At 39.0% G+C, this 288,358-nt stretch overlaps 5 protein-coding genes and 1 pseudogene across 17 annotated transcripts; 4 read left to right on the forward strand and 2 right to left on the reverse strand.

Annotated features, from left to right (window-relative positions):
• The first annotated feature begins 14,854 nt into the window (after nt 1-14,854).
• LOC127419105 (keratin, type II cytoskeletal cochleal-like) lies at nt 14,855-19,649 on the forward strand. Its single transcript, XM_051660237.1, has 9 exons — nt 14,855-15,511; nt 16,831-17,039; nt 17,144-17,204; nt 17,314-17,409; nt 17,514-17,678; nt 17,772-17,897; nt 18,146-18,366; nt 18,479-18,549; nt 18,670-19,649. The coding sequence occupies exons 1-9, from the start codon at nt 14,975-14,977 to the stop codon at nt 18,912-18,914; spliced, it is 1,731 nt and encodes a 576-aa protein (XP_051516197.1). The 5' UTR covers nt 14,855-14,974; the 3' UTR covers nt 18,915-19,649.
• Nucleotides 19,650-24,025: 4,376 nt separating this feature from the next.
• LOC127419114 (mitogen-activated protein kinase 14A-like) lies at nt 24,026-43,506 on the reverse strand. 3 transcript variants are annotated; one of them, XM_051660249.1, is made up of 12 exons: nt 43,278-43,502; nt 41,692-41,821; nt 40,895-40,953; nt 39,692-39,803; nt 39,485-39,514; nt 39,167-39,214; nt 38,915-39,029; nt 38,631-38,702; nt 38,444-38,523; nt 38,238-38,316; nt 24,526-24,699; nt 24,026-24,328 (listed from the first exon to the last, which is right to left on the reverse strand). In XM_051660249.1, the coding sequence occupies exons 1-12, from the start codon at nt 43,394-43,396 to the stop codon at nt 24,267-24,269; spliced, it is 1,080 nt and encodes a 359-aa protein (XP_051516209.1). In that variant the 5' UTR covers nt 43,397-43,502; the 3' UTR covers nt 24,026-24,266. The 3 variants fall into 3 exon arrangements, with proteins under 3 accessions (XP_051516209.1, XP_051516210.1, XP_051516211.1); XM_051660251.1 differs by lacking the exon at nt 24,026-24,328 and adding an exon at nt 26,678-26,769 and having other exon boundaries at nt 24,569-24,699; nt 43,278-43,506; XM_051660250.1 differs by lacking the exon at nt 39,485-39,514.
• Nucleotides 43,507-49,933: 6,427 nt separating this feature from the next.
• Nucleotides 49,934-189,272, forward strand: LOC127419099 (plexin-B1-like). 3 transcript variants are annotated; one of them, XM_051660217.1, is made up of 38 exons: nt 49,934-50,208; nt 134,190-134,269; nt 137,622-138,729; nt 143,473-143,655; nt 151,779-151,907; nt 152,302-152,402; nt 152,505-152,634; nt 153,771-153,927; nt 154,449-154,557; nt 168,060-168,168; nt 169,517-170,185; nt 171,062-171,193; nt 171,612-171,734; nt 171,891-171,984; nt 173,320-173,486; nt 176,135-176,286; nt 176,504-176,609; nt 177,691-177,827; nt 178,156-178,332; nt 178,775-179,018; nt 179,483-179,725; nt 180,360-180,536; nt 180,626-180,774; nt 181,470-181,570; nt 181,670-181,887; nt 182,798-182,976; nt 183,287-183,353; nt 183,525-183,671; nt 184,295-184,460; nt 184,599-184,702; nt 184,822-184,906; nt 184,999-185,171; nt 185,339-185,499; nt 185,634-185,781; nt 185,896-185,960; nt 186,081-186,156; nt 186,330-186,404; nt 187,078-189,272. In XM_051660217.1, exons 3-38 carry the CDS (start codon nt 137,644-137,646, stop codon nt 187,180-187,182), a joined length of 6,444 nt encoding a protein of 2,147 aa, XP_051516177.1. In that variant the 5' UTR covers nt 49,934-50,208; nt 134,190-134,269; nt 137,622-137,643; the 3' UTR covers nt 187,183-189,272. The 3 variants fall into 3 exon arrangements, with proteins under 3 accessions (XP_051516177.1, XP_051516179.1, XP_051516178.1); XM_051660219.1 differs by having other exon boundaries at nt 178,775-179,003; XM_051660218.1 differs by lacking the exon at nt 134,190-134,269.
• Nucleotides 189,273-201,742: 12,470 nt separating this feature from the next.
• Nucleotides 201,743-204,536, reverse strand: LOC127419375 (monocarboxylate transporter 2-like; annotated as a pseudogene).
• Nucleotides 204,537-207,541: 3,005 nt separating this feature from the next.
• On the forward strand, nt 207,542-263,957 carry LOC127419102 (protein kinase C-binding protein 1-like). Of its 9 annotated transcripts, XM_051660228.1 has the most exons (21): nt 207,542-207,678; nt 212,000-212,070; nt 212,958-213,118; nt 216,092-216,313; nt 217,369-217,482; nt 217,619-217,711; nt 217,799-217,886; nt 217,980-218,035; nt 218,141-218,218; nt 218,464-218,579; nt 234,128-234,600; nt 234,716-234,823; nt 235,594-235,752; nt 239,113-239,634; nt 243,126-243,563; nt 243,775-243,905; nt 244,058-244,138; nt 251,302-251,380; nt 262,038-262,277; nt 262,873-262,915; nt 263,004-263,150. In XM_051660228.1, exons 1-20 carry the CDS (start codon nt 207,665-207,667, stop codon nt 262,884-262,886), a joined length of 3,258 nt encoding a protein of 1,085 aa, XP_051516188.1. In that variant the 5' UTR covers nt 207,542-207,664; the 3' UTR covers nt 262,887-262,915; nt 263,004-263,150. The 9 variants fall into 9 exon arrangements, 8 of the variants coding, with proteins under 8 accessions (XP_051516188.1, XP_051516182.1, XP_051516187.1 ...); XR_007893606.1 differs by having other exon boundaries at nt 262,038-262,915; nt 263,004-263,109; XM_051660222.1 differs by lacking the exon at nt 262,873-262,915 and having other exon boundaries at nt 263,004-263,957.
• Nucleotides 263,958-269,573: 5,616 nt separating this feature from the next.
• On the forward strand, nt 269,574-280,101 carry LOC127419118 (microtubule-associated protein RP/EB family member 1-like). Its single transcript, XM_051660256.1, has 7 exons — nt 269,574-269,659; nt 272,212-272,335; nt 272,449-272,594; nt 273,082-273,280; nt 274,788-274,894; nt 274,992-275,144; nt 277,409-280,101. Exons 2-7 carry the CDS (start codon nt 272,215-272,217, stop codon nt 277,457-277,459), a joined length of 777 nt encoding a protein of 258 aa, XP_051516216.1. The 5' UTR covers nt 269,574-269,659; nt 272,212-272,214; the 3' UTR covers nt 277,460-280,101.
• The last annotated feature ends 8,257 nt before the right edge of the window (nt 280,102-288,358 follow it).

The following is a 288,358-nucleotide window of genomic DNA, read 5'->3' on the forward strand; positions in this document are numbered from 1 at the left end:
ATGAGGTTTTTCTCCAGTTATTGAACCATCTGTGTCCTATTACATAGTCCATTCCCTCAAGCACGATATACTAAACAAAGACCTTTTATAGGCATGGAAAATGTGATTCTTGTCAGGATTTGGATGTAATCCAAGCACTCCATTAAATAATAGAGAATGTAAGTATTATTAATAATTTTCATCTACTGACACATAAATCATGGCTAGTATTAACAGTGATTGTATCAGCAAGCATTTCACTTCTAGTGGTCGATTTAGATTTTACATTTTTTTTATTCATTTATCGAAACATGAAAAGTTTAACCAAACATATTTCTAAATTCAAATTACACTTCAAACGAAATTAAAATATACCCAAAATAACAAAGTGATCAAAAAAATCATACCAAATTGAAACATTTATCCTCTCCAACTTATTTGGAATCTCCAAACTGTAAATGCAGGAACTGAGTTTAAACTTTGCTCTGACATATGACGTGGTTTTGAAACGTCTAAGCGCAATTATCTATTTTTCAGGAAAATAGCAAATTGCTCTTTGCACCATTTCATTAACGTATAATACACCCACAGATTGCATATGTACACCCACAGTAGGGCAAACACTCCCACCCACGCCCACTTGAGCTTTGCACTGGCACAAAAATAGCACTCTCACGAAAATTGGATAAGACGTTTTGCATGATCGTAGCACTGCACTTTGTGCACTCACGAAAACAAAGCCCATTAAGTTTAATTTCAACCGAATACAATTTGAATAGGCTTGTAAAAGAATAAAGATTATTTGTAATGTTACACACTGCTGTAAGTAAAATTTTTGATCATTGAAATCATTTTAATCTATTGCACCTGTGTAAATTAAATTAAATTAAGTCCCCAGAGCTGCATCTTAAACATCTTTGACATAAATAAGCGTTAAATAATACAATTTCTATTACATTCTGTCATAAGCTAGAATTCTTTTGTGGTGAATGTGTAATTTTAACACTGATAGTAGAGATTTTTTTGTGTGTCCCTTGATTTAATTGTCCACTCATTATTTCATGATACTGTGACCTTTAATTGAAAATCTATGTTATACCATACTTTGAAAGTGGACATCAGCCATTCAGCAAAATAATGTTGGAGTTATTTAAAGTGTGTAACTCTTGTTTTATTTATGTTTCTCTTCAATCTCCTGAAATTGTGGAGGGAGGCGGTTCCCATGACGTTGGCTACGGTAGTTCCCGAGAAGGCGGAGCTCGGACCGGAGGTGAGTTCAAAACATAAACAGTTTACCCCGGTCATTTGCGGAGACCACCTCTCACCGAGTCAACTCACGGAGGTTGCTAGGTTGCAACAGGAGTTTGCGGATGTGTTCTGCCGGGGGTCGTGGTACGTAGCCGCCCCTATCGATTACCCGAACACAAGAAGAAAATCGTTCGGGAAGAATTGGATGCGATGCTCGATATGGGGGTAATAGAAGAATCCCACAGCGATTGGTCCAGCCCAGTTGTTCTAGTGCCTAAGAGGGACGGGTCTGTGCGATTCTGTGTGGATTATAGAAAAGTCAACGCGGTGTCTAAATTTGATGCGTATCCAATGCCTCGCGTTGATGAGTTGCTCGATCGGCTGGGCACTACTCGTTTTTATTCGACATTGGATTTGACGAAGGGTTATTGGCAGATCCCCTTGACACCAATTTCCCGTGAAAAAACCACCTTCTCCACACCGTTTGGATTACACCAATTTGTGACACTTCCGTTCGGTTTGTTTGGGGCCCCGGCTACGTTTCAGCGTCTCATGGACTGAATCCTCAGACTGCACTCAGCTTACGCTGCTTCCTATTTGGATGACATAATCATTTACAGCAATGATTGGCAGCGGCACATGCAACATCTGAGGGCGGTTCTGAGATTGCTGCGCCGAGCGGGACTCACAGCAAATCCGAAGAAGTGCGCGATTGGACGGGTGGAGATACGGTATCTGGGGTTCCACTTGGGCCACGGGCAGGTGCATCCCCAAATTGACAAGACAGCGGTGATAGCGACCTGCCCGAGACCGAAGACCAAAAAGTGGGTGAGATAGTTCCTGGGGCTGGCTGGCTATTATAGAAGGTTCGTGCCTAATTATTCGGACGTCACCAGCCCGCTGACTGATCTCACTAAAAAGGGAGCTCCAGACCCGGTCCAATGGACGGAGCAGTGTCAGCGGGCGTTCACGCAAGTTAAAGCTGCACTTTGCGGGGGGCCGCTTTTACATTCACCTGACTTCTCTCTCCCTTTTGTTTTACAGACGGATGCTTCAGACAGGGGGCTGGGGGCCGTGCTCTCGCAGGTGGTGGAGGGGGAGGAGTGCCTGGTGCTGTACATTAGCCGTAAGCTCTCGTTGAGGGAAACTAAGTACAGCACCGTGGAAAAGGAGTGTCTTGCCATCAAGTGGGTGGTCCTCACCCTCTGTTCCGATCACGCCACACTCCAGTGGCTCCACCGCATGAAAGATACCAATGCCCGGATCACCCGTTGGTATCTGGCTCTTCAGCCGTTTAAGTTCAAGGTGGTCCACAAACCGAGAGTGCAGATGGCTGTCGCCGATTTCCTTTCCAGGAATGGGGGGAGTGATAGGCAGGCCGGATGCCGCCCTGGCCTGAGTCGGGTGGTGGGGATATGTGGCAGCGGGGGCATGGTCAAGCATCTCTCCGGAGAGAGAGAAAGCGGTAAGGGCGCTTACACCTGAGCTAAATTATGTCTAACACCTGTCTCTAATTTCAGTGAGCACGGGGAGAATGGCATAAATAGAGCCACGCCGCAAGTAGAAGAGGGAGAGCCTGGGCACCACAGACCCGATTAAGAAGCAAAGAAGTTTTCATAGTATAAATGATGAGAGTTTATTTTTATGAAGCGGTGTGAGACTATAGATTAACTTGGTGAATAAAGTAAAGACTCTGAGACTGCAATTGTACTACAGAGAGAAAATAAACCCTTACCTGAACCAGGAAAGCTGCTTCTCGCCTCCTCTTTACACTGATTAAGTAAAGTTATGACATCTCTTATATGTATAGATCAGTTGGTGTTTATTCGGGGCCGTAGCTCTTCTGATAACATTAGATGTTTCATTAATATCATGTGGTCAGTGGCGAATGATCAGACTCCGGTCGCTGCCATCTCACTTGATGCCGAAAAGGTGTTTGATATGGCGTCCTGCTAATTCAGAGTCTGTGGGATGAAGCTTTAACTTCTGTCAAGAGATTATGGGAGAAAGATTTAAACTTGGTATTGGAGGAGGGAATGTGGGCTAGGATTCTAAAAAACATCAAGTCTACATCTAGAGATGCATAGGGTGCACCTTATGCAATTCAAGATTTTACATCAATTCTATTGGACCCCCTCTAGTTTGTATAGTCTTGGTCTTAAAGACACACCCACCTGCTGGTGATGCCAATCAGAAGTTGGAGACACAACCCATGTTTTTTGGTGTTGTGTTAATTTCCAAGACTTTTGGTTGAAGGTTCAGAGTTTTATATGTGATGCATTGGGCACTCAAATTTCATTTTGCCCCAGACTCTGTATTTTAGGCGATGGGGCGGTCATCAATATAGGGAATGAACACATAAAAAAATTGGGTCCTAACCAGTGTTATTATTGGCAGACAAATTGTTTTAAGGGGATGGAAGTCGGCTGGAGCGCCCTCATTTCAAGAATGGTGCACGGAGATGGGGAGGAAGCGTCATGTAGAAGGCTGGAGAATTGGGATTCTTTGATGGGAAATGAGGGCTCTCGGGGAGGGGCAGTGGAGGGAGAAGTTTAGTTTTACATGTGTGTGATTATTATATATATATATTTTGTGTGTGTGTGTGTGTGTGTGTGTGTATGTGTCAATAATCATGTGTGACCACAGGGATGTTGTTGAGGGTCAGGGTGGGGTTGGGGATTGGAAGGGGTAAAGGGGGGGTTAAATGTTGATTCTGTGTATATTTGTGTTGCTTTTCTTTGTTATCTTTGTGAATCAATAAAAAAATGTTAATCAGAAAAAAAAATTAAAAAATAAAAAACAATACATCCACAGCTTGCACGCATACATCCAGAGGTAGCACGAGCACTCTCACCCATGCCCACTTGCTCTTTGCTCTGGCACGAAAAATGCACTTAGAATTAGCGCGTTCAAAAAAACTGTATAAGATGTAGCGCATGATTGTTGCGAGTTACGCATAGCGCTGTGCCTAGTGTGGTCACAAAAATAGAGCCCGTAAAGTTTAAAGGAATGTTCTGGGTTTAATACAAGTTAAGCTCAATTGACAGCATTTGTGGTATTATGGTGATTACCACAAAAAATAATTTTGACTTGCCCCTTGAGTAAAATACTCACTGTTCAAAAGTATAGCCACAAGACGTAAACAATATGCATGGTAACATGATTTTAGTGTGATAAAATCGCTTACTATGTCGAGGAGGAGTGCGTGGCCGGGCCGTGATGGAGCACGGCTGGCGCTGAATCAGCTGATCAGCGAGAGAGCGACATAAGGGGCAGCCAGAGGCGCTGGTTCAAGAGAGAGAGAAGCAAGTGGCCGCATTGCATATGTGTCTGTGTCCTTATGTTTTATGTTGTTTTAAGTTCATTTATATCATTCAAGTATATTTTTACTATTCAGCCGGTTCCCGCCTCCTCCTTGCCCATCCTTATACTGTTACAGTGGTGCCGAAACCCTGTAGGGAGGAGGGATGCGATGTCACAGAGTCCTCGCCGCTGCCATCCACCAGGTGAGCAGCTGCAGCCATCTGCCTGGGGACAGAGGGGTTGCTGCTGGCAGCCGAGAGCCAGAGGAACCGTGTCTGTCTGCCGAGAAGGGGAGAAGCAGTTCCATCCACCAGGGGCCGGAGGACTCTCTGCCATCCACCGGTGGAGGAGCGAGCTGGCATCCGCCAGAGGGCGGAGGAGCAGTTGAGGACCAGGCGACAGCGCTTCCGGGAGCTGGCGAGCAAGTTCTTCTCTCTCTCTCTCTCTCTCTCTCGGTGTGTCTCTGCTCACCCTTTCCCTCTCCCCACACCTCCCCTTGTCTCTCCCCCAGGTTCACAGGAGGTGGGGTGGACCAGAAAGGCAGTGTCGCAGAGATGGGGGGGGAGTAAGTCAGACCGGTGGCGCCCTTGCCTGAATCGGGAGGGGGAGGAGTGTGACGAGGAGGAGGGCATGGCCGGGCTGAATCAGCAGATCAGCGGGAGAGTGAGATAAGGGGCAGCCGGAAATGCCAGTTTGAGAGAGAGAGACTCACACGGCCGTGTTGCATGAGTGCCTGTGTCCTTATTTTTTATGCCGTTTTAAGTTCATTTATATCATTAAAGTTTATGTTTACTATTCGGTTCCCGCCTCCTCCTTATCCATCCTTATACTGTTACACTAACCTTTTCTGTGATATCCAATATGCCATGATGATGCAATGCTGTAAAAACTGTGATTTTATACTACTTTACAGCTCAAGTAATACATGACTTTTAATAGAAACATTTATGTAAGTGCTTTTATAAAATTATAAGCTTCAAATTTCTGCCTTTAAATCCTCCAAAATGGTCCCCACTCACTTCCATGTAACCTCGATTTTTGCTTTTTCTTTTTTTTTTTTTGAGTAAAGGAGGGACGAGTTGAAATTAATTTTTGTGGTAATCAAAATTATGCCACAAATGCGGTTGATGGAGCTTAAATTGTATCAAACCAGGAATATTCCTTGAAGTGTTTACAATAAGTAATGCTCAATGAGAACATTAGACGTGAGGAATAGATGGAAATTATTGCAAGCACTGCAGCATTTTGTATTTGTTTGTTGGTTTTCCAGAGTATGATTAAAATTTACTATTAATAGCCATAGAGTATTTTGTGTACAGGCTTACAGCCATAATGTACAGTACAGATATGTAATGTGTTATGAAATTTATTTCACTCACAGGAAAATGTTTTTACTTTTATTCATTTAGCAAATGCTTTTATCCAAAGAGGCTTCCAGCACAAATGAAGAGTACATTATAACCGACTCATCCTTTCTTGAGTAATGTTTTTAAGAATCTGAAATTGCATACTTCTTTTCATTTATTGAATTATAGATTGGGTCTTTAATCAATCTCATCTTTTACTCCCATCATGTAAAACAATCTGAGGTGTGTTTGTGGGCTCTGTGCACAATGAATTTGACTCCACCCAAAAGTTTCTAAAATGTTACTGTATCTTATTTCATGTATCTTCATGAGTTCATAATGCCCTTTTTGTGAATGGTCATAACCATATTTGGTGATTTGTTTTAAAGGCTTGCCTGTGGACAAGAGATGGGAGTGGTTTTAAGGGATGTGGTCTTAAGGGGTGGGTCCCATTTTACACACTGGTGATTGGTGGGCTATTGAGAAAAGGAAGACATCACTTGTTTCAACATGAAAAACAAGAATATGTCTCAGCGAGTATTCCCTTGGGTTTCAACTAAAGAACTGCCCTGACTCCTAATGCAATTATAAATGGCAGAAGACTCTCTGAAGATATAGTTGTAACAATTTAGGTATATATATTCAGGGTTGGGAGGGTTACTTTTGAAATGTATTCCACTACAGATTACAGAATACATGCTGTAAAATGTAATTTGTACAGTAACGTATTCTAAATACTTTGGATTACTTCTTCAGCACTGGTAGATTTTTTCACTTGTTTTGACTATAAAAACTCTGCCAGTACAGTAAGACAAAATACATGTTAAAAATACATTCTCTGAAAAACCTAAATATCTTATGCAGTGTTGTTTCTAAAACAAGATAAATCAAATTGATCTTGTTTTAAGGATTTTTAGATATTTTTACAGGAAAACAATACAGAAATTATTATCAAGCATACAATATCAAAATGCCCTAATATCAAAAGTCTTACTAGAAAAAAAGAAATAATGTTCCAATGTGAATTGTCTTGATAAAAAAATATGATCGTGCCTGGTAACATGTGCATGTAAAATTGCTAGAAAGAGCATTTTAGTTTAGCGTAAAGCTGACAATTTACACAAGGTTTATTTCTATTTCTTCCGCTCCAAACTTACTTCTCTGTATGCTCGTATGAATGTAACACATCATAAGAAAGTGTTTCACTGCTGTTCAAATGCACTTTAGATCGGATAATTTATATGTATAAATGTTTTCCATCTGAAAGGACTAAATATTAAATGAAACAAATGACAATAAAATGCAAAGTAATCTCTTCAGCAATCAAAATACTTTTTGAATGTAACTGTATTCTAATTACCAATGATTTAAATTGTAACTGTAGTGGAATACAGTTACTTATATTTTGTATTTTAAATACGTAATCCTGTTACATGTATTCCGTTACTCCCCAACCCTGTATATATTAGAATGTGCATGTATAGAGTAAATGTGCATAGTTTAAAAGCCTGCATAGATTAAAAACAATATATATATATATATATATATATATATATATATATTTACAGTATGTATATATATCACAGTATATTGAATTTTCTCATAAATTGTCCCACAACAAGAAAAAAGGAAGTCAAAACACAGATGCTGTATGATAAGTTACAAAATCAGATGTACAGCAAAAGAACATGCTGAATTTAAGAATTGAAGTTACTACCCTTTAGAAGTAAAAAGACACTCCAGTGAACACATGTAGAAATCAAGTTTGGGGCTCCACCTAATGTTTAGAGCATGACTGTAGTCTTCTTGTCTAGACAATGAAAACAGCATATGACTAACTGATAAGCAATGGAATTTTTTACACATCCAAGTGATTCCAAGCAAAGTCAGAATAAGTCCTGACATCTGAATCTTACAGGTGTTGGCATTACAATTCTTTTAAAGTTCTTTAGTTCTAAATGGAAATGTGAAACATCAAGACTTCTGATATTATTCTGCCAACAATCAGAATTTTATTACATTCAGTTTTTATTATATATTAAAGTATGTGTAAAGTATTATTTCAGACAGAAAGAGTTAAAACAAAAAATAACCCATTTCTAAATTCCCATTTTAGTTTTAAAAATGGCCAAAGAAAAACAGCTTTTTTCCTCAAAATTCAGCAGTCTATTGTTCTTGTTACAGATGAAGGCTATTTAAGGTGTGGACAGCCCATCTGCAAAACAACAAACGGACAACATCAGAGTCACTAGAGCCTTTAGTTTAAGAAACAGACTTCCCTCGGTTTCTTAGCTGGCAAAACCTCCAATTAATCACACAATTATAGAAGTGCTGCAGAAAGCATGATGAAGCTTACATGAATATCTGAATAAACTGTCCATTTAGAATTTGTAAGGTGTGACTTATTTAAGGCCAAGCTGTGAGTGTTTACATGCACACCAAAATGCTGAAAACTACCATAAAAGAGCTTATTAAAAAATTTTCAGGTTATTCTCTGCTTTTGACATCAAAATGTAAACAAGCATGCACACAAGACATGAGTGCATTGGATAAGCCGGTACAAATGCTGGGAAAGGTGTTTACATGCTATGTGAAATCAGGGTAATGGGCAAAATCTATGTGTGCCAATCAGTTTTTGCCTTAAACATTTATGACCCTACCCTGATAAAGGAAAAATGTTTAAGGCATTTACATGATGTGGAGGCGAGGGTGTGGTCGAGCGTTCATCTGGGGAGAGAGGAAGCAGTAAGGGTTTTCACATGAGATAAATTGCTGGTAATTTCTATTTCTTTGTTCGAAGTGAGAGATGGGTGAAATACAAGGGGCCAGACCTCAGAGTGAGGGGGAGAGAGACCAGCTGAAGCTTTGAGTGTGTTGGCCACGGCCTGTCCCAATATATATAGCATTTGAGTGTTTTTGTGGGAAGAATAAATTTACCTTTGAGTTGGATTCGCCATCTCCCACTTCCTCATTCCTTGAACCTGTTACACTGGTGCCGAAACTAGGGATTAGAGGAAGAAGGATACATGTCATGGAGTCGTCGCCGCTGGAGGAAGTCTTCCGGTCCCTTGCAAGGGCCAACACCAGACCCTTATGGAGCTTCGGAGTAAGAAGCAACAGTGCTTTGAGGTGCTCCTTTGGGCCCAGGAGGAGGACCGGTAGGTGCTGCGGAGCTTAGTACCCCAGGAGGGGGTTGCCTCTCCATCCCCGGCAGCAGCGCACCCCCACATGTTGCTCACCAAGATGGGGCCTCAAGATGATCCGGAGGCCTACCTTGAGGTCTTAGAGCACACCGCCGAAGCTTTGAAGTGGCCGCTATCTTCTGCCGCTGCTGTCCAGGGAAGCCCAGATTGTGGCACATCAGCTTCCGTTCACTACCTCCTGGACTACTCGGTGTTGAAGAAGTCCATCTTGCAACTGGCCACAGCCCAGAAGAACAAAATCAAAAAATCAAATCAAATCACTTTATTGTCACACAGCCATATACACAAGTGCAATGGTGTGTGAAATTCTTGGGTGCAGTTCCGATCAACATAGCAGTCATGACAGTGATGAGACATACCAATTTACAATAACATCAGATTAACACAGCACAATTTAAACATCTGATATACACATAATTACACTCAACAATATACAAATAATAACATACACTGTACAGTATACAATGTGCACTATATAGATACACATTATTCAATAAAATTAAAAAATTTAAATATATTAAAAAAAAGTATATATAGTATATATAGAATGTACAGTATTGTACTGTATTGACATTCAGGCTGTCGGTTGATAGTCAGTTGTTAAGAGAGAATATATATAATAATAATAATATAATTTATGACAGTCCGGTGTGAGATATAAGAGTAAGGGTAATAAAGTGCAGTGCTGATGTATTTTGATCGTAGGAGATCAAGAGTTCAGAAGTCTGATTGCTTGGGGGAAGAAGCTATCATGGAGTCAGCTGGTGCGGGTCCTGATGCTGTGATACCGCCTACCTGATGGTAGCAGTGAGAACAGCCCATGGCTCGGGTGGCTGGAGTCTCTGATGATCTTCCGAGCTTTTTTCACACACCGCCTTGTATATATTTCCTGGAGGGAGGGAAGCTCACCTCCGATGATGTGTCTGGCAGTTCGCACCACCCTTTGCAGTGCTTTGCGGTTGTGGGCGGTGCTATTGCCGTACCAGGTGAAGATGCAGCCAGTCAGGATGCTCTCTACAGTGCAGGTGTAGAACCGTGTAAGGATGTGGCGGTTCATTCCAAACTTCCTCAGCAGTCTCAGGAAGAAGAGGCGCTGATGAGCCTTCTTCACAACGACTTCAGTGTGGATGGACCATGTGAGTTCCTCAGTGATGTGGACACCCAGGAACTTGAAGCTGCTGACTCTCTCCACCGGTGCTAAATTGATGGTGATGGGACTGTGTTCTCTGTCTTTTCTTCTGAAGTCCACCACAAGCTCTTTTGTCTTACTAACGTTGAGGGAGAGGTTGTGCTCCTGACACCAGTGTGTCAGGGTGTGCACCTCCTCTCTGTAGGCTGTTTCATCATTGTCAGTGATCAGACCTACCACCATCGTGTCATCAGCAAACTTAATGATGGCATTGGAGCTATGTGTTGCCACACAGTCATGTGTGTACAAGGAATACAGTTGTGGGCTGAGAACACAGCCCTGCAGGGCTCCAGTGTTGAGGGTCAGTGATGAGGAGATGTTGCTGCCTATTCTAACCACCTGGCGTCTGCTTGACAGGAAGTCCAGGATCCAGCTGCACAGTGAGCTGTTTAAGCCCAGAGCCCGGAGTTTCTCATCTAGCTTGGAGGGCACTATGGTGTTGAATACTGAGCTGTAGTCTACAAACAGCATTCTCACATAAGTGTTCTTTTTTTCCAGGTGGGAGAGAGCAGTGTGTATTGTAGATGCAATGGCATCATCAGTGGAGCGGTTGTTGCGGTAAGCAAACTGCAGCGGGTCAAGAGAGAGAGGCAGCACAGAGCAGATGTAATCTCTGATTAGTCTCTCAAAGCACTTGCTGATGATGGGGGTCAGAGCAACAGGACGCCAGTCATTTAAGCAAGTTATTTAAGATTGTTTTGGAACAGGCACAATGGTGGATGTTTAAAGCATGTGGGGACTACAGTCAAGGAGAGGGAAAGGTTGAAAATGTCCATAAAAACACCAGCCAGCTGGTTCGCGCACGCTCTGATGACGCGGCCCGGAATGCCGTCTGGGCCCGCGGCTTTGCGGATATTCACCCGTCGGAAGGATCTGGTTACATCCGCTACAGAGACGGAGAGTGAACTAACCTCTGTAGCTTCAGCCACGAGAGCTCTCTCCACAAGGGCGGTGTTATTTCCCTCGAAACGAACATAAAAAGTATTTAGCTCATCCCGGTGTTCATGGTGGAGTTTTTATTTCCTTTAAAGTCTGTGATGATGTTAATTCCCTGCCACATGCTTCTAGAGTTGGTGGTGTTAAACTGTCCTTCAGTCTTGCTCCTGTACTGGCGTTTTGCGGTTCTGATTTTGAGCAGTGATAATGACCGCTGTGAATTCCCTCAGTAGCCAGAATGGTCGACACAGAAGCATAAGAAATTCCAGATCAGGAGAGCAGAAAGACTTGATAGAATGTTCAAAATTACTCGCGAAATGGGAAGGGCCCTTCGAGGTCTCATGGTGTGTTGGGGAAGTCGACTATGAGGTAGTGCATATGGATAGGGGCAGGGCACGTCAGATTTACCACCTCAACCTACTAAAACCATGGAGAGAGGCAGTTCCTGTATCCTTGGTGATGGTAGTTCCGGAGAGGGAGGAGCTCAGTCCGGAGGTGAATCTAAAAGCTAATCAGTTCACAAGAGGTCCCTTGTGGAGACCACCTTTTGCCGTCACAATGTACGGAGTTTGCCAGATTGCAAAACAATTTCTTTGACATGTTCTTGCCTCTCCCCGGCTGCACTAAACTCATAAAACTACCCCAGGGGTAGTGGTACATAGTCGTCCCTACCGTTAACACGAGCACAAGAAACAGGTAGTACAGGAAGAATTAACGGCCATGCTCGATATGGGGGTAATAGAAGAATCCCACAGTGATTAGACCAGCCCTGTGGTTCTGGTACCTAAGAGGGATGGCTCGGTCCGGTTCTGTGTGGATTATAGGAAAGTTAATGCAGTGTCGAAATTTGATGCTTATTCAATGCCTCGTGTTGACGAACTGCTCGATCGGTTGGGCATGGCTCGCTTTTATTCGACATTGGATTTAACAAAGGGATATTTGCAGATGCCCTTAACGCTGATGTCCTGTGAAAAAACGGCCTTCTCCACACCGTTTGGTTTACACCAATTTGTGACCCTTCCATTCAGTTTGTTTGGGGTCCTGGCTACATTTCAGCATTTAATGGACAGGGTCCTCAGACCGCACTCTGCGTATGCTGCTGCCTATTTGGATGACATCATTATTTATAGTAATGATTGGCAGTGGAACATGCAGCATCTGAGGGCTGTTCTGAGTTTGCTGCAACGAGCGGGGCTCACAGCAAACCCGAAGAAGTGTGCAATTGGGTGGGTGGAGGTACGGGATCTGGGGTTCCACTTGGGCTATGGTCAGGTGTGGCCCAAAATTGACAAAACCGCAGTGATTGTGACCTCCCCGAGACCCAAGGCCAAAAAGGAGGTGAGACTATTCCTGGGGCTGGCTGACTGGCTATTATTAAAGGTTTGTGCCTAATTATTCAGACTTCACCAGCCCACTGACTGATCTCACTAAAAAGGGAGCTCCAGACCCAGTCCAGTGAACGGAGCCATGCCAACAAGCATTCACACAGGTAAAAGCTGCACTTTGTGGCGGGCCACTTCTGCATTCCCCTGACTTCTCTCTCCCTTTTGTTTTGCAGACGGACGCATCAGACAGGGGGTTGGGTGTGGTACTGTCCCAAGTGGCAGAGGGGGAGGAGCACCCAGTGCTGTACATTAGCAGGAAGCTCTCTATGAGAGAGACGAAGTACAGCAACATAGAGATGGAGTGCTTGGCCATCAAGTGGGTGGTCCTCACTCTCTGCTACTGTTTGTTGGGATGAACATTCACCCTCTGTTCAGACCATGCCAACGCCCGGATCACCCGTTGGTATCTGGCACTCCAGCCATTTAAGTTCGAGGTGGTCCACAGGCCAGGGGGTGCAGATGGCTGTCGTGGACTTCCTCTCCAGAAAGGGGGCGGGGGGGGGAGTGGGAAGGCTGGACAGTTTTTCTGCAAGGGGTGTTTCGAAACATTTTTGATCCTATAATCCAATCTTGCCCCTTGTGTAACATGTATCACCCGATAGATTGCATTGTGTGCATTCAAAGAAACTGCACGGGTGAAACTCCACCACAAGCCACTCGACATTTGAGACAGACGCAGCAAGACTCGCCTGTATCAGTGTTTAGATCAGTGGATTAACAATATAATGTACCACATTTAAAATATACACACCAGGAAGGGGGAAAAATATATTTAAAATGTTTAAAGTTTAATGTTTGTATAGAGCGATTCGAATTGCTACTGACAAAAATGCCTGCTTTTCCCCTCAACTTAAAAAGAATCCAGCTAATGTTAGCGTGCAAAATTTAACAATAACTGATATTCTTCCTAGGTGCAAAAAAAATAATCATATTTTTAACAAGTATCTATGTCTTGTTTTCCACTCAACAAATGTAAACATCCTTAAAACAATATAAATTTGCCTGATCAGCAAGACTGAACAAGATATTAAGAATTGTTTTCATAGAATCTTGACAATAAGTGAACTTTGTCTTGTGGCATTGTGTGGGATTTCTTCACTTGTTTTAAGCATTAAGTGAAAAACTAGTAACAATTCTGCCAGAAACTTCTTAGGTAAAATTATCTTGTTTGGATATTTTTTCCTGGAAAACAAGACAAAAAAAATCTTAAGAATATGATTTTTGCTGTGTAGTGCACACTTCACTTTGTTACCACCCACTGATTAATCTTTTCAAGGTTTGCACATTCAGCCAGCAAACCTGTCGACCTGAGCAGCAGATCTGCAGTTCTACATTGACAAACCTTTTGAACATGTTAGGGGCGATACTGACATGCTAACAAAAGCAGCACACGTTGCTGAATAATGCCACCTAAAGTCCATCGTAAAAAGAACCACTCTACTCTTGCAGCCACCATGCACTACTGTTCTATTGTCCTGTTTGAGTTCTGTACTTATGCTCACCTTTAATTTAGTGTTTGTTTGATAGAGTTTAAACCAAGCATGTTAACATACTGTAAAACAATGACATACACATTTCCACTAAATTTTGTGCCATGTTTTCAATACAAGGTAACATAAAAATCTATTTTGCATATAACCACGTCAGCCCACTGGGAACCACAGAGCGAGGTGGTGAAGTTGTGTCTGAGACAAAAGCTACTGAGGTGAGAGAACAGAGGCTTGATTGTTTGACTTGAAAGAGGAGCTTGCAGGTCACGATGGCTTCTAGGATGAGCGCCAAGCTCCAACATTCAAGCCCTTCATCAAATATTCCCACATTTAATAGTCCTGCATGGCACTTAAAGCAAACAGAGAGCACTGTACCTCCCAGAATCATGAAATATGCATGAAGTCAGTGCACCTCTCATTGAATAGTTTGCCATGTTAGTTTATAGCATTGCCATCTGACTATATAATTACGATGATTTGAAATATAGAACACGTATCACACATAAAACTCTGTAGTACGTGCAAGAAAAGGGTGTCTAAATTTTTAGGAGTTTGACCTTGTTTTCTGCTGCCAGTTCTTCTTTCTCCACTTTACATAAGTGTATGTGCAAGTATAGGTGTGGCAGGGTGTGTCCTGGACATCTTTGCTGAAAGTACTCCCATACCAGCCCAACAAGATAGGTGTGTGTATCTCTGACAGGAGCCTGAGGCCGAAAGGGGAGTGGTGAGGTGAGTCCCACCTCTGGCGTTTGGGGTATAAAAACCCTTGTTCTCCTTGAAGAAGGTACTTAGAGGGATTTAAATCTCCTCTTAGTGAGTTCTTCTGCTCCTGATCTCTCTGTCTCATCCTGCTCTTTCTCTATCCGAACCACACCCCTCAAAGACGACAGCAGCCATGAGTGTGAAACGTACCACCTTCAGCACCAGTGGAGGAAGCTTGAGCGGCGGCGGCTTTGGTGGAGGTATCAGAAAGAGCTTCTCCAGCATGTCTGCCAGTGCGGCACCAATGGGTAGCAGGATGAGCTCTGTGTCAATCCAACGCTCTGGTGGTGGTGGCGGTGGCTTCCATTATGGCCAAGGATCTGGAGGTGGCTTCAGCTACAGCAGCTTTGGTGGAGGTGCTGGCGCAGGTTTTGGAGGAGGTTTTGGAGGAGGTTCTGGTGCAGGGTTTGGAGGAGGTTCTGGCGCAGGTTTTGGAGGAGGTTCTGGCGCAGGTTTTGGTGGAGGATATGGTGGAATGTTTGGAGGAGGTGCTGGTGGTTATGGAGGGTTCGGTGCTGGCGGTGCAGTACCTATCACAGCTGTCACAGTCAACCAGAGCCTCCTAGCCCCACTGAACCTGGAGATTGACCCCAATATCCAAGTCGTCCGCACCCAGGAGAAAGAGCAGATCAAGAACCTCAACAACCGCTTTGCTTCCTTCATTGACAAGGTTAGTCTTCGCTTCTCTTACAAAAAAACTTGTGTCCTTATTTGACTAATTCTCATTTAAATGTTGCCGTTTTTTTCTAGCACACATTTCAAGGGTCTTCATATGAGCTGCTCATTAAATATTTCACAGCAAATTACTTGCACCCAGAAATCCTGTTAGTGTTGAATTTAGACACCTGCCAAATAACAATGAGCACATACTGTAGAAGACTGACTTGCATTGTAGTTGCCATCTTCTGCATTATTCTCACTAAACTTTGAGCAACTAAAGTCGATATCTATTTTATAGGCTTGAGTAGATTTCCTTTTATGCAATTGTTCTTGGTCAGTAAAGTTGAGTTGGAAACCCAAGCCTTGTGATATCTAATGACTGAACCATTCCAAATAAGGGCATGGATCAAGTTTGCCATCTCCATAGCAGCAATGTTGTTGTGTGGTGGTGAGCATTATCTTTGATTCAAATTTTGACTCAATGCAATAACTAGCCAAAAACGGTCCTAATTGTCCGGAGCCTCAACGTCATGTAGATCCTTATACTCACTTTCACCTTTTCCTGAACAAAACCAGTTTCATGTTTGGATTCTCTGACGTCTTTGGGGAATTCACCATGCAACTCCACCTTGTCCATTTAAACCCCCACCCAGGCGATACACCCATTTCTATGGTCCAGATGAGAGATATCAACATTCATATAGCTCATGTAATGCCTACTGATGCAATAGATGCTTTGTTCAAAGAGAATAAGCCTTTAATGTGAATTCTTCATGTTCAAAGTCATTGTGAGGTTGTGCTCTAAATTAATTGCAAGGTGGGAAGCTGCAGAAGGGTGAGTAAGGTACACTTAGTGCCTGGGGGTTAGGCGTGCCATTTCATTTCTGTTAAGGCTTGCTGTTTGGCAGTGGTCTCTTAGGAGCCTCCCCTTTATGCTAGGAGGGAAAAATAGGAGCAAAGACAGTTTGAACATGTTGTGGTGTTACATGAGTTTAGAGTTTCAAAAGAGCAGTGTGCCTATTAAGACTGTTAAGAATGTTAACTGAGAACTGTTACTCCTAGAGAAGTGATATACTGGCTGAATGGCCTAACAAGGCAAGGCACATATGTTAATAAATCACTCTAAATGTTTCATAATCATAATCACAGGTGTGTCAAAGCAAGTCCTTATATGCAAGAAGAGGTGTGCATGATAATTACTGTAGTAAAAGACAAAACATCTTGTGGCATGAATAATGCTATAGCAGAGCCCTGATGACCCAAAGAGGAGTTATAACTGTTATAAAACTCTCTAATTCTTAATGCTTTATTCATTAATTTATTATACAGGTGCGCTTCCTGGAGCAGCAGAACAAAGTGCTAGAGACAAAATGGAGTTTACTGCAGGATCAGACCACCACCCGCTCCAACATAGATGCCATGTTTGAGGCCTACATCGCCAACCTGCGCAGACAGCTTGATGGGCTTGGTAATGAGAAGATGAAGCTGGATGGAGAGCTGAAGAACATGCAGAATTTTGTGGAGGACTTCAAAAACAAGTAAGTAGCTGTGCAAGAGCAAGTTTAGAGTCTATGAACTACACTCTGTTTGACTGGTATGATTGCAGAGTCTATGTGCTTATGTGGAAAACTTATCTTTGTAGATATGAGGATGAAATCAACAAGCGTGCTGCAGTAGAAAACGAATTTGTCCTGCTCAAGAAGGTGAAAATTTTGGCTGCTGTCTTGACCCTCTAGTTATAATAATTTTTTAATCTTTTGATTGCTCTGTAGAGTCCACCTATTATATTGAGCTCTGTACATGTCTTCACAGGATGTTGATGCTGCCTACATGAACAAGGTTGAGCTTGAGGCCAAAGTTGATGCTCTTCAAGATGAAATCAACTTCCTTCGGGCTATCTATGAGGAGGTGAGAGTTTTATGTAATTATATCCCCACTGAGATGTTGGCTTTCCATTGTTGTTGCATGTTGGTGCATTTCTATGCCTAATACCTTCACCTTTGGTTTTTTAGGAGCTGCGTGAACTCCAGGGACAGATCAAAGACACATCAGTTATTGTGGAAATGGACAATAGTCGCAACTTGGACATGGACTCCATTGTTGCAGAGGTCCGTGCTCAGTATGAGGACATCGCCAACCGCAGCCGTGCTGAGGCCGAGACGTGGTACAAACAGAAGGTGAGAAAAAGACTTCAAAATGAAGCTTTTCAAACCAACATTATTTTGAAGCAATCAAGCTTAATGTTGATGTCTCTCCTTTTCAACTTCTAGTTTGAAGAGATGCAGTCCTCTGCTGGCAAGTATGGTGACGACCTTCGCAGCACCAAGGCTGAGATTGCAGATCTCAACCGCATGATCAGTCGACTTCAGAATGAAATTGAAGCCGTCAAGGGACAAGTGAGTGATTTTGTTAGCCTTTAGATGCTTTGGTTGTATTTCTGGACAAGGTTTTCAATACCAGAATAACATTTCCAACCAAATTCTTAATGTGTATTAAATGTTCTTTAGGTCTTATGTTACAAACAGAAAATGTTGGATCTTCAGTGGGGAATAATGCAATGAAAGAGGTCCCTGTTAGGAGGACAGGAATAATTGAAACTTGTTGCAGACAACTAAAGTTATAATGTCTTCTTTGATCTGGTCAGCGTGCCAACCTGGAAGCTCAGATTGCAGAGGCTGAGGAGCGTGGAGAGCTTGCAGTGAAGGATGCCAAGCTCCGCATTAAGGATCTGGAGGAGGCGCTTCAGAGAGCCAAGCAGGATATGGCACGCCAGGTGCGCGAGTACCAGGAGCTCATGAACGTCAAACTGGCCTTGGACATTGAGATCGCCACCTACAGGAAGCTTCTGGAAGGAGAGGAAACCAGGTCAGTCACTTTTCTTTTTCCATAGATGTTTTCTTCATATCTGCCCACCGATGTATCTTGACATTAATGCTTTTGTTGTTGTTGTTGTTGTTGTTGTTTTTTACTTCGTCAGGATTGCTGGTGGTGGTAGCTCCGCAACCATCCACATTCAGGAGTCAATAAGTTCATCTGGTGGTAGCGGTGGTAAGTTTATCATATTTTCTTGTCAATACCACAGACAAAAAGAGATCATCAGCATTTCATTTGCTGTACAAAATGCATCTGTTTTCACTAAAATCACTGTTTTTGTATGTTTGTTCACAGGTGGATACGGCATGGGTGGCGGCATGGGAATGGGAGGTGGCGGCATGGGAATGGGAGGTGGCGGCATGGGAATGGGAGGTGGCGGCATGGGAATGGGAGGTGGCGGCGGATTTGGATACGGTGGTGGTGCAGGGTTCTCTACTGGCGGAGGCTCCGGCATGAGCATGAGTGGTGGTGGTGGCGGCGGCAGCCAAATCTCAATGTCCCGCTCCTCCATACAATCCGGCCAGATGCGCCGCTACTAGGCAAAAAATGTCCAACCATTTCCCTCCACCCCTACAACATCCATCACGTGGGCAACAAGCAATTCAATTCATTCCTTTCTTTTTCATTCCATGTTTCAATCTGCTTAGAGTGCTTGAGCATTTCCTTACATTTTTGATGCGTTCACCCCCGAAAAACCACCATGCCCAAAAGAGACAATCAACTGGGAGAATGTTCCATGCCTGCAGAGCGGCTTTCCACGTTCACTGTTTTCCTTGATTCTTGTTGTTTCCTTCTGGCATCACAGCTCCAAACCTTACCTTTAGAGGACAAGGACACACAAGGCGAAAGCAGCTTATGAGAGAGATGCTGCAATGAGTTCAAGTATGCTGTTCACAATGAATAGCTTTTGTTGCACTGTGTCATGGCATGCAAGTATTGAGTGCACAAAAAAATGGATATAGATGTTTTGAAAGTGGTTTACTATTCTGCACCACTAAATCCAGCTTTGTTGATGTTTTCTGATGCATTTAAACACCCATAGGCCAACAAAAGCTACTCATTTGAGATGCTACTGCCCTCAGAGAGGAGTAAATGTCTGGCAGACCTCAGTTATTATCCAACTTTTATTCTTTTCTTTCCCTGATTTGGGGATGATGGGCTGAACCAAGAGCTGTTTTTTATGTCACAAGATTCTTGTATTCATCAAATCTGATGGAATGCCATACACCATGTACCACATTAAAACAGCAATAAATCATGGTTATATACAATAATTTGTCTTCAATTGTGATTTCATAAACCTTTCATTTTTAAACAAAGGAGTACACACAACATATGCAACTATAATTAATAATTGAACCTTGTTAGCTATAGAAATATGCTGTACACTGCCAGTCAAAAGTTTGCACACATCTAATCATATTTAATTAATATTATTTTTCCACATTGCAGAATAATAGTAACATCAAAACTATGAAGTAATACAAATAGAAGTATGGGGAACATGTAGTGACCAAAATCATGTTAAATGTTAAACAAAACGTACATTTTAACTTGTCTTACATTTTACGTGCTCTGCACATTCTGGGCATTCTCTCAACCAACTTTATAAACTAGTGATGTATTCTGGATTTAAATTTGCAAACAAAATATTCAGTTTGTAGGTAAATAGCATCCAAAAATGATGGAGCACTACAAACAAAAGGTACTATATTTTTGGACATGGTACAAAGGTTACCTTTTTGCATGAATATGGTTGGCATACAGTACCATGGTATTGCCATCTAAAATCATCACGGTGTACCATAAACCTAAAAAAAAAATTAGTTTAAGAAGTTCCTTTTTTGAAAGTTAACACACTTCCACACTTGTAAACTTCTTCACCTCAAAATTAAAAAGGTTAACAGGCGCAATACACTTAGATATGGGTAAAAAAGTGCCAAATGCACTTTTGCCAAGTGCACACTGTACGATTTTGGTCACGATTCTGCCATCTAAAAATTAATTTTGGGAATCTTAAAAGATTTCTGTCGTTGTAGGGCAAAATCGGCAATCTTACAACGTTTAGTGTGACAAGCAAGAGCAACCCCCCCAATATTTATACCATGATCAATAGAAACATGTAAATGCTTCATGCTGCAACCCCTCAATGTTCAAGCCAAATCTACGCCCTTGATCACAATCATATAGTGTGACTGTTATTACGAAGGCCAGATGAGATAGTCCGCTCATCTTTCGCTCCCCAGTTCACTGTTTTCGGAGAAACCCCACTGAGCTCCTTGGAAAGAAATCTGCTCCGCGTTTGCACCACCATAGCAACATTTGAGCCCAGTTATCACTCTACTCAAACTCTTTCAATGTTTTTTCTTCTTTTAATTTTATATAAAAAGTATTAATAAATAAACAAGCAGAAAATACTTGGAGAAAAGTGTAAAACTTCAGCAATATGAAAGCATTATTCACCAAATTATATAAATACAGAGCTTACAAAATGAAAATAAATATATGATTGCATTTTCATAACACATTTTTTCTTTACATTTATCATGCATTTTAATTACTATATTTTACTTTTAATACATTTACATTAAACGTCTGTAAATTTCTAGTTAAGATTCACACCACTCCAATTTCATTTTATTTTTAAATGAACAATTTATATTGTTAAGTATTTATGGGACATTTTAATCCAAATCATTAGATACAACTGGGTACAATTATAGAAATCTATGTCATGTTTGTGCATTATCCATAGGGAATTCGCAAGTGTGATCAAGAGTGTAGCAGCCGCGGGGGATGTGGGAGACACGTCCCCCGCACTCTTTAAAAATGTGATTTTTGTCCCCCGCACTTTTCCAAGCTAAACCCATAAGGAGTCCAAATGGTGGATTTGTATACAGTATTATTTGAGTTTTGTTACTTTGGGCTGATTGAGCGACCATCCAGCCAATCACAGGTGAGTTTCTAAACAACCCTTATGTAATAGGCCATCAGTCAGACAGTCTAATCAACGTGGCTCCGTTCATTTCTACCAAGTTGCTTTCAACAATGCTCATTTATCCATGTTTTTTATCGGCATTGATGTTGATCTAAATTAATAATCTAGAGATGAGGAACACACAAATGAGAGTTATTTATTGGCATATTGTTCTAGATTGGCAGCATTACGTGAAATGCACTGCAGAAGAAAAACAAAGGACAATCATTATTTTAAACACACATTATAAGTGGAGTTTATATCAGCGCATGAGTCTTCATTAAGTTATGCTTTTTACATTATGTTTGTGAGGTAATACTTTGATCAGTTTTATATGCCAATTTAAGCAGATTACTAGATCTGTGTTAAATATGTAAGCTATTTTTAATATCAGCTCCTGTTTTTTAACTATATGTTGGTGTGCAGTCGACAAACTGTAGGAAAAAAGATAGATCTGCTGTGTTCTTAGAACACTTAGGCATTTTACTGAAGTGAATAGATATGTAGACACGCTTTTTATACATGAAAACTTACGGACTTTATTGAAACTCATAATTATTATAAGACTATTATTGTTGTCTTTTGATAAAAGTCATTTTCAACAGCTCACAAACTGTAGGGAAATGATAGATTTGCTTTGTTCTTACAATTCATAAAACCTCTACTAAAGTCTCTTTGTAGATCTGTAGACATACAAATTTTAAAGGATTAAAATGTTCTTTTGATCGTTGATTCAGCGACTAACTCATTTCACAAAAGACACTCATTTGTCACCACCTTCTGGCATCACCAGAAATGGTCACTGAATCATTAAATGGATTAGGTCTGCACAGTGTGCCATGGCGATCTCAATGCATTCATATCCTACAGTCTGACAAGTAACAATCTTAAAGGACTGTAAAAATACTACAGTGTGTAGTGGGGCTTAAGATGTACACTTTTTTTCACAGCACATTAAACAATTGTTGGCTAAACATATAAACAACCAAACCACTGAAGCCCGTTCCCACAGGACCTTAAACCACACCTGACCAAACCGAGCCAAAATCTCATGTTACAACAAAACATCTAAACTTAGAGTCAGTGAGGGTTTAGCTGGCAAGCCAGTAAGTATTACTCATACACATTAAAGGACAATTCTGTTGTTGTTTAAGTGGATGAAACTGATAGAAATTGTGCTGTGGGAGATACCACCCTCTGTTGATTTATCTGAGGGCAGACCTCTCGAGCAGGTCGAATATGTGACATACAAATACAAAGTACCTGATACAGTTTCCAACATATCCCACATGACATATACATTCCATCTATCTGTGAAGAAAACATCAAAAGCGACTTGGAATTTTTGAAAGGAGACTTGCGATAACCCTACCTACAAAGAACAATACTGCCCCCTAATGGTAAAACTGCAGCAAAACCTACTTGGGACTGTTCCTCACCTTGTTCCTCACCGCTTCATTTTCATTCCTGTCAAAAATCAAATATGGCGCTACTCTGAAGTAAAAAAAACAACAAAAGTCCTTTGCCCAAATTTTAGGATTGGGTTTTATGAATATGATATTTACTCATCATAAAAATAAATAAATAAATAAAAAGTAATCACATTATTAAATACTTTACTTTTAAGTTACTATCTAAACACATTTCACAGAAACATTTATGTTTTTTCACTCAACCTATTCAAAATTATGTCTAAATTTACTCTTTGTTCATTGTTCTTTGAATTCATATTTTAATTATAGTATAGGCCTACTCAATTCTTTAAGAAATGTGTTACTCAAGTAATGTACTTGAAAGTAATTAACTTAATTGAGAGTCAGTAAGTGTGATCTTATTACAAGAACTGAAAATATAGTGTTACACTAGTTTCTAAAAAAGAAAATCCACTGTAGCGCCCCTTGCGGCAATGCTGAGAATACAGCGCGTACTTGCGTTAGGTTATGCACTCTGACACATTTCACAATGCAACGACGCGTGAAATCGAGCTTTCACAGCAAGATGCGTCTGCGTTCACCTACTTACGTAGTTTGGGCCTTAACGGTCAACTAGCGTTACGACAATAAGTCACCGTTTGCGGATACCATGTAAATGATTGGGGAGAGCCGTAAAGTGACACCTACCTGTCGCAAAATCGTCCTTGACTTTTCTTCTCTAAAATATCAATTTATCGTAGAAAACGCCACACATAGTTCATTCCAAAAGCATTGTTTAGTGTAAAACATGTTTAAGATTAGCTGAAAGGCAGTTAATTCATTAAGTGATTTAGCCGTTTCCTCACAAAAGCAGTTTATTCAGCACACTGAAGCATCTCCTCCATAGATATCCATAAAAAAATAAATAAAAAAAACGGCCCATGGGAGCGCCGCATTATGCTATTTTAGGCTAAGTTTGTAGGTACCATATTAGAAGGGTTCTGGTCTATTCCTCACAGTCTCGTTTTCATTCATGTCAAAATTCACGATTTTTTACGGAAAAAAAATCAAAGATTCTGCTACTGTGAATAAGGTATTTAACACCCTTTAGCTGTTGTTATAATATAGCACTGGCCTCAAATGCCTTATTGCTTCTATAAAACCTTTACTATATAATATAAATGAAACATAATAAGGATCTTATTTCTTAATTAAATCAATACTGAGGAAGGACGAAGACACACACACACACACACACACACACACGCAAATCACATTTATTTTTCATGCTTTTACAGTATCTCTCCTAAGTACACTTTTATCTTAAAATACTTAAAATGTATTAAAATGCTTTCAAATTTATTTCACACACTTTGAAATGGTCAGTAATTATTGGCTTTAAAAGATACAGTAGCTACCTAACATTGTTTAACTTGAAAAGTCAATAGTTCAAACAGTGTGTGTAAATCTTTGGAGTGTTGCTCTTCCAAAGTGATGAGGTGTTACATTGCAGTCACTCTGGGGTTGTCTGGGTCAAATGTCATGATCTCCATGTGGATAAGGCCTGTGAGACATAAAGGGCAGAGCAGCATTAATCCAGAATTATGTCAAGACTCGCTTAAGAATTTAGAAAAGTTTCAGTGCTGACTAAACAGAGTAGGGCGGCACCTGCTATCAATGCTCCAGGGGACAGAAGACTTTTCAAATGTATGGATAAGAAGGAGCTCTACATTGTGTATGTGTATGTGTGTGTGCTCTCACTCTTCCATTCACTGACGGCCAGCTCTAGACTTTCAAAAGAATCATCGTATGGAGGTGACACAGGCTCATTTTCAGGGTCATGGAACTCAGAGAGATATGGGTGTGATAGGCCATCCTTTGCCGTAAGTCGGACCTCCGGGTCCAAAACCAGCATGTCTTCTAGCAGATCGATCGCTGTGGAGGCAACATATTTACATCAGTGCTGAGCTAGAGTTTGAGACTGGTGAAAATGTAGTGCTAATGTCAAATGTATGCATCTCTGCTGTGTAGAGCACATATAGCATCTTTTAAAGTTGCAGCCAGTAATACTTAAAAAAATAATAATAAAAAAATGTGTACTCCTTAAGAAAAGAATAGTAATTTTGAAACATATGTATAAAATCATGACCACATTAGACAAGGACTTCAGTCATATCAGTAACCTTATAAAAACTGCTATGGAAGCTGCCATACTGGGATCACATGACCAACTGAATACTACTTACTTAATCTCAGTAGCCGCCCTGTTACTGAACATATTCTCTCATACACTTGCGGCCAAAAGTTTGGAATAATGAACATATTTTGCTGTTTCGGAAGGAAATTGGTACTTTAATTCACCAAAGTGGCATTCAACTGATCACAAAGTATAGTCAGGACATTACTGATGTAAAAAAAAAAAACAGGACCATCCCTATTTGAAAAAAGTAATTTTTGATCAAATCTAGACAGGCCCATTTCCATCAGCCATCACCAACACCTTATCCTCGAGTAATCATGCTAAATTGCTAATTTGGTTCTAGAAAATCACTTGCCATTATATCAAAGTTGAAAGCTATTTGGTTCGTTAAATGAAGATTAACATTGTCTTTGTGTTTGTTTTTGAGTTGCCACAGTATGCAATAGATTGGCATGTCTTAAGGTCAATATTAGGTAAGAAATTAGAAATTAGCTTTCTCGAGATACTCGTCAGTCAATTATTGTTTTGAGGAATGAATGATATACAAAGCTTGAAATTGCTGAAATACTGAAGATTTCATACAAATGTGTACACTACAGTCTTTAAAGACTTGGCTCTAACAAGGACAGAAAGAGATGTGGAAGACCAGATGTACAACTAAACAAGAGGATAAGTTCATCAGAGTCTCTAGTTTGAGAAATAGACGCCTCACATGTCCTCAGCTGACAGCTTCATTGAATTCTACCCGCTCAACACCAGTTTCATGTACAACAGTAAAGAGAAGATTCAGGGGTCCAGGCCTTATGGGAAGAATTGCAAAGAAAAAGCCACTTTTGAAACAGAAAAACAAAAAGAAAAGGTTAGAGTGGGCAAAGAAACAAACATTGGACAACAGATAATTGGAAAAGAGGGTTATGGATCTTAACCCCATTGAGCTTTTGTGGGATCAGCTAGACTGTAAGGCACGTGAGAAGTGCCCGACAAGAAAGCCACATCTATGGCAAGTGCTACAGGAAGTGTGGGGTGAAATGTCACCTGAGTATCTGGACAAACTGACAGCTAGAATGCCAAGGGTCTGCAAAGCTGTCATTGCTGCACGTGGAGGATTTTTTTTTGTATTGTAATAGTAATATTTCACATTATTAATGTCCTGACTATAAATTGTGATCAGTTGAATGCCACCTTGGTGAATACAAGTAGGGATGCACCGATACCACTTTTTCTCTTCCGATCCAATTCCAATATCGGAAATCTCAGTATCGGCCGATACCGATCCCGATCCGATACCAGTGTTGTTGTTTTTTTTGCATAATCAGTTTAGAATATCTTTACATTATTGTGTGGAACTAATTGGGAGTACTCTTTTATATGTAAAGAAACACAAACCTCTAACTACACATTATTTCAATATAAATGTAATAGCTTATTAAGAAAAACTTTAATGTTAACTAGTATACTGGATAATGTAGCAGAACAATTAACAGTAAATCTAGTATAAGTCATCAGTAGAAAAGAAGACTTTTTTTTCTGGACTTTAAAGGATTCAGATCTCTTTTTTGTTCAATTTAGTTGTAAGAAATCAGCTCACTTTTCATTCACACAGTTATTTTTTGGAACCCATTCAACTTAAATATTATTATCATTTGTAAACAAATGATAATAATAATAATATATTATAATAGTAATATATAGTAATATATCTCAGTCATGCACCTTTTGTCACAGATCCACCGGTCTCTCTCTCTCTCTTTCTTCCTCACTGCAGTCACAGCTCTCACTCTCCCCTGAGTTCTGATTACATGCACCTGCATATCATTAGTGGTCAATCAAGGATTGCATATATACCCCCGCTTTCACACACACACACACTTTGTCTGTTCTCATTGATAGTATCTCTGAGACTTCAGACCTTTCTACTATGTCAAACATACATGTATCTTCATTATTGCCTGCAAGTATCATAAGACTGTTGTGAGTTGTTCATCGTGTCTATACCCTGTCTGGATATTACTCACCTGCTGTTTGCAAGTCTGTTCAACTGGATTTACTCACAATGTTTACATCACTGTTTCAATCATCTGTTCAATAAACCCTGCTACTGAGTTCATATCTCTGCCTCCGTGAGTCTCTCCGTGACTCCTTTAACTTTTAAACCCTCAAGCTTTTATTTTGACATTCTTTTTTGTGATTAACATTTTTATTAATTTTCAAAACAAAGAAAAACAAAACATATATACAATGATTCAACATTAACTCCCACTACTTCCCCTCCCCAATCAAGAACCCCACCTGACCCCAAACGAACATCCCAGTGGTCTTACATAAGTACACACATTTACAGAGAATAAAATAATATATATATATACACACACACACACACACACACACATATATATATATATATATATATATATGCATACATATAAATACACATACATAAACATATACATATATACACATATACATATATACACACATACATACATATACACACACACATATATATGTATATATACACACATACACCTATAATAAACATACAACTCTAAACTATACCTCTCTCTCCACAGACCCACTGCAAGAACCCCCCAGAAACGTCAAATATCTACCCCATTTCCCAATAAAAGAATCTCATATCACCAGCCTTCTACATGTTACCTCTTCGAAGGCTGCCACCCTTCCCATCTCCTCGCACCACTCCCGAATTGAGGGTGCTCCCACCGACTTCCTACCCCTTAAAAAAATCTGCCTGCCTATCATCGCACTGGTGAGGACCCAATTGTTTATGTATTTATCACCTACGTTGATGACCGCCCCATCACCCAAAACACAGAGTCTGGGGCAAAATGAAATCCGAATGCCCAACATGTCACACAGAACACTCTGTACCTTCAACCAAAATTCCTGAATCTCAGCGCACCACCAAAAAACATGAGCCATGTCTCCTTCCTCTAATTGGCATTGCCAGCAGGTGGGTGTGTCTTTAAGACCAAACCTATACAATTTAGAGGGGGTCCAATAGAACCGATGTAAAATCTTGAATTGTATAAGGCACACCCTTGCAACTCTCGATGCAGTTTTTATGTTTTTTAAAATCCTAGCCCATTCTCTCTTCTCCAATTCCAGGTTTAAATCTTTCTCCCATAATCTCTTGAGAGTGGTTGAGACTCTGTCCCCCAGATGCTGAATTAATAAAGAGTAATACACTGATGCCTCATGGCCCTTTCCAAAAGCAGAAATCACCTCTCCTAGAGTATCTGCTGCTTTAGGGAGGTGTATGCTATTCCCAAAAATAGTACAGAGCAAATGGCGTAACTGAAGATACCTAAAAAATATCTGGGGATCCCAAAATATTGAACCAGATTTTCAAAGGATCTCATCACACCGCTCTCATAAAGATCACTGAGTGAATTAACCCCCCTCACAATCCACTCTGACCAACAAAATGGGGACTTATTAATGCATAGTTTGGGGTTTAGCCATAGGCTCGAGGCAACATTTAGGTAAATATCTGAATTAAACACTATGGACACTTTTCTTTAGTTTGATGGAAAGGCTGTGCAATGGCAAAATAGGGGCAAGAAGTTCTTGTTCAATGCAGAACCAGGGAGGGGCTCTTTTAGGTGGAAGCGACCAATGAGCCAAATGTCTGAGACCGAATGCATAATAATAAAACAAAATCTTGGGTAGGCCTAGCAAACCTTTGTCAATCGGCATATGTAATTTATTGAAATGTAGTCTGGGGCGCTTACCACTCCAAATGAAAGACTTCGCTATGCTATCAAATTGCTTGAAATAAGAGAGGGGGACATCTACCGGGAGAGACTATAGCAAGTAGTTACATTTTGGAATACAGTTCATTTTAATAACATTAACCTTCCCAATCATCGATAAATGTAATGAAGCCCACCTGTCTACATCGCTCGAAAACCTTTTTATTAAAGGGTCAAAATTAACTCTGACTAAATCAGACAAATTTGTTGGGAATAAAATGCCCAAATACTTAATGCCCTGTTTGGGCCACTGGAAGGCGCATGGCTGGAAGGCCGTTACTGGACAGTATGCTGTCAAAGCCAAAGCTTCAGATTAGACCAGTTGACTCTGTATCCTGAGAACTTGGAAAAGGAATTAATAATTTTGTGGAGGCAAGGCATAGATCTAGTGGGGTCAGAGATGAATAATAAAATATCATCTGCATAAAGCAGAAGCTTATGCGCCACACCTCCCGCCAGCACCCCTGGAAAATCATCCTCCTTTCTTATCGTGGCTGATAATGGGTCCATGGCAAGACAGAACAATAATGGGGAAAGAGGGCAACCCTGCCTGGTGCCCCTATCCAGAGTAAAATAATCTGAAATTAATCCATTTGTTTGTACCGCTGCTACTGGGTGTCTATAAAGTAACTTGATCCTGCCAAAAAACGGACTCCCAAACCCGTATATTTCCAAAATCTTAAAAAGATAATCCCATTCTACCATATCAAATGCCTTTTCGGCGTCAAGTGAGATGGCAGCTACCGGAGTCTGATCATTCGCCACCGACCACATGATATTGATGAAACGCCTAATATTATCAGAAGAGCTACGACCCTGAATAAACCCCACCTGATCTATATGTATAGGAGATGTCATAACTTCACTTAATCGGTTAGCCAAAATTTTCTAGTTGGATCAGGGAGATCGGATGGTAACTTTTACACTCGCTTGGATATTTGTCCTTTTTAAGAATCAGACTGATCCAGGCTTGTGTCATGGTTGGTGGAAGCTTTCCATTCTTTAATGATTCAGTATAAACTTCTAACAAAAGTGGAGCCAGTTCTGTAGCATAAGATCTAAAAAATTCAGCAGCAAAACCATCTGGCCCCGGAGCCATGCCTGTAGGTAAGGACTTGATTACCTCGTCAAGTTCCTCCAGGGTTATCTCAGAATCAAGAGAGTTTTTTTGCTCATTTGTCAGTTTAGGGAGTTCTAATGGTTCCACAAAGTTTCTAATATCTTCATCAGTAGACGAAGACAAGGAACTATAGAGATCAAGATAGAATTCTTTAAAAGCATTATTAATATCAATGGCTGAGGTAAATATTTCACCACCAGCAGATTTCACTGAGGGAATGGTAGAAAAAGACACTCTCTGCTTTATATATCTAGCCAAAAGCTTCCCTGCTTTGTCCCCTGACTCAAAGTATGACTGTCTTGCCCTGAACAACCAAAACTCCACTTTCTGCGACAAAATAGTATTACACCTGTTTTTCAATCGGGTCAATTCTCTGAGACCATTAGATACGCTGCTTCAGCTCTGCCTCGGCACTTTTAATATTTCCTTCCAACTCCACAAGTTCTCGTGCTTTGGATTTTTTGATAAATGAGGCATAATGTATGATTCGACCCCTAAGAACCGCCTTAAGTGCCTCCCAAGCCATGCCCACAGAGGATACTGAGGACCAGTTGGTCTCCATATAAACATTGATTTCAGTCTTTAACATTTGTTGGAAATCAGGATTTTGCAAAAGGGATACATTAAAGCACCAACTATATGATTTCCTTTTCTCTATATGTGGCAATATCTCTAATTTCACCAGGGCATGATCTGAGACTAAGATATTTCCAATTGAGCAGTCAACAACAGATGAAATGAGGGACTTAGATGTATAAAAAAAAAATCTATTCTAGAGTAAATCTAATGAACTGATGAAAAAAATGTATAATCCCTACCACATGGGTTCAAAAGTCGCTAGATATCTACAAGACCAAGATTTTTACAGATCTTGTGAAGTGTCAATGTTGCTCTAGGGGGCTTACACACTTTTGCTTCACAATGATCAAGGACTGAGTCCATCAAAAGATTAAAGTCTCCTCCCAATATTGTATCATGAGAGATGCCAGCAGCTTGCAACATCCCTTCAAGATCTATAAAAAAGCCCTGATCATCAACGTTAGGTGCGTAAATATTAGCCAAAATCAACCTTTGCCCCTGAATTTCTCCTAAAACAATGACTCTTCCTAATTTATCTTTAGTCTGAAGATAAGTCTCAAGATTTAGTCTCAATTTGAATTGTAGATGTTTATTAATCAATATGACTCCCCTACTCTTACTTGAGCCAGCACTAAAGAAAACATGTCCACCCCAAATTATTCAGCTTCCTGTGGGGAGAGAGGCATTTCTTGAAGAAACACTATATAATATTTCTTGCGCTTAAGAACAGAAATAACCTTCCTTCTTTTTATAGGGTGCCCCAACCCATTTACATTCCATGTGGAGAGAGACAATCCACTCATATTAACATTTGACATATTGATATAATAAAAAAATTTAAAAAATAAGTGTGTCAGAAACAAGATTACACAGACCACATTCCCCATTAATGCAGCAATCAAACCCCGAACTTCCCCCTGAAAAAACAAACAGAAAAAAGAAAAACGCGCACATTAACCCAGCACATGACAGCGCCAACCGGCATCAATCCCTCTAAACTCAAAGAGTCCATGTACGTCAACGAGAACCCCCGCGACAACTTTGCCGTCGGATTATTCAAGTCCGGAGCCTCTGCACAAATTTTGTGAGGCACAATTACATAACAGAAAATACTTTGTAAAACAGACCCCAGCCAACAGGCAGAATAACAGAAAAAACATGTAGATTCATTCACAAAAAGTCTCGAAGGTGTGTTCCTCCACAAAATAAACTCCAGCTGATATAAAGCTGTTCAGTTTCCTCAGACAGACAAACAAATGATCAGTAAGCCAGCTGTTATGAGTGCTGCAGATGAGGTAATCATTCTACTAGGAGGCATAAGCACAAAGAACAAACATATTTAACCACAACTGTCCCGAAGTTGTGTAATTCCACAAAACAAGCTCCAGCCATTAGGCAGAGCCAGCACGAAAAACAAAACCGGCATCCCGGTTCCTCGGATGATCAAGAGCCAATCTAACTCGGAGGCGCGCAAAAAAAACAAAAAAACACCATAACTTACTCAGCCCGTCAACTTTATAAAAGACGTCCTCTATGTGAGCATATAGATATTTTGTGGTCATCCAAAGTGTCCATTCTCGATCTGGCCAGGAAAAAAATCTTCAGTCAATGCAAATGTTTCATGGATTCATGCCATAAAACAAACTCCAGCCGCTAGGCAGAGTCAACACAAAAAGAAACAAAAATGGTACCCAGCTTCCTCAGATAATAGAGTCCCTGAACCGTGAGTCAGTCCACCAATATAAGAAACATCAAATGGCTTACTCCAATGTATTTATAAAGGAAAGTGCCTGTTTTGGACAAGTAAATACTTTGCAACCATTCTTCGTTTCTATTCTCAGTTTGGCCAGGAACATCACTGCAAAGGCGATGTTCTGTTGGTGCAAGAGTTTCTTACATTCCTTGAACCGATCGCTTTCTCTCTTGTGGAATTCGCAAAGTCCGGGAACAAGAAAATATTATGGTTCTTCCAAGAAAGCTTCCCTATACTCCTCGCCTGGCGCAACAGGAGATCTTTATCGGATGATTTCAGAAATCTTACCAGAAACGGTCGGGGCCTATCTCCCTCAGCAGATCTGCGAGCAGGGACTATGTGAGCTCAATCGATTTCCAGCTTGTAGCCTGTTATGTCGAGCAGACTCGGGAAAAACTCGTCCAGGAATTTCACCATATCTCTGCCCTCTTCATGCTCAGGAATTCCAACAATTCGTATGTTATTCCTTCGGCTCATATTTTCAAAATATTCCAGTTTTTCAGAAATTAATTCCAAATCTGTTTTGGACACAGGCGGATTAGCGGATAATTCCCTTTCCAATGACTCAAGATAATCGATTAATTTTTCAACTTCTGTCACTCTTGTAAACAACTCAGAGAATTTTGTTTCCATCGCCGTAATCGAACGACGTATTACAGTGAGATCCTCCAAGTCAGCAAGAACCTTCGTCAACATCACCGACATGTTGGACAACTGATGCTGAATATCTTCTCCCGACGTGCCGTCCAAATCGAGTCCCCAGCTCGCAGTCCCGTCAGAGGCCTCAGCTTGAACACGTAAGTGTCTTTTAATGTCTCCAGACTCTGAGAATTTTGACTTCTTTGCCATATTTACCTCAAGGAACAAGTATGTAACTGGGTGTATCGAATCTCACCGGATCACAACATGAAAATAATTAAAAAACTAGCAAAGTTCGCAGAGCTCGTGTCTCACACGTCTGTCTCTCGCATGGCATCACGTGAACCCCTTTATTTTGACATTCTAAACTTTCCAGGAAGTCCTGCATGAGTAGCGCTCAAATATTGCGCACCGTGTGAAGGCTAAAAATAGGCGCGCGTGTGTGTAAACAGAGCAGCGCCATAGCCTTTTGTGATTCACAGAGCTATTGCACGTCTTCAAGTGGCTATGAATAAAATGCATGAGTCATATGAACTACTGTAATTGTGTTTTAATGGTTCTAATATCATTTTCTGAGCTTGACAGTAACGAACATGACTAACACACAGTATCGGATTTGAATCGGGCTCGTCGGACCGATACCTGATCCATTTAAAAACGTCAGTATCGGATCCGATACTGATCCAGGTACCAATTTCTTTTCATAAGAGAAAAATCTGTACATTATTCCAAACTTTTGGCTGCCAGTGTATATTAATTTAATCATGGCTGACTGGGAATAGTGAATTTCTGGAATGGTGTCTGTAGCTGAAAACTGTTGCATTTGACTGATGCTGCATCCAGGCCCCTAGGTGTCAGTGTAAGTCCACGACAACATGCATAAAAAAATTAATGAGTGCACCTTTAATAACAGTGATCTTATACAGTAGTCTACCATCAGAGGGCGACATTTCCTGATTTAGAAACAATGCAAAATCATACGAGTTTAGGAGGACATCATGAAAGCTTGTAGTTAAAGGTGCACTCTGTAATTTGTATGCATATCATGTTGTACTTACGCTGACACCTAGTGATGTGGATGCGGCATCATTTAAAAGTAATAGTTTTCAGTTAAAGATGCCATTGTGGGAGCTTTCGGTGGTGCCATGCGAGGGTCGGACGTGTGAACAGTGAGCTCTGCGCACTTTGCTAGTTTTAATTCTTATTTTGTCATAAACCGGTGGGATTCGATACACTCTGTTTCATAACTGTTTTATGAAGACAATATGTCAAAAAATTCAAAATCCTCGGGCTCTGGAGACATTAAAAGACACTTACCTGCTCAAGCTGATACCCCTAACAGGGCTGCAGACCAGGGACTCAGTTTGGACGGTGCGGTGGGAGAAATTCTGCGTCAACTGTTCAGCATGTCGGTGATGCTGACGAAAGTCATAGTGGACTAGGAGGATCTTGCTGTAATACGTTGATCGATTATGGCCATGGAGTCTAAATTCTCTGAGTTGTTTACAAGAATCGGGGACGTCGAGAAATGGATCAGTTATCTGGAGTCTTCAGAGAGGGAGTTAGCTGCTAACCCGCTAGCGATTTGCAGTGCGTCTGGGAAACGTTGGAAGACCTTGAGAATCGTAACTGGCAAAACAACGTCCAAATCGTCCCTCATTTCATCTGTTGTTGATTCCTCAGTTGGAAACATCTTAGTCTCAGATCACACCCTGGTGAGTTTAGAGGTGTTGCCACATATGGAGAAAAAGAAATCATATAGTTGGTGCTTTAATGTATCCCTTTTGCAAAATCCTGAATTTCAACAAATGTTAAAGGCTGAAATCAGTGTTTACATGGAGATCAACTGGTCCTCAGTATCCTCTGTGGGCGTGGCTTGGGAGGCACTTAAGGTGGTTCTTAGGGGTCGGATCATACTGTATGTCTCATTCATCAAAAAATCCAAAGCACGAGAACTCGTGGAGTTGGAAGGGAATATTAAAAGTGCAGAGGCAGAGCTGAAGTGCCGAATGTTGTCTGATGGCCTCAGAGAATTGACCCGATTGAAATACAGATATAACACTATTTTGTCGCAGAAGGTGTAGTTTTGGCTATTTAGGGCAAGACAGTCATACTTTGAGTCGGGGGACAAAGCAGGAAAACCTCTGGCTAAATATTTAAAGCAGAGAGAGTCCTTTTCTACCATTCCATCAGTCAAATCTGCTGGTGGTGAAATATTTACCTCGGCCATTGATATTAAAAATGCTTTTAAAGAATTCTATCTTGATCTCTATAGTTCCACGTCTTCATCTACTGATGAAGATATTAGAAACTTAATGGAACCATTAGAACGCCCTAAACTGACGACGGAGCAAAAAAATTCCTTTGATTCTGAGATAAGCTTGGAGGAGCTTGGCGAGGTCATTAAGGCCTTGACTACAGGCAAGGCTCTGGGGCCAGACAGCTTTGCCGCTGAATTTTTTAGATATTATGCTACAGAACTGGCTCCACTTTTGCTAGAAGTTTATACGGAATCATTAAAGAATGGAAAGCTTCCGCCAACCATGACACAAGCCCGGACCAGTCTGATTCTTAAAAATGACAAAGATCCAAGCGAGTGTAAGAGTTACCATCCAATCTCCCTGATCCAGCTAGACATTAAAATATTGTAAAAAATTTTGGCTAACCGATTAAGTTAAGACATCTCTTATACATATAGATCAGGTGGGGTTTATTCAGGGCTGTAGCTCTTCTGATAACATTAGGCATTTCATCAATATCATGTGGTCAGTGGCGAATGATCAGACTCCGGTCGCTGCCATCTCACTTGACGCCAAAAAGGCATTTTGATTTTATATTTTTAAGATTTTGGAAATATACAGGTTCGGGAATACTTTCATTGGATGGATTAAGTTACTTTATAGACACCCGGTAGCGGCGGTACAAACAAATGGATTAATTTCAAATTATTTTACTCTAGATAGGGGCACCCGGCCGGGTTGCCCTCTTTTCCCATTATTGTTCTGTCTTGCCCTAGAACCATTAGCAGCCGCGATAAGAAAGGAGAATGATTTTCCATGGGTGGTGGCGGGAGGTATGGCGCATAAGCTTTTGCTTTACGCAGACGATATTTATTATTCATCTCCGACCCTACTAGATCTATGCCTTGCCTCCACAGAATTATCATTCCTTTTCTAAGTTCTCGGGATAAAGAGTTAATTGGTCTAAATCCGAAGCTTTGGCTCTGACAGCGTACTGCCCATTAACGGCTTTTCAGCCGGGTGCCTTTCAGTGGCCCAAACAGGGCATTAAGTATTTGGGTATTTTATTCCTAGCAAATCTGTGTGATTTAGTTAGAGTTAATTTTGACCCTTTAATAAAAAGGTTTTCGAGTGATGTGGACAGGTGGTCTTCACTAAATGTTTCTACGATTGGGAAGGTTAATGTTATAAAAATTCAACTACCTACTACACTCTCTCCCCATTGAAGTTCCCCTCTTTTATTTTAAACAATTTGATAGTATAGCTAAATCCTTTATCTGGAATGGTAAACGTGCATGCATTCTACGATGCATTCTAACAAGTTACACAGGCCAATTGAGAAAGGTGGGTTAGGTCTCCCCAAGATTTTGTTTTACTATTATGTTTTTGGTCTCAGACATTTGGCGCATTGGTCGCTTCCACATGAGAGAGCTCCTTCCTGGCTCTTTATTGAACAGGAGGTCCTTGCTCATTGCAAAGTCTTTCTACCAAGAAGACACAACCCGTTATCTTGCACATGCATTTCATGTGGACAAAAGTTTCCCGCATGTTCAATTCAGACATTTGCCTGAACGTTGCTGCAAGTATTTGGTTAAACCCTAAATTGTGCATTAACAAGACCCCTTTCTGCTGGACAGAATGGATTGAGAAGGGAGTTGCTACACTGGGTGACCTGTATGAAAATGGAGCGTTGAGAAAATATTATGCAGCGGTTTGGGATTCCCAGATTTCAATTCTTCAGGTACTTACAGCTGCGCCATCTACTTTGTACCACCTTTGGGTGTTGTACACAGCCCCCTAAAGTGGCAGACACTCTTGAGATGGTACTTGCTGCTTTTGGAAAGGGTCACTAGGCTTCAGCATACTATTCCTGGCTAATTCAGTGTCTAGGGGACGGGGTTTTAACATCTTTTAAGAAGTTAAGGGAGAGAGACTTAGATTTAATAATGAAGGATGAAGAATGGGGTAGGATTTAAAAAAATGGAATGGAATGCAAGGGTGCGCCTCATTCAGTTTAAGGTTCTGCATCATTTTTATTGGACTCCTTCTAGATTGTATAGGCTTGGCCTTAAAGACACACCTACTTGCTGGCGATGCCAGTTGGAGGATGGGGACATAGCCTATGTTTTTTGGTTCTGTACTAATATTCAAGAGTTTTGGTTGAGGGTTCAGAGTTATGTCTGTGAGGTCTTGAGCACTTTACTCTGCCCCAGACTTTGTATTTTGGGTTATGGGGCGGGAATTAACATAGGGAATAAACACATAAAAAACTGGCTCCTTACCAGCGTGATGATTGGCAGGAAGGTGATTCTTGGGGGATGGAAGTCGGCTGGTGCGCCCTCATATCATGAGTGGTGCACCGCGTTGGGCAGAGTGGCGGCCTTTGAAAAGATGTAGCATAGACAGCTGGGCAGTTTGGGTGCCTTTGACAAGAAGTGGGGCACTTATTTGGCCTTCCTAGAGGGTTGCCAGGGAGGAGCAATGGAGAGAGACAGTTTGAACTGAATGTATGTAATTGATTGATGTGTGGAACCCTTTTTCTTTTTCTTTTTTGTTGGTTACATTTTAAAGTCTTTTTATGTCATTGAGTATTTTCTTTGGACTGTCTGCTTGTATGTGTGTCTGTTCTTATTCAGTGTCTTACCACTGGGATGTGTGTTGGGGGGGGGGGGGGGCATATACTGATGAAAGTTGATTCCGTGTTTTCATGTGCCGTTTGTGTTGATTTGAGTTTGGAATCAATAAAAATTGTTAATGACAAAAAAAAAAAATACAAAATATGACATTGTGGAAATTCACTATTCACTCTCAGGCAGGATTCATTTAATCCAAGAGTGAAAGTGTCCAATAACAGGGCGGTTACTGAGATTAGGTGAGTAGTATTTGGTTGGTCATGTGAATCAAACATGGCCGCCCCATGAGGGGAACCTCGCCCTGTAGAATAAAACAGCTTTTATAAAGTTACTGATATGACTATAGTCCTCCCGTCATGTGAGTGGTCATGATTTTATACATAAGTTTCAAAGTTACTATTTATTTCTTAAGGAGTACAACTTTTTTAATGAGTTAAAAATTACTGAGTGCACCTTTAATAATTTCACATGGGACTATTAGTTTTATGTTTAAAATGGTTGTAAAAGTGAAACTGATTTTGGAGTTGTGGACATACCATTACGATCTATAGCAGGAAACACGTCTTTGAAAGTCTTTTTTCTTTGTACTGGGAGTGACTGGACATATGACTGGGCCTGCAAACACGTCAACACATATTAACAGTAACATAAGTAAGTGAATGACAGACTAGACAAAATCAAGTGTCCCCAAAATAAATAACAAACAAACATATAATGGAATTGTCTGGTTGTATATGCGTACATCTTTGCTTTGCATTTTCTGAACCAGCATAGAGTTTGGTGTGCCTGTTAGGTTCAGGATCTTCTTCAGCTGGTCAATACCTTAACATAGAGTTAAGGTCTAGATGTATGAACAGTGCACTCTGCACTCAAATAATGCACTCTTTTTAGTTGACAGACTTATAAAAGCAAGGTGAGATAAAGGATACTGTCATTGCCTGGGAAGAGCACCTCTCCTGTTATCATCTCTGCCAGGATGCAGCCAGCAGACCATACATCAACTGAACAAAGAACAGTACTGAGTTACAAAAGACAACACGACCTAACATAAACTAACGAAAGATCTGACAGATCGTGTCAAATGAGCACAGAAATAAATACGATATATAGCCCATCCACAAAAGAGACAACATTACAGACACCTTCTTACTTTTTAAACCACCTTTTACACAATGTTTTGGGCAGAGTCAGGAATTCAAGGGTCAAAGGTCACCTGTTTGAGTGTAATGCATCCAGTTGAAAATGACCTCAGGGGCTCTGTACCAGCGTGTCACCACATAACCTGTCATCTCTGTTTCTGTGTGTCTTGCAAGGCCAAAGTCCAGGATCTGACAAAGAAAGACTGTGAGAAAATATACCACATTTCCTGATACTTTTCTCTTAATTAATTCAAAAATGTACAGAAGGAATGATGAGGAAAGAAAGAAGTGAATTAACATTTGATCTTAAAATCCACTGTGTTTACCTTCAGTTCACAGTTTTCATCCACTGCAAGGTTACTTGGTTTAAGATCCTGAAAACCAGACAGCAAAGATTTCAGTAATTTGATTATGTTATTATGTCATTTTCAGGCACAAAATGATTCATGCCAGTATTACAGAACACATAGCTACTAATTGGATTGAATTGATTTTATGGAACAATACCCAATAGAGATAATAGTAATAAGGGTCATTATAGCAGCATTTTATCACTTTGTTTGCATGAAATACAACAGAATGTATACATTTAGTTCCACCAATTCACTGTATCTGGGTAAATTGGTAAGATTTAATCTACATACCCGATGAATGATCCCAGCAGAATGAATATACTGATGAGAAATGTATCAGTTAGTCATTAGCTGCAATATTAGTTTTATTAATATCATCACTATTGTCACTTGTAAGAAGAGCTTTAATGTGACCTGGATGTGCCGTGTGTCAGTTGAGTCTATTAAGAGATGCGAGTCAAAATTTAAAGAGCTTTGAGGGACAGAAAGAAGGCAGACCTTGAGTCCTCGCAGTATCTGATAGAAGAGGTACGTGATGACTTTGTTGGATAATTGTTTCCTCCTCATGATGTGGCCAAGATCCTGAGCCACAAATGGCATCACCATATAGCTGTGCAAAAACGTTGCAAATTGTGGGTTAATCGTTAGCCTGGTTTAGAAATTGTGTGGATTGTGTGGATTAAGCTGAGGAGTATACCAGTGTTTAAGAACCTATGTTCAATCATGGAGCTTAAATTTAACGGAGTGACTATTTGCACTCGATGTAAAAAGTACCTGCCATGCAGCGTGGCTATTTGCACTCCAATAGTCTTGTGGAAACACAGAAATTGTGTAACAACGGTGTGCTTTTTCATGCGGATGACCCGGTTTCGATTCCGTCTTTTGTCCAACTTTTTCCCATTCTGTTTCCTGTCTTCACTCTTTATATTTCATTGAATGCTATTTATAATAATAAATAAAAATGAATATAAATGGTTGATTTCCTCGCAGTGAGTTCTCTGTGACGTTCGGGGAGTTGAAAAATAGTAATATTGTAGTAACCATGTTTTTTGGCAGAAATCATAGTTTTAATGCAATTAACCATGGTGTTACTACTACAGTAATATGGTGTTAATATAGTAACCATGTTTTAATTTTGTGGTTACTATGATATTACTACAAAATACAATGGTAATACTATTGTTACTGTAGTAAAACCATGGTTTATTTTTGTAAGGGAAGGTTAGGGTTAGGGAGGTTGGAGTAGGGTGTCTGTGGAACTCTAAATAAACACAGTAACTGCCCCTTTACTGTATGTTAGTATTTAATTAGGGGTACAAATAGTATCTGTCTTAATTTAAAGCTGCATTGTGTAATTTCTGGCCCACTAGAGGCACCAAATGGAATTGCAAAAATAATTACAGTTTTTCCCCAAAATAGGTTTGCCAAACAAGCAGTCCCCCCGCAGGCTCAAGCCATTGGTGGAGCCAGAAGCCAGAGCAATGTTACACAAATCAACCTATGTTACTGCATATTAAGCTAGACAATTAGACAATAGACCAAAATGTCAAACTGATATTAACTTTATGGTCTAGATTTTTTTGAAGTGGAAATGGTGATAAAATTTCTCTATTTATGCAAGCATACACTGCACACCTCAGCCTGTCAAGACAAGTGCAAGATTTTTGCACAGGAATGCATTCTCTTCATCTCGACACTCACAAAGTATCAAATTTCTCCAGCGAGGAATCAGGGGTGAAGACATTGAGGAGGCAGATCACCTACAGAAAAAATAATAGATCCACAATCATGGCTGTTCTTTGCATTACCAGTTTAGGAAATGCTTCAAATAACTGTACATTGCCTTTGATTATAATTCATAACACAAATAGAAAAACAAGAAAAAGCAAAAAAATATTAATGTTCACCAATCTAGACAACACTATTGTTTGATTCTTTGTTAGCTTTCTATTTTATTTGCTCTTGCTTAAAGAAAATCATTAAAGCAAACTTCACTATAATAAACATGACCTAAACAGGTACTGAAAAAATATGTTATTTAATGATATTTTAATGAATGAAAAGGATATATTGAAATCCCAATGAGCTAACTGGTTTGGGTTTAAAAAGAGGATAAAACATTACACTGAGTAAGTGATTCTGATTCTGATTCTGGTTCTTGATCCTCTTATTACTAAACCTAAGTCCATTTTAAACACAACACTGTGAGGTCAAGCTTGCTGTTTACTAAGCACAAAAACCGGTTCGAGAAGAAATAAGGGGCTTTCACCACATTTGTGCAAGAAATCTTTTCAAATCTCTTCCCATTGACAGAAGGATTATAAAGCTTTCATTTTAAAACTACATACAAAACAAGTGTCAAAGCTCTGGTCTAAAAGATACAAAACTGTTGGATGATAGCAGTAATCACAATATAAATGTTACAGAAACTTACAATTTTCAACATAATGTCTATATTTCACTGTCCATTGTCTTTGTCTTGGGAATTTGAGACTTACATTGTCATGTTGGATGTGACGGAGCAGCCGGAGTTCTCTGTATGCACGTTTAGCATGGATCAAAGACTGGAATGGTCTGTACAGCTTCTTAATGGCCACCTTTTCCTTAGTCTTCTGGTCAGTTGCAGAACTGCACACAAGTTATCATTAATCTGCATGTACATTTATTGTGTATTTGTGAGACCATTGATTAAATTATTACAGTCTGGAAGAACAAAAAAACATTTCTGAAGTTGTTTGAGCCATCCAGTTCAATTGCATTTAACAAACAGAAGCCTACATATGCATTTCAAAAACAGTTGAACATATGCATTTCAAAACATAAAAAAATGAACTGTAGATTGCCATGCAGTCATCAATTGGAATCATAAGGAAATAAGACAAATAATCATTAACTGACAACATTACAGATGGACTATAATTATTCTTTACTTGTTATACAGTATTTTCTATACTTCAAGCTATACTTCATCTGGTAACACTTTACAATAAGGTTCCATTTGTTAACTTTAGTTAACACATTAGTTAACATGAACTAACAATAAACAATACTTTTACAGAATTTATTCATCTTAGTTCACGTTAAATTCAGCATATACTAACACATTTTTAAATTCAAAAGTTGTATTTGTTAACATTAGTTAATGCACTATGAATTGACATAACAATAAACAAATGTATTTTTTATAAACTAATATTAACAAAGATTTATAAATGCTGTAAAACATATATTGTTCATTGTTTGTTCATGATATCTAATGCATAAATTAATGTTAACAAATAGAACCTTATTGTAAAGTGCTACCCTTCATATAATACTATATATATATATATATATATTCTAAAAAGTATTCTTTATAGCCTATGGTTATATATGCATTTTTATGAAATCAAATTGGGAAAACTACACAGAATACTGTTACGTGAATACCATTTAAGTGAAAATGTTATTAAAATAGTTAGAAACAAAAAAAGGTTACCAGAATATAACATTAAAAATATACACTTTCCATTATACATATAGGCTATATTAATTACTAACGTAAAACCTTGATATTGCATGTTATTTTTCAACTACCTGTATAAATTCTTACAATTTATTTTGCATAAAAAATTCTTATCTGTCAGAAACAGCATATCTAAGAGAAATTGTTCTATACAGACAGAGATAATGATTTCAGATAGTGTCAACTGGTGTTGAAGGAATATTTGTGGAATTTCTGTCTTATCAGTAAACGTGCTGGTACTTGTGTGCCCCTCAAGTATGTGAGTCAACATCTGTTTATTTTTCCTAAGGTTAACTCAGCCCATAGATATAAATATCAAACTGAACTAAATTGCATATATTTATTCATATACAGTATTATTAAATCTCTACATATGCACAATTAATATAAAAATAATGTAGTGCAGGATTGTTTTTAACAAATCAAATGCATTATGTTTCGATATTGTGAATTCCATTACTGTCTGTTTAAATTACTGTGTAGAGATCTGCTTAAATTATTAGGAATAGTCAATATGTAATAGGTTTAATTCAAATGGCTCATAACAGTTTCAGGAAGAAGCATAAAAGCCCCCCTCACCATACTGTCCCATAGGCTCCAGAGCCCACTGGCTTGAGGGACGTGTATCGGTCTGGAACATCCCATGTCGTTTTCTGGATCTCCAGTCTGTGAAAGCCCGCTTTCAGAGGTGAAGCCATGGAGATGTCTACTTTTTTCCGCGTGTCCACGGCGGTCAAATCACACTGTTCGACCACTCAGCTTGTTCAGAATGACCCAGGTGAGCCCCAGACAGAGCCGCGAGGACACGCCCACCTCAACGCACCTTGCAGTCACGTGATTCAGGTGACGTTCCTTCAGAGATTCCGCTACAGTCAGTGAAAAATAACATTCCCAGTTTGTGGTCTTATTGAGTGAAACCAGGCAGTACATAAACAACACTGATAACACTTTAATACAATAAGGTTTCGGTTATTAACATTAGTTATTTGTTAACATGAATAACAATTAAAAATACATTTAAAGCATTTGTTAATCTCGGTCAATGTTAATTTCAACATTTACTAATACATTTTTAAAATTAAAAGTTTGTTATGTTAACATTAGTTAATGCAATATGAACTGACATCACCCAACAATGAGCAATTGTTTTTATCAATTAACATAAACCAAGAATAATTAATGCTGTTCTAAAATATGGTTCATTGTTAGTTTGTGATAGCTAATGCATATACTAATGTTAATAAATGGAAACTTATTTAAATTTACTCAAAATTACAGACTCTCTGAATAAATAAATAAAAAAATAAATAAAAAAAAAAAACTATTAACACTAAATTTTTTTTTAGTATTAATTTGAATTCACTACTGTATATAAAATGCATTGTATTTTGTCTTGTGTGTTATAATTCCCCCTGGCTTTTGTATTTTTCTTGTTCTTTTTGAATTATTAATTTGTTTAATATATAAGTTGTTTAAGGTTGATGTTCATTGAATAAAAAGTACAAAATTATTTTATGATAACAATACTAATTTCACTTAGCATCAAATAGTGCAAACTTTCTTTATTCCTAAACAACAACAATGTCTGTTGAGAATCCAGGAAGGTGAGCTTCCTGGGAATTTTATTGAATACTGTCATAAAAAGTAAACATGCAATGACTGAAAGACTTTGAAGGCGGTTTGAGTGAGATCCCTTTTAAATTTAATGTGGTTTTACAGTAGTAAATATAACTGTAACTATGGTATTTTTGTAGAAACTACAATAATAGCTTTTTATCAGAAGTATTTATTTGAATATTTGTTGATATTCTAAATAATAAAATAAAGTAAAACCATTAAGTCTTAATGCACTTTCATGTGTGTACATTTATTCTTTTAAATATAGGGGAGACAGGGGCTAGTTTTACACTTTTTACTTGGGCACTATATGGGGTAAGTTGTCACAATGGGAACCTGCCATTAAATATGCTATTACAGGCTTTTCAGCCTAAGTTAAACAGTAAACCAACTATGAAACACAAAACAATTAATGAAACAGTAAAAAAAAAAAAAAAATGTAAAGATAATAATCCAAAACATCAAACCATTGTTTTAGCCAACACAAATTGAAATTAATAAACTGATTACAAACCTTAATTTTCATTAAGTATGCTGAATATATGCTGGTGTGGTTTTACTGTGTTCACTTGATTTCCCAAGAGATATAACAAAACTATGATGATATAGGAATTTTAGTTTGGAGGACTGAAGTCACAAAAAAAAAAATTCCTAACTTCAGACAGTTTGAACTAGGTGTTTGACACCAACATCTAAAAGCATTGCTAGAGAAAATGAGCTTTGTGTAATTGCCCCTGTGACAAATTTCCTGTGTGTCAACTAGCTACAGTGTCCCCTATTACTAATCCAGTCATATGCAGGGGTTAAATTGGGCCGGTACAGTACGGAACGGCGTTCCAGCACCTTCGATTCCAAAAAGGACATTTTTTTCTAGCAAATATACAGTGGGATTCACTATAGTGAAAATGCTTCTTCACGAGGCAGTGAAGAAATGTTAACTCTTATAATTTAATGCAAATGTTTTCATTACCAATTATAATATTAGAATAACAATTTGAGGAAAAGGTAGTCGTGCAGAAGGCGTTTGTTTACCCCATTAAGAACAATGTGCATTTACTTTTAAATTGTAACATTAGAATTTAGTCGGTTTTATAAGAAGACTCCCAATGAGCAAAAAGGTAACTTGTCCCAGCTATCATCTGATTTTTATAAAATGTATAAAATACATGTGATATCATACTTTTTTTTTTTTTGTCATCTACTAAACCAAATTTTCCATTGTAATTATGTATTTTCACAATTAAGTTGAATAATGACATACATAAATAATGTTAGACAAATCATTAAAAAACAATCCCAGTCAAATCGATTCAGCTGAAAGAAAAAACTTCTATGAATTACATACCAAACAGGCCTATTAATAAATACGTATTTAGACACCCATGTATTTTATTAAAACTTTATTACACTGTAAAAAGTTGAGTAAATTTAAAAAAGTAAGGCAACCAGCTGCAAAGCTTTTTTGAGTTTACTCAACTGCAGGCAAATTAGTTTTACCAACTTAACAATTCAAGTTGGATCTTAAGTTCCATGAACTTAATACAGCAAGTTCAGCGAACTCAAAAATATCAATGATCATTTAGTTCAAGAAACTTTAATTTTTAAGTATAACTGTCCATAATTATCAATATTCTTGAAAATAATATAATGCAAATGTTGCGACATAACCCAATTTTAGAGTTCCCCCACCTCCGAAATCACAATTAACCCCTGGTCATATGTAAAGCTTTGGGTGTCATAACATAATGGACAATGTTTGCAGGATATAACAGCATAGCTGCTAATGCATATGACATCCAGTGTGATCATAGGGCAAAGTTTGCCATGTTGATTCCTCAGATGATTCCCATATAGGCCTGCTTAGATATTTAGGATGTGACACATTGTTGTTTGCCCAAGGTCCATGAAGCTCTGGGATATTTTAATATGAACTGCATGTAATGGCTCAGTAATTGACCCTTCACTAAGCCCTGCCCCCTTGTTTATTGTTGCCATGTCTGACCATCTTTCCTACTAGTGGGTCTTGTCAGACATAGAGAAAGAAGAGACTGGATCAAGTTAATTACTTCAGAAATTATTAAATAACATTTGTATTATCTGTGCATATAGTAATTGTTTCTAAAAGCTTTAGGGAAGGGTTTCCAGCATGCCATGGAAGGCTACATCCAAAACATGAAATTTGGCAAAGAAATGCAAAGATTTATGTCAAAATTGAGGCAAAAACTTAGGGCAGTCAACTGTTAAAGAGAGAAACCTCATTTGATAGTCATTACGAACACATCTGATTACAAAAGAGTAACTGAAGAGAAATGTTTCAAATATTTTCACAACATATTCACAAAAGTACTATAAACTCATTATTTAATTCACAACTATTGTGAACTGATGCAGTACATGAATTATTTAAAGTTAGTATAGCATTATTTTACCCTATAGCAAATGCTGGAGTGTTTACTGATGTTACATGTGTTCATTTGGCAATGTGGGCTAATACATAGTTTAATATCATCCATTTCTCAAGATTGATTTTAATTTTTGGAAAAGGGGGGAAAAAAGTTATTCTCTCTGCCTACTGTAAGTCATGCCAACAATATTTAACAATATTTTTGGATAATCTATGCACAGTACCAAGTTCCTAAGAGACTATACTATCCAAATAGACAGGACGTCCATAGACTTGCATCAATTTCCAAGGTAGGATTGGTCACTAACATTGATAAGGCGAGGCTTGGTGAAAGGTAAATTAGGAGGTGATTCAGTTACATGCGTTTTCCACATATAGGTGTTACATCAAATAATGGTAGTGTTTGCAGATTCCTCTTCTTCTGGCTTCAGTGTGTAAGAAAACACTGGATTGTAGAGGAATAAATAGACTCTCTCATGGAAGGTCAAAGGTCAGATGTCAAAAGGAAGATGAATTGTACACAGATGCAAAGACTTGCAAAATGCTCATAATTTAATCACCAATATAATTATGAGAATCATTAAATACATGTATGTAAATATAAAAGTAGTTAATGTTGGCAAAGGCATAGCTGGCCTATGAATTACATGGGCATACTGTCGCAGGTGAATTACTTTAATCGAAAGCCTCTTAAGATACATTTAATATTTGGGTAAAGGTGCCCTCTCCTGGTTGTCTGGAGCATTTCATGTCTGTGATGTGATGCGCTCTACGAAGAGAGTGTCTCAACTTTAAGGTTATGATGTCATAGCATATTAAGTATATGTCATCTTTAGGAGGTTTGTAAAAAGCATATTAGTTTATTGTTCATATTAAAGTAAATTAGTCATTGTCACATCTTCAAATGTGCTCAGAATGCCTTATTAAAGTATATGTAGCTGCAGCACTACATTCAAAATAGAAGCCATTACACAGTGAATTTCAAAGCAACAAAACTTGGTTGGATATGGTAAAAACAAAAAACATAATGTGTTTGTGGAAACAAGTTTTACTATGAAGGTTTTGGAGGGGATTGCCCATGATGCATACACAGAGGTGACGAGATTGGTTGTATTTTTATGATGCACTCTGTGAGGTGAGGAGGAGGGATTGGTTGGATGTCTGATGCTGGAAGAGAGGTGTGGAGGGATTGGCTGTGTTTTCATTAATGTGTTTGTGCGTTCTTTCTATGGCACACTGTGAACTACTCCCACAGCAGACACACCCACTCAAACAAACACCTACTCAACACAGACTCCATCTGTGTGACCATGAATGCATAAACTCAACAAGGCCTTTTACAGCTCTCTCTGTCTCCCTCACACAAACACTGGCTAGAAATATTATGATATATGAAATCGAAGATAACTTAAGTGGAGATGTTGTTACAAAATGTCTCGAAGAAGGTAACTGATTTAAACATGCCATATGTCCAGCCATTTTAGTTTACGTTTTTTTTTTTTTATTTTAATTTTTTATTTTTTTTTTTTTTTACATTGCCTCACAAAGTTCGACACTTGTTTGTGTGCCTTGTTAGGCCAAACATTAACTTTGTCCCTCTCTGTAAAGTTGAATGAGGCTTCCCTTTAAAATGATATGCTCTAAATACATTGGCTATGCTTAAACTATATGTATACTCAATGTGGTACAAGTGAATGTTAAATTCAGAATCCCTAAATTGAAATAATAGATATTTATTCTTCCAGTTTTCATTTTGTTTTGGATTTTTTGATGAATAGAGGGGGACCATATATATATATATATATATGGTCTTATATTAATAAGTACCAAAATAAATGTAACAAATATGTATTTATTTAATTATTTATTTTTGTTACATTTATTTTGATATTTATTAATAGGAGACCATATCCATATTTATATATTTATTCATTTATTTATTTAAATTAGTTTATTTTAAATTGAGTTTACAAGTTTACAATTGTGTATTTCTGAATAAATAAATAAATTTCAACTTTCACAAAATTTAGTATTGGATTCATTTGTGTATTAAAATACATATTTATTCATTCATTTCTGCAATAATTTATTACATTTACAGTTTTTATTCTTGTTACATTTATTTGGATATTTATGTATAGGGGGCCATATTTATTTATTTATTTATTTATTTATTTATTCTTGTCACATTTATTTGGATATTTATGCATAGGGGGCCATATTTATTTATTTATTTATTTATTCTTGTCACATTTATTTGGATATTTATGTATAGGGGGCCATATTTATTTATTTATTTATTTATTTATTCTTGTCACATTTATTTGGATATTTATGTATAGGGGGCCATATTTATTTATTTATTTATTTATTCTTGTCACATTTATTTGGATATTTATGTATAGGGGGCCATATTTATTTATTTATTTATTTATTCTTGTCACATTTATTTGGATATTTATGTATAGGGGGCCATATTTATTTATTTATGTATTTATTATTGTTACATTTATTTTGATACTTATTAATAGGAGACCATATCCATATTTATTTTTTTGTTCATATATTTATTTAAATTAATTTGTATTCAAATGAATTTACAAGTTTACAATTTATTTATTTATTTTTAAATATGTATTTATTACTAAATAAATACATTTTAACTTTCACAAAATTTAGTACTGAATTTATTTGTGTATTAAAATTCTTGTTTATTCATTCATTTCTGCAATAATTTATTACATATACAGTATATATTCTTGTTTAAAAAAATTTTTCGATATTTATTTGTTTTCCCAAGGTCTTGAAAAGAAAAGCATGGTCCTCTTATGTCGAAGCTTTAGGCCTGCATCTCTGAAAGGTAAACTGTTTTGTGGAAAAACAAAATCTCATGATAACAGAACTGAAGCCGAGTTTATGGAATGAAGACAACAAATAAATATATATTCACTTTGTTTTAACTAATAAATGAATATTGTTAAAAAGCTGTGGAACTTTTAAAAACATTTCCATAAAGTATGAAATAAATAAACGTTGTTGTTTGTTTTGTTAGGTCACATTCAGTCTCGTCTCTTGTGTTCAGGCGATGTGTGTGAAGCCCAGCCCTTTTTCCATCAGCAGCCGCCGGGTCGCACTAGCGGACAATAACGCTACTGAGTACCACCGACTACCAACTCCCGTTATTCCTCTCTAAATACAGACAGAGCTGCGAATGAGCGACGAGAGACGGGCTTACAGGAGTTTGCGAGCCTAAAAACTCACAGAGGCGCATTTCAGTCATTTGTTTTGAGGAAATTATTAACTGGAGGATCAGACAGACAGTGAGGTATCACACGTGCGTACACGGTGAGAAGCGCTCGCGGTGAAGTTTGTAGACGGAAAACCTCCTCGACTAGTGTGGATTTATCGGGAATACTGCGAGTTTGCCAGAGACGAAACAGCGCGTTTTCTGCTCCTACTCCAAAGACGATTTCAATGGTTTAAATGAAGGTAAGAAGATAAGAGCACCTTAACATCATGCCTCGTACTTTATATTTCTTTGTTGACGCGTGCAAGAAGTGCCCTTTTGTTTGTTTACCCAATTGAAGTTGACAGTTTATTATCACTCAAAATGATCAGCAATACACTTGAACTTTGTTTGGTAGTTGAATGAAACGTTGCCAACACTTTTGAAAAACGAAATACAAAAGTTTCTTTCCGGTTGTTCATATATAATATACACACATTTTACATAGTTAATTATGTGGTAATTGTAGTAATAACGAATTATGTTCAAACAAATCAAGATGTTTGTTGGTTTGTTGTTTCGTACCCTGTGTTGTCCTGTAGTTTGTCCTCTCACATGTTGTTTTTATGTTGTAAATGTTTATATTTCAGATTACAGCATATTGATGATTTAGTGTTCCAAGTGTGTTACCAAGAAACTGTGTTTTTGATAAGATAACTTGATTCCAGTGAACCTGCTCTCATGAACAGCTGAACTTCACAGAAATACTCTTATACCAACCTGCAAGATCATTCCAGCATTTGCCGGATCCCTGTGTGCACAACTGGACTAGTTGTCCATGTGGAGCTAGTGCCATTTACACCCTTCACTTTAGAGGAAAAAAGAAATGTCATGAGGAAGATCAAACACTCCACACTTTCACATCCGGCACATGTTATTCTGTGACCGGATTTAGTAGAGATATCATGATCGACTTTTATTTGGCTGTCCATGGCTCTTTTCTAACCCATGTAAACACATTTTATCTTTATTTAAATTCAGCCAGCAACCTAAACTGAAGAACAAGCATAGTTCAGGTCAAAATGATGAAACTAACCATGTTATACATAAACGTGACACATCCTTTGTTGGTTTTTCCATATCCACCCATAGAGGAACGCTTTACGATTCAGTTTACCTCATACATTAATTTTTTTTCACTGTTTGAATCTGAACTTATCCCTTGTGTTGTGTTCGTCTTGTGCTAACACATTTTGTGTTACTGGTCAAAAATGACCAGCCCACAAAGATTGTTTGGATTGGCTGTTGATATTTTTATCAACTATTTTTTAGTAATTATGACAGGTTTTGTACTCGTTTGTGCATATTTAAAATATGGGGGGGGAGGCACTCCCTGTGGAAAACAATATATATATATATTATAATTGCATAATAAATTAATAACCACTTGCTTGATTTGAACACTTATCTGGAATAGGTGTCATTTTAAAGCTTAGAATCTAGACTTTACAACGCATATAGTTCCAAACCAATTCTTAAATAATGCTGTTTAATTTGCTGACAAAAAAGAACTGTTTCGTTCTCATCATTTACAAATTTGTTATCACAACAATTATATTCAGAGTTGGTAAAACCATAAAAAAGATGAGATAGCCATGTGTTATATATCATTGGAAATGTCTCAATTACTGATTGTTTCACTCAGAGGCCAAACTGCAGTCAGTTTTAGTGTATAAAATTCCCACAGACACACATAAATATAATAAAAAGGAGTTTTTTGTTTTTTTTTAGCTTTCTCACACTTTTCCTTTTTACTTCCTGTAACATACATATAACATAGACCATGACATATCATAACGAGCCCAAACACAACATGATATGATGAGTAGATCTTGAAATATTCCTCAAAGAGTGTACATGGAAAGACGACGCACAAAAGGGCGGTCAACTCACATTTTGTGAAATTATATGTGAACAAAGTCAAGGAATTTTATTCCAGTTGGACTAAGGAAAAAAAAAACAATCGAAGAAAAAAAAAGTCGTCCAGGTCAAAATGACCAGAACACAACATAATGGTTAAAGGATAGTTCATCAAGAAATGAAAATTCATCATCGTCATCGTTTACTCACCCTTATGTTGGTCCATACCTGTTTGACTTTGTTTCCTCTGTGGAACTCTAAAGGAGATGTAAGGTAGAATGTAATCCTCAGTAGTGATATACTGATATATCGGCCATGCTGATTAATCGGCCGATATTTGGCCATTTTATCGGCCATCGCCCGATAAAAGTGTTCAATTGGCCAATTAAAACAAGTGTTAAATCGCCCTTTTGTCAGTTCTAAAATCTACCAATAGATTTCTCAATGAATAGTTAATACTTTCTGTTTTCAATGTTTTTTTCTTTTCAAGTTTATGCAAATTTGAGTAAACATTGCATAAAATAAGTGTTTGCTGTTTGCTGATTTGCTGTTGTTAAATTGTATTATGTTTATCTGCATTTATATCAGCCTTTGGTCATCCTGCTCTCTAGATATTGGCATCGGCCATTGAAAAACCCATATCGGTCGACCACTAATCCACAGTCACCTAGGGCTGTCAGATGGGCTGAGAAACTAAATTCGAATGTTTTACTTAAATACTACCAAAATTCAAATTTTTAAATTCACCAGCTTTTTAAATTTACGTTGTATATTCCCAGATAGTAGTGGGATTCGGCTGAACTTGAAGTGGCTCAGACTATGAGCCCAGGGGCTGTTCAAACAGACGGAACGCAACATAAAGTAACAGAACATGGGGATCTCAAGACGCACATCCCAAATTGCACTTCTTTCCTTACAAAGTGTTTTCATTGCAGGAGCGCTGTGTTTTCTCGATACAGTTTGAAGTAAAAAAAAAGAAAAAAAAAGAACTTAGCCTTTAAAAACATGTCTTGAGACACATGCATTCTGTTAAACTGTACTTGTTTGCACACCATCTGGCTTTAAGTACAATAATGTGATCAGTCTGAAGTCATCGTCAGTACTTGGCACACATCTAAAAATATTAATACACAGTTTTAGAATTGTTATCTTAAATTTGATGAATATTCAAATTTTAATTTGACAGCCTTTCAGTCACCATTCACTTTCATTGCGTCCTTTTTTCCATTCAGTGAAAGTGAATGGTGACTGAGGCTGTCGGTCCCAAACGTAAATGAGAGAACAGACATTTTTATGTAGCCTATACTATTCCTTTAAAAGCAAACTACACTCAATTTAAAAATTACGAAAGAAACCATATTAGGCTATTCAGTAATGAATGATAAATTTGTCCCATCCCTTGTTGGTTTTTCCACATCCACCCAAGGATTAGCTTACCTTGCATTTTCATTTGAATTGTTTTATCTGTTCGTCATTTGCACAAAGACATGAATGTCATTGTCAAGCCAAAAATGTTGTGGTTAAACTAAAAAATGCTTCTCTTGTTTCCAGCTCTCTCTATCTCTGGCTTTCTTGTATTAGCAGAAACCTTGTTCAAAGATGGCCATCTGCTCTGTGCTTTGTAGTTTTCTTCAGCACAATATCAGATTAACCCCTCACCTCATGTACTATGGAAGTGTAGTGTGGTGCAGAGCGGGATGGTTGTAGCGTGAAACCACGGCATCTATTGGGTGTTGGCCCGGGTTAACAGGTGGTGGCAGATATAGATCCCCAAAGGAAGGCCTTATCTGTCAAATGCTGAACCTAAAATATTAGTCTCAGGGTTCTGCTGAATGGTTAGCAGTTGTGTTTTGTAATAGTTTATGTCAGTTCTGTTTAAATTATTCAGTCAGCTTTATGATGTGATCAATCCAAATTGACCATGTCCCAAACTGAAAAGTGAATGTTGCTCAGTGCATCCTAATGTTTCAGATTTTATTTTTGTCTCTTTTGCTTTGTAAATGATTTGGTAGGGCTGCACGATTATGACAGAAATAATAACTGTTGATTATTTACGTTGATATTGTAATTGCGATGAGTTTTGAATAACAAAAATGTAATACTTGTTTTATGTGGGGCATATGCAAGCCATATTCTTTATGACAGTTACACATTTTAATTAATTATACACAGAAAGCATGCAATGGACATGTCTGTGATTCGTTACAATGCTCAACCTCTGTAAAAAAGCATGTTGTTAATTTTGACATAATGGGAGTAGACCTACCGGTAAATTGAATGCTGTAATTTACACTTCACGATTAGTTAATTGTGGCAGCTATAAATCTAATCTTGAATTTTTTTTTAGTAACTGTGCAGCACTACCATTTAGGTTAGTTAAATGGTTCTTAGAGAGGTTCTGTAGGTGTGAAATGCAAGTGTTTTTAATGGGCATGTATTTTTAGGAGGCCATCAATCTGCCCTCCAGCATCTGTTGCCTCATGGTACATTCTTCTTGTGTGTGTGTTTGTTTGTATGTGTCTGTGTGTGTTCGGTTGTGGCAGGAGGGCTTTAGATGCCTTTTAACCATAAGGCACTGAACTTGACATTTCAATGATCTGCTACATTTGCACCTTTTCACAGTTCAGCCAAGAAGCACATTGCTGCCCCATATTTATTCTAGCCTAACCATTGTAATGTCATAATACTTTCACCTTGGAATGAATTTCAATTATGCAATGCAATTTTAAATAACAGACACCAGAGTTAAAAAAAAATTCCAGTTCCATTCTTAACTGTTAATGGTTGCGTCAGTGTTTTTGTGACAGTCTCCATCAATTTGGTATGAGATCGTCTAGCACAATTCTGTTTATTTCTCTCCCTTATGCATTAAGTATTTTTAAGATATAAATATATTAGCTTAAAGTGATATAAATCTTTTTTTTTTCTTTGAGAAAAAAACTGATAGTTCTGACTTGGGGTGGGAGAAAAAATAGATTCTCCGATGCTTCACAATTCTTTCTCAAAAATTCTGGTGTACACACCAGAGACAGAGTGAGATGCTAGAAACAAATGGTCAGTCACGCATATACTATAGCCAAGCGTACACTACATAATGAAAGCTTTTCTTTCATCTGTTCTTCAAAATATAATCAGGTGCCCTTCTTTAAACTTGCATCTTTTTGTCTAACGGCATTTATGTTCATTTGTCACTCCGTGACGTCTTACAGGTCGCCCGCCATAGTTGTGGGTAGATGAGCAAAATTACCTGCCACTGCGCATGAAACACCTGCATTTGTCTGGTGGCAGTTGCTAATATCTTACCCTGCAACTGACCATCGTCACAGACTGAAACTAGGATACCGAAAATTAATTCTCAAGCACATACTGTAGCAATGGGAATTTATTCGTGAAAACACGTCAACAAACAACAAGAAAGACCAGTTATTGCACTAATTTGCACAGAGATGGAAAAACCAGCTGAAAATAATGACGAGACAGCGGTGTGGGGCGCGGGTGTTATTTTTATTTTCTAATAATTTTTTGTCTCCTGCTTCCCAATGTCTCTTTCTACTCTTGCGCTCTCTGTTTCTTTGGCTGTTGCTCATTGCCCGGTCTCCCGCTTGTCGGAACAGTGCACTTACAAGATGCTTGATTGATTTCTTAAGCAGCAACCCCCTTTATTTGTGTCATTTTACTGTCACCTGTGGTGTGGAAAGGAGAAGCTGATTGAAGCTGGCACTCTCACAGAAGCAGATATCTCATGTAGCCATCCTGGACCAGCAACCGATAGCTGTGGTTATAGTTATAGGCTAGGGATCAATTAATTAAAAATAAATAATTTAATACTATTTAATATTGTTTGTGTGTATTGATAAAAAAAAAAAATGAGAGGAAAAGAAGCGTTGTGGTGCATTGAGAAATGTTTTGTAATCGAATCATTACCCTTTTAAATCGTAATCGAATCGTGAGGCCAGTGAAGATACACACCTCTATCTCCGGCTTTAAATTCTGATTGGTTCAAAGTAGGGATGTCAGTTTTCAGACATTTTCATAATCGATCGTCGTATCAATTAATCGATTTAATTTTAATATTGCAAAATGCACATGGAGGACTCTAAATAATATGTGCATGTAGCCTATTGTTTAAATGGAATTTAAATTAATACACTTAAGAAATGCAAGTATTTTTAAGGCTTTTTCCTCTTAAAATATTCTTAGTTCAGTGTATTTAAATACATTAAGGCTATGTTTAGTTCTTATTTTGAAACTGTTTAATTACCGTTAATGAAATGCTGTTAGCAGTAACTTCTATCTTATGTTACTTAAAGGGATAGTTCACCCAAAAATGAAAATGATATCATTATTTTCTCACCCTCATGATATCCCAGGTGTGTATGACATTCTCACTTCACCAGATCACATTTGAAGAAAAAAAGAAACATTTCTTAGCTCAGGAGTTCCTTAAAATGCAAGTGAATGGCGATTTCTCTTTTGAAGGTCCAGAATAACTTAATCCACACGACACTAGATTTGGGAACCGAGAACCGGTTCTTGTTCAGAACCGGTTCCATTCTTTAAAAAATATCAGAATCATATGATCTTCGTGACTTTCAGTTCCATTAATGGTTCTCCTGCGTGCAGCCGTCCTGAAATACTCTGACAGTGTTTCCAGCAGCACATTTCTGCAGCAGTGCTGCCTTCTGCTAACTCATAGCCCTTTTCCACCGACATGTTTCGGGTGCGGGTTCCTGGGCCGTGCGAATTCTCGAACTGTTCGCTGCATTTCCACTGCAGAAAAGGCTGTTCCGCACCAGCCCCAAAAGCTTGCTGGTTTCTACGCAGGAACTGATTACGTCAGGGGACGGAGGGCGGGATAATGTTTCGTCACCATGGTAAAGTTTTCCCAAACAACAACAGTAGCTACTGTCTGCAGCAAGGAATACTTCTTCACTCTATAACAACAACAAAAAACCCACAGAATTATCAGACATCAGAAGCGTTCAGGTAACACGACGAAATGAGTGCTCTACTTGCGATATGGTATGTACGAAGATCCAAGATAAATTAGAGAGATCGCAAAGGAAATAAAATAGTGGTAATTGTGAATCTGCAGTGCGAAACATACACCACTTCCATTAGTCCAGTGTACAATAATCTTATACTGATGTGCTGTCCAACTCAAGTTATGTCCAACTCAAAATGAAAGAAGAACTGTTGAAATCTCACAAGCCTGAAATACATTAGACTACATAACACAGTCTAAACTGTCTCTGGAACTGTTACTGTTTATTTAATGCTGACCTGTGTCTCTATTAAATCAAGTAGTATAGTTACTGACTGATTGTAGGGCTGCTCGATTATGGCAAAAGTAATAATCACGATTATTTTGGTCAATATTGAGAACACGATTATTTACTCATTGACTTTGGAAACATCATGCATTTATTGAACTTTAAAAAAAAAATTTTTTTCTTTTTAACAGTGGATTTCCTTGAACTTGAAATGTAAACTGCACTGGGTAGGGGAGGAGGCTATTGTCATATGATAATTATTTTATGTCACGTATGGTAGTCAAATAAAGGTCAAATTGCCACCATTTACAGCAGGGGTGCTCACACTTCTATGGATTGAGATCTACTTTTTCATCATGTTATTGCAGCAAAATCTACCATGTTCAATAAAGGCTATACATTATCACAATACCAAAATTTCAGTAGTCGGTCATGAAATTTGACCATTCTCAATACCAGCTTTAAAACCACAACAAATAATAACACTAAATAATATGTTAATTATGGAAGAATGGTTTCAGGTTCTTAAGTAATTATTCAAGACTAGTCTACCACCCCTGGAGTCGCGAGTTGGAATCCAGGGCATGCTGAGTGACTCCAGCCAGGTCTCCTAAGCAACCAAATTGGCCTGGTTGCTAGGGAGGGTAGAGTCACATAGGGTAACCTCCTCGTGGTCGCAATAATGTGGTTCTTGCTCTCGGTGGGGCACGTGGCGAGTTGTGCGTGTATGCCGCGGAGAATGGCGTGGGCCTCCACACGCACTACGTCTCCGCGTTAACGCGCTCAAACCACGTGATGCGATGCACGGATTGATGGTCTCAGATGCAGAGGCAACTGAGATTTGTCCTCCGCCACCCGGATTGAGGTGAGTCACTACGCCACCACGAGGACTTAGAGCACATCGGGAATTGGGCATTCCAAATTGGTGAGAAAAGGGGAGAAAATAAAGAAAAATGTCTAGTAAACAGTCAGTAATAAAATATAACAATAAAAAACAGCAATGAATAGAAATAGATTAAAAATAATAGAACAAAAAACACAAATTAAGAAAATTCAGTGCTTTTTTAACAGCTTTAAATGTTTTTAACAGCAGTAGGCTATCAAGTATTCAAGTAAACATTCAGAATTAAATGCAACATAAAACTTCTGGTCTTCACTGTATGATTATAATACATTAATTCTTTTTAAAACTACTAAAGTTACCCAGTCAAGAGCAGTGAGTGTTTTCTCGTTTTCTTGTTATGGTTGTTTGATTATTATAATGACACACTAGACAGCAGCGGATATATTAGCTTACACATTAGCTTTATACTTACAAGTCTGACATTTTAAAACAAATCTGCTTTTTTCTCAGCTGTTTACATTCACTTTAGACATAACTCATTGTGTTTACATGAATGCCTCACAAATATGGTCATTTTCAAATTTGAAATGTATTTGACTGTTCAGGTGCGCATTAGCGCGAGCATTTTCAGAACACATGCATGTTCAGCACACACACATACGCCGCCTGTCAGTCAAACAGGGCGCAGCTAGATCGCTAGCGAATTATAAAATTACATGCTCTGGATTACTTTCAACAGCAGAATAAAAATATGAACTTTCTAATAAGTGACACAGGCCTAGGCTATCACAAATATAGCCAGTTATTTTTCTGTTATTGACGTTTTAATCAGTCTGCTTGTCTGGTCGGGCAAGTCAAATTCTCTTTCACTTGCCCCTTCAAAAATCCACAGACAAGCGTTAATGTCGAGCCCTGATTAAATATTGTATTCAACATTCTCTGATAACAATTTTTTCTACTGCAGTATAGCTCCTAAAGTAAATGTACATTGTTTTAAAGGAGTTTTAGATATTATTTTGGAAAACAAGCCAAAAAAGCCTAATCAAAACATATTTTGTTCCAGTGTATAGTGGGCTAAGGCTACATTCTTTCACCTTTATATTCACTTCGATCCATCTTTAACTCACAAAAACAAACTTTCTCTTCTTAATAGAGCTGCATATCACCAATTTTCTTCATGTTAAGATACACACAGTGATGTCGCGAGCCATCGCTTTATAATCTAGCTGCAGCAAAGGCGTGTGAGTGACGAGCGTCCCCGCACCAGAGTGTGCATCAGCCGGGAGAAGATTCAATCTCTTCCCCGGTCACTTCACACAACTCATAGACATTGTGCTGACTGCACAGAGAAATGCCGGTTTCTGAGTTTTTCATAATCCGCTTCCTTATTATTTGAACTTTAATAAAGGGTGTTTTAAAGATATAATGTGGTGCTTCATTGTGAAACGGATTTGGCACAAATAATTGTTTTATCTTGATTATTTTGTTTTCATAATCGTTGGAAGCCAAAATTGCAATTGAAAATAAAATTTTATTAATCGCCCAGCCTTAACTGATTGTTCATATGACAATGTATAATTATAGATACATGAGAGTTGTTGTTATAAGTGGAATTTTATAAAACAATAAATGAATTAATGAAATATGCCATCACATTTCTTGTTGGTTTAGATTTGTTCATTTAAAATATAGTTAGGATCTATAATTGGATTGTAATTATGTCTCTAAAAAGTCTGCAAACACATCTTTTACAAGAATTGTATTAAATTTATTTCTGATTTGTTTTATCTGCTCTGTAGAAATCTGAAATGATCTCATCATTTGCTAACAGATAGCAGAGGGTAGTAAATAAAGAATAATTGCATTTCTCATTTCCAGATAATTCTTTTTAAAAAAGGTAGGCCTACTAAAAAATTACTGGAATCATTACTGGAACCGTTAAGGAACTGGAATCGTTAAGAGGAATTGGAACTGGAATCATTAAATTCCTTACGATTCCCATCACTATACGACACCAGGTGTTAAATTAATGTCTTCTAAAGCGACATGATCGTTTTTGGTGTGAAAAAGATAAATATTTAAGTACTTTTTTAACTCTAAATCATGCTTCCTATCGGCAGTGGTACACGCATGTGACGTAATCGTGTTGGCATTTGAAACGCAAGAACTGACGCACGTGAGTCACAGCCAGAAGAGCAGCGCTGTTTACAAGTGAGAAGGAGGAACACTGTACAGTACCTTGGTTGATTTTGGTTTAGATCTGTTATTATCTGTTTCTTTACTCACAATGGTGCATTTGTGTGCTTATCCTGGATGTTTCAACTGAGTGGAGAATGTGAGATTACCTCGGTATCCATGGCAAGTACTTAAATATTGATCTTCTTTCACACCACAAGTGATCGTGTCGCTTTAGAAGACGATGACGTTTATGCTGACTATCTGTGATTTTTGGACCTTCAGAAGAGAAATCGCCATTCAGCTTGCATTTTAAGGACGTACTGAGCCAAGACATTTTTTTTATTTTTCTTCAAATATGTTCTGGTGAAGAAAGAAAGTCATACACACCTGGGATATCATGAGGGTGAGTAAATAATGAGAGAATTTTAATTTTTGGGTGAACTATCCCTTTAAGATATATCACTTGTTTACATATTTGAGTTCATTAAAACTTCACGTTGTGGATCGTGGAATATTTCAGATCTTTTGACTTATTTTTTTTTATTACAAATTAAGTCAAATCATAACACGCTGCGTAAACAGTACATAACAGGCAACTGCTTCTCTGGTGAAAGTGTGATGTCAGCTGAATGTACCTTCGTGCTTTCCTGGCGATCGCTGACATAATTGTAGGTTGGGATGAATCAAGGAGATTAACAGTGCTTGTTGTCTTGTATTTTAACACAATATCACGGTGTGTGCAGAAAACATTAATGTTCATTTATAGAGAATCGCTCCAACTCTGTTTACATTGAGCTTGCTTCATTCTTTGATCTGTGTGGCTCTTCTGTGATTTGGATAAGAAGTGGCATGCAGCGCCAAACGTCGTCTAGCGGCGGATGACTGTATAGACAGTCTTATCAACGTCTGCTTGCATGATTACTGAACACATTTGTCTTGAAATTAATTAATCGACAATCGATAAGCTTAATCTGTCGAATTACAATTAATTGATTTTCGATTAATCATTGACATTTCTTGTTCAAACACATTGTAAAATACTGATAAATGCACATCTGTGACTGCACAGTCTATCTAAATACATATTGCTTGGTAGCAACAAACAGCCTATAGTTAGACCACGTCCACACTAAGTTTAAAACTTTAGTTTTTAGTTTCTAATAGTAATTGTTTTCAAAAGCTGTGAGACTGTTGGGTGGCAGGGAACATACAGTAATCGAAGCATGGGTTACTAGATCAGACAGTCACTAATAAGTCTGGCAAACAGATGAAAGCTTATAGGAGATGAGATATTGGTCCACTCTCTTGATACTTATTGTTGTACTCCAGGTCAGTGCGACCCACTGTATGTCAGGGCAACACCTCCTAAATGCTTTTGGAGGGAATTATATTATTTTGTCCCCTACCACCATTGGCAGATAATTGAAATTAGTGCAACTGGAATAAGAACCGATATGTTGTGAGTTAAGGTGCTCTATTTGATTTCACATAGCTTTGCCCATACTTATGGTTAGTGATTTAAACAAACCCCTACAAATTAAACTTCATTGCATAATTTGTAACTTTTCATCTCAAATTCAGTGCCCATCCCATATTTCCCACAGTAGAATTGTATTTTGCGGGCTGAAATTATGCTGTTCCTCTTTGTGAAACCTTGCCAGTGTTGTCTATTGTGCGAGTGTGTGAATAACTATACTGTAATGTTTACTACTGTATCATTTAATTTTCCCCTCTGACCTCATCTTTCACAAAAAGATCCTTGGTTATTTATTCTCTGACTTTATACACCTTTGTTCTCATGTTCCTGCTGAGCAGCTAAACCTCATATGCTAGGCTAGAGTGCCAACATCTAACCACTGTGCCCTCTCCATAAATAACCCTTTTATTAGCACACGGTGAAGTGTTTACTTTGCTAGAGTGAGCTTTTCCTGTATTTTTAAACTAGGCCTGGGGCAGATAGAGGCCGAAACATGGCCAAACATTGAGTGTGAGATGTAGCCTGTTTTAACAGGTGAGGATAGTTTGGCTGTCTTTACTGGGTAGATGATTTGCTTACTTTCCATTTATTTGAATGGGTATAGAATGTGTTGAAACTTTCATTGTCTCCCACTCACTAACTTGTGGTAATGCACACATACTTGTCAGTTTGTCTCCCACTGACACATAAGTTTACTCAACTATTTAAGTGTGGGCATATCTATGTAAATGAGGACATACCACTTCTATTATTTTAAAATGAAGCTAATTGTAATTTAGGGTCCCCACGTTCATGGAAAACATGGAAATGTCAGGGAGTTTTCAAAATGTGTTTTCAAGGCTTGGAAATGTCACAAAAATTAATAAAATCTTAAAGCCGTTAAAAATGCATGAAAATTTCTATTATGAAATTAAACGTGTCTGGTTATGGTGTGCCCTAAAATATTTAATCTAGGGCTGTCGTTTTATGGCTCAGTGGTTCGCACTGTCGCCTCACAGCAAGAAGATCCGGGGTTCGAGTCCCGGCTCAACTGGGCCTTTCTGTGTGGAGTTTGCATGTTCTCCCCGTGTTCGTGTGGGTTTCCCCCACAAGTCCAGAAACATGCAGGTTAGTGAATTGGAGACTCTAAATTGCCCGTAGGTTTGAGTGCCACTGGGAGTAGCGTCATGAAGGGCATTCGGTGTAAAATCTGTGCCAATCCAAATATGCCGATCACAGATGGTCCTCTGTGGCAACCCCTAACGGGAGCAGCCGAAAGAAGAATTAAAATTATATTTAAAAACATTTACACAAATTAATCATGGCACATACGTAAATTCCGTAATAAAAGTATGGATTTTCCTACCATATGGGCAATTCAAGCTTGAAGTACATCTGTTTTTACAAGCCGTGTCAGTAGGTGGCAGCGAGCCTCAACAAGCCTCACAAGTAGCGCAGCCACAGAGAATCGCTCACTTAGTTAGGAGGAAGCATAACAGGTGGGCAGTGCACAACAGAATAAAGGATTCTTGAGTAGGGCTGGGAATCGTAAGGAATTTAATAATTCCGGTTCCAATTTCTCTTAACAATTACGGTTCCTTAACGGTTCCAGTAAAGATTCCAATAATTCTTTTTGTTCCTTTTTTTTTATTTTTTATAATTACTTGGTAATTGCGAATAATTCGATTAATTAATCTGTCATATAATCTGTAATGCCATGTAATGAATTAGATAAAAAAATTATAGTCGATTGACAGCCCTAATTTAATCGGCTAGATATTACTCTTATGTAGAGTAAAACCAACATGATCACACGTGAAGTTGGCATGTTGTTTCCAATACTTCCAGTACCCTAGGATCAACCCCATTATGCTGACGCACTGACAAGCCCCATCTCCTACAAGACATTTTTGCATCAGTTTGCCTTCCCCTGTGCTAATGTGCTAATGACGAAATTTGCGTCAAAGTGAAGGGCGTTAACCCTAATACAAACCATAACCCTACCCCTCCAAGAAAACTCTAGAATAAGTTTTTATAAAATTAAAAAAGCATTTTTAGAAGAAAAAAAAAAACATGATTTGTTATTTATGAATAATTTAGCAAATGGCGATGCCCCCAAAGGATGTTTTTTGTCAGATTTAGCTAACTTCTGGGGACAGATTGCGCACACACACTCCTCACAGACCTGAGCTCCCTCTCCGTGATGTTATACAAGTGTAGCAAGTTGTTGAGCTAAAAATACTCCCCCCAAAGTGGTGCATATGTGCTATGACATAAAGTCCATGTAAGGAGTTGTTTTTTGCACAGTTTCTGTGAATTGAGAGAACAGCTTATGAAATATAAAATGTATTCTCTGATCTAACACCAGACTAAACTTTTCATTTTGTTTATGCTTTCTTCCTGTGACCATTCTTGTGTTTTTAGTTTCTTTGCCTTACATCAACTTCATTTCATCTCCTGTTTTATCTCTGTTTTCTTACAACGCTTAACTCCTATAAGGGATTTGACACTGCCATTTGCCTTTCTGCTCCATTGAGCTTTGCCAGCCATACGAAATATGGCTCCTCTTATGAATAGTAAGCCGGGTCTGTGCCACTGAGCCAACACCACATACAGGCAGCCTGACATGACAGCTGCACCTGCTCTTATTGTGTCTAATCCATTAGTCGAAATGTTACAAGCCACTGGAGGGGGTTTGACCTGGGGTCCTTTTGACAATATATCGGCTTTATCTGTGGACATCCACACAATGACTCACATATTTTTTTGGGTGAAAGGATATTAGTGCCAACTATTAAAGCAAAGCAAATGTACCAGAAATGGGCAGAAAAGCTTTAGTGGGTGGCAGATTATAAAGGGAGAAGTGGCACTTTTCAGGGCAGGATTTGTTAAATAGGAGTATCATTGACCTAAATCAATGCACTTTTGTTTGCGTCATTTATTTTATTTATTTATTTTTTATTTCCAAGAACTTTAGATGTGATTTCAGCAACAGTTATGTTACTTGTCTTCTTTATATTATTATATCCTTATTATGTTAAATATTAATTAATGCATATCTCTTGAAATTGCTAAAATATACTGAAATGGGGTTGCTAAGCATAATTTATACATTTATACTCTTGAAGTTAATATGCATTAGTATAACCAAAATGTTCTCTTTATGAGTAAGACAGATTTTACTGGATGTCATGGGTTGGGGGTTTAGTTCATTATCTGTTTACCTCTGCTAGTTAGTTAATTGCTCGCAGGCGTTGGTGCAGATGGTAACAGCCTACCCATCTGTGCAGGGCAAGAGCATCCCCAGAGTGTCCCCTGTTGCTCTAATTGCATGTCTTCAACTACTGAAAGTTTTTAGTTGTCATGCAAGTCTCTTTATGCCTCCACATATGCTGTAAATCAGGACAGACAAGTGCGACAATGCTAAATACTGGTTGACCGATATAGGTTTTTCAAAGGATAATATCAAGAGAGCAGTGTGGCTGATGTAATTCTGATATCCCGGGCTGTCATCAGGGAGGACAAACCGGAATGCTGTCCCAGATCCTGTGACGATGGGCTCCATTAAGGTCCTTTTATGGTATGGCCTACTCACACTTAACATGTTTATGTCCCAATTTTAGGTTTAATTATATTGATAGTAAATGAGAGAGACTAAGTTGTGAAAATTAAATGAACAGTAATTTTACACATTATTTTGGCTACTCAAAATGTATTCAAATGTTTGAAAAGAAAAATGTGCATTATCCATTAACAAGGTTGTTGGTCGACTTTGGAATGAGATTGTGATGAGGGCAGAAAATTGGAAAGAGCACTTTGTTTCTATTAAGTTGTGTATTGCATTAATTAATAAAAAAGAAAAAGGAAAGAGCACTTTGGTCGACAGGCATTTTTTCAAGATTAATCAACTTACCCGATATATCAGTGAGTGTGTTTATATGCAAACCAATACACTGATAACTACCAAAAATCAGCTTATTCAAAAATTCCAACAACACTAGAAAACTGCATTTACATGAGGCTTAAAATCATCTGGTTGCAGAAACATGGTAGAAATATCCAAAAACAGTTATTACTACTCGGTACCCTGAGTATTTTTTGTAAGTAGACCTGGGCTGTTTTGAAATCCTAAAATTTGGCTACATTTACTGATGTAATCATTGTTGTAAAGAAGAACTCCTCTGTAATTGTTGTGTAAATAGAACATGCCATGAGAAACTTGTTTTTTAATAACCACTTAACCATTTGTCTCTTGATATTTGCAAGTCACTGTAGCAGCATCACACTGCACATCCCTGAAATGCTTTTAGTATAACAGTTCCATGCTTCTGCTTGCTCTGTCCACAGCTATGTGAAACAGGGATCAAGTGGCAGTTATAAATTGATCAGTTGATCAAACAAAATTAATCCCAGAGCCAATGGGATTAAGGGATAATGAAGCAGGTATAACTGGAGGGGAGGGGCATGCAGAGTCAGCTGGGCTTCTCACCAAATCTCTCGTTTTCTCCCTCTCTTCCCCCACTCTCTTCATTATCCTAATCATTTGGGATTTGAGGAGTGAAGGGGTGATTCTGCATTGAGAGGTGTAATCCCCCTTTCTCTGAAAGAGTGATTGAAGTGAAGGGTAGATGCCTGGGATCTACACTTGAAAGGGGCTTGTTACCCATGCAATGGTTTGGCCTCATTGATTTTAGTGTTCAACAGATCTTTTACAGCTTCCTTCCAAATAAGGTTAATTTAACCAGCTTGTATTTCTGTACAGTGGAGCCTGCAAGTGCAACTGAGTGCAAACTAACCACATTTAGGGCCATTATAACTCTGGAAGACTGTGTTAAATAGCACAATAATTTCCTTATGAGGAATTTCGTCATGCATGTGAAATAATGACAATTTGCCCTTTTGCATTTCGGTCAGTGGGTTTTTGTGTGGCAAAACGTTAAAGGAGAAGGATGTGATTTCTGCACCACTGATTTGGCAGAACCAAACAGTATTGCAAAAAGTATGATTGGTTCCAAACTTCTCTCATCTGCATATGTTTTGATCAAAGGTTCAAAGGTGTGGTTGGTTAAAGTGCACCTATTATGATTTTTAAACATGCCTAATTTTTTTTAAAGGTCTCATACAATAGATTTACATGCATCCAAGGTCAAAAAACACTTTAATTTGCTCATAAGTATAATTTAAATTGCAGCGTTACCTTTTTTTCCCAGTGTCAAAAACGACTCCTTCAGTGATCCATTCTAAAGGATTCATTCTAAACTCCTCCTTTCAGAGAGCCTACTCTGCTCTGATTGGTCAGATGTCCCAGTCTGTTGTGATTGGTCTACCGCTTACAGCGTGTGTCAGAAAGGAAATGGCCACTACCATATCCGAGTTTCAGCTCCGTCTGAAAAAATGTCTGTTTTACCTTACCAATTTGAGCCCGAATCCGATAGCGATACATCGGAAGATCAACCCAAACCACCATTGCAAGCACGACGAGAACAGGACATTTCTCTGTAAGTTTATATGTAGTTTGACAATAATGTGAGTTAGCAGAGGCTAACAACTAACAGGCTAACAGCCTGCACTGGCTGTACATGTAAACGGACCAGAGGCGGGTTTTTTGTTACCAAATTACGTAGGTTAGTACAGGAAGTAAGTCTGGAATTACTAATGACTTGTTTCAGGTGTTCAGAATCTGTTCTTTCTTTTGGGTGTCAATAACTCCATATTTCGTGCACTTTGATTTTTGAAACTTTGCAGAATTTTTACATTCACAAACAGCTATATAACACACTACATGTAAGGTAATATTTGAAAAACCATAATAGGTGCTCTTTAACTTCGACAGTTAGACCAGGCTGGAACTTAGTGCCATGAAGCAAAGATGGCAACATCCAAATAGTGTACTTATGGAGCTGCATGCATCAGTCGAGCAACTGCCATTGAGGTGAATGGGAATGCTAACGGAAAGCTCTTTTCATGCATGCAAGGACTCGTTGGTTCAGACAAACACTTAGTCCCGTTCCAAACTCATGCCATTGGTGAATGGGAGTGCTAACGGAAAGCTATCTTCATGCAAGAACTCGTTGGTTCAGACAAACACTTAGTCCCGCTCCAAACTCATGCCATTGGTTGAGCTAGAAGAAAGCGCCACTTTTACACTATTTGGAAGGTCAACCTGCAATAACTTGCTTATAACTGACTCTGCACATTAAACTGTTAGGGAAAAGGAGGAAATATTTTAAAGGGATAGTTCACCCAAAAATGAATTCTCTCATTATTTACTCACCCTCATGATATCTGAGGTGTGTATGACTTTCTTTCTTTACCAGAACACATTTGAAGAAAAATAAAAACATTTATTAACTCAGTAGGTCCTTAGAATGCAAGTGAATGGTGATTTTCTTTTTTGAAGGTTCAAAAATCACAGACAGTCAGCATAAACTTCATCTATACGACTCCAGCTGTTAAATTAATGTCTTCTAAAGCGACACGATCGCTTTTGGTGTTAAAAATATAAATATTTAAATACTTTTTTTAACTCTAATTTGTGTTTCCGGTCGGCAGCTGTACGCACGTGTGACGTAATCGGCAGTGTTGTAGTCAAGTCACTAGATCTCAAGTCAGAGTTGAGTCCTCACTGCTGAAGTCCGAGTCCAAGTCACCAATATTGTGTCCGAGTTGAGTCCAAGCCGAGTTGCTAATAACAGCATACAAGTCCGAGTTACCATTGTCTGTCATAAAATAAGCAAAAAATCACACTTCTGGTGCCATTTTAAGTTTTGTTGGCACACACGCACATTCAGCCTTTCAAAGTGTATTGTACATAATAACAATACCATCTCTGTAGGTTTTTTTTCTTAATATTACTTGAATGTTTGATATTGCTTTTAAAAACTTCATTTGTTTCTTTGTTCTTATTTTAGTACTAACTGTTTCTTGGTCTTGAATAATTCTATCTATCTATCTGTCTGTCTGTCTGTCTGTCTGTCTAATCATCATCATCACAATGTTGTATATAGGCCTATACAATAATCAAGGAAATAAAAATAATTTTCCATTGTAAACAACAGTGCCTTCTTGCCATTTATTTGTAGTTTATTTATTTTATTTCTTTTCTCAGGCATTGTCCCCTAGTGTTATATTATTAAAATGCATTATAATTCAGGTGTTGGAGCAGTTCACATGATTTTTCATGGATGGATGGATGTTTGTCCTTTTAACAATGGGATTACTTAACTGTTTTAGCCTACATTTGTGACAAACTCGCATCACACAAGCCAGTCTCCATCTCTATGTAAAACTTCACCTGTCATAAACGCATGAACACACGTCAACATGATCTTATGTTCCCGTTATAATTATAACTCATAATAATGATTTACGATTTTGTTCCACATATTTTCGAATTTTCTACGTATGTGCCGCCATATAGATTCTGAAAAATTCTTAATGTGTTCTAGACAAACTTGTGCAGGTAAGTTTTCTACTGAGGTTAAAGTTTTGAGAGAACTTGAGTTGCATCGTGTTCTTTGTTAACAGTTTCTGTCATTTGATTTGCTCATGTCTCTTACATTGTCAGTGAGCATCAGAATATTATTCTTACAGTAAGACTTTAACCATGTATTATGCACCACCACCGATCAAATGGCAAGTTGATTCCTCAAACTACGGTATTCTCCCTCGCTATACCACGTATACAGAGGCAGAATATTTGTATGAATAAACAGAGGCAGAGTTATTTTGCGTTATAATAGATTTGCGAGTACACATGACATGTTTTGAGTGGCACACGCACTCTCTGAACGAGAGCTGGGAGATTTGAGAGTGCGTGTCTAGTTTTGAGTTAAAAATCAAAGGAAATCTGCGTGCGAGCACAGACATTTGCGCTCGCACCACCGGTACATGGCATGACATGCATGTGATCTCATGCCATAAAAGGGCAGAACTCAAAAGTTAATGGTTGTAACGAGTCCTCTCCTCCAAGTCATAATGCACCCAATGCTCGAGTCCAAGTCATTAGTGTTCAAGTCCAAGACGAGTCACGAGTCATCAATATCATGACTCGAGTCATCCGAGTCCTGGACTTGAGTACTACAACACTGCGCTTGGCATTTGAAGCATGCAAGTACTGACGCACATGCGTCACAGCCGGAAGAGCAGCGCTGTTTACAAGTGAGGAGGAGCTTGGTTGATTTTGGCTTAGATCTGTTATTATCTCTTTACTCACAATGGTGCATTTGTGTGCTTATCCTAGATGTCTCAACCGAGCGGAGAATGTAAGATTACCTCCGTATCATGGCAACACGAAAACATCGTGGTTGGTCTCCACTCTCTCCTGAAGCGTTGGATTATAGTAAAAAAAGAAAGTACTTAAATATTGATCTTTTTTGTACCAAATGCAATCATATCACTTAAGAAGACATTAATTTAACAGCTGGAGTCGTATCGATGATGTTTATGCTGACTGTCTGTGATTTTTGGACCTTCAAAAGAGAAATTGCCTTTCACTTGCATTTTAACCCTCAGGGGTCGACGGACACGCCGGCACGTCCTGCTGGATTTTTTCCTCGGAGCAGCGGAAATAACTTAAAATACTCCGTCATTTTTGGGCATACAGAAGGGTCTACTTTTATTTGTGTACACTCACAGTAACAACAAAACCTTGTGCTTTTGTAAAATAAAGAAAATAAACTGGGTGCGCTTTCAGCCGTCTCTGTCTCTGCGAGCATCTTTTTGAAACACGTCACAAAAATGAACTGAAACTCCACGAATACTTATCAGACAAACATGAAACATATGTCTAAAGAAAGTTTGTCTACTTTTAAATAAATTCAAATTTAAAACAGATATTCTCCTGTAATGTAATCTGTATGAAACAAAGCGATGTACAGTTTCTCCTGGCTCAGCTAATTAGCCCTAATGAGATCACACCCACCTTGCCTATTCATACGGCAATGTGCTGAGGCGATCAATGCAAATGGTAAACGCCCCCAACAATGCCTTAAAAAACATCAAGTTCATTCACTTTTCTGCGCGTTTGGAAGATGGCACGCTACACAGGTGAGGAAGCTCCTGGATAGTGACGAAGAGTTCACATTTCCTCAGAAGAAGAGTGGGACTCCAACGATGAACACTTGAAGAGTGACTTGATCCAGCCGTGGATACAATTTCGGATGAGTAAGTCTTTACTTACATTAGTTGACATGCTATTTTATATAAACATGTACATATTTTACTAGTTGGACTATTTCCAGACTTGCCAGCCAGTAGTCACAGTATTGAAATTTGAAATATGTCCTAATAGGCAAGTTTTAGTTACATTTAAATGTTGTTTCGGCTGAAGCAGGTATTTAAATTGTATGCTGTATGTTATAAATATGATATGTAATATGATATAAAAATAATATGAATGTTTAGATTATATTTTAACTAGTGTTTATGCTGCCTCATTATCATCAACGAAGCTTGTGCTTGCAAATATCTGTTCGGGTGTACATGTGTAAAATGTGCTGTAAATATGCCCATATTAGAAAATCAGCATATTAGAATGATTTCTGAAGGATCATGTGACACTGAAGACTGCAGTAATGATGCTGAAAATTCAGCTTTGATCACAGGAATAAATTGCATTTTACAATATATTCAAATAGAAAAATTATTTTAAATTGTAAAAATATTTCACAATATCGCTGTTTTTGCTGTATTTTGGATCAAATAAATGCAGCCTTGGTGAGCAGAAGAGACTTCTTTTAAAAACATAAAGTCTTACAGATCTGAAACTTTTAAATGGTAGTGTAGGTCTGAAGTTTTTAAGTAAAGTCTTTATGTAAAAAAAATGTATAGTCAGATTACTTCTTTTAACTTAAACTTGATTTTGTGAATAAGCTACAACAATACATTCAATTAAGTCTCCTCACATTCATTCTCTCTCAGGTGAGGGGTCTTTGTCTCCGCAGGTGTGAATCACATCAATATTCATGATCATCCACGCCTCCTCGCATATGGCCTCTCTAACACTAAAAGTGTCTTACAAAAGTTAAATGACTATATTGTTTTGTATGAATGAGTGATCAGGATGGTTTCACATCATTTTTGTAGCAAAAAACTCTATGCTACAAGATCCAGTTCTCAAAAGTCTTGTGAACAAATGTTTAGTATGTGTTATATGGCCTCAAAAACCATGCATAAATGTTATTTTCTCAAAAATACAAACATGTACATACATGTTGTTCACATACTATTGTAGCCCAGTTTGTGCGGAATACAGTGTTATCAGACTTTAGCCATTAATATGTTAATATTAATGAGCAACTGAAAAAAGCACAAATATCAAGGCATGTCAAAACTTCTCCAGGGCCCAAAACACCCTCAGACCCCAGAGGGTTAAAGAGCTAAGAATGTTTTTAAATTTTTCTTCAAATGTGTTTTGGTGAAGAAAGAAAGTCATACACACTTGGGATATCACGAGGGTGAGTAAATAATGAGAGAATTTTCATATTTGGGTGAACTATCCCTTTAACTTTGAAAAATAATGTACTTCACTAGAGTTGAATAAATGCACACTGGATTTGATCATGCCGATAAACTGCATTCTGGTTTTAAAATGGTGTTCTAATGTAATGACTTCCAGTATGTCTACTGTTATCCTAAATACAAGAGCTTTCTCTTGTATCTGGAGTTGGTTCAAAGGAATATTTTTGCTGAGAAGATGATCCAGCACTTGTCTTATCTCTAATACTGCATTCAAAGTCACTGCAAATCCGCATCGGGTTAAAATATTTTGAAAAACCCCTGGAGCGTTTATCTGATTCGATTTTGTTTTCATTGAAAATTCTTTTGTTGATCTTTGCCCTCTGGCTTGCAGTAGAGTAAAGATTAGATTTTTGTAAAACAAGTCATTATTTTGTTGTTCATGCCCCATAAACACTCAGTATTGGAAGACAGAAATGTTGAAACGTGAAACAATTATCTTGCCATCATGTTGCTAAGTTTTGCCTTGTGTCAGCCTTGGCTAAAGATTCATTCACTGTCCTGAGGGTGCTACTATTTTTATTTTATTGTAGAGTTAATTGTATTCCAACCAGAAGGGTGAAAAAGTTAATGGATTTCCTGACAATAATTTATACTAAACATACAAAAAATAGACATTCTTATGCCAGGCCTGTGGCTTCAGGGAAAGACGCATAAAGCGGTTTTGTAACCATTTCCTATGGTCTCCATGATTCTGCTATATTTCATTATTATAGGATAGTGATAGCAGTGTTCTGCTGATTGAATTAGAATGAATTTGTGTTGTCTGTCATGGCTTTTATTTGAATAAGGTCATTTTCTTCAGAACGTCTGCATTCAGGAAATAGTTGTAGCCTATACTGCAGCAATATGTGGTTTTCACAGTGCAGTAGTGCTTAATCACATTCACACAAGATTTGGTTATTTAGGGGAGTGACAACTGAAATCATTTTCTTAAAAATTCTGATAGTGACAGCTCAAATTTTCATAAATCTGTTTAGTGTGTACTAAATTGACTGTTCTCACAGTGAAACTGGAAACAGAAAGTTGACTTTTCTTTAGCTGAAATCAGTCTGTGCTTACCGAAATTTGAAACACTTCCCCCAGTGGCCAAAGCAGTAGGCCTAAATGTTGTTGGGTAAATGGGCACGTGTGAGCTCCAATTTCCGGGTGTACTTTCCAAGGAGGGGTGCCAAAAGCGAGTTGTTTTCAGGCTGTAATACAGTTAAAAGGAATGCATATTTTATAAACTGTATCCTCCAACCCAAACTTAACCATAAGTGGAGTAAAAATGTAATGTTAGAGGGAAAAATGCAACCTCTGAATCGTGCTTGTCATTGATTATCAAATCAAATCAAATCAAAATCAAATCACTTTATTGTCACACAGCCATATACACAAGTGCAATGGTGTGTGAAATTCTTGGGTGCAGTTCCGATCAACATAGCAGTCGTGACAGTGATGAGACATATACCAATTTACAATAAACATCAAATTAACACAACACAATTTAAACATCTGATATACACATAATTACACTCAACAATATACAAATAATAACATACACTGTACAGTATACAATACGCACTATATAGATACACATTATTCAATAAAAATTAAAAATAAAAATATATAAAATATATAGTAAATATAGAATGTACAGTATTGTACTGTATTGACATTCAGGCTGTCGGTTGATAGTCAGTTGTTAAGAGAGAATATAATATAATAATAATATCATTTATGACAGTCCGGTATGAGATATAAGAGTAAGGGTAATAAAGTAAGGGTAATAAAGTGCAGTGCTAATGTATTTTTATCGTGGGAGATCAAGAGTTCAGAAGTCTGATTGCTTGGGGGAAGAAGCTGTCATGGAGTCGGCTGGTGCGGGTCCTGATGCTGCGATACCGCCTGCCTGATGGTAGCAGTGAGAACAGCCCATGGCTCGGGTGGCTGGAGTCTCTGATGATCCTCCGAGCTTTTTTCACACACCGCCTTGTATATATTTCCTGGAGGGAGGGAAGCTCACCTCCGATGATGTGTCTGGCAGTTCGCACCACCCTTTGCAGTGCTTTGCGGTTGTGGGCGGTGCTATTGCCGTACCAGGCGGAGATGCAGCCAGTCAGGATGCTCTCTACAGTGCAGGTGTAGAACCATGTAAGGATGTGGTGGTTCATTCCAAACTTCCTCAGCCGTCTCAGGAAGAAGAGGCGCTGATGAGCCTTCTTCACAACGACTTCAGTGTGGATGGACCATGTGAGTTCCTCAGTGATGTGGACACCCAGGAACTTGAAGCTGCTGACTCTCTCCACTGGTGCTCCATTGATGGTGATGGGACTGTGTTCTCTGTCTTTTCTTCTGAAGTCCATCACAAGCTCCTTTGTCTTACTGACGTTGAGGGAGAGGTTGTGCTCCTGACACCAGTGTGTCAGAGTGTGCACCTCCTCTCTGTAGGCTGTTTCATCATTGTCAGTGATCAGACCTACCACCGTCGTGTCATCAGCAAACTTAATGATGGCATTGGAGCTATGTGTTGCCACACAGTCATGTGTGTACAAGGAATACAGTAGTGGGCTGAGAACACAGCCCTGTGGGGCTCTAGTGTTGAGGGTTAGTGATGAGGAGATGCTGCTGCCTATTCTAACCACCTGGCGTCTGCTTGACAGGAAGTCCAGGATCCAGCTGCACAGCGAGCTGTTTAAGCCCAGAGCCCGGAGTTTCTCATCTAGCTTGGAGGGCACTATGGTGTTGAATGCTGAGCTGTAGTCTACAAACAGCATTCTCACATAAGTGTTCTTTTTTTCCAGGTGGGAGAGAGCAGTGTGTATTGTAGATGCAATGGCATCATCAGTGGAGCGGTTGTTGCGGTAAGCAAACTGCAATGGGTCAAGAGAGAGAGGCAACACAGAGCAGATGTAATCTCTGATTAGTCTCTCAAAGCATTTGCTGATGATGGGGGTCAGAGCAACAGGACACCAGTCATTTAAGCAAATTATTTTTGATTGCTTTGGAACATGCACAATGGTGGATGTTTTAAAGCATGTGGGGACTACAGACAAAGAGAGGGAAAGGTTGAAAATGTCCGTAAAAACACCAGCCAGCTGGTTCGCGCACGCTCTGATGACGCGGCCCGGAATGCCGTCTGTGCCCGCGGCTTTGCGGATATTCACCCGTCGGAAGGATCGGGTTACATCCGCTACAGAGACGGAGAGTGAACTAACCTCTGTAGCTTCGGCCGCGAGAGCTCTCTCCGCGAGGGCGGTGTTATTTTCCTCAAAACGAGCATAAAAAGTATTTAGCTCATCCGGGAGAGAGGCAGCGGTGTTCATGGCGGAGTTTTTATTCCCTTTAAAGTCCGTGATGATGTTAATTCCCTGCCACATGCTTCTAGAGTTGGTGGTGTTAAACTGTCCTTCAATCTTGTTCCTGTACTGGCATTTTGCGGTTCTGATAACTGGCTTGTTTATGCTCCTCCGTGTTCCTGGAGTTAAAAGCGGAGGTCCGCACAGTAAGTGCCGCGCGGACATCGTTATTTATCCATGGTTTCTGATTCGGATAGATCCGTATTGTTCTGGTCGGAACAATGTCCTCTACGCACTTTCTGATGAAACACATTACGCTATCAGCGTAAAGCTCGATGTCGTCATCAGAGGCGGACCGGAACATCTCCCAGTCCGTGTGATCAAAACAGTCTTGTAGCATAGAATCTGATTGGTCCGACCAGCACTGGATCGTTCTGAGGGTGGGTGCTTCCTGTTTCAGTTTCTGCCTGTAAGCGGGCAGAAGCAGAATGGAAGAGTGGTCCGATTTGCCAAATGGTGGTCGAGGGAGGGATTTGTAGCCATCCCGGAACGGAGAGTAGCAATGGTCCAAAACCCGGTCCCCTCGTGTGTTGAAACTAATGTGCTGGTGGTATTTTGGTGCGACTGATTTTAAACTGGCTTTATTAAAGTCCCCGGTCACAATGAACGTGGCCTCAGGGTGCGCGGTTTCATGCTCACTTATTCTCCCATACAGTTCCTTGAGTGCCCGGTCTGTGTCGGCTTGTGGGGGGATGTACACAGCAGTGATAATGACCGCTGTGAATTCCCTCGGTAGCCAGAATGGTCGACACAGAAGCATGAGAAATTCCAGATCAGGAGAGCAGAAAGACTTGATAGAATGTACGTTCCTCTGATCACACCAGGATTTGTTGATCATAAAACATACACCACCTCCTCTGCTTTTACCTGAGAGGTCTTTCGCTCTGTCCGCTCGGTGCACGTAGAACCCCGCGGGTTCAATGGCTGAGTCTGGAATCTCCGCAGACATCCAAGTTTCCGTAAGGCAGATAATGCAGCAGTCCCTCGTCTCTCGTTGGAAAGAGATCCGCGCTTTCAGCTCGCAGAGATTGTTATCCAGAGACTGAACATTTGCCAGTAGAATAGTGGGTAGTGGGGGTCGATTTGCGCGCCGTCTTACTCTGATGAGAACGCCGGCTCTGTTTCCCTTTTCCTTTTGCGTTTCCACGGCCGTGCTGCTCAGACAAAGGGCTCCGCTTGTGTGTTTGTAAACAGCGGGTCGGCATTGAGGAATTTGAAGTCCGGTTTACGGTGTGAAATTGCTGAACCAATGTCCAAAAGTGTTTGTCTGTCGTAGACAATAAGGCAGACAACATCCAATACAAAAAACATAAGAATTGTGAACAAAACAAACAAAACATTACTATGTTGTGTCGGAGCTCGCAACGCAGCAGCCATACTCGGCACCATCTTGAGTCCTTATCTAATCGCAGTGCATGATTATGCTGAAGCAACATGCTTCCGGTCGTGCCAAATGGGAAGGTAAACTGATAGGAACAAAAATGTCTGATAGGAGATGGCGCTTGTCAGTAAGTCAGCGTAATGTGTCCGATACTAGGATTCAGGAACTCTCTGAAAAAAAACACAGACTTCCTATGTGATCATGCTGTACTAAACTAGAGGCAAGTTTGTCTAAAAGCAGCCTCTATACATTAGCTTCGGGAATAATCTCTTAAGTATATGATACAATCAGTTGGTCATTATCACATAATAAACCCAGACAGGGCGATCAGAACCCAGACGTGAAGCGTCCTGATATTTTTGGGTTACTTACCAAACAAATAAATAAATGAAATATTGATTTAAGGTTTACACTTTTTTATTATGTGAAAAGAAAGAGACCATGGAGTGATATGATAGACATGAACCCAGCACAGCTATGTGTAGGAAAACTCTTGCTTGGGACAACTGTCAATTATACTGTCATTAAAAATATTTTTGCCTGCAGAATGCCGCAATTAACCAGTTAGAATCAAAAGGCGCTTTTCAACCAAAAGATTGTGAGCACAGTAATTGTTCCAGTAGCATTTCCACTTGAGCACGGTTCAGTACGGTACAATTACAAACTTTCACGGCCCAGATTTCTTATCACGGTTAGCTTCCCATACTTAACCGTGCTTGTGGAACTCACAATTAGTCACTTTGCCCATTCAATCTATTTTAATGCTGATTTCGTAGCATCAGGATGGAAAAAGAAATCATAACCGTGTCAACAAGCCTCGATTGGCATGGAGCCATTCTACGTGATGGTGAAAAAGTGGCACAGTATTCCAAAGAACTCTATAATAAAAGGCACCAGCTTAACAAGTATAAACGCAACACAGTGCCTCTGTCAAAGGCAATTTACGTTTGCGCACACTAACATTAGTTAAGTCAAATACCTAACATCAAACTGGTTAAAATGTTGCCATTCATGTGTCTTGTTTACATCTACGACACACAGTAAAACATTGTTATGGTTATAACTATGTCAGCCGTAGGCATGTGATGGTATTTGGTTATATGGTATATCACGGTAATAAACATGCAAAATATTGTTTATTGTGGGCACTTCAAAATACCAGAAATAATTCCAGATAACCTTTTATCCAAATTGTTTAGATTTTTCTGATCACACAGTAGTTTTTATTCCATTAACGAATTGAGATTTACACCACTGCATATATGCGGCATGAATGACACAGCTGCACTCTGATGTAAACAAACCAGCTTGAGCTAGAAGCATGGCAGAAGGAGGAATGCAACTGACCCTTTATCCACCTTCTAATAGGGTTAAGTCGGGAGTATGGAAGTATTTTGGGTTCCATAAAAATGCAGAGGGAGTGATGGTTTCCCTTTGTGTATGCAACTGAAAAGTGGCAGCAAAACACAGGAACACCTCCAACATGATCGCTCATTTGCATGACAATCATTCTGTTCAGTTCAGCAAGATATTGGTAAGTTTTCCAATCATATTTTCCAAACTGTTTTTTATAACTGAGAGACATCACTCTTAGAGACAGTTAGCTAAGTGACCACTAATATGACTGTAGCACAGTACTAAGTTCGTGGGCAATGGAGGAGTCAGGAGACAGCGAACAGTCAAAGGTGAGTGTTTTATTACTCTCTCTCAAGGTCTTACAAAACTAAAACAAAAAGTGCTCTTGGTGGTTAAACACACAAACAGGTCAACAGTATAACACATATGTTCAGGCACAGGCTCTGGTCTCTCTCTCCCACTCTGACGCTCTGGCGTGCCTTTTCAGGTCTCCCTCCGCCATCACTATAATTAGAGACAGGTGTTAGAGATAATTACGACCCAGGTGACGAGCCTTACCGCTCGCTCTCTCCCACAGATTGACACATGACCACGCCCCCCATGCCACATAGACAAAGAAAGTGAACTGTTGTTGCCTTTTGCAGATAAAGTCTAGCTTACTTTCAAGTGGCTGAAGAGTAGTTTGCTAAAACTCTGCTAGCTAGCTAGCTACACAGTAAAGTTTGCATCTCGTAACACTAAAATACAGTTGAAATCGGCTAACATTAAGTCCTGTAATTAATAATGGCACTGTGGCACAAAGATGATTTCAATATCAATTTCAAGTTAGAATGCCACGCAAATGTATGTTGCCTTACAGTGTGAGTGAACTTGTCGTTATTAAATTTGGAGCTAGCTCCTAGTTATATATTAGCAACTGGCTTGCTATCCAGAAAAAAACATGCATAATTGTTGTGGTCTAGTAGCTGGCTTGATAAAAATGAGTCTAGCCTTACTTTAACATTAGCCTCAAGACAAGGTCTGTCCTGATCTGTAATGATCAGTGGCCCCATGGCAGAATGACCATTTAAATATTAAGACATCAACTAAATGTTATATTTGGCTATATTTCTATGGTGTTGATGGTAGTTTTTTAAACGTTCAGGTTTTTCTTTTTTTTTTCAAATATCTTTGTTTTCTGTGAATTTAAAGGCCATTTTGTTATTGAAATGTAATTAAACTTGTTATTAAGAGAACAACAATAAGGTTTGTTTATCTTTCAACCCATTTTTGAGATGTAATTCAATACCGTGATAATACTGTATACCATGATATACAGCAATTATTGTGATGTGAAAATTTGATACTGTCACATGCCTAGTCAACCATCGCTAGTTCAGGGTATTAGGAGCAACTACTATATTCCATACACACCTAAAGCGATAGAAATTTAGTCCAGCAATTAAATGGCAGTTGTCACTCTTTGCAGCGTGTACTTAGCCTCTAGGCGTGGCTGATATGAGCAAAATTTAGATTTTGATATTCTTGAAATTTTTGGTTGCTAACAATCACGACATACAAATGTTTTTTGTAAAGTTATTCAAAAATGTCAGAAAAAATAATGAAAGTTGCTTTTTGATTTATGCCCAAAGTAGACCTATCATGTCCATTGCAGTGAAACAACTATCAATAAACAACTGATTTATTGAACTCCCTTTTAAGTTAAACATTTTGTTATGCACAGTATTTTAGCACATTTCTACCAGTATATCAATTTAACCACTATATCGCCCAGCCCTAGTAGCCTTTATGAAGTTCTATTTAAACATTAATTCATATTATTCATTAATAAAAAGTAAAATTCTAAAATTGCACGTCAATAGTAGCAATAGTAGATATGATTCAGAGTAAAGTATTTAATCAGTAATCAGCCCAGGGTGTTCCAACCAGAAGAAATTCATTTGCACTGAGCCTTTAGCAAAGGGATGCAGAATGTCATTATGTGAAAGGATGCAGAGAGTTGTTGTTTTCCCCCTACACAGATGGAGCTGTCCAGACTGAGACCTCCTCAGCAATCCTGATGATTACACTCAGCCTAGGGAGTGCCTTTAAATTACTGTGTTTACTGGCTGGGTTTGCTCCACGGACCATGAGATGTGGACCCTCCTCTGAACGACCCACTCACTGGGTTTAGTGTGATGGTGGAAAACAGGAGAATAGAGAGAGAATGTTGAAAAAGCAGGGAGAGGGAGATTTTCATGGCCTAACTGCTGATCCTTGTAATTAAGTTGAGAAGTTGGCCAGGGATGTTGTTTGTTCCAGTTATGGTCAGTAAAGAGGACAATGCTGCTAGCCATGTTATGGCCACTGAAAAGCATGTTATCTTCAGCCATTTTTTGGCCAGCACTCTTGTATGTCAGTGCACTGTTTATGTGTTTAAATGAAATTTCAGCAAAGCTGACTTTTCCTTACTTATTTTCTTTTTCTGTTTAAAAAGCTTGTCAAGCTAATCTGAGGCCAATGACATTACTAGACTTTGAAAACCATACAGAAACAAATTCTTGATGATCGCTGACATCTGTTTAGCTTCATGTGCATAAGCTCTAAGGATATTAATGTTCTCTGTCCATATGTCTTGTTTCATAGACCAGATCAGTACATTTTTAAAGAATGCATACTTTATGTTTATGCAAACATGACCTACATGCAGTATGTACTGTACATGGCCGGGTATTGTTGCATAATAATTGGACAGGCTCTATCTTCAGGGCTATAATTACAGTATTTACTGATGCAGTGTATATTGCCAAATACAGTGTACTACACTAAAATACTATGGTTGCAATGCAGTTTGCATACTTCTGCTACATGCTAAAAGTATGTTTCGCTGTTGATGAAAGAGTATGTGTTGTTGAAAATGTAGACGGTACCGCGGTATTTGGGACACCATCATAAAATTGTCTTGATATCGCTAGATACTTTTGTGTACTGGTTGTGTTTGCATGCCTTAGCATCTAACTAAATTTATTACCTAAAAGTTAATTATTACTAATCTTTTAGGTTCATACATTTAAATATGGCTTTAGCAGCTTTGGCCAAGCATTTGCTGTCAATTTGTTTTTTTTTTTGTTTTTTTTTTTAAATTGTTTAAAAAAGTTGAATAAGAACCATTACAAACACCACTTCCACAGCGCAACTGGTTGTGGGCAATATGTCCCTAAAAAGCATGGCTGTGTGAAGAGAACTTTTATTCTCCCTTAAAAAGTGTAAACACTGTGACTCTTTGGCCCTGTCAACATTGCTTAGTTTGTTTGTTGCCTGACATCACAACATTGGCTCAACCAATAGAGTGAGTTTGTGGTGGGACTATCTGTTTGTTAACTAGTGAAAGATGAGTTTTTGGAAAACTGCCTTTTTTTGTAATTCCGTTTAGTGTCACTAATGGCACAGAAATTAGACACTGTACCTTTAATTTTGCAAATTAATTTTTAAGTCAGCAAAAAAAATAAACATCCCTTTTTCAGGACACTGTATTTTAGGACACTAAATAAACCTTTCTACTGACTCTGGAAAAACACCAAAAGAAAGTTGCCCAAGGTCCCTGCTCATCTGCGTAAACGTGCCTTAGGCATGCTGCATGGAGGCATGAGGACTGCAGATGTGGCCAGGGCAATACATTTCAATGCCCGTACTGTGAGACACCTAACACAGCGCTACAGGGAGACAGGAAGGACAGCTGATCATCCTCGCAGTGGTAGACTACGTGTAACAACACCTGCACAGGATCGGTACATCCGAATATCACACCTGCGGGACAGGTACAGGATGGCAACAACAACTGCCCGAGTTACACCAGGAACGCACAATCCCTCCATCATTGCTCAGACTGTCTACAATAGGCTGAGAGAGGCTGGACTGAGGGCTTGTAGGCCTGTTGTAAGGCAGGTCCTTACCAGAATCACTGGCAACAATGTCACCTATGGGCACAAACCCACCTTTGCTGGACCAGACAGGACTGGCAAAAAGTGCTCTTCACTGAAGAGTCACGGTTTTGTCTCACCAGGGGTGATGGTCGGACTCGCGTTTATCGTCGAAGGAATGAGCATTACACCGAAGCCTGTACTCTAGAACGGGATCGATTTGGAGTTTGAGGGTCTATCATGGTCAGGGGCAGTGTGTCACAGCATCATCGGACTGAGCTTGTTGTCATTGCAGGCAATCTCAACACTGTGCGTTACAGGGAAGACATCCTCCTCCCTCATGTGGTACCCTTCCTGCAGGCTCATCCTGACATGACCCTCCAGCATGACAATGCCACCAGCCATACTGCTTGTTCTGTGCTTGATTTCCTGCAAGACAGGAATGTCAGTGTTCTACCATGGCCAGCGAAGAGCCCGGATCTCAATCCCATTGAGCACGTCTGGGACCTGTTGGATCGGAGGGTGAGGGCTAGGGCCATACCCCCCAGAAATGTCTGGGAACTTGCAAGTGCGTTGGTGGAAGATTGGGGTAACATCTCACAGCAAGAACCGGTAAATCTGGTGCAGTCCCGAGGAGGAGATGCACTGCAGTAAGAGGATGTTTCTTTTTTTTTTTGCTGAGTTTATATATATATATATATATATATATATATATATATATATATATATATATATATATATATAAGAGAGAGAGAGAGAGAATATAGATAGATAATATATAGATAGATAATTAAAAAAAACTTAAAATGTAATATACACTGTTATGAATATAATAATTCAAATTATTAAAATATGCACAATATTACATTATTGACTATACAAAAAGTGGCTTTAGAATACATTGTTTTTATTTCTATATTTTTGACACATTTTCTGTATATTTAGACCTTTTTCCTTTAGGGATGGGCATTTTTGAGTAATTTTGTAGTCGAGTACTGTAACCCATAAAAAACTAGTAATCGATTACTCTTAAATTAAAATGTAAGTAAATGTATGTACACATGCATCAGACAGAAGCTCTTGGAGTGTCTCACATCATGTGTCATGTAAAAATTGATTTAAACTTTGAGAAACGTGTCTCAAAATCTCTGCACTCTATTTTGCCCTAACTGTTTTTGAGCTCAAAAGCGTGTCATCTGTGAAAGGCTCCGTATTCATTTTGTGCTGCCTGCTCTCCGCTCTCGTTGGTTTGACTAGGCGCGTTGTCTGAATTGCCCCAGGAGTTCAAGGTACAGCCGAAGCTGCCCCCTGCTGACTGTGGAACGCAAAAACTTCAGGGCTTATTACAGAATTTAGGGAGGTGTGATTACATTTTTTTACTCGTTATTTTTCATATAGTTAATCGCCTTCACTTTCTGCATTGTATCGACAGTCCTAATCATGTTTATGCAGTATTACAGTACAGTGTGATATAGTTATGTCTGAGGCAGTGATGGTAAGATAATATTATTCAGAATGGACATTGAAGTTTCAAGACAACTGAAATTCAGACAGACAGATAGTGGTCTGTGAAGGGTTGACCTGCTTTTTAAGTGTAATTTTAAAGGCCATTTTGAAGACCTTGTACCATACCTGCTCTGTATATGCTAGGATTGGTTGATGTGTTACTGAAGCAGTACTGACCTGATCATCTTTTTCCGCACATCCCTTGTAGAGTGACAGCCACAGGAAGCCCTAATGGACTTCATCATATCCATATGTTCAAGAGCCAAAGCATGTACACAGAGCACTTTTCACTGTCAGGTGTTCAAACTACAACAAACACTGTTTAAGCGCATGCATAATTGTGTGTGTTAAGTGCATAAACGAATGGCTAAGTGCTCGACTAAGGTCCTTATACAACTGGTTGTGACTGCATTAATGTTGGGTGGGCCCACTGCACTGACGATGGAAAACAGCAAGATCTCAGAGGGGCCATTCACATTGGCCCAAGGTAAACTCTGAACACCACAAATCTCTCTTTATTTCACTGTAGTTAACCTAACGATGGAAAAGAGCACAGTGTCCCAGCCAGAGCTTGTTAAACATTACACATCGAGAGGCTTCAAGGGAACAAACTGGCCTTCCGGAAATGAAGGGTTGTTGGGAAAACTACTGTGAATCTTATTCATTTATTTTTAGCTCTGCTTCCAATATATTTGAATCTTGTCATTACAGCATCTCACCAGGGTCCTCATGTGGTGAAAATGTACTGTAAAAAATGGCCATGTAGCTCATGTACAGTGCCCTCCATAAATATTTGGACAGTGAGAAACTTTTCATAATTTTGGCTCTGTACGGCACCACAATGGATTGAAGCAATCAATATGTGATTTAAGACCAATATGTGATTTAAGGGATTTACATCCAAATTGGGTGAACGGTTTATGAATTGCAGCATTTTTTTTTTATACATAGACCTCCTCCCTTTTCAGTGGCTCAAAAGTAATTGGACAATTGGCTGAGAGGCTGTTTCATGGTCAGTTGTGGGCTGTTCCCAATTAAGCAGTTAAAAGGGCTGGGGCAGGTTCCAAATGTGGAGTTTGCATTTGGAAGCTGTTGTTATAAACTCTCGTTATGAGGTTCAGAGGGCTGCCAATGCAAGTAAAGCTGGCCATCATTAGGCTGAAAAAACTAAAATCCGTCAAAGAGATTGCAAATCAACAATTTGGTACATTTTTAAAAAGGAGCGCACTGGTAAGCTCAAAATTCTTGCCATGGTGAAGAAAAACCCCTTCACAACTAGGCATGTGACATATTCGGTTATACGGTATATCACGGTAAATAACATGCACAATATTTTTATTGTGGGCACTTCAAAATACCGTGAATAATTCTAGAATACCTTTTCAGTTTTTCTGATTCCCCATCAACGAATCAAGATTCACAACACTGCGTGTACGTGGCACAAATGACACGTGCACACTGATGTAAACAAACCAGCTTGGAAGAGAAATGTGACTGAAGGAGGAACACTGCCAACCCTTTATCTGCATTCTAATAGGGTTAAGTCGGTAGAGTGGAAGTATTTTGGGTTCCATAAAAATGCAGAATAGGAAGTCCACATTAGACTGCCAGAAAGGATATAAAAAAGCCTGCCAAATTCTGGAACACTTGTCTTTGGACAGATGAAACTAAGGGTGCATTCACACTTGGTTAAATTGCTTGGTTATATTGCTTCAATTGCTGAACCCGAGTTCATTTCTTTCCCCCTCCCCTTGCCCCCGCTGGTCTCTGTTCACATCATATTTTTTGGGTCCAAACCGCATGCCGATTACGCTATCAATGTGAGTACAAGAGAAAGCTGTTTACCACTGTAACTAGGCAACAACTCAAAAAGACATCAGCTTCGCTGTGTTATTAAAGTATTAATCTCTCTGGATTTACCACCAAAACTTTACATACATAAAACAACAATTATGTTTGTCTGCCACGGATGCATTGAATGTACAATGATGTAAAGAAAATCAGCACTTGTCTGCCGCAAGCCCGCAGATACAACAGATGTGAAGAATGTGAGCTGCCCACTGAAGGTTATTTATTTGGACACAAGCTGGTATGAGAAATTCATTCAACCATAATAATTGTGATCGGGAGCCTGCAAAGACATGAATTATACATCATAAATAGCTTTTCACTTCCACGACTTGGTATGATTGCATTCATTCCAGACACATGTATAACTGGGGTTTAACAAAGTTTAATACGTCTCATTCGGCGCTTCATCTCTAAAGGTGAATGAGAGAAAATGTGTTTGTTTTTTTACAGTGGGAATAAAACTAGCGCTCTGTCCCTTTACGAGAGCACATGCATGTTAAACAGTCTACGCTGCACGGAGAGAGATGGATTTTCAGTCCTATAGAAAGAAACTGTTGATTTCTTGTGTTCCAATGTGTGGATTACTAATTTTCACCAACATGTAACAACGAAAAATGTGGGGATTTCACGAACTGTGAACACGGAATGTGCTGGGATATTTAAAATGTTGCACAAGACATTAAATCCCACTACGAAATTCATTAAGTGGGTTTTTTTCCTGCTATTTTCTTCACATTGGTAATAGCTGCTGCTAAAACACTTGGAAAAGATCGAGGACAGTGCTAGGAGAGTGCCCTCGGTGTCTGCACGCGACTGTGCCTTGGCACGTCCATTATATTATGCATTTGCGCATCTTTGCGAGATTAATATACTCGCACTCGCTCCTCGGTTAGAAGACTTCGTTCACTCTGTGTAATTTTTGTGCTCTCTCACATGTGGTTTGCTTGCACTAATGTTATAAATGCAGCACTGGCCAGATCGGGCAAGTGACAGTTCTAGCAACTGGCCCGAATCTTACTCACACTGGCCCCGGGCCATCGGGCAGTCCTTATTGTCAAGCCCTGAGAATGATCAAAGCTCACCACATCACTTGTAAACATGGTGATGGGCAGTGTTATGGCATGGGCATGTAAGACTGCCAATGGAAATGGGACACTAGTATTTGTTGATTATATTACTGCTGACAGAAGCAGCAGGATTCATTCTGAAGTGTTAAGCGCAATACATTTTGCTCAGATTCTGCCAAATGCTGCAAAACTGATGAATGCTTTGCACTCAAAGTACTGAAGGGCAGTGACCAAAACATACTGTGAAAGCAACCTAAGAACAAAGAAGTGGTATATTTTTCACCTGACCTCAACCTAATTGAAAATGCATTTCACTTCTTGAAGACAAAACTGAAAGCAGAAAGACCCATAAACAAGCAGCAACTTGAGACAGCTGCAGTAAAGGCCTGGCAAAGCATCACCAGGGAGGGAAACCAGAATTTGGTGATGTCAGTGGGTTCCAGATAGGGCTGGTTATTGATACAGATTTCCCGATTCAATTTGATTCCGATTCACAAGCTCTTGATTCGATTAAATTAGATTCATTATCGATTCATATGGGTTTATTTCAGTTATAATATCCCTTATGCTTACATATAAAATAAATAATCTCCAAGCTAATGCTGTTAATTATATAGGGGACCTTTTAACTAGTTTCATTAGGAAAATATTAATTTGACTAATTATATTTTATTACTTTTTCATCATTTTGGTCACATTTTGTTTTTTTTTAAATGAACAAATAAATGTATTCAATCAATAAGATATTATATGTAATATATTATTTTGTTACATAATTATTGTTAAATTGCTTAATTTGTACTGTTTACAAAACTGGTACTGTCTTTTTAACAAAAAACTGCATTTCTGTAAACAGCGCCTTTAAATGAGCGCATGTGAACTAGAGAGGACTCAGATGGCTTTACCTCATCTGTGCGATGCATGATTAGAATTAAATGTTTTTTTATAGTTGTTTTCAATCAACAACTGACTGTAAAGAACAGAAAGGGTATTAAAAGAGACAGTATTCAATGACAAATGGATTGTGTGGATCTCATCCTTGGACACACATTACACAGAATAACTTTTACTCTCAACACGCTGTGAAAGGATCTCGCTGCTGAACACTTCACGACTAAACTACACAATTACTGGTGAGTGAAATGTAAACATTTACCAGCCAAAAAAAATTTTTTACTCTCTTTTTTTTTTCCCTTTCAGCTTTTTATTTAACAGCTGTTTTAAAAAATCAGAACGAGTCACATTACATAAACTGGCCTTTTACATTCAGTATGAGCTGTGAACAAAACATGGAACATCCACAAGATTAAATAAATGATTCTATAGTTTAAAAGAGTATCTCAGTTTTTCAGTTTCTTTCTTTAGAACCTTATAAAAAAAATCTCTTAAAAGCACAAGAAAAAAAATATTGGTTCTCCATCAAAACACACTGAATACTATTACTTCAACTGATTATTTTATTTTATTTTTGTTTAAGCATTGTAAATAATTTAATAGTATTGAATTATTATTTAAAATTAATCTATGCCATGCTATTCATTTTCATTTTTAACCACAACTGGAAGTTGCTGGTCCAGGATGAGAAATATATCTGCTTCTATGAGAGTGCAGCTGTCAGCTTCTCCTCTCCTCACCTGCACAGGTGATAGTAAAGCGGTTTAAATAGCACAGTTGTTGCTTCAGAAATGTATCAAGCATCTTGTATGCACTGTTCCATCTGTTTGCTCTGCGAGTAGAAGATCGGATGACCCTATCGCAAAAGCTACGATGGATTTAATGAAAACATCACCAACATCTCCCAAACCGCTGCCTCGTCATTATTTTCTTCTGTGTTTTCCCCCTGTTGTGTGCAAATCAGTGCAAATACGGGTGCGAGCCCTTTCATGTTTATTGGCTTATCACGAATAAACTCTCCCATTGCTATTTGCGTGGGTTTTTGGGATCGTAGTTGCATTCGGGCACAAATGGTCGTGTTTGTGCACTTGACTTTAGTGTATGCACTTAACTCGCGCCTTTGTTTCTGTGTCTGTCTTTGGCGTACGCCACTGCTCTGCCGCGATTTAAACTGAACTCAGAATCGATTCTGATTCTTTTCAGAATCGATTCAGAATCGATTTGAGTATGAATCACGATGCATCGCTGAAACGATTTTTTCCCCCACCCCTAAATTTGAACGTAAATCCCTTCAAATTAAAGCTTCAATCAAATTAGGGGTGTAATTAATGCATCAATGCATCGCGGTGCATTGATCTATCAAAGAAATCGCGATCCATTGATTGCGGAATTTAAAATGATTATCATTACTATATTACAGCCAGTGTCACCGTCTCATATTACACAAGCCTTCAGACATGGAGTGGAACTGGATTGAAGGAAACTTTGAAATAAAGTTTATGTGGCCGAGTTCACCCCATGAACCTACATTAGATAAATGGATGAATGGATGGATGCTGCCGAGTTCGGTTTACTGTATTATTCAAAACTACATTACCTAATAGTTTGCATCTACAGTATTTGACCAAAGTAAGATCTTTTTTGTTTCCTTCATCCCCGATTACAATATATCATTTTAATATTGCTTTTGTATCTCCATAAAATGTGTTATTTCTCCATAAGCAGTTTAACCACGAATAGAACTTGGCTTTAATAAATTTGATTGGTGGGCAGACATTGGCTGTGAACAAAAATAGTCACTCATTCATTCATTTTATTTATAGTGAATGCTACAGAATAGGGAGCAATTTCAGACTGTTCTGAAGGGAACCAACCAGTTGATTACAGTCACCTGTGATTTGTCAATGACACACTGCAGCCACAATATATAAAACAGTCCTGCATGAAAATGCGATTGGATTCTCACGAACGAGCCGTCTGGCACCTTATACCCGGTGTATAACCGCCTTTACATGCTACTATTAGATAGTTTTTCATTCTACGACCCTGCTCAGTTTAAACATGGATCTTATCTGCCTGCACATGACATTTCATCTGTTATTATTGATGCAATAAATCTTAACTTTACATGAAATGCAAATATATTAACGCAATTTCACGGTTTACATCATGTCATAAATGTTATAACTGAATGCAATGTGGCAAGTTTGAAAATGTGGAAAGAGAGAAGATAATCAGTGAATAGCGACTTAAATTGTGGTCTGTTTCTCACATAAAGCTTGCATATGGTTTCAGAAGACCTAGTACATGAGACATATGGACCTCTTTTTATTAAACTTCTGAGGTGCTTTATTTTATTTTATTTTTTTGCCAATTTGGAATTCAGACCAGACCAGATTATATGGAAAAAAAGTGACCGGTACATTCTTCAACATTTCTCATTTTGTGTTCCATGGAAAAAAAAATCACATGGGTTCGGAACAACATGAGGGTGAGCAAATGATGAATTTTTATTTGGTGAACTGCTCCTCTATGTACTAAATGTAGTTTTTAAGAGTTTTTAGAGGACATGAGGTCAAACCCCTCATGGTGGATTTCTTTTATAGACCGTGACTCAGTTTATTGGCTACAAATGTCTGTGGTAGGGTAGGAAAATCTTGATATTCCCACATCACTTTGTAATTTTCTCTTGGTACTTCCATGCATGTCAGCTGGATTTATGGTCAAGCATTTTCACTTAAACCACAGAACCGTCTGTGAACATCTGAACATCCCTTTCTTTTTAAAGATTGCCAAAAATTGGAAGTCTCAGAGACACTGCATGCAAAAATGGTATGGATTTTTTCAAAACAGCAAACTCAAACTGATTGGCTGGCTTTAAACAATTTCCATGGGTACAGTAGTTTGCAAGGAAGCAAAGTTTTGTTTACAAGATTTACAGCAGGCTCTTGGAGGTTTCACTTCCAAACAGTGCCCAAATCAAAATGCTGACACCTCAGACCCCTTTGGTTCTTGTGTCATCGCGTCATGTCATTTGTTCATGAAATGTGCGAGAACTAATGAAGTTTGATGTTGTGGACATGTCACCATATTAGATGCTTGATTGATCAGTGATTTGATTTTATTGAGTGTGAATATTGACTTAACTTTTGATCTTCAAAGTTATCCTTTGGCTTCAGAAGACTTTGAAAATAGACTCCTATTTTGTCCATCTGTCCATCCATCCATATAAATGCCCTGCCTTTTTTAATAGGAGAACATATTTAAACACTGAAAAGGTTACACACTTCAGCTTCAAGAAAGCAAACTGTAGAAGTTTGCTTTGCATGTCTGTCAGACTGTGTCTTTCGGTCTAATTGGGTAATTCTTGGCCAGATTAAGCTGCAAGTAGACCAGACTTCATGCTGATAGTCAGAGGTCTGTCTACATAAGCCTACTACTGTAGGTAACTTGTAAATTATCACAGTTCAGTATCTTTCTTTTTTACATTTCATGCAATTCTCATGTGAATGTTGGCAAAGTTTTTCTCTAAAGCCCTCTGAAATCCATGTCATGCAGGGCTCTCCTCCATTTGCACTGCTCTGCAGGAGTCTGCTACTAGATTGGACCGCTCTGTTGCTATTGCTGTTGCTATTGGCTCCTGATGCAGTTACGCTGTTTTGCCAGCTGTGTTCCATCTTTTGTTTTTGCTTCCAGCATCACGTGCTGGAGATTCGAGGAGGTGTTTTCTCAATGTGCCAACAGTTGCCACAATCTGGCTTGTATTGAGGAAATGAGCCATATTTCAGAAGAAAGACTTTTGATTAACATCCATTTGCTGTGTGTGAAATGTTTTCTAATGCATAAAACTGTCAAATGATATGCTCTTTTTTTTTTTTTTTAACAGTTACTGTTGTACAGGCCCCAGTTTAGACCAGCTCAGACTCTGAAATTGAGGATGTCTGCATCCCAGAGCCTTAATTTGAGAAAGACAACAATTTAAAGCATCAATAAAAGAAATTGTATCCATAAAGACATTGGATTAGGAAGTTCATAATGACCAAATAAGTGCTGTTTGCAGCTGGTTGCTGAATGTTTGAATACTAAGCAATTTTCTTTGTAATGGACTTTGAACTTCACTGGGATTTGTTGTGTTGTTGAAGTTGTCATGCAGATTATTGAGCACACACGTTAGCAGTCACCACACTGCCTTTGTTGTCTCAGCTGTTAACACAGAAGAGTTACTCCTGTGTACTTTTAGAGGAACCACAGATTAAAATTTATAAGATCGTTATAGACTTCCATTTGTCCAGGTGACGTTATAGCCACACGTAAGTTTAAATGTGAAAATGCTTAAGGAGGAATAAAACACATTTTGTTTTGAAAGACATCAAAGAAGTTGTGCAATTGTTTCGAATCTCAAGCAGTGCTTTCTTTTTTTCTGTCTGTTTGTCTGTCTGTCTGTCTGTCTCTGTCTTTTTGTCTCTCTGTCTTTCTGTCTGCCTGTCTATCTATCTGTCTTTCTTTCTTTTTGTTTCTGTCTTTTGTCTTTCTGTCTGTCTGTCTTTTTTTTGTCTTTCTGTCTGTCTGTCTATTTTTCTTTCTTTTTGTCCTGTCTTTTTGTCTGTCCATCTGTGTCTGTCTGTCTCTTTATTTCTGTCTGTCTGTCTTTCTTGCCTGTCTGTCTGTCTTTGTTTTTGTTTGTCTGTTTTTCTTTCTTTGTCTTTCTGTCTGTCCATATGTCTCTGTCTGTCTGTCTTTTGGTCTGTCTGTCTTTCTTGTCTGTCTCTGTATCTTTTTGTCTGTGTCTTTTTTCTGTCTGTCTTTCTGTCTGTCTGTTTTTTTTTGTCTTTCAGTCTGTCTGTCCATCTGTCTGTCTGTCTTTTTGCCTTTCTTTCTCCCTGCCTTTCTGTCTGTTTTTCTTTTTTTGTCTGTCTGTCTTTCTGTCTGTCTGTCTGTCTTTCTTTCTGACTCTGTCTTTTTTGTCTTTCTTTGTCTGTATGTCTTGTCTGTCTGTGTGTCTTTTTGTCTGTCTGCCTGTCTATCTATCTGACTTTCTTTTTGTCTCTGTCTTATGTCTTTCTGTTGGTCTGTGTGTCTTTTTTCTGTCTGTCTATCTGTCTGTCTGTCTGCCTTTGTTTTTGTCTTTCTGTCTGTCTGTTTTTCTTTCTTTGTCTTTTTGTCTGTCCATCTGTCTCTTTCTGTCTGTATTTCTGTCTGTCTGTCTTTTTGTCTCTCTGTCTCTCTTTTTGTTTGTCTGCCTTTCTGCCTTTCTGTCTGTTTTTCTCTTTCTTTCTTTCTTTCTTTCTTTCTTTCTTTCTTTCTTTCTTTCTTTTTGTCTGTCTTTTTTCCCAAGTGGGAAAAAAAACCCCTGCTTTTCAGAGCAATATTCAGGTTAATGTTCGTTGGAATGTTCAACTCAAAGGCTAAATTGAATGGGTCATATCCATTCGAATGAGGAATTAGAAACCTGACAGGCCGCCTCCCTCATTAGGGCATCCGGTCGTTTCCATGCAGAGCACATCTTAGAATTCACTTCCTCTCTGTCTTTCACTGCTGTCTTGGTTGGGGATGGGAGGAAAGGAGAGGGATCATGGGATGACCGGCGGCTGAAATGAGTGTGGGAGCGTCCGCTCTCTGTCTCTGACCTCACAGAGCACTTGTGCTCAGAATATTAAACTTCTTTCTCTGTTATACCACTGGCTGTTTAGACTACTGTCTGGTAAATGCCACATGAATTTCAGTTTTTTTTTTAAGACAGTTCTTAACAATATTGACAAATTGAATTGTCTGATTTTTATTGCCCTTGGCTAGATGATCAAGGTAGGGGTGGGTGGTATGACAAAAAACTAATATCACAGTATGTTTTATATCACAGCAACGTGGTATAGCTATGACAATACTGTTATTTTAACTTGAAATGGAAGGGGGGGGGGGGGGGGGTTAGAATGTTTCGAGTGCAATCCTGTAAAGTTTTATTTGGAACTTGATGAACACAAACTAGGATTTCGTATCAATTCGGATGTCCCGATTTGGTACGATTTCCGATTCTCAAGCTCTCAATACGATTCCAATTTCCATTTTTCAGCTAATGCTGTAAATTATACAGGGAACCCTCGAATTTAATATGATACAAAAATATTAATTTACAACAGGGCCCAAATTGCAGTTCAAACATTTTAAAGGCAAAATTGGTCGAGGTATTTCAAGAGTCAGTATCGAACAGAAATCCTTAGGATCACCGTGACATCACCCCACTGTGGTGGTGAAGTGGCATTGGAGTGGTCGACTGCCTCCAGTGGTGATGTGACTGTAAAGGCATCAACTTATAAGACTTGGAATAGACTTGAAAACCTGAAATAACAGCATATACTGTAATGAGTATAGTGAAGTATTAGATCCTTTTGTTACTGTTTTGTCAATTCTTCATTTTGTTTTTTAGAGACTAGAATATTTATGTTGTTGATATAGCCGATTAATGTCATACACCAAAGAGCCACCTGCCTAATATTGTGTAGGTCCCCCTCGTGCCGCCAAAACAGCACCAAACCGCATCTCAGAATAGCATACTGAGATTATATTCTTCTCACCACAATTGTACAGAGCGGATATCTGAGTTACCTTAGACTTTGTCAGTTCGAACCAGTCTGATGATTTTCTGTTGACCTCTCTCATCAACAAGGCATTTCCATCCACAAAAACAAAAGACATCACTGGATGTTTTTTGTTTTTGGCACATTTCGGAGTAAATACTAGAGACTGTTGTGCGTGAAAATCCCAGGAGATCAGCAGTTACAGAAATACTCAAACCAGCCCATCTGGCACCAACAATCTTGCCACGGTCCAAATCACTGAGATCACTTTTTTTCCCCATTTCTGATGGTTGATGTGAACATTAACTGAAGCTCCTGACTTGTATCTGCCTGAGTTTATGCACTGCACTGCTGCCACATGATTGGTTGATTAGATAATCACATGGATGATTGTTGGTGCCAGAATGGCTGGTTTGAGTATTTCTGTAACTGTTTCTGTACAAGTTTGCCAAACTCTGACCTATGAATCTGGATGTTGAGAAGATGTGTGGCTAACAGAAGATCGAAACATCACACATTGACCTCTTGGCTTAACTCAAAGGATACCTATTTCAAAGTTGCATGTTTTTATTGTTGCTGGAAAGTGATTAGACTATGTATTATTTTATTAAAATCAGAAGCCCTTGCACGTGACATCATATCCTTGTCTGTTGCAATGTTGAAATATTTTCACTTGGTCAAACCTAGTGTAAATGTGGGAAGTTTTGATGTTGTTTAATAAGTTTGGGAGACATTTCGCTGCACATTTTTGCATTTTTCTTAATCACTCTTATATGTAAGTAACACTGTTATATGTAAGCTGTCCTTATCGCCGTAAAAACGTTAATCACAGCACCATCACGACACCATCACCCAGCCCTATTTCAAGGTAAATTCAAAGGAAGTCCTTTTAATAGAGCAGGGCATTGAATAATGGTCTGTTAATTCAGTGTTGGACCTAATCAAAGCTCAATAGATAAGCAGAGAATCTGCACTATACGGTAGCGTTCTTTATCAGGCTGTCTGGATCAGCCTCTCCCGATTGATTCCGGGGAGAACAGAGCATCTCTGTGTCTGTGGCCCAGAGGAGCTTGTCCTGCAAGTGACTGCTCATATTAATCATTTATGTGGTTCCCAGGTGCCTGGCCTGTTAACTGTCTTGCAGTGACCACAGGGGAGAACCCCACTGCTTTCCTCCTCTGCACATTTCCAATCCATCTAAACCTCTCTCCTTCTCGCCTAATCTCAAGGGCCCACTCGTGCCAGCTGAGGATTTATGAGCTCGTTCTCCTGCTCTCTGTCACTCTCTATCTCTTTCCATCCCTGATTTTGGAAAGATTGCTTCAATTAAGCTAACAGTGGGGTTCCTTAAGCCATTAGCCATGTTGCTGGAAGCCGTGTGCTGTCTATCTCCGCTTTGCTCCCTGTAGCTTGAGATGCCACATGCTGCTGTCTGTACACTGTCTGGTTATTCATGTCACAAGCTCTTTTACAAAAATATTTTTCAAAACCAAATTAGGCTGGAGGAATATCAGTGAAGGGTTTTTTATTGTTTAATTTGTGGCAACCTTGGTTTTAATTAGTTATTTGTTCATGACTCTTTGTTCCCTCTTACAAAAACATACAGGTTTACCAATATGTTTTTTGGGTTGTTTTTTTTTTTTCAGTGGCAGACGCAGATATTGATGTTAGACTGTAATACAGTTTCTTGATAGCAAATGAGAGATTCACAAACAGTAATCCTGAAAATAAATCACTAAATGAACACTTATTCCAAAATTTTATAGTCAAAATTCACTAATACATTGAAATCAGAAAAAGTGCATTTTCTAGAATTTTCTAGTTTTTAGAAGCAACACAAGGAGGATCTGCCTCTTCTCTCAGTCAGCCAGTTGGACACAATTAGTGCCAAAAATCAAGCAATAATCTAAAAATGGCCGAATATCATGTGAACTATCTGTAAAAGAGTATTGTGGCAATACCACAGTATAGTGATTATGTCTTATAATACTAATACCATGGAACTTTTATACATACACTGCCAGATTAGGGGCCCGTTCATACCAAATATTTTTGCATCCATCCACATTTTTTTCAATTGTTTTTGAATGTAAACATATGCTATATGGATGTTTTTGACCATTACGCCTTGGCTCGCACCTTTTATTCATTGCAAACATCTAGCTTTTTTTTTTTTTTTAGCACAGGAACACGTTTGGTTTGAACGGCCCCTTTAGCCATGGTCATGCTACACTTCGCACATCCAAACACAGGAGACCAGAAACACTAGCTCGTTCGAAGAAATTTAGCATTTCTCTGCAGGTGAAAGTTCAAGTTTTTTTTTTTTTAACCCTGATCTGGGAATTCAGATGAGAAAAAGATGTGTGATCAATAGAAGATAAAAAATCTCAAAAACTGACTCAGTACAAAGAATACATATTTAAGGCACCGATATACTTCGTACAAAATCGAAGAATGAACAGTAGTGATGTCATTTAGAACAAAATCTGGGCAAAAAGAAGGTGTTTTTAAGTTCATTTCGGTGGTTCATAACAGCTCGCCAGGGCAAACGTTTAGGAAAACTTCTGATCGGCTGCTAACCACAGGTCTTCTTACAGTCATTGGTCCACATCAACAGTAGGTGTGACCTGGAGCTCGACCTACTTTGAGGCCGACAGCTGATTCCCATTCTGTCAGTTAAGATCAGTCAACAATTAGCGAGCTGGTGCAAATGTACCTACATCTGTTTGATCATTCGCGTAGTGAATTGCGTTTCTTATTTAACTTTGTTTAATGTTGAGCCGGTTCCCGCCGCCTCCTTGCCCGTCCTTTATGTTACAAATGTAATGCAATTTTTTGTTTTGTTTGTTTAATTAGTTTACAAAGGGAATCAAATCTATTCAAATACTCTTAAGTGCCCATTCACTCATGTTCCATCTGCAGCGAAAGCCATTCACACACAGGGTCCGAAATTTACTTTTTAGCCCACCAGCTAAGGTGGCCAGTAGATGAAAAAATTTACCAGCCAGATTTCTTACCAGCAATCTTTTTTATTTAATTCTTTTACATTTTACAAGTGGATTTTACAGACATATGAGACAAATAAACAATACTGCATGTATGTTTAAAAGTGAACAGCATTTTTAAAGAATTGTATTGTTTTATTATTTATGAAATATTTAATTGCTAGATAGACCAGTTAGAATCATTTTTCAATTATTCACTTATTACAACTATTAAAACTAAATTTGTATTTTAAAGTACATGTTGTCATATGAACGACCAGAAAGTAACACTCATATGCCTAAAGTACACACAACACAGTAGCAATTCTTGGTTTACTTAGAGTGAGTCAATTAATTCAGTCAGCTCCAACAAATTCATAAGTCTTTTTGATTCACTAAAAAGAGCCGGCTTAAAGAGTCATACGTTTGGGAATTGGACATCAGTTTGTGATTCACTAAAAAGAACCAAGTCAAAAGAGTAATTTCTTTGTGAATCAGATTACACTGTTGCTTGTTATGTCTCGCACTGTAGATTCAAAAGAACCAGCTTAAAAGAGTCATTTCTTTGGGAATCGGTCTACTGGTATGGCTTTATGTCTCGTCTCATGCTGTAGACTCAGTAGCAGTGTTGCTGTGGCTCTTAATACTACATGAAACACTGTTTGAGTATTTTAGTCCGGTTTTCTGTCCACATCACCGGAATAATGCACATTTAAGAATCGTTAACGAAACCGAATGTCATGAAAATCATTAGGTTTTTATTATAATGCAATCATTACCAGGGAATTTATATGTGTGGTTGTGGGTAATTAAAACTTGCATCAATTGTAAATCCAAGAGTGGTCTTCACTTCATCCCGATGGCATGAACGCTCCACATTGCTTTCATCTTGCATCGAGATGTACTGCTGACATTTCGTGCCCACTGGTATTTTCTACTATTAGCTTTCAGTACACAAGTAATGATATCATCATAAATATGCCTGATTACTGTCGGAAAAATGCCAACTTCATTTTCAAATGCCCAACGTATACAAAGTGTTGATTTATTAACATTTGTTTACCCAGCTACAGAATTGCAACAAAGAATGCGTGCAGTCATCATTTGAAGTCTGGATTAAAAGCACTGAATCCACCTTTGCCATTGGGCACACAGCGTTTGAGACTATTGATGAGCAGCGGGACTATAAGAGCCGTTCTGTGTTAACACCTGTGTGTTACTGTCTGTACTGTAGGCCTACAGAGCCCCTTGAGGACAAAACTAGAATGTGTTTAAATTTATTTTACAAGCTAACATAAACTGATATAAAAATAAAAAAACACCCGCCAGAGTGGCCTGTGATGCTGCGGAATTCACCGGAACAAACATGAAATTTACCCGCATTTGGTGCTTAGTGGGTGTTAATTTCGGACCCTTTTCACACATCTGCCTTGAGCAAGATAAGATGTTATTTCCCCATTAACACTCTTTTATAAACCCACTTTGCATTCTCATAAAATGAGGCACAAAATAATTGATAACACATATTTTATTGTCACGTAGGTAAAGGTTTTACGTCTTGAGAGTCCTCAAATTTAAATGTACCTTTAATTCCATCCCACAGTGGTGTGCGGGTGTCTGAATGTTCACAAATAGTATACCGTTGCTCGGCTTTTTCGAATTTCTATTTATCCCTGAACAAAGAACTTCTACGGAAGTATATTTGGGCCTTTATTGTTAGGGATTTGAACAACCCCTAAGCCTAAGTACACTTTATTGCATAACATGTCCCACACCATATGTACTATAAATAGGAACGATACCTGAAGATGTGCAGCTTGTTGAGGAGAGCTATACTATTGTTTTTAAACAATCTAAATCTTAACTGGGTGGACATTTAAAACAGGCAAAAAAAAAAAAAAAAATCTATAGAAAACCATCAATACACTAAAAAACACCCATATCTCTATAGCAACCACCCACAACAACCTAGCATTGTGGCAGCTACTTTTGCACTGGAAAACACCACTCACATGTAAAAATCTTGTTTAGAATGTATCTTTAGGATTGAGGAGGAGGTGCAAATAAAACTATAGTGCGTGGGTTAAAGATTCAAGATCTGCAATGACAGACAGATGTCCAGACGTGTGTCCTTTGTCTTGACATTGAGGGCAGATGCGAGCTTCTTGGTGGACAGCGTCATGGAGAGCTCTCGCTGTGAGAGGAGGCGTCTGCTGAGCCTTTCAGGGACCACCTCCTGTTCCTCGGCTCTCATCTCCATCTCTTTTCAGCCCCAGCGGAACTCTTCACCTCTTCATGTTCTCGTTTTCTTCCCTTTTCTCCCCATGCCATCGCTCACACAGAGGAAACAGACAGACAGATGTCTTATTTTCTACCACCTGCAGAGCTCCACCCGCCCACCAGGGTTGATCTTCCTGTGGTCTGGCCCCCGACCCACGTTCATGCCCACTGTCAGTGACACTAGGGCTTTTCAGCTTGGCAAACGAACATCGATCGGCTACGATTTCCTGTCAGCGATGACTGAGAGGGTTGGAGATTGATCACTTGCAATTGTCTAATTGTGTGTGTGGGTTTGTGTGCATGCTTATTTGTGTGATTTCATCCAAGTGTTTGAATGAAGCCAAAAAGAAGGTATTTTATAAAGTGCTTGACAACTGTAGACCTCCCACTACAAACGGTATGGCTTAGATCCTTCTCATTTGCAATCTGCCAGCAAGGACAATGTGTGTGTCCGGGGGGTAGTCCATTGTCTTTCAAATGAAGCTGTCCCCCTTCCAAAACTGGAACAGAAGGTCATGAAAGCTCCGTCCTATGCCTGAAAAGCTAATTTGTTGATGCAGATTTCGCTGTTTGTGATGCATGTCCGAAATTCACAGCCACTCTATGCTGACCTTGTCCTAGAATGTTGTGTCATCCTGTATTTAGAGTAATTCATCAAGAGCCATCTACTTGCTCGCTAAATCTCTTACTCATAAAGGAAAAGCTCACCCAAAAATGACAATTCTTTCATTATATACTTATAAGATCCTTTCACTGCATTTTGAATGTTAAAGTTGGGTTTGACTCATCCAAAGTTGAGATCCACTCTCAAGGCTTTCCACTATACTGTATGTAGTAACATGGTTGCAGGGATTTGCTCTCATTCAGACACAAGGCTATCAGTGAGGTCAGGAACTGATGTTGGTCGATGGGGCCTGACTAACAGTTGCTGTTCCAGTTCACCCCAAAAGTGATCAGTGGTGTTCAGGTCTGGGCTTTGTGCAGTGTAGTGTATATATAACATTTTTATTAAACTGTTTGTGCACTCAACCAAAACACTTCTGTGAGACACTAGCTGAACTGCTGCTATTCTTAAAGAGACAGTACCATTTTGTCACTTGTTCTACAAAACTAAAAATCATAAATTATGCATGTAAGCAATAAACGTAACTTTTTCATATGCAATTTCAATTGGTCATTATATTGATGGAATACATGGAATTTGTACATTTAAAAAAAAAAAAGCAAAAATGTTACCAAAATGATCTGAAAAACGAATGATAAAATTAATTAAATTTTAAAATTAATATTTTAGTGATGTACCTAGTAAGAAGGTTCCCTGTATGATTAAAAGCAGTAGCTGAGAAATAATTTCTTTCATATGTGAGCAAAATTGACATGGTAACTGAAATATACCCAAATGAATTGGAATCAAATTGAGAGCTTGTGAATCAGAATCAAATCAAATCAGGGAATCTGTATCAGTACCCAGTCTTAAATAAAAGTACCATAAAAGTAGTCTTTATGGCTCGTGCGCTATATTGCAAGTCTGAACTTCTAAAGCCACACGATAGCTTTGTGTGAAGAACAAACCCAAATTTAAGATGTTATTCACTCAAGATGAACTCGAGAAGCGGATTGAGTCGTTAATGAATCGCTCAGTCCAATTTGTGAACCGGATCAGCCAGTTCATTGAAAAGAACTGGCTCAAAAAAACGGTTTGTTCACAAGTTGGACAGGGTTGATACTCACTGACTCAGTCATCTGATCGAAGCAGTTTTTGAGTTAACAACTCACTGGAGGGGAGGATTATCAATGAAAAATGACTTAAATTTCAGTCTATTCCTCACACACAGTTTTAAGTCATTGTAAGTGATTGGCAGGGTATCCACGGGTCCTTAAAAATTCTTAAAAAGTCTTAAATTTACTTATGAAAATTTAAGGACATAAAAAGTCTTAAATAGCTTAAATCACAAGAAGTCTTAAATTTCGTTTACTGAGGTCTTAAATTTTGTGGCGTGAATAGAGACGCTTAAAACAGCAGAATCTGCGCGAGTAAAAATCATCTCTCTCTCTCTCTCTCTCTCTCTCTGACGCTTGAGTTTAGTGTGAGCATGCACAGGGAAGCGCATTTTTACTGAACTTATGATTTTACTCATGTATAAACCTTCATAAACCCGTTAATCCGAAATGCAAATGGTGTTATTTTGAGTCTCTAACACTGTCGCTCCTGCTGTCGACGTTACAATTTGCAAGCGTGAAAGGCTGGAGCGATCTTTTGACGCCTTTCAAATCGTTGCGTCTTCTTTATTTTACACTATACCTTTGACAATAATTGTAAAGCTAACAGAACTACTCAGCTGCAGAGTTACACCTGTTATATCTCTCATCTCCATCTCTCTAGATCTAGGGCTGCCAACGTAATTGACACTGTTCTCACGCTCTCACGCCACACAACCCTTTTCTCACGCAGTGATAACGTTTCGGAGCAAAGAGGATGCTGACAGTGCACGGACAGACAAGACAGAGCAAGCTGCATGATGCTGTGAGTTATTCAGACCAATCAGGGGGAAAGCAGCAGCACAGCGTCTCTCCCTCTCTTTCTCTTTCATAATTTAATCTGTTAACATTTTCAATACATCTCGTCAACTTTAAACGGCCATTTTTAAGGTAAATGATATTTGAGATATTTCACTCAAAAATGAATATTGTCATCACTTACCTTCATGCTGTTGCAAACCTGTATGACTTTCTTATTTCAGTGGATATCAAAAGCAGATATTAGGGAGTTTCAGTCACCATTCACTTACATTGAATGAAAAACAAGATGCAGTGACAGTGAACGGTGACTGAGACTAAACGTTTTGCTTAACATATCACCTTTTTTGTTCCATGGCAGAGAAACATTCATTCAGACTCAAGGGTGACCAGTGATGACAGAAATGTCATTTTTAAATGAACCGCCCTTTAACTACCTGTTAAAGTATTTGTTAAAGTTATCTGCCAAGAAAAAAAATATAAATGTTATTCAGCTAGACCTTCACAGCAGCGATATCTTTGATTTGTATTGACAATGACAACAAGGCTGTGCAGGATAGACGTACAGTCTCTTCGATGAGATGTACTGCAGTTTAAAGTGCTTTTGGATCATTCTGTGTACAAAACATTGAAAAAATATCTTTTCAAGGACACTCCGTAGACAAAAAAACTCCAGACGTCATGAGTTGTGGAAAATCAGATGGGAAATGGAGCTTTTTACAGAATTATACCATGCATGCCTTTGAAGTAATGGTAAGTCTTTCCCTCACAGCCTCGTTGGCGCAAAGATGGCGCTATTGTGAATAAGGTCTATAGACCAATCCTCTTAATTACAGTAAGTGGTGGCAGAAAGCCCGCTGATTTGTTAGATTTGACAGATTAGAGGATTAAACGAAAGTATGACACAAAACCATCATCAATACAAACATGTTCTTAGCGATACAATTACTATAATGATATGAGTTAATAACAAACATGTAATCATGTTCGCTATAAATTTATGCTGCAAAGTTGTGAGTTGAAATGATCTCCTCAGTCTAGTCAGTTCTGTTGATGATCTTGAAGCCACAGCAGTCAACGAGAGCCCTCCGAATAATTTTTCAACAACATAATACAGTAAATTTATTTTTTGCGCATGGTTTTTGCCCCCACTTCCGTGTTTGACATAAACGGTGACGTTACCAAAGCATTGGTCTAATGCGTCATGTCTTGCTAGAAAGCAAGTGACTAAAGAGAAGGGTCACAATATAGGCTACATACATTCTTAATGATTTCATTTAGAGTTTTAATGTTGTATTAACTTATTAACACATAAATGCACAATAATATATATATATAAAAAAAACATGTCCAGAGACATTCAAGTAGCCTCAGTGGTTTTGTATTTACCAGTTAATGAATTAATATATTTTTTATTATTATTATTGCGAAAGTGGTCTTACATTTTTCTTAATTTGGCCTTAAAAAGTCTTAAGGTCTTTAATTTCATTCCTTCGAACCTGCCGATACCCTGGATTGGAATGTAGTACACAAGTCGTTCGGGCTACTTTTATGCTTCTTTAATGTTGCTTTTTAAAGTTTGACAGTCATGTTCACTGTGAACAGTTGTTGAATGAAAATAGCACTAAAGATACTTCAGAATTCTCCTTTTGTTTACCACAGAAAAATAACAAAACAGCATACAAATTGAATGACATGAGGGTGAGTAAATAAAGATAGAACTATACCTTATCTGAAATAATAATGGAATTGATTGTGATTCATGTGTCATCAGCTCCATGTAATTCCCTTGTTTCAAATGATCCATATGCAATAAAAGCTGCATGGCTGTGTTTGCGATGTACGCTTATTTTCCCTCAGGATTTGCCCACTCAAAATTGTTATTTTCACACTGAGTGGTGCTGCCTGACTGTTTGTTTGGCGCTTTGCTTAACAACTGACTTTAAATTGACTTCTCGGCCTTTATTCAGAAGTCAATTTCTGTTGATTTAATCTCAATTCATTCAGGATGTGTGCTGTTACAACACCTAGGTTGTTTTGGGTATTTTAGTATGAAAACTTTTTAGTATGATTTTTATTTGTTTTAATATTGAATTGTTCGGTTTAAATTTACAACCAGATTAGATGGGGAAAATTAGATGGGTGTTAGAATAAAAGAGTGGCTCTGGTGTGCTGCATGCTTTATGGTTACTTCAGCATGGGTTCTCTGGCAATGGATCAAACAAAACACAGGACAAACGAGTGAGAAACTATTGTCTAAACTGATGAGAGCAGTGCAGTCACACCAGATATTCTGCTGTAATAGTGTTAATTTTGTCAGCTATTTTTTAATTTCTGTGTCAAATGTCCTTGTTAGTTTTTATCATATTTAGTCAACCTTATCATATTTTTTTTTTTAGTCAAGTTTTAGTTGACTAAAAGTCTGGGCATTTTAGTCTTATCTTAGTCAAAGAAAACCCTCAGTATTTTAGTCTAGTTTTAGTCGATGAAAACTGTTGACATTTTAGTCACATTTAGTCACATTTAGACAGATGCAACATCAAGAAATCCAAGTGTTGCACTATAAGTAAATCAATGCTATGATTTTAATTTAAACCCTGAGTATCCAGAAAAAGAAAACCCTACACAATCAAAACTAGGTGGTATTATACTCACAAAGTAAGTACTTTATGCAGGTTATGCAGGTATGTTACAGCAGACACCTTTTTTGAGGCAGTTAGTTTTTATAACATATTCAAATTCATTTTGATGGTAATGTGAAGGACAAATAAAAACAGAATTGTCACCAAATACATGCCAAATACATAAGTCATTGGTTTATACTCAAGCCTACGTTACCTTTTGCCGCTCATTTTCAGCTCCTTCACAACAATTTGTTGCCTATTAGCTTAATGAGTTCGGTTTAGCTATAAAACACAGCCTACGTAATGTAACACCACCACCTTGTCTTAATATAACTTATTAAGTTGTCTAATATAGTTGTCACTTGTTGTCGTAATATAGCTTAAAAAAACAGCCTATCATTACCAACAAGACGTTAACCTACCTCAATTTCTTTGTGGTTAGCCTTCATATCATCTCCTCTTTCTCCCAAGTCCAACTGTTGCTGTCATTATTTAACAAATGTTAGCTTTCTATAAACTACTTGAAAGGGACTCCACTGTGCTTGCTTAGTCCTGATATGCCGTGCGCAGCACAGGAAAGGAAACTGCTGCTCATGCCATCCAATGAACAGGATATTTGGATTGTAATTTAGAAAAAAAAAACCAAAAAAACAGGCTATAATATTTTGTCTCTTTTTTTTTTTTTTTTTTTTTTTTTTTTGACGAAAATAGAGAAAGTTTGGTAAAGATTGTATTTTTTTAACTGCATTTTAGTTTCGTCTTTTTCCATCAACAATATTGCATGTTGATACAGTCACAGTTAGTGTTTGATGACATCGGTGCCGTATCATCATTGTCTCCTCTTAGTCATGGAGAAAAAGGTCGTCGACGAACATTTTTCACTAATGAAATTAACACTATGCTGTAATTCAGCCAAAAATATATTTTTCTCCACAAGATGAAGTGAAAATGAGGGTTTAGAGTTCACCAATAATGGATTTTGCAGTTAAAAATCCAAATGTGGGAAAATGCTTATTTTCAATTATTTGGTAGATATTTAAAGAAAATGTTTTATGTTAAATTTACATGGTTTCCCTCCGTGAAAATGAAATCATAAGTTAATCAAAAATATATTAATTATCATCATTAAAACAATCACAATCATCATAAAATAATATGGATGCAAACACTTACAGGGAGAGAACAGAAATAGCACAAAACACCAAAAGCATCTTTGCAAAATCCCAGTATTGCAATAATAAACCAGTAAACAGAATTTATGAGCAACATTGTATATTTGGTTTTAATGTATGTCACTAGGGATGTAACGGTTTCAAAGTTTCAAAATATACCTCAGTTTTAATACAGACGGTTATCATACCGTTGAAATCTTCTCATTGACGGTATTGCATGAATATAAAGACATATATTTTTTAGAACTTTTCTAAAATCCAATTCAGTTTAATTAAGACACAGATCACAATTTTCCAATGACATTTACAATATGCATGCAGGAAATTGACAGTGGAACTGGGAGAAAATAGACCGTATTGGACAAAATGCCAATAAATGAACTGAAAATGAATAATGCATTTTCAGTAGGTATTGTTTAGAGTTAAACTAAATCACAAATGCAACAAATGACTGAATGCATACAAATGCATATCTGAAGTGTTAACTTGGGCAATAATCATTACAAATTATTACAATTCAATTTCATAAATCATAAAATAATAATAATAAAAAAATAGTTCAGTTATAATCATCTGACTACTGTAGGCCTACATGTTGAAAATGTTCTTTTGTTGTTTTACCTGTTTGTGAAATTATTATTATTATTATTATTTTTTTTTCAAATATTAAACTGCTAATAATATTATCGTACACCTCAATACCATAATATCTTGGTAATTCTTGTGACTGTTATCATACCGTAAAAATGTCACACCGTAACACCCCTATACGTCACAAAAGCCTGTTGTGCACAAACTGATTACAACCAAAAGGGTCATTTTAATAGTAACAGTGGTGAAGTGTCTATAACATTTTTGGTCCATAAAATCTGGGTTGACGTTAAAATGTATTTTAATACAAAGTTTGTTTCATTGGTGCGGAAAGCATTTTTCTTATTTCATCTTCAATAGATTTGAAAGAATAGAAAATGTTCTGCACACTTGTAATCAGCATTCATCTTCACCAATTTCAAATCTGTAAAAGATCTGAATTCTCAGTTTCCAAAAGCTGTAAAAAAAAAAATGCTGGCGATTAATTGAAAAACTGATCTGTCAACCACAAGCAGAGGCTTATATATTTGTCCCATAAACCCCACATAGTGAGAATTGCTTACAGTGTTAAATAGCTGAAATATCCATTACTGTCACAGTGGGGGTGGAAAACTCTTAGGTATTTCATATGTGTGTGTGTTATTACCAATCCTCCCTGGAAATAGCGCAGCCTCAGGCACCTGTGAATGAATTAACATCCATTACATCAGCTTCACTCACAGCTTGTTGACTACTGCTGTCATCACCTTGCTCTTTTCATTCAACACTTTTGTTACCCACCAAACGGCACAAAAAAAAAAAAAAAAATCATCACTAAGTGCTTACCTTTTACTTGACTTGATTTGTTTTAGTGTTTGACTTCTACCTAGCATATTATCCAGTACGTTTGCAATTAGTTTTAACATTCTTAAGCACTTTTTTTTTGTTTTGTTTTTTGGTCTTAGTAGTTGATTTGTAGCCTTAGCTAAGATAATTTTTAAGTACATGCTCTTTTGGGTCACTTTAATGAGTGTTTCCCATGAACATGAATCTCAATGTATTTTTGAGATACAAAAGTACTCAAAATGTTTAACAAAATGTTCTTACAAACATACATACTGTATATACACATGTATTTACCTTGCATAGTTTTGTTCTTTTTTTGAGGGTGAGGGCATGTCCATGCTGGCATTTGCTTAATTTGACAGTCAGCTACCAAGTGACAAATTCATTTGCATCAAAGACTGGAGAGTTTGATTTGACACAAACTTTGACACTGTAAAAATATGGGAAGTGTTTTCTCCTACTTTTTTTTAAAAGTTGATGAGCCTGTTCACTTATTTTTTTTATCCTAACTATGCACTATTATATGGTTAGCTGCATTTTATTACTTGCATTTATCTTTGTTTTATACCTGCTGACCATCCACAGACTTAACTAAACATGCCTGTGAACTACAACCAACTAAGCAGACAAGGGTTGGAATTTATGATATTGTTTAGTGATATTATTTGGAGAAAATACCTTTAGCTGAATAAATAAATATGGACTTTTTTTATGAACCTATGTGCAGCTATTTGTTATAGGTTTTATCTAATATATGAAGCTTTCAACGATCCCAGGCTTTCTCTCTTGTTGAGAACCACTGTTGGACGAGAGGTAAAGAAAATTGTGGAGAAATGCTTCATATTAGGAAAAAACACAGGTGCAAACATGCATACTAGGAGAGTTCCAGACTACCACAGTAATATTTAGCTCTGACATCAATCCTATATTTGCTTCAGAGCCTGTGAGAAAAGCCACTCTGTGTGTGAGTATTCCCGCACAAGGCTCTCACTATGAGACTGCCAGACCAGCGCACCCAAACAAAGGCACAACACACTCCTAAGGAAAACTATGCAACTGTAGGTACATATATGGAACATGTAGGGAATATATTTAAAATAAACGGCAATATTTGCTTTAATGTTTCCGTAAAGCAGTGGAAACTTGTCAGACTTGGACAGCTTGATGGTTTACCCCAACCCACCATACAACCAGGGGCCGTATGTATAAAGCAGTTTAGAGTAAACATTTAGTCTTAACTTGAGTCAAAATACTAAGAATTGTAAACTGCACCCAAGAATTTCACACACTATTGCACTTGTGTATATGGTTGTGTGACAATAAAAGTAAAAGTAAGTTGATATGATTAAGAATGGCTTCAGTTTGCTTCAATTCCTAGACTTAAAAATAAGTGTCCCAAATTATTCAAGAGTACTGGAGAGGTATTCTAGTTAGGAGTAGCACGATGCACGGTGACTGCATTATGCAGAGACCACACACTCTCCAACAAATAAAGAATGTGTTGGACTAGTGTGATAGTGGAATTTGTGCAAATGTGATTCGTAGTTGAGCGAGCAAGTGAAATCCATCAACATATTTTTTTAATTGCATCACTTTTTTCATTTAATGTATACATTGAAACTCGTTGTGAATTAAACATTTGAAAGATTTGATGGGCTACAAGCATAATCTTTTAGAGGGTTGCAACAGCTTATAAATAAAATAAAAATATTTCTTAAATACTAAAAATCGATAATGAAAATAATCGATAATGAATGAATTATGATTATTTGGAAATCTTCGCTCTAGCACGGTGAACCTCCGTCAGTGACGCCACTTTACAGTAGAGAAAACCTGTTTCTATGGAACAAAAAAAGACATTTGAAAAATGACAGAGCTGCATATGAAAGGAGCCCAATCCATCCAAAGACTCTAAATAATATTTTAAAGAAGCTCATAGTTTTGCATTGGGTGTCAGGTGCTTTGACAGATTCCTTCTGCTGTTTAATGTGCTTGAGAGATGTTTAAATCCAGTTCATATCTTACATTTTACTGATTTATTCTTATTTTCTATTCTTATAATTTTTCAAAACAGCTTGTCCAAAACAGCAAGCAAGTCATTTTAACTTCAAGTAGGTTTACTTCATGGAGCGAGATCATGGACATGTGTGTCAACCAAACAGAGCACAACGACAGAGAAAGGGACTGCAATAATTTTAACTGAAATATTGAATATGATGACCATCAGAGTTACCTATTTTAATAACGAAAGGAAGAAAAAGATGGATCTCCGAAAAATATGTCTTATTAGCTGGTAAGTAGCATATCTTCCATTGCTGTTTTTACTCATTGAAAACAATTGCTTCAAAATAAATAACATTACAAAAGTTAGGCAAAGCTGACATTAGACAACGATTGCTGGTCATATCACATAATGTAAAATGGTGGAAACTATAATAACTTAGCTAGCAGGCAAATAGAACAAGGTAGTAACTGGTTTAGAGATTGAATTGTTACCTGCATAAAGAAAAAAAAAAATTCCATTGTCCTTCCTCAAAAATGAAATCAAGCACTGCAGTACCACAATCCATAATAAAATGCCCCATTAGAGCGGTTAGCGCTATCTAACAAACTACCACACTAAGTGAGCTACCTGGCTAACTGTCGGTCCAATAAAATATCTTACCTTGTGAGAAAAATGACATCTTTAGGTCGGTGGGTCTGGGTCATGTTTTATTACGCGGTCTGTCGCTTTCCCTTTATTTATTTTGAAAACGGGTAGTTCCCCAGAGGGTTGCCTTTTTTAATGACCACGTTCAATGTTGCTCGTTTGTTGTGGCTACAAGCTTTTAGCTTCAAACTACCACCACACCTTTCACTGCACATATACACACGCTGCAGTAGCTGGACCTTCTTTTCTTTATTTACGGACATGACGTAAACACGCATGGATGACTGACGGAAGTATACAATTTCCCGCCAGATCCGTCACGACAGCTCTAAAATATAAATAATTATTACAGGCTTACCATAGTGAATCGGGGTAAGGCAAATACATGGTTTGGAAGATGGATTGTTGGTGTATTTGCTCATTAATGAAATTTTGTTCATTTCTAACAAAAACATCTTACATAGTGTAGCTTTAACTAAAATCTTACATGTAACACTAATGGGATTATAACAAAAAGTTTTTTGTTTTTTTGGGGGATTTTTCCCCTTTTTCTCCCAATTTGGAATGCCCAATTCCCAATACGCTCTAAGTCCTCGTGGTCGCATAATGATTCGCCTCAGTCCGGGTGGCGGAGGATGAATCCCAGTTGCCTCCGCGTCTGAGACAGTCAACCTGTGCATCTTATCACATGGCTTGTTGAGCACGTTGCCACAGAGACATAGCGCGTGTGGAGGCTTCACGCCATCCACCGCGGCAACCACGCTCAATTCACCATGCGCCCCACCGAGAACAAACCACATTATAGCGACCACGAGGATGTTACCCCATGTGACTCTACCCTCCCTAGCAACCGGGCCAATTTGGTTGCTTAGGAGACCTGGCTGGAGTCACTCAGCACGCCCTGGGATTCGAACTAGCGAACTAGCGAACTCCAGGGGTGGTAGCCAGCGTATTTTACCACTGAGCTACCCAGGCCCCCCTGTTTTTTATTATCATTTAATTTTTAATTAAATTGTCCTTCTACATTAAAACTGTGGACAGCCAGGTCTCCTAAGCAAACAAGTTGGCCTGGTTGCTAGGGAAGGTAGAGTCACATGTGGTAACCTCCTCGTGGTCGCTATAATGTGGTTCTCTCTCTCGGTGGCACGTGGTGAGTTGTGTGTGGATGCCGCAGAGAATAGCATGGGCCTCCACACGCGCTACGTCTCTGCGGTAACGCGCTCAACAAGCCATGTGATAAGATGCATGGATTGATGGTCTCAGACACGGAGGCAACTGAGATTCGTCCTCCGCCACTCGGATTGAGGTGAATCACTACACCATCATGAGGACTTAGAGCGCATTGGGAATTGGGCTTTCTAAATTGGGAGAAAAGGGGAGGAAAAAAAAAAAACTGTGGACAAACGCTTGTCATTTTTTTTTTTATAATGTAAAAGAAAGCATATGCAATTTGTATTGCAACATTTTGTTGCACACAATGCTAAGCGTACACTTATACATTTAGATTTCATGTAGCCTTCAATTTGCACATTGTTTGAGGACAGCATTCAGCAAGATGTGCAATGTTTTAAATGACAGGAAATTAATTTGGCTTTCTCATTTGATTAATCAAAAAGTACAAATATTGTTTTATAATGTGTTGAATTAAATCATGAATGAATGAGTAGTGGCATGCTGCTCTGACATTATACCATTGCTTGCTCGGTGTGTTAACATGGTGTTGCACTGGTGATACCAATGTATTTTTTAGGGTCCAAGCACCTAAGGTGGAGGAACCCTATTGTATTTGTACCAATTTTCTTATTATTATTAATTACAATTGTATGTATAGTATATGAGAATAAAGTATTGAAACTTGAACTCGGCGGTGAAGTGGATCAGACTCTGAGTGCAGGGACTGTTCAAACAGACAGAGCACAACAGAATGGAACAGAAAGCAAGAATATTGAGACACATTTCTTTCCTGACAAAGCATTGCTTAATCTGAAAAATGCTGATAAGTGAGCAAGATGCAACTGCCAAAGAACTCCAGCTAAGGTTGCTGTTCCGACCGAATGCTTTTGCATCCATCCACACAATTTTCCAGTTGTTTTTCTATGTAAACATGCAATATACAGATGTCTTTTTACCATTTCGCCACATTTCGTAGTTTATTTTGATGTTTTTTGATGCTGTGTCATGTTTAAAACAATTTTTTTTAACCACTCCACAGATTTAATATTAGCAAAGTATAGTTTTGGCAAGTCGTTTAGGACATCTACTTTGTGCATGACACAAGTAATTTTTCCAACAATTGTTTACAGACAGATTGTTTCACTTTTAATGGACTATATCACAATTCCAGTGGGTCTGAAGTTTACACACACTAAGTTAACTGTGCCTTTAAGCAGTTTGGAAAATTCCAGAAAATGATGTCAAACCTTTAGACAATTAGCCAGTTAGCTTCTGATAGAAGGTGAACTAAATTGGAGGTGTCCTCTTGATGTATTTTAAGGCCTACCTTTAAACTCAGTGCCTCTTTGCTTGACATCATGGGAAAATCAAAAGAAATCAGCCAAGACCTCAGAAAACAATTGTGGATCTCCACAAGTCTGGTTAATCCTTGGGAGCAATTTCCAAATGTCTGAAGGTACCACGTTCATCTGTACAAACAATAGTATGCAAGTATATACACCATGGGACCATGCAGCCATCATACCGCTCAGGAAGGAGACGCATTCTGTGTCCTAGAGATGAACATAGTTTGGCACGAAAAGTGCAAATCAATCCCAGAACAACAACAAAGGACCTTGTGAAGATGCTGGAGGAAACAGGTAGACAAGTATCTATATCCACAGTAAAATGAGTCCTATATCGACATAACCTGAAAGACTGCTCAGCAAGGAAGAAGCCACTGCTCCAAAACCAGTTTACAAGTGCACGCGGGGACAATGATCTTACTTTTTGGAGAAATGTCCTCTGGTTTAATGAAACAAAAATTGAACACTTTGGCCATAATGACCATCTTTATGTTTGGAGGAAAAAGGGTGAGGCTTGCAAGCTGAAGAACACCATCTCAACCGTGAAGCATGGGGGTGGCAGCAACACGCTGTGGAGGTGCTTTGCTGCAGGAGGGACTGGTGCACTTCACAAAATAGATGGCATCATGAGGAAGGAAAATTATGTTAATATATTGAAGCAACATCTCAATACATCAGCCAGGAAGTTAAAGCTCGGTCGCAAATGGGACTTCCAAATGCACAATGACCCCAAGCATACCTCCAAAGTTGTGGCAAAATGGCTTAAGGACAACAAAGTCAAGGTATTGGAGTGGCCATCACAAAGCCCGGACCTCAATCTGATGAAATCTTTGTGGGCAGAACTGAAAAAGCATGTGTGAGCAAGGAGGCCTGCAAACCTGACTCAGTTACACCAGTTCTGTCTGGAGGAATGGGCCAAAATTCCAGCAACTTATTGTGAGAAGCTTGTGGAAGGCTTCCCAAAACACTTGACCCCAGTTAAACAATTTTAAGGCAATGCTACCAAATACTAACAACATGTATGTAAACTTCTGACCCACTGGAAATGTGATGAAAGATATAAAAGCTGAAATAAATCATTCTCTCTATTATTATTCTGACATTTCACATTCTTAAAATAGTGACCCTAACTGACCTAAGACAGGTAATGTTTTCTGTGATTAAATGTCAGGAATTGTGAAAAACTGAGTTTAAATGTATTTGGCTAAGGTGTATGTAAACTTCTGACTTCAAATGTGTGTGTGTGTGTATATTAATATATTTATTACAATTTATTTTACTACAAATTACATTTTAACCACTTTAAGCATAAACCTTCAGATCAAACTGTTTTTAAGATCACGAGAAACAAAATATCAGTAAGTGCGTCCAAACTTTTGACTTGCAGTGTTAGTGAACTGAAAAAAAGCAAAAGATGATTGAAAATGGTGAAAAACTAAAGAAATGGTGACCAGTTACACCCCCCAAAAAATATGCTCTTTCCATTTATGCGTAAATGTGAACCTAAAAACGTGATGTTGAAAGTCAACCCATATGCGATACTGTACAGTTGCATTGTAAACTACTGCTACTCATTTATTTAGTTTAAAGGTGTGATTCAAAGTTGTCAGTCAACCTCAGTTGGGTGTAAACTTTGGGTAAAAACAATGGGTCTTTTTTGGGCCCTGTTTTTGAGTGATCTAAAGGACTCCCTGAGTGGAGTGCGTATCCATGTGAACCCTCTCTCATCACAGGACCACGGGGTGTCGTCAAGACAACCACAAGCTACAAAGAGCCTTCTCAGACCCTTTCACAGGCAGGAGAGAGAGGGGCTTTTGTTTGGGGGCTGTGGGTGGGAAGTAATATATTCATCTAGTGTGCAAACATATGAATAAACATTCTAACCCAGTTCTGTTTACCATCTCATTTCATATCTATGAGACGGAAAACAGAAGTTTACACTGAAAATGCTTTCCATTCATCATCGAGTTGAATACATGTTGGAGACGCTCATACAGATTGCATACGGATACAAACAACAGACTCCCAGACATGAACTCATGTCATAATGAAACTGATCTTTATTACAGTTTAGAGATTAATTCTACAATGCTTATGATGTCCCAGATGATGTGTCTAGTCTGTAGAACGCCAAACATTAATACCAAAAAGTCAGTCTCAGCAGAAAATGGGCTAAGGGTCAAAGGTTTTGAAATGGTTAGTTCCTGTGTAGTGTTTATCCATGTTGATGTTAGTGACCTTGCCTATATATGGATGGGCAATATTATGCTGAGCTCTTTGGCTCTTAGGTTGTAAGACTCTGTTTATTTGCCATAATCATTAAGCCATTTATGATGGTCCCACAGGAATGTGATTTCGTGTGACCTGCTAACATAATTCAGGGAAGTGTTACTGTGGGCAGGGTGATATCAGCTGTCTCTTTCATTGGCTAGTTTCATTTCTCTCTGGCAAAAAAACATTTAGAAAAGCCAATGTGTACAGTCATTGCCTGCCTTTCCAAATAGATCTTTGTCTGAAATAGCACATGTCCCCTGACTCACAGTCTGCTGTTGTCTCTTGTCTAGACACACAGTGTGATTGAAAATGAAACTTAACGTAAGCATCTGACTGAATACTTTGCAGTGATTGGAAGTCAAAATCAGGAAGTCAAAATCAGCATCTATTTACTAGTGTATTTAAATTCAACTTTTTGCTGATATATGCATTTAAAATTTGCAGTAAGGGTGCGCAATGTATTGGCCGGAGATATATTTTTGCCTGATAACTGGGAAAATCAAAATATTGTTGCGCCTATTGTGGAATTACAGCTAATATTTTTTTTTTTTCAATAATTTAATTGGTATCATCTGCTATTTGTAACAATATGCCATTTCCCATAGTCTGTTTTTGTTTTATGAAGTAATATGTAAAAACACGAAGAAAAAAAATAAACTGAAAAAAAAAAAAGAGATACAAAGATGTGGATATAATCCTCACAGAGCAACATGAAAACTAAATTATGATTGAAACTAATGGGATTGCTCTATTTTATGACTTAAGACTTTTCCAACGTTATGACACATGACTATCTAACCTTTATGATTTTTTTTTCCTTTTTATATTATGATTATATTATCATATTTAGTCAATAAAATGGAGCAATGAGAGATGTAATGTGTGTTTATGAATTAGACTGCATACCAAGGGCATAGCCAGGAAATTACTTTCGCCCAAAATAAATTTTTTTAACAAATTTCCTTAATGACAGAAAGGCGGGGGCCTGGGTAGCTCAGCAAGTAAAGATGCTGACTACCACCTCCGGAGTCGCGAGTTCCAATCCAAGTTGTGCTGAGTGACTCCAGCCAGGTCTCCTAAGCAACCAAATTGGCCCAGTTGCTAGGGAAGTTAGAGTCACATGGGGTAACCTCCACATGGTCGCCATAATGTGGTTCTCGCTCTCGGTGGGGCACGTGCTGAGTTGTGCGTGGATGCCGCGGAAAATAGCATGAAGCCTCCACACGCGCTATGTCTCTGCGTTAATGCGCTCAACAAGCCACGTGATAAGATGCGCGTATTGACTGTCTCAGACACGGAGGCAACTGAGATTCATCCTCCGCCACCCAGATTGAGGCGAGTCACTATGCCACCACGAGGACTTGGAGCGCATTGGGAATTGGGCATGCCAAATTGGGGAGAAAAAAATATAAAAAATATAAAAAAATAACAGAAAGGCGGCGCATTAAAACAGTTCTTTCACACTTTCAGAAATCAGAATTTATGCATTTTTTTTAACTATTTTATAAATGTATAGTTGAAGTCAAAGAATAATCTGTAATATTCTGGGTGGGCCTGGGCCTAATTTGGGTGGGCCTGTCTGCGCTTGGCTACGCCACTGCTGCACACACAAACCACTGCTGCACATAGTCTAGCTGCTGGCATAATATTAAACCATGTTTAGAGAGATTTGCTTTTGCATCATTTTTGTATTGTCTTTTGGAATTCCATATCTGTGCACCCCTAAACTACAGTCTTTCTTTTCCTGAAAAATGGAAAAGAAAGTCATCTTTGATACATGAGCTTATACACATTGTTGTCCAATCAAATGCACTTTAGAATAATAATGTCCCTCCCACTAATACAACCTGCCACTCACTAGCCAATACTAAGTAGCAAACCATGATTCATGACTGTGATGTAAGCTAAAGACTATTGCTATTAAAAAAGGGTACAAACCTGTGAATTATTTCTGCCTCAGTTTCCTGTTTCAATAAGAAATACATAAACACAGGAAAGAAAATTGCACTCGTCAAGCCGTTTCATGGGTTCTTTAAAGCTGAAGTGTGTAATTTCTGCACCTCTAGTATCATCAAACGGAATTGCAAAAGTGTTTGCACTTCAGGGAAATCATCCTATTAATGGCGTATTTGTAGTTGTGTCTGCTTTTATACTTAAAATTTCTTCTGTTTGTAGAGGTTTTAAAGGCATATTAGGAATCGATTTAACTCTCATGACCCTTGATTGACCTCAGCTTGACACCAACTTAAAATGCCTAATTAACTCCCTCTCCCATCTGGGGTCACTCAAGAAACTGTCCCTGTTCCATCACTGTACAATTCACTGAACCAGCTGACAAACAGGATCTGGAGTTTGCTAGAAAGGCTGAGAGAGTTTTGAATAATTGAACGTCCCAAACCTCAAGGCCTCTCCAGGACTTCCCCGAAAAACGAGCATCACATGTTTGTGTCTGCGGTCAGTTGCACTCTTTTCATCTGAATTTGTTGAAGTGCTCAAAAAATGGCTGTTCATCCTTCGCTGCAGGTGTGCAGGTCATCCTCCACCATGCAGTTTGAACTCGTTTTGTGTTTTACCAGTCATCTGAAGCAGTGGGATTTCTTTTCTGGTCAGTCAGGCAGGACAAAGACCAGTTTCTCAGAGGGGGACGGACATCATCCCACCAAAATACGTTATGATGGGAAAGCCCATGAAAAATTCATGACACAGAGCAATATTAAAAAGCTGCTGGGGGCCTTTAAATGCTCCTCAAACAAAGTGACTTGCATTTTGTGCAGTGATATAAAAACAAAGTCTCTCGCATGGGTCTTCGAGCTAAGTGTTATGGTGGACACAGGCAGGCATGTGAAAGAGACCACAGCATGACACAGACAGATACTGTGATAGTGAGAGACAGAGAGAGAGAGAGACGGAGAGAGAGAGAGAGAGAGAGAGTGAGAGTGGTGAGAAACTCCCAAGAACAGTAGGCTTGGCTGTGTTACTTTTACAGTGTCTCCACCCGATCTGTAGCTGAGTGACATCAGGGGTTTCATAATGGGGATATTTATAGTGCTGAGAGTCTAGCTGTCATGGGAAATCTGCTTAAAGGAAGTGAACTACTCTTTCAGAACTCTGGGGTTGAGGGAGAACACCGAATGGCTTGACTATTTGTTTTTATGAGTGATATTTTTTTAAAGACAACCACAATGTTGAACATAATGGATCATAATGGATCTTACCTCAACTCTTCTCTTCTTACTGTGACCATAAAATAGATTTGGACACTTGAGCCACACTTAAATGTATGAATGTCATTGCATTTAGATGTAAAGTATAAACCCAAGTGGCATACACAAACAAATGATGCTAGATCTTTTCTCAAAACTTCTCTTTTCTGAGCCATTTTTTGCTTTTACTGTGAAGCAACTGATCCCAATATAGAAGTAAAATCACACAGGAGCTCTCTCTCCACTGCGAAAAGGCAGCGGTTATAAAAACAACAGCAAACAGGTTTTGTTGGAGTTTAGCGATGGGTTGACTTGTCCTTCCTAGTGTTCACATGAAATTTATAATGCAAGTTTTCAAAAGTTTTGCTGACTTTCAAAAATGGCGAAGAGAACAGTTCAAAGAAATCTTTTGACTTTCTTTAAAAAGAAGAGATCAGAAGGTAAGATATTGCTATGACAAGTGTACAGTTACAAAATGTACATTTTTAACTAAAACAATTTTCAGGGTTTCGCCAATAAAACGCTTTTGTGCGTAAAACAACTTTTTCACACCACTGTTTAAGCGTCCTTCATAGAAACAGCCCAAACGTCCATTATAGTTCCGTTATTTAGTAGAAAAAAGTTGTGTGTGACAGTGAGCGAACGATCTAGAGCAGACCTTTTTCATGAGAATAATGTGGATTTTTTTTACACAAAATGAATCAAATACAATCACAGTGGGTTACAGGAGCATATTATGGCCATGTGTGAGGATCAGTGACGTGATGCTCATTTTTTTTTGTCCAGATCTGTTAAATTAAAAAACATTAAAAATGCAATTTAACACAAAACATTTACTTGAATACACTTCTTCTAGGATGAGCATATTTTCAGTTTTTGAGTTTAAAGTCATCTTGATATTTTTTCTGTGGCTTAAATTAAAAAATGTCATGTGGTGTCCAGTAGGGATGGGAATCGTTAGTAATTTAACGATTCCGGTTCCGATTCCTCTTAATTGTTACTTAACTGTTCCAGTAACGATTCCAGGAGTTCTTTTAGTACTTTTGAGGAAGAATTATTTGAAAATGAGAAAATTTACTGTCCTCTGCAGTCTTTTGCCAAATGATGAGATCATTTAAGATTTCTACAGAGCAGATATAACAAATCAGAAATACATTTAATACAATTCTTGCAAAAGGTGTGTTTGCTGAATTTTTAGAGACATATATCCAGGGGCGTAGATTCCAGGTGTAGATAGGCTATATCTGAACTGTATCTAAACAAACAAGAAATGTGAAGGCATATTACATTCATTCATTTTATTAAAATATTAAATTCCTTGTATTACAAAACTTGTGTATCTTTAAATATTGTCATATGAACAACCAGTCTGTAACTGCACTGCTTGATTAAAGTCTCACAGGTCTAAAGTCACATGACATAACAGTAACAGTTCCAGAGACAGTTTAGACTGTGATCTGTTGTCTATTGTTGTGCTTCAAGCTTGTAAGACTTAAACAGTTCTTATTCAGTTTCAGGTTGGACATTCATAACTTGCACATCAGTTTAAGAGTAATACTATACCAGACTAGACCGGAAGCGCTGTATGTTTTGTGCTTTAGATGAAAAAGAATCGGCTCATATGAGTCATCCTTTCAGGAATCGGACTGTTCCAGAAGCGCTGTACACTGGCAGCCAAAAGTTTGGAATAATGTACAGATTTTGCACTTGTGGAAAGAAATTGGTACTTTTATTCAACAAAGTGCCATTCAACTGATCACAATGTATAGTCTGGAAATTAATAACATGAAAAATTACTGTTTCATTTTGAAAAAAATGTTCAGAACTTCTTAAACTACTTCAAAGAGTTCTCATCAAAAAATCCTCCACGTGCAACAATGACAGCTTTGCAGATCCTTAGCATTCTAGCTGTCAATTTGTCCAGATACTCAGGTGACATTTCACCCCACGCTTCCTGTAGCACTTGCCATAGATGTGGCTGTCTTGTTGGGCACTTCTTACGTACCTTACAGTCTAGCTGATCCCACAAAAGCTCAATGGGGTTAAGATCCATAACACTCTTTTCCAATTATCTGTTGTCCAATGTCTGTGTTTCTTTGCCCACTCTAACCTTTTCTTTTTGTTTTTCTGTTTCTAAAGTGGATTTTCTTTGCAATTCTTCCCATAAGGCCTGCACCCCTGAGTCTTCTCTTTACTGTTGTACATGAAACTGGTGTTGAGCGGGTAGAATTCAATGAAGCTGTCAGCTGAGGACATGTGAGGCGTCTATTTCTCAAACTAGAGACTCTGATGTACTTATCCTCTTGTTTAGTTGTACAGCTGGCCTTCCACATCTCTTCCTGTCCTTGTTAGAGCCAGTTGTCCTTTGTCTTTGAAGACTTTAGTGTACTTTGTATGAAATCTTCAGTTTTTTGGCAATTTCAAGCATTGTATAGCCTTCATTCCTCAAAACAATTCTTTTTTGCCATTTTTGACCTAATATTGACCTTAAGACATGCCAGTCTATTGCATACTGTGCAACTCATGTCCTCTAAGACTGTATAAAAGTGTACCGATCCCATCAATGGGCAGCAACTACATTCCAGTAATTTCATCTCGCCATCTTTTTCTTAAATTCTGGTGCTGAGAAACAGTCAGTAAATCCATTAAATCTCTGTTCATTTAAGTTTTCATCTCCCACTGCTGAAAAGTCAGAGCCACTGGCAGTAAGGATGGCCCTAGTGAATGCGAGGTCACTATCAAATAAATCTTTTATTTTAAATGACTTTTTCATTTCACACTCACTAGATTTTTTATTTGTGACTGAAACATGGCTGAAATTAGATGATTTTTTTTTTTTTTTCTCTTATTGACAAATTTTCAACCGGTCACCTCTGCCCAGCTAGCTGATCTTGTATCTAAGGCTAAATGTTCAGGCTGTGAGAGATTATTCCTGCTCGTCTTGTTAAGGAAGTGTTTGAAACTGTGAGCCCAGCTGTAACAGCTATTATTAACAGCTCTTTAGTAAATGGAGTTGTACCTGCCTGTTACAAGCACTCAATATTGGATCGCATATTGTGCTTGTCTTGTTGGATCTCAGCGCTGCATTCAATACAATTGATTATAACATTCTGTTACATCATTTGGATAGTGTGGTGGGCATTCGGGGTGTCGCCCTGCAGTGGTTGGCCTCCTACCTCAAAGACAGGACTTTCTCAGTGAGCATTGGGAAGTATTCCTCTTCGTCGGCTCCCTTATCGTGCAGTGTGCCTCAGGGGTCCATTTTGGGCCCTCTTCTCTTTTTACTATACATGCTCCCCTGGCTGATATTTTTCAGAAATAAAAGATTTTTTACCATTGCTACGCTGATGACACAATTGTATCTACCGGTTAGAACCGACAGTGGTTGTCCTTCTGAGGTGCTCTGTGACTGTTTTGAGGATATTAAATGTTTGATGGCAAACAATTTTTTGCAATTAAACAAAAGTAAATGTGAAATTTTGATTTAAGACCCTCCCCCACCCAGGCCTCCATCTGCCTTGCAGTTGGGTTCTTTTTCCTCTAGCGTTCAATCACAAGTAAGAAATCTTGGGGTTATTTTTGATTTGCCATTCATTTTTGATAAACAAATTAGTGCAGAGGTAAAGGGAAGTTTCTTTCATCTAAGATCTGTCGCTAAATTAAAACAGTTTTTTTCTCCAAAAGATCTGGAGACTGTAATCCATGCACTTAAAACATCACGTTTGGATTACTGTAATACTCTGTACATCGGTTTGCCTCAAACTGCTATTTCTCGTCTTTAAATTGTTCAAAATGCAGCAGCTAGACTTCTTACCGGTACAAAAAAGAAGGATCATATTTCTCCCGTTTTAGCAACTTTACATTGGCTTCCCGTCAATTATAGAATTGATTTAAAAATTGCTGTCTATGTGTACAAGGCTTTATCTGGTGTTACAACGAAGTACATCAGTGACTTTTTGATTCCTTACTCTCCCCAAAGAGTACTTAGATTGTGTAATAAACTTCTCCTATCTGTCCCTTGTTGTCGCTGCAAAACTAAGGGTGGTCGGGCCTTCTCCGCTACGGCTCCCAAACTTTGGAACAGCCTGCCCTTTCACGTGAGGTCTGCTCCTTCACTTGCTAGTTTTAAATCTGTTCTTAAATCTTATCTGTATTCTCTATCTTTTGATAATCCTTAGCTTAAGTGTTTTATGGTTTAGTTACACAGACTGTATTCTGTTTATTGTGCTGTATATTTTGTATGCCACATGTTGTTTATTAATGTTTTCACTTGCGTTTTTGCTCCTGTTTTTTTTTCTTTTCTTGATATGTTTTATATTTATAACAAACCAAATAGCTTTCAGCAGTGTTTGATATAATGGCAAGTGATTTTCTAGTACCAAATTAGCAATTTAGCATGATTACTCGAGGATAAGGTGTTGGAGTGATGGCTGATGGAAATGGGGCCTTTCTAGATTTGATCAAAAATTACTTTTTTTCAAATAGTGATGGTGCTGTTTTTTACATCAGTAATGTCCTGACTATAGGTTGTTATCGGTTGAATGCCACTTTAAAAAGAGGATAATTTTTTATCTGTTCCGGAGTGGAACTTCGATAAATTGCCCTTGAAGGTCTCTGTGTTGTTCTGTCTTTTCTGAGCGCTGAAGTAAAGCAATTATTGTTAATTCACACATTTGATTCCGTTATTCACTTTATCTGACTCCAATTTTATATTAATCTGACTCCAATTTTAAGTTGACCTCTAATTTATATTTAAGCTCTAATTAATTTCTGATCATTCTTTTCATTTAACATTTTTAGGTTCTTGATTACTCTAAAACCTCTTCTATTCATTGTCCTTTCGATCTTTGGAGACTTAGGCCGGCCGTTATTAAATTACGTAAACCTCCCGAAAATGGATAGCCAGCTCCGTTCTTAGTCAGCAGTTGTAGGGTTAACTAATATCGTCTGGTTTGGCTTGTCTCATAACCAGATGATATTGCCGCTTAGTCACGTACATACAACTTGCTAAGATGGGCGGTGAGCAGTGACTGAGAGTCTTTAAATGGCTTTCACCTACCCGGTTGTCCTGAGTGGTTTCTCCTATACTAAAGCTCCAGTATGGTCTACCCTGGTCTAATGAAATTCAAATCCTACCCGGCTGTCCTAGGTGGTTGTCCTACCTGGTTGTCCTGAGTGGTTTAAATTCAAACTGAGAGTCTTTAAATGGCTTCCTCCTATATTAAAGCTCCAGTAATGATATAAATGATTTCGGAGGAATTCAGAATAAATCAAATAATAACAATTTATTTGTCAGGTAGGATATAAAACATTGTTGCAGAAATTCAAATCAAAGCCAATTTCACATGATCAGAATAAACAAGCATTATTAAAAATAAAAGACAAGTCAAAGAAACATACCTGACAAAACTACATGCAGCGGTACAGCATGGGAGATCTGCTTACAGATCCCCAGAGCTTCCTGCCAACTTTCCCTAAATATCTAGACAGAATAAACATTGTGTACCAAATGGTATTATCCTTTGAACAATGAGAATTTGGGGGTGAATGGGTTCTTGACTTCCTGGGGTTTAACCTTGTTAACATATAGGAGATCATTTCAATTGTAGGTCAAGGAGGGGGATAGACCTCCAGAATTATGCAGTATTTGGACCTTATAACTTTGTTACCATTAGTTTTATCAACATGGGAAAGAGACCACTATACCAGTCGCACAGAGACCTCTTAAATGATATCAAACGCATACAGTTGCATTCTTTGTTTTCATGGTATTTGTTATATTTTTACATATAAATCTTGTGTCTTTGTGTTGGTCCAGAGCTGTTGAAGGGGAGAAGGGGGAGAGAGAAGGGGGGGCAGCTAGGTGATTTGCAATTTATCACACTGTGGTGATATTCAGGTGTAGATTTCAGCTTTTGTGAGAGAGTTCTATGACGTTGATTCTCGCAGAGCTCTTTGACATTTACCAGAAATGGCGCCTTTTGGTTGTAGACATTCCGGTGCCAGCCTTACACCACTTTGGTGAATTAAAGTACCAATTTCCTTACGAAACTGCATAATCTGTTCATTATTCTAAATTTTTGGCCGCCAGTGTGTTTTGCACTGTAGATTCAAAAGAACTGGCTCATATAAATTGTTCATTCGGGAATCGGACCATACCGGAAGCGCTGTCTGTTTCACGCTGTAGATTTGTCAGAACTGGCTCATAACAGTCATTTGTTTGTGTGTATGCTTTTGACCCAGTAGAGGGCAGTGCTGCTGCAGAAATGTGCTGCTGGAAACACTGTCAGAGTATTTCAGTATGGTGTTCTTGTTGATCCAATCCGATTCCGGTATTTTGTAAAGAGTGGAACCGGTTTTGAACAAGAACTGGTTCTCGGTTCCCAACTCTAGTGTCCAGAGACAATAAAACAAAGTCTAAGTCTTATTAAAAGCTGAAATTCTTGAAAAAAGTAATTATGGCACGAGTAGTGCAGACTAATCTTTTATTGTTATTTCTTTAAAAAAATAAGCAGTGAAAGAATTGTGTTTTAAAATATGATTCTTATTTAAAAACACTTTTGTCCACCAAATCAAAGTCATGTGGTGTAACCAACATGTAGGTAGCCAGTTTGGTGTTTATGTTGACTATAAAAACCATAAAACAGAGTGGACACCTTGAGACCCTCAAGACTGAGTGTGAAGTTTTTAAAAAACATCTGATATGCAACCTTTCATGCTCTTCCGACTCAAATGGGGATGGATAGAAAGCCTGAAAATTAATAGTCTGCGAGCAAAATTATGTTGAAATAACCTTGGCAAATAGCCCAAACAAGGTCTTAACCCCTTGAACAACCTGCCACAAAATCTATACATAAGGGATTGATCAACAGGGCATGAAAATCACCAACTCTTCTCAACGATGCCAATGCCATTAGCAGGTCTGTTTTAAGAGTCAAAAACGTTTGTCAAGTGCTAGAACAGAGCACCCGAGAGTGCCTCTAAAACAACAGATAAATCCCATAAAAGAATGTGGATGGGACGAAAAGGTCTAAGCCTGCATACCCTGTTCATAAAATGAAAGACAAGAGAATGTCTACTGACAGAGACTATTGATAAGCACATGCTCAGCCACTATAGCGGCAACATAGACTTTAAACGTTGCCGGGGCAATCCCAGCCCCGAGATGCTCCTGCAAAAATTCCAGCACTGTACCGACAGGGCAGTGAACTGGATTTTCACCTCGTGCTGTACACAAAGAAGCAAGTATATGCCAGCTGAACGTATAAAGCCTCCTAGTTGATGGAGCTCTAGCGTTTAGAATGTGATCGACCACAGCAGGGATAACCCATCATTCAAAAGAGCGCCCCGTTGAGGGGCCATACCCATAACTTCCACAAGTCCGGCAGCAGGTGCCAAATGCTGTGCAGCAGACGGATCGCAATAAATGTGTAAAAACACGTTGTCGGCCACACTTGTGCTCGATGAACATCAAATTCTGTTATGCATGTCTCAAACCTTTGGTCATGGAGACAGAGGCAGAACTTGATCATGCAATTATAAAAAGTGTCTTACAAAAAGTCTTACAGCAGAGAATGCCAGATAAACCATCTTCTTTAGCATAGAACGAGGAAGAATGTGTGAACATGGAGGGAATTGAGAGTAAGCAAATTCACCACAATGGCCCCAGCATTCTTTATGGGGGGACAACGTGTGGTGCTTATGTTCACTGTGTTTTGTGTACACTTTGTGTGCTTGATGAACATCGAATTCTGTTATGTATGTCTCGAGACCCTTGGTCATGGAGACAGAGGCTGAATTCCAGAAGCATTTTTTTAATGTTCGCTCCCCAGCAAGCTACGGCGGAAAACCGAACCATATTTTGGTCGTTGGACGTTCGAGGTGTGTATAACAGCGAACTCATCCTGATACTGACTGAAAGGTAAACAGGAGAGAAACAGATACGTTTATATGGCCCAATTCCGTTCACTGAATGGGGGCTCATCCTTCATTACATAGCAAGCCCATAGGCTCATGTGTAGATCTATTTTTATTGTACATTGAGTTATATTGTGCGTGCCCTGAGACCCTTGGTCATGGAGAGATGAAAATATTTAAAGCTTGTTCGCCAGTGTAATTTACGGGGGAAACTGAGTTAAATTGGTGTACTGAAAAACAGGTTAGATACTAAACTGGTTCTGGCATATAATAGGGGAACAACATGTAGTACCAGGATAGCATGAAACACCCTCACGAACAAAATCGTCGCCCTGACCAGCTCATTCCCCAGAGCAAGCCTCAGGGAGGAAAACAAGGGAAAGTCCAAACGAAGGCATTCCTTAACACGATGTGCTTATTTGGACTGCAAAACCATTGTGTGTAGATCCAATCCATGCCGCCACCGAAAAATCAAGCAGAGAAAGCAGTGCGAGTCTCTTGTCTCGCCAGAATGGCCGCGTGGTCCACGAACGGGAGAAAGAAAAAACAAGTTAAAATTCCTCGCTTCTTCTAATAGAATCCCGAAAGAATAATGGCCCAACGAAGCACTCCACGCGTTGGTTCGCCATCACTCCGTTGGGGAATATTCTCTTATTCCAGCCCCCTCATTCTGCGGCTGGGCTCACCGGTCCATGCATGATCCCCTCCGCCGCAAGCAGTTTGCTTCAAACGGAGAGGGGAGAGATAGAAAGGCTGAGGCCACTCCTCCATTGCCTTATTCATGTGCATTCTCCCAGAACGACACAGAAAAAGACAATAGGGACAAAGGGGCCAATTGTTCCCTTCCAACGATGAATTCTCTCATACAGCATTTTTTTATGGTGACGGCTCAAGATGCGCATGGTATCTCTTTCACACGCTTTGTTAGTCAGATAATGGCCACCGAGCTAGGCCTCAGAGCATGTCCGAGACTTGCACTTTTGCTCAGGGGGAGGGCAACAAACACGAGGAAGAATCCGATGTCCATTCGCATTCCAATCCTCTCAGACACAAAGCCGAATTCCCAAACAGCTCCCGCACACAGAGCTCCAAATCTGGAGGCTGTGGAACTGGAACAAGTGGGAATAATGCCTCGTGGTGATGTTTGGAAAAACCCAATTAAAATTGCTCTGAAATTTACGCTGTATAAACTACGTTCTTACATGTTTGCCACTCAAAAGGGAGAATTTATAATACTCGCTTCGACGCGAGTCATTAGAAACAAACAAGGGCATAGACAAAATTGTGCACTGAAGAACAGAAAATCTGACTCGATGCTGTGAAAGTGAGGGCCTTTATGGAGCCCATGACATAGCTCTCTAGGGGCATTGCTTAAGCGCCATCAGCCAATAAATTGGCGTGATTGTATAAGGGCTTCAAACACAACACTCAGATGGTGTCCCATAGCGAATATGCAGCTTGAGTTCCTACGAAAGGGAATGTTTTGTTCTAAGAAAGTTTTACATGCTGTTCTCAGTTTAATCAGTTTTCTTATTTCTTTGAATTAGCAAAGTTTTACCAAGCACCCTTCAACTTTTTGTACTACCATAAGCATAAAACTATCATTGGAGAGTACAATTGTAAGTTTCCACCTCCAACAACATGCCCACTGTTTATTTACTGACTATCTGATGAGTATTGCCCAGAGAAATGGCAAGTGACCTCTCGGTCTGGAGTGCTGTAATCTGATTGACTGGCTTTACCCAACTTCCGGATATCAGGGTGTGCAGGTTTTTACCAATTTACCTGGGTACAATCATGTTTACGAGATACCGGGCTGCTAGAATGTGTGCTTTTGAGGAAGAAAAAACACTTAAGTTGCAAAGTTAGTGGCATCAAACCTTAGAAAAATATACAGTCTTTTGTTGGAGGCACTTAGGCTATGTTCACACAGGCAGAAAAAAATCCCTTTTTTTTTTTTTTGACTTATCTAACTCAAATCCATTTAGGTTTTTATAGTCTGAACAAGACTAATATATATATATATATATAGGAATCCGTCTTTATGTAAATGCATCTGTGACAGATCTCTTGCTACTTTGAAGGAGGAGCGGTGTTCAAGTGAACGGTCAACGTAAATCTTTATTTTTCTGCTTTTCAGCTTAACACAAAACAGTTGTTTTTCAGCGCAACATAAATGCACACACTCTGCTGCGTGTGTCTCTCTCTCTCTCTCCCCTCCGGCGATCTGGACACCCTTTTTACCCCTCTCCAGCTCTCACTGTAACACAGAACAGCTGTTAGGGATCATTTCCCACAGGTGTCAATCCTTACCGTTCTTCATCTCCCGTCCTCGCTCTCCACAGACGTCACTCAGCCACTCCCACATCACCACAGCATCTTAGTGTGAACGGTCAGATTTCGTGGATTTTTTATTTTTCATAATTTGTTGTGCGCGACATGTTGTTTCGTCAGGTTGTGCAACGAGAAGTCATATACTGCATTACAAATGGCATAAATGATGCCTTCACAAAGCACTTCACAGGGAAAACAATAATGATGGACAGCGTGTTCGTTACAAGTGATTTTTCAATAATAATAATAAAAAAAAACCTTCAAAGTGAGTTCATAATGACTGTTTTATTACACCTTTTAGCCCTCTGACAGTGGAAGGAAATGTCTATGAGGAGAATAGGGCATAGGGATGATCACTTCTGAATGGAACGCACCCATATATCATGTGTATGTTACAGGGCAGCCTAAGCAATGCAAACCTCTATGTAATACAGACATTGACTTTACCCACGCAAAGCTATGTGCTAAGGTGCGGTAAGACACACCGGCAGCGAGGCCATTACAACGTGATAAGGTATTCAATGTCTCGCACCAATTTGGAACGCTTGAGCATTTTGAGCACTTCAATACAGGACTGGGGTCCTTTTCAAGAGTCTTGCTGTCCGACCCTTTTATGCTTCAATACGGGACGTTTTGCAGCCCGCTAAAATAAAGGACAGTAGGCGCTCTGTATGGGATGTCATAACTTCGGCCAAAATATGGGACGGTTCCAGCTAAAACTGTACGGTTATAAACCCTAACAGCAACAAACTTGAATATACCACCTCTCCCGTTTTTTAAGCCATTGTCTGTGACAAATGTGTTCATTTGGAAACTGCTCTAATGAAAAACAAAAACAATGGCAAGCATCCATTGCTGAATACTCACACATGGTGAACATACACAAGTTTGCATAGTTTGCATCGACGTGTTAGCAAAAGCGAACAGAAAATAAAAACATAACTGTCCACCTATAAGATTCACTACAGTCCACATTCTGAGTTATAGATGTAAAATAACCTCCTTTTAGTTAAATGAATTGCTGCTTGCAAATTATGCAGACATTTACACTAATTTTTCTGTTTTCTGGACTGCCGATTGTGGACTGACACTGCACTGTACAATTGCTTGAATGTGTTTTTCCCACATGCTCTATTGTTGTGGTAAAAACTGTTTCAGATTACTCACCCCTAAGCAAAATGAACTGTGGTTGGTTGCCTTCCATGTCAATCAAACAATCTCTTCCTGACTAAGTGGACTGTTCTTGGCCACAATAATCAGCTGGACCAGACTTGTGATGATAGCCAAAGTCTGCCTACACGAAACTATGGAAAGTTCCAACAATAGTGTTTGGAATGTAGAGTATGCTGCAATGCTCCAATACCCCTTTATGTTCAAGAGCTCTATTATTAACACTCTCTCATGCACATGTTCTGTTCCTCTTACTATCTCATTCCCTCCCTCTCATTTTACTTTTTCTCTGCCTTGCTCTCCCCTCCTTTTTTAGTCTCATGCTTCATGGGAATTTTTTTTAAATTCAACCAAGGATTGTTCAAAACATCCATTCACCATATTTTATAGACAAATCTCCTTTAGCAAAGAGGCTAACGACATCAATTTAAAATGTGAAAAGATGTCTTATACACTGTGAATTACATTTCAATACTCTTTCTACTTGGTGAAAGGCTGCTTTGTCCCCAAAGATGGATAAATAGCTTTCTTAATCATCCAGAGTGGCAACTTTTCATGTTCATTGTCATGCCCAATGAGGCGTGACAGCGTAACATTCTGTTAGAGGCCGTAAAAATGTGGGGTCACTGCCAGCCCATCCCAGAAGAGACAGAGGGGTCAGTCTCCTCTCTGCACTGCTGTGTGAGGCATGCCTTGCAGACCCGACGTTACCCTGCCAGTGCCGGTATCTATGCCCATGGGAACGCTTCCAAACAATACACTCCCTTCAGTCCAGGGCCGATTCGGAGGGGCTAGCTGAGAGTTTTATCCTTTAACACAGGGTGAAGTGCTTGTCATTCCTGCATGGAATCCTTGTGCGCTCTCTCTCTTCCCCTCCCCCTATTTGCTATGACTGGTCTGTGAAGAGAATCTGTATTGTGTTGGTCTTAACTAGGGCTGGGCGATACATCGAATATCCATAATATAATCACGAAAAGTTTGCTGACGATATAAAATTCAACAATATTGTGAATATTGCGATGATTTTAGTGAGCCTTTTATTTGGCCATTAAGTTTCATAGAGTGCATCAGTGGACTAATTTCATGATCCTTCAGGGCTGTATAATTAATCCAAACAACGTCAAAATGGCGATATGATCATACGTGATTATTTAACTGCCAAAGGCTGTGATTAAAGACAGATTTTGTGAAGTACTGCCGGTACAAGCATTCGTGCAATTCCAAACATTAGTAACCACTATAAAGTTATTATACAAATCTACAAACGCGGAACATTAAAGGAGAGTTTGACATCGGTTCACAAGATGCGAAACTCATAACTGTCAAACAAACATTGCACTTTCCGTTTCATAATAAAATCTCCTGGTGAAGGTGAAATAAACATGACTGCATGCAGTGTCAAAATAAAAACCCTGGTTAGGGTGAAGTAAATAGGACAGAAATATATTAATTTATCTCTATCAAATCTTATCCTGAAAATAATAATATTTCAGTATTATATTATAATAATAAACTTGACTGGGTTCTACAGAAATAATTTAGTACTATGCAATATTCATCTGTTTTCCAAAAAATAAGTGAAGTCATTTTTGCACACTTTGCTCATTCACAAAGAAAAATGTTTTAGTAAAAATATATGAAGGTAAATAAGATTTTTATTAAGCTTCCATATATGATTGTATGTTAAATATAAGCAGAAACCTGCAAATCAATAAAAATTATTACATTTTACTCTCCCTTGTGTTAATTTAGTGAAAAACTCTGGGAAACATGCCTTCATCATTTTTAAATAGATTTTTATTTAATGCCTTTGAAATATTCATTCTACTTGGCTACAGTGGCTGTTTAGATGAAGTGATGGTTCCTCTGTTTAAATAAAAAATACTTTTATGCTATTTCAGAGCAAAAACATAATTATCGAGATATATATCGAATATCGTCAATTTGCTGAAAAATATGGAGATAATTTCTGAAGCCATATCGCCCAGCCCTAGTCTTAACTGTCACTGGTGTTAAATCAACACCAACTGAATGTCTATTCTAGTAAAGATTTGGAACCAGTCAGACTAACGAGGGTCTATTATTCAGTGAGCTGTTCACTAACTGAAGATTTGAACCTAATTTTGAAGTTTATTTTCTCAATGCTCAACAGTACTTCAACAGTACCTCGTTTCCACCTGGTATTAAGATGCATTTTTGGTGATCCGATGAAATGTTGTCAGCGCTAAATACAGGTCTAAACGGGGTCTAAAATGTTTTGTGATCGAATCACAAAAACCACATACATACACTATATTGCCAAAAGTATTTGCTCACCCATCCACATAATTGAATTCAGGTGTTCCAATCACTTCCATGGCCACAGGTGTATAAAATGAAGCACCTAGGCATGCAGACTGCTTCTACAAACATTTGTGAAAGAATGGGCCGCTCTCAGGAGCTCAGTGAATTCCAGCGTGGTACTGTGATAGGATGCCACCTGTGCAATAAGTCCAGTTGTGAAATTTCCTCGCTACTAAATATTCCACAGTCAACTGTCAGTGGTATTATAACAAAGTGGAAGCGATTGGGAATGACAGCAACTCAGCCACGAAGTGGTAGGCCACGTAAAATGACAGAGCGGGGTCAGCGGATGCTGAGGCGCATAGTGCGCAGAGGTCGCCAACTTTCTGCAGAGTCAATCGCTACAGACCTCCAAAGTTCATGTGGCCTTCAGATTAGCTCAAGAACACTGCGTAGAGAGCTTCATGGAATGAGTTTCCATGGCCGAGCAGCTGCATCCAAGCCATACATCACCAAGTGCAATGCAAAGCGTCGGATGCAGTGGTGTAAAGCACGCCGCCACTGGACTCTAGAGCAGTGGAGACGCTTTCTCTGGAGTGACGAATCACGCTTCTCCATCTGGCAATCTGATGGACGAGTCTGGGTTTGGCGGTTGCCAGGAGAACGGTACTTGTCTGGCTGCATTGTGCCAACTGTGAAGTTTGGTGGAGGGGGGATTATGGTGTGGGGTTGTTTTTCAGGAGCTGGGCTTGGCCCCTTAGTTCCAGTGAAAGGAACTCTGAATGCTTCAGCATACCAAGAGATTTTGGACAATTCCATGCTCCCAACATTGTGGGAACAGTTTGGGGATGGCCCCTTCCTGTTCCAACATGACTGCGCACCAGTGCACAAAGCAAGGTCCATAAAGACATGGATGAGTGAGTTTGGTGTGGAAGAACTTGACTGGCCTGCACAGAGTCCTGACCTCAACCCGAGAGAGCACCTTTGGGATGAATTAGAGCAAAGACTGCGAGCCAGGCCTTCTCGTCCAACATCAGTGTCTGACCTCACAAATGCGCTTCTGGAAGAATGGTCAAAAATTCCCATAAACACACTCCTAAACCTTGTGGAAAGCCTTCCCAGAAGAGTTGAAGCTGTTATAGCTGCAAAGGGTGGGCCGACATCATATTAAACCCTATGGATTAAGAATGGGATGTCACTTAAGTTCATATGCGTCTAAAGGCAGATGAGCGAATACTTTTGGCAATATAGTGTATGTGGTCAAAAACGCATCTGAACGCATCACATTTGAGGTGTAAACGCTAATCCATCCTGTATTTGTCCCGGCAGCAGCGAAGCGCCACCCCTCACCTGTCAATCAACTGCTGTGCTAAAACAAGAGTTTAAACTTTGCCGGTTACAAGCAGTTTTAAAAGGGAAAAAAATGGCAGCTCGAAAAAAAAAAAAACACAAAAAAAGACATTCCTTCTCTAAATGTTGATTTTGTGCTTCGATTAAATTTAAGCTGCATCAGGGAGAAACAGCACGCCATTTTTCGCACTTTCTTTTTCTTTTCTGGCTTTGTTGCAGTTTATTATCATGCAGGAACACGCTGACATAGTGATTGATGTATGTCGTCGTGCAACAGAGTCCCTCCCTTCCAAATCCGATCACAAGTGGTCACAGGAGATGCATTTAAATGACCAGGTGTTAACAGCGATGTGTCTCACCTGACCACATGTGATCGGATCATCCGAGATGCATCTTAAATCCAGGTGGAAACGGGGTCTTGGAGAACACCTTCAAATATCTTATTAGTTGGTCAGCTAAAGGCACATTCATTTGTATGGTTTGGTTAATGCTGTTAATAATAGGCTAACTCTGTTGGGTTTAAGTCATTCTCTGTTAACTTGTGGGATTTTCAGTGAGTGAATTGGGTATCAGTTAGGGTGTTTTCACACCTGGCTCGTTTGGAGCATTTGTTTCCGAAACCTGGTGCATTTTCTCTCTTAGTTTGGTTCGTTTAGGCATATATGAACATGGCAATCGTACACGGATCTGCGCCAAAGTGGTCTCGGTCTGATAGCAAATTAACTCTGGAGCAGTTTGCTTGTGGTGAGAATGCAATCTGACCCAACAGACTATCGAATCAAACAATATCCCTATAAAAACCATAAACATACCTGACTGCAAAGAAGAAATCTGTAGGTCAGCTTGTCACTGTAATTCATCATCAAAATACGGATATAGCCTTTTGGCGACTGTGTGGAACGACATGAAGTGAAGTGAGTAAATTATGACCAAATTTTCATTTTTTTGAGTGTACCACTACATGCATAATAAGGCATGCCAAAGAAAATTAACAAGGCTGGCACTGCATGTTATGAAATTGACCCTAAATCATCTTATTCCTTAATGTTCCTGTATTGGGTCATTAAAATGTGATTGGAATTTTAGGTGCACAATAATCGCAGTTAGATCAAATAACCGCGATCAAACGATTATTTCCAGGCCTAATTTCCCTTTTATCTTATTAATTGTTTAGTTCAGCTTGGATTGCCTCAAGAAAGCAGAGACCCATGTCCTTTAATGGCCTCATATTAATCACATCTTATTCATTTAAAACACCATGGACAGTTTTCCTTTCACACACAACAGGATCACTGCCAACCTACTACTGCAGAGCAATGCATTAGGACCGTGATTGTGACTTAGGGCCTATATCATCCAATTTCCTATCTGGGCAGGATTGCTCAGCTCAACAGCTGTGCCTCCCATGAGCCACAGTGTCATTAAAGCTCCTCTCTTTAGATTGCTCAATGCTGCTCTGTGTAAGAGCTCATTGGCATGTTTTTTACCCTCACAGGCCATCTCCACAGGCATGTGCTATGCCACTGGATAACGCAGAGGACAGCAGCCTCCCGAACCTTGTGTGTCTGACTAATGGTATGTGTGCTATTTTTCAAACATAACTGGCATGTTTTATAAGCATGGTTATTTTGTATGGACCATGTTCAAAGACTTGTAATTAATTTAATTTATTTATGCCGAATAGACCCCTTCATCCTCTATAAGTATACATTGCAAAAAGGACTGTGGAATTATCGTAGTTTTTTTCCTGAGCATTTACCATGGTAAAAGTTTGGTATTCTTTTATTACATTTTAGCAACAGACCAGTGCCATGGTATATATCAAATTACTGTCTAATGTTACTTTGGTGTTACCATCTGATATAATCACTGTACTGTTGTACTGCTGTTTTTTTTTTTGTTGCTTAATGTTCATTAAATGCTTTAATGTATGATCTCATTTTAGTTAAATTCATTACCATGTTTGATGTTTGCTATTCTCTCTCTGTTTAAGTTAGTGATTCATCAGGATTACCATAAGTACTCATGTAAATGGACAGGAGACAAGCATTATCATAAATACTCATATAAATGGACATGATAGGATTACAATAAAGACTCATATAAATAGAGACGATAAAATGTATGCAAGTGTAATGTCATTTATTTCTTATTCAAATAAGCATACATCTGTAATACAGTCACACTTCTGGTTTTCATTATATTCGCCAAATAGCAGCAGTTAAGAGTTGGTCAGATTGTGAAGTCCAGATTTCAAGCTTTTAAACAACATCAATTTAGAGTAGTCTTTAATCAGTTTGCCACCTTGAAGTTCATTGTTATCTCTATGTTGAATTTAATGATATTTCAGTTTAAAACCTTTTAAACCCGAAGCGGCCCGGTTCTGGTCTGCAGGGAGGAGCACTGATCACGAAAAAAAAATATATATATATTATGGTTTTATTCAACAAACACTTGCTTGATCTGCACAAAATAGGTGTTGTTTTAAAGCTTATACTCTTATCTTTACAATGAATATAGCTGATCTGACCAATTCTAAAATACTGCTTTTAAATTTGCTTACAAATTAGAACTGAATATTAAAAAAAGATCACATAGCCATGTGTTATATATCTTAGGAAAGCTCTTGATTACTGGAATACAATGAGCAAATTTGTTTCACTCAGAGACCAAACCACAGTGAGTATTAACGTGTGAAATCCAATTGTAAAATAAACAGATAATCAGAATTTTCATCACATTTTGATTTATTACTAGGGGTGTAAATCGGCAGTTCCACCATGATACGATCTTATATCGATTCTCTTAGCGAGCAGTCCGATGTTTGCCGATACTTACTGTACATACCCATGACAGGAGAGTATGTGCTATCCGTGTTTTTTCTTGGCTGCAGCTTTCACAGTTGTATTGAAAAATTCTGATAAATATTAGTAAGTGTGTTGATGTAAAGATGTGAAAAGTCTTGTAATTGGTGTAGGTGCAGGGCAGGTGTTTTCTCTTTCCCTCAACAGCACTGTTCAGAATATTTTGACTTTTTAGCTGTTTGACACGGTTGAATTGCTCCACAGTGCTTTAAAATAGAAAATTCTCATGTGGAATTCAAATGAGCTACGATTTTGAGGGAAGCCCAATTTAATCACGCATGTGAACCGCTCTGCGCTATCCTGTCACCGGAGCTCGCAGCCCTGTTGACGCATGCGCACACGGGTAGAACAGAGCGCAACTTCAGGCTTCAGTCACTCCGCGCACATCTTTGTCCCATATGAGAAGCCTATTTAGCGCTTATAAAGCAAGATGAAAATCATAAGGTTGCTGCATCGCCTGACGGAAATGTGCACAGACGTGGCTGGCATGAGAGTGTCAAAATAAAGGTAAAAAAAACAGACATTGATGTTTACGCATTGAAACGGTGACATTGCGTCCTTTGTGATTTGATCGATGTATCGATCCAGATTGATGGATCATTACACCCCTATTTATTACTTCATGAAAAATAAACATGTTTCACATCACAATTACAGCAGATGCTTCTGAATCAAACAAGCCCTCACTCATTGTAATATGGGATACTGATATTCCTCAAAGCTATGGTGGCTCATCACTAATGGTATCTCTATAGCGAAGTTTTCTTAGGGATCGATTAACAGAAACACAATCATTCGAGTCATAGATGTGTTAGGTCATCGTCATTGGATGTTTAGAGAGTGTTGGAATCCTTATTTGGAAAGAGGCAATATCACACGTGGGTGAGCAGAACCACAGTGCACATACACAGACAGCGCACAAGAGGGCACAGAGTGTGCACATTTTTTTGGAGTGATGGAATAAGGTACCCATCTGAGTTGAATTTGATTATTAAGCACTTAGTTGATATAAGTTTAAGTATTTGTATATTTTTTTTTTGTATATGTTTGCATTCATAGTTTTCAGTGATTCCATTTTAATGTTCAGTAAAACACCTGAATACTTGCTTGGAGATGTTTTTGGACACTTAAAGTAAAGAAAAGAAAGGCCATCTGCATTCCAAATGCTGTAACTTTTGTTTGGTTAATGATTCCATTTTAGAAAATCCCTATTCACAGTAAACCATGATTAATTTAATCCACGAGTAGAGGGTCCAATAACAGGACAGTTACTGAGATTAATCAAGTAGCATTCAACTGGTCATGTGACCCTAACATGGCAGCCCACATGAGGGGACCCTCTCCATTTAGGGTTAAGCAGCTTTTATATGTTACTGATATGACTGTGAGTCTTTTTATATCATTTGAGTCATCATGATTACATTTTAAACAATTGCTATTAATTACTTTAGGAGTACAACTTCTTAATGAGGAGAAAAATGCTGAGTGCACCTTTAAAATGCAAAAAATAAAATTACAAGTTACCATTGGCTACAATGAGCTGTGAATTATTGGTATTGGCCTAGAAATTCCATATCGATGCATCCCTATTTTATTAATTAATACTCAGGGTTCCCACTGTCATGGGAATATCAGTGAATTTTTGGAAACTGGGACTTCAAGCCTGGAAAGGTCAAATCAGGAAAAAGTAATAGAAAGTTCTGTAGTAAATATAAATATATAAATGCTGTTTTTTTTTTTTTTGTTTGTTTGTTTTGTTTTTTTCTAGTTATGATCAGCTCTAAAATATTTAATCAGCTACAAATTGCTATGAGTGTCATCTATAAAAAATGGGACTGAAAAATCCTTATCCAGTAATGTAGAGCAGTTGGAAAAGTCATAGAAATTATTTGGTTCATAGGAGTGGGAACCCTGAATATTCTGTTCAACAGGGCAGTTCCTCCTTTGTTATAAAAGTTTTGTATAAGGTGTACTTAACCAACTGCACTATGTTAGCAAAGTTGTTCTCTGAGCTGACTTTATAACTTTGTGTCACTGATTTTCATCATTTCCTGTTTGCTCAGTGTTTCTGCAGTCCAATGTGGGATGGCCCTCGTCTTCACCCTGCTTCATTCCCTCCTCCTGGGTGTTCTGGGAGCCCCAAGGTCCTATAGCAGTTATCCACGCTTCTCTTCCAATGACACAGTCTTCCAGCACCTGGCATTGCACCCTGACCCCAGCATTGGATTGGTCTATGTGGGGGCACGAGACCATCTGTTCCAGCTTGCTGGTCTTGATGGCCTCCGGCTTGAAGTGGATGAGAGAACTGGCCCTGTGAGAGACAGCAAAGACTGTCTGCCTCCGGTAACACTCGAGAACTGTCCTCAGGCTGGACTAGTTAGCAATCACAACAAGCTACTGTTAGTAGATCCCTATTCCCTTCAGCTTATCACCTGTGGCAGTGTACACCAGGGAACATGTCAGAAACGCAGCCTGGCTAATGTGAATGAAGTTCTCTTTTCTGCCGACAGACCCGTTGATACGCAGTATGTAGCGGCTAATGACCCTACTACTTCAACAGTTGGACTTGTGGTGCAACCGCAAGACAAAGATCCCGTCCTCTATGTTGGGCGAGGCTACACCAGTAGTCACCCACCAGTGTCTACGCGACAACTTTCGACAGAGCCTGTGTTCTCCTATGAGGAAACCGCTAAACTCGCAGTTGCTGGACGCCTCTCCGAATACGATCACAATTTTGTGGCTACATTCGCCCGACACAACCATGTCTACTTTTTATTCTATAGGCGTGACCTGAAAGCTGCCTCTAGGGAGTATCGAACGTATGTGGCTCGGGTGTGTCTAGACGATCAGGCATATTACTCTTATGTTGAAGTACCACTAATGTGTCACTCAAGCTCAACAGGCAGGATCTACAATCTCCTCCAGGGGGCGCAGGTGGGAGGTGTGGAATCTGGAGACTCGCAAGTTTTGATGGGAGTGTTTTCAACAGCAGTTAGTGCTGCTAGTGGACCCAGTGAAGAATCGGCGTTGTGTGTGTACGCTCTGGATGAAGTGGACAGAAGTATTGATGCTACACGAGACCTGTGCTACACACAAGATGGGGAGAAAGGGAGCAACAAGGTGGCCTACATTGAGTATGAAGTTAAATCCAGCTGTGCCAACCTGCCCACGGTGAGTAAATACACACAGTATAAAGTAGCTAATATAATTCTAATATCATGTCCAAAAGAGGCAATCTATGTATTTGATAATCAACAAATTGCCTTTTTTTATATTGTTCTGAAGTGTCCTAACCAGTCGTGACTGTGACAAAGTTGTTGGTAATCAGCCACAGTGAAATCTCATTGGTTCAAAATCCTGCTACACATAGATGTATTTTAAACTTAAAATATGTTTGACTTAAATGTGATATTGTCACTAAGCAGCACAGCATTTTGCTTTTTAGTTGCTTTTCACTTAGAAATTGTCATATTTAACTAGAGGTCGACCGATAGTGGATTTTGCAGATACCGATAACTAAGGTGATGGGAAAGGCCGATAACCTATTAATCGGCCAATAGTTTTTACAAATCGATTTATAGGATGGCAACATTTTTTCTTATTCTTTCTTTACTATGACGGGGCCCAGACAAAAAGTAAAAAATGAATAAAGTCCCAGATGTACTTTATTGTTCAACCAAAAATCCCACTAATAACTAGAAAAAATGAAGATTTGGTGCATAACGCGGGACATATATATATATATATATATATATATATATATATATATATATATATATATATATATACACACACATATATACAAGCCCGAAATTCACCGGGGACTCTTATTTTGAAATTACAAAAATTATGAAAAAATTCTTCAGGTACCTGCATATATTTTGGCCAATAAAGATATTTCCAAAAAGCAACTATCGGCACCGATTAATCAGTAAAACTGATATATCGGTCTATCTCTATTTTAACTCTGGGTTCAAGTAATCCTGGGTTATATTGTTCCTTTGTTCATGGGTTAAACTTTACCTTTGGTTAGTAATTTATACTGAGGGTATTTCACAAATTTGTCAACTGGGGTTTGCATTATTGTTTGCATATTTATGATGTTAATGACATTGACTGGACAAGTACTGCACACAACCTGTTTTAATTACTGCTTTTGCATCTGCATCTGTGGAAATGTCTATTTATCATTCGAGGTAATGCATGTAGTATTTAACAAGGCAAGGATTGTTTAGTGGATGATTGGTTGTCTGTTGCTTAACTACTCACTGTAATATTCTAGCACTGCATTTCTTTTCTTTGGATCTGTAATTTGGGATTAGTACTTACAATTCTTCCTAACCCAGGGTTAAAAGTGGTGCTTACCTCAGCACAGGGTTAACTTGAGGTTTAAAAAAAAGATTGGGTAACAGTAGTGTGGAAAGCCTGAGTGAGGAAAGAAAAATGACACTTGAAACTTAATGAATAACGCCTGGTTACGACATAGTGTTAGTGTTTTTTTTCTTTTATAAGAATATAATGGATTCACATTGTAACATTACACACATTAATTATCTACACTGGTGGCCAAACGTTTGGAATAATGTACAGATTTTGCTGTTTCGGAAGGAAATTGGTACTTTAATTCACCAAAGTGGCATTCAACTGATCACAAAGTATAGTCAGGACATTGCTGATGTAAAAAACAGCACCATCACTATTTGAAAAAAAGTAATTTTTGATCAAATCTAGAAAGGCCCCATTTCCAGCAGCCATCACACCAACACCTTATCCTCGAGTAATCATGCTAAATTGCTAATTTGGTACTAGAAAATCACTTGCCATTATATCAAACACAGTTGAAAGCTATTTTGTTTGTTAAATGGTTTGTTAAAAATTAATTAATTAAATTAAAATTAAATGAAGCTTAACATTGTCTTTGTGTTTATTTTTGAGTTGCCACAGTATGCAATAGACTGGCATGTCTTAAGGTCAGTATTAGGTCAAAAATGGCAAAAAAGAAACAGCTTTCTCTAGAAACTCATCAGTCAATCATTGTTTTGCGGAATGAAGGCTATACAATACTTGAAATTGCCAAAAAAACTGAAGATTTCATACAAAGGTGTACACTACAGTCTTCAAAGACTCTAACAAGGACAGAAAGAGATGTGGAAGACCAGATGTACAACTAAACAAGAGGATAAGTACATCAGAGTCTCTAGTTTGAGAAATAGAAGCCTCACATGTCCTCAGCTGACGGCTTCATTGAATTCTACCCGCTCAACACCAGTTTCATGTACAACAGTAAAGAGAAGACTCAGGGGTGCAGGCCTTATGGGAAGAATTGCAAAGAAAAAGGCACTTTTGAAACAGAAAAACAAAAAGAAAAGGTTAGAGTGGGCAAAGAAACAGACATTGGACAACAGATAATTGGAAAAGAGTGTTATGGATCTTAACCCCATTGAGCTTTTGTGGGATCAGCTAGACTGTAAGGTACGTAAGAAGTGCCCAACAAGACAGCCACATCTATGGCAAGTACTACAGGAAGTGTGGGGTGAAATGTCAGCTGAGTATCTGGACAAATTGACAGCTAGAATGCCAAGGATCTGCAAAGCTGTCATTGCTGCGCGTGGAGGATTTTTTTAATAGTAATAGTAATTTTTGATGTTATTAATGTCCTGACTATACATTGTGATCAGTTGAATGCTACTTTGGTGAATAAAAGCATCAATTTGTTTCCATAAGTGAAAATCTGTACATTACTCCAAACTTTTGGCTGCCAGTGTATATAAATAGGTTTTTAGGTCAAGTGTTCCCACATAATCATCACAGTAGTATAGCTTTGATAGAAAACCCTGGGAAAATTGGAAATGGATGCACGCAATGTAACTCTTGAGAACTGGACCACATAATTTCCCTCTAATGCTGTACTCAAACCAACATTTATCCTAATTTAGATACACTGCTTCTCATTAATTCTCAAGGAAATTGCTTTAGCCCATATGACTCTGCCTGCCATAATTTGAGTGAATTATATTTTTACTCTTTGATGAGCATAAGGCAAGACTACCTTGCATTAGTCCTAACAAGGCCTCTTGACAAATCACAGGCTTTAAGAATGTGGGCTCGCTGACATACAACCTCTTCATGACCTCCATGTATCTGCAGGGCCCTGGCCTGCTCGCTCATAAACAGCATTGCTAGGATCAATAAAACCGACAAGCCTAAACTACACTACACTAATGATGCAAGTAGAGGGGGGAGGGAATACTGGTCTGGGGAGGGTTAGATTTCGAGAAGACTTCTAGAAAGGAGAGGATTGCATGTTAAAGGAATAGTTCACCCAAATATGAAAATGTTGTCATCATTTACTCGCATGTCAAACCCGTATAACTTACTTTCTTGGAACACAAAAGGAGATGTTAGGCAGAATGTTTGCGCTTTTTTCCATTCAAAATGCCTTCTTCGTGAAACAATCGAAGATAGAAGAATAAATAGCTTCGTAAATTGTCGGTAAAAACATTCTTGCGTAAATGTGTTTTCTTAAGTTTCTTAAATTAGGCCCAAAGAAAGTGAATGGTGAATGATGCTGTCAAGCCCCAAAAAGAATAAAATGCCACCATAAAAGTAGTATCTGAATTGTGCACTGTATTCCATATTCTTATGAAGTCATAAGATAGCTTTGTTGTTACTCTGTATTTTGTTACTAAGTCGTTATTTGCCTAAAATCTTTTCCTATTGATAGCTCTCAAATCTCATTTGGTTTCAGGTATAGTAAGATATGATGTGTCGAGATGCATCACAACAGATCTGATGCCAATGAACACCAAACTGTATTGGATTTTGCATGTCGAATATGCAGTAGTGTGAAACTAAATTTGAGAGCTGCAATGGAATGCAAGATTTTCAGTGAAAAACAAAGGTATCATATAAATTCAGATTCCTTAAAATATAGCACACAAGTAATATAGATTGTATTTATACTTTGATGGTGCTTTTTGGACAAATTCGGAGATCAACCACATCCATCCTGATTCATTTTACCCAAAATGTGTGTATTTCGTATCTATTTAGGCTCTTTAGAGGATCGCGTCATTTCCCTCACGTTACCTGTATTAAAATCAGTTACGAGTCGAATCTCGCGTGCGCTGCGCGTGAATAGAGCTATTTGAAAGACGTGTGGAGCTGCCACCTATGTAGAGCATTCCAAATCACTCTCTTATGAGGCATCATTTCAGTAAGGATGCTGCCATAGAAGACAGCTGTCTATGTAGGCAAGAGACAGCAAAAAATGTTTTGGAATAGACCCATTATGTAGAAGAGATCAGCATGAACATTTTTAAACATCTCCTTTCTTGTTTCACGGAAGAAAGTAAAACGGTTTGGAACAACCTGTGGGGGAGTAATTGGTGAAAGAATTCTCAATTTTTGATGAACCATATATATTAAGCACGTTGATGCTGATCCCAAAACAAACACACATCCTTTTTTTACTTACAAATCCTCAAAATGTCAAGCACATTTTTCCTGATCCCCATTTGTTTTCCCTAAAGCTTAGACTCGAACACAAACAGAAATACAGATCACCTCTCATTATGAGAGAAAATGGTTTGAGAGTCAGGGTAGATTTGATCTAAGACTGGAGCAGATTTCATGGTGTTAGTGACAATGAATGAAGCAACCTTGCAGTCCTAGTATGAGACCAAGATAATCTTCATCTTCGGTAATCTGATTTTCTGAAGTAAGAGGATTTGACAACCTTCAGGCAACGGTCTAAAACTAAACCCCTATAAAAAAAAAAGACTGAAAGACTGCAAAAATCTGAGATTGGCAGAATCTAGCATTACACAAGATGAAACTGGATTATGTTAGAACGGTTTTGCCAAAACTTAAGTCCCAATTATTTTTTTTTATTTTTTTTTTTTTGTCAAACAGAACACCCTAAAGGCTTATCCCTGTGGTTCAGACCACACCCCAAGTCCAATGGCAAGCCGGGAACCAGTTAAAGCCGAAGCCGTATTGGACAGTCCAGCTGCCCGTCTGACTGCTGTGGCGGTTAGCGTAAAGGAAGGCCATACCATTGTTTTCCTGGGTGACTCCAAAGGCAATGTGCATAAGGTATGTGACATGAAAATGAGCTGAATGACTTGTCAAAAACAGATTTATTTATGATTTATATTGCACTTTTGAAAACCACCATGGAAATACCAGTCCTCTTAATATGGTAATATTATCTGTCTGCTTAAGCAGTTAAACTGATTTTGCCCACAGGGTGAATGTGTTGCAGGCAAGATTGTGCTGAAACAGCATACCTGAAGCTTTTTTGTGTTTCCTCTGTTGGACCACAGAACAGCCTTTCACCACAAACCACACTATATAAAACACAGTACTGATATCATAAGAACAGTGGGGCTCGTGAGCTGATATTTTAGCATATACAAAGTTATATCTAAAGCTCTGCTGTGGTTGTTGAAGTATTTGCATGCCTGGATGGTCAAAGTTTAAACCATAGTGTTTGGTTAGTTCTAGACAACACTTCATGACCCAGGCCTCCCCATGACAGCAATCCACTGTTCTTTGCTATTTTTACATATTTTTTGCAAGTCAGTGTCATTGTCCACAAGCTTGTGTGACATTTTTGCAGTGGAGATAGTGACATACAGTACTAAGATGACAAAAATGACTGCAAAACATTGGTGTTGGAAATCACTTTAGGCTACATATATTTGTTTTAATTTGGCTATGGGACTGTGCCTCTTTAAATGTAGTCCAGGATTAAAGGTCTGAGTATACTTCAGTTGTGGATGAAGAAAAGGAAGTCCAGCCTTAAAGGTAAAAGAGCCAATCACCTTTTAGATACAGAAATCACCTGTCAAGTCAACCAGAAATAAGTCTGTGCATTAGCTAGACCAGCCTGAAAAAAATAGCTCTTTTTTTTGCATGATCTGAGCTAAAGAAGCACAATTTATGATACCATTGTTGACTTGACTGCTAAATTTAAAATATGTTCTTTAGTCATAATCTTGACCTACTGTTTTGGAGATTTAGGTATTTCCCCATTTAAGTAGATAGGAGCTGCACTTTTATGACACTTGTATCCATTGAAAATAACTGCGTGGGAGCTTTCAAAGATGGCCGCCGAGTGGACTGACTTGCCTTAAGAGACCTTGATTCCAGTCCTCTAATTTGATTGGAGAGGCAACATTATATTTAGTGTAGCAACACTTAATTGTTTCCCTGTTTGTATCACTCTGCTAGTATGTGTTTGCTACATAGAATTCCAGTTCTACAGGTGCATCTCAATAAATTAGAATGTCGTGGAAAAGTTCATTTATTTCAGTAATTCAACTCAAATTGTGAAACTCGTGTATTAAATAAATTCAGTGCACACAGACTGAAGTAGTTTAAGTCTTTGGTTCTTTTAATTGTGATGATTTTGGCTCACATTTAACAAAAACCCACCAATTCACTATCTCAAAAAATTAGAATACATCATAAGACCAATAAAAAAAACATTGTTAGTGAATTGTTGGCCTTCTGGAAAGTATGTTCATTTACTGTATATGTACTCAGTACTTGGTAGGGGCTCCTTTTGCTTTAATTACTGCCTCAATTCGGCGTGGCATGGAGGTGATCAGTTTGTGGCACTGCTGAGGTGGTATGGAAGCCCAGGTTTCTTTAACAGTGGCCTTCAGCTCATCTGCATTTTTTGGTCTCTTGTTTCTCATTTTCCTCTTGCCAATACCCCATAGATTCTCTATGGGGTTCAGGTCTGGTGAGTTTGCTGGCCAGTCAAGCACACCAACACCATGGTCATTTAACCAACTTTTGGTGCTTTTGGCAGTGTGGGCAAGTGCCAAATCCTGCTGGAAAATGAAATCAGCATCTTTAAAAAGCTGGTCAGCAGAAGGAAGCATGAAGTGCTCCAAAATTTCTTGGTAAACGGGTGCAGTGACTTTGCTTTTCAAAAAACACAATGGACCAACACCAGCAGATGACATTGCACCCCAAATCATCACAGACTGTGGAAACTTAACACTGGACTTCAAGCAACTTGGGCTATGAGCTTCTCCACCCTTCATCCAGACTCTAGGACCTTGGTTTCCAAATGAAATACAAAACCTGCTCTCATCTGAAAAGAGGACTTTGGACCACTGGGCAACAGTCCAGTTCTTCTTCTCCTTAGCCCAGGTAAGACGCCTCTGACGTTGTCTGTGGTTCAGGAGTGGTTTAACAAGAGGAATACGACAACTGTAGCCAAATTCCTTGACACGTCTGTGTGTGGTGGCTCTTGATGCCTTGACCCCAGCCTCAGTCCATTCCTTGTGAAGTTCACCCAAATTCTTGAATCGATTTTGCTTGACAATCCTCATAAGGCTGCGGTTCTCTCGGTTGGTTGTGCATCTTTTTCTTCCACACTTTTTCCTTCCACTCAACTTTCTGTTAACATGCTTGGATACAGCACTCTGTGAACAGCCAGCTTCTTTGGCAATGAATGTTTGTGGCTTACCCTCCTTGTGAAGGGTGTCAATGATTGTCTTCTGGACAACTGTCAGATCAGCAGTCTTCCCCATGATTGTGTAGCCTAGTGAACCAAACTGAGAGACCATTTTGAAGGCTCAGGAAACCTTTGCAGGTGTTTTGAGTTGATTAGCTGATTGGCATGTCACCATATTCTAATTTTTTGAGATAGTGAATTGGTGGGTTTTTGTTAAATGTGAGCCAAAATCATCACAATTAAAAGAACAAAAGACTTAAACTACTTCAGTCTGTCTGCACTGAATTTATTTAATACACGAGTTTCACAATTTGAGTTGAATTACTGAAATAAATGAACTTTTCCACGACATTCTAATTTATTGAGATGCACCTGTATAGTTTGAAAATTGTAGCCGAACTAGATTCATTTTACATTTTCGAGAAAAAAATAAAATAAAATAGCTTGCCTTATTGCGTCTAAAATGTATTGTTTTAAAAAAACAATATCACACTTGCAATTTTTGAGTTATCAATGGCCGAACCACAGCCGCGCTGATATTCAGAATGGCAGCACAAATTGCAAGTTTGATATTGCTAAATTGTCCTATTTTGCCGATATGTTCCATATCAATAAAATTATTAACAGTAGTCTGCTCTCAGTGTTATGTAATCCTATACTGGAACCATCCAAAAGATTAACCATGAAGATAGACTCATGTATCTATTCAAATTGAACCTGGGAACGATGAGGTTTAATGTTTACAATTCAAATGTAATGCAGATTTGAGGAGAAAACCTGTTTTAGAACTGAATGAGGTCATCCCAAAACCTTGGGTGTATGTGACATCAGAAACCACCTATGTTACTAGGATTATTCCTACACACACACACACATACACATGTACTGCTCACTCTCACTTGAAAACATGCAAAACAATATTCAGTGAGCGTCAACTGTGTGAAACCACATTGACAAGCTGGGATAATTATACAGTATATATACTGTATTATATACACTACCGGTCAAAAATTTAGGGTCACTTACTCATTCTTTATTATTATTATTTTTGACATTTAAGGACAATAGTAAAGTCATCAAAAATATGGAAGAACAGAAATGGAACTATAGGAATTGTGTTGTGACTTAAAAAAATTCAAAATAATCAAAACTATGTTATATTTTAGTATCTTCAAAGTAGCCACTGTTTGCATAGAATTTGCAGAAACATACTCTTGACATTTTCTCAACCAGCTTCTTGAGGTATCACCCTGGGATGCTTTTTAAACAGTGTATAATCAATTCTGGGCACTTATTAGCTGCTTTTCTTTTTTTATTCGGTCCAAGTCATCCATCTGAAAAACTTTTTTTAATATTTTTTTTTAATATTTTGTTTTTTAATAAAATTTTAGTTAAAATTTGGGCAAAAAACTGAAGATTTCTTACAAAGGTGTACACTACAGTCTTCAAAGACAAAGGACAACTGGCTCTAACAAGGACAGAAAGAGATGTGGAAGACCAGATGTACAGCTAAACAAGAGGATACGTACGGTTGAAGTCAAAAGTTTTCATACACTTAGGTTGAAGTCATTAAAACTCATTTTTTAACCACTCCACATATTTAATATTAGCAGACTATAGTTTTGGCAAGTCGTTTAGGACATCTACTTTGTGCATGATACAAGCAATTTTTCCAACAATTGTTTACAGACAGATTGTTTCACTTAATTGACTATCACAATTCCAGTGGGTCAGAATTTTACATACACTAAGTTAACTGTGCCTTTAAGCAGCTTATGCAATTCCAGAAAATGATGTCAAGCCTTAGACAATTAGCTTCTGATAGGAGGTGTACTGAATTGGAGGTGTACCTGTGGATGTATTTTAAGGCCTACCTTCAAACTCAGTGCCTCTTTGCTTGACATCATGGGAAAATGAAAAGAAATCAGCCAAGACCTCAGGAAAAAATTGTGGACCTCCACAAGTCTGGTTCATCCTTGGGTACAATTTACAAACGCCTGAAGGTACCACGTTCATCTGTACAAACAATAGTACACAAGTATAAACACCATGGGGCCACTCAGCCATCATACCGCTTAGGAAGGAAACACATTCTGTCTCCTAGAAATGAACGTAGTTTGGTGTGAAAAGTGAAAATCAGTCCCAGAACAACAGCAAAGGACCTTGTGAAGATGCTGGAGGAAACAGGTAGACAAGTATCTATATCCACAGTAAAGCGAATCCTATATTGACATAACCTGAAGGGCTGCTCAGCAAGGAAGAAGCCACTGCTCCAAAACTGCCATAAAAAACCCAGACTGCAGTTTGCAAGTGCACATGGGGACAAAGATCTTAAATGTCCTCTGGTCTGATGAAACAAAAACTTAACTGTTTGGCCATAATGACCATATTTATGTTTGGAGGAAAAAGGGTGAGGCTTGCAAGCCGAAGAACACCATCCCAACCGTGAAGCATGGGGGTGGCAGCATCATGTTGCGAGGGTGCTTTGGTGCAGGAGGGACTGGTGCAATTCACAAAATAGATGGCATCATGAGGAAGGAAAATTATGTGGATATATTGAAGCAACATCTCAAGACATCAGCCATGAAGTTAAAGCTTGGTTCCAAATGGGTCTTCCAAATGGACTATGACCCAAAGCATAACTCCAAATTTGTGGCAAAATGGCTTTAGGACAACAAAGTCAAGGTATTGAAGTGGCCATCACAAAGCCCTGACCTCAATCTGATAGAAAATTTGTGGGCAGAACTGAAAAAGCGTGTGCGAGCAAGGAAGTCTACAAACCTGACTCCGTTACACCAGTTCTGTCTGGAGGAATGGGCCAAAATTCCAGCAACTTATTGTGAGAAGCTTGTGGAAGGCTGCCCAAAATATTTGACCCAAGTTAAACAATTTAAAGGCAATGCTGCCAAATACTAACAACATGTATGTAAACTTCTGACCCAATGGGAATGTGATGAAAGAAATAAAAGCTGAAATAAATAATTCTCTCTACTATTATTCTGACATTTCACATTCTTAAAATAAATTTGTGATCCTAACTGACCTAAGAATGTTTTCTACGATTAAATGTTAGGAACTGAGTTTAACTGTACATCAGAGACTCTAGTTCATGTACAACAGTAAACAGAAGACTCGGGGGTGCAGGCCTGATGGGAAGAATTGCAAAGAAAAAGCCACTTTTGAAACAGAAAAACAAAAAGAAAGGTTAGAGTGGGCAAAGAAACACAGACATTGGACAACAGATAATTGGAAAAGAGTGTTATGGATCTTAACCCCATTGAGCTTTTGTGGGATCAGCTAGACTGTAAGGTGCGTGAGAAGTGCCCGACAAGACAGCCACATCTATGGCAAGTGCTACAGGAAGCGTGAGGTGAAATGTCAGCTGAGTATCTGGACAAACTGACAGCTAGAATGCCAAGGATCTGCAAAGCTGTCATTGCTGCACGTGGAACATTTTTTGATGAGAACTCTTTGAAGTAGTTTAAGAAGTTCTGAACATTTTTTTCAAATTGTAATAGTAATTTTTCACATTATTAATGTCCTGACTATACATTGTGATCAGTTGAATGCCACTTTGGTGAATAAAAGTACCAATTTCTTTCCATAAAAGTAAAATCTCTACATTATTCCAAACTTTTGGTCACCAGTGTATATACATATGTATATACACCAATCAGCCACAACATTAAAACCACTGACAGGTGAAGTGAATAACATCAATTATCTCATTACAATGGCACCTATCAAGGGGTGTGATATATTAGGCAGCAAGTGAACAGTCAGTTCTTGAATTTCATGTGTTGGAAGCAGGTATGCAGTAGTGGGTACCTACCAAAAGTGGTCCAAGGAAGGACAACCGGTGAACCAGTGATAGGGTCATGGGCGCCCAAGGCTCACTGATGCACGTGGGGAGTGAAGGCTAGCCCGTCTGGTCCGATCCCACAGAAGAGCTACTGTAGCCCAAACCGCTGAAAAACTTCATGCTGGCCATGATAGAAAGGTGTCAGAACACACAGTGCATCGTAGCTTGCTGCATATTGAGCTGCGTAGCCACAGACTGGTCAGAGTGCCCATGTTGACCCCTATCCTCCACCGAAAGCACCTACAATGGGCACATGAGTTTGAGAACTGGACCATGGAGCAATAGAAGTAGGTGCCCTGGTCTGATGAATCGCGTTTTCTTTTAGATCATTTGGACGGCCGGGTGCGTGTGCGTCGTTTACCTGGGGAAGAGATGGCAGCAGGATGCACCATGGGAAGAAGGCAGGCCGGCGGAGGCAGTTTGATGTTCTGGGCAATGTTCTGCTGGGAAACCTTGGGTCCTGGCATTCATGTTGATGTTACTTTGACACGTACCACCTACCTAAAGATTGTTGCAGACCACGTACACCCCTTCTTGACAACGGTATTTCCTGATGGCAGTGGCCTCTTTCAGCAGGATAATGCGCCCTGCCACACCGCAAAAATTGTTCAGGAATGGTTTGAGGAACATGATAAAGTGTTCAAGGTGTTGACTTGGCCTCCCAATTCCCCAGATCTCAGTCCGATTGATCATCTATGGGATGTGCTAGGACAACAAGTCCAATCCATGGAGGACCCACCTCTCAACTTACAGGACTTAAAGGATCTGCTGCTAACATCTTGGCACCAGATACCACAGGACACCTTCAGAGGTCTTGTGGAGTCCGAGCCTTGACGGGTCAGAGCTGTTTGGGTGACACGAGGGGGACCTACACGATAATAGGCAGGTGGTTTTAATGTTGTGACTGAACGGTGTATATACTGTGTATATATATACATAAACACACACATAACATTTAAACCTGGAAATAAATTGAAGTTTCAGGTTTTTTAAACAATTTAAAACATTTAACATGTTAATTTCTTTGTACAAAAGGTCAGACTTCCTTGCATTTCCATTAAAGCACACAAGATGCTCTTTTATTGTGAAATCACGCTGGATAACATGCATCATCAGGTTTTGTCCATGCCTACTCGAGGGCATGTTATCAAAATTCATGTTAATTTTGTCATTATTCACTTTGTCAAAATTCAACTTTTTATTCAAATTGTTTTATTTATTTGGATTATTATTATTAAAAAATGTGAAGTATTTTAACTAGTGGTCTCAGACTTTTGGACCCCATTACTTTCACTCACAAGCACACATCTCCTTTATGCAGGTGTACTTCCTCTTACCCTACTTACACAAACACATGCACACACCTATTCGGTGTTGCATAATACAATAATGTACCAATTTATGATTCCTACTGCAATAGACCGTAGCCGACAGTTTGTCAATGGTAATCCAATTAAAACTGAAACCTGAATGGGTGGAGTGCGTGAACAGCTCCCGGTGTAAGGTGTCTCACACTCTTAAGCAGCATACCTGCTCTTCTGATGGTATTCTCACTATTCTAATCTTGTTTGCTGAAATCGACCCCACTCATGATAGGATTCAAGAGGCATTAGGCACCTCTCTCAGATCTATTGCAGTTGCCTTGTACGTCGCTTTCCTTCAACCAGACTTAGAAGTGCTCTAGTGCTAAACCTTTTCTGCAGACACTTTTAGATCTTTTAGTTAGACTTGCCCACTCTTTGTGTCTCTAAGGTGTCTTGTTGCAATTGATGTAGTTTCATAAGCTTAAATAGACAATTAAACCTTGAGGATGCTCTTAGAAGCCATTGTCAGGTTACGTATTGACAACTCTTTTTTTTCTTTTTTTGTCTTGTATGATAGGTCTTTCTGGGCAAATCAGGAGAGGTGAGGAGATACTCCACCCTTCTCATCCAGCCAGGTTTGGCCATCAACAGTGATCTACTGCTGGATTCCAACCACAGACATCTCTACATCATGACCAGCAATTCTGTAAGTGCATTCACAATGTCAATCAGCACCCGTAGAAAGCTCTGCAGATTTCCATGGAATTCAAAAATAGTGCATTTTCAAAATTCCATGTATTCCATGCCACCCTTTGTGTGTTTTTTTTTTTTTTTTTAAACAACTTAATATGCAGTGAGAACTATAATTTAGCCATTCATTTGTTGATCTTTACCAAAGAGTGAAACATTGTGGTACTTTTAAATTATTTCAAATTTGCGCAGAATACACAAAAAAACTGCATAGATTCTGTGTGTGCGTAGTCATTAGTGCATTCACCCAGACAGCCATATGCCTGGAGTGGAAACTCTGGGTCATAGTTATGTCACTATGTGATTCACCATGTGAATATGTGTTATCTCCTGTTGCGTCCTGTGTTCAGGTGGAGAAGAGGCCTGTGGCAGAGTGTGAGAAGCACACTGATTGCACCTCCTGTCTGGCAGTGAAGGACCCATACTGTGGCTGGTGTGTCCTCGATGGCCGGTGAGTTGAATCACTCAGCTTCTCTCTGCACTTTGGTGTTGTATTTTCTGCAATTACCTTACTCATCATCTGACTTTTTGTTTCTCCCCTGTCCTCCCTCAGGTGTGGGATGCGTTCAAACTGTAGGTTGGGTTCAGTGGAAGGTCATTGGCTGTGGAGTTTTGACAAGCAGCAGTGTTTGAGAGTGGAGTCACTGAGCCAATATAACGCCAGCCTTGGAGAGCAGAAACAGGTGTGAAATCAGTCAGACATGCTGCAATGCCACTGTACACCTTTAAATAAGGGATGCAGTTTTCTCATATAAAAATCATTAAAGTGCTAATTCCAGGTTTAATAAAAATTAAGCTCAATGGACAGCATCTGTGGCATGTTGTTGATTACCACAGAAAATAATTGTATCTCATCCCCCAGTTTGTTAATATAAACAAAAACCATGTTTACAGTAATGCACTTACAATGGGAGACTATGGGGCAAGGCATTCAGAAGGGTTCAAAATCAGATGTGTGCTGTTCATATTTTTGTTAAAGCTTTTAAATACATTCTTAAGTAATGCGACTTGGTTTATTGATTACTCGTTCAACTTTAAATATTCAACTAGTAAAAACACTACTCAAATTTGCAATTTTTGATTTTCTTTTTCCATTACAACTCAATGCATTGGTTGGAGCTGTGGATGCATGGTGTTTATGGAAAATTCACCCAAAAAGAAAATTCTGCCATTTTTTTTTTAAAGTAATTGTATCGATTCAGAAGACTTGGAATGTAGTATGTTTGTATGTGAGTGCAATTTTTATTTGTATTTTTTGGTCATTTTTTAATCAAGATCAGGGGTCGGCAACCTTTTCAACATGGAAATCCCTAATATTTATGGCATGTTCCTTTCTGGTATCCTTGAATGTATCATGCAAAAGTTACTGTTATTACCGGCTTTGCGTGGTTTTGACATGAGTTGAAATATTCATGCTACTCTTATATAAACATATGTAATGTTTTAAGTATTATACTTTTGAAAAAGTGTGTATTTTGAAGTGTTGCAATACAAGTGACATGTAATGCATTGCCCCTTAGACTTCCATTGTAATTTCATTACTGTAAACATGTTCTTTCTTTTTTTTTTTTTCAAAATTATTTTCTGTGGTAATCAAATGCATACCACAGATGTTGTCAACAGCATCTGAAATTTTTTTTTTTTATTAAACCCGACATTCCTGTAATCATGATACATTATTATACAAGGCAATTTATAAGGATAAGTTAAAATTAGTAAAGTTTGAAAAGCTAATATTATTAAAATGATTTTGTCTTACTGGTCAGTGATTTTGCAGTCATGACTATGACTAATATGTTTCTTTGCTGTGTCTGTTCAGATTGCTGTGGATGTCCCTGGTTTGCCCAGTCTCTCAGAGGGTGAGATGTACTCCTGTTTCTTTGAAGAAACGGAAACTGCTGCCTCTGTCCAGGGCACCACAGTCTTCTGTGCCACTCCAGAGGCCCACAGACATCCACCTATACCACAGGGAGAGGGTAAGGTGCCCTGTCTGCAAATGATGTTGGCTTGTTGGAAGGGTTTCCTTATAAACATGTTTAAAAGCATGTGTTGGATGTGTGTGGAAATATATGAGTGAGGATATTATTGTGACAGTTATGTAATGTTATGTGGAAATCACTTATTTGGTCATTTTCCATATTTGGCTTAGCATCCCCAATTCAATTGTTGCTTTTAATTTTAATCATAGTGTCAGTGCAACATTGTCTCACAGTTAAGAGTGACTAATGTATATCACTTTAATATATATATCACTCTGGAATTCTGTAACGATCAACTTCCGGTTTTATTGACTTCCTCTGTTAGCTTTCTGCATCATTACTCTTCCGTAGACGCATTCCACTGAAAGGTTAATGATATTGCGTGACTGGTTAATGGAAAAAACTATGTGTGTTGTCTGTCTCAAACATTTTGCATGACAAAGTCCTTTATCAGCGTGATAATATACTATATAGCCAGCTGCCCCAGACTCCCCTCATAAACGTGTCCTCTCTCACAGACTCGGTGGCTGTCACCCTGTCCCTGCGCTTCAGGACTGTCACTGTAGCCACGTCAGACTTCACCTTCTACGACTGCTCTGTGGTGCAGCAGCTCTCTGCCAGCATGCCGTAAGTCACTTAGACTCTTCTGTGTTTTAATATAACATGTATCAAGCATTCACAAAATGATAGCAGATTGTGTTTTTTTTTTTTTTTATTCTTTATTGTAAAGGTTAGATTGATCACAATGTATATTTAATACTTACCAAACTATCATGTTTTCTACCCAAATGCTTGAGTCAAAAGCAGCCGTGTCATCTACAACCCCAATTCCAAGTTGGCACAGTATGAAAAATGCTAATAAAAACAAAAAGGAGTGATTTGTAAATTATCTTGTTTTTTTGAAAATGTACTGTAATTTTAAATCAGATGATTGTAACATGCTCCAAAAAAGTTGAGACAGTTGAGTGTTTACTACTGTGATACATCACCATTTCTTCTAATAACACTTATTAAGCATTTAGGCGCTGAAGACACAAGTTTAAGTTTAAAAAGTGGAATTTTCCCCCATTCATCCATTATGCAGGTCTTTAGCTGCACAATTGTATGGGGTCTTTGTTGCCATATTGTGCGCTTCATTATGTACCACACATTCTCAATTGGAGATGGTCAGGACTGCAGGCAGGCCAATCTAGCACCCACACTCTCTGCTTATTCAGCCAGTATGTTGTTTGAATTTGTCCTGCTGAAAATTCCAGGACGTCCCTGAAAAAGACGGTGCTGGATGGCAGTATATGTTGCTCAAACTTTTTACAAATCTGTCTGCATTAATGGTGCCCTCACAGATGTGAGAGTTACCCATGTCATGGGCACTGACACACCCCTGGCCCATGCAGACACTGGCCTGACGCTGATAACAGCTTGGATGGATGGTCCTTTTCCTCTATGGACCGGAGAACACGACGGCTGTGTTTTTCAAAAACTATTTGAAATATGGACTCATCGGACCAAAAAACACAGTTATGTGTTACATTGCATCCGGAAAGTATTCACAGCGCTTCACTTTTTCCACATTTTGTTATGTTACAGCCTTATTCCAAAATTGATTAAATTCATTATTTTCCTCAAAATTCTACAAACAATACCCCATAATGACAACATGAAAGAAGTTTGTTTGAAATCTTTGCAAATGTATTAAAAATAAAAAACGAAAAAAAATCACATGTACATAAGTATTCACAGCCTTTGCCATGACACTCAAAATTGAGCTCAGGTGCATCCTGTTTCCACTGATCATCCTTGAGATGTTTCTACAACTTGATTGGAGTCCACCTGTGGTAAATTCAGTTGATTGGACATGATTTGGAAAGGCACACACCTGTCTATATAAGGTCCCACAGTTAACAGTGCATGTCAGAGCACAAACCAAGCCATGAAGTCCAAGGAATTGTCTGTAGACCTCCGAGACAGGATTGTATCAAGGCACAGATCTGGGGAAGGGTACAGAAAAATTTCTGCAGCATTGAAGGTCCCAACGAGCACAGTGGCCTCCATCATCAGTAAATGGAAGAAGTTTGGAACCACCAGGACTCTTCATAGAGCTGGCCGCCCGGCCAAACTGAACGATCGGGGGAGAAGGGCTTTAGTAAGGGAGGTGACTAAGAACCCGATGGTCACTCTGACAGAGCTCCAGCGTTTCTCTGTGGAGAGAGGAGAACCTTCCAGAAGAACAACCATCTCTGCAGCACTCCACCAATCAGGCCTGTATGGTAGAGTGGCCAGATGGAAGCCACTCCTCAGTAAAAGGCACATGACAGCCCGCCTGGAGTTTACCAAAAGGCACCTGAAGGACTCTCAGACAATGAGAAACAAAATTCTCTGGTCTGATGAAACAAAGATTGAACTCTTTGGCCTGAATGTCAAGCGTCATGTCTGGAGGAAACCAAGCACCGCTCATCACCTGGCCAATACCATCCCTACAGTGAAGCATGGTGGTGGCAGCATCATGCTGTGGGGATGTTTTTCAGCGGCAGGAACTGGGAGACTAGTCAGGATTGAGGGAAAGATGAATGCAGCAATGTACAGAGACATCCTTGATGAAAACCTGCTCCAGAGCGCTCTGGACCTCAGACTGGGGCGAAGGTTCATCTTCCAATAGGACAACAACCCTAAGCACACAGCCAAGATAACAAAGATGTGGCTCCGGGACAACTCTGTGAATGTCCTTGAGTGGCCCAGCCAGAGCCCAGACTTGAAACCGATTGAACATCTCTGGAGAGATCTGAAAATGGCTGTGCACCGATGCTCCCCATCCAACCTGATGGAGCTTGAGAGGTCCTGCAAAGAAGAATGGGAGAAACTGCCCAAAAATAGGTGTGCCAAGCTTGTAGCATCATGCTCAAAAAGACTTGAGGCTGTAATTGGTGCCAAAGGTGCTTCAACAAAGTATTGAGCAAAGGCTGTGAATACTTATGTACATGTGATTTTTTTTTTTTAATAAATTTGCAAAGATTTCAAACAAACTACTTTCACGTTGTCATTATGGGGTATTGTTTGTAGAATTTTGAGGAAAATAATGAATTTAATCCATTTTGGAATAAGGCTGTAACATAACAAAATATGGAAAAAGTGAAGTGCTGTGAATACTTTCCGGATGCACTGTATATACTATGACACAATTGCCTCACCTGTTTAACATCTCCTGTTTCACATTGCCTTGTTATTTTAACTCCTCAAATTGTTATTAGTCTTAAATTACCCCTATCTCAACTTTTATGGAGCATGTTACAATCATCTGATTTGAAATTACTGTACATTAAAAAACAAAGAAATTCACAAGGTAAAACATCATATAATGTTTAGTTGTAGTGTTTTCAATTTAGCAAAGGTTGAATATAATTTACAAATCACTACTTTTTGTTTTTATTAGCATTTTTCATACTGTCCCAACTTTTTTGGAATTGGGGTTGTATACTGAATAGATTTTATATGTATGTATACTACTATACTAAACCATACTGTTATACACTATATTATACTAGAGTTGTCATGATACCATAATCATATCTTACGATACTATACCAACTAAAGTATCACGATACCAAGTAGTATCACGATACCACACGGTAGTGTGTTAATTCTTAACACAGTTTGTCATAGTGATTCTTAGAAACTAGCCATTCCACTTATTGCTCTGGAAATGGTGAAAATAATCAGAAGGGAGAAGGCTCAAATGGACTAACTTGTTACCTAATACATTCTTAGTTTGATTAGTTTAAAAAAAGAAAACTTTGCCGCATCAAAACAGCCAGTTCAAACGGCAGTGGCTTTAAATTTGTATTCCATTAATCTGTGATTATTTGAATGTTGGTAGCATAAAAATAAAGATATTGTAACATTGAAAAGACTATTTTGAGTAGCTGTATCATTATTACAACCGCTTCAGCCCCTCTCATTACAACCGCTTCAGCACCTCTCTCCTGGTAAAAAGCAGCGCAAATGCAGATTACACACACACCGGTTTGATCGCATGGCTCAGGGACATGATCAAACCTTGAATGAACCGATCTGGGCTGCTTTTCCCAAAAGCATTTGTAATTGTAAAAAATAAACGAGTGCAACGTTCGATTTTTCAGAGAAACTGTAAAACTGTAAATGTTAAGATAAAGCATTTAGGTTAATGAAGTGGCACTAACAAGTGTGTATTCTGCAGAAGCAGTGGGATGTGTCCGAAGGTGTTTAATAATGTTGCTGGTGTTCCCCCTTTGGCTTGAAATCTTTGTAGGTATTCATGGCAGATGGGGTTTCCCGGTCTCATAAGGCAAACCCCAAACTAATTCCAAATCTCGTTACGTGAATTGTTTTTTAAAAAGCTTCTCACTCATGACTGCCAAATTAACATGCTGGGATTCAGACGTGTGTGTTTGGGAAGCATGGGAAAACCACACATTGAAAAATAAACAATACCATGTAAGGGGCAAATTCTAAACAGATTTTTGTGCTCTTAAAGGGCACTGTGTGAAGGGGACCCCACTCAAAAAGACTACATTTTTCATGTTATTGCAGACATAGGTCTGATTCAAAAGATGGTTTTATCAAAAATAATATTTACTACCAAACATAATACATAACTTACGGTACTATCGTATTAACAGTACTACCGTTTAAAAAATACTGTGGCACCACCAGTATTTTTAAGCTTTAGTATCATGATACTACCATAGCACCGGTATACTGTGCAACCCTATATTATACAGAATCATACTATACAGTATCATACCATGCTATACTGTAGTCTGTTGTGCTGTGTTACATATATAATACCATACTATTTTGTGCTATTCACTGTTTTGTACTATTCCGTGCTATATTATAATAGCCTATACTATTGAAACTATCCAATACTCTCCAAAATTACTCAATAATTTACTGTACTATACTACAGTTTTGTACTATACGACACTACGCTGTACTAAATTGTACTATAGTATACTAGGCCATTCTGTACCATGCTAAGCTATACTATACTGTACTGTACAGTTTTGTGCTGTATCGAACTACACTATACTAAACTGCACTATAGTATACTAGGCCATTCTGTACCATGCTATGCTATACAATTCAGTTTTGTACTGTGCAACACCACATTGTACTAAACTGTACTATAGTACACTAGGCCATTCTATACCTTACTATACTATACAGTTTTGTACTATACGACACTACACTAAACTGTTATATAGTATACTAGGCCATTCTATACCGTGCTATACTATTGTATACTATACAGTTTTGTACTGTAGTACTATAGTATACCAGGCCATTCTGTGCCATACTATATTATGCTATACTAGGCCATTCTATACCATGCTATGCTATAATATACTATACAGTTTTGTACCCTACGACACTACACTATACTAAATAGTACTATAGTATACTAGGCCATTCTGTGCTATACTATCCTATGCTATACTTTGTACTGTGCGCCACTATACTATACTAAACTGTAATATAGTGTACTAGACCATTCTATACCATTCTATACTATTGTATAATATACAGTTTTGTACTGTAGAAGTATAGTATACCAGGCCATTATATGCCATACTATACTATGCAATACAGTTTTTCCTATGCAACACTACACTGTACTAAACTGTAATATAGTGTACTAGGCCATTCTATATCATAATATGCTATACTATACAGTTTTGTACTGTACTACACTATACTAAACTGTAATATAGTATACTAGGGCATTCTATACCATGCTAGGCTATAATATACTATACAGTTTTGTACTCTACGACACTACACTATACTAAATTGTACTATAGTATACTAGGCCATTCTATGCCATACTATACTATGCTATACTTTGTACTCTGCGACACTATACTAAACTGTAATGTAGTTTACTAGGCCATTCTATACCATGCTATATTGTTCTATACTATGCAGTTTTGTTCTATACAACACTACACTATACTAAATTGTATTATAGTTTACTAGGCCATTCTATACCATACTATACTATGCTATGCTATACTACACAGTTTTGTATTGTATGACACTACACTATACTAAACTGTGCTATAGTATACTAGACCATTCTATACCATGCTATACTATTCTGTACTATATAGATTCATACCGTATGGCACTATACTAAACTGTACTGTAGTATACCTGGCCATTATATACCATGCTATGCTATACTACACAGTTTTGAACTGTATGACACTACACTATACTAAACTGTAGTACACTGCCTGGCCAAAAAGTGGCATACTCTAATATTTCATTGGACCGTCTTTAGCTTTAAGCATTGTTTCGACAACCTTAAGCAACGTCACAACATTTATTTCCATTCAGAGTTGCATTCATTTTTGGCCGAGATCTTATATTGATGATGGGAGAGTCGAACCACTCGTCAAGTCTTCTCCAGCACATCCCAAAGACTTTCAATGGGGTTAAGTTCAGGACTGTGGTGGCCAATTCATGTGTGAAAATGATTCCTCATGCTCCCTGAACCACTCTTTCACAATCTGAGCCTGATGAATCTTGGCATTGTCATCCTGGAATATGCACGTGCCATCAGGGAAGAAAAAATCCATTGATGGGATAACCTGGCCATTCAGTACATTCAGGTAGTCAGCTGACTTAATTTTACTGCTGCATAATGTTGCTGAGCCTAGACCTGACCAATTGAAGCAACCCCGGATCATAACACTGCCTCCAGAGGCTTATAAAGTGGGCACTATGCATGATGGGTGCATCGCTTCATGCACTTCCCTTCTTAACCTGACGCGCACATCGCTTTGGAAAAGGGTAAATCTGGACTCATCAGACCACATGACCTTTTTCCATTGCTCCACAGTCCAATCTTTATGCTCCCTAGCATATTGGTTGTTTTTTTTTACAATAAGCCTCACTAACAAGTGGCTTTCTTGTGGCCACACAGCTGTTTAGTCCCAGTCCTGTAAGTTCTTGTCACACTGTGCATGTGGAAATGCTCTTACTTTTACTGTTAAACATAGACGTGAGTTCTGCTGACGATTTTTTACGATGTGACTTCAAGCGTTTTAGTGATCTCCGATCACGATCATTCAGTATTTTTTCCCGAAGCTGACGGTTCGCCACTATCCTTCCAGGTTTTAATCATGCGTTGAACACTTTTTAACCCAGTCCCAATGATTTCAGCAATCTCCTTAGTTGTTTTCTTTGCTTGATGCAGACCAATAATTTGCCCCTTCTAAAACACAGTAACATCTTTTCCACGACCACCGGGATACATCTTCCGACATGGTTGTTTAAAAAAAGAGAAGCTACACACTGCATCAGTTAGGGTTAAAAGAATTGTTGCCAGCTGAAACATATTTATCACTGCAATAATGATCCAATCATAGGCTCTTAAGGATCTGCTTATTTAAATTCAAAGGGTGACCTTTTTTTGTTTTGGCCAGGCAGTGCGTAGTATACTAGGCCGTTCTATATTGTTGTAACACTTCTCAATGAAAGGAGGAGGCGAGAAGCAGATTTCCTGGTTCAGGTAAGCGTTTTATTCTCCTCACTGTAGTAGATACACTCTTTCAGGGTTTTCAGGCTGTTCAATAATTCACACTCAACATAAACAAACTTCTTCACAATAATAAACTCAACTTCACAATAAGAAACCCTTGGCTTCACAATAGGATCTCTGGTATCCAGGCTCTCTCTCTCGTCTACCTGCAGTGTGGCTCTATTTATGCCGCTCTCCCCGTGCTCACTGAAATTAGAGACAGGTGTTAGACATAATTTAGCTCAGGTGTAAGCGCCCTTAACCGCTTTCTGTCTCTCCGGAGAGATGCTTGACCACGCCCCCGCTGCCACATATCCCCACCGCCCGACTCAGGCCGGGGCAGCATCCGGCCTGCCTACCACTCCCCCCCCATTCCTGGAAAGGAAGTCGGCGACAGCCATCTGCGCTCCCGGTCTGTGGACCACCTTGAACTTAAACGGCTGAAGAGCCAGATACCAACGGGTGATCCGGGCATTGGTATCTTTCATGCGGAGGAGCCACTGGAGTGGGGCGTGATCGAAACAGAGGGTGAAGGCCCGCCCCAACAGGTAGTATCGGAGAGTGACGGCCCACTTGATGGCGAGACACTCCTTTTCCACGGTGCTGTACTTAGTTTCCCTCAACGAGAGCTTACGGCTAATGTACAGCACCGGGCGCTCCTCCCCCTCCACCACCTGCGAGAGTACGGCCCCCAGCCCTCTGTCTGAAGCATCTGTCTGTAAAACAAAAGGGAGAGAGAAGTCAGGTGAATGTAAAAGCGGCCCCCCACAAAGTGCGGCTTTAACTTGCGTGAACACCCGCTGACACTGCTCCGTCCACTGGACCGGGTCTGGAGCTCCCTTTTTAGTGAGATCAGTCAGCGGGCTGGTGACGTCTGAATAATTAGGCTCGAACCTTCTATAATAGCCAGCCCCAGGAACTGTCTCACCCCCTTTTTGGTCTTGGGCCTCGGGCAGGTCGCAATCACCGCTGTCTTGTCAATTTGGGGATGCACCTGCCCGTGGCCCAAGTGGAACCCCAGATACCGTACCTCCACCTGCCCAATCGCGCACTTCTTTGGGTTCGCTGTGAGTCCCGCTCGGCGCAGCGATCTCAGAACCGCCCTCAGATGTTGCATGTGCGGCGTAAGCTGAATGCGGTCTGAGGATTCGGTCCATGAGACGCTGAAACGTAGCCAGGGCTCCAAACAAACCGAACGGAAGTGTCACAAATTGGTGTAATAGAAGGCGGTTTTTTCACAGGAAATTGGTGTCAAGGGGATCTGCCAAAAACCCTTCGTCAAATCCAATGTCGAATAAAATCGAGCAGTGCCCAACCGATCGAGCAACTCATCAACGCGAGGCATTGGATACGCATCAAATTTAGACACCGCGTTGACTTTCCTATAATCCAAACAGAACCATACAGACCTGTCGCTCTTAGGCACTAGAACAACTGGGCTGGACCAATCGCTGTAGGATTCCTCTATTACCCCCATATCGAGCATTGCATCCAATTCTTCCCGAACGATTTTCTTCTTGTGTTCGGGTAATTGATAGGGGCGGCTACGTACCACGACCCCCGGCTCGGTCTCGATGTGGTGATGGATGAGGTTTGTACGTCCCGGTAGAGGGGAGAACACATCCGCAAACTCCTGTTGCAACCTAGCATCCTCCGCAAGTTGACTCGGTGAGAGGTGGTCTCTGCAAGTGACTGGGGTGAATTGTTTATGTTTTGAACTCACCTCCGGTCCGAGCTCCACCTTCTCGGGAACTACTGTAGCCAACGTCACGGGGACCGCCTCCCTCCACAATTTCAGGAGATTGAGGTGGTATATTTGACGTGCGCCCCCTCTATCAGTTCGTTTAACCTCATAATCGAGATCTCCCACTCGTCGTGTGACCTCAAAGGGTCCTTGCCACTTGGCGAGTAATTTAGGGCTTGATGTGGGAAGCAATACAAGCACTTTATCTCCCGGTGCAAATTCCCTTAGCTGAGTTCCCCTGTCATACAGTCGGCGCTGTCGTTCTTGAGCTTGGAGCAAATTCTCCTGTGTTAGCTGCCCCAAAGTGTGGAGTTTTGCTCTAAGTTCAAGAACGTATTGAATTTCATTTTTTACTGTTTGAAGGTCCCTCCTCCCAGGCCTCTCGCAATACATCAAGCACACCGCGTGGGCATCACCCATACAGCAGCTCAAATGGGGAGAAGCCAGTGGAGGCTTGCGGGACCTCTCGTACTACAAATAACGGGGTCGAGCCATTTATCCCAATTTCTAGCATCGTTGTGCACGAACTTACGAATCATGTTTTTGAGGGTTTTATTAAATCATTCCACCAGGCCATCCGTTTGAGGATGGTATACGCTAGTGCGAATCAATTTAATACTCAACAACTCGTACAGCTCGCGTAGTGTCCGTGACATAAACGTTGTGCCCTGAGCGGTGAGGATTTCTTTCGTAATCCTCACCCGGGAGATTATTTTGAAGAGTGCCTCCACAACACTGCGTGCTGAGATGTTGTGAAGAGGCACTGCTTCCAGATATTGCGTTGCATAGTCCACTAGGACCAATACAAAGCGATGTCCGCGTGCTGACCGTTCTAATGGCCCGACAAGGTCCATTCCAATTCTCTCAAAGGGGACCTCGATCAAGGGAAGAGGGCGCAATGGCGCTTTTGGGGTGGCCGGTGGGTTAACCAGCTGGCATTCACGGCATGCCGCACACCACCTGCGGACATCACCACCAATGCCCGGCCAATAGAAACGGACTATTAGACGGTTCAGTGTTTTCCTTTCTCCTAAGTGACCCGCCATGGGATTATAATGAGCCGCCTGGAATACCATTTCCCGACGGCTCCGTGGAATCAAAAGTTGGGTTGTATCCTCTTTAGTCTGAGCGTCCTGTGTCACTCTATACAACCGCTCATTTATAATCGCAAAATAGGGGTATGAAAGGGCGATGTCCGGCTGGAGTCATTGACCATCGATGACTCTCACTTGGTTGAAGGCGTGTTTGAGGGTTTCGTCTCGTGACTGCTCCAAAGGGAAATCCCCCTCAGGGAATTCCCTGAGAAGGGGAGGGGCTGCAGCCTCTCCCCCTCTCTCGTCATTATGACGCAGAGCTGTCGAGGACGGCCCCGGCTCCGCCTCCCTTGCCAGAGCATCGCACATTGCACATCTCCCTAACTTCATACAGGACCCATCCGCGCAAATTCCCTTTAATAAAACTCTAAAATCGGGCCAATCAGTCCCCAAAATCAGCGGATGGGTGAGGCGGGGACTAACCGCGGCCTCCACTCTGCTTTTTCCCCCGGAATTTAATCGTCAGGGTCACCACCGGATACTTGTGAATATCCCTGTGCACACATTTCACCCTCACCGTTTTAGTTGTGCCCAATGCCTCGGGTTGAACCAAGCGTTGGTGGATAGTGGTTTGATTACACCCGGTGTCCACCAACGCTTGGTGAGTACCCCCCTTGACACTAACCGGTATCCAGTACGCTCCGGCCCAGTCGGGGGCAGCCTGTGGGAGGTCAGAGACCCGCACCACCGTCCCCAGCTCCATTAGAGGGCACTGATCCCAGAAGTGATCCGGGTCCCCACACCTCCGGCAGGCTGGCCCAGGCGCTACACCTGCACTTGCGTCGGCGGGGAGAGATAGGGGAAGGAGTCGGCTCCCACACCCGGGGAACTGGTCTCAGGGGCTGAAGTCCTCCTCGTCTGCGTGGGGCAGGAACGGGACCTGGAGAGAGAGCAGAACGAGAGGAGAGAGGGGAGGGGAATGAGACAGGGGGAAGAGAGAGAGAGTGGGAGGGCTCTTCCGACCTCGGGATCGCCACCATGTGGTCCTCCGCAAGCCGGACGGCTTCCTCCAGCGACGCCGGGAGGTGGCACTGGACCCACTCCGCCGTCCCCTTTGGCAGTCGATGTGTAAATTGCTCCAGTACCTGGTCAATGATCCCGTCGACGCCGTGGTCCCCCGCTAGCAACCATCTTCGGCAGGCGTTGCGGAGACGTTGGGCGAAAGCAAATGGGCGGTCAGAGCTCTCCAGCTTCAGGCTCCGGAAAAGTTGACGACTTTCTTCCGGACTCCGACCAACCCGTTGCAGGATGGCTTTCTTTAGGTCCCCGTAAGCCAGGAGGATTGTCGCTGGCAGTTGTTGAGCCGCGAGCTGGGCTTCCCCGGACAGTAGCGGGATGAGTCAGGCCGCCCACTGGCCGAGCGGCCAGCCCCAGATCTCGGCGGTGCATTCGAAGTGATCCAGGAACGCCTCTGGGTCGTCCGCCGCCCCCATCTTCTGTAACGCAGGTGGGGGTAACGGTGTGTGGGTGTCCGGGGTCGCGGCTGGGGATGCCTCCTGGCTGAGGAGGCTCCGGATCACCTGTTGGTCCTCTGCTTGAGCGCGCATGAGCTCCACAAACCAGCGGTCTTGATCTTGCTGGAGCTCAAGCAGGGATTGCTGGTGGCGCCGATGTAAGCCAGCGAGGGCTTGGAGGATCTCAGCCAACTGGGAGGACTCTATGGGGTGACTTCCGTCCATCTTCAAACCTTTTTTTCCCGGGTTTCGGCACCAGTGTAACACTTCTCAATGAAAGGAGGAGGCGAGAAGCAGATTTCCTGGTTCAGGTAAGCGTTTTATTCTCCTCACTGTAGTAGATACACTCTTTCAGGGTTTTCAGGCTGTTCAATAATTCACACTCAACATAAACAAACTTCTTCACAATAAACTCAACTTCACAATAAGAAACCCTTGGCTTCACAATAGGATCTCTGGTATCCAGGCTCTCTCTCTCGTCTACCTGCGGTGTGGCTCTATTTATGCCGCTTTCCCCGTGCTCACTGAAATTAGAGACAGGTGTTAGACATAATTTAGCTCAGGTGTAAGCGCCCTTAACCGCTTTCTCTCTCTCCGGAGTGATGCTTGACCATGCCCCCACTGCCACAATTATGTTATTCTATTCTAAACTAAACAGTTTTGTACTGTGCAACACTACACTACTTCACTGTACTAAAGTATACTAGGCCATACTATACTATGCTATACAGTTCTGTACTGTGCAACTCTACATTACTACACTGTACTAAAGTATACTAGGCCATACTATACTATGCTATACAGTTTTGTACTGTGCAACACTATACTACACTGTACTAAAGTATACTAGGCCATACTATACTATGCTATACAGTTTGTACTGTGCAACACTACACTACTATACTGTACTAAAGTATACTAGGCCATACTATACTATGCTATACAGTTTTGTACTGTGCAACTCTACACTACTACACTGTACTAAAGTGTACTAGGCCATTCTATACCATACTATACTATGCTATACAGTTTTGTACTGTGCAACACTACACTACTACACTGTACTAAAGTATACTAGGCAGCCTATACTAAACTTTACTGTAGTATACTTTGCATTTCTATACCATGCTCTGGTATGCTATGCTATACAATACAGTTTTGTTCTGTATGACACTACACTATACAAAACTGTACTATAGTATACTAGGTCATTCAATACCATCCTATACTATTCTATACTATAGTTTTGTACTTTACAACACTACACTATACTAAATGCTATACTATACTATGTAATACTACACAGTTTTGTACAGTACTAAACTATAATATAGTATTCTAGACCATTCTATACCATGCCCTGCTATACCATACTATACGGTTTTGTTCTGTATGACACTACACTCAACTGTACCATAGTATGCTATGGCATTCTGTAACATGCTGGACGACACTACACTATACTAAACTGTACTACATTATACAGTACTAGGTCATTCTGTACCATTCTATACTATACTCTACAGTGCTATGCTGTGCTGTGGTGTGCTTTGCTATTTATGCTACACTACTATACCATACAATTTTTTACTGTTATAAACTATTTCAAACTGTACTACACTACAGTATACCACGTAGGGCCAGCTCTAAATATCAGAAGGCCCCTCTCCCCCAGGCCCAATGTAGGCTAAACCATAGAGGACCTAAGTTGGACCTCCCTCCTTACATTCTGGTCCCATTTGAGAAAATCAAATAGAGTGTCATGCAATAGTCATCCAGCACCTACTGTACATTCAAAAATCCATTGGTAAGAGGCTCTCATGGCTTTATGTCATGGAATGTCCCAGAGGCATGAGAGGGGCTGGGCAGCTGTCTCTCTCTCCAGACGTCACTACCACGTCTCTGATGATTTAACAACTGCTTCCCACATTCCATCATTGCACGATCCTTCTATATCCTCTGTTTTGTCCATCCTTCCTTACATGGGTACATGAGTGTATGGACACTGCCCAGCAGGCAGGCGCTGATGGGGTGGCTCTCTCTCATGCTGTTTTGATTTGCGATGTGGGAAAGCTGTGAAGTCAGCTCTATGGAGTTTGATGAGTTTGAGGGAGTCATCAGTAATTCTAGAGCTCAGCTATTTTGGATGCAGGGAAGCTTCTCCATCTTCACTCAGTGCTCCAAGGTTAAACGGGTGTAGATCTAATTTATGTGATTGTTGCTCTTGAGTAACGGAGATCTAAGCTATTGGTCCACGTTTCTCTTTCTCTCTTTAGGTGTAGCGGTTGTGTAAGCAGCCGTTGGAAATGCAATTGGTGCATCCACCAGAATGTTTGCACTCACCGGTCCACGTGTGACCATGGTGTGATTGTATACAACCACGTTGTAAGATAAAGTCTTTTTAATATATCAAGTAGCCATATCTGTCAGTTTGATGTGCTTGGGTGTTCCTTCAACTACGGGCACAGTTTTGCCCCAGGAGTTGATTTTTATTTAAATTACCGTATTGTTTTTATTTTTATTTTTGTAATATGAAGGTCACATTGAAACATTTTAACATGCTTCATTTATTTTCGTAGCTTTTTAAATGCTTATTTATTTATAGATTTTATTGGTCTACCCTGATAATCTCTACCATAAACCATTTCCAAATGTGTGTGAAAATTATTTATATCAGTTTATACACACAATGATTATGTAATAATTATAAATAATTGTATTGTTATTTTGCACATTTTATTTATCACAGATCACATTATGTAACCAAAGTGATAAAAATTGCATCATTTCTATCACGACCAACAATTTTGCCATTAGTTAAGTTTTATCAAAAGTTGGTGTACTTAGGGGAGCCTGGGTAGCTCAGCGAGTATTGACGCTGACTACCACCTCTTGAATCGTGAGTTCGAATCCAGGGCGTGCTGAGTGATTCCAACCAGGTCTCCTAAGCAACTAAATTGGCCCAGTTAGTAGGGAGGGTAGAATCACATGGGGTAACATCCTCGTGGTCGCTATAATGTGGTTCTCGCTCTCGGTGGGGCACGTGGTGAGTTGTGCGTGTATGCCGTGGAGAATGGTGTGAAGCCTCACACGCTACGTCTCCACGGTAACGTGCTCAACAAGCCACGTGATAAGATGCGCGGATTGGCGGTCTCAGACGTGGAGGCAACTGAGATTCGTCCTCCGCCACCCGGATTGTGGCGAATCACTACACCACCACGAGGACTTGGAGCGCATTGGGAATTTGGCATTCCAAATTGGGGAGAAAAGGGGAGAAAAATCACCAAAGAAAAAAAAAAAATAATTGGTGTACTTGGTCGGTGAAGTGATAGCTACTATATGTAACGTGGTTAGCGAAGAAAGTAAAGAAAAATCAAGGTAATCATGGCTTTTAATATTTTAAAGTATTTTTTATTTTATTGTGTTGGAGATGTTTATGATGTTTCAGAAAAATGACAAATTGTTTGTGAACAAATTAAACTAGTAAAAGTGTTTTAAGAGTTTTAATAAAGTGCCCATAATTGAAGAAACACCCAATTATGTGGTTTTGCAGTTTCTTAACTTTGCTTTGATCAGCCATTTTTTATTCGTATACATAACGCGTGCTTGTGTGTTTTATGATTTATGATATGTTTGAGTCAGCTTCATTGTTTATTGATTTGAGTTTGCATTCATTTATTAAATTTTTTCCCTCATTTACTTTTGTTTTCCTCTCTGATCATCCCAACACAAGTTTACATTGCCCACATCTCCTCACCAAACAATAAAAGACTTTATGTACACGTTTACCTCTACGATCAATCCCTCAACCCCCGAGGTTACCATAACAACCGAAGCTGTTGTCACGACTACACCTTCAATGACTCCTCCCACTACTCTAGAGCCCACTGCTGCCCCCACCACACCACCTCTGGAAACCACAACCCCACTTAACAATCCACCCACCACCTACAACCACGTGACAACTTCCTCTGTGCACCAATCCACGGCCACTACAGAGTCATCCGATATATTCACAAAGGCCTCAACCATCTCACAAAACAGCTCTTGGGTTGAGGAGGAAGTCCAGGTAGGTTTGCTATCAACACCGACCACTCAGTCGTACGAAGAACTCGTGGGAGATTCAATCCGTGAAGAGGCCGCTGAAGTGACGCTGCCCACGTTGAGAGCTGGAGAAGTGGTGACAGTTAGGCGATTGGGTGATGTTCTGCCCTCATCTTCCTCTGAAGTGGTGACTCTCTCTCAGGCAGAGCTGGATGTAGATGGTCTTATAGACACTGGTGTCTCTGTGTCATCTGCTAATGCCCCCTCTGGTGATGGCGAGGCAGGGCCTGATTCATCTGATTTCCTCCTCACTCCAGACATGGACTACCAGTCCGACTCAGCTGACCTTTTCTTCCCGGTGAGTGTGCATCCTCGGGCATTCTCTGCCCGCATGTTGTGCTGCAGAGACCTGGAGGTTGGTGTACCTAAAGCGTGAATTAATATCAAGAATGATGGGATATATAATTAATTAGATGAGGAGTTCGTCTTCTGTTACTAATTTTAGTTTGACCTTAAATATTAAAGCTTACTGTCTCAACATTGCTCATTTGCTCATTTGTCTTTTCCCCTGTCTGTCTTTTGTACACTTTTTGTCTGCTTTACATCAAATTTCAGTTTAACAGACACTTATAAAATACTACTGCATGTGTAAACTGCACTGGCACCAAAAAGTATTTGGACAGTTCGGACACACTTAAAATGTCATTGCATTAGATAAAACATCATACAAAGTGGCATCTATTTAAAACAAATAATAATAGCATGCTTTTCAAGCTAAACTTGAAATAAAATGAAAACAATAGATATACTGTTGAAAATTAAAGGAAAAGGGTATTTGGACACTTTCGGGTTGTCACACATTTGTGAAGCATGTTCATAGTTAATATGATAAACTACACCTGAAGTTACTCTGCTAGTACACCTGTGTGAACTTGAGGGTAACTGACATACATCCACTAAAACTCACCTTAACACCATTAAAGGTGATTACAAAAATGCCTCTGGAAGGTGAAGTTAGTTCTGAGAGAAGCTTAAGCAATATTTGTTGGTACACTTGCTCCTTGTTGTCTAAAACAATGACATTCATTAATTTTTAAGTGTGACTTAAGTCTCAGTGCTTGTTGGGGCCACTGTAAATACAACACTCAGTATGTACTGTACCTATAAAAGCTGTGTTGGAGAATGAGAAAACAGCATAATGAATGAAGTGTGTTGTCCATCTGTCTGTGATCAGGAAGAAGAGAGTTTACCAATGATAGGTTCTCACGCCTGTCCGTGTGTGGAGAGCGTCCAGGGCAGCTTCCTCCTACCTGTCAATGTTGAGAGGAAGATCACTCTAGTGGGACACAACTTACACCTCTACCAGGTAATGCAATACCTGGAGCTTTATAGTCAAGTGTATGTTATTTAGATCATTCAAAGACATGGAGAATATCATGAGGGACTTTATTTTATCCAACGGGATTTGATTGGATTCTAATGAGGTGAAACATTTTATTGGTTACTGTTATTTTTCCACAATGATGTAGACTTGGTAAAGCAGAAAATAGAAGCTACCTCAGAGGCAGATAATGTTATTTTGGTGAAAAATTAAAATATTTATCTTTATAATAATGTGCACTTTTTGAATTGAGCACAATAAGATCAGCAACATTTAAAACTAATATATAGGTTCTATTTTGATTTCAAGTTTCATATTTGAAAGAATGTTTGACATTTATGGCTTAAAGAAAGAAAATACATATCTAAATGATTGTTTATAAGTTGTGTATATGATTCATAAGGACAAGGAGCATGATTACCAGTGTGTGTTGGTGATTGAGGGCCAATCAGTGGTGGTGGACGCTTTTGTTGAGGTGGACGACACTCAGCCTTCTCTCTTCTTCATTACCTGCCAACTACACAAGGTCTGATAGCATGCCCGCTAAAGTGGTATACAGTAAATGTGACAGTACAGCTTGATGCATTTCTATTAAACCAAGGATAAATGGTACTTAAAAATGTCACACAATTATCTTACGCTGCTATGAAGTGTGTGAAATATATGTGTTTTGGTTTCATAGTACTCCTACTCTACTGCTGTGGAAGAATACAAGAGCTTCATCTCGGTCAGAAGGAGAGACTCATTTCAGATGGACTATCCAAAAGACCTGCATGGTACTTTTTTCGCACAACTTGCATAGGCACCACACTTTTTTTTTGTTCTTTTTTTTTTTTTGTCCACATTAACAATTTACAGCATTCACACTGTGAGCGTAAGCAGAGCAGTGCTGCATAGCTGCAAGCAGTGATTTGGCATTGAGGCTATTTTTACTGTGAGTAGTACGCTGAATGGCAGAAAATATGGTGAAAATGCTGTAAACCCATTTATCAACACAATCTTTTGCAATATAGGCTTTTAGGAAGCAACATAAAAATAGAGTGAGTTACCCATTGCTTTGAAAAAGGCATCTGTGCAAGTTTGTGGTTCGATGTTAAAATACTTTCTTCTCTCCCAGCTTAAAGGAATATTCCGGGTTCAATACAAGTTAGGTTACAGTGAAGCATTTACAATGGAAGTGAATGGGGCCAATTTTTGGAGGGTTTAAAGGCAGAAAGGTGAAGCTTCTAATTTTGTAAAAGCACTTGCATTTATTCTGTTAACAGTCATGTATTATTTGAGCTGTAAAATTGTTTAAATAAATTTTATGTTCATTTTATGGTTTTAGGGTTTACATTATGTTGTCATGGCAACAAATTGGTTTTAACTTTGCACAGAAAAGGTTAGTAAGGGATTTGATCACACTAAAATCATGTTAACATGCATTTTGGTAATGTTTTGTTGCTATACTTTAGATACAGAGAGTATTTCCACATTTATGGATTGGTCCCATTCATGTTCATTGTAAGTGCCTCACTGTTAACCTAGACTTTTTTTTTTTTTTTTTTTTTAAGAAAGTTTTTTGTGGTAATCAACATTATGCCACAAATGCTGTCGATTGAGCTTCACTTACATTGAACCCAGAATATTCCTTTTTGTTTGAGCATTATGACCGTCCCAATGCTGCAACGAGTTTCGGCAGCACTATCTGTTTTGGTGACTAATGGAAAATGGGGGAGTGTTCGGGAAACTTGCTTGAAAACAATCATTATTTTTGCATTTCTATTTGGTTATGCTAGTGGCACAGAAATTACACACTTCACTTTTAAGGGTCCCATGTTATCAAGTTTAATCATAGTAATAATTATAAATGGTCCACTCCCAATAATTTGTTTGTAATTAGTAGCCATTTCTCAATGTGGCCGTTATTAAAGAAAACATTCAATGTGGTATCACTTTATTTTCTGTATCGAGCAGCAGCTCTGTTACGCAGCAGGAATGCTGTCAGTGTGAAAGCTCTTTTGTAGCTGCACTGCAGCGGCACTGAAGCGAGCTGCTTAAAACGGGGTCTTACCCCGATTTGTATGTTTTGTATTCTGTTTTTTACAGTGTTTCATATGTTTCTTTGGCAGTACGGCTGTATAACTGCTCGGTGGGCCGCTCCGACTGCAGCCGCTGTCACACGGCTGATCAGCAGTACGGGTGTGTGTGGTGTGAGGGGTCTCGCTCCAGCTGCGTATACCAGAGCTCTTGTACTGACCACATCCAGCATACCTGCCCTGCTCCTCACATATACACGGTGGGTGTATTTGAGTGTGAGTCGGACATGTGTGTTTTGATGTCCTCTGAGATGCGTTCATAAGGTTTTTGCTGATCTGTTCAAATAACATCTATACTTTGTGCTATGGGAGTTGGCTTGCTTAAAAGGGATAGTTCACACAAAAATTTGAAAATTCTCTCATCATTTATTCATGCCATCCCACTTTCTTTCTTCTGCAGAACACAAACAAAGATTTTTAGAATATCTCAGCTTTGCAAGTCCATCCAAGAATATATATTTTTGGGTGAACTATCCCTTTAAAGGAGTAGTTCACCCCCCAAAAAACGAAAAATAAATAATGAACATCTGTCATCATTTGCTCACCCTCATTTCATTCCAAACCTGATATGACTTCTGTGCCATACAATAGCTTTGTATGATGAATAGACTGAAATATGTAAGGGATAATGGACAGTCAGCCAGTCATTATTGCAAAATAAACCAGAATGGGTGATCAGGTCCCAGATGTGGAAGAGGTACATTTTGTCATAATGACCAGCTGACTGTAGATTATCCCCCTTATTACACGGCTACTTAAGTAAAAAAATTAGATGGATTTGAAATTATTGAAATTAAATATTTTGTGTTGCATGATGATGTGAGAAGAGACTGCAGAGTGTCCAGAAAACATTTTTGTCCAGTTTGTGTCTGACTTCTTATTATCCTACTTGTCAAATCAGTAGATAAAAGGACATGAAATGTTGATTTGAGTTTAAATTATTTTACTGGCTTTCTTGTAGAGATCGCAGAGTTGATGAGGTGACTGGCAATAATTGGATGTCTGGCAAAATATCACTTTGTTTCAGAAATATTAGACCACTGGATGGTGAGATTGACCAATCAGAATATTCAGAGAGCTGTGTAATAAAACTCAGTATTACACAGTGTTCTGGTATGCTTGATTCTGATTGGTCAGTCAATGCATTCTGCAGTAAGTTTCTGTATAATGTCTGCTAAACTTTATAACTGGCTGTTGTTCTAGATAACTGATTTTCTACATTGCAATGCTAGTTTTACTTATCTTGTATCACTCTGTGTGTTCTTCTCACATAATTTTTTTTTTTTTTAGCTCAAATCAATATTTCATGTCCATTTATTTATTAATTTAAATATAGCCATATAATAAGCAGGATAATGTACAGTCAGATGTACAGTATCTCAAAATAAAGCCCTTCAGGGCTCTAATCAGCCCAACAGGGTTTAATTTGTTATTAAGTCCAGCTAACTGTGCATTATCCCTTACTGAAGTCACTGAAAATCTTGTCTTATATTTTGAGTGAACTTCCCCTTCGAGATATGTAAATGGGATAAAACTGCCAGAGTAAATGTTAAAACAGCACTGTACGTTGGCACGTTTGGACTAAATGTCATTATGTGGGCCAAATTATTGTAATTATTTAAAAAAAAAAAATTATTTTATTTTAATTATTTGTTTTAATTTACAGATCTGCTTCTCATTCAAAACCCAGCAGCATCAAATTTGTATAAACGCATTATATCTAACAGTAATTCAGTGAAGATTCGGAAATAATTGAGAATTTTTATTTTACATTTTTCCTTGTATCTGGATTAACCGTGCATGTATAAGAATTAATTTTATATAGTTGTTAAATAGGTCTTCAGGATGTCATGGAAGGCTACATCCACAACTTTTAATCGGGCAAATAAATGTGTGATGCAGTGGTTTCCTTCAGGATCAAATCACATGCTTATCATGTTCTACTAAAGAGAGGAAAGTCCCATTTTTTGGACTACAGAAAGTGGTGTAGTTTCCGAAATTTAATGTGATAAACCAATTAGTCTTTGGTTTCAGTAAAAAATTATTGGAACAGAATTAACCGGTTATTAACTGGTTACCTGCATTTAAAATAACTTTTTCAGTCCGGAACAATTGAATGGCCTTTGTTCCCATTTTCAGTTATGTTCTGCAAAATTTATTCGTTTTTGGTTTTGGTTTTCGTTCCTTGACTTTGGTTTTAAGTCCCTGGTTCAGAGTAAATATGTCTGTTTTGTTTATCTCTCAGATTCTTGTAGGACACTATTGCTTTGGTTTCATTTAAAATCTAACATTCACCTGTAAAACCTTATCTGGTTACAACACCATTTCACTTGCTTTTGGCACCCCCTGGTGGACATTCCCTGGGAAACTGCAGTGAAACGTGTAATGAAAGTAATTTTATTTTGCAAAAATGTTGCCACGCTAACGTAATTTTCATGTGGTCAGGCTGAACACACAATTTTACCTGGCATTTCGTGATGACCTAGATAACTGCAAACCCTCACAGACATTTTACCCTTTTCTCGCAGTGACCCAAGCTTTCAAGTATGTCTCTTTGAAAGGTGACCTAATCAAACATTGTCCACTTCTTCCTAAATCATTAAAAGCTTTAGGGTTATTGCAGTTTTCAATGGCTCTCCGCACATACTATTTCTAGTCAGAGGGTATAAAATGAACCAACAACTGTAGACATAAGTAGATTTTTACATTTTCTGAAGGTGAGTGGTGATTTCCCATGCAAAATGTGCCACGATGCTTTGGTGTTTTGGATGGATTCCAGGGCATTGCTATGCGGTTGCTCATCATAGAACCTTTTATCTTATTGAACTCGTATTCTGTTGTATCGTAGATTGAGCCTCATTCTGGTCCAGTGGAGGGTGGTACAGTGGTTACGATCTCTGGCTCTAATCTGGGTCAAAGAGCAGAAGACATCCAGCACTCTGTCACAATAGCAGGAGTCCCTTGCACTGTCATACCTGACAGATACGAGGTTTCATCCAGGTAAAAGCATACCTCATTTCAGCATATTACAGTATATCCAAGGAGTATTGGTGTGAACATGGCTCTTACCCCAATTTTGAGTGAGGGCATGCTGTATAATACTGGCATTCGCTAATGATATTGTATTAATGGCTTCAGGCAATTGAGTTGCACAGTTTGATGAAGAGTATTGACCCACTGCACTGATTAATGGGAGGTCCCTATGTGTGCCTGTTAGTATTATTTGTGAGACCACAGCGAGTGGGGGGGAACGGAGCGGACACATATCTGTGGAGGTTAAAGGGGGAGGAATCGGGCAGTCTGCCCAGCGCTTCCATTACCAGGTAACCATTAATCCAACATGCCTCAAATGAGATAGAACTGGTTTAGTAAGTATGAATATAATGTGTGGAATTCAAATGTTTTCAAAAGTGGCAGAGGTATTTGACTTACACTTTTAAAGGGGTAGTTCTACCAAAAATGAAAATTCTCTTAGCATTTACTAACCAGTTCCAAACCAGTATGGTTTTCTTTTTTCTGTAGACCACAGGAATAGATGTTTGGCTGAGTATTCATGCTGCTCTTTTATGTAAAATGACAGTGAATGGTGACCAGGGCCTGTCAAGCTAAAAAAAAAAAAAAAAAAAAAAAGAGTACTTGTGCACTATATTCCAAGTCTTTTAAAAGTCATACAGTATCTTTGTGTGAGGAACAGGCTGAAATTTAAGTTTTTATCAACTGAAAATCTTTCCACTCTAGCGCTCAAATCTCATTCTTAGAATTTGAATACGCATATTTTCAATCTTAGTACGTCACGATTGGTTACGATACTCAAAAAACAATGCCGTTTGATTGTTGTCAAACCTGATGTGCCATATTTGAATACATGATAATGTGAATGAGATTTGAGGACTACTGAGAAGGGGTAGATTATCGGTGAATAACGGCGTCTTTTCCTCACACAAAGGTATTCTATGGCTTCAGAAGAAGGAATATTTCGGACAGGGGACTCGTAAGAAATATATATATAAATATATATATATATATATATATATATATATATATATATATATATATATATATATATATATATATAATTTATTTATTTATTTTATTTTTATTTTTTGGAGCTTGACAGACCCTGGTAACCATTCGCTTTCATTGTGTGGAAAAGAGCATCATGGACATGCAGCCAAACATCTACTTTTGCGTTCCAGGGAAGTATGAAAATAATACTGGTTTGGAACCACATGATGGTGATGAGGGTTACTTTTTTTCAGTGAACCATCACCTGTTATTCAAAGGTTTGAACTGGATGAGATAACTGTATAATAATTTCACTGCTTGGCATAACACCACACGTGTATAACCAGCTGTTTTCTATTGTGTGTTTGTCTGTACGTGTTCTGTATTTCAAAACTCAAGGACCCAGTGTTATTGGGTGTGTCTCCTCTGAAAGGCCCAATGTCGGGCGGCACATCACTCACCATCACGGGACGGAACCTTCTGACGGGCCATTCCAGTGAGATCAGCATCCTGATTGGTGGAGTCCCATGTCACATGTGAGTGACTACATTGAGCTATGTCCTCTACTGCATTCCAGCCAAGAGTCATCACTTAATCTCATTATGATATCATCTCGACCACACACAGCAGATGTTATGTACAGCTGATTAAGTCAAAATTAATCAGTCATCCTACTGTTAATGATATTTGACTTTGTAGATCCAAACCAATGAGCTATACCCTAAATATACCAATTGAGAAATTCAATCTGCTCTGATTACATCGGGTGTATGATGTATTTTTGTTCTATTTGAGCTTGTTCATGTTTGGTAACTCTTTTACGTTAAATTGATCTGAATTGTAATACAGTTTGTATCTGGGCAGTTCTTCGGAGCAGCACAATGAGCGTGATGAATGTGTTACTGGAGTGAGCAACAGAACTGGAGAGAGCGGTGTTACAATGCGGTTTGGCAGAGCAGAGCGCCATCTACAGGAAGTCCTCTATCATTACACCCCGGACCCCAATGTGACCAATGCTGTTCCTTCCAAAAGCTTCCTTAGGTGAGGAACATGATGATATTTTTACAGCTCTAAGAAATATAATTTTTTTAAGAAGTCATATATTTTATATATAAATTACATAAGGTAACACATTTGTTATTATAATTTAAAGCAGTCAACCCAGTGAGCCTCAGAGGTATTCTGGGAAGGGAGGGTATAGTAGTAAAGTAGTTAATGCCAATTTCCATAGTATGTGGAAATCTTTTATGTTAAAAGATCAAGGAAAAAATTATTTCTCATGGTATGTCCTCTTTAATGTAATTGAAGAGAAGTTTGTAGATAGGTATTTAACCAATTTAACAGTACATAAATTATACAACACCCATGTACCAGTGTTGTACAAAATGGCACATGAATGTTGTTTTTTTCCATAACCATTGTCATTTGGAAATAATAAATGTATTATAAATAGTCTAAGATTGTTTAATTGTGTTTTTCTTAGCGGGGGCCGTATCATTCGAGTGTCAGGCCAAAATCTGGATGTGGTACAGGAGCCACGTATCCGTGTGACCCTGACCCCACTGGAGCCACACTCTCAGAGGAGAAAGAGGAGGAGGAGGATGAGTGTGGGGGCTGATGAGAAGACCAGACGTTACAGCCTTCTCAGAAGAGAGCGAAGGATAGTCCCAGAACCAAACTGTCCTGAAGATAGTCTGTGTGTCATCAAACAGGTAGAGTTTACACAAGTGAGTCTGTGCTTGTGCCCTCATAATAAAATCATGGCTATCAATGCACTCCATTGTTTGCGATAATCCCTTGAGATCCTTTTTAAGCAAAGAAAACAAAATAACATGCACAAATATTGGCTTCAGTAATGACAATTGTAGAAAAATGTATTTATGTTTATTGTATATGTATAAACTAATGTCCACTAAAGTGGATAGATGTAGATTTCTGCTCTTGTCTCACTCACACAAAAAACTCAGATATTTCAAAAAGATATTTCAAAAAGCATCAAAATGCATGTTAAATGGGTTTAAAAACAAATAATGGTGTTTCTATTTTTGAAACTTTAACTTTGACAGCCCTAAATAAAATAGATCAAAACTAATAATTTTATTATTAGCCTAAGTTTCAGACTTTAAATCAAAATGTCAAGTACTGTAATACGGTATTCCACCCTGTTTCTTCATGTCTTGTTCTTGGTCAGGTTGAGGAACGTTGCACAGTGAATAGCTCAACCCTCATCCTATGTCCCACTCCGGAGGTGGGACCTGAGGCCCTTCGTGCGGCCATCAGAGTGCATTTCCTCCTGGATAACATCCACTTTGAATTTGAAGCAGTCAGTGGAAGCCCCTTCAGTTATGAGCTGAACCCTGTTCTTCATACCCTCAATCAACACGACCCTAGCAAGCCCTTCCGCCACAAACCCGGCAGCATCATCTCTGTGGAGGTCTGAGGTCACTTAATGTACAGCAGTTTGGTCATTATTTACACACTGTTCTCTGCCCATAGACCACTCACCTCTGATGCATATTGCGCACAAACATGGCAAGAGCGTTCTCAAAATGGCAAGCTCCAATCTGATTGGCTGACTTTGCGTAATTTCCGAGATTCAAAGTGCACTGGGTTTTATTGGTCCAGCTGGAAATAAAGCTGTGTTTACAAGTTCTCAGACTGCTACAATAAGCACTTCAAAAGAAGATCTAGTCAAATCGAATCTTTGAGCTAGTCAAAAGTTTTGTTTGGGACGCTTATTTGCAAGTAAACAAAATGTCCTTGATCTCAATATATGAGAAAAGAGGCTGCAGTAACAAACAGAACTGCAAAACGCTGTTTCCATTCAGTTTCCCAAACACTACCCCTGTTTGCCATTGTTCAAACAAACTACAAACATGTTGATATGTAGGACTTTTTAAAACAAGCAGATCAATGTTTTGAAAGTGTTTTTAAATGCTTTGAAATAATTTTTAAATCAATCTATGAATTTCTTACTTATCTGTTTTTTTTTTTTTTTATTTTTTTTTTTATGCAATCACACGCTTGACCTTTAAAGTTATAATCTTTCACTTATGATATGGATCTAGGGTGAGAACTTGGACCTGGCCATGACTAAGGAGGAGGTGGCTGCTCTAATAGGAGATGGAGAGTGTGCTGTGAAGACTCTAACCAGGAACCACCTGTACTGTGAGCCGCCAACACAACAGCCACCAGTATCTCTGACCAAGAAACGAGAGTCCATTGATGCTCTCCCAGAGTTCACTGTACGCCAACTTACATTTAAAGACATTTGTTTGTGGTGTGTCTCAATTATTCAATATAAAGAACTCTATATGTGTTTGTGTATGTATAGGTGAGGATGGGGAATCTGAACTTTTCTTTGGGGCGGGTGCAATATGATTCTCAAGGCCAGGCTGCCTTTCCTCTGGAGGCCCAGGTGGGGGTCGGGGTGGGAGCCTCCATTGTTGCGCTTATTGTGCTGGTTATTGTGCTCATATACAGGTATTTCCACACAGATTATTACCTATTTATGTTAGACATACACTACATGGACAAAAGTATGTAGACACCCCATTGTAATGAATGTGTTTGGCTAGGCCTTTCAATTCCAGTGAGGACAAATCTTAAAACTAGAACATAAATTTACTTTCTAGAGAATAGTGTACAGTTTCGGGAGTGACAATGACCCTGTGTTGTCAGTGTGATCCATATAGAAATGGTTTACTTAGTCTGGTGTGGAAGAACTTTTCTGGCCTGCACAAAACCCAGACTTGGGTTAGATAAAAAGAGCCAAAAACATCTTTAGGATGAATTGTAGTGCAGACTGCTCCAAGGCCGCAGCGCCCAACCTCAATGCCTTACCTCACTCATGCTCTTTTTTTTCTGAATGTGAGCAAATCCCCACATGCCTGTTCCAACATCTAGTGGAAAGCCAATGGTTTTGTAATTAAATGCTCAACAAGCACTTATGGGTGGGGTGTCTGGGTGTCCACATACATTTGGCCATATATTGTAATTACATTTATGTTTTTTACATCTCGCAACTTGCGATACAAAACACAAATCACATTACTGGCATACATCAGGACATGGAGCTCAGAATACACAGAAATGTACCAGACTCAGTGTCTCAGCAGTGCATAATATCCTTTTATATTTTTATGTGTTTGTTTTGTGTGTGTGTGTGTAATTAACAGGAGGAAAAGTAAGCAAGCGCTAAGAGACTATAAGAAGGTCCAGATCCAACTGGAGAATTTGGAGACCAGTGTCAGAGATCGGTGTAAAAAGGAATTCACAGGTCAGCGACCAACACACTAACAACAGACAGACACTGTTTATGCTGCATTACAAAATACCTTAAGTATATTATAAAAAAGTGCTTCTGTATTTTGTGCAGATCTGATGACTGAAATGATGGATGTGTCCAGTGATCTGATGGGATCTGGAATTCCATTCCTGGACTATCGCAGGTACTCTGAGAGGATCTTCTTCCCTGGTCACCGGGAGTCTCCGCTGAGACGGGACCTGGATGTTCCTGCTTGTCGCCGGGCCACTGTGGAGCAAGGCCTGGTTCAGCTGTCTAACCTCCTCAACAGCAAACTGTTCCTCACAAAGGTGGTCTTTTCCCTAACTGTTATGTCCTGTTTGGTTTTTAAGAGACACCATGACCATTTTGATCAAAAAAACATACTGAACATTGAAGTATCAGGTTGGATCATGACTTTGCTTATATTATGAGAACTCATCATAAAAATATTCTTGAAAAACTTCTACTGTCCACAGTTTCTTCTGTTTTGGGGTCTCAGAGACCCTAGATATAGTATAAAACATGAATAAATTCGGGGACCTAGTAGCTCAGTGGTAAAATACGCTGGCTACTACCTCTGGAGTTCGCTAGTTCGCTAGTTCGAATCCCAGGGCGTGCTGAGTGACTCCAGCCAGGTCTCCTAAGCAACCAAATTGGCCCGGTTGCTAGGGAGGGTAGAGTCACATGGGGTAACCTCCTCGTGGTCGCCATAATGTGGTTTGTTCTCAGTGGGGCGCATGGTGAATTGAGCGCGGATGCCGCGGTGGTTGGCGTGAAGCCTCCAAACACGCTATGTCTCCGTGGCAACGCGCTCAACAAGCCACGTGATAAGATGTGCGGGTTGACTGTCTCTGACGCGAAGGCAACTGGGATTCGTCCTCCGACACCCGGACTGAGGCAAAATCACTATGTGACCACCAGGAGTTAGAGCGCATTGGGAATTGGGCATTCCAAATTGGGAGAAAAAGGGCAAAAAAAACATGAATAAATTCTATTCATTTTTACATGCAAACATTCTCTGACACAGAAACAGTGTTACTAGGTACCACTAACATTTCTGAAAAATAAATCAGTAAACCAGTCAAATCAATCTCACCAGAACATGAGCTTGTTAAAAAAATAATTCTTCAACCACACAAAAGATTTTATGGGCCAAAAAGATGTTTTCATGTCGGATATGAGGAGACTCATCTGTTCTGTTTATGCACTTCTATACAGTTTATTCACACTCTGGAAGCCCAACGGACCTTCTCTCCAAGGGACAGGGCGTATGTGGCCTCCCTCCTCACGGTGGCACTGCACGGCAAGCTAGAGTATTTCACAGACATCTTAAAAACTCTGCTTAGTCACCTGGTGGAGCAGTACACCACTAAAAACCCCAAACTCATGCTACGCAGGTCAGTACACCTCAAATCATACAATAGTGATGAGTCTGTTTGTCATCCCCCTCTATATGGAATCACTGAATCATTTTACATTGTAATTACTGAATAACATTGCTCTGCATTCTAATCACAGAATCCTCATTACTTTACATTGTAAATATGGAATCCATATTATATTCTACATTGCAATCACTGAATTCCCTTGTTTTACATTGTAATCACTAAATTCATATTAGACTGCATATAAACACTGAACTTGTTACATCACAGGCACATGATGTATGATTTAAATAATTTTCAATATAACCCTCATCTGTTACAGGACTGAGTCTGTGGTGGAAAAGCTGTTGACAAACTGGATGTCCATTTGCCTTTACTCCTTCCTCAGGGTTAGTGACACGATTAGTTTGGTTCACTGTCATTTAAAATCCAATTTTTTCACATTACGTGGAGTAGAAATGAATGGCATGAAGTGAAATTGATGAAAGATGGATGGTGGATTTCAGTCAGATCAGCTGTATCAACTCTTTGCTAGTGAGTGTTTATATGTTTTTTGTCAGGACACAGCGGGCGAGTCGTTCTACATGCTATTCAGAGCCATAAAGCATCAGGTAGATAAGGGTCCAGTGGACGCTGTAACAGGCAAAGCCAAATACACACTCAATGACAACCGGCTACTGCGAGAAGATGTTGAGTACCACACACTGGTGAGAGACACACACTCTGTACAAAGACTTTGATACAGAAATACACCATGGCTTCATAAAAATAAAATAAAAATGTAATTGAGTTTTTATAAAAACATAAAACCAAGTGGGATCTGCAAACAAATGATGCTAGGTGAGGCCATATTTGAAATGAATTTTAACCAGCTGGTGTCATATTTAAAAAGTCAGTTCCTCAAGTTTATACAGGTATTCTAGTACATTAACTATGGACAAGTTCTACTAAGTTTGACAACCACAAAGGGTCAAAATATTTTTTTCAATTCATTTAATTTAATAGCTACGCTATATGAAATGTTTTGTTTTTGCTATCTTTCTTTGAAACAAATGCCACTTGGTTTGATATTTTGTTGTCTAATGCAATGACATTCATACATTTTGAAATATGGCTTAAATGTCTAATTATTGTTTGGGGCCACGTTACATATTATTGTAGTTCATTTTAATGTTTCATTCGTTATCTAGCCTTTTATCTTGATAATTCAATCACAAATAATAAAACATAGTATATAATGACTGAATCTTAAAAAGGAGTTATTCATGAGCACTTTTCAAATGTGAATCAAACAACTGTATATTTTGATCTCTCCCATATTTTTCCATAGACTCTGAATGTTCTGGTGAGCAGTGGAGGTGCTGGTGAGTCTCAGACAGTCCCCACCAAAGTGCTGGATTGTGACACCATCACTCAGGTGAAAGAGAAGGTACTGGAGCACACATGCAAGGGCACGTCGCTTTGCCAAAGACCCTCCGCAGACTCCGTTCATCTCGGTAAGATTGACAGGGAGCCGGTATAGTAACTGAAGACTTTGAGCTATTCACCAGAAGATAACTACTGTTATTATTTATGTTGCTTTCTTTATATTCAGTGTTCAGTATACACAGTTCCTCTTTTCATATGTTTTATAGAGTGGAGGGCAGGAATGGCTGGTCATCTGATCTTGTCAGATCAGGACTTGACATCAGTGGTTCAGGGGTCCTTGAAACGTCTCAACACCTTACAACATTACAAGGTTCAGGCTATTCTTCAGGGCTTTTTTAAAATAAGAACGCCATATAATGAGTTTGACGTACTGATTCTTCACAGCGAGTCATTGTTGATTTCTAAGTATTTCCTGTTGTTTCTCTTTAGGTCCCTGATGGTGCCACAGTAACACTGGTGTCACGACAATCCAAGCAAATCCACCATGACAGCCATGACTACATACCAGGAGAGAGTGAGTCTCCTAAGATGAATTGTTATTCAGCCTATGTGAATGTTTCTTTTTAACATACAGATTGTCTTAAATTCTCTCTTCTTCTCTTTCAGAGACCCCGATGTTGGAAGATGGAGAAGAGGGAGGAGTGAAACAATGGCACCTGGTGAAGGCCAGTGAGGATTCTGAGCTTCCCAAACACAGACGAGGCAGCCTGAGAGACAAAGAGCGAGAGAGAGCCAAGGCTATACCAGAGATCTACCTAACTCGCCTGCTGTCTGTGAAGGTACCACTTAAAGCAGTGCCCTCTCAACATGCCTATTAACTTTTTTCAATCAGCGCTGAGATTTGCGTTAAAATTTGCATGAATGTATAATGGAAAGTGTATATTTTAGGTGCTATGACTGGTCACTATTTCTTTTGAAGTTTTTCACTATTTTTGCTCTATTTTAGGGTACGCTGCAGAAATTCGTTGACGATCTGTTCACTGTAATTCTGAGCACAAGTCGACCGGTTCCTTTGGCTGTGAAATATTTCTTTGATTTGTTGGATGATCAGGCAGCACAGCACAACATTACAGACCCAGAGACAATCCACATATGGAAAACAAACAGGTCAGTCAAGCAGACCATTTTAAAAGAATAAAATTATTAATACATTTGCAGTTCACCTTCAGGTTTTCCTGCACATATCGCTGCAGAAACAAACATCATTTGGTCACAACCTACATTTTGGTTCTGTCTTGTAGCTTACCTCTGAGATTCTGGATCAATATTCTGAAGAACCCACAATTCATCTTTGATGTTCAGGCCTCTGACAATGTAGATGCAGTGCTGTCAGTCATTGCTCAGACCTTCATGGACTCCTGCACAATCGCTGACCATAAACTGGGCAGGGTAAGCCAATCAGAATGAGTAGTCAATGCAATGCAGATTGTTCTGGTAAAAAAGTGAGATGAAAAGACCATTATTTAACAGCTCTGGTTCATGTTTCATATACCATTCATGAAGGATTCCCCAATCAATAAGCTCCTGTACGCTCGAGACATCCCACGGTACAAACAAATGGTGGAGAGGTGAGCTGTTATTCTATAAATGTATGGAGACTGGAGAATGGAGAATGTTTTTATTAATGTGTCATTAATGTTTAATTAACATGCAATAATCATACTACTTTTATGATTGCATTTTATCAGATATTATTCAGATATAAGACAGACCATCTCTGTCAGTGACCAAGAGATGAACTCCACTCTAACTGAACTCTCCAGAGTGAGTTGCATGTTTGGACATTTTATGAGTGTGGTCTTAAAAAAAAATAAAAAATAAAATAAAAGCCTCTGTAAAGTATTGAAATGTTGTAAAAATCAAATTAAGTTTATGTGCCCATTTTATGTGTTGTTAGGTCTTGAAATTATTTAACCATTGCTGTGCTTCTCTTGCAGAACTACTGTAATGAGGTTAATCATCTAGTGGCATTACATGAGTTGTACAAGTATATCAACAAATACTATGATCAGGTGAGATTTTCTTGTTTGTTTCACCAGATTCAAGGTTCACACATGTTTGGATGTCTACTTATTCTTGTGGTAGCACTGGTGCTATTGAGAAGGGTCTGTCTGCGTCGTACAAGGCTACTACAAGTTACCCCCTCCCCCCCAAATTACCAGGAAAAGTCTTGCAACAGTCGGACATCACATTCATGCACTGTGTTTGTTGTGTTTGTTTGGAGTCCTGCAGAGACCCTACACCTTTAAACCTAACCCTAACCTTAACCCAGGGGTGCCCATTATGTCGATCGCGATCGAAAAGACAATCGCAAGAGAACCCCTGGTCGATTTTCGATTATTTCTTCACCTCTGCAGCCACACGCTGTTTGACTGACAGGCGGCCTATGTGTGCGCACTTTACATACGCGTGTGCTCTGAGAGCGCTTGTTACAATGCGGATACGTATCTACTGCGATATCTAGTTTTTGTTTCTTTTGATTTTGGGATGAAATATGACCCTGACGTGTTCTTAGGGTTAGTTCACCCAAAAATGAAAATTCTCTCAGTATATACTCACCTTCATGATATCCCAGGTGTGTATGACTTTCTTCACCAGAACACATTTGAAGAAAAATTCAGACATCACACAATAAAAAATCCCCCATCCTGTCCATGTCTATAACTATTTTGTGTGTCTTTTCAGATTATCACAGCTTTAGAGGAGGACTCCACAGCTCAGAAGATGCAGTTGGGATACAGACTACAACAGATCGCTGCAGCTGTGGAGAATAAAGTCACTGACCTTTGACCTGTAACCTTGGATAGACACTTGAAGAGAATAGAAATAAAGAGAGAGAGCCGAGACCTCACCCAGAGGCATGAACTCTCACTTCCTGAAGAGCACTAAAGCATTCAGAGAAGAAAAAAAGATATTTGAGACAGAGATCTTAGACATTGTTACAATTAAATATGCAGCATTTGCAGATTTTAAAGAAGATGCTACATATACATTATTGCTGCTCTGCTGAATTGCTCTCTCTGCTAACACTAAGGGTCAGTGTTTTCATGAAAGATTTCATTCGCACAGCCCTCGCCAACACACAACGGTGCCTCTGAAAGATCCAAAGGTGCTTCCTGAACTTCTGTTGTTTGTTTGTTGGGTGTCTGGGGCATTTCTGATGTCTATAGAAGTTCCTCATCTAATATATTCAGCTCAGAATGTTGTCAGCAGTATCAAGCTTGAAGCAAGAAGAAAAGAAGTCTTATGCAGACCACCTGTTTGGCAGATTTTTAGGAAACTGCTAGCTTTTATGTATTTGGTGGGTTGTGATTTATGTTGCCGCTGTGTTCAGCGTCTTAATACTAAGAGCTCTCAAAGAAAAACATTTCCTAAGGACAATTTAAATGAATTATCTTGCTTCACACACCCATAGACATTTTTACCATGTTATGCGATCTCTTGAAAACTTACCTGAACTGTACATGTTAGAAACATTGTGCGAGCAAGATTTTTTGGATACCTTGTTTTTATTCCGAACTTTTAAAACAAAAACAACACTGGTTTAAGGGACCTGTCCGTAAAAGGGCCATGTGTGATGCTTTCCATATGGCATAGAATACAGTATTATATACCGTACATTAACATGCATGGATACTCACTGTGAATTCAGAGATATATGGTTGGCACATTTGATAATTATGATTATGTAAATGGAAGTTTAACCCGATTAACACACTTGACAATTGATTTAGGTAAATAGGTTGTCATGTAACGTTCACAATGCTCAGTTATAAATTTGTTCATAGTCATTATGAGTTTGTTTCTTCAGTGTTAATGTGTGCTAATTAATGTTCTGCTGTTTTTGTTGGCTTATATCAGTAAAAAAGAAGAAAAAACCTTGTTTACCTGGCTGTCAAAAATGTGTACAGTATGTACATCCCTGCACACTTGGTTGAAATGAAAAGTTACGAATGAAGCAGTTCATTTATGCTAATCCTTCTACTCTGTGCGATCACAATCATCTTTTTTATATACTCTTTCACATTCTTAAAGGAATAGTTCACCCAAAAATTAAATTTCTGTCATATGGGTTTGGAAAAGCATGTGGTTGAGTAAATGATGACAGTGTTTTCATTTTGGGGTGAACTATCCCTAATAGCATAAAAGCAAAAGGTTAAGAATTAGTTAAGATACCTAATAATAAGAAGTAAAACTACCTAAGATGATTTGATTTATACTTGGTTAAAATCAAGTAAATCCATTTGACCCTTTACAGAAATTACCAAATGTTTGGAAATTATACAATATAAGATAATGTGGACCATCTGTACAGCTGCTACATCCTAGTACATCCTCACAGTGTTTTTCCATGAGCACAAAGCATTACACACACCATTGCAGTCACATGCTGATCTTTTTTTAAATGGTCTTTCAGTTATTCATGTTTTGTTTTATCTTATGCTTCCTAAACACTGAATGCACGTTAACGTGAACTACTGCAGCTGCTGTGATATCTGTTTTACTTTGCATTGCTTAAACGTTTTACGTTCTTATTGATTTTAATGTATTTATTTATTTATTTTGTGCTTGATTGGCTGCCGATGGCGGGCTGATGATGTACAGACCAAATTTTTTTATAATTATGACCCACCCCCAAACAAAAAAACATTTTTTTATCTTTTAATATACGGCGAACCGACAGCTGTAATTGTCACTGTTTGGTTAGATCTCTTTAAACATTCAGGCAGATGTATCGTCTTAGTTTTTGCTGTAGTTCACTGTTGTTCAGCTGTTTTGGATGTACGTGTGGCTGTAATACACAACAGATTACTTTGTAATATAATTATTATAATTATTTTTACTTGTCCATTTCTATTGTAAATAAAATGTTGCTATCATTCATAATGTGTTTCATTATGGCAATCAGCTGTAATAAAGTGTCCAGAAAGTTATGACCGATTTAAGACAGAAGGTTGCATGCTTGCAGGATCTAAATCACTTTTTAAGAGATTCATGAATGGTATTCAACAGTAGTGATTCATGTAAATCCAATTTTTCACTTACATTCCTGTTACATGTTTTATTCTGAACAAATACAGTGGAGTTCGAGGGTATATGTTGAAAATCTGGGATTCAAAAATTGAATTTAAACCTGGAAATATGAAAAACACTGGTTATGACATTAAATACAAAATAGATATTTAATATTCTGCACTATTTCTAGGTCACTAATCAAATATGTTAATACATGTGTGTCATTGACTCAAAAGTCAGATTTCCTTGCTTCTATTGAAGCACACAAGATGCGCTTTGAAACATTCCCAAATCAGTTGATGCCAGCTCAAGTTTATGCTGTCATTAAAGTAAAAGGGGAGCATGCCAAATACTAAGTTAAAAATTAATGTTCATTTCACTCAAATTGTTATGCTGATAATATAATTTGTAATGCAAAACTGTAATAAATAAGAACAATTCAAAATGGAAGCATTTTGACATACTCTTGAACCACTTTTGAACCTCTGTATAAATTAACAACTCATCACATAATATCCTTTACCTTATAAGGAGAGTTTTTAAGTGTTGCTTTTCACAATCACTCAGGATTTACACCAGGCAGGATCTGATCATCTGCCAGCTCTAAAATCAGCCTCTGTTGGATAGCAGGGGTTATATATATATCCTCATACTGTATCTTCAGTCTTTGAGAGAGAAAAAGACCTCAAGACTGTCTTTGGGGAATAAACATCATTACTGTTATTGCCAGTCTGATTTATACAAAATGATCAGTGGTCACAATTCCAACTAGGGATGATATATAATTACAAATTGATTTAATTTTTCTGAAATATGGTTTAGGAATGTTGTGATCCTAACAAACAGACTATTGTAAATAAGTCTATATTAAGTCTATAAAAGTGTTACTCATGATATTCCAAATGAGGTCAGGTTAAGAATCACTAACAGTAAATTATAGCAATCAGAGAAGTATGCATGTGTGTCACTGACTGTTACTAACCGAGATAAACTCTTTCATGTGTTTGTTTGGTAAAATTCCAAAAGTAATGATCAGATAATTTGGGAGATCAGAATATCCTCTCGGCGTATCACATTTCCAATCAGTGCATAAATACAGACCTCAAAATTGCAAACTGATTTCATTGCAAACATGAAAATAAGGTAGTAGCTGCTAGAAGCAATGTGTTACAGGGATTTGATCATAGATAAGGCCCCCTTAACCATGGTGAAATCACTGTAATAAACAGCCACTATTGATGTATGATAAAAGACATCAATGTCCAATAAATAGTTTGATTTATTAATAAAAATATTAATCGGAATAAACAATTCTTCCTCCAAAAAAATATTATTGGCCCAAATACAGTTGCGAGCAGCACAGCAACTTGGAATTTAAACTGCATATGTCATACATGTCCTGACATAGGTTATTGTACAACAGCTTATTCTGCACTATCCATTTTTATAAATAAAAGACGCTGCAAAGTAACTTGAAATTCATAAAAACAAAAGCCTTAACATACAGTCAGTATGGAAAGTAATAGCAAACCATCAACAGCTGTTCAACACCTCTACATCATACACATTTAGGCATGACCACAATGTTTCTCAAGTCCAACTAAATCCTTTCCATTACTAATGAACTCTTCATTAATTTTTGATGTTAAGCTGACTAAGCTGCTTTCTCCTCCAGATAATTGGTGAATATTTGTGTTATGGCCAAACAGTAAGATCAGTTTGGCATTTGTCAGGATGACAATATGGAATCTATTTCTGACATATGATGCCATTTGAACCAGCTCCATTTAGAGTGTAATGCCCAGTAGAGAATGCTTGAGGAAAAAGGGAAGAGAAGCACATGTAGACAGGAAAAGAAAGCACTGTGACCTTGATTTGTCAGCAGCCATATCACCCTGTAGCTCTAGACTGGTTGCCCACTGAAGCTAAGCAGGATTGAGCCTGGTCAGTACCTGGATGGGAGACCTCTTGGAAAAACTATGGTTGCTGCTGGAAGAGCTATTAGGGAGTCCAGCAGGGGGTGCTCACCCTGTGATCTGTGTGTGTCCTAATGCCCCAGTATAGTGATGGGGATGCTATACTGTAAAAAGGCACTGTCCTTCAGATGAGATGTTAAACTGAGGTCCTGACTCTCTGTGGTCATTACAAATCCCAGGACATATCTTGAAAACAGTAGGGGTGAAACCCTGGTGTCCTGGCCAAATTTCCCCCATTGGCCCTTATCAGTTATGGCCTCCTAATAATCCCCATCCATTAATTGGCTCTATGTCTCCACCAATAGCTGGTGTGTGGTGAGGGTACTGGTGCACTATGGCTGCTGTTGCATCATCCAGGTGGATGCTGCACACTGGTGGTGGTTGAGGAGATTCCCCTGTTCACTGTGTAAAGCACTTTGAGTGTAGTGTCAGAAAAGCACTATATAAATGTAACATTCATTCATCCTGACTATACTTTGTGAATGCCACTTTGGTGAATTAAAGTACCAATTTCCTTCTGAAACAGCAAAATATGTACATTATTCCAAACTTTTGGCCACCAGTGTATATGAATGTGTTCGATTGACTGGTTATTTGCTACATTCCACTTTTGAATAAGGCTTATAGTGTTTCTGTGCAAATATTAAAGTCATCAGACCACCATTTTACATTTTTTGACATGAGTAATGGTGGTGCTAACAATATTTTTCTCTAAATGTGAGAAATGTAATATAAATCATTTTGTTTTGAGTAACTGTACAAGCTGATTGTTGAAATTGATTTAAAAAACAAACAAAACAAAAAAACAAACAAAAAAAAAAGAATTAATTTTTAAATTAGGACATTTCACAATATATCTTTATATCAAAGAAATCTTAATCTTCCATAATGGACTGTGCATTCACCATCTGTTTGTCCATTTGCATTTAATTATCAGATTCCAATGAATTCATACAGATTACAGAACAGCAGGTCTTATTACTTTTTTTTTTTTGGATTCATATTTTTTTATTGATTCCTATATTAACACATAAAAGCAAGAACAAATACAAACAGAATCAATACTTACCCCCCTCTATTACTAGCCCCCAACCCCACCCATAAGAACATCCCAGTGGTACCACATAATTATAGACACACAAAAACAAATATTAAAAAATAAAATAATTAAGTAAATAAAATATAATAATCACACAGATAACCTCTACATCTACATCTCTCTCTCCACTGTCCCTCCCCGAGAGCCCTCCAAAAATGCCAAATATTTACCTCATTTTTCCATAAACAAGTCCAAATTACCCAGTCCTCTAAGTACCCCTTCTTCAAACGCTGCCACCCTCCCCATTCTTGCACACCACTCCGGGAATGATGGTGCTCCGTCGGATTTCCAGCCCCTTAAAATGACTTGTATGCCAATCATAACACTTGTTAAAATCCAATTTTTTATAAATTTGTCCCCCAAATTTATGACCTCTCCGTCGCCCAAAATACAAATTTTGGGGCAAAGCAAAACTTGAATGCCCAAAATGTCAAGCAAATAGCTCTGCACCTTCATCCAAAAATCTTGAATTTTAACACACCCCTAAAAGGCATGAGTTGTGTCTCCAACTTCTGATTGACAACGCCAGCAGTTGGGTGTGTCTTTAAGACCAAGCCTATATAATCTAGAGGGGGTCCAATAAAATCGATGTAAAATCTTAAATTGCATAAGGCGAACCCTTGCATCTTTAGATGCAGACTTGACATTTTTTAGAATCCTAGTCCACACTTCTTCCTCTAATACCAAATTCAAATCTTTTTCACATAATCTTTTGATAGAAGCTAAAGCTCCATCCCCCAGACTCTGAATTAGCAGGGAGTAAAACACTGATGCCTCATGACCTTTTCCAAAAGCAGTAATCACCTCTCCCAGAGTATCTGCCATTTTAGGGGGGTGTGTGCTACTCCCAAAACCCGTACAGAGCATGTGGCGCAGCTGTAAATACCTATAAAACTGAGACTGGGAATCCCAAAATGATGACCCAAATTCTCAAAAGATCTCAACACTCCACTCTCATACAGTTCGCCAAGTATAACAACCCCCCTCACAATCCACTCTAACCAACAGAAAGGGGACTTATTGATACATAATTTTGGGTTCAGCCATATGCTTGAGGCAACATTTAAATAAATGTCTGAATTAAATACTCTGGCCACTCTTGTCCAAATCATGTGCAAATGTGAAATAACGGGGTGTGACTTAACATCTCCGGTTAGTCTGAATAGGGGCAAGGAATTTCTGTTCAATAAAAAACCAGGGAGGGGATCTTTCAGGTGGAAGTGTCCAATGAGCCAAATGCCTGAGACTGAACGCATAATAATAAAACAAAATTTTGGGTAGGCCTAGCCCACCTTTGTCAATCGGCCTATGTAATTTGTTGAAATGTAGTCTGGGACGTTTACCATTCCAAATGAAGGACTTCGTAATTCTATCAAATTGCTTGAAATAAGAGAGGGGGACATCTATAGGGAGTGACTGTAGCAGGTAGTTAAATTTTGGAAAACAGTTCATTTTAATAACATTAACCTTCCCAATCATCGATAAATGTAATGAAGCCCACCTGTCTACATTGCTTGAAAACTTTTTAATTAAATGGTCAAAATTAACTCTAACTAAATCAGACAAATTTCCTGGGAATAAAATACCCAAATACTTAATGCCCTGTTTAGGCCATTGAAAGGCGCCTGGCTGAAAGGCCGTTACTGTGCAGTATGCAGTCAGAGCTAAAGCTGCGGATTTAGACCAATTGACTTTGTATCCAGAGAACTTGGAAAATGAATTAATAATTCTGTGGAGGCAAGGCATAGATCTAGTGAGGTCAGAGACAAAAAATAAAATATTGTCTGCGTAAAGCAAAAGCTTATGCGCCACAGCTCCCGCCAGCACCACTGGAAAATCATCTTCCTTTCTTATCGCGGCTGCTAATGGTTCCAGGGCAAGACAGAACAATAATAGGCAAAGAAGGCAATCCTGCCGGGTGACTCTATCCAGAGCAAACAAATCTGAAATTAATCCATTTGTTTGTACTGCCGCTACAGGGTGTCTATAAATTACAGGTGCATCTCAATAAATTAGAATGTCGTGGAAAAGTTCATTTATTTCAGTAATTCAACTCAAATTGTGAAACTCGTGTATTAAATCAATTCAATGCACACAGACTGAAGTAGTTTAAGTCTTTGGTTCTTTTAATTGTGATGATTTTGGCTCACATTTATCAAAAACCCACCAATTCACTATCTCAAAAAATTAGAATATGGTGACATGCCAATCAGCTAATCAACTCAAAACACCTGCAAAGGTTTCCTGAGCCTTCAAAATGGTCTCTCAGTTTGGTTCACTAGGCTACACAATCATGGGGAAGACTGCTGATCTGACAGTTGTCCAGAAGACAATCATTGACACTCTTCACAAGGAGGGTAAGCCACAAACATTCATTGCCAAAGAAGCTGACTGTTCACAGAGTGCTGTATCCAAGCATGTTAACAGAAAGTTGAGTGGAAGGAAAACGTGTGGAAGAAAAAGATGCACAACCAACCGAGAGAACCGCAGCCTTATGATTGTCAAGCGAAATCGATTCAAGAATTTGGGTTAACTTCACAAGGAATGGACTGAGGCTGGGGTCAAGGCATCAAGAGCCACCACACACAGACATGTCAAGGAATTTGGCTACAGTTGTCATATTCCTCTTGTTAAGCCACTCCTGAACCACAGACAACGTCAGAGGCGTCTTACCTGGGCTAAGGAGAAGAACTGGACTGTTGCCCAGTGGTCCAAAGTCCTCTTTTCAGATGAGAGCAAGTTTTGTATTTCATTTGGAAACCAAGCTCCTAGAGTCTGGAGGAAGGGTGGAGAAGCTCATAGCCCAAGTTGCTTGAAGTCCAGTTGACGTTTCCACAGTCTGTGATGATTTGGGGTGCAATGTCATCTGCTGGTGTTGGTCCATTGTGTTTTTTGAAAACCAAAGTCACTGCACCCGTTTACCAAGACATTTTGGAGCACTTCAGGCTTCCTTCTGCTGACCAGCTTTTTAAAGATGCTGATTTCATTTTCCAGCAGGATTTGGCACCTGCCCACACTGCCAAAAGCACCAAAAGTTGGTTAAATGACCATGGTGTTGGTGTGCTTGACTGGCCAGCAAACTCACCAGACCTGAACCCCATAGAGAATCTATGGGGTATTGTCAAGAGGAAAATGAGAAACAAGAGACCAAAAAATGCAGATGAGCTGAAGGCCACTGTCAAAGAAACCTGGGCTTCCATACCACCTCATCAGTGCCACAAACTGATCACCTCCATGCCACGCCAAATTGAGGCAGTAATTAAAGCAAAAGGAGCCACTACCAAGTATTGAGGACATATACAGTAAATTAACATACTTTCCAGAAGGCCAACAATTCACTAAAAATGTTTTTTTTATTGGTCTTATGATGTATTCTAATTTTTTGAGATAGTGAATTGGTGGGTTTTTGTTAAATGTGAGCAAAATCATCACAATTAAAAGAACCAAAGACTTAAACTACTTCAGTCTGTGTGCATTGAATTGATTTAATACACGAGTTTCACAATTTGAGTTGAATTACTGAAATAAATGAACTTTTCCACGACATTCTAATTTATTGAGATGCACCTGTAATTTAATCCAGCCGATGAATGTATTCCCGAACCCATACATTTCCAAAATCTTAAAAAGATAATCCCATTCTACCATATCAAATGCCTTTTCGGCGTCAAGTGAGATTGCAGCGACCAGAGACTGATCATTCGCTACTGACCACATGATATTAATGAAACGCCTAATGTTATCAGAAGAGCTGCGGCCCCGAATAAACCCCATCTGATCTATATGTATAAGTAATGTCATAAATTTACTTAACCGGTTAGCAAAAATTTTTGACAAAATTTTTACATCTAGCTGGATCAGGGAAATTGTATGGTAATTCTTACACTCACTTGGACCTTTATCCTTTTTAAGAATCAGACTGATCCGGGCTTGCGTCATGGTTGGTGGAAGCTTTCCGTTCTTTAATGATTCTGTATAAACTTCTAACAAAAGTGGGGCCAGTTCTTTAGCATAAGATCTAAAAACATTCAGCGGCAAAACCATCTGGCCCCTTGAGCCTTGCCTGTAGGTAAGGCCTTAATTACCTCATCAAGTTCCTCCAAGGTTATCTCAGAATCAAGATAATTTTTTTGCTCAGTCATCAGTTTAGGAAGTTCTAATGGTTACACGAATTTTCTAATATCTTCATCAGTAGATGAAGACGTGGAACTATAAAGATCAAGATAGAATTCTTTAAAAGCATTATTAATATCAATGGCCAAGGTAAATATTTCACCACCAGCAGATTTCACCGAAGGAATGATAGAAAAAGACTCTCTCTGCTTTATATATCTTGCCAAAAGCTTCCCTGCTTTGTCCCCCGACTCAAAGTATGACTGTCATGCCCTGAATAACCAAAACTCCACTTTCTGCGACAAAATAGTATTATATCTGTACTTCAATCGGGTCAATTCTCTGAGGCCATCAGATGACATTCAGTGCTTCAGCTCTGCTATGCACTTTTAATATTTCCTTCCAACTCCATGAGTTCTTGTGCTTTAGATTTTTTGATGAATGAAGCATACTGTATGATCCGACTCGTAAGAACCACCTTAAGTGCCTCCCAAGCCATGCCCACAGAGGATACTGAGGACCAGTTGGTCTCCATATAAACATTGATTTCGGTCTTTAACATTTGTTGGAAATCAGGATTTTGCAAAAGGGATACATTAAAGCACCAACTATATGATTTATTTTTCTCCGTATGTGGCAACATCTCTAAACTCACCAGGGCGTGATCTGTGACTAAAATTTTTCCAATTGAGCAATCCACAACAGATGAAATGAGGGACTTCGATATATATTAAAAAAAATCTATTCTAGAATAAATCTTATGGACTGATGAAAAAAAACTATATAGTCCCTACCAGATGGGTTCAAAAGTCTCTAAATATCTGTAAGATCAAGATTTTTACACATCCTGTGAAGCACACTGTTGCTCTAGGGGGTTTGCACACTTTTGCTTCACTATGATCAAGGACTGAGTCCATCAAAAGATTAAAGTCTCCTCCCAATATTATATAATGAGGGGTGCCAGCAGCTTGCAACATCCCTTCAAGATCTATAAAAAAGCCCTGATCATCAGCGTTAGGTGCGTAAATAGTAGCCAAAATCAACTTTTGCCCCTGAATTTCTCCTAAAACAATAATGACTCTTCCTAATTTATCTTTAATCTGTTTGAGACATTTGAATTGTAGATGTTTATTTATCAGTATAATGACTCCCCTACTCTTACTTGAGCTAGCACTAAAGAAAACATGTCCACCCCATATCTTCCCAAATTTTTCAGCTTCCTGCGGGGAAAGATGCATTTCTTGAAGAAACATTATATCATATTTCTTACGCTTAAGAAAAGAAATAACCTTCCTTCTTTTTATGGGGTGCCCCAACCCATTCACATTCCATGTGGAGAGACACAACCCACTCATATTAAAATTTGACTGATATAATAATAAAAAAATAATGTGTCAAAAACATGATTATACAGACCACATTCCCCATTAATGCAACAATCAAACCCCGAACAAAACAAACAGAAAAAAGAAAAACGTGCGCATAAACCTGTGCATGACAGCGCCAACTGGCGTCAATCCCTCTAAACTCAGAAGGTCCATGTACGCTTATGAGAACCCCTGTGACAACTTTGCCAATGGATTGTTTAAGTCCGGTGCTTCTGCACAAATTTTGTGAGGCAAAATTACATAACAGAAAATACTTTGTAAAACAGACCCCAGCCAACAGGCAGAATAAACATAAAGAACATGTAGATTCATTCACAGAACTGTCTTGAAGGTGTGTTCCTCCACAAAACAAACTCCAGCTGATATAAAGCCATTCAGTTTGCTCGGACAGGCAAACAATTGTTCAGTGAGCCGGCTGTTTGTGAGTACGGCAGATGACGTAATCATTCTAATGTCCCTTAAAAATATTCCACAAAAACAAACTCCAGCCGCTAGGCAGAACCAGCATGAAAAGAAACAACACAGGCACCCCGGTTCCTCAGATGATCAAGTGTGTATTGAGCGAGTCAAATTCACTCTGAGGCTGCTTAAAAAAAAAAAATAAAAAACATCATTACTTACTCAGTCCGTCAACTTTATAAAAGATATCCTTAATGTAAGCATGTAGATATTTTGCGGTCATCCATAGTGTCCATTCTCAATCTGACCTGGATTTTCAGTGTAAAAACGATCTTCCATCAATGCAAAAGTTTCTTGAAGGAAGTGTCATTCCACAAAACAAACTCCATCCATTAGGCAGAGCCAAAATGGAAACAAAAAATGCCACCCAGCTTCCTCAGACAATCGAGTGTATGTTCAGCGAGTCAAACCACTAATATAAGAAACATCAAATGGCTCCAACGTACTCACTCCAATGTATTTATGAAGGAGAGTGCCTGTTTTGGACATGTAAATACTTTGCGACCATCCTTCGTTTCTATTCTCAGTTTGGCCACAAACATCAATGCAAAAGCGAACTTCCGTTTATGTAAAAGTTTCTTACATTCCTTGAACCGATTGCATTTCTCTCTTGTCGAATTCGCAAAGTCCAGGAACAAGAAAATATTGTGATTCTTCCAAGAAATCTTTCCTCTGCTCCTCGTCTGGCGCAACACGAGATCTTTATCGGATGATCTCAGAAATTTGGCCAGAAGTGATTGGGGCCTGTCTCCCTTAGCAGATCCGCGAGCCGGGACTCTGTGAGCTCGCTCATTTTCCAGTTTATGGCCTGTTATGTCGAGCAGACTCAGGAAGAGCTCATCCAGGAATTTCACCATATCTCTGCCTTCTTCATGCTCAGGAATTCCAACAATTCGTATACTGTTCCTATAGCTCATATTTTCAAGATATTCCAGTTTTTCCAAAATGTGTTCCAAGTCTGTTTTGGACGCAGGAGGATTAGTGGATAATTCCCTTTCCGATGATTCCTGATGATCGATCCGTTTCTCAACAACTGACAATCTTGTAACCAACTCAGAGAATTTTGTTTCCATCGCCGTAATCGATCGACGTATTACGGCGAGATCCTCCAAGTCAGCAACAACCTTCGTCAGCATCACCGAAATGTTGGACAGTTGACGCTGGATTTCTTCTCCCGATGTGCCATCCAAATCGAGTCCCCAGCTCGCAGTCCCGTCAGAGGCCTCAGCTTGAACATGTAAGTGTCTTTTTACTTCAAAGAGCATATATGTAATTTGGGTGTATCGAATCTCACCGGATTATAAAATGAAAATAATTTAAAAACTAGCAAAGTGAGCAGAGCTCGTGATTCACATGTCTGCTTCTCACATGGCATCACCAACCGGATCCAGCAGGTCTTATTACTGAGCTGTGATAGACCAGAACAGACTGTGAGTTGCCAGAGGTCTATAGGCTATACTGGATTTATAATATTGTATAGTAATATATAAAGACAACAAAAATGCTAATAAAAGCTGGTTTATAAAACTTATACCACGGGTCTGTTGAATGCTTGATTCTGATTGGTTGACGGATGTTCTAAGGTGTACAATTATTTTCCAGTAAACACATGGCTATGAAGTAGTTCCAGGTCTTGACCGCATAACAGTTCCATATCACTTTGCCAAATGATTTCAGTTATTTCAAAGAGCCCTACAAGCTTCCACAACAAATTAACCAATTAAAACAAAGACATTGGTTAAGTACATCAGATAAGAATGACAATGTCTATAATATCCTAAATTTATTTCAATTTCAAATGAAAAGCATCCTTGGGCTCCCTCTTTCTCTCTCTCTCTTTTGCTCTCATCTCTCTCACACACACACACAGAGACGCACTACCTCATTACTCCAGTAAGTGCTCCAGTAATGCAGCACAAGCCTCGCTATCCTCCATTGCTAGTTCTAAAGTGACGTTTTCGAAATAGCACTGAAGGTTCGGACTGTAAGCAAGATGCTGAATCTGTGGTGGAAGACAGTAGTTCCACTCACAAGAGCGTTTTAGGGACAAAAACCAGAAAATGCCTTGAGATAAAACCCTGAATGATGTCTTAAGCTATGGTAACTGAGGTATAAGTGCAATAATTTACTCCGCCTATGACTGCTGGTCCACTTGGGTGTGTATTATGTAAGGAATAACTGAAGATGGACTTATTGATATTATTGCACACCCAAGGTGGTAATGCGGTCACAATGTGCAATGGAGTGCCAGGGTGTTTCCCATATATTTCAGATAATATAGAAACTGTTGTACTGATCAAGTGTATCTAGCTTTGCTGCAGCTCAAGCCTTCATTGCTAGTTCGAAAATGTCACTTTAGAACTAGCAACAGAGGATGCGCTGATTTTTGGCATTGGAGTAACAACGTGTGTGTGTGTGTGTGTGTGTGTGTGTGTGTGTGTGTGTGTGTGAGCGTGTGAGCGAGAGAAAGTGAGACTGAGAGACATCGCGTGTGGAATTACCAGTGTTTAAAGTGGCTCTGGTCAGGAATAACATAGCTTCAAATTGCCAAAGTGTAAGTTTAAGTCTCTGCAGCAGCGAGTGTCGCCATTCTTGAACAGCTTTTCCATTGCTAAACAACTGTTTACAATCCCGGTGAGTCGTGGGGGTGTGCTGACTTTGCTCCCGAGAGAGTTTGTGTGAGTGCAAAAGAGATGGGGAGGGATGGCGCGGTGCTTTCCACTATGAGGCCGATTAGCGCGAAATACATTGAAACATATTACATGTTATTTCGGATAATAGAAACTGTTGTATTGATCAAGTCGTGGGGGTGTGGCTTTATTTGTTGGTCGCTACTCGTGTCTCAATGTGTGTGTGTGTGTGACGAGAGCAAAAGAGAGAGAAAGAGAGGGAGCCCAAGGACGCTTTTCAATTGAAATATTTTATGATATTATAGACATTGTCATTCTTATCCGATGTACTTAACCAATGTCTTTGTATTAATTGGTTATTTTGTTGTGGAAGCCTGTAGGGCTCTTTGAAATAACTGAAATCATTTGACGAAGTGATATGGAACCGTTTTTGCGGTCAAGACCTGGAACTGCTTCATAGCCGTGTGTTTACTGGAAAATAATTGCACACCTTAGAACATCTGTCAACCAATCAGAATCAAGCATTCAACAGACCAGTGGTATAATTTTCGATAATTTAATGGTCCATCGTCAATTATTCCTTACATAGTTTCCAGGGTGTGCTACAGGGTATGTAAAGGATTGGGTTGGTGTAATACTAACTTTCTGTATTACGTATTTAGATATTTTTTAATTACTTTCTAACATTAGAACAAAAGTTTGTAACAAGAAAATTGAGTCAGGACTCTTTAGTTTTAGCTCATCTTCTTTGTCTTTGGCCTCTTCCATAGCAGCCAGCCCTTTGGCAGATCCGAACTGTAGCTCTTCTACCTTTCTCTGTTTCTGTTCCTGTTCAAGCCATCTGTAGTTGTAATAGTTCATGATGAAGAGAAATACTCCTGGTACCAGCATCATCACACCACAAGCAAAATACATGTATATGTAATCCATGAAGATGTCCACCAGTCAACCTGAGGAAGAAATATGTCAATAAAACTTCCTGTATATTATAACATAGTAAGAATACAGACCAAGTCTTCGCTGCTAAAAACAATGTTGGAACGACATGAGGGTGAGTAAATGATGACAGGATTTTCAATGTTTGGGTGAACTAACCCATGCTGGTCTTTTCAATTAGGTTATTTTTTAACTTACCAGAGATCGGTGGCCCGAGTAGGCCAGGGCCACATTCAATAATGGTAACAAGTCCAACCGTACTGGAGAACTGCTGAGCACCAACTAAATCCATCAGAACTTCAAACATCCCAAAAGCCAGTCCAAAAAATCCAGCAAACTCTACCAGTATTGTATAACCTGGTAAGAGGGGATGCATGAGGTGGCAAACGCCATTATATGCCATGGCAAAGCTGAAGAAATAATGGATCTTGGGCCTGATCCACCTGGTGATGGCGATTAGACCCGTTCCTGGGTGAGCAAACATATCCACCAGAGAAAATATGGAGAGCAGGAATGCTGCTGAGTACTCGTCTATCTCCTGATGCTCAGCATAAGGTGCCAGGAAGACCACTGGGACGAAAAGTCCAAAAAAACATGACCACATTCCCCAGATAGATTAGGAAGCCTCTGTACTTGAAGAGGGAGATGTCAAGGAATTGGTTGAACTTTGCAGCACAGCCTGACTGTTTGGACGTTTCTTGTCCATTGACCAGTCCAGCTTCCTGAGAGGGAATATCAGCCTCTTCTGCATCGCTTTGATTGATGGTTTGGCTCACTGGCGGATTTGTTTGTATCTTGATGGGTCTCATAACGGATACAGCCACACAGAAGTTGAGCAGCACACCTCCTAGGATGAGGAAGGTCCCTCTCCATCCGAACTTGTCCATAAGAAATGGAAGATTTGAAAGAGTTGGAATACAGCCATTTAAGTCATATGGACCACTTTTATGATACTTTTTATAGTGCTTTTGCAGCTTTTTTAAAGCTTGAAAGCTCCAGCCCCCATTCATTGTAATTGCGTAGAAAAGATCGACTAGTACAGTCTTCAAAATGTATCCTTTTCTCCTCCCTGGTAGAAAAACAGTCAAGTTTTGTGCAAACAAATGAGGGTGAGTTTAATGATGACTGAATTTCCATATTTTGTGGAAATATATCCTATTAACCCAGAATACACCTGTAAACAAGAAAGACTCAACTGGTAACTGAGATTCTACTACTCTTTTATTAAACATGCACATGGAGAGGAGGAACCCAAGCCCACTGACACTGACCAATCAAAGCTTATCATGCTTCTTGCTGGCAGAAGACCAATAGCTCAAAAAGGCCAAATGAATTGCAACTACTTGGACTCATATACATCATATTAATCCTTATTTTGTCTTATCTTAAAGGATTTGGCTTTTTCAGAATAAACGTAAAATAAAAATATGTACCTCCAGTGATTCCAACGCATATATACAAATGTACAATGGTAGTGCCAAAAGAGGCTGTTACCATAGCAGCCCCCACCATTAGCCCAGCAGCCATCACCACTGGGCGGCTACCATAGTGGCTGACCAGAATGCTGCTCACAGATCCTGCAAGAGAGAAATATGAGAGGAATTGTTTTAGAGGGGAATGGAGTATAATGGTGGAATGCAAAAATTGGGTCTAAGGCTAAACCTAAAAACACTGAAAACTTGACCTATGAATATAATCTTTGTTTGCATGTGACCATAGGCGGATCGTGTGTAAGGCTGGGCAAGGCTTAGCCTTCCGCTGGCCACGGGCATAACTATATTTAAATGTATTATTATTATTATCATTATTATTATTATAAGCTTTTAAACCTCAGTTCGTTCACCCTCCGCCTATGTGACTACAGGAAAGAAGTTCCAAAAAGCTCTCGTTTATTTTGCAGTGGGAGTGCCTGGAATGCCAAACAATGTCTTACAACTTATGAAAATAAGATCCATACTCAATTTCATAGACGGACGGACGAACAGACAGACAGATATAATGAACATAACAAGAAATTTGTCATACAAAAGTCAACAGTATTTGCAGTATCGCACTGCTTAGTTTTCAAAGTGGCTGGAGTAGTACAGATGCTAGAACAGAAGAACTAGACAGACAAGGAATTTTTTTCATTGTTAAATAGTAAGTGCATTTGGTGTGGAATGGCTGAGTGCTCATGGAACAGATGTGTTTCAGCTGGTTCTTGAATGTGGAGATGGTATCAGCAGATCGTGTAGAGGTTGGAAGCTCATTCCACCACAGAGGAACAGAGAAAACAGGGATGAATAAGGTCTCTTACCTCCTCCATACATGGTAGCCAACATGATGGAGGAGACCCAATCTCACTATAGGAGATAGAGAAATACTCCTGGATTACTTTGAAGTAGTAATCTTTGAATAGACTAATACTTTGAAGACTTGTGGAAGGTGCAAGAGAAGCCAATGGAGACTAAGGATCCAAACACCATGGCCCAACCCCAGCCTCCATCTGGAAGGCAAAGCCCAGGTTCGTGGTAACTGATGGGGGCATTTTTTCATTTGTTCCTCTCTAAGAGAAAAGAACATACTAAACTCTACAGTTTTAAATGTTATGAATTAATCCATATTTGACCAGAACCCTCTATAAATGAATAGAAACAGGCATGTGTTTCCGCAATAACAGTTTCTTCTAATCCATCTTTGAGATGGTTTAAACTTGGTAAAGCTTTTAGGAAAATCAACCAAAAAAACATGGACATTGTAATGGATCTCTGTTCGTCTGGGAAAGGAGGAAGCGGGAGCCGAATCCACATTCAACGAACTTTAATTACAACACAACATCAAACTGAAAACACTGCAACATAAAACACTGACGCACACACTTGGCTTCTTGTGTGTGTCTCTCTCTCTCTCTCTCTCTCTCTCTCTCTCTCTCTCTCTCTCTGGCATCTCCGGCTCATCCCTTATCTCCCTCCCACTGATTAGGCAACTCAATGCCGGGCGTGCATCATCTTCCTCGTCACACTCTTCCACTGCCCGATTCAGGGGGGATGCTGCCCTTCCAGCTGTTCCGCCACCCGATGGTCCTCCCCACCTCCTGTGAATCTGAGAGAGATTAAGGGGGGGGAATGAACAAGCGGGAAAGACAGAGAGAGTAAAGAAAACGCACTTCTTCCGCTCCCGCAGGCATGCCGCCCACCCAGTCCTCAGCCACTCCTCTGTCTCCTGGCAGACGACAGCTGCTCCTCCGTCCCACGGCGGATTGCAGCGGGTCCTCCATCCCCTGGCGGACGGCAAGGGCTCCTCCGCTTCCTGGCAAATGGCAGCGGCAAGTTCTCCCGGACAGCGTGCCCTTCCTCCAGGGTAGGGTGGGCATTGCCCCTCTAGATTTTCCTTGACATCTCCCCCCCATGTCTGAAAAAAAGATAACAGTTGTCCAACCTGAAGATCAAAATGCTCCTTCTCCTGGCGGACGGCAGCGGCTCCTCCAGCTCCTGGCTGACGGCAGCGGTTCCTCCGGCTCCTGGCGGATGGCAGCGAATCCTCCTTCCCCTGGCAGATGGCAGCAGCAAGTTCTCCCGGACAGCGTGCCCTTCCTCCAGGGTAGGGTGGACATTGCCTCTCTAGATTTTCCTTGACATCCCCCCGCCCCCCCCATGTCTGAAAAAAGGATAACAGTTGCCCACCCTGAAGATCAAAATGCCCCCCCCCCCCCCCCCCCAAAGATCACATATGGTACTAGAACCGCCCCTGACAAAAAATTACATTTGTCAACATTTTCAATAGAAATAAATGTTTTGCACATTAAATTAAACATTCAAGTTTTTGATTCATAGCTAAATGTGTTTATTAAAGAATTTGCTATAAGTTCAAAATTACTGAAAAACTGAAAATGACAGAAAACACGACAACAAAACAGAAATAACCTTACCTTTCTACCTGAGTCGAGAGACAATTCTTCCCAGAGAGAGCTGCATGGTGTCCTGCTATCTTTTATTCTTATCAAGCTTTTTCAAAGAGAGAAAGACACACACACACACACACACACACACAAAAGAGAGAGAGAGAGAGAGAAATGCACACCCTCAGAAATCAATCACTGCCTTAATGTACTTCAGTCACAGTATTTATTTTTTTTTATGTTCATAATGTGTTGTTAAATGCTTATTTTATTTTATATTGTATAGTGTATATTGTTATTATAGTTTTTATTTTATTCATTACCTGGCACCTTATTTTAATTCTATTTTTATTGTTATTTGTTACTGTTTTATTATTATTTGTCTTGTCATTATCTGTTTTGCTTTAGCAATATTGTATGTAAACACAATCATGCTAATAAAGTACTTTAAATTGAAAATTTAATTGAATTGAGAGAGAGAGATAGAGAGAGAGTGTGTACTAAGTACTCTGAGTACAGTACTGATGATAATGTTATTATTTGTGCAGAATGTGTCCTGTCAACAAGTCACAGTCCTCTCAAAGTTCTCTGCTATTCCGCATCTCTCCATTAGAGGTCAGTGTCGTGTAACTTCCAATAGCAGGCAGAGCTGTTTGCGGCCTACCTAGTCATGGTTTAAGATGGCCTGAACATTTTAATGACTTTAGTTTTAATACAGCTATCTTAAAATGTGAATATCTATGAATTGCTTCATACAGGAAAGTTCAAAGAAGCATAGGCTACTGATATTATGCCTGGCCTTTTGTTTAACGCCACATATTCAAGATAATGTCCCTGAATGACTGTTGTTCTGAAATCAGTGCTTGCTTAGCCTGTATGTTTGATGTTTGTTTGGTTTGTTTTCTACAAAACAATTGTGAATGCTATAATGACTTACCAAATAATATTTAATTTTATTTATTTTTAATTTTTTATATCAAATTATATTTTACTCTTTGGCAACACACCAGTATTTTTTGTTTGTTTGATTTTAAGGAACATCCAACATATAACAAGCACTTATTAGACAAAAGTGTTCAAGGAAAGCAAATGTCAGTCTATTTTCTTTGAATTTGCATTGATTCCTGAAATAATATGGCACGGTACATTTTCAATACTATATTTCATATGTTACCGTTCAATATAATCATTGCTAATGTGAACATTACACACATTTTATGTATTTCACATGAATCGGTTGTAGCAGTCTGCACAGGAAGTTCTTATGGCTGCACCATTTTCGTTCAGTGCTGTTGTTTACTAAAGGAGTGTCTCCTATTTCTCAACAGGCTCTGGTGGGGGGAGGGACTAAACAAAGGCCTACAGCCCCACACGCAGTCCAGAGAAACAAAAGAACTTCAGTGCATTCCATAAAATGAAAGGATTTGTGACAGATCCGAAGCAAACAGACATGAAGCTGCCATTTAACCATTGGTGTGGGCAGACCACAGAGGTTTAGGGTGTATTTTGAGGGAGTGAGGCCTAGTACTCTCTCTCCTCTGTGCTCTTTCCCACACTCACTGCTGATCCTGCCCGTGCTGAACAAAGATAAATACTCAGGAAGCGCTTCGGCCAATCAGACGAAGCCTTACATCCTGCTTGTGGGAGGGCAGCCAGTCATGGCCCTGCTCTGATCAGACAGGCCTGAGCCGTGAGTGTGGAGTGGAGAGCCCTCCCTTGTCTAAAGGCTGAGGCTGTCCTCCATGTTTTATAAGTATTGACATTACACTGTTTCAGCCATGCATCCACAGAGGTAAGCCTGATGTTTTATTACTTGTGTCCTTTTCTGTCATTTCACTGTTTTGAACCACTGCTAACACTGTGAATTGCAGATTTGATTCTCCAGTGAATGGGAAGGCCTTGCACAGGCCTAGTCTCAGAAAAACAGGGCTGAGGAGGAAGGAGGAGGCAGAGGGGGCCAAAGATGGGGGGATGAGGCTTTCTCTACCTCTCTCTCCCGGGCTTTGGCATGTGTTCTGCTTGCTTGGTCACATGGTTCCATAGCAAACTAAGTCAGCTATCACTCATTGCTGAACTGGCAAACAACTGTCTATGACTTTATGAAAGTCAGTCATTTCTCTGTGTTACAGAGCTGGGCCCTCTGTTGGCAGAAAGGAAGGAGGGGGGTCACGGGGTGGATGGGGGGAGGGGCAGTTGGGTCGTGTACTTTTGTAAGCTGATTGCCTGTCCCATTGTTTGTTTGTGACACAAGCCACACCACAAAAATGGAGGAATCTGTTAGGGCCCTATTAGAAAGCTGAGGGCCCCTGCTGTGGCCATTTTATCAGGGGCATGATGGGTAAATCATGACAGGACGTGATCTACTAGTAAGGGGTTGAAAGCTCAATTCATTGCCTACACCATTCATGATTTTCAGTGGGGGTTGTGTTGGTTTTATATTTCAAGGTAATAAGACATTGTAGGCCTTGCATTAGGGAAGGACACATTCTTGTTGAATTGACATTCTTCATTTAGACAATAATAGCAGCAAAATCTGCTTGTTTTTGGACTATTTTTGAACACATACTCAAAAAAGAAACAGCCGATTTAGACATTTGCATGCTTTTTGCCTATTATTTGTCTCTATCACAGCCAGGTTGCTGTGTCAAGTAGGATTGCAAAAATAAGAGCTGTCGTTCTGTCATAAACAGTTATGGATTTTTCCAAGCATGGGTTTTTCAGGCATAACGTTTTCGTCAGCCGCATGCAATTCATGCAAAATGACCTTATTTTCCATAGGACAATATTTAAAATATGTGCTTTAGCACATTTATGCTTATTTTGTCCAGCCACAAGGGCAACAAGCCAAAAGACTGGATGATATTTGAGTCTAGAATTATGGCTTACTTTAATTTTGCAGATTTGCACTTTCTTAATTGCAAAAGCACTGAATTTGGTCAGTTTTTATGTTGCCATGGTTTTAAATTTTGGAAAATTTGAATGTTACATTTTTAAAAACTAAAACAAAAAATGTATTCTTCTCAAAGAGTAGGCTGTAACATCATACAACAGCACTTTTAAGAAGATTTATTTGATGATATTAACGTATTATTTTTTTCGGTTGATATTCTTTTCGGACAGAGATCTATGGTGACGTTAATAATAAAATAGCACCAACACACACATACACACAGCTGTTATTTCAAGCTAAAACAAGGGAGCACAGGCCACATGAGACCGAAACCCTCCTCCTGCATTCCCAACGGAACGGGCCTTTCTAATGACATTTATGGCTGTGCTTAAAAAAAACTCATCCAATTCATATCATATTTCACCTGTTTATCAAACAACAAGCGGCTTGCAGGTGAATTTGTCGCAATTATTCTCAATTAATTTAATTGCCCAGTTCTTTTTACCCAGTTCTCTTTATATTGTTAGCCTCGCTTCTCGCAATGGGAAAACATATGTTTTGTTTGTGTTGGTACAGTGCAGCTTAATTTTGTGTATTCCCAGGGAGATTATGCCACTGTATTGAGGATTCTTGTCCAGGAAAATGCAAAGGATTGTGTTGATTGGATTCGTGCCATTCAGAGGAAATAACCCGCAGTGCTTTGGCATGGCTGTTTTGCCTGCGTATTATCTGCAATGGGCATCCGAGAAAAGTCAAATCATATCAACATCAACATCTGTGACAGGAAATAACTGTTCTCCTTCAAGGTCACTTGTTAGATAATTGCTGCCCTTGAAATTATTTTCAAAGCAGCAACAGACCTTATTTCAATGGCCCAGTAGTGCTTTTTGGGAGGAAGGTTTGCTTTGCCTGAATGGCACAACATTTGTTTGCATGTTGATACTCCGAGTGCATTAGCGCTGCACTTGTTTTTCTGAGCTGTGGCTCTTGAGACTGACCTATATTTATAGGCTTTCTCTCCTTTTCCTTGTTTACTGTAAGCTCCTGTGCCATAGACGTGCCAGAGCCCGTGTCTCTGGCCTAGAGGGAGGGGGGAAGGGGAGTTTGAGCTGAGCGGTGGGGGAAGGGAGGCACTCTCATTTCCTGCGAAGAGAGAGAAAAAAAGACCTCGGCTCACTCCCTGACCAGTAATCTCCAAATTCAAAGCTGCCTTTTTCTTTATTTCATCTCCTTTTGAGAACCTGTGATGTTTAGTCTAGTTTTATTGATTATGTTAGCAGTGTTTTGTCTGCTCGGATCATTCTGGAAGGTCCAGTTTTGTAAACATCGTTGGAGCCCAGTTTGATGGCAGCATGGTGTTTTTCTTTCTCTCTAATGGATCATCTTCAGGACTTTCTGGTTCTTTGATGTCATTGTAGAGATCTTCTGCCATTATTTATCAACAATCTGGATTTTCAGCCATGCAGTTGACTTGACATTATTTGACCTTTCTGAAGCACACCAGAAAAGAGAGGCCTGGTGGATGGGAGTGTTCGATGTGGCGTGGCCCAAATGTGAAATGAAATCCATGCAGCTCCTATCAGCCTCACATTAAAGTAAAAAATGGAGATTCCTTGGGGCCCTTGGCTACATGCTCAGACATGCATCTCCCTCTTTAGACTGCTCGTGTCTCATTCAAGTTTGGTGATACGGACATTATTCTTTCTCTAGTCTAATGTCATTAATCTCATTTCGGCTATAACCCTTTTACAGATTTTTCTAAACGAGCTGGACTTTTTGCGAGTGAGAAAGGTGAGTCTTACTCGTCACAATGGCTGAAGATGTTCCATTGTGGATTTATTTGATTCATGATTTTGAATTTTCCTATTTATTGTCTTGAGAAAGGTGACTTGGTCTGTTGAGGAAGTCTTGAATTATCTAAACAGCAAAACATGGCTGTGGTATGTGGATTTTAGGCCTATATTTACTGACGTTCATATGATGTCATGTGGTGGCCTAGTCAGTGAAAATAATGTTTTGGTCATCGCTGAAAGATGATCCTAATGAAAAGACTAAGGCCTCGTGGCTTGATCTATCTTCACAATCCTGATCATTCTCTCCACTGGCCCTAATCCTGACCTCATGTAATGGAGAATTGTTGGCTGCTTCTAATCTTTTCTAGTCTTTACTTTGGTTTTGCACAAAGAATGGGATCAAGGCCTCATTATTATAGGATTTTGTTTGTGCCGTTGGCAGTGAACTGCCTACTCTCATTTACATTGTTCTTTTTTGGAAACCATCATTTCCATCCTTCCCTTGTGGTTGAGAGGGTTTTTGTTGATTGATTGACCATAGTGAGTTTCCTCTCCATGAGGGTGAATGAGGCCTCATTGTGGCCGAGATAGATGTGGTTGGATGCTAAGTGAATTATTTGACACTTTTTTTTCTTTCAAATTTTATGATGCATAGCATGCTACCAAGAAAATGTAATTTTTTCTACTTAAGCTTGACAGTCAGTTGACACATTATACAAAGTCTGAACAAACTATAAAGACTGTCACTGTAAAAAATGCCACTGAAGGTTTCAGAAGCCTAACTACCCTGCCAGCTGTAGACCTTTATTTGTAAACCACTTCCATAGGCCACATTTTGGATGCAGCTATGACATTAGCTATGAAATTTTAGAACCGATTATGTCTCAACTTGGACGAGTCCATGACCGCCAAATCTTCTCAGACATGAAGTAGACTAATAAGTCTAAATTGAAGACACTCTCTAGTTCTCAGCAAACGTTGCTCCGTTAATTCCTGGCTAGTGGATCTATTCACTGCAGTAATCCCCGTGAACATGTTTGCTTCAACTGAGGGAGGTGCTGGTCTAGTAACAGACACACAGAGAGATTTTATGCCTGGCACTGCCTCGATCAAACAAGCTTCCCTCGTAAGATTTAAACAGGTTAAAATCGTCATGTAAATTCACTTTGCATGGCCATGATTGGTTATAGCACAGGTCAGACAAAGCAATAGTCATGAAAGGGTCTCCTTGCCTACAAGTAATAGTAATTCAGATGTGGAATGGAGGACAAATGCTATGAACAACAGAATAACTCGAGAGATTAGATTACATCACCCAAGTCTTTTATCTCAGGGGTAGACCTCAAGAGAATTCTGTTTATTATTTTTAATCCTTTTCCTCCACTCATTTGTCTCTCCTAACCACATTGTCCTCCCTCTTCTTCATTTAGTTTGGCTGAGGAGGAAATAAAGGCAAAATCAGATGCTGTTGAAGGGATGGAGGTGTCCATGCCACCTAAAGGTAATTATTCTTGAATTTTGCTTTCTATTGTGATTTTCATGCGCTCTTTTACCATCTCTGTCTTTTGTCCTGGATTTAGCTGTAGATGCTCAATTTACTGCTTCGATGTTATGTAATGGACACCAATTGTTGGATTATAAAAGTTAAATTCTTTAAAGCTAAAATGAGTGGTGTCGGCAATGCATTTAATATCAGGGTTCTCACAGTCATGGAAAACCTGGAAATATCTCAATATAAAAAGGTGCTCATGTTCCAGACCTGGAGAATTCATGCCAGTTAAGATTTAAAATGTCATGGGTAAAGTCGTGGAAATTTCTTTAGTGAAGACATTTTTCTAGTTTGCTCCGTTCTAAAATTTCATTAGGTAGATATTGCTGTCATATAGAGAAAAACATGTTTTCAAGCCAAAGTGATGTCTGGTTTGTGAGTGAATCACTCTTTAGAACCAGACCACAAATTGGTCTGAATGATTTTCAGAAATCCTTATTGAGTAATCATATACAACTACCAGGTCAAGGAAAAGTCATGGGTATTCATTGATCAAAAAGTGTGGGAACTCTGTAAATTTGTACCACATCAAAAGTGTCATGTGCCCATATATCCTTATTTATCAGCGCAACTGATGCTACTCTCTGGTGCTTTGTGATAATAGATTATTCAGACATTTGACACAATTCTTTTCTTTATTATTCTTCAAGATGTGCATAAAAGACAAGCAGTGGCCTTTGATGTCTTTGTAGTTGGGTATGTGGAGGTTGCTAGCGGTTTGTGTTGTTCATGCTTTGAAAGGTCACAATCGCAGGCCCAGCTGGGTGAGGTCGCCAGGAAATGTTTTGCATTGTTAATGTGGGCTTTGCATATTAAAGAGGCTGTCTTTCTTTCGCCAGCAGTCCCTGATCTAGAATCAGTGGAGCAGGCATTGGCTGCACAGAAGAGGAAAGCACCCAGTCCTCCACATTCCTCAAACGGACACTCTCCCTCAGACACGTCACCCAGTCCCACAAAGAAAAAGAAGAAACCAGGATTAGTCAACAACAGTAAAGATCAAGTATGTTCCCTCATTGATATCCCTCTCCCCCTTATGTCCATTTGTTTCACATTGGATTTTAAGTAGAGATGGACCGATAACTGGTTTGACTGACAATCGGTTAATAAAAATGATCAGTTATTTTTTACTGATATTCACACTTTTCTTTTTAATCGGTTATTGGTTGCTTAAAATGGGGTCCACTGACACAAAGCTATTATTGTGTCAAAAAGCAGAAATAAAACGATTTTTGGACACTCAAACATTAAAAGAATTGGTATAGTATCTGTACTAAAAACAATATTGGTCCATTTCTAATTTTAAGACTGGATGAACAGCACAGAAATATTCTGTTAAAATTTTGTGACTTAAAAGTGTATGTAACATTTTAAGAAATTCTAAACAGGCCTTCAGTTTGTAAGTCAATCTCTTGTCTTTTCCTCGCATTTTTCTATTTGAATGACCAAACAATATGATCAGAATTGATTGTGGCTTGTAATTATGTGTCTGATGAGTCTTTTCGATGTGCAAATTTTAATGACAAAAGGCTAAAATGGGCTAAATGCTTTTACTGATTTGCATGAACAAAGTCGACTCCTTGTGGGAGTTACAATAAGCTACAGTAACCCCAAAAATTATTTGGACACTTAACAATGTATGAATGTCATTGCATAAGATAACTAACAAATCATCAAACCAAGTGGCATTCATTAACTGTGCAAGCACAGTTTTCAAGTAAAGGGTTTTACAAAAAGAATTTGCTTGGTATTAAATGATTAAGTGTCCAATAGTATTTGAACAATTTCTGGTTGTTAAACATTTGTTAGGAACTGATCCATAGTTAAAGTGATGAAATACACCAGTGTCAAACTCTGTTTGAAATTTAGGGGAACTGACTTCACACATTCACTAAAAATGACATTGCGACCAGTTGATTAAAAAAAAAAGTAATCGAAATTGTAATGAAAATAAATATTCGTTTTGAGAAAAGGTCTAGCATTGTTATTTAATTTAATGAAATTCATACATTTTAAGTGGGGCTTAAGCATCTGAACACTTTTCTTGGTCACTATTTGATCACTTAATCATAGCAAAAATAAGTGCACTGATTTTAATCGAATGCCATGTTGTAGTCTTTGTGGTGATGAACAATGTTTCATGCAAGATGCCAATTGCTAAATGCAGATTTGCTTATTGGTCTGACCCAGAAATGCCATTTAAATAATTACTTATTCATTCTTTCCACAATTTTAGGCAAAGAACAGTTATAATTCATTGTCATTTTTGAGGTCTAACTATAGATAGTTCCATATTAATCAAAACTGTTGCTGTGATCATATAATTAAGCTCTTGCCACTGGCACTTGATCCTGATAATCTGTATTTGGCGGCTGTGGCTTTGTAGAATGTAATTTAGGATTTCATTCCAATCCTAGCAAAGCACCCCTGATCACAGACAGCACATAGCTCTTATAATCACAGATGCACAAGTCATCAGGTGTGTTTCTGGATGTTTGGAGAGAAATCCTTCACAAACAGTGGGTGCGTCTCAGTCAGCTCTCTAGTTCAGTAGTCAGGGCAATGACCAGGGAGTCGACCATTTCTATGGCTGTCTCAATCGCAAAAACATTCCAGTGCACTAAAGCGTTCACTCCCTACATATCCCCAGAATGCACTGTAAAAATCAGGGAGCATTGTTGTTCACTGGCTAAGTTCGGATTGGATATTACCATACTACTCTTACTATTTCTGCCATAGAAAGATATGGCAGAAGTAGTTGAGTAGAACTGGGCTGGGTTTCCCAAAAGTATCACAAGCTTAAGTTGATCGTTGAGACCATTGGCACCAATGGTTTCTATGATCTACTTATGTTTACAATATACAAATACGTTTGAGAAACCCAGCCCTGGGAAGTATGCCATTCTGAACCCTTACCGGAAATGTCGTCATGTCTTTTGAAGTCTCTGAAATCATTCGAGGACACACACAAGAGTAAATATATGATGTCAAAACCTTATTTTCTTTTTTAATGAGCATCATCTTTCATCCATAATGTTCATGAAAGGGAAACAATCTTTTACATATAGGAGTTATTTGAAAAGAATAAAAAATACCCTCTTTTGCATATTTATTTATTTGTCATTCATCTGTCATAACACTTTACATTTTAATATCTAAAATTAAAATGCATGATTGTGTCATTTATATTGCAATGCTGCTGATTCATTCCAGCTGCCTTTAAAAGCGCTAACTCATAATCGTTTTGCAGTTAAATGAATCAAATGTCCCAATGCTGAGTAGAGCAACAGTGCCCAAATTTGTGTTCACAATATACTGATTTACGATATAGGGAGCAAAATGAGACACACCCAGTGTCTTCCCGGTAGAATGATTGTGTTCTGCTGCTTGTGACCCAGTGGTCATATGACTGCTTACCTGTCCATGCTTGATTATTTCAGTGAATCTCATTAAGAAATGTCTGGGTCATATGTTACCTAGAAATCAAAGAATAGTTAAGTAATTATATTAATTAATAATTATATATATATATATATATATAAAGTATATATTTTGTGTAAAAAAAACATTAAGTTGTGACATAATTCCCCCCCCCCATTTGTCATTACCCTAATGCAAAGTTAAAAAAAATTGTTGTGTCATCAATCAATTGTTGTGTCATGCTAAATATATATATTTTTTAACAATACTAGAAAGTCTTTTTATTTTTACATTACATATTTTTGCATTTGAGTGTAAATGTGCCTAGTTGTCATTAAAAAAAAAAAAAAATTCAACTGTCTTGAAATTGTCTTTATAGTTTCTTTACACTAAATATAATATCTCATTTTTGCCTTTATGCAAAATATGACCTGGACATGTTCATGGAAGGTTCCTTGAGTTGAGATTCACCCTTCATTGCCTTGCTGCATATCCCCTGCGAGTGTTGTGGCTTGTGTTTTGACCCCTTGCCTTGTCTCTCTTGCCTGCATTTCAGTGTGTGCTTAGACATGGTCCCTTTTACTATGTCAAGCAGCCCGCACTCACCACAGACCCTGTTGATGTTGTACCGCAGGACGGGAGGAATGACTTCTACTGCTGGGTGTGTCACCGCGAGGGCCAGGTGCTCTGCTGTGAGCTCTGCCCGCGCGTCTACCATGCCAAGTGCCTCAAACTGGCCGCAGAGCCTGAGGGTGACTGGTTCTGTCCAGAGTGTGAGGTACTGAGAAGAAAAGCATTGAGTTGTGTTATGTGGGTTGTGTCTGGATTAGTCTTCAAGGGATAGTTTACCCGAAATTGAAATGTCATGTCGTTACAAACCCATAAGACTTTTGTTCAGTGGAGCACAGAAAGAAAAGTTAAACAGAATGCCACCATTCACTTTCACTGTATGGAAATAAAGAAAGCGAATGGTGATATGATGACTCATTTTAATACATTATGCTAAATAATCTTCCAATAAATGTTATTTTATTGACACTACCCTCTATGTTTTGATGCTGATATTTGGGAATGATTTAGAATTAATGGTCAACCGATAGTGGATTTTGCATATACCGATAATTAAGCTGGTGAAAAAGGTCTGTAACCTATTAATTGGCTGATTGTTTTTAAAATCAATTTATTGAATATTAAAAAAAAAAATGAGTAGTCTTTTCTTACTGTGAAGGGTGCAGACAAAGAGACTACAAAAGTCCAAAATTAGTAAAATCACAAATGCTTGTTTGTGCAACTAAAATCCCAATAATAACCAGAAAAAAGATTAGGTGCAGAACGCAAGACGTTTAATTATAAACAAACCTGAAATACACCAGGGACTCTTATTTTGAAATATCTGTACTTTCAGCTCACACAGTACACAAGGGAAACAAAACATGCACTCTTACAATCATCTACAATGTATTCCAATATAATCACTATAAAGTAAACATTGTCAATTGTCATATGTGTCCTTTTTTAACATTTTGCATTAACAATGAATAAGTATATAAACAGTGATGGAGACATAGTCTTGGCTACATTACAGTGCTCTGTATATAGCCTATATTATGACCACATGAAGGGTTTTGGCCGCAGAGGTACAAAAAAAAAAAAAAAGTAAACTATCGGCAGCTATCATGTTTGCCGATAATCAATAGTTCCAAAAAGCAACTATTGGCACTGATTAATCGGTAAAACCGATATATCGGTCGACCTCTATTTAGAATGGAATGTGTATGAATTGTATGTGTGTTAATGACGTATGTAGAATAATCATTTCACTCTCTGCTTCAGAAAATAACGGTGGCTGAATGCATAGAGACTCAGAGTAAAGCTATGACCATGCTAAACCTGGAACAGCTGTCCTACCTGCTCAAGTTCGCTCTACAGAAAATGAAACAGCCAGGGGTGAGTCAACAGTACCACATCCCTTCCAATCAAACACCTTTTTTTAATCTCTTTCACTATGACGATATGGGTTTTTATGTGACTAGGTTACATTGATTCAATCTTTATCATTTATCTTAATGAATGATTTATGCAGACGGAGCCATTTCAGAAGCCTGTGTCCCTGGAACAGCACCCAGATTACGCTGAGTATATATTTCACCCAATGGATGTGTGCACATTAGAGAAGGTAAAAGAGAGTTTCCAAATGACAAGAACTTTTTGGAGGGTTTTGTGTTTATCCTTTTGTTTTATCCTGGTGTCTGTCCATGTGCAGAATATCAAGAAGAAAATGTACGGTTGCACGGAAGCATTTTTGGCAGATGTAAAGTGGATTCTACACAACTGTATAATTTATAATGGAGGTTAGTGTTGATCCATTGTCATTAAAGTGCATGCTTTCCTTCTTCATAGCAGTTAATTCATGAAGTATTTATTACTTCAATGCCTTTTTTCAGGGAATCACAAGCTAACCGCAACTGCTAAAGTTATTGTCAAGATCTGTGAACATGAGGTTAGTGTCTAATGTAAATAGATGCTAATATAAATGTGTACAATGTGCACATTTGAAACCCATACAGGGATTCTTGGTAAAGTATTCTCAATGAATCATTCACAGATGAATGAAATTGAGGTTTGTCCAGAGTGCTACCTGTCTGCCTGTCAGAAGAGGGACAACTGGTTCTGTGAACCTTGTGTAAGATGATGATGATCTTCTTTTATATGCTTTTATGTCTTTTAAAGTCACAATGTAACGTTCCCATGTATATCATATGCAGATGCTCAAAATATAGGCCTTAATCCACCAAGCAGCCTCACTGCTTGTAGTTAACCCTTTATTCGTTTTGTTATATATTTTTAATAATCAGTCAGTTGAATATCTAGGTTGTAATTCAAGAGTGATTGTGAGCTAATGGCCATTTGTGTTATGTGTTCCTGAAGTCTCAGCCTCACCCTCTGGTGTGGGCCAAGCTGAAAGGTTTTCCCTTCTGGCCTGCAAAAGCCCTGAGAGACAAGGACGGCCAGGTGGATGCACGGTTCTTCGGCCAGCATGACAGGTGAGCCTGTTACTTTTTCAGTCTTGTGTATTTTCAAGTATTTCTGATATATTCACAGTGATTTTTTTGGTGATATTAAAATAAGCATAAGGATTCAAATAAGGGCTAGTCTCGTCCTTGTCTCATGATTTGTGAGTATGAGAGCATTAAGACCGAGATATTTAAAAAGCATCTCTTATATAAACCAAAAATGCAAGTGCTTTCCAAGTAGTGGTAAGAATTTTGATTCATCGTTCATTTTGATTTCACACACTGGTTCGTTAAGTGATCACTCCAGTAGGTGGTTACAAATGAGTGTTTTTAAGTTCTGAGTGTGTCATTCAATCATCGACTGATTCGTTAAAAAACACATGTATCTGAATATCCACACTTCCCTATATGGGTATGCCAAAAACATATTTTGCATAAAAAAATATTGTGACATTATTTTCATGACAGTACATCCCCCCCCACCCCCACCCCCCATTTGCCATTGTGTTTGGCATTACCCTAAGTCAAGTCATTTTTGTTTGTATAGCTCTTTTCACAACACACATCATTTAAAAGCAGCTTTACAGAAAATCATGCTTTAACAGAAAATTAAACTGTAATATCTATAAAGCCTTAGCATCATTGAATAATTGTAAATTGTGTAAAAAAAAATAAAAAACATAATTAATTAGTTAAATAATAATTGTATTTAGAACCCCAGTGAGCAAGCTGAAGGCGACTGTGGCAAGGAACACAAAACTCCATAAGATGTTGGTTAATGGAGAAAAATAACCTTGGGAGAAACCAGGCTCACTGTGGGGGCCAGTTCCCCTCTGGCTAAACAGCATGAATATAATGTCAATATTAGTTATTTGTGTGCAGTGCAAATCATGGTTAAAAATTAGTAAACTAAGTAGGTGTTAAAGGCCAGTGTTTAAACAAAGATTTTGTATGAACTGTAAGATTAATGACTAATTTCTTTGAAGTTCATCATGGATTAACTGCAGAAGTTCACATAGATGCATTGTCCTTTCCTTTGTTAGTTGGCTGATGAAGACTTTTGTTGGCAATTAATTGATAGTCTATGTATTCAATTTTAACAGTGTCATCCAACAATAAACAAAGGTGATTGAGGCATAGATCAATGAGGTGCATCGCAGTTCAACCGGCAGGTCATTTCGGTGAGGTTCAGTGGAGTCCAAGGTTCAGGCAGTGGCATATGAAGTATCCAATGTCTTACAGTTGGAGCTGGCATCAGTTCATCCTCTGAAGTCCGTCATAAAAGACTGAAGTGATGTCTGGCTAGCACCGGCTGTAGTTTGTCGTCATCACTCAGTGACACATAGCAGTGGAGTCCGACACCAAGCAGGAACTTAGCTGGATCTGGCCAGCTCTGGTAACCTCGGGATATGAATCAAATCGAATAGCGTAGATACCATTCAATTTATTGCAGGGTTATAGATTATGAGAAATGTCTCTGAGAAATGTTTCTGAGGATATGTCGAGGGAGAGAGCAATGATGAGGAAAAAATTCTCTGCAGCGAAGAAGTTGCTTTGGGACCGCGAGATTCGACATATCCTGGCTCACCCAGTGACACTGAGGTTTACTTGGAGGGGGAAAAAGCAGAGTTTTACTGACCACATGGTAGCAGAAAGATATATAAAGGAGCACATCCAACTACAAGGAGGTGACAAGTAAATCACCGGGACTGAAAATATGCAAGTCGAAGTATAATGATATGTGGTTGAAATGGTGGGTCGGGGTAAGCTTTAGGGTCTGTCTTCCCGAGTCAGCGAGTGCGCACTGACCGCGAGCATCACGGACCAAATGTGTGACCCAGAAGTGGGTTCACTGCCCCTTAAGGGCAGTGTTTTGAGTTTATTTTTTTCTCCCTTATTTGTTTTGTTTTCTGTATATTTTTCAAGGTTTTATTGTTCACAAAAATGTTGGAAGTTAAATTGTTGTTTTTCGATCAGAAATGACTGTGGGTATAATACCAGTTTATATGTTAAAGGTTTATTTTTTATTTCTTTTTGGAACTTTACAAGGAAGTTGCATTGGAGCACAACAGGTGCAAAGTGTTAAATTTTATTAGTGTGTGATGGATAGACAATGTGTAAATATCATAACTTGGAATATAAATGGCTGTGGGTCACCTGTTAAAAGGAAAAAAATACTTGCGTATCTTAAGATGAGAAAAGCTGATATTGCCTTTTTACAAGAAACGCATTTTAAAGATGAAAAGGAAGCCTTGAAACTTAGACATGACTGGGTCGGACATGTTTTTCATAACTCTGTGTCAAGCAAGAGGAGCTGAGTAGCCATTCTAGTAAGGAAGAAAATACATTTTGTATTGATGAATCAACATAAAGACAAGGAAGGTCATTTACTCTGTATAGAAGCAAAGCTCAATGATGTTAAGGTAGCGCTGTGTAATGTATATGCCCCAAACAAGGAGGAGCCTGAATTCTTTCATGAGGTAAACAAAATATTAGCCAACCTCGAGGGATATGTTATACCCGGAGGTGACTTTAATCAGACTATGGATGGCATCCTGGACAGAAGTCAAAACAACATCAGATTAAGCCCTAGAGATAGGGCTGCTTTTCACACTCTCAAAGATGACAATGGATTAACAGATATTTGGAGATTGGTTGATCCACGAGAAAGGAAATACACATTCTTCTCAAATTGTCACAAGACCTTTTCAAGAATTGATTATTTTCTGATCTCCAACTTGTTAATTGACTCTGTTGCTGACTGTATAATTGGAGTAATAGGACTGACAGATCGTGCACATGTGGAGTTAAAATTAGAAGTGAAGGTAGATTATAAGAAAAGGGGGAGGTGGAGACTAAATACCTATATGCTGGAGGATAAGGTCTTTGTAGATTAATTGCAGGACGACATAAAGATGTTTTTTGAACTTAATAAACCTCTTAGTCCACTTCTTTTTACGTTAGTTTTGGAACCGCTTGCTTCAGTGATTAGAGAGGAATCAAGAATTAAAGGTGTGTTTGCAGGGGAAAGAGAACATAATTACTGTTATATGCAGATGTCATATTGCTAGTAGTTAAAGACCCTGCATGTTCCTTACCAGTACTCCTTAATATGATTGAATCTTATTCTAAATTTTCAGGATATAAAATCAACTGGCATAAGTCAGAGGCTATGCCAGTATCAGCAGTGTGTTTTTCTTCCTCAGTCAGTGCATTTAAGTTTAAATGGATGCATAAAGGAATTAGATATTTAGGTATCCACCTGAGCTCTAATTTAGAGAATATATTGAATTTGAATATGGAACCTTTGTTGCAGAAAATACAGGCAAAATTAGATAGTTGGAAAAAAATTATGTTAACTTTATGGGGAAAGATTAATATAATAAAGATGGTGGTAACACCACAGTTTAATTACATATCGGGGATGGTCCCTGTAACTATGCCTCGCCAGATATATAAAGATATAATGCTATGATTAAGAATTTTTTGTGGGACGGTAAAAGATCCAGGATTGGCGTTAATAAATTATGTTTGCCTAGAGATGAGGGGGTTTAACATTACCGAATGTAGAGCTCTATAAAATAGCATTTGAAATGTCTAATCTCGCTAGACACTGGGTGGAAGATAATTTAGATTGGGTATTAATAGAACGACAACTTACTTCCCCTTTTCGGCCAATAGAGGCTTTTTCACAAAACCCAGAGGGGGACTTACAGCATCATATGACCAACCCAATACTGCTTCATTTCTAAAGAGGTTTGGAAAAGCATCCACAGGAAGTGTAGGATTTCTCACATGTCAACATTACTCATCAATATGGAATAATCCTTATGTTAAGCAAGGAGTTAATAATATTAAGAAGAGGTTCTGAGATTACAGGGAATACCTATTTTAAAAGCTTAGTTGGTATTGGATCTAACGTACATGTTGTGGCTTTTGATATTTTGCTAAGTATTGTTAGCTCTTCATGACCTATGACAGCGAAAGATTGAAGTTACTCGTGAGGAAAATTATGAGACACTGTTTTCTGAGGTGCTGTGACAGTTGATTGCATAATTCCAATTTTATTTCTGATGATTTCTATTTTATCAGTAAAGAAATTCATGAAGTCATTACTATTGTGCTGTGATGGAATATCTGGTTTAGTCAAGGCTTTATTCCTTATCAATTTAGCCACAGTACTGTATAAACACCTAGGATTGTTGTGGTTATTTTCTATGAGTTTGCTAAAATATGCTGACCTGGCAGCTTTTAGTGCCTGTCTGTAGCTACAGACACTATCCTTCCATGCACCGCGAAATACCTCTAATTTTGTATTCCTCCACTTGCACTCCATTTTCCGAGCTGCTCTCTTGAGAGCATGAGTGTGATCATTGTACCATGGTGCGGGCTTTTTTATTACATTTTCCTTAATCGAAGAGACACTATCAAGAGTGCTAGAGAGGACTGTATTTATATTTTCTGTTATTACATTAAGTTCTTGTATACTTTTTGGCTTACTGAGTATGAGACAATTCTGGAAGATTATTAGTGGAGCTATCTTTAGTGGTCGAAAGAATAGTTCTACCTGAACGATAGTGTGGTGTAGATTGAGTGACATTAGCTGATCGCAGCAAACAAGAGACGAGGTAATGATCTGAGATGTCATCACTCTACGGTAGAATTTCTATAGTATCAACATCAACTCCATATGACAGGATGTTTTATTAGTAACAATTTTTATTGATTCCATTCAACAAATTAAATAAACATAATAGAAAATGCAGAATCAAATTATATAAAATTAAACCCTTCCCCCTGAACATCCCCCCCACCACCCAACACAAATACGCAACCCAGTGATCTTAAATATTTAGGAACATAAAAAAAACACAAAACACACACACACACACACACACACACACACACACACACAAAAAGTATACTTTCAAAAAACAATAAAAATTTGCACAAACGTATTTGAAACTAGAGATCCCTTTCCACTACCCATCCCCGAGAGCCTTCCAAAAAGACCAAATATCTGCCCCATTTCCTATCAAATAACTCCAGATTGCCCAGACTTCTATACGACATCTCAAATGCCGCTACCCTGCCCATCTCCATACACCACTCTCAAAAAAAGAAGAACCTGTCTGCCAATCATAACACTGGCCAGGACCCAATTCTTTATGTACTTATCCCCTATATTAATGACCGCCCCATTTCCTGAAATACAGAGTCTGGGGCAAAATTAAATTTGAGTGCCCAATACGTCACACATAAAACTCGGAACCTTATTTCTTGAACCTTAACACACCACCAAAAAACATGGGTTGTGTCACCATCTTCTGATTGGCATCGCCAGCAGGTGGGTGTGTCTTTAAAACCAAGCCTATACAATCTAGAGTGGGTCCAACAGAATTGATGTAAAATCTTAAATTGTATAAGATGCACCTTTGCATCTCTAGATGTAGACTTGACGTTTTTTAGAATCCTAGCCCACACTCCCTCCTCCAATACCAAGTTTAAATCTTTCTCCCATAATCTCTTGATAGAATTTAAAGCTCCATCCCCCAGACTCTGAATTAGTACGGAGTAATACACTGATGCCTCAAGACCTTTTCCAAAAGCAGTAATCACCACTCCCAGAGTATCTGCCACTTTAGGGGGGGTGTATGCTACTACCAAAAATAGAACAGAGCAGGTGGTGCAGCTGTAAATACCTAAAGAACTGAGACCTGGGAATCCCAAAATGTTGAACAATATTTTCAAAGGATCTCAACACTCCACTCTCATATAGGTCACCGAGTGTATTAACCTTCCTCGCAATCCACTCTGTCCAGCAGAAAGGGGACTTATTAATACATAATTTTGGGTTCAGCCATATGCTCTGGGCAACATTTAAATAAATGTCCAAATTAAACACTATGTTTTGTCCATACCAAGTGCAAATGCGAGATAACGGGGTGTAACTTAACTTCTTCGGTTAGTTTGATAGAAAGGCTTTGTAATGGTGAAATAGGGGCAAGAACTTCCTGTTCAATACAAAACCAGGGAGGGGCTCTCTCAGGTGGGAGCGACCAATGAGCCAAATGTCTGAGACTGAATGCATAATAATAAAACAAAATCTTGGGTAGGCCTAGCCCACCTTTGTCAGTCAGCCTGTGTAATTTACTGAAATGTAATCTGGGATGTTTACCATTCTAAATGAAGGACTTCGCTATGCTATCAAATTGCTTGAAATAAGAGAGGGGGACATCTATAGGGAGAGATTGTAGCAGGTTAGGAATTTTGGAATACAATTCCTTTTAATAACATTAACAATCCCAATCATAGATAAATGTAATGAAGCCTACCTGCCCACATCGCTAGAAAACCTTTTTATTAAAGGGTCCAAATTAACTCTTAACTAAATCACACAAATTTGCTGGGAATAAAATCCCAAATACTAAATGCCCTGTTTGGGCCACTGGAAGGTGCCTGGCTGAAAAGCCATTACCGGGCAGTACGATGTCAGAGCCAAAGCTTCGGATTTAGACCAATTCACTCTGCATCCTGAGAACTTAGAAAACAAATTAATAATTCTGTGCATGCAAGGTATAGATCTAGTAGGGTCGGAGACAAATAATAAAATATCATCTGCGTCAAGCAAAAGCTTATGCACATCCTCCTTTCTTATTGCGGCTGCTAATGGTTCCAGGGCAAGACAGAACAATAAGGGGGAAAGAGGGTAACCCTGCTGGGTTCACCTATCCAGAGTAAAATAATCTGAAATTAATACATTCATTTGAACCGCCGCTACTGGGTGTCTATGAAGTAACTTAATCCACCCAATAAAAGTATTCCTGAACCCGTACATTTCCAAAATCTTAAAAAGATAATCCCATTCTACAATATCAGATGCCTTTTCAGCGTCAAGTGAGATGGCAGCGACCGGAGACTGATCGTTCACCACTGTCCATATGATATTAATGAAACACCTAACGTAATCAGAAGATTTACGGCCCAGAATAAACCCCACCTGATCTATATGTATAAGAGATACCTTTTTAAGAATCAGACTGATCCGGACTTGCGTCATGGTTGGCGGAAGCTTTCCATTCTTTAATGATTCCGTAAAAACTTCTAGCAAAAGTGGAGTCATTTCTGTAGCATAATATCTAAAAAACTCAGCGGCAAAGCCATCTGGCCCTGGAGCCTTGCCTATAGGCAATGCCTTAATTACCTCACCAAGCTCCTCCAAGGTTATCTCAGAATCAAGAGAATTCCTTTGCTCCATTGTCAGTTTAGGAAGTTCTAATGGTTTCACAAAATTTCGAATATTCTCATCAGTAGATGAAAACATGGAACTATAGAGATCAAGATTAATAATGCTTTTAATGCTTTAAAAGCATTATTAATATCAGTGGCTGAGGTAAATATTCACGACCAGCAGATTTCACTGAGGGAATGGTACAAAAAGACTCTCTCTGTTTTATATATCTAGCCAGAAGCTTCCCTGCTTTGTCCCCCGACTCAAAGTATGACTGTCTTACCCTGAATAGCCAAAACTCCACCTTCCATAACAAAATAGAATTATATCTGTATTTCAATCGGGTCAATTTCCTGAGACCATTAGATGACATTCGGTGCTTCAGCTCTGCCTCAGCACTTTTAATATTCCCTTCCAATTCCACGAGTTCTTGTGCTTTGGATTTTTGGGAACCGCTAAGAACCGCCTTAAGTGCCTCCCAATCCACGCCCACAGAGAATACTGAGGACCAGTTGGTCTCCATATAGACATTGATTTCTGTCTTTAGCATTTGTTGGAATTCAGGATTTTGCAAAAGGGATACATTAAAGTGGCACCTGAACTTCCCCTATAACAAAACAAACAGGAAAAAGAAAAACGTGTGCATTAACCCCGTGCACGACGGAGACAAATTTGCCGTCGGATTACTCAAATCTGGTGTTTCTATACAAATTTTGTGAGACAGAATTACACAGCAAAAGATAATCTATAAAACAAACTCCAGCCAATAGGCATAATAAACACAAAGAGCATGTAGATTCATCCATAAAACTGTCCTGAAGGTGTGTTACTCTACAAAATAAGCTCCAGCCACTAGGTGGAACCAGCACAAAAAAAGCACACAGATTCTTCAAACAGTCAAGCAAATGTTCAGTGAGCCGGTCCACTCGGCTGCAACATGAGTGCAGGCAAATTACTTAATCACTCCAATGTCTTTGCAAGAAATACTCCACAAAACAAACTCCAGCCAATAGGAGGAATAAGTACAAAGAGCATGTAGGTTCATCCATAAAACTGTCCTGAATGTGTGCCACTCTACAAAATAAACTCCAGCTGCTAGGCGGAACCAGCACAAAAAAAAAGCTCAGTTTCCTCGAAGAGTCAAGCGAATGTTCAGTGAGCCGGTCCACTCGGCTGCAAAGTGAGTACCACAAGATGACTTACTCCATTGACTTTATGAAGGACATCGCTTGCTGTGGGCATGTGAATGTTTTATGGCCCTTCTTAACATCTATTCTCAATTTGGCCTGGAAAATTAGTGCAAAAGCGACATTCCATTGATGTAAATGTTTCCCTCTTGTCGAATTCGCAAAGTCTGGTGACAAGAAAATGCTGTGATTTTTCCAAGAAAGCCTTCCTTTACTCCTCGCCTCGTAGAACACAAGATCTTTATCGGATGATCTCAGAAATTTGGCCAGAATTGATTGGGGCCTGCGTCCCTCCGCGGATCTCTGAGTCAGAGCCCTGTGAGCTCACTCAATTTCCAGCTTATGGCCTGCTATGTCAAGCAGATTCGGAAGGAGCCCATCTAGGAATTTCACCATATTCTGTCCTTCTTCGCCCTCAGGAATTCCAACGAAATGGATGTTATTCCACTGGCTACGGTTCTCCATGTCCTCCAACTTCTCCCAGACCCGCTCCAAATCCACCTTGGTAGCTAGCAGATTAGCAGATAATTCCCTCTCTGATGACTCCAGATAATCGATCTGTTTCTCGACATCCCCCACTCTTGTAACCATCTCAGTGAACTTCGCTTCCATGGCAGTGATCGGTCGACGTATCACAGCAAGATCCTCCAAGTCAGCAACGACCTTCGTCAGCATTGCCATCATGTTCAATATCTCTTGCCGCATTTCCTGCACTTCTCAGACTAAATTGACTCCCTGGCTCGTGGCCTGCTCGGGGGCATCAACTTGAGCATGTAAGTGTCTTTTAATGTCTCCAGAGCCTAAGGATTTTGAATTATTTGACATATTGTCCTCCTAGAACATTTATGGAGTGTATCGAATCTCACCAGTTTATGTCATTAAAAGTGTTAAAACTAGCAAAGTGCGCAGAGCTCGCCGTTCACATGTCCGATCCTCGCATGGCATATGACAGAATTAAGTCTAGCATATGATTATGGTGATGAGTTGGTCCTGTCATATTTTGTCTGACTGCAAGTGAGTTGAGAATATCAATAAATGCTATTCCCAATGTGTAATTTTCATTGTCTATGTGAATGTTTAAGTCACTAACAATTAAAGTTCTATCTACAGTGACAACTAGATCTGATAGAAAATTTGCAAATTCACCAAGGAAATCAGAATAAGGCCCGGGTGATCTATATAGCATTGCAAGCACAAAAGACGACAGAGATTTTTTTATTTATATCTGACGGTGTCACATTAAGCATAATTAGTTCAAAAGACTTAAACTTATATCCCATCCTCTGAGTAACACCAAAAACGTCACTATAAATTGTAGCAACACCTCCTCCTTGACCGTTCATACGAGGCTCATATTTATAGCAATAATCTGGGGGAGTAGATTCATTTAAACTTAGATATTTATCCAGTTTAAGCCAGGTTTCAGTCAAACAGAGCGTATCCAAACTATGATCTATAATAATTTCATTTACAATTAGTGCTTTGGTTGAAAGAGATCTAATGTTTTGTAGCCCTACCTTTATATGATGTTTATCTTCAGTGCTATACTCCGGACACCACTCAGACATCCAGCCGTTCAGTGACACTAATCTACTATAAACCACTTCACCACGATGAGCAGGGAGGGGGCCAGAGCATATTACAGTGTCTGACATTTTTTTTGCAAGTTCACACACCTCTTTAACATTATCTTTAGTGATCTCCGACTGGCGAAGCCGGACATCGTTAGTGCCGACATGAATAACAGTTTTAGAAAATCTATGTTTAGCATTAGCCAGCACTTATAAATTTGATCTGATGTCAGATGCCCGAGCCCCCTAAATGCATTTAACAATAGTGACTGGAGTCTCTATTTCCACGTTCCTTACAATAGAATCAACAATTATTAAGGCTCTTTCAACATGATTCTCAGTGGGTGCATCACTGAGTGGGGAGAAACTATTGGAAATCCTAACAGGAACAGGAGAGTGGTGTCGCTTTGCTGAGCGAGTATGCTGCCAAGACGTCACCTAAATGCCCTGCTGCGGGGACTGTACAGCTGGAACCAAAGTTTGTGTGTTGCTCGCTGTTCTACCCGTATCCGAAACAGATCTACCGGCTTCTCTTTCTCACTGACCTCCACTAGCGTTTGGATGCGTGTCTCTAACTCATTAACCTTCTCTATTAGCCTGACTATTTCTATACTTTTATCACATGAAAATCCCTCACTGCTGATGGAATAAGCTATAGTAAACATGTGGCATGCAGCACAGAAAGAAATAACATGAGCGGATGCCATGACTTACCGCAGTTGTTTGTTGTTGTTGTTGTTGTTATGGTTGTTCTTGAGTGGCGAGATTTTGAAATCGATGTGGTTCGATGTGGTTCCTGGACAGCAGATGTTTGAGATTTATGCAATAATCCGTGTAAAACACAGAGGAGAAGATGAATGGACTCAGTTGAGATGCAAGATGTAGACAAGCGGGAAAAAATTAAAAATTAAAAAAAAGAGAGAAATGGGTGCATGGTAAAATACACGCAATTGAAACAGTAGAAAAGTGGAAAAATGGGGGCCTTGGTAGCTCAGTGGTAAAAGACGGTGGCTACCACACCTGGAGTTCGCTAGTTCGAATCCCAGGGCGTGTTGAGTGACTCCAGCTAGGTCTCCTAAGCAACCAAATTGGCCCGGTTGCTAGGGAGGGTAGAGTCACATGGGGTAACCTCCTTGTGATCACCATAATGTGGTTCGTTCTCGGTGGGGCGTGTGGTGAGTTGAGCGTGGTTGCCGCGGTGGATTGCGTGAAACTTCCACACGCGTTATGTCTCCATGGCAACACGCTCAACAAGCCACGTGATAAGATGCGCGGGTTGACATTCTCAGATGCGGAGGCAACAGGGATTCATCCTCCGCCACCCGGACTGAGGCGAATCATTACGCGACCACGAGGACTTAAAAAAAAGCACATTGGGAATTGGGTATTCCAAATTGGGAGAAAAAGATAAAAAAAATAAAAAAAATAAAAGTGGAAAAAACTGAAGCGCGTGGTAAAATGACAAAGGATAAAACGATTAACATATAAGAATAAGCAATGCTACGCAGATTAGCAAGCTACAAACACAGACTCCTGCAGCGTGCCGGCAGCAACCGGAACAGGAAGTGAGCCAGAACAGCAACCAACTATGCAACAGCAACTAATGCATATAAAGTATTTACAAAATGTACTAATATTACTAATATTAGTATTTACTAATTCTCATTTCTGTAATACAGTAATGGAAATTATCATGTTCACACAATTACTTTGTTAAAAAAATAAATACATTTAGCATGACTCATACTGCAATGATGTATAAATACTAGAAATTGTAATATCTTTAAGTTTTTCTTTATGTATTTGAGTGTAAATGTGCCTAGTTGTCATAAAAAGCATCATTTATATTGATTTCACACACTGGTTTTTTAAGTGACCATTTCTGGAGATATATTTTTATGTTCTGAGTGTGTCATTCAATCATTGTCTCAAATGATTTGTTAAAAAACACACGTATCTGAATATCCATACTTCCCTATATGGGTATGCCAAAAACAGTATGTCAGTGGAGAAATATGTCCGAGTCCTCAGTATTCATAAAACAGTAAGCAAGAAATACCCGGATGATTATTTCCAGCCAAATTCTGAAGTGTGGATCCACTTGACATTATGATCCCATAATCCCTCAGGAGCTGAGGCAACATCACTTTAAAAACGCTGTATTTAAAAAAAGTTATATATAAGTGATATACAGTACTGTGCAAAAGTTTTAGGCACTTGTGAAAAATTTTGCATAGTGAGGATGTCTTCAAAAATAATGCCATAAATAGTTTTCATTTATCAATTAACATCATACAAAGTGCAGTAAACATAAAAAAGCTAAATCAATATTTGGTGTGGCCACATTTACCCCAATTCTCCTAGGTACACCTGGACACAGTTTTTCTTGGTTGTTGGTAGATTGGATGTAGCAAGCTTCTTGGAGAATTCACCGCAGTTCTTCTATCTGTTTAGGCTGTCTCAATTGCTTCTGTCTCTTCATGTAATCCCAGACTGACACGATGTTCAGTGGAGGGCTTTGTGGGGGCAACGCCATCTCTTGCAGAGCGCCCTGTTCTTCTATTCTAATCTTTTCTATTTGCAAAAGTAATGTTTGGGAGTCTAAAATGTATTTTTCCTATTGACACACTGTAGCTGAAGCTGAAGATATAAATAACCATCTTAATACAAATGTTTTTGTGAAACATCTTAAGTGCCTAAAACTTTTGCACAGTACTGTATATACTAGTGCCCGACCGATTTATCAAACTAGTTTGTGAAATACATACGGGAAAGTTAACAAACAATGACCCCATCATTTTCTTTTTCAATATAACTAATATAATGTTAACTCTGTCCCTGACAACCATGTCACTCATGTTTATCACATCTGTTTGCTATTTTAGCTATAGTTTGTCAGTGCAGATTGAAAGGTAAACATCAGAGCATCTTTTTGCAGCTCAGCAGACAACAGTGCGATGGTGGATTGTGTCTGTTGAGTGTTGATTTCATGCTACGTTGTTACCTAGTTGGTGAGACGCAATGCTGAAAAGTAAATAAAGTCCATCTTTTACTCTTAGTGACAATGAGCTTATAGCTAACTAGCTAACCATGTAGCTACTTTCATACATTGTCAGCTGAGTGGAAGCTAATGTGTAAACATGTATTCACCAAACTGTTTTATTCAGGATTCACAGTTTGGTACCCCCTTCAGCCAAACAATTCCAGTCATTGCATATACAAAATTTAATATTTAAAAGTCTGGTTTCCCACCATTGAAAGTTTCCTCTGAACTTGTATAGCAGAATTTGGTATAACACCGCTGCTTATCTGTTTATCTCTTGACTCGGCAGGTGTAAATGCTTCTTGTTTTACAACCTGCCCCTAATTGACTGGCAGTATTAAAATAGTCAGCATTTGACTGATACTAAACAGTACTACTGATGTTTATTTAGCTATTTATTTTATTTTTATTTATACTTTATTTAAATGGTCAGCAACTGACTGATACTAAACATACAGTGCTGATTTTTATTTAGCTATTTATTTTATTTTTATTTATTCTTTATTTTAATAGTCAGCATTTGACTGATACTAAACAGTACTGATGTTTATTTAGCTATTTATTTTATTTTTATTTATTCTTTATTTTAATGGTCAGCATTTGACAGATACTAAACATACAGTACTGATGTTTATTAAGCTATTTATTGTATTTTTATTTATTCTTTATTTTCTCAGTGTTCATTTCTAGAATTTGTTGACAGTGTATAATAATAATGTCAAATATTCTTTGATAGCAATATTTGTTTAAGAAAGTAGCCTTCTGAGTACCTTTGCATAGTCATATCGGTGCAAAATTGGTGAACAATCCACATAGAAAAGGTCTGTTTTCATTCCAGCATAAAAATTAACTATATCAGCCACCATATTGGTAATCAGTCAATTTTCCCCCTCTAAAATCGGTGTCGTCTCAAAAATCCCATATCGTTTGTCTCTAATATATACCAAGTAAGTGATATATACCCATAAAATTGTTCCTTGTGCTTAATTGGTGCTTGCTTAACAAAACCAGAGCGAATTATTACTGCGGTTGTTATTCTTACGTCATATATTTGGGTCACGGAACAATAACAACATCCCCAGATAAAATATGTCCGGAATCTATTATTCCTACTACTGGCATGTATACCTTCATTAAATACAGTACAAACTCTGACAGTACACAATCTCGGACGCAGGGACAGAGTCGTTGACCACTGAAACAATGGAAGTGAAAGATCTGTTCACATAAAGGATTTGTTCAAAAATGCTGATTTGATAAAACACTACTAGTTCAAAAGAGATTTTTGTCTTTTGGAATAAGTTTCACTGATGGTGATGGAATGCAAAAACTATCTGGCCATTATATCAAGGGTGTAGGTTTGGTTTGAAAGTTGGTAGGGACATGTTGCAAGGAGAATTATTTTTAAATTGTTGGTTTTAAGAAAATGCAAGAACATCAGTCTGGAAATACAGTATAGGCTAAGTAACATTGTTTCCACATATAACAAGTCTTATTTACCATTTATCTGGCCCACAACATTAAATATTACCATGATTTTTATTTGTTTGTTTGTTTTTGTTTCTTATTTTTGAAGGATAAACAGGTTTAGAACTGGCTGCACAATATGAAAAAAAAATTCCATATGTGAAAAACTTGTTGGATTATGCAACAACGAAATGTGATGCTATAAACCTAAAGATTAATGTATCAAAATCAAATTCAATTGTTTTCAAGAAGATCTACATTGAGAAAAAAATACTTAACAACAAAGGCCTTTGGTCCAAATTATGGTTCATTTGAAAAGGAAAAATCTGCATTAAGGTGCACTCAGTAATTTTTTTTTCCCATTTAAAAAAGTTTCACTCTAAAAGAAATTAATTGTAATTTTGAAACATATATAAAATCATGAACACTCACATGAGATGAGGACTCTAGTCATATCAGTAACCTTTTAAAAGCTGTTTTATTCTAAATGGGGCAGGGGTGCCCTCATGATGGGGGCTGCCATTTTAGCTTCACATGACCAGCTGAATACTACTCGCTTAATCTCAGTAAACGTCTTGTTATTGGACACTTTCACTCTTGGATTAAATTAATCATGGCTGATTGTGAATAGTGAATTTCTACAATGGCATCAGTAACTAAAAAACTATTGATTTTGAATGATGCTACATCCACACCACAAGGTGTCACTGTAAGTCCAAGATGACATGAACAAATAGTTACTGAGTGCACCTTTTAAAGTGTTTCAGAGCAAATACATATATATTGAGATATACAATATTGAATATCATTAAAAAATTTAAAATATCAAGATATAATTTCTCAGATATAACACCCAGCCTTACTTTACATTCCAAATTGATACCATCTGATACTTAAATAAGCAACTGCTTTTTACTTTAAAACTATAAAAGTCATCAACAAGTATTGATGCAATAACCCTTTGTTTATAGTGGAGTTTACTGTCACACACATCCAAGCCTTTCAGATCTGCATCAACAAACAAATCAACAAAATGGTTCATTTTAACTATACATATGTAATCCTTATGCTTCTTTCAGAGCCTGGGTGCCCATAAACAACTGTTACCTCATGTCTAAGGAGATCCCCTTCTCTGTAAAGAAGACCAAAAGTATCTTCAACAGCGCCATGCAAGAAATGGAAGTTTACGTGGAAAATGTGCGTAAGAAATATGGCGTGTTCAACTACGCTCCATTCCGGACACCCTACACACCCAACAACCAGTTCCAAATGTTGCAGGACCACGGTAACCCCAAAAAAGGCCCAGTGAAGCCTGAGAAACAGGAAAAAGTCAAGTTTAACTTCGATATGACCGCATCTCCCAAGGTGCTCCTTGGTAGAACGGTGATGCCAGGAGGGCCGGGACGCCGGATCTCTGTGACAGACATGCCTAGATCTCCAATGAGCACAAACTCGTCAGTCCACACTGGGTCAGACCTAGAGCAGGACGATCGAGGGCCGAGAGTATCGTCTAGTCACTATAGTGCTGGAGAAGACTCGATGGATTGTGCAGGTGCTTCACTCTAACTAGCTGCATTTAACTCTCTTTCTGTACAAACTCTCATTTTGGCAGAACAACGCTGGAACTGGTTCTTTGAATTGAAAGCTATGTTTCCTTTTACTCACAGCGTCCCCTGCCTCTCTGAAGACAAGCAACAGTCCCAAGCCTTTACTCCCCACACCAGTTAAACAGGAAAGGATCTCGAGTACTGGAGGCATTCTCAATCTCAACCTCGGTGAGTCTCAAATCAGCCTATTGCCCACAGCAATGAGCACTGCACTTCAATCCACATGATTATCTGTTTAAGAAATAGTTAAATTTAGGTTAAAAAAACTAAAATTCTTACCTTCATGATGTCCTTCAAAACCTGAATGTTGTTTTTTTTTTTTTTTTCAGTGGAACACAAAAGAAGAAATTTCATTATACTGCTCTATTCCATGCAATCATGGTTTATAGTGACCAAAGCTGTGAAGTTCCAAAAAGGACAACAAACCCCCCCCCCAAAAAAACAAAAACAAAATGCACATTGTGTTGATACGTTTAATACATATATTAGAACTAATGCCGTTTTGGAGTCAATGACATTGATGTGCTATATGAATCTTAAAGTGAACACAGGAAAGATTATCAGTGAATAACAACCTAAATTTCGATCTGCTCCTTACACAAAACTATTGTATGACTTCAGAAGACTTCGAATATAGCACACAAGTAGTATGTACTACTTTTATGGTGCTTTCATGGTGTATTTTTGTTCTTTTTGGAGCTTGACAGCTGTGGTCCCTATTAAATGTCATTGTTTAGCAAGAACTGTAAAACGATAAAAAAAAAATTATTTTGTGTTCCATCTAAAAAAATAACAACATATGGGTTTGGTACAACATGAGAGTGAGTAAATAAGTAAACAGAATTTTAACTTTTGGATGAACTATTCCTTTAATCAGTTACATGAACATCAGTGTGTTTATTTTTCACTAGTGTTATACTGTATATATGTATTCTCAGATCGTGTTAAAGCTGAAATGGACCTGAAGGAGTTGAGTGAGACTGTACAACAACAACAACAGCAGCAGCAGCAGCAGAGGACCTCGGTGCTTCTAACCTCTCCCAAAAAAACAACCAGGAGTTTGGATAAAACCATAGAGAGCTGCAAGGCCCAGCTGGGTAATGAACACACACACACACACACACAAATGATTAGGAATGGAGCTCAACAGTGACTGGCCATTTTTTTACAGCAGTCTTGGATCCGGAAGTATATTCCCCATTTATTTCCTCCATAAGCACTTTAATAAAGAGTTCTATCCCTGAACCAAACCTACCTCTAAGCAAAAAAAGTATTTGAAAATTGGAAAAAGTGTAATACAGTATATTTACGAATGAACAAATCAAATGAATGAACAAACTACTCATTCCATAAAACATTATGAATTGTAATTGAATCAGCCTGGGTTTTTGTGTCATTTTTAATGTAACTTCTTAAAAACCACTACTGTTATTATACACAATCCCATATTACCAAAATCAGGTAGGTAGCTCATCATGTGGCTCCATAGTGTCTCTCCTTTTTAGATAGTTACGATTACCGTTTTTTGACAGTACTTCACACGTCAAAGTTTAACGAGTGGGTGCATGATGTGAGGCTATGAACTGAGGTGAGTTACGCTGATATCATAAACTACTGAGAGTTGTTATAATAGTCAACAGCTGCATAAGTTGAGCCTGAATTAATTTTCACTCCAACTAAAATTGTTGTATTGGTAGTTTTTATCTTGCTTCTTATGGAGATTGGAACCAATAAACAGTCCAGTGGTGATTAGAATCATTATGGTGGTGCCCAGTGGTTAGTCAGGAACACTGTGGATCCTCTGAAATGCAATCTGTAAAGTTTAGAACTTGGATTGAATTTTTTTAAATATCACATGAGAAAATTGCTCAAATGTCATTGGTTCCACCTAGTGTTCACTGTAAAAAAAAAAAAAAAAAAAAAAGAAAACTGTTAAATTTATGGTGAAAAACTGGAAGCTGGAGTTACCAGAAATTCACTGTAAAAAATATGATACAAATGTTAATTGGTTTACGTTACACTTAAAAGAAGACTGGCAGCTGTGGTTGCCAGAAATTTACTCCAAATAAAACAGTGACCACTATCATTTTATTAAATTATATAAACTTAGTACACTAAACTTCTGGAACTTTATAAATCTGCCTTCCACTTTAAAATGTGTTGTTAATCACAATACATTTAAATAAAATAGTAAAATTGTATTGTAGTGACAACAAAAGGGCACATGATGACATGAAATTCAACAAGAGTGGCCCTTCCAGGAGCAGTTATCAACACACGTTGTTGAGACAGTGCACAGTGTCACCCACACAAACACAAAACACCATCAGGGTAACACACGTGACACTAAAATAATGCAATAGACATTAACTAATCTACATTAAATATAACACAGAACACCCCAAAGTAAATAACTGATATTAAAAATAAGAAGAAACATAACTTTTCCCATAAAATGTAATGAATTGTGATGGATCATGCAGGGAATTCTGGGAATGCCTGATTATTGTTTTTCACCATAAATTTAACAATTTACTGTAAAAAGTACAGTACATGTACTCTCTCTCATGTTAAAGGGATAGTTCACCCAAAAATGAAAATTCTCTCATCATTTACTCATGCCATCTCAGAAGTGTATGACTTTCTTTCTTCTGCTGAATTCAGATGAAGATTTTTAGAAGAATATTTCAGCTCTGTAGGTCCATACAATGCAAGTGAATGGGGACCAGAATTTTGAAGCTCCTAAAAGCAAATAAAGGTAGCATAAAAGTAATCCATAAGACTCCAGTGGTTAAATCAATGTCTTCTGAAGTGATCCAGTTGACTGAGGGTTTTTTTCAAATTGTAAATAAGTTTTCACTTTATTAATGTCCAGACTATACATTGTGATCAGTTGAATGCCACTTTCGTGAATAAAAGTACTAATTTCTTTCCATAAGAGCAAAATCTGTACATTATTCCAAACTTTTGTCCGCCAGTGTATATATACATATATATGTCTTAAGATGGTTATTTATATCTTCAGCTTTAGTGTATGAATAGGAAATATAAATGTGTTGAGACAGCCTAAACAGATAGAAGAACTGTGGCAAATTCTCCAAGAAGCTTGGAATATCCTATGTATATATATATTAGGCTATTCATAAACATCATAACTGATTTAGCAGGTCACCAGGATTTCATCTGTTAACTTTCAGTGCATTATGTCAACTTTAGTCTGGTGAGCATTGACTTGAACTCTTAAAGGGAAAGTTGACCCAAAAATATAAATACTGTCATAACTTACTCACCTAATGTATATATGATATTCATTCTTTTATCCATGGGCCACAAAAGGAGATGTTAGGCAGAATGTTAGTCTGAGTCACCATTCACTTTCATTGTATGGAAAAGATGATTGAAAGTGAATGGTGACTGGGGCTAACATTCTGCCTTTCTTTATTTCCTTCCGTGGGCTTGGAGCAACATGAGGTCGAGTAATCATGATAGAATTTTAATTTCTGGATGTATTGTCCTTTTAATTACCTGTTATTTGGTTTGCCAAGAACAACCATGTAAATGGAAGTTGGCACATGATTGTATCACTTCTTGCTGGGAAACAAGTGACTGAATAAGAATATTGATGAGAATATTGCTTCTGAAAATGTTTTATTTACACCACAGTTGAAACAATTTCCCTTTTTTCTCTCCGGACAAGTAACTTTTTTACTCAGACAAGTGAATGACCAATTTACTTGTCCAAAGGACAGGCACATAACAATCGTTAATGTCAAGCCCTGGTTGACAGCAGTCTCATTGGTGATCATGATATCAAGCTTGATTACACTTCCTGTAGTGCCACCAATCTGTAATCAGGCTTGAAATTATGATCGTGCCTAGAGACTGTAGTGGCAAGATGTAGAGTGAAAAAGGAGTTATATTTTAATCTGTTCTCAACTGGATTGCTTCAGAAGACATTGATTAAACCACTGGAGTCTTATGGATTAACTTTATGCTGACTTTATCTCCTTTTTGGAGCTCCAAAGGCTTGATCACCATTCACTTACATTGTAAGGACCTACAGAGCTGAGATATTTTTCTAAAAATCTTCATTTGTGTTCAGAAAGTCATACACATCTGGGATTGGCACGAGGGTGAGTAAATGAAGAGAATTTTTGGGTAAACTTTCACTTTAAACATAATATACATTTTTACAGTAAAATAAATGGTAAAATCATACTTTATCTAAAAGACATAATTTTTACAATATTTTATTTAAAAATTACATGTAATGTCTTGTTAAATATATTATAAATATTTACCGTATGTGTTAAGGTTATGACCAGTTAACCGATTAAAGGTCATTTTCTGTTGCATTTTCACATTTTTTAACCATTAAAATTACAGTCATTTTTTAAAGTGTTGCTTTCACTTATAAATCAGCCATGATCTCAAAGCAGTTCTTCCTCTATGCACAGGAATCGATGAGATCTCTGATGATGTGTACCGTGTGGAGCGCAGCGAATCTGATGACTCTGACAAGTCCGACTCCAGCGAAAGTGAATACATGTCTGATGATGAACAGAAACCCAAGAACACTAACCACAACAACAGTGTCCACAAAGACTCCAAAAAGAGACCCAGACCTCTTTCCGCTCAAGGACAAGATCAAAACGCTGTCCCTTCAACCGGTGGAGGGACAACCGGTGGGGACAAGAAACCTGCAGATCCCCTGACTAAAGAAAAGTTAAGTGTTGGTGTGGAGAAAGATTCTCAGGAGAAGCCCAAAATCTCACAGCAGAACCAGAGGGAGAGGACGCAGCCTGGGAAGGACGGAAGGCCTGCAGGCCCGGAGGTGGATATGGACTCAGACTCTGAGCGGGAACTGGTGATAGACCTCGGTGAGGAATCAGGAGGAAGGGAGAAGAAGAAAGCCAAGCGAGAGGTCGCATCAGCCCCCATCTCCACACCTAAAGACCAAACAGGCGTTAAGACAGAGGGTAGATATCTTTCTTTTTAGTTTTTCTATCAGATTTTATTTTTATATATATATAGACTCTGTATACACCTGGTATTAACATGCATCTCCTGTAACCACATGTGATTGGATTTTGAGAGGAAAGTCTCTGATTTTGTGACTACATACACTACCGGTCAAATGTTTTGAAACGCTTACTCATTCTTTATTATATATATATATATATATATATATATATATATATATATATATATATATATATATATATATATATATATATATATATATATTTTTTTTTTTTTTTTTTTTTTTTTTTTCACATTTTAGAATAATAGTAAAGTCATCAAAACTATGGAATAACATAAATGGAACTATGGGAATTATGTTTTGACTTAACAAAATCCAAAATAAATCTAAACTGTGTTATATTTTAGCATCTTCAAAGTAGTCACCCTTTGCCTAGAATTTGCAGACATGAACTCTTGACATTTTCTCAACCAACTTCTTGAGGTATCACCCTGGGATGCTTTTTAAACAGTATTGAAGGAGTTACCATCTATGTTGGGCACTTATTGGCTGCTCTTCTTTATCATTTGGTCCAAGTCATCCATTTCAAAAACTTTTTTTAGTTTTATAATGAAATAAATTAATATGGTGGCACAATTATATTTTTGTCTACAAAACTAATTTCAAACATTTAAGCATATGCCTTCAGATCAAAAGATTTTTAAGATCATGAGAAACATTTCAGTCGAGTGTTTCAAAACTTTTGACCGGTAGTGTATATCACTGGCTACGTCAGTGTATCGCTGCATGTTGTAATGAACACACACACGCACAAGGAAACACAAAGCAGTCTTGGTTCCGGAAGTATTTTTCCTATTCATTTTCTCCATTAGCATTTCAAGGAATAGTTTACCCAAAAATGAAAGTTCTTTCATCATTTAAGGCCCCAGCACCCTTACGAAGAAGTTCTTGTTCTTTGTTCGTTCTGAGGTAAAAAGAAGTTTGAAACAGCTGAGCAACGACATACTGTTTGCAAACATTCAGACACCTGCCACACCACTGTGGGAGGCATTTAGAGAAACATTTAAATATGGGGACGCTCAAGACCACATGTAAACATGTAACTAATATGACATTAAAATATGTTATCTATGACTTCATGACAAATTCTATGAGTAGAAATGACACGAAATCAGTAAATGAAGCTGTTTTAATTACTCTGATGATGTAAAGAAATATATATGCAGTAGATAATGTGTAATTTGTCATGTTTACATTGTGCATACATGCCGCTAATGTGCTAACACGCTATACGCGGCTATAATATTCACTGATTACACTCTGTAATTTATGATGAAACTTTTCATAACAATTGTACAGATGTAGGTTAGTGTGCACCAACTTGCTAATAACTGCACACCAGTGTGTTCATGTTGACTGATCTTGACAGACTGAACAGCTTAAACAGCTGTCGGCCTCAAAGTAGGTGGAGCTTCAGGTCACATCTACCAATAACGTGGTCCAATGGCAATAAGAATGGATTTAGCAGCCTTTAAGAAGTTTTCCCGAAAGTTCGTCCTGGAAAGCTGTTATGAACCACCAAAACGAATGCAAAAACATCTTATTTTTGTCCAGATTTTGTTCTAAATGACGTCACATCCATTCGTTCTTCGATTTTGTATGAAGTGTGCAGGGGCCTTTACTCGCCCTTATGCCATCTATATGTGAATGACTTTCTTCTGTTGCAGAACACAAACAACGATTTTTAGAAGAATATTTCAGCTCTGTAGATCCTCACAATGCAAGTGAATGGGGACCAGAACTTTAAAGCTCCAAAAAGCACATAAAGGCAGCATAAACGTAATCCATATGACTCATGTGGTTTAATCCATGTCTTCTTGAGAGATCTACTCAGTTTTGGGTGAGAGCTAATTTTTTACTATTAATCTTGGCATCAGCAGTCTCTTGGCAAGATCATGATTTCAAGTTTGATTACACTTCCTAGTGCTATCTAGTTCTATGCACATGCGTCATGCACTAGAAAGTGGAATCCATCTTGAAATCATGACCATGCCTCGAGTCTGCAATGGCAAGATGCACAATTAAATAAAAAGTTATATTTGGTCTGTTCTTACCGAAAATTAGATTCAATTAGATCACTTCAGAAGACATCTGGAGTCGTATGGATTGCTTTTATGCTGCCTTTATGTGCTTTTTTGAGCTTCAAAGTTTTGGTCACCATCCAATTGTATTGTATGGACCTACAGAGCAGAGATATTCTTGTTCTGCAGAAGAAAGTCATACACATCTGGGATGGTAAGGGTAAGTAAATGATGAGAGAATTTACATTTTTAGGCAAACTATCCCTTTAAGTAAAATCTTAAATAAAGATTTCTGAGCCTTGAGACAATTCAACCAGCCCTGAGATTAATCACAACATTACAACATTTGATTTGAAAAACATATCACATATAAGTCTTTAAAAACATATTAAACATACAGTATAAGTCTTTTCTGAAGGAATGAATGAGCTACTCATCCCATTAAGCAATCTGAATGATAATCAAATCAGTCTGGGTTTTTCTGTCTCTTTAAAGAATTTTCTTTTCTGAAAACATCACAACTGTCCTGTACACTACAAAATCCCATATTAACTAATGTTGGGTAGTTAATGCATGTTGAAAAAGGACAAAAATAAAATAAAAATGCACAAAAAGTCAGCACACTGTTTTGTTTCCATATATACCATACTGCCAAATTTTAATCTCGCTGCAAATGTGACGTTTGGTGTGGAATGATATATATTATTTTAGTTGAGGCTTTACATTATTTGTACTTTGGATATGCATGCTTCACATGATCTGTGTTGCATGTTGATGTCAGGCAAATTGTATGTGTATGTGTATGTGTATGTTTTTTTTTTTTTTGTTTTTTTTTTTTTTTTTTGGGATGGGAATTTTCTTTTAAAACCTGCATGTAATCAGTGACATTTTTAAACCCTTTGTTTTAACACAGAGGAGCAAGTGGTCCTTTATGGAATAATGAAATTCACCCAAAAATGTACATTTTGTCATTATTTACTCATGCCCATGTCATTCCAAACCTGTATGACTTTTTATCTTCTGCGAAAAACAAAAAGAAAGGATTTACTATTTAAAAAATGTCTAGTTGGTCTCATTCAATACAATGGCAGTACAGAGAGACTTACTTTAATTATAAAAAAGCACCCAAAAGTGTCATTAAAGTAGTCAATGCTACTTAATAAATAATATTCTAAGTTTTCTGAAGGCTATTTTATTCTATTCCATTCACAGATTGTTGTTTACACTACAAATGCAATGTGATGAACTCTGCTTTGAATTCCTTCTGAATGTTGTTTGTGATTGGATCGTAAAACATTTTGAACCCCATTCACACCTGTATTTAGTGCTGTCCACTTGTGATCAAATCACCCGAAATTGATGTTAATACCAGGTGTCTGATTGTTGTGTTCTTTCCCACATTCAGTTAAAACCCCTGCATCTACCAGCATATCAGCTTCTCCGTCCACAGATAACACTTCAGCTTCCTCCAACCTTGCTCCAAAAGATGCAACTGCATCAGCCACCAAGCCGCCAGCCACCGTCACGACTGTATCTACTGCTCAAGCCACCTCCAACTCAGCTGTTCACCCTGTTCCTGCAGCCCCAGCCACTGCCAATGTGGTGAAGAAACAGCGCCCTCTGCTGCCCAAGGAGAGCACACAGCCGGCTCAGCGGCCTGCAGGGTTTAACCAGCTGGGCAGTAAATTCCAGACATCGTCTCAGAAGTGGCACATGCAAAAGGTGCAGAGACAGCAGCAACAGGGTGGGCAGATTCCTCAGATGCTGGTGCAAAACCAGTCACAGCCCCAGACGCCAACAAACAACTCCAGCACCCGCTACAAGACCAGACAGTCTGTCAAAGGTAAATGCATGCCAAGCTCTGATCCTTTCTCGTAAACTCCTGATCTGACATTCTGACAATCTCCATTCCATCTAATGACTAGAATCGGTGTAACAAAATCAGTTCTACAGAACTGATATAAGCAGTGAGGCACCAAGAGGCAACCTGCCAAACAATTTGGAAATAATGGTGAGCTATTCAGGTAATATGACCATTTCTGTTGTTTCACCAGCTGTCCAACAGAAAGATTTCTCACCTGTTAACACAACGTCTGGTACCTCCACCTCCAGTCTGGCTGGAGACTTCCTTACCCCTCCTGCATCTGCTGATGTTGCCGCTGACATTGCCAAGTACACCACCAAGGTGAGCCAGATGTCCACTGAAGAACTGATCACTGTTTAACCGACAATAAGGGAACCTGTCCAAAATTCAATATTACTCAAATAATGACTGAACTATTTAAAATGGATAATGAATTTGGCCTTGATTGCTTACTGTTTCCATCTTGATTTCAGATGATGGACGTGATCAAGGGAACAATGACAGAGATATACAACGATCTCTCCAAGAGCACGACGGGAAACACCATTGCAGAGGTTTGTAAATTTTTGTGCATCATGTCATTTCTCCTTGTTACTTAAGGCTGGTTTATACTTCTGCGTTGACAGGGGAGGGTCCAGTGCCGCCCCCCTCCCCCCCCCCCCAAGAAAAAAGAAATTGGAGTGGTAGAATGGTGAAAGTGGTATTCTCATTTTCCAACCCTCTTAGAGTTCAGTGACCCCAAATCATAGTAAACAGACCAAACAAATTATACATTTAACAAAACATCAATTCATTATGAGTGCATAATAATTTTTAGCAGGGTAAAGTTTAATTTAAGTTTGATATTTATTAAATATTCGCTTATGGTTCATAAGAGACCTTCTGAAAAATCCACACACTGTGCTAAAACGTCACTGGTGTCCAAGTGTTCAATGCAACTGCCTTGCATGTTCCATCTTAAACACTGTTATTTAAAAAAAAACATTTACACATTCTAAAGATTGTAAATTGTATGTATAACTTACACTTTAATTGAATTAATTAATGAATGAATACTTGGACACGTCCGACATTTTAGTGCTGTGGGTGGAATTTTCAGACAGTCCCTCACACGTGCTATAGTCAATGAAAGCCCATAGGAGCATTTTTAGGCATAATTCTCCAGCTACAACAAGTGTTGACCATTTGAGTTCTATGTTTTATGCCTGTATAATATAGTCATATATTCTTTAACCTAATTGTGCTAATGATATCATTGTAAAATTGTCAGCTTCAGAGTAGGAGAAACATTAGGTTACTCACATAACCCCAGTTTTCTGATAACAGGAGTGAGGTATCTCACTATGGGTAATGCTTCGGGCGTGGCCAATCCTGGAAGCACCAATAACACACAGTCTGTCAGTTGACAGACCAATCACAGCAGTGATGAGGGAGTCCCATCTCCCTATATAAACCACTGTCATAGGTGCCTACTTCATTCTCCGCATCTCTTCTCTGTGCAACTGCAAGAAGGGAAGTGTGGTGAGATACCTCACTCCTGTTATCAGAGAACCAGGGTTACGTGAGTAACCTAAAGTTCTCTTTCTAAAATTCATTCGGTATCTCACTATGGGATATAGCCAACTCCCATATTGCAGATGTGCTGTCCGAAGCAGACCGTCAACCAACTTGTAGTGTCCAGTTTACACCTACCCAATCAATTAGCAAAGAATGGATTGGGGGGAGGGGGGGACGACAAAATAACACACTTGTGCTTTACTGTGTTGTTGTTGATTTTGTGTTTTTTTTTATTTTTTTTTATGCATCGTCAGATTAACTACCCACACCAAGGACTGAATGAGCCAATGACGGCTCTGTAACATCCAGTCTATAAAATCAGACAAAAGTGTGAGGCGATGCCCAACTCGCTGCTGCTCAAATGTCCTGGACTGAAATGCCTTTAAACAGCGCCCACTAGGTAGCCATGCCTCTGGTAGAATAAGCTCTTAAGCTCTCCTAAGGTCACAGCCCCAGACTATTATAACTTATTATATAGCCTCTACTATCTAATGAGACAGTCGTGATATGGGTCTGCCCTTACAAGAATCAGCCCAAGAAACAAAAACCTGATTATTCTTCCTCAATGCCTTCGTTCTTTCCACGTACAAATGTAGAGTAAGAACTGGACACAAACAGTGAGGCCGCTCGTCCTCTGGTGAGGAAAAAGGCGGCGGGTGAGAAGTTTCCAAATCCACTGGCTTACAGCTGAGTGCGGAGTTGCTGGATTAGTTTTAAGATAAATCCACCGCAAAGCACATACAAGAGTGATGAACTGACAAAGCATGTAGTTCACTAACCCGCTTTGCAGTTGTTAAGGCCAATAATAAAGCTGCCTTTAGCGAAAGGAGCTTTAATTCTATACTTTCAGTTGGCTCAAAGGGAGGGTGAGAAAACATGTTCAGGACCACGGACAGATCCCATGATGGAACCAGTGGTTTTGACATCCTGTTCAAATGTCTTGCACCCCTCATAAACCTGCAAACAAGTGAGTGTTGACCCATTGTATTCAAATCAATTCCCACATGACAAGTTGATATGGCAGCAAGATAAACCTTGACAGTAGTAAAGGCCCTGCCTTGATCTAAAAGTTCCTGCAGAAAACATCTGCCACTGAACATAAAAATGGAACAGTGTGTCTGTGTGCACACCACTGCTCAAACATAGCCCATTTCGAATCACATGCGGAGCACGTTGTAGCAGCTCTCGCGCTCTAAATCGTTTCAATCACCCTGGGGGGTAAACCTGTGACACTCAAATTTAGCCTCTCACGAGCCAGGACAAAAGAGCTACTCGGTCCGGGGCGGGGTGAAATATTTCCCCCCGTTATTGCGACAGGAGATCCCTGTGCAGCGGAAGCTGCCAAGGCTGGGCACACAAAAGTTGGATTATCTCCGCCAGCCACAGTTTCCCCGGCTGGTTCGGGGAGATCAGTATGACTGAGTGACCATATTCTTTTACTCTTTTTAGAGTTGGAATGATCAGACTCAGTACTGCGTAATACGTAAAGCCCCATAGGATCACTGTCTCTCACCATAGTGAAGAACAGAGGGCAATGAGCATTTTTGTGCAATGCGAAGAGATCTACGGCAGCTCGCCTGTATCTCTCCCACAGCTGACTCACGACCTGAGGGTGAAGTCTCCATTCTCCATAAAGATGATTCCCCCTGGACAGGAGATCCGCCTCCGAATTCATCGCTCCTGGAACATGCGTCGCCAGTTATGAGAGAAATTGCGCACAGCTCCACACAATCAGCTTTTGTGCCAGGCTGTGTAGCCACTGTGAACGCGTGCCCCCTTGTCTGTTTATGTATGCCACTGTTGTCATGTTGTCTGATCTGACAAGGACATTGTGGCCTTGAAGGAACTGTACAAAGTGTTTCAATGCAAAAAACACTGTCAGTAGCTCCAGAAAGTTTATGTGTGCATTCTGTAGTAAAGCAGGTCAAACCCCATTCACTATTCTGCCTTCACACACCTGTGAGTGATGTGTCTGTCATCACCACTTTCCTCAGAGAGACTGCCCCGCTTTCGCGAGCATCCCATGTGACGTCACTGTTACCCTGTGATTTAAGTGTTGGCGAGGATACAAGTGCTGCGCTGCTATCCAGTGCTGAAACTCTCTCATTCGCAGTAGTCTCACAGGAATGACTGACACGATGAGGCCATCAGACCCATTAGGCGTAGACACAACCTGAATGAGACTTTGTTTCCTTTATGAAAAAGGGACAAACAACCGCGAATCGATCCGATGCATTCCTCTGACAGAAACACTCGATACTGATTGGAGTTCAGTGTAAGACCCAGATAAATTATTTCCTGTGAGGGCATCAGACAGCTCTTTGTCCCAGATTCGCTAAATCAGACACCAATGTTCTCCTATCTGTCTCTGCTTGCTGCCGCGACGGCGCACAGCAGTAGATCATCTAGATAAGCAGACACCCTGAGACCCGTTTATCTCAGTGGCATTAGCGTTGCCTCCACACACTTGCTGAAGACTCGTTGCTAATGAAAGTCTGAAAGGCACCGTCAAAAATTCGTAAACTATTTCCTGATAGGCAAATCTTAGGAATTTTCTGTGTGAAAGGTAGATGCCCATATGAAAATACGCGTCCTTCAGATCGACTGACGTAAACCAGTCTCTGGGATGAATAAACTGAGAGAGTGTTTTGAGTGTGTGCATTTTGAACTTGTACCTTCTGAGGTATTTGTTGAGGTATTTGTTTCATCATCTCTCTTGGAGATGATGAAATACCTGGAGTAAAAACCCTGACAGCTCTCCTCCAGTGGCACAATCCTTATTGCTCTTTTGCTCAGCAAATTTCCTCCTCTAAAATCCAAGCTGACTTGTATTTCTCCCTCCGCTGCTTACATTAACAAACTGTTGAACAGAGGTGGTTTTACAGCGAATTGCAGCAGATAACCCCGTTTTATCGTAGATAAAACCCAAGGATGAACTGTGCATGCGCGCCAACTTTCTGCATGAACAGAGAGGGGCCCACTAATGCTCTCATTCACTGATGGTGCATGCCCGATAATAGGGGTGAAGGTGATTCGCCACTGACGCCTTGACTGGAGGGGGACTGGACATCCCTAGATACTCCATTTCGTGCACAACCAGCCTAGAGAAAGCTTTAACAGGTACTCTGTGCGAAAAAGTCTTGTCCCAAAACCGACACATCTCCGCGACGCACATTGGGACGGCTGGAATAATTAGCTTTACGGGTCAGCACGAGACGGCAGCCATTTGCCATCGTACAGATCCCTCTCTGTACCCTGGCCAGTCTGCTGTGACGGCCAGTTGATGGAGAGCTTGGCTGCCGCCTTCCTACACATCTTAATAAGATCCAGCTCTCCTTGCACAGGAGAGGGGGATGTGTCCATCGCGCTACCTAGCCGGGAAGGAGGAAGAGCGGGTAGAATGGCATCATCTTCATCCTCCTCACAATCGTCCTCCAAAAGACGAACATCAGCATTGTCCTTCTCCTCCTCCCTGTCCCCCGCCAAAGGGGCTGATTCAAAGAGGGGAGGAAGATCGGGGGAGACTTCTTCCATGAGATTGCCCCAGCTGCCCCAGCAGAAAAACGCAAACACGCCTTGACACACTGGTTCACGCCACCCGAAGAAAACAATATAAATACATCAGAAAATATATTCACTTTGACAGTGAATATACTCGCAAAAAGAACAGCCGCATTCTGTGACATACCTGAACGGCTCGCCTGATGAACTGTTAAGTGACCACTTCTTAAGAGACCTGCTGGGGATTGCTTCCAATGGTCTTCACGGGGAAGAGAACGAGAATGAAGTAGGCACCTATGACAGTGGTTTATATAGGTAGGTGGGACTCCCTCATCACTGCTGTGATTGGTCTGTCAACTGACAGACTGGGTGTTATTGGTGCTTCTAGGATTGGCCACGCCAGAGGCGTTACCCATAGTAAGATACCGAACGAATGTTAGAAAGAAAACCGAGTATCAGACGAATAAGGAGCGAACAACTAACTTCTGGAGATAAGGTAGAAGTTTCACCGTTATTTTTTTTGGAAGTGCCAGCTCCAGTTTCAGTTCTACTTAATGTGGATTATGCATGCTCGTGTAAATGTAAGTTATGTTACTTTTATTTTCCACGTTACCATTACTGAACCCAAACAGGATTTGATTTTCTGCCTTATTGAATGCACCTGAGCCCAACTCTTTAGAGATCAATCTTATTTGGCAAGCATTCATTACAAACAAGCGACTATGATAAAATAGCATGCTGGAACAGATGTGAAGAAACAGGTATGAAGAAACAGCAGCTAGCGTAATACAGGGCCACACTGCACCTGCAATGGCAAATTTATTATGAATACACTTTAAAACATAAAATTGTAACCCTTTATAAACCACCCCACTAAAGCCCAAATAAATGCCTTACCTTCAGGGAGAAAAGCTCTTACCATACACTAAGCTTACTACATCAACGCACTTCAACCTAATAATATAGATTAATATTGGTACTGTTGGGTACAGGCGCAAAAATAAAAAGCAAACGCACAACCTAACGGGAGAGAGAGAGAGAGAGAGAACAAAGCTGCACGGTTGATCCTGCTTCTTTTGCAAACTAAATGCAAGAGAAGCACTTAATAGTTTACAAGGAAGATAAACACAACATCCTCTTAATGAACACCATTTATCAATCAAATACTTAACGCACACCAATCACAAGGGAGAGGCACACGTGTGCTCAATAACAGAATTGAGCTTAATATTAGCCACCGCATTCTCTGAAAAGAGGCGCACACCAGGCGTGCTCATTAAGGAGCTCATTAAGGCTCATTAAGGAATGCACAGACACTGACAGACATAATAATGATTACAAAAAACAAAAACACATTAAAGATTCTTTAAAAAATCCTAAAGGAAATGGTGACCATTTACAAGACCTTTACATGCTGATTATAGCCAACTGATTAAATTCTAACCTCAGACTAATTACAATTACATGTTCATAACTGTATATATAATAACATGTCTGACAAATGTCTATGGCTGTGTCTTGTTTCAAAGGCTGTGCGCTAGGTAGGTAGTCCTTTGAAGGCTGCAGTATATGGAGCGTCCTCCTTTAAACAAGCCTCTTTAATCGAGATGGCCTTCGTAGGACAAACGGAAACGTAACGTAACATGGATGCAATGACAGCACACCACTCTTTAACAAGCGCTTTGAGTGAGAAGGGAACAAAGTCCCTTTAGAAGGGAATGTATGAGGTAAATTTTAGGAGAGTTATAATGATGTAAAGAAAAAAGAAAATAGATTTTACAGGTGTACTTTTAGTCTAGGGCAGGGCAGGGAGGTTTAGTCAGTGACAGTCATTCACTTTTATTAAATAATATCCATTAACGAGTCAAAGTTCTTACATTAAATGATAATAAAATGTATTTAGCAAAAATTTTGCAGAGACAGGTGTTCAAAACACGGTTAATTACACTCTCTTTTGATTATCGTAATGATAGCATTGTAGCATCGTATCAGTTTGGTTGCTATGAGAAGTCTCTGATAATAAATGTACCCCTCAAAACCACAATGTAATCAATCTCAAAATTAAAAATAAGCTCCCTCTTTGACACGTTTGTGTTTAGTTGTCAGGTAATTGTTACTGGATTTCAAATTAAGTGAAAAGTCACATCATGGGTGATCGCTATCGATCATCGTTTTCATGGTCGATCATTGCTGCCATGTCCGAGTACTCGAGTACTCGTGCCCATCCCTAGTTTCACTACAAATATCATGGTTAAAATATGGTTAGTAAAACCATGATAAATTTGTTGCAAGGGTACGCAAAACCATTGTGAGGGCATACAAACTATTATAGAAAAAAATATTCTGCTCAGTCCTCTAAAGGGCTCCATAATATATATTTAAAAGACCTGAAAAAAGCAGAGTTGTAAGTTGTAAACAGACGTGTCTTTTGTCGTGGTGTCGCTGTCTTTTTGTAGCCTACGTTGTAGGTTCGACCTTAGGTATAAATCGGCCTTAAATTTTTCAATTCATGCTGTTTCTGGAATTGTGGTTTATGGGCTGCTAAAGTCCTTTCAAGAACACATGTGGGCAGCAGATTGGACTGATTGAATTTGCAGTTTGATAATATCAGATCTGCTCTGATGTGATGTGCTCTGTGGATTTCTGTTGTTTGGTGCAGATCCGGCGGTTGAGGATTGAGATTGAGAAACTGCAGTGGCTGCATCAGCAGGAGCTGTCGGAGATGAAACATAACCTGGGTAACTTCTTTTTTCATTGACAGCACAAAATAGCACTGCAAACCTGTTTGATGAGATTCCTGTAGTGCTAAAGAATTGTCATACTATTACTTACTATACTGTTATACTATAATTTTGATGTGCTTGTGTGCACAACATAATATTCTCAAGTAGAATATGTTCCTATATCAACATCCTTTGTTGTTCCTGGATCAGCATTCTTGTCAACTAATCGCTGTCCTAATCCAGAAACATTTTTCTATAATTTGAGTAAATAAAATGAAGCATTCTGACTACTCAGTTTTATGCTTTTGCAAGTAATTATTATGTCCATTAGCTGACATTTTTGTTATCCAATGTGACTTGCAGTACACTACAGAGACAAGCCTTGCTCAAAGCACAATAGTGTTTGTTCATGAATCACGCTTCCAGGGCTTAAACATATATGGTCTAGATCAGGGTTTTCAAACTGGGGTCCGGGGACCTACAGTGGGCCGCAAGGGGGTGCTAAGGGGTCCGCTGAAAATTTTCAGAGAAAAAAAAAACTGTAAATATATTGATATTATTTGACGTTTCATTCTGAAATAAATCAGGGAAGAATATTTACGATTATTTTGTTGTATTGACAGCCATAGTAAGAAATAAAATCTTTTAGAAATAATTTTTATATATTATGGGGAAAAAAAACTTATTTGTAAGAAGGGTTGTTATTCACTCTTCTTTGTAAAGATGCTTTAAAACAGGGACTAAAATCTAAATGTTTTTCATTTCGGTTCATTCAGAGCAAAAACCGAAGTTCCGCAGCCTCTTTTCCAAAAGGTTACCGGTTACAACAAAATAAAAGAACGGTTAATAACGTTATTTTTAAAATGACAGTACTCTGTTCTAAGGTTCGTGAAATACCAATTGCAGTGTTGCCAGATCTCACAAGATGAACAAGCAACATGGTCTGGAAAAACAAGCCAAAAATTAGCCACTTGCCTCACCAAAATAAGCAAAAATAAGCAGGTTTTCCTGTGTGGTGGATTTATCGGCATAGAAATCATAACAAGCAATTAATTAATAGTTAAGTGTAATTTTATTTACAGATCGAAACCGATCGATTCAGAGTCGAAACCGGGTTGCATCAAATCTTTATTAATGCATCATATCTAACAGTAATTCAGTGAAGACTCGGAAACAACTGAGAAAATTACTTTTTACCTCTAATAATGTTTTTCTTGAATCTGGATTAGCCATGCAGGAATGCTGTATGTTAGGGCTGCAGCAGTACACAAAATTCATGGTTCGGTACGTACCTCGGTTTTGGGGTCACAGTTTGGTACGTTTTCAGTACAGCAGGGGAAACAAAGAATCTTTCTTTAATTATTTATTTTGAAAACACAGTAGCTGATTCTAATTCTTATTGTGAAGGCTCATTTATACATGACTGCACTATTTCTTCAACGCAATTACAAAACAAAACATCTCGGTTACGTATGTAACCTTGGTTCCCTGAGACGAAGGGAACGAGACATTGCGTAGTTACGCATATGGGAGTGCCTTCATACACAACCTAATTGAAACCTCTTTACAATAATGCCAATATTCTAATATTGGCTATGGTGTTTGAGCCCCACCTGTTTTGGCGCAAAACTGTCCGCTATAAAAACAGGTGCACAAACGCCATTTTCTCAGAATTTCTGACTGAGAACAAGGAGTGCATCGCTCATGTCTCAAGAACTCTGAGTCTTTTAGTGCGGCTAGCATTTGCAATGTCTCGTTCCCTTCATCTCAGGGAACCGAGGTTACATACGTAACCGAGACATTCCCTTATGACTCAGTACACTTGACATTGTGCGTAGTTACGCATATGGGGAACAGAATCCCATCACGCCGCACTACATGACATAACTTCCCAGAGAGGAAACATGGCGGTGCAGTCTTGTGGGACGGCAACCGACATGAGCATGCCGCAGTGAGTGATCCTCGTGATGGCCAGGAGGAGAGCACTCATAACAAATATATAAACTATAGTAATATAGTATAAATTAACTCCTTATGAACCCAGTCGGTAAGGGAGTATATTTATAATGAAAGTGCTTGCAACTTTATGGTAAATTATAATGGCCTGACCGCAGGTGGTTGTGCAAATGATGGGGAGCTCATACTTAAAGGGAAGGGCATAAGTATATATATATTTGGCTAATGCATAGCAAGTGCTCTAAACAGAGAGGACTATGAAAAAAGAGATGTTACGTCTAGGTTGTAAAACCTTGCAAATGTGTTTTGAGAGGACCATCCTGCTGCAAAACATATGTCTTGTAAGGACACACCATTCGTTCATGCCCATGAGAAGGCCATGCCTCTAGTTGAGTGTGCTTTAACACCAACTGGGCAAGTCTTACCCTGTGACTCATAAGCCGGGGTAATTGCATCAACAATCCAGTGAGAGAGCCTTTGCTTGGAGACGAACATTCTTTTGTGCATCCTCCATAGCATATAAAGAGCTGATCAGACAGCCTGAACTGGTATGCTCAACATATGCATGTAGTGCCCATACAACAATGCAATGATTGTTCCTCATCCGAATTAAATGGAGGAGGGAAGAAGGCCTGAAGGTGAACCACCTGCACTTTGACGGGCATGGTTAGGACCTTGGGTACATAGCCTTTACTGGCTTTGACAGTGGCTCTTGAAAGACCGGGGCCAGACTCCAGACATGAACTGTCAACTGATAGTGAATGCAGGTCACAGACCGTTTTACTGAGGCCAGAGCCAGCAGTAGTGCGGTCTTAACGGAGAGCATGCACAGTTCAACAGAGTCCAAAGGCTCGAAGGTGGGCCCTGCGAGAGCTTTTAGGACTAAAATTAAGTCCCAAGTCGGGACTGAAGCCGGCCGAGGTGGGTTTCATCGTCTTGCTCCTTTAAGGAACTTTATGATTAAATCATGCTTGCCTATAGAGGCACCGGCTTCATGTGCGTGATACGCAGATATAGTTGCCACATACACTTTGAGCGTTGACAGGGCGAGTCCTGCGTCTATTCGCTCTTGAAGAAATATTCGAATTTCATGTATGGGGCAGTTTACTGGGTCCTTGCCATGTAAGAGACACCAATCAGTGAACATCTTCCATTTTAGTGCATAGAGGCGTTTCATGGACGGTGCTCCGGCTTGTAAAATGGTGTTCATGACTGAACGCGTCAGTTCTGGTGTGTGTAGTGCGCCCCGTTCAGGGGCCACACATGCAGGTTCCACAGCTGGGGCTGGGGATGCCAGATTGTGCCTCGCACCTGAGGGGAGATCCCTCCTCAGTGGTATTTCCTATGGTGAGCAAGCTGTACAGCATCTCTATCATTTCCGGAAACCATGGCTGGTTGGGCCATTTCGGCGCAACTAATAGAACTGTTTCCTTGTCCTCTCGGACTTTGCACATGACAGAGTGAATAAGGCATATCGGGGGAAACGTATATTTGTGTTTCGCCGGCCATTTGTGTGCCATTGCATCCGTTCCCAGTGGGGCTTGGGACTTCAAATAACAGAGGGGACAGTGGGCATTCTCCACTGAGGCAAATAGATCGATTTCTGCTTTGCCGAATATTTCCCAAATCATCAGTACAGTTTGAGGATGAAGTCTTCATTCGCCCAGTATCTCAACAGTGTCGATGAATGAACTCCGCCTTGGCTGTTTATATATGCCACAACTGTCATGCTGTCAGAGAAAACCAGGACATGACAGCTCACTATTTCTGACTGAAAGCCATGAAGGCTAGAATTACAGGCGATAGCTCCAAGCGGTTGATGTGCCTCGTGCCGAAAGTCGGGCGTCCATCGCACACTGCCCCCCAACCTGTGTTGGAAGCATCCGTGGCCACCACTTTCTGCCTGACAACTTGGGACTTCGAGTACCAGAGGGGAGAGTGAGTATTCTCCACTGAGGCAAATAGATTGATTTCTGCTTTGCCAGATATTTCCCAAATCCTCAATACAGTTTGAGGGTGAAGTCTCCTAAATTCCACCTTGGCGGTTTATATATGCCACAACTGTCATGTTGTCTGAGCGAACAAGGACATGGCAGTTTTATATTTCTGACTGAAAAGCCTTTAAAGCTAGAAATACAGCCGATAGCTTTAGGCGCTGCATGACAACTTGCCCCAGTGCGACACCTCACTGGTAAACACAGGAGCTGTCCATGGTGCTAAAGCAGCTATACAGCGGCAGGATATAGTGATGCGCATGCGCCCTTAGTGCCAAGCATGGATGCCACCGCCACAAATCTCAATGCTTTCTGAAACAGATTCAGTGGAAGTGTTCTCCCCTGTTTGAACTGAGGTGGACACTGTAGAATGGCTGAAGCAGTAAGTCTCTGTGCTGGCCTAACAGAGCCTCTGATTGAGCCAATAACAGCCAGTCGTCAAGGTAGTTCAAGATGCGTATGCCGCTCAGTTTCAGAGGGGCGAGAACCGCATCAAAGCGCTTTGTGAATGTGCGAGGAGCCAGAGACAGTCCGAAGGGCAGGACTTTGAATTGATACGCTGTTTCCTCGAACGTGAATCTCAAAAACATCCTGTGATGTCGTACAATTTGGATATGAAAATACACATCCTTCAGATCTATCGACTTAAACCAGTCGTGTGGGCGTACATGCGATAAGATCCGTTTCTGAGTATTCATTTTGAATGGCTGCTTTATAAGTGCGAGATTTAAATGTCTCAGATCCAGGATTGGCTGAAGCCCGCCGTCTTTATTTGCAACAAGAAAATAAGCCTGTAAAACCCCTTTTGTGCTTGACAATTTGGCACAATCTCTGTCGCGTTTTTCACGATGAGACTGTGTATTTCGGCTCGTAACACTGGCGCGTCTTTGGATGAAACCGTGGAAGACAGAACACCGTTGAAATGGGGTGGCCGGTGTGCAAAATTGGATCGTATAACCATGTTCGATCATTTTTGCACCCATTCTGAAATACCCGTTAGGGCTCGCCACGCATCTGCGTAACAGGACAGAAAGCAATTTGTTTTCTCACTGTATATGATGCGACACTCACTATAGGAGAGCGGTTGCGCATTATGTGTGTGCTTTGAAGAGGAAAAAGGGGCTCTTTATTGAGAATGTGTGAGCATCTTGTGATTTGCAACAAATGCTGTATTCTTTTTTGCATTTATTACATTTTTTTATTGCATTTATTGGAGTGCAAGACACAGAAACAACATTTTGAACAATATTGTGAACAACAATATTCCTTTCCCAACAAACAGTATTGGAGAGATGGGGAACAGTGTTTTGTGTCTCCATTCGAGCCTTTTTTGGAGTAACCGCGGACTCTACTTTCCACTTCAAAGGGTTGTGCCCGTCAGGAGCGCTTTTGCTGCACGTGCTGATACGCATGTGCCGGTGAGGTAGCAGGTATGGGACTTTTGGTCGGATGCTGGCTCGAAACAGAGCGAGGGTGAACCGTCTGTGATATACTCCGTTTGGGCATAAAGTGTCTCATAGCCTGTGACTGCTTCTGAATCACGATGTAACGCTCAGCAAACTTATTCACAGAGCCGACAAAAAGGCCGGCTGGAGACACTGGAACATCCAACAGAGTGGCTCTTTCCTTATCACTCATTTCTGTGAGGGTCAGCCATATACCTCGATCCAGAACTGCCAGGTTGACCATGGACTTGCCAATGGCCTGCGCAGTGACATTTGTGGTATGCAGCGCTAAATCTGTAGCGGTGCGGAGCTCTTTGAATATCTCTGGATCGAAGCCATGCTCGTCCATTTGCCTGAGGAGCTTGGCTTGAAATTCCTGGTGCACCGCCATTGTGTGGAGTTCTGAACCAGCTTGTTCTGCTGCTGAGTAAGCTTTTCCCACCAGTGCGGACGTTTGTCGACACGGTTTGGAAGGATGTATGGGGTGTGATTTCCACACTCTGTTACTCGCTGGGCAGTAACAGGTGTGCCGCTTTAATAACTGTTTTCTTCCCAGTGATCCACATTAAGGAGGATGGCGTCACTGTGCGCACACCGTATAAGGTCGCGCGCCAGGACTTGGATAGTTCGTTATGAACTTTGGGGAAGAATTTGCAGGACACTACTGTTTGACGGCGTCCAGACTGCTGGAACCATTCATCGAGGCGAGACTGTTCAGGTTCCTCTGGGGGAGACCACTCAGGGTGAAGCTCTTCGACTGCCCTTGTAAGGACGCAGAGCATCTCCCTGTCAGTGGCGCATGCACATTCCTCGCCCTCGCTGGGGGGAGGGGCGGCAGCATCATCCACTGACCACTCGCCTGATGCAGCGAGAAACATAATGGCATCGTCGTTATTATCCCCAGCGTCATAACCACTGCACAAGACGAGGCCACCTGCTCTTTCAGAAGGCCGGAGCTCGTCTCACACATAGCGTATCGGAAAACATGCACTTCGGAGAGATTGAGGGGCTCGCGGGCGTGTGCCTCCACAAGGACCACCTCAAAGTCATCCTGCTCGACCTCGCGGCCTCGCCGTGGCTCCTCGTGTGAATCCTCGGGTATCACAGAAGAGGCGGGTGGGAGGGCTTGTGAGGCTGAATCATCCCTCAGAACGAGGGTGATTCACGAGCGAAGCGTCTTGAGACACATGCCCTCACAGTGAGGGCAGTCTGTCTCCATGAGAGCTGACTCTGCATGGCCGCGGTCCAGACAGTAAACACAGCTCTCATGCTGATCTGACGGCGGGATGTGTCTCTCGCACAAGGAACACTTATGGAACATCTTTAAAAAGACGCAAACACGTAAGTGACTCTTTTAGATATATAAATATATAAATTAATATATATTTACATTTATATCACACAGTATACAGTACACCATATACAATTGCTTTGTAAGGATACACAAACCCTGCCGAAGCGCTGCGGAGAATCAGGATGCTGAGGCCCGTTCACCAGTGAAGCATGAATCAGCGAGGCGGTGTGATATTCACCGGAACACTTTAGGGGAGCAGAAAGTTTTCCTGCAAAGATTCCACCTGCTGACTCGTGTATATCGACGCCGACGGTAGAGGGCTTCTAGACAAGAGATGATCGCTGTCTTGAAGGAAGAAATTCTGAAGAAATGGTGTTTGTGCACCTGTTTTTATAGCGGACAGTTTTGCGCCAAAACAGGTGGGGCTCAAACACCATAGCCAATATTAGAATATTGGCGTTATTGTAGAGAGGTTTCAACTAGGTCATGTGTGAAGGCACTCCCATATGCGTAACTACGCATTGTCAAGTGTACTGAGTCGTAAGGGAACTTAAGAGCCTCTTATATGATGCAATTTAAGATTCTACATCGATTCTGTTGGACCCCCTCTAGATTGTATAGGCTTGGTCTTAAAGACACACCCACCTGCTGGCAATGCCAATCAGAAGATGGGGACACAACACATGTTTTTTGGTGGTGTGTTAATATCCAAGAATTTTGATTGAGGGTTCAGAGTTTATGTGTGACGTATTGGGCACTCAAATTTCATTTTGCCCCAGACTCTGTATTTTAGGCGATGGCATTAATATAGGGGATAAGTACAAAAAAATTGGGTTCTAGCCAGTGCTATAATCGGTAGACGGGTCATCCTTAGAGGATGGAAGTCGGCTGAAGCGCCCTCATTTCAGGAGTGATACACAGAGATGGGCAGGGTAACGGCATTTGAGGAGGTGGCATGTTGACGGCTAGGCAACCGGGATTTGTACAACAGGAAATTGGCAGCTATTTAGCCTTTTTGGAAGGCTCTTGGGGAGGGGCAGTGGAGAGAGACTAGTGGCTTTGGTTGTGTGTGTTGCAACTTTTTTGTTTTTGAAAGTAAGTTCTTTCTTTTTTTATGTTTCTAAGTATTTTCTGTTGTTTTATTGTCTATTTTTTTGTCTTTGTCAGTTGGTTTTTGACCACTGGGGTGCTTGTTTGTGTCAGGTGGGTGGTGAATGTTCGGGGGGAAAGTTATGATTTCATGTGGTTTGATTCTGCATTTTCTGTTGTGTCTATTTGATTTGCTGCATGGAATCAATTAAAATTGTTAATAACAAAAAAGAGCCTCTTATATGCGCAATATATAAAACATAAATAATAATAAAAGTAAAAAAGGTTAATTATAATAATTGTAACAAAATTAAGACATTAGCAGTGCAGATTTCTGTGTCTTTTGCCTTTCAGCTCACCACTTGTAGTTATCACTCAATTTTACAAGTTTTTCTTTCAGGAAAATTAGAATATTCAAATTATCAGAGGAGAGAGCAGATCTGTCAGCATTGATAATGTCCCCTGCTGTTGAAATATTACTCCTATAGAAGTAAGGAGTAACAGAAAGGCTGTTCCATATTGTAGAGCGCATCTAAACACGGTCAGTGGGAGATGTAATTGTAAACACTGAGACAGTGCGCAAAAACGAAAGCCGGCGGGTAGCGCACGTTGATAAGGCGCAGACATACTCTACGTAAGTACGTGAACGCAGACACATCTTGCTACGCAAGCTCAATTTCATGTGTCGTTGTGTTGTGAAATGAAGTATAGGTCTCTGCAGAACAGTGATGGGTGTTTTCAAATCTGTGGCCGTTTTCAAACCGGGATGGGCGTTTTTCTAAACTCTCCAATGAAAGTAGGTAATCTCAGTGGTTTTAAAACTTCCACTGATTGGGAAAAGCCCATTTTTGTTCTGCAGAGATACAAGTCTCTGTGAAATGTGTCCGAGCGCAATTCATAACCTAACACAACTACGCGCTGTATTCTTAGTGTTGCCGCAAGGGGCACTACAGTGGATTTCTTTTTTTCAATCAATAATTGTCATGGTGGAGCAGTGATTTGAGGAGAGTCTTGCCGAACAAGTTAGATTATACAAACATATTTTTCTGTCGTCTTTTTAGCAAATACAAAAGCACACTCCTCAACTGTCAACATGTTGACTCCACCACATCTGGTTTCGTGCTGCCTAAAAAAAAACTCTTTCACCCCTTGTGGTCCAAGGTTTGTACTGTATGTATGTATGTATGTACAACGGGACCACGCATTGGCAAAGCTCTCGCGTTTGTGTACCTGTGTGAAGTATGTTTGGGCCCTTAATTTCCTGTTGCAGCAAGAGGCTGCTTGAACGCCGTGGCGAGACTAACTTGCACAGTCTGTTTATGTTTTGCTCCCGTAAACACACAGCCTTCATCCTGTTAACTATTCGTTAGTGCGAAATCATAATGCTGAAATGTTTCTCATGATCTTAAAAATCTTTTGATCTGAAGGCGTATGCTTAAATGTTTGACATTAGTTTTGTAGACAAAAATATAATTGTGCCAACATATTAATTTTTTTCATTATAAAACTAAAATGTAATAATAAATAAAAAAAAAAACGTTTTTGAAATTGATGACTTGGACCAAATAATAACGAAAAGCAGCCAATAAGTGCCCAACATAGATGGTAACTCCTTCAATACTGTTTAAAAAGCATCCCAGGGTGATACCTCAAGAAGTTGGTTGACAAAATATCAAGAGTACATGTCTGCAAATTCTAGGCAAAGAGTGACTACTTTGAAGATGCTAAAATATAACACAGTTCTGATTTATTTTGGATTTTGTTTAGTCACAGCATAATTCCCATAGTTCCATTTATGTTATTCCATAGTTTTGATGACTTTACTATTATTACAAAATGTGAAGAAAAAAAATATATATATAATAAAGAATGAGTGTTTCAAAACTTTTGACCGGTAGTGTGTGTGTGTGTGTGTGTGTGTGTGTGTGTGTGTGTGTGTATATATATATATATATATATATATATATATATATATATATATATATATATATATATATATATATATATATACATACACCGATCAGCCACAACATTAAAACAACCTGCCTAATATTGTGTAGGTCCCATTCGTGCCGCCAAAACAGCAGATCAGCAGTTACAGAAATACTCAAACCAGCCCATCTAACCAGTATTTTTGTAACTGCTGATCTCCTGGGATTTTCACGCACAACAGTCTCAAGAATTTACTCCGAATGGTGCCAAAAGCTAAAAACATCCAGTGAGTGGCAGTTCTGCAAATGGAAACGCCTTGTTGATGAGAGAGGTCAACAGCGAATGGTCAGACTTGTTCAAACTGACAAAGTCTATGGTAACTCAGATAACTGCTCTGTACAATTATGGTGAGAAGAATATTATCTCAGTATGCTATTCTGAGATGCGGGTTGGTGCTGTTTTGGCAGCACGAGGGGGACCTACACAATATTAGGCAGGTAGTTTTAATGTTGTGGCTGCTCAGTGTGTGTGTGTATATATATATATATATATATATATATATATATATATATAAATATTTAAAATAAAATATTATTTTTATTATATTATTTTTTAAATTGAAAGTATACATTTGGCAAATGCTTTACAGTCCATTCAAGGTATTCATTTTTACATATTTACATTTTGTACACAGGTATACATATTTGAATTGAAATAGTATCTTTGGGTTTATACATCTAACACTAATATTTAGTACAATGAAAATATAAAAGCCAATTAATTCATTTTGAAAATAAGAAGTCTTAATAATATTGTGTTTTCTATCTTTCCCACACCTTCTCTTGCAAAAGGATCATAAAATCTGGTGGTCCTTGGCATTAAAATGTTTGAAAACCCCTGGTATAGATGACCTGGCGAGAGCTTTAACCACTAATTTACCACCACTGTGTGTCTGTATGTAGAGTTGACCATGGCAGAAATGAGGCAGAGTCTGGAGCAGGAGAGAGAAAGACTGGTGTCAGAGGTGAAGAAACAGATGGAGGTGGAGAAGCAGCAGGCGGTAGATGAGACTAAAAAGAAGCAGTGGTGTGCCAACTGTAAGAAAGAGGCTATCTTCTACTGCTGCTGGAACACCAGTTACTGTGACTACCCCTGCCAGCAAGCACACTGGCCCGAACACATGAAATCCTGCACACAGTCAGGTATCTATGACTTTCTTTCACTCTCTTTTAAATGTTTGGACTTTTACAACTTGTATTGAAAGGATAGTGAAGAGAGGGCAGAAAATGATTAGAAGAAGAGAGGGGAATGGGAAATGTTGCAGGCCAGATTCAAACTTACATCGCCCACATGAGCACCACAGCTCAATATCTTGGAACATGTGTACTAACCGCTAGACTCTGACTGGCTTTGTTCGTAATAGCATTCTGTCTCACTGCTTTTGTCTGTTTCTGCAAAATATAGAATGTATACAGTGCTTAGAATGAAATTTTTCTGTACGTATAGAATTCAGAAAATTATTTTTTTTTAACTTTGTTTTCAGTGAAACAAATGAAACAGAAGTAATATTAGCCATGGTCTGCAACATTTTATAATTATTTGATCGGACTGCCAAAAGTTAACATATTTTTACTCAAAATTGAATAAAAAATGCAATATATCAGTTTTTCCAAGATGGTGACTGGACGCCACACGCATCAGCAACATGATGAGGTCGTGTGACAACAATGTAGTATACTACTGTTTGAAATGTTTTTCGTGGAATAATGCCTACTGTTTCACTTACTATTTTCTTAGAAAAAAAAAAGTAGGCAGTACACTATATACTACGCCATATTCAGTAAGTAGTAAGCTAGTATTTCATTCTGAACATAGCCACTCTCTTTCTCGCTTTCCATTTATAAACAATTGTTTTGTTTTTTCCTTAGCCACATCATCTCAGCAGGAGACTGAAGTAGAAGCTAGTTCAGACCCAGCCGGAAAACCTGTAGGACAGTCTCCTAAAACCCAACCTTCACCAATCGGAGACAGAACATCACCCACAAACCGAGGACCCTCCACAGACAACACTAAAGCCAGCTCCTCTGTTGCTGTCTCATAACCAGAGAGTTACTGAGATCTTTTTTTTTTTTACCATCAGAACCGTGCCATTTCAGAGTTGAGTCAGCAGTTAACACCAAAGGACATTGACTCATTTTCAACAGAGATTTAGAGACTTTCTTTTCAAGTGTAGTCATGAAATGATGTTGGCCAAATTCCTTTGCCTGTTCACTACATCAAACAACATTAGGATAATGCCTATAAAGGTTTGATTCATTTCTATGTAAAATGTAATTTTGTATTTGAATTTGTGACTTGTTTAGTACAAAAACGCCCTTTGATAGGAAATATGCAACTGTGATACTGTTGTCCTTTTTTTATACATATCAACTTTTGTAAACTTCAGAAACAAACAAATTTGTTGGGTCAGTATAATTTTTTCTCACTAAATGTGAAAGATGCACTTAGAAGTGCCTGTAGAAGGGTCGGTTTACTTTATACAAAGGTAATCAGGAATGAAGAGCGCGTTTGTACAAGCTCAAAAACATTTACGGAATATGATTGTTAGTTCTCATGGATTGTCAAGTTTCTGGAAAGATTCAAAGATTTACTCCACATGTCTTACATCCATGAAAAGCTCCTTGATTAAAAATAAATAAAAGACAAAATCTAGAGGAAAGAAGGAAAAGACTGAACTTATTGCAGGCATGTTTCTTTTTTCTTTTCTTTTTTTTTTTCTTTTTTTCTCCTATCTTGTGGACTCTCTTGTTTACATACTGTAAATAAAAAAAGAATAAGCAGAGAAGAAATCTGAAAAATAAAGTCTTCAATGAGACACAAAACTGGATGTTCTGGTATGTTTTCTTATGCAGTTGTATCAAGAATTGATGTTTATGCTTTTTCCTTTCACATTCTTTCATGTCTTTGACAAAACAAAAAAAAAAGATTTTGTTTCAACATTCAAGCAGTGTTTGATGTGAATGTGACTTTTGGATTAGAAAACTACATATTGCCTGCATTGTACCATAACTTGTTGTTAAATAGACAGCAACTGCTGGTAAATAAAACATATCTACCAACATTTAAAAATTCATTAGGATAGCTCTATTATAGATGCATATGTCATTTATGATTTTCTAGGCCCTATTTTTTATCTTTTCACCAACTATCTAGATAATTTTTGAATTCTGAATTCAGGAAGAAGACATGAGTTAAAGGAATAATCTGGGTTCAATATTAGTTAAGCTCAATCGACAGCATTTGTGGCATTATATTGAATACCACAAAATTTTATTTTGTCTCGTACCTCCTTTTCTTTAAAAAAACAAAAAAAAAAAAAAAAAGCAAAAAACTGTTCCAGTGAGGCACTTACAATAGAAATGAACGGGGGCCAATATTTGAATGTTAAAATACTCACTGTTTCAAAAGTATAGCCACAAGACATAAACAATATGCATGTAAACAGGACTTCAAACCTTTTCTGTGTAAAGTTATAGCTAATTTTACAACTTCATTGCCAATACGATGTATTGTCAACAACCGTAAAACCCTAAAACAACTGTAAAAATTATTATTTAAACAACTTTACAGATCATATAATACATGAGTTTTAACAGAAGAATTAATGTAAGTGCTTTTATAAATGATAAGCTTCACATTTCTGCCTTTAAACCCTCCAAAGATTGGCTACATTCACTTTCATTGTAAGTACCTCACTGTAACCTCGACATTTGCTTCTTGTATTTTGCAATCTGAATGATCAGAGTATTGCTCATCTTTTTTACTGTATTTGTACAAAAGTGTTTTGGTGTGACTTGGTGTGAGGTTTTCTTTAGGGAGATTACTGGAGTTAAGGTTACTTTGGAAGAGAGAAATGTTTTATTTTTCTATGACAAACCTTTAGAAAATAAAATTTGTTATGTTCTTAATTTATTATTTTAGGTAAATATTACATTCATAAATGTAGATGGCCAAAGAAGATACCAAATTTCAGTCAGATTAAATTTGAGTTCAGTATCAGTATCTTGAAGCATTGGAGTGTGTAAGAAACACCAAGGGTATAAAGACTTTGGACTGATTTAGAGCCTTGAATTTTTACCCATCATAGAGACTTCTATTTCAGCAAGATCTTCAATTGGTTCAAAATGCAGCAGCCAGAGTGCTGACTAGAACCAAGAAATATGATCATATTAGCCCCATTTTATCGTCGTTACATTGGCTACCTGTTAAATTTCATATTAATTTTAAAATTCTATTAACTATGTACAAAGCTTTCAATGGTCTATCTCCACAGTACTTAAGTGACCTTCTGACACGCTATATTCCACCACGTTCATTACGATCACAAAATTCTGGCCTGTTATAGTTCCTAGAATATCAAAATCCACAAAAGGAGGTAAATCCTTTTCCTATTTGTCTCCTAAACTATGGAATAGTCTCCCTAACGCTGTTTAAGTCAGTTTAAATCTAGACTAAAGACTCATCTATTTAGCCAGGCATACACCTAATTTATCCATCAACTCACAATTAGGCTGCTTTAGTTAGGTCTGCCGGAACCAGAAACATTTCTCAAGATCTAAAACTCTGCATAAAATTAAATGGCATCTATGCTAATATTATTCTATTTGTTTCTCTGTCTCAACCTCGGGATTCATATCCATAGGTTAGCAGAGCCGACCAGATCCAGCTCCGTTCCTGCTTGGTGTCGGACTCCACTGCCACGTGTCTCTGAGTGATGACAACTAAATGCAGCCGGTGCTAGCCAGACATCACTTCAGTCTATTACAATGGACTTCAGGGGATGAACGGCTCGTGATGCGTGAATGGCTTGCATGCACTCCACAAGTCTGTTGGGTATACAGCAGTCTCGTGACATTTTAACTTTTTGTTTAGCCTCCCATTCAGGTCATGAAAACACGGTGCATGATCATGAGGAAAGATTACATCAAGATGTAGATTGGAATGCTGGTGCGGAATTTATATAAACAAAATAGTCTACTCCTCTCTTGCTGTTGCTGGCGTGCCAATGCTGGCATGCATAGCATAGGTTGCCGACCCCTGACATCAGAATCAGAATGAGCATTATTGCCAAGTATGCTTAAACATACAAGGAATTTTTCTTGGTGACAGAAGCTTCCAGTGCACAAACAATAAAACAAGACAGAGATAATAATAATAAAAAAAGAATAAAAATAAAAAGTGAATAGAAAATATAAGTATATATAGAAATACACAATAAGACAATTGCTGTGCCTGATGGTTCTGGTGCTCAGTACTCTGTAGCGCCGTCCAGAAGGCAACAGTTAAAAAAGGAAGTGGGCAGGGTGAGTGGGGTCCAGAGTGATTTTTCCAGCCCTTTTCCTCACTCTGGAAGTGTTCAGTTCTTGAAGGGAAGGCAGGGGGCAACCGATAATCTTCTCAGCAGTCCGAACTGTCCTTTGTAGTCTTCTGATGTCCGATTTCATAGCGGAACCCAAACCAGACAGTTATTGAAGTGCAGAGGACAGACTCAGTGACTGCTGAGTAGAACTGTATCAGCAGCACCTGTGGCAGGTTGAACTTCCTCAGCTGGCGAAGGAAGTACAACCTCTGCTGGGCCTTTTTCACAATGGAGTCAGTGTGGGTGTCTCACTTCCGGTCCTGTCAGAAGGTAGTGCCCAGGAACCTGAATGTCTCCACTGCTGCCACAGTGCTGTTTAGAATGGTGAGTGGGGTCAGTGTTGGGGTGTTCCTCCTAAAGTCCACTATCATCTCCACTGTTTTGAGCGTGTTCAGCTCCAGGATGTTTTGACTGCACCAGTGAGCCAGCCGTTTAACCTCCCTTCTGTATACAGACTCATTGTCATCTTGGATGAGGCAGATGACAGTACTGTATGAGTACATGCAACACATTCAAGTTGTTAGCCAGTTGTTGGTTCCCTACAGTGTTGGGGGAAGGTCTCTTGAATTAGTAAAATCTTTCAACTCACTCCACACAGATGCAGGGTTGTTAGCTGAAAATTTGTTTTTCAGCTTCTTCAGCTTCTTTTAGCCACTCTGATTTCCTTATTCAGTGTGTTCCTGGCCTGATTGTACAAGATTTTATCCCCACTTCTGTAAGTATCCTCTTTGGCCTGACGAAGCTGCCTGAGTTCTGCTGTAAACCGTGGTTTGTCTTTGCTGTATGTTAAATAAGTCCTAGTAGGGATGCACATATCCTCACAGAAACTGATATATGATGTAACAGTATCTGTGAGCTTGTCCAGATTGGTGTCTGCAGCCTCAAATACACTCCAGTCAGTGCAGTCAAAGCAGGCTTGTAGTTCCAGCTCTGCCTCATTGGTCCATCTTTTTACAGTCTTTACTACAGGTTTAGCTGATTTTAGTTTCTACCTGTATTATGGAAGAAGATGACCCAGACAGTGGTCAGAGAGTCCCAAAGCTGCTTTAGGGACAGAGAGATATGCATCCTTTATTGTTGTGTAGCAATGATCCAGTGTATTCCTGTCTCTGGTGGGGCATTTAATGTGCTGCCTGTATTTTGGCAGTTCACGGGTGAGGTTAGCTTTATGAAAATCTCCCAGAGTAATAATAACTGAGTCCATATATTGTTGTTCAGCGTCTTTGATTTGAGCAGCCAGCTGTTGCAGCGCTGCGTTCACGTATGCTTGTGGATGAATATAAACACTCACCAGAATAAACGAGGAAAACTCCCGCGGTGAGTAGAAAGGCTTACAGTTGATGAAGAGCGCTTCCAAATTAGGACAGCACATCTTCTTTAACATTGTTACATCTGTACACCAACTTTCATTGATGTAAAAGCATGTTCCACTGCCTCTCGTTTTCCCCATTAAATCTGCAATGCAATCCGCTCTGAACAGCTGGAAGCCCGGCAGATGTAACGTGCTGTCCAGAATGGCTTCACCCAGCCAGGTTTCTGTGAAGCAAAAGGCAGCAGAGTTTGAAAAGTCCTTATTTGTACGGATGAGGAGATTTAGCTCATCCGTATTGTTAGGAAGAGAGCGGAGATTCGCTATATGAATAATCAGCAGCACTGTTTGAAAGCCACGCTGACGAAGCCTGATCAGCGCGCCTGCTTGTTTCCTTCGCCTGCGTCTCATAGCGCGTTTAAACAACACAGCTGAGCCTCCGACTAAAATGTCCAGCAAAACGTCCAAATAGTCAAAAACGGGAAAAGATTGTCTGGTATGTGCTGCTGAATGTTCAGCAGTTCATCCCTGGTAAAACTGATTGGAAAAAAATTACTAAACACAGGACAAGCAAACAAAAACTACAAAAGAGAACTCCACACCGAGACTGCCATCTGCGGTGCCATCTTGATCTCTTAATTGATAAATAGACTATCAATTAATTGCCAACAAAAGTCTTCATCAGCCAACTAACAAAGGACAATGCATCTAATTTATGTGAACTTCTGCAGTTAATCCATGATGAACTTCAAAGACATTAGTCATTAATCTTACAGTTCATACAAAGTCTTTGTTTAAATACTGGCCCTCAACACTCAAATTTTACATTTGGCAGATGCTTTTATCCAAAGCAACTTACAGTGCCCTGATTACAGGGACAATCCCCCTGGAGCAACCTGGAGTTAAGTGCCTTGCTCAAGGACACAATGGTGGTGGCTGTGGGGTTTGAACCAATGACCTTCTGCTTACCAGGTCAGTGCTTTAGTCCACTACACCACTCCTTAGTTAATTTTAGACCATGACTTGCACTGCACACAAATAACTAATACTGGCATTATATTCATGTTGTTTAGCCAAAGGGGAACTGGCTCATACAGTGAGCCTGGTTTCTCCCAAGGTTATTTTTCTCCATTAACCAACATCTTATGGAGTTTTGTGTTCCTTGTCACAGTCGCCTTCAGCTTGCTCACTGGGGTTCTAAATACAATTATTATTATCTATTTAATTATTTATTTTTATACACAATTTACAATTATCCAATGATGACACCTAAGACTTTATAGATATTAGTTTCATTTTCTGTTAATGCATGATTTTCTGTAAAGCTGCTTTGAAACGATGCGTGTTGTGAAACGAGCTATACAAATAAAAATGACTTGACTTGATAAAGCACAAAAAAAAAAAAAAAAAAAAAAAAAATCATTTTCTAGGGTTCAGAAATATTTTTGATATAACAAAAAGTAGTGTAAATGCTCCGAAGAATATTAGGATTTTACCACCATGGCACGTGTCCAGAAATATGTTATTACCATGGAACGTGAACCAAAAAAGTGTGGGAATGGTGATATGACTTTTTATCCCTTTAGTCTAACTATGCTTAAAAAAGCTCAAGAATAAGTTATTTACCATGAACGAGTTATTTACCTTGCATCTACAAAAGATCACAATAGTGTTAAATGTACATTTAAAAAGTATTACGCTACGTCTTAAAAGCGATCAGACGGAAATACTCTTAATTTGTCAGCTATTTCCCCACAGTTCATACGTTCCTCTGCGAAACGCTACGTGATGACGTAACACGTTCAAAGAACAAACCGACGCATGAACGGAGAGAAAAAGGCGCCGGCGAACAAGAGGTAAAACTCACTCAAAATTCCGCTATATAATGTTTTATTAATCGATTTAATAAAATAACAGCCCAGAGGTTGTGGCTGTTTTGTTAGACGCAATTAAAAAGCTAAATTCTCAGCGAAAATGGTTTATTTGAAACGGGTGCGTCTAAAATGAGCGGATAGCCCCGGCCGCTAACGGAAGCTGATGCTGTTATGTGCTGATGTTTAATGGGACAAATAATTTGAGCGGCTTGTCTGATATTTCGCCGGTCTTTTCCTCTCTGTGGGTGGTTTTCGCTGTTTGAACGAATACTTGATTAAATGTGGACTTCTCGCTGTTACAATGGTCGATTCATAGAGGGGATATAGAGGTGAAGGCGAGGCCTGGATGTGGATGAGCAGCTCAATGAATCAAAACCTCGCGAGCTGCCTGTCTAGACCACATTTTGGGTATTAAATGTACAACATGCTGTCGAATATTCGGAATGTGCCTATGATGCCTAAAATTGCTGTCTAGGTAGATCAGCTCACTAGGTGCCGGGACACAGCCAGTGTGACTGATATTACTGCTGATTTTCTCAGCATCTGCTCATCTGTCCGGAGAGTCTGGTTGGCTCAGTGCCATTACAGTACATTAAAAGCAGGCCCATTCTTCTACAGTGATTTACAATATATGGGTTTATCCAGAGGCACATTATTGTATATATAGTGCTTATTCCTTCACAGACCTATGAGGTTGTCACTGAAATGATTTAACAATGTCAAACTTGTAATAAAAAGGATAGTGTTTTTAGTTGTGGTGTTGGATGTTTGTTTTGTTAAGGCAGATGTAAACAGAAAGTCATGAGTTAAAATTTGGAATTTGGCTAAAATTACATGGTGGTGCGCTACCTCAGTGCTCACCGTTTCCGATTATATACCAAAGACTACAGTCAGCACTCCAACAGCCATGTCTCTATAGACTCTGGCAAGCTCAGAGAATGATAATCAGGGACCCTTTTCATAAAATGTATATTTTGACACAGTAAATTGCCTGTTTTAACATCTATTTGAAATTAACTGTAAATACCTGCTAATTTAAAGGAGCAGTTCACCCAAAAATGAAAATGCTCTCGTTATTTACTCACCCTCTTGAAATTCCAGATGTGTATGACTTTTTCTTCTGCAGAACGCACATGATTTTTTTTTAGAAAAACATCTCCGCTCAGTAGCTACTTACAATGCAAGTGGGTAGTGACCAGAATTTTGAATCTCCAAAAAGCACATAAACGCAGCATGAAAGTAATCCATACAACTCCAGTGGTTTAATCCATGTCTTCAGAAGTGATATGATAGGTGTGGGTGAGAAACAGATCAATATTTAAGTCCCTTTTTTGCTATAAATTCTCCCTGCCGAGTAGGTGGCAATATGCACGAAGAATGTGAATTGCCAAAAAACAAAAGAACTCTTTAGGCGCGGTCACACGTACCTTTGCACAGTGAAATTCAGCAGGCAAAATACAGTCATCTCAATGGTAATCTGCACGATTGTGAATTTCGCGGTGAAGAATTTCCTCATGCTGATTCCGCCTCCAGTTCAAGTTTTGATGAACTTTGATAGGTGAAATCGCATACGAAGACACATACGAAGTTGCTTGGTTTTGCGATGACCTCTGTGTGGGCGGTGCTTCGTACACAGTTAAACTGAATATTCACAATGGACAAGGATATCATTTTAATGGTGAGTTTCTTTTTAGCTTAAGTCTCACTGAGTATAAAGTGCAGCATTAAAAAAAGGCTGCTTGACAATTGACCCTTCGCTTAGCCCCACCTTAAAAGCACTTCTGACCAATCCTGTCTTAGCAACTGTTGCCCTGCCGTCATTGCTCTGACACGCGATAGCTATTTTTCAATGAGAGCCTATGGGAGTAATCTGTGTTTGAGTTATTTTAAGTGGGATTTTATAAAAAAGAAAACACATTGTTGCGGGGTCATTTGTAATAGTGACATGAGTTACCCAGAGAGAGTACATGCAGTGTTTTTCTTTCAATAAATCTGGAGAAGAGCATGTTATGGATTAAACTGTTTCAGCCCTCATTCCCAAATGGACATATAACGTCTGCAACGACACTTACATTTGCTCCGAGGTAAATTAAAGAGAGAAGAGAGCGCTTAGGAGGGCTGTATGAAAGTGGCTATTTATAGTAAAAAGGGACTTAAATATTGATCTGTTTCTCACCCACACCTTTAATATCACTTCAGAAGACATGGATTAAACCACTGGAATCTTATGGATTACTTTTATGCTGCCTTTGTTATTTTTTGATCTCCAAAGTTCTGGCCACTATTCACTTGCATTAAATGGACCAACAGAGCTGAAATATTCTTCTAAAAATCTTCATTTGCGTTCAGCAGAAGAAAGTCATACACATATGGGATGGCATTAGAGTAAATGATCTATCCATTTAATATTATCTGCCCTGACTTCACGCCTCACCATTAACAACTTTTAGTCTTTGCATTTATTTTCACACGTCAACACTTGGTTGCTCAATATTATAATAAATGTTTCTCCTTTATTCCCTGCTGCATTATAGGACATGGCTGTGAACGTATATTCCACCTCAGTGACCAGCGACAATCTGAGTCGACATGATATGCTTGCATGGATCAATGAGTCTTTACAGATGAACTTCACTAAGATTGAGCTTTTATGTTCAGGTGAGTTGTTTTTCAGCCCCTTCTTTCTTTATGTTGCACGATGGTAATTGTGTGTACAAGTAATTTGTAGTATCTTTTAATAATCTGATCTTTTTGTCATAATTTCCCTACAGGTGCAGCATACTGCCAGTTCATGGACATGCTCTTCCCTGGCTGCATACCTTTGAAGAAAGTTAAATTTGGTGCAAAATTAGAGCATGAATACATTCACAATTTTAAGATATTGCAAGCTGCTTTCAAGAGAATGGGAGTTGATAAAGTGAGCTGCTTATCTGTTCATTTCTCTTCCTATCGTTTGTCTGTACAAGCTGTGTTTGTCTGGTCAGGTTGAATAAAGCAGAAGTCAGAAGGCAGATTGTTCAGAAATGCAACAAGCCTTTTTTCTGTATTTATCCTCATTTCATTGCAAGAATCACATATTCACCAGTGTGTATTAGATATAAAAAAAAATTATCTGAGCTTTTGTCTCCTTTTGGAATTGGAGATGGGATCCAATTAGGCTTTGAAATAATTTTTTGTCCAAAAATGAGCATTGATTTGTCCCTCATCAGGGGCAGTTGTTTGATTTTAGTAGTTTTACAACATTGACCTGTAACCACTGTCCTAGAATCTGTTTTAATTCTTATTAATGCAGAATATAGCCAGAGCAAACATAACAGTTCCTGATTTTAGTTGTATTTTCTCCTTTTTGTTACTCACTTTAACATAACTGAAAATGATCATTTCGGTTGTGTTTTCTCCCTTAGATAATCCCGGTTGACAAATTAGTGAAGGGCAAATTTCAAGACAACTTTGAATTTGTTCAGTGGTTTAAGAAATTCTTTGACGCCAACTACGATGGGAAAGATTATGATCCAGTTGAGGCACGACAGGGCCAGGACACCATGCCTGCACCCACCCCGTCCATGCCTGCCCTCAGCAAGCCTAAGAAGATAATAAATGCAGGTTGGTCACTGTTTATTCGTCAATCTTTCTTTTTAAGTGCCTATTTTATGTCCAGATTATTTGTTATATTAAAGGTGCTGTAAGCAATTTTTTTGTTTTTGTGGAATGGTTTACAGAAAATGTTCTTAAAGGGATAGTTCACCCAAAATGTTCACCCTCATCATTTACTCACCCTCATGCCGTTCCAGATGTGTATGACTTTCTTCAGCAGAACACAAAGTTTTTTAGAAGAATATCTCAGCTCTGTAGGTCCTCACAATGCAAATTAATGGTGATCAGACCTTTGTAGCTCACAAAAATCAGATAAAAGAAACATAGAAGTAATCCATATGACTCCAGTGTTTAAATCCATTTCTTCAGAAATGAATGTCCTTTTTATACTCTAAGTCTCCATTTTCACTTTTATATCTGAAACTCACATGTTGTGCCTGTTTAGTTTCACTTTCATATCTAAAAGTGAAATTTAAAGTGGAGATTTATAGTAAAAATGACTTAAATATTGTTTGTTTCTCAACCACATCTATTATATTCTGAAATACGGATTTAAACTCTGGAGTCACATGGATTACTTTTATGTTTTCTTTGTGATTTTTGGAGCTACAAAGGTCTGGTCACCATTCAATTGCATTGTATGGACCTACAGAGCTGATACATTTTTCAAAAAAGTTTCATTTGTGTTCTGCTGAAGAAAGTAAGTCATACACAGATGGCATGAGGGTGAGTAAATGATGAGAGAATTTTAATTTATGGATGAACCATCCTTTTAATCCCTGAAAAATATCACATATCTCTGTGAGCACGAGACTGTGTAAACAGCAAAAAAAAAAAAAAATGTGTCAATGGGCCGTGGACACATTAAGAAGAGGCAATCTTAAGATTTGATGTGCTTTTTGTCTGTTAATCATTTTGCGCATTCTAATAATGTAGTACTTGAAGCGGATGCTTCAGGATTAATGCCATATTCATAACTGCTGTTAGTCGAGGGTGCTATTTTGCTATTGTTGTGTTTGACAACTGTAAGAAGATGCACTTCTGCTCGGTGATGGTCTCAACAGTATCTTTTGTGGGCAGTGTTTCTGAAAGAGGGGGTGTTTCTAATTAATGGCTCAGTCTCGGCTAAAATCGCTTACAGCACCCTAATGTCCTTGCATCCTATCTATACGCACACCAATCAATCATGTGTATAATGACCAGAAAGTACATTAAAGTTAAAAAGGTACATTTTGATTTCATGTTGACTTAAAACATAAACCTAGTTTTAGGGATTTGTTTGGGTTTCCATATTCAGACCCTATTCTTTAAGAAAGTGTTTATCACCAGCTTTTTCGCTTTATCATACCAGTAAAAGACTTCTTAACACATTTGTTTCACTTACACTTTAATTCAGTTGATATTAATCCCATATCCAATGAAGCTCTGTTACACTTAGGGTGTCAGAACTCTACATTTCTCTTTAGTTTCGCACTCATTTGTCATTCTCTTACTATTGATTGCTTGTTCCCAACAGCACCCCAGAGAGCAGCTGTTGCCAAGGTAACACCCAAGATGGCACCTAGCTCTGCACGAAGACCTGGTGCGGGTGGTGATGAGGAAAGAGCGGAGCTTATTCAGGAGGTCTGTTATTTGACTTAACATTAATACCACTCTCGAATCAGTGTATTTGGCTGTTTAGCCACTTTCCTAGACTGAAATGTTTGTTGGTCTCTTTCAGTTAAACATCTTAAAGTCTACGATCCAGGACATGGAGAAAGAGCGGGATTTTTATTTTGGCAAACTGAGGAACATTGAGCTGATCTGTCAGGAGAAGGAGGGTGAGGGAGACCCCACCCTGCAGAGGATTGTGGATATTCTCTATGCCACTGATGTGAGTTCAGCACAGCCACAGTCTTAGCTCTAACTAAAGAAGCGCATCTATCACAAAAAAGAACATAGTAATAGTTAATAGACTTTACACAAAACATTTTTTAAGTAGGGCTGTAGATTTAACGCATGAGTTTGGTGCGATTTATTAAATAAAAAATAACGTGTTAAAAAATTTATTAATAATGCCCCCGACTGTAATAAGGAATGTTCCTACCATTGGAGCAATGCTACCTTGATGTACAACCTTGATGTTTTTACAAACACGTGACAGTAGGGGGCAGTCATCTCAATTCCAGCTGTACAAGCAACACACCCTTCAAACCAACAAGAACATGCAGCATGACCTTCCACAGATGATGCATTTTGTGCTTAAGGACGGCTAGACAAAGCTCAACAGAATCACGCAGGGATCTCGAAACGCGTTTTTGAAAAGTTTCAAACTACATTTAACTTGACACAGATCCTAAAAACACAGTGCTTATGACTAATGACACTAAAAACTAGTGAGATTGAAGTAAGACACTCCAAAAGCATCTGCCTGACACACGAGTACATAGACCTACAATTAAAAACAGTGCAGAGGGAGGTAGGTCAATAATAGGGTTATATTCAATTAAACAGAAATAATCAATATTTAGACTTTTAAAACCACTTTTTGTATTGTCTAAATGCTTTACTTCTCTGCTGCCACAAGATGTAATGTATTTGAATTATCTGCATTGAAATAATTATGTTATATTTAGAATTATATCAATTGTTTTATACAAAATAATCTTTATTTGGGTGCCTTTCTCAGTAGCTATTCTTATGCAATTAATTGTGGTTAATTTGGTAATTGGTACATTATGTAATTAATTTACTACATTTTAATTGATTGACAGTCCTAGTTCTAATTCTAAAGTAATGGACTTGACAGGATGAGATGTGAATGAACAGCTTATAGATCCAGATTCAGGGGTCCTACAGTCATGGAAATATCAAGAAATTCTAAAAATTTTAAAAAGCATGAAAATTTTTATTGAGTGAATATTTGTTTTAATATATTCATGCAAAGTTATTATACACTAAAATGAATTAAATGTATAATAAAATACTATGTTTTATTTATGTGTATTTCATTTTATACAAATATATATTTGTATATGAAATTATTCACAAATTATCGTATGAAAACTCCTTACCCAGCCAGTAATCAGAGCTGGAAAAGTCATGGTAATTCAATGGTCAAAAGGTGTGGGGAGCCTGCAAATTTTATTTTGAAATTTTGGTTCATATTGTAAACATCTCAATAAATTCAACGCAAGACAGAAAAGAAATGGCGATGGTTCAGGAACCAGACTGCTCTGGTGATAACGTCTGTTAGCCAGAGTCATCAGTGGAAAGCTCTAAATGTGGGAGAATTGTTAGGAAATGCCATTTATCAGCATGCCTTTGGCAACCATCCCTACATATGAAGGCTTAAAAGGATAGTTCACCCAAAAATGAAGATTTTCCCATCATTTACTCACCCTTATGCCATCCCAGATGTGTATGACTTTCTTTCTTCTGCAGAACGCAAACAAAGGTTTTTAGAAAAAATATTTCAGCTCTGTAGGTCCATACAATGCAAGTGAATGGTGATCAGACCTTTGTTGCTCCAAAAATCACATAAAGGCAGCATAAAAGTAATCCATACAACTGTAGAGGTTAAATCCATATCTTCATAAGCGATATAATAGGTATGTGTGAGAAACAGATGAAAATGTAAGTCCTTTTTTACTCTAAATCTCCACTTTCACTTTTAAATCTGAAAATCACATGTGTTGCCTGTTTAGTTTCACATCTGATAGTGAATGTGAAAGTGGAAATTTAGAGTAAGAAAGGACTCAGATATTGTTCTGTTTCTCACCCACACTTATTTAGCTTCTGAAGATTTTGATTTAACCACTGGAGTCTTATGGATTACTTTTATGTTTGCTTTGTGATTTTTGCAGCTACAAAAGTCTGGTCACCTTTCACTTGGATTGTCTCAGCTCTGTACGTTCATACATTCTTCCAAAAATCTTTGCGTTCTGCAGAAGAAAGAAAGTCATACACATCTGGAATGGCATGAGGGTGAGTAAATGAATTTTTGGATGAACTATCCCTTTAATTCAAATTTAAATGGGTAAAGTGGAATCGCACCTTTAGTTGCACTGGCAAATGTTTTTTACTTCTTAAAATGAGTGAAGTCCAGGTTAGTTTCCTAATCAGATGACAATCTCTCTTGCCCTCTCTCTGTCTTAGGAGGGGTTTGTCATACCAGACGCTGAGTCAGAAGACCAGGAGGAGTTCTAATACTCGTGACTTGTTGCAGTTTTACCCTCCTTTCACCCTCTCCATTCCTCCCTTCTCCACACAGTCAACCCCCTCCCACCACCTCTCAACCTCACAGGCCTCCCACGTCATGTTATGCATTTGGACTTTTCCGAACAAACTCCATATCGAAACCGTTGTCTGCTGAAGTGTGCATAAATGCACATCATATTGGAAGAACTTTTTAATGCCCTTAGACATACCTGTTATGAGATGACTGACACGATACTCCTGTTTTCTGTCTGTAAAATACAATCTCTAATATTGCTTTCCTCTTTTAGCAACTTTAGACACCTGCAAATGTATTTATCTTATTTTATGTCTCTGAAATTATGTCTTGGCCACTTTGACTGTAGTGATTTTATTGGTGGCATCTCCCCCAACACTGCCATGGTACATATCTGTGATGTTTTATTTAGAACCAAACCTTACACTGACACAAAACTGAGGGACAAAATAGCAAAATTGTTAGTACATTGCAAAGATGTATACAGTGCTTCATGCAAACCCTGCAGCCTGAGCACCCATTTCCTAGTTTCCAAGGTGGGTAGCAGTCATCACCGCTCCAGTCTATCCTTAGTGACTGTGCCTTATATACAGACTGTCTGGAGGGAGTGGACCCAGTCTGACATTTGTCTGGTTTGTCTTTTGCTTGTTTTATGGATGTAGTGATGTGTTGAATACAGTCCAGCACGAGTCTGTTTTTGCTGTAAGGTAAATGTATGTTGTAACACTCAGCCATTCTCTGTGGTTTGCAGTCAACAGGACACTACTGTATTGTAGCACTCACATTTGCATGAGCACAATTTCTTTTACCTTTTTCTTTTTATTCTTTTAAAAAAAAAAAAAATATTTCTTTTGCTTTAAAGAATTATATCCATATGATCTTACTAGCCACTACATTGGTGGACTCGAGGCCAAAATTTGACAAGAGTTGACAAGAAAAACACTGCCCATCTCTGCATGGGCAATGCAGAGTTTTCTACCTGTTTTAACTGCCTTATATTTAATGTATTTTGTTTCTTATGGCAAATGTTTGTAATTCAAATTAAAGGTTTAAAGTTTTCCTTTGTTGCTTAATGTAAACGTAGCAGCAGAATATTGAATATTTTAGACAGAGACTTTACAAATTAGACGAAAATGTTAAATCTTTTGACTTATTTTAAAATATTGCACTCTTTAAATCCGTTCCCCGAATTAGCCATATTGTTAGGCTGTTTCAAATGCACTCGCAACACTAGATTAAGACAAGATTGCCTTGTTTTTAGTAAAATAATATTGACTTAATGGGATGGTTCACCCAAAAAGGAAAATTCTCAATTTACTCCCCCTTATGCCATCACAGATGCCTTTCTTCTTTAGAACACAAATGAAGATTTTTAGAAGAATATCTCACTTCTGTACGTCCATACAAAGCAAGTGAATTGGTACAAAAATTTTGAAGTGCAAAAAAAAAAACACAAAGGCAGCATAAAAGTAATGCATGAGACTCCAGTGGTTAAATACATTCCTTCAGAAGTGATATGATAGGTGTGGGTGAGAAAAAAATCAATACCCTCCCTGCCCAGTAGGTGGCGATTTGCATAAAGAATGCAAATCGCTAAAAACAAAAGAATGTGAAAGTGGAGATTTATACTAAAATATTTAAATATTGAACTGTTTCTCACCCACACCTATCATATCACTTCTGACTATATGGATTAGACCACTGGAGTCGTGTGGATTACTTTAATGTTGCCTTTTTGTGCTTTTGGAGCTTCAAAATTTCATTTTTGGGTGAACTATCCCATTAAGGAGCTTTTTGGAAATATTAAATCCTTGTCCTCACTTGTGTACATTTTTTTTTTTTTTTCTCATTTTCTAAAAGACATGCATGCCATTGGATGCCTGTGCTCTGAATGGATCTGTATAAGTTGCCTTTTTCTAAACAGTGATCACTCCATTTATGTAACATTTGATTGTTAGGATTGTGTCTGGAGGAATTCATTATGATACTATGACTTTGGATCACTGTGCCAACTCTGACTGTAGCTTCAACATTGTATCAGCATTATTTTATGTGCACAGACTGGTTATTCTCAAATAATATGACATTTTCTCTGTGTGTAGTTCTCAATGTTGCATTTTAAATCAGTAGCACTTGCAAAACTGGCAATCAGAGTTTTTATTGGTGCTATGAAATACCTTGACTAAGAACTTGCCTGTTTGTGTTAGTATCTTTGCTGAGCTGTTTTGGATCATTGGATTAGAAATATTCCTGTAGTTGGGTGGATGCAACATAGCTGGATCCGTTCTGAACAGAAAAGAATAGGAAAACAAGTCACACACATTTTTGAGCTTACGTTTATGAATGTCAAAGAAAGACTAATTTAATGCACTGAGCTCATGAAGGTGGATGAAAGATTTAAAAAAAATTGGAAGTACTGTGAAAGCAGGTACTGTCTGTGAAATGCAGTAATTCACTTTCCCTTCGGTTTGGTGTTCTGTGGGGAAAGTACATTGTGAGCACAGCACTATACCAAACTGTATCTCTCCCTGTTTTTGTACTTGCAGGCTGTTAAGGGTTCCAAATTTGTAACTATTGCTGAAGTCCATTTCTTACAATAAAACAGGATTTACATGTCTTTCTGTTTGTGTCTTTATTTCTGCTGATGTGGATTAGTCTACAGAACTATAGCATTATTATTTGCTAAGATCTTGTTTTCAGAAGTATGGGTTTAATCCACTTTCCAGTTTAACACATAATGTACATCCATTGGAAAAAAATAATAAAGAAACTCAAGGGGTTTTTCAAACTGATGCGTCAAGGGGTTTCCAAAATTTTGATTCATCCCACTGATTTGATTATTTTGAACTCATTCAACAAAGAGACTCGTTTAGAATAGTTCACAGAAGCGTTCAATAAACTAATTTCAGATTACACCTTTATTTTCATTCATTATCAGTTGATTCAAGTGATTCGTTAAAAAACACTTGACCGAAACAAATGAAGTGAACGAGAATGTTTCGTTCCTTTAAAAGATTAGTTCAAAACAGTATCGTCCACAAACAAAACAAGTTATTTAGACAAATACTCTTAAAAAAATAAATAAAATATTTAAGTAACACGATGGAGGTATGACGAGCAATACATAAAATACAGATTCTCCTGCACAAACCATGTCCACATTGTGTTGTATATTCAGAGGTGCTTGCAAATGACAGTTTAAAGGGTTAGTTCACTCAAAAAACTAATTCTCTCATCATTTACTCACCCTCATGCCATCGCAGGTGTGTATGACTTTCTTTCATCAGCAGAACACATTTGAAGAAAAAAAAAAAAAATCAGTGGATGGTTATCAGACTTTTGAAGCTCCAAAAATCACTGACAGTCAGCATAAACGTCATCCATACGACTCCAGCGGTTAAATTAATGTCTTCTAAAGCGATATGATCACTTTTGGTGCAGAAAAGATCAATATTTAAGTACTTTTTAACTATAAATCATTGCTTCCGGTCAGCAACAGTATACGCATTCATAAGAACGCAGAGTTCACAACACGTGGTCTATAGTGCAGTGGTTCCCAAACTTTTTAAATCTGCGGCACTCCTTTATGGTGTATTTCCTCCCACAGCACCCAAACCACTGAAAAAATAAATAAATAAACATGCGATTGAAAACACTCCTTTATTTAAAAAAGTTTAATATTGATATACATTGGCAGCAAAAATTTGGAATAATGTACAGATTTTGCTCTTATGGAAATAAATTGGTACTTTTATTCACCAGAGTGGCATTCAACTGATCACAATGTATAGGACATTAATAATGTGAAAAATTACTATTACAATTTGAAAAGAAAATGTCTTAAACTACTTCAAAGAGTTCTCATCAAAACATCCTCCATGTGCAGCAATGACAGCTTTGCAGATCCTTGGCATTCTAGCTGTCAATTTGCTCCAGATACTCAGGTGACATTTCACCCCACGCTTCCTGTAGCACTTGCCATAGATGTGGCTGTCTTGTCGGGCAGTTTCAAGCATTGTATAGCCTTCGTTCCTTAAAACAATGATTGACTGATGAGTTTCTAGAGAAAGCTGTTTCTTTTTTGCCATTTTTGACCTAATATTGACCTTAAGACATGCCAGTTTATTGCATACTATGGTAACTCAAAAACAAAAACAAAAACAATGTTAAGCTTCATTTAATGAACCAAATAGCTTTCAACTGTGTTTGATATAATGGCAAGTGATTTTCTAGAACCAAATTAGCAATTTAGCATGATTACTCGAGGATAAGGTGTTGGTGATGGCTGATGGAAATGGGGCCTTTCTAGATTTGATCAAAAATAACTTTTTTCAAATAGTGATGGTGCTGTTTTTTACATCAGCAATGTCCTGACTATACTTTGTGATCAGTTGAATGCCACTTTGGTGAATTAAAGTACCAATTTCCTTCCGAAACAGTAAAATCTGTACATAATTCCAAACTTTTGGATGCCAGTGTAAATATTAACATTATAAATTAAAATAATGTAGCCGTCTTCAAGTTTTAAAGTAATTATTCAAGACCTAGTAATAAAATTGAGTAATAAAATAGAGAACAGATTCAACAGTGCTTTAATTTTTTTTTTTTTTTTTTTAGGAATTAATCATTTAAAAATTGTGATATACAAACATTAAAAACGTAATACAATGATAAACAGAAAAATTTCAATTTACTGTGTGATTGTTAGATATACATTAATAAAGATTCAATACAGTCAGAGATTGACTGAAAAGCAGACCTGTTATTGAAATGTACTGTGCTTAAAGCTTCTGAAGTTATCCAGCCAAGGACGGTGAGTGCTTTTCTCTTTTTCTTGTCAGTATTGTTGTTTGATTAATATTAACAATAGGCTTTTAACAGCTGCAGCACTTCTGTTAAGATGTTTGTCCTGTCTAGGCTACATCATGCAATACATAAATGGCTTACATTAATATTGCGTCAAGACAGAGCAAATTATCGTCCCATCTGTTAACACTCCCGTAAACATTAATGTCTGTGTTTACATTCATTCCGCGTCAAGAAGTGCATTTAAATGTTCACGCGAGCAGACGCATTACCACGAGAAAAGTGTGCTCTATAGAGAGCATGCCATATACGCATGTGAGCGTTTAAATGTTTCTGTCTGTAGACAGACAGTGCACAGGTAGGGAATTGAGTCTAGTACTCGGTACTGCTGGTAGTTTTAACTGGTGGCTATTAAAATACTAAACTCTTGTGTAATGAATTCGCATTGGCATGTTATGGACGTAATCTCACGTTTTTCTCTTGGTTGAAACATCCAGGATAAGCACACAAATGCACCATTGTGAGTAAGCAAACAGATACAAATACAGATCTAAACCAAAACCAATTAAGCTTCTATAGAGTGTTCCTCCTTCTCAATTGTAAACAGCGCTGCTCTTCCGCAGTGCTGGTCCTACCCCATTCGGCACCCTAGGCGAGACCCTCCAGTGAAAAAGTACAAAATAACATAACACATAATTAAATACATACCAATATGTGTAAACTCAAACTAGCAAAACATTAATTATAACAATGTTAGGAAGAAATATGCTAGTACATGTAATGGTTTCTTAAGTAGGCATCATAAATGGGTATCACCATATTTAGGAATAAATATAATGTAAAATGCAGGTAAATAAAGTCAAGTGGTCTAAGTTGTTAAAAAAGAAAAAAGAAAATGAAAAAAAGAAAAAAAGCAAAGGTGCAATGCACATTATACATTATGTTTCACAGCAGGGACATTTATAGGCTTTCATCATTACCGGGGAGTCTGGGGCCCATCGTTGTAGGGGGGTCTAAAATTATTTTATTTATTTGCAAAAACAGTACCAAAGCATTCATTTCTGGTGATTTTAGGAGCATCATTTGAACAATTTCTTTAGTAGCCTATATATAGTATATTGTGTCACATTAATGAAAATATGGACTAAAAACATATTGACACCTTTTCACATTACAGAACACAAGATGAAGTTTATCAAAGATACCTATCTCAAAAGCCTGCTGTGGCAGTTTCATGGTATAGTGATGGTACAATATGGTAAAACCTTGGTATTTTTATAATCTACTATGGTATTTATTTGGTAGGCTGCTACTCCAAGTAACGTGTCCAATAAACATGGTTTTGGCTTGGTAATTTTTGGAACTTTTAAGAGCTTTCATGTAATGTTAGTACTTTGATACCAGCCGCTGTTTGCTTGAAGTGGAGCATGTAAACAGCGCTTGCTCAGTGACCATGTGATAAACCATTCCCCGCCTGATGGTATTTCTGTAAAAAATTAGACTGCCATAGAGTGGCAGCTGCTTTTCTCACACAAAGTTACATGTGGACCCTTAGATCTGTGTGTGTGGATCGTGCAAGGCAAAACCAGTGGAAAGAAAGTCTCAAACTGGTCTCGAACTGCTGAACATTCGGCAGCACATACCAGACAATCTTTTCCCAGTTTTTGGCTATTCAGACGTTTTGCTGACCATTCTAGTTGGAGGAGCAGCGGTGTTGTTCAAGCGCGCTAAGAGACGCAAGCGAGGGAAGCGAGCTGGCGCGCTGGTCAAGCTCCAACAGTGCAGCTTTCGAACAGCGCTGCCAAGTATTCATCTAGCGAATCTTCGTTCTCTTCCTAACAAAACAGACAAACTAATTCTCCTCACCCGTACAAACAAGGACTTTTCAAAATCTGCTGCCATGTGCTTCACAGAAACCTGGCTGAGTGAAGCCATTCTGGACAGCACATTTAATCTGCTGGGCTTCCAGCTGTTCAGAGCGGATTTCATCGCAGAGTTATCTGGGAAAACGAGAGGCGGTGGAACATGCTTTTACATCAATGAAAGTTGGTGTACAGATGTAACAACGTTAAACAAGATATGCTATCCAAATTTGGAAACGCTCTTTATTAAATGTATGTATTTCTACTTCCGACCTACATGCAGAAACTTAAATCAGCTAAGCATGTAGTAAGGACTGTAAAGATATGGACCAATGAAGCAGAGCTGGAACTACAAGCCTGCTTTGACTGCACTGATTTGACTGTTTGAGGCTGCAGACACCAATCTGGACGATCTCACAGTTACTGTGACATCATATATCAGTTTCTGTGAGGATATGTGCATTCCTACTAGGACTTATTTAACGTTCAACAATGACAAACAGTGTTTTACAGCAAAACTCAGGCAGCTTCATCAGGCCAAAGAGGATGATTACAGAAGTGGGGATAAAATCTTGTACAATCAGGCCAAAAACACACTGACAAAGGAGATTAGAGTTGCTAAGAGAATCTACTCTGAGAAGCTGAAAAACAAGATTTCAGCTAATGACCCTGCAAATGCGAGATAACGGGGTGTAACTTAACTTCTCCTGTTAGTTTGATAGAAAGGCTTTGCAATGGCGAAATAGGGGCAAGAACTTCCTGTTCAATACAAAACCAGGGAGGGTCTCTATCAGGTGGAAACGACCAATGAGCCAAATGTGTCACGTATTCCCTGTTTCTGTGCTTAGACTTTTATTTTGAAATCCTTGTTTAGTTCCCCGTTCCTGTTTCCTGTTAGTTTTGTAGTCCTTTGTAGTTTTTTTTATGATTGGTTTTCCCCTGATTGTTTCCCCAAGTGTTCCTCATTCCCTTGTTTTCCCTTGTGTATTTAAGCCCTTGTTTGCCCTGGTTTCTTTGGCAGTCTTCGCATGTATTGTTTGATGCTCTGTGCTTGGTTCCCCGTGTTTTGTTTCCTTATATTCTGAGTTACTTTGTTTATCTTTGTTTTATTAAAGCTGCATTTAGATCCTCATTCCTCACCTGGCTCATCACAGAAAGACTGACCAAAAATGGATCTAGCAGCTATCAGAATTCTGCTTCTTAAGCAAGAGGACCATCCAGTTGAGGATCATGTCCGTGAGTTTTTAGAGCTAGCGAATTTAGTGCACTCCCCAGACCACTCTCTGGTGGTTTTCTTCCAGACCGGTCTGAATAGTGCACTGAAGGAACTGATGCCTCCGGCTGATCCTCACTAGACACTCTGCGAATATGTGGAGAAGGCTCTGGAACTTTGCAGATCCCTTTACACAGTGGATTATGGCGGGAACCCCGGACCAAAACCTGCATCTTCGGCTCCTTGCTCCAAGCCTTCCACGGCTCCTTGCTCCAAGCCTTCCACGGCTCCTTGCTCCAAGCCCTCCACGGCCAACGATCCAGCACCCACGCCTGCCACGGCCAACGATCCAGCACCCACACCTGCCACGGCCAACGAGCCAGCACCTATGCGTGTAGCCTCAACCGTCCCAGAGCCAATGCCTGTGGCCTCTCCCGTAACTATGCTACCAGCTCTCCAGAAAAGGAGAAGGAAAAGGACACCTTCTCCCCAGTCTCTGTCCACGCTCACGACCACGGAGGTCGTTCCCCAGCCGCTGCCAGTGCTCACGACCACGGAGGTTGTTCCCCAGCCGCTGCCAGTGCTCCCGAACATGGAGGTCTGTTCCCAGTCACTGCCAGCTCTTGTTGAGCCTCCCATGGCTCCGCCTTCCATGGCCTCACCCCTTGAGCTTCCCATGGCTCCGCCTTCCATGGCCTCACCCTTCAAACCTCCCACAGCTCCACCTTCCATGGCCTCACCCCTCAAGACTCCCACAGCTCCGCCCTCAGAGCCTTCCACGGCCTCGCCCCTCGAGCCTCCCACGGCTCCGCCTTCCACGGCCTCGCCCCTCAAGCCTCCCACGGCCGCCTCTCAGACCTCCTGACCCAGTCCCCAACCTGAGGTCATCTCCTTGGTCTCCTGGCCATCCACCAGATCTGCTTTGGTCTCCATGGTCTCCTGGCCATCCACCTGATCTGCTCTGGTCTCCTGGTCGTCCTCCTGATCTGCTCTGGTCTCCTTGGTCTCCTGGCCATCCACCTGACCTGCTCTAGCCTCTTTGGTCTCCGGCTCCACCTTGGTCCTCACTCCCACCAGCTCTGCCTCGGTCTTCCGAGCCCCCAGCTCCACCCCAGCCCTCTGAACCTCTGACTTCAGCTTGGTCCTCTGAGCCTGCAGCATTGCCCTGGCTCTCCATCCCTCCGGATATGCCTTGGTCTCAAGCCTCCCTGACTTTGCCTTGTTCTTCTGCTCCCCTTGACCCTTGTGCCCCCTTGAACTGCCTGTTTCCCCCTTCCCTCCACACCCTATGGACAATTTTTTATTTTATTTTTTTGTGTGGAGCGTCTGGAATCCGCTCCTTAAAGGGGGGCTCTGTCACGTATTCCCTGTTTCTCTGCTTAGACTTTTATTTTGAAATCCTTCTTTAGTTCCCCGTTCCTGTTTCCTGTTAGTTTTGTAGTCCTTTGTAGTTTCTTTTTATGATTGGTTTTCCCCTGATTGTTTCCCCAGGTGTTCCTCATTCCCTTGTTTTCCCTTGTGTATTTAAGCCCTTGTTTCCCCTGGTTTTACAGTAACATTGTAGTAAAAATACAACAGGTAAAAAAAAGTAAAGTGGCAGTGCTTCAAGTACTGACAGTTGAGATAAAGGCAGTAAATAAGTAAACAAGTAAAATACAAAACGTAAAATGAAAACCTATTGCACTGAAAAGTTCACAGTATCAATTTAGTGCAAATACAACAGGTAAAAAAAGTAAAGTGGCGGTGTAACATTCAAGTACTGACAACATGACAACATGTCAGTTAAAATAAAAAAGACAAATATAAAAAAAAAAAACAATCACCCATCCACTCTTTGTGTTTGTACGGATCGAGCCCATTTTTTTCCTTTATTTTCTCGAAGTAGCGCTCCTTTGCTCCCTTGTTCAGTTTCTCTCGGTAAGGAATCTTGCACTTGATCTTCACTCGGTCCATTCGTGTTTTATCGCGGTTTTGTGTTGTTGTCGTTGTGTGCTCTAGCCTCCTACAGTCTATATGGGTGTATCCTAAAATATGCCGACCACTACCCAAATGCAATGTGCCATGACGTAGTTGTCCATTCTCTATAGATGAAATTACTCTGACGTCACACTGCAGGAAACCATGCTTCCGGGTTCTTTCGAGCAGCAGATTTCAATGGTGGAAATAGGCAGCGCTGAAGTTTTAATAATCTTTTAAGCTTTACAGAATGTAATAATGTCTTTTAATGTTAATAAAAGTTATTATAAATGGTTTATCTATGGTTTACAGTGAAGAAATTATGTGGGTTCTTTTCTGGAATATCATAAAAACAAGTTTAAACTTGGTTCAATAAGCCTGTATGATTATGTCAGACATGTAACAGGTTGATGAATACACATACTCACATGTTTAACACACTTCTAAAGCCTAAGAAATGTGATGTATAAAAATAAAAACTACCACTAGACATGCAATATGTGTCTTTACTGCTTAAATTATTAACCCACATACAATAAATAATAATATTTTACTTCAATATGATCATATTCCATATCAAAACTTAATAACAGCTGTTTTCGATGGAACAATATTATTTACTGCATTCAAAATAAATGCAAAGACGTCATTTTCGCTGTATGATATTATTTTTATTCATTGATCAGATAAGATCATTGTTAGATCATATTTGACCTCATGTTTGTCACAGTGACAGCACTTTGGAAATGAAAAAAAGCAGTTTGCAATTAGAGTTTAAGTAATTTCTTCATAAAAATGTAATATCAAACAACAGCTGCTGCGGGTCAGTTGGGTCTAATAGAGCAGCCGCGATAATGACGGTGACCTGTGAATTATCATCATTTATGTCAAATCCTGAGTTTTTCCTGATGCAATGTTCTGGTGGAAATTTAAAGAAGCATAATCTTTCCATAATCTGTGGAAAAGAGGTATTCCAACCCCACAAACAGCACTTTTTGGGCAGTTTCAGCACAATTTGAGCGAAGCGCACATAGACA

This window comes from Myxocyprinus asiaticus, chromosome 28 (genome assembly GCF_019703515.2).
Source record: "Myxocyprinus asiaticus isolate MX2 ecotype Aquarium Trade chromosome 28, UBuf_Myxa_2, whole genome shotgun sequence".
Taxonomy (NCBI): Eukaryota; Metazoa; Chordata; class Actinopteri; order Cypriniformes; family Catostomidae; genus Myxocyprinus; species Myxocyprinus asiaticus.

Coding starts and splice junctions, on each gene's coding strand:
- LOC127419102 (XM_051660222.1), top strand. Junction 213,119..216,091: donor TCAACAACAGTAAAGATCAA/GTATGTTCCCTC, acceptor CCTGCATTTCAG/TGTGTGCTTAGACATGGTCC. Junction 218,219..218,463: donor ACTGGTTCTGTGAACCTTGT/GTAAGATGATGA, acceptor GTGTTCCTGAAG/TCTCAGCCTCACCCTCTGGT.
- LOC127419099 (XM_051660217.1), top strand. CDS start 137,644: ATGGCCCTCGTCTTCACCCTGCTTCATTCCCTCCTCCTGGGTGTTCTG. Junction 181,888..182,797: donor GCAAACTGTTCCTCACAAAG/GTGGTCTTTTCC, acceptor ACTTCTATACAG/TTTATTCACACTCTGGAAGC. Junction 182,977..183,286: donor CCCAAACTCATGCTACGCAG/GTCAGTACACCT, acceptor CATCTGTTACAG/GACTGAGTCTGTGGTGGAAA.
- LOC127419105 (XM_051660237.1), top strand. CDS start 14,975: ATGAGTGTGAAACGTACCACCTTCAGCACCAGTGGAGGAAGCTTGAGC. Junction 17,040..17,143: donor GTGGAGGACTTCAAAAACAA/GTAAGTAGCTGT, acceptor TTATCTTTGTAG/ATATGAGGATGAAATCAACA. Junction 18,367..18,478: donor CTGGAAGGAGAGGAAACCAG/GTCAGTCACTTT, acceptor TTACTTCGTCAG/GATTGCTGGTGGTGGTAGCT.
- LOC127419118 (XM_051660256.1), top strand. CDS start 272,215: ATGGCTGTGAACGTATATTCCACCTCAGTGACCAGCGACAATCTGAGT. Junction 272,336..272,448: donor GATTGAGCTTTTATGTTCAG/GTGAGTTGTTTT, acceptor ATTTCCCTACAG/GTGCAGCATACTGCCAGTTC. Junction 272,595..273,081: donor AGAGAATGGGAGTTGATAAA/GTGAGCTGCTTA, acceptor TTTCTCCCTTAG/ATAATCCCGGTTGACAAATT.
- LOC127419114 (XM_051660249.1), bottom strand. CDS start 43,396: ATGGCTTCACCTCTGAAAGCGGGCTTTCACAGACTGGAGATCCAGAAA. Junction 39,515..39,691: donor AGATACTGCGAGGACTCAAG/GTCTGCCTTCTT, acceptor ATTTCTCATCAG/TATATTCATTCTGCTGGGAT. Junction 38,317..38,443: donor AGAAAATGCAAAGCAAAGAT/GTACGCATATAC, acceptor ACGTGTTTGCAG/GCCCAGTCATATGTCCAGTC.